Genomic DNA, 288,358 nt, shown 5'->3' with positions numbered 1-288,358 from the left:
ACAGTTTTCAAATATTATTCTAGTTATAAATTAATTTTCTCTATTATATTTTATTTCATGTCTAAGAACGTATAATGTTGATGGTATTAATTGGGTAGGGAGATTTTAATTTTGTATGGTTTTAAACAAATACGGGCTTAATTTTTACCATTCATACTCTATAAATTTTATAGACTTGTGTTTTTTCATTCTTGAAGCTATAAGCTATAAGCATATTCTTTATTCTATTTCTTGTGGTCTTGCTAGAAAGTACACTTCCATAACTATCTACCAAAATCTAACTTAAATTAACGTTTGGTCAGTTTATAAACTAATTCCCATATCAACAACTTAGCCGCAATCAAATATATTTAAACAATATAAACAAGAACAGGAATGTAAAACTAAAACTAACTACTATTTAAATAACTAAAACTAAATATTAAAAATATCTATCAAATATATGCAGTACATTCGATTTACAGTATATAAAATCGTCTCTCATCTCAATCGTCTAATTCGAATAGGTAAAATATCAAACTCTTAAGTGATTAAGGTTTCAAATAGGTAGGTTTATGATGGACTAACAAAAGTATGATTCACATTTGAGGAGTCTTTTCAAAAGGGCTTGTTTCTATATGGAAACCATAGAAAAATAAATCCTTTTGAAAAGACACTGCTCATTTATACCAACCGTGCAATCAAGATGCCTAATACTAATTGCCCAAGTTCTCATTTTAATTTGTAAATCTTTTTCTTAATCTAATAGGACGAGTTTGTGAAGTTGCATGAGTAGGAATCGTTTGTGTAATTATACGGGGGTTTGGTGTCAGACCTCCCTAGAGCATATCTGCCAATAGCTTTTTCATTATCGAACAATAAGGAGGTTAATAATAATTTAATTTAACACGAATACCAAAACCTAACCCGGGAATACATTGCAATAAAGTAGTACAGTTACAGTTGGATTTGTGAATGATGTTTTAAGTTTTAACGTTAGGAAATTACAAAATACATCTTTTTATTTTTGTCACTGTTAACAGACGGCCCGATTCGAACTTTAAGATACGTCAAATATTACGACTAGATATGATATTGTTTAGATATGTCAGTGTCAAAAGTGACGATTTTGTTTGAAGAAACGTCACTTTTGACACGCAGCAAGAGAGCAGACAAAAATTGAACAAATGAAACACGCTTCCCAACGTCGTGTGCGGTATGTCATCGCGAAAGCCACTTCAGCGGTGTCTTTGCGGTGTAATCGTCCCTGAAGCGCGTACGCAGCGATTTCAGCGCGTATTTCACGCCTTTTTTGTCAACTGCGCCTGAAGAGCGTCGCTCGTATGAAGCTACTAAATAGCGCGTGAAGTGTCAACTAATTGCCAGCGAAAGCAAAGGACACTTTTTGCTCGAGAGAGGAATAATTGGGGGATAATCTTCAAGGGACATTGTTATTTTAGGATCATCTGTAAAGGTCGAGACGTGGGTCTGATATCTTTTTCTATTTGCGCTACCTAAGTAGGTACTTTGACTGATATAAAGAAGTTTTAGTACATGTAATAGAATTTATAATATAAACTTTTATAAGTACCTTTCTTTTTCTCCTAGTTCCATCATGACAATAAGGTGTCGATCATACTGTGGTCGTTGCCTCACCTAAATATTTATGTTGCTATACGTAAAAACTATGTAGTATTTTTTTTATTTGACTCATTTCTATTCTGGTCAAATAGGGCATTAAGCAGTTCTAAATGTCGATACCTCACTAATTAGGGCATCATCAACGTTATTTTAAGACAGCAGTGTATTGACTCTGCTATGGTGCTACGTGGGTGCTACTGACTGATATTTTTCAATGCCGAAAATTGGGTAGTTTACTTTATTCAAAATTCCTAATGGAGTATTTCCTCTCTACTGATATTATTAGTAGGCTTTCTATAATTTGTAATTGGTTTGTAATAGTTAATTATGACTTGGTATCTATATACTTCAGTGAACACATTTCACAATAGTAGGTAAACAAAATGAGTTAAAGCTTAAACATAGGTAGGTACCTACCTATTTACAAAGAGACAATCAACACGGCAAATTAAGGGTTTTGTAAGAGCGATGAAGCGTTCGCCGATTTGTAATTAAAATGTTTCTGAGACTCTCAAGGCTTGTGTAAATGACTCGATTTTTGTGTGATTCAATATCGTTCCGTTTATGACTAATTACAATTACAGTAGGGTAGGTCCCAAACACAGGTATTTGGGAGCTACCCTACCCTTATACAACAGGTGGATCGTACCATCAACTATCGTCTGAGACAAACTTTACAGTAATACTCTTTAATAGCCCATTCATCTACATAAGCCTGTTCTAATGCATACAAACTGTTGTAATGTCTTGCTATCCTTTTTTTTTTTCGGAGAACCTCCTGCTTTCATGATGTCGTGACGGACTGATGATCTTAGGGCCTACCGCGAACCACGTTTGACGTGTTGCCTCCCTGTCACACTTACGTTACGAATTTACAAGTGGGACAGAGAGGCAAAACGTCGAACGTGGCTCGCGGTAGGCCCTCTGCTTCGATTTCTGCGACCGAAACATGTTCTGCGATGATGCAAACTCTTGCTTCATCTTTTGTTCTGGCCTATTTCTACTTTGGTCTAGGTAAATATGGCAGGAAGCTTTAGGTATTGTCTGATTGTGGATATTTGTTTTGTTGAATGTATTAACGATATCACTTAAATATATTTTTATAGGCTTGATTTGTTAATAAATCATTAATTATACATTATTACCACTGTGTATTATGCAGCATAGCATTATGAACTATTTAAGTACCTAATTCATGCAAAACGTTTTGTTATTAACCGACTTCAGAATTCCAAAAAGAAGAGCTTCTAAATTTAGTTGTAGGTATGTATGTATTCTGTCTAATAGTTTAAGTTTTTGGCTGTTGTTGATATATAATGTTTCTTTTTTACGAGAACTAACATAAATAGGTACTTGCATTAAATTGTGTCTAGTCGTGAATTTTTTTGGGAACCGGATATTAGGTATTCACCAGAAAAAAAATGACGCAACTGCAATTTCAGCTCAACGGTGCATTATGCTTGGGAAACATGGCCTTCGACGTTCTCCGCATTCTGAAATAAAACAATCTTGCAAAAACAATAGATGTTTCCGTCATTAGAGTTAATGAAGAAAGTGAAGAAACACTATGCTGACTCGTTATCTTCGATAGAGTACAGAAGCGGATCTATATTCTATACCGGGGTTCCTAAAGTGTGTTCTCTGTTTTTTTTTGTTATGATGATCATTTGTCCTAACGCTCGTATACTTACCCTAGTTATTTTTTTCCAAATTTGAAAGGGATTTATTTTTACCACAAAAATTGGCGTTTGTTTTTAAAATAATATTTATAAAGATTTATTTTTGACGACCGGTCTGGCCTAGTGGGTAGTGACCCTGCCTGTGAAGCCGATGGTCCTGGGTTCGAATCCCAGTAAGGGCATTTATTTTTGTGATGACACAGATATTTGTTCCTGAGTCATGGTTGTTTTGTATGCATGCAGTATTTATATATTATATATATCGTTGTCTGAGTACCCAGTACCCACAACATAAGCCTTCTTAAGCTTACTGTGGGACTTAGTCAATCTGTGTAAGAATGTCCTATAATATTTATTTTTATTTTAAATATTTATTTGGATAAGAAAAAAAAAGTGTAGGTTCCTAATTGAATATTCCACCTTAAAACGAGGATGTTATCCTCCCATGCTGTCAATTTAGCCCCTGGTGGCGTACGCTCACCCGATTGAAATTGAAAGATTGTTCCCTCGGACAGGGCAGTAACTGAAATTTTGGCAAATATTTGTAATTTTTAATTTACTAAACTAATTTACTAAACTGTCAATTAATTTTTAATTTTATGCAATCTTACAAGATTTAATATTCATGTTTTCTTACTAGATTTTAAAGACATAGATTTGTATTGGGTTAACGTGGTTAACTATTAGTAGGTAACGTCAAAATTTTAAAACGAAAAATGTGATGTTAACTAATTAATAAATTGCCTCCTAGCCTAGTCGGTAGTGATCCTGCCTACGAAGCAGGAGGTCCCGGGTTTGAATCCTGGTAAGGGCGTTTATTTGTGTGTTTATCACAAATATTTGTTCCTGTGTTATGAATGTTTTCTATGTATGTATTCATATATAATTAATATTATATATATCGTCGTCTAGTAGGTACCCACAACATAAACCTTATTGAGCTTACTGTAGGGCTAGGTCGATTTGTATAAAATTGTCCTTATAATATAAAAAAAATATATGTAGGTATAAATTGTTAACCGCTTTGTGAAGTTATTATTCAAAAATATTAATTAAAATTATGATAGTCTGATTTTTCTTAAATTAGCCGGATTTTGATTATTTGTATATTTTAATTAATGGTTTAATATTTCATCGACAACCGTTGTATATATTATATCTATAAGTAAATTCATATTAAATTAAACGTATGCCTCAAAGTAACTTATTACTGAAAAAATAATATTACGTTGGAAATAAAATGGTACTCAACACGAACACAGATCAACAATGCAATTAACTCACACAGAAATACCGGTCGATTTTCAAAGTGTGCACCAAAACTCCGCCCTAAACAAATTTTGACCAATCGGCGACCGCTGTAGGCATAGATCGTTGTGGCAACACGCCTCATGTTTTTCGTCACGGAACGGCGACTCAGGCGCGACTCACACATTGTTAATGTAAGCGCTTCGCTTTGAAGACACTGGATCCCAACGTTCGTACCGTCTCGCTCTTTCACCGGCCGCTGTTAATTTTGATATCATTTTTAGAATATATAGCACCAGAAAAAGTCTAACTGAATGAAGAAATAGTTCATAGTTTAGACCACCTGACGAATACTTAAGAAGTAATAAGGATATTTGAAGAAATTTAGACCAAGAACGATGAATTTGTGATCGGGTCAATTCTGGCCGATGTAGCAGTTCGGGCGTCAGAAAGAGACAAGTGCTCGGACGGAGGGGTTTGGAAGGCTGCGGAGGCGGCCAGTTTGATCATTTTTTGTTGCACCGTTGATTGTGAAAGATTACACTTGAGAGTCGAAATACATCTTTACATCACACGTCAGTGGGCCCCGAGCTGTCTTCAAAGCAACACGGATTAGACACACGTTTCTTTTAGGTTATCATGTCTGCGTGCAAGTTGTGATAGTGAGACATCCAGAGTGATCTTCAGGACTTTTGTGTTTGGACTGATCTGGTGTTAGCCCTGCGTCTACGCTGCGGTTTCTGGCATCGATGGCTGTTTCAACTCTGAACATGACTCCGTACTTCACAGGATATTCTTTTCAAGGTAAGTTTTGGGGTTGCAGCTTAAATGTTAATAATATTTTTTTTCAAATCATGACATTTGTTTGGAGAAATATGTAACTGAAATTTTTATTATTTCAACTTATTTTTATAAGTTTCTAGTATTTTTACATAGCATGAATCGGTTCACTGGTATGAATCGAATAAACTCATTAAGTTTTATAGGGTACACAATAGGTACTAATGTCAGCCCTTCTCCATTTTCTCCAATGATCATCAAACTACATTTAAATGCAGCAGCGGTGACTTTTCTACAAAAGTACTTAACTGCCAATGATTGGAAAGGCCAATCATTCGGTAGTTTAACCCACTGATGAACTAAAAAGTATACTTATAACAATATCAGTTGTGTATATAGGTATAATTAGTTTTATATCTGTTGCAGTCAAAAGTGTGAACTGGTCAAAAGAACTTTTAACCGACAAAAACAGGCAAAACTGCTTTTGACTGAGCATGTTGGTCAAAAGTAGTTTTACCTGAAAATCATACCTATTTCTGGCAGCAGTTTCGTTTTTAGGGCGTAACAAAAAAAAATAACCCTAACCTACCTATCTCTGGGAACAGTTTCGTTTTTAGGACGTAGCAAAAAAAAAAAAACCCTAACCTACCTATTTCTGGGAGTACTTTTGACTGATAGTAACAGTCACAATTACTATTAACCAATGATTTTCAGGTAAAACTACTTTTGACCAACATGCTCAGTCAAAAGCAGTTTTGCCTGTTTTTGTCGGTTAAAAGTTCTTTTTGACCAGTTCACACTTTTGACTGCGACATATCCAATATTGCAATATTAGCTAGGTACTTTCACAAACATGCTTTTTCAGTTTGGCTAAATGATTGATTATGTGGGATAACTGTAATGGAGCGAATATGTGTGCTAGTTCTTACGTTAGTAGATACATATGTTACATTCAATTAACCATATATCATGCAAAAACCTACTTCACTGAAACAATTGCTCAGATACAAATGTCATGATTTTAATGATCCGCCGGATAATGTTTAAGGAGTTAATATTTTATTCGAGCATCAAATAATGAATACGTATTTAATTGAGCTAAAATGTATGCACCTTATTTATTTTCTCTTATTCATTTCAGGCATGACAAATAACTATAAATATAATATAATGTTATCTTTTTATGTCTAGGTAATTAGAATTAATATAAAAATTTGCCAACGACATTCATGAATTGCTATAAAATTATGTATGGTTGACACAAAAAAGAATAGTTAATTATTCAATATATTAGACTAAATAAATATACGAAGTTAATTAGGTTACGCTTAATACATAAATAAATATGGTACCTATTAGATAAAAAAAAGTATATGTGTAAGTACTTAACTGTCAAATTTATTCCGGTCTACATGAAGGTAACTACATATAGGTACATAACATTTAAATGTCAATAAATTTAATATACACCTACTTACTAATTATATTACATACCTTAATTGCCTTCTTATCCGTATCCGTAGGTACTAAGTTAGATTTTGTACAATTACCTCTTATACTTGCCATTTCATCTGCAACAAACTTTTCTTATTTTCTTTAAATGTAAAGAAAACATGAAAAGGTTAGGTAGCAAATTATTGCTTACTACTAAAATACCTACAGACATTTATTTTTTGTAAAATATTTATTATGGTCAACACCTTGCGCAACAATAAACATAAGAATCATGGGAATTCTAAAACCCTAATTTCCTTTTTATTACTAGCAATATAGCAATATTTCATCCTCGCGCGCATTCTGTCATATTTAATAAGCTGTTCTAAGAACAATTGTTCTCTCAACCTCGTTAGACCCAATCCGAAATGGCCAAGGACACGCTTTAGAAAAAAAATGTCTCCAGTTCAATAAAGAATTTCTGTCACGAACTAGACGAACTCCTATTGTAATATTTGCTTTGTTTAACTTTCGATTGATCTTGATCTAGTTATTATAAACGCTGAATATCTAAATATTTCGATATTTATGTAGTGTTCAAACTTTAGCCGATTGTAATCATCATTGATAATAGTTTATAGTTAACACATTGTTATTATTATAAGTATTATAACCGACTCATCAGAAGGCCTGTGTAGTACCTACATATATTATTTTCTTGAAATCTAGGTATATTTTATTTTCTGTTAGGTATGTTGGATAATAATTGGTTATTCTTTCATAATATCTACATTAATGTTAACTTTGTGACCTGTCACCAGCCCGACAACGGTATTATTTTAATTCAAATCACCATTCTTAATTATTAAACGACTAAAACTACATTTAAAACATCTAAATTATGTAGACCTAATAATAAAGATATCCTAATCTGAAATAAGCATATTTATACAGTGTGGAAAGATATGTCGGGCCCTGGAGGGAAACTACCTTAAATCCTTAAGTTGGCTCATTTTACTTAAAGGAGACATTCCTTTATTTTTAAAAAGAAACAAAACTGCGTTCAAAGATTTTTTAAATTCGCTTGTCTCGACCGGGAATCGAACCTAGTAAAACTTCCAAAAAATAAACACTCGCTATTTTTGTCTACTAGTCGATACAGTTAATGTTAATGATAACATTTCTCCAAGAAACATTAGGTCTTACACTCGTCTGTCGTACAAAATATCCATAAAATCGAATATTTAGTACTCAAGAATATTTTTAGACAAGCAAAAGTGAAGAAAAAAAGAAAAATTTTGGAATGCAGTTTTATTTATTTAAATAAAGGAATGTCTCCTTTAAGTAAAATGAGCCAACTTAAGGATTTAAGGTAGTTTCCCTCCAGGGCCCGACTTATTTTTCCACCCTGTATATCGGTCTCTCTGTCGTACACCTACATCTTACCTACCTCTACTTACCTACATATACCTATAATCTTTTAAGTAGTGACCACACAATTATTATTATTTTTACAATGGGTAACAATTCACTTGAAATCAGGTACTAGATACTACTAAACAGTTTATAATTTTAATTTAATTCGAATTTTCTGGTTGACTTTAGAATTGGTACAGTTATTCAAGATTACAAAACAAGTTGAAATCAGACAATTATACGGGGTTTATTCCCTGTATTCAAAACACTAAGAATCTTTCTTAGTTTACTTATAACTACATAGTTTTAAAAGAAATTATTACCCCGCATAAAATTTTGAGCTTCTTTTGTTTTCAAATGTCCTTTCTTCGTATCGATATTTTTATGACAGCCGACGACAGTTCGGTTTGAAGAATAACCGTTCTAGACTTGGGACTGTTGTTTTTTTATGGCCCTTTAAATTTATTACTTTATGTCGCTACGAAACGGAAGCTTATGTTCTCACACTTTTAAAATGTCGTACTAGATCGGCGCAATAGGTGAGTACTATTCGTTGCAACCTGCTGGACATTATAGGTATTCAGAAATTAAATATTCCATTGTTTCCATGCGGCTGGACTTTAAAGATTGTTTCAAAGGTTTAACGCGTATAAATAACAACGAATACTGTTCCAAAAAGCACTCGCACTGACGGTTTTACACATAAATCATTACCATACGAAAACATTTCGACTGCATTGTTAAAAATGTCACTTCGACTTATGACCTGTTTCGTCTAAGCTAAATTGAAAACAGAACAGGACGAATGAATGCAAGAAGGGTTAAGTAAGAAAGAGAGCGCGTGCTATTGAAGAATGCCGACGAACTCATTTTTTCTCCGCAACTCTACGTCATCTTTGGAATGTTTTAGGAGTCAAGTATTTTCATACTTATCAAAACTTATTTTTTATTAATGATTTTAATCAGTTAGACCATTTAAATATACCTAAAATGTTTAATATACCTAAGTACAAAGTGGATAAAGTTGTTTAAAATAAATATGTCATTGTGTAGGTTACTGTTTTATTATTTTTATTGTTTATGTTATTTATTTATCATAATGTTAGAGATTTATACATATATTAAAGATATGAAAAATGGCCAGTAGGTATATTTATATCTATTGGACATTTTTCATAGTTGACGTTTAAGCCACAATAACTAATTAATACTAATTACTAAACGGACATCTAGATGATTAAAAACTTATCCGTTATGTATGTGAGTCACAATCAAACGCGCGCCGGGCGGTCAGCCTTTCGAGTTATTAAAAATGTTTAAATTTATAATTCGACTCCAATTTATACGACTTTTGGATGTAAGTCGGTATTAGTGTCACACGGCCGCTCTGATGCGCTGTTGATGTCAGAAAACATTTGTTTAATACGCAAAGCCGAAGGAGATTATTGTCGCAAATGCGATGATCAATGATTTGTGTGAAAATATTGATGGATTTTTAAAACTCTTTATGCAATGTACATCACCTAAACTGCTTAAAGCAATTTATAATTAAGAAATCGTAAGATACGAGTATACTCCTAAACAGAGTAAGAATTTGAAACTGGACTCTATTAAAAATGAGACATTCCTAAATGTGAGTTAAATCGACACAAAACCGCATAATGCATTCGATGACGGTCGCGGGTCGGTCGGAGCAATCAGATGCGCCTCGGGCTAGTTGACGGACTCGCTGATGCGCGATACCGATCGGCAACTTGCGCATGCGCACCTTGTAATTTACCACACATTCGAGGGAATATTTTAACTACCTATATTAATCCTGATCTAAAAAGCTCTCAGATTAGATTTGTCTATTTTGAACAAAAAAAAAAGCATTTCTTGAAATGATATGATACATTTTTCTGATTAATCAACTACATATCTACAAGAATTGACCTCTACAAAGAGTTCAGTACCATAATCAAAGTTTAGTCACATTCATATCAAGGGCCGACAAGCGGTGCACATCTCGGCGCACGCACACAGCGTCCGCGCAGATCAAAGGCACCGACAGGCTCTTTTAGCCGCATAATATGACGCGCCCCCCGCCCCCTCCGCGGCCGGCGAAATGCCTGCTCGGGCCTTCGGCCTCCGGGGCGCTTACTTGCCATTACTCATGACGATCTATTAATAAACAAATTGATATTAGGATATTACGAATGCTTACTGGGAGTGTTTTCAATTTATTAGGCTAAGGAGCCCGCTCCAATTTATTAGCGCCTACATTTTTTTTATTAATTCATAGGTATTTCGTGATTAGAAGAATGAGTCCATTGAGGTTAAATCAAAATAACTAGGTACTTGTTTAATAATTTACAAATTGACAGCCAATGTGGCATTAGCAGGCGTGGCTCACTCCGCGATTTCGTCGCTTTGCAACAGGTAGCTACAAGTACATCCGTCCCACACCAATTTTGGTGGCTAGCCGAAAGCCGCGCGTGGCGCTGTCGCCTACCTAGCGGTCATATCTGTCCTAATCGTAACAGACGCGTTTTGTTAGAGTGAATCTTCTGTACCTAGTACTATTATTTATTCTGTGGCATTAGGCATTAGCAATTGGTTGCTTATATAGGAGACTAGAAAACTGGATACATAATAAGATAAATTTCATAGCGATTACCGATAAGATGGCTAAAGACGACGCAAATCTGATAAATGCGCCGAGGCTTAACTGATCAAAATCTCCATTGCCGCCAGCTTTTCCCATATTTCGCGACGTCAACACTTCCCTTTCGCACTCGCTCAGGCCGCTCTTGCAGTAATACGGAAATATTAAGATAATATATTATAATAGTACTTATATAGTCTAATTATAGTACACATATAGGTATAGTACTGCCTTCTACTATCATTGCATGCATGTTTTGCATAGTAATACATGTTAAGCCTTATCACAATAAACAATGTTAATTTTATTTTTAATCTGAGCATACGGTGATAAACTGCTACCCTTTTGTATTTTTCTTGTGGCAAAGAAAATAACTGTTAAGATATTATAGTGTTCACTTGCGTCTTTCTTCGGCGGAGGCGTAGGTTAGAGCGAAATAGCTCACGTGCACGGCCCGGTCATCGATCAGGGTATCATTGTTCCATTAAAATATAAACTCTTTGCAATTACCCGAGGGTTCGAAAACTCACTGAGCGTTAAACGATCGCCGTTCTGCAGTTAGACGTTTTAGCGATAATCAATACAACACTTGTTGGTGATTGTGATTTTATTAGATCCTTTTTAAATAAACTAATTTCACACTTTAAACTTTACCACTAAGTACAGAGAGGTATTTTGTATTTTGTTCGAAGCTAAATCAATTTTATATTATCTACCTAACTTCATATTCTCTTTGTATATCTTAAATCGAAATTTCAGTACCCTGGTACTTATTTAAATTAATGCTACAGGGCGTGCTTTGCTTTGCTCTACTTTCAATAAGCGAGGCAATAAAGGGCATTAATTATTCATTAAACAAGCAGTTTCATAATATTAAGTCCACTTAGCTTCCGTAGTCATTTATCTAAGTACTATCAAGTGACTACATTATGGACTGGGAGCGGCAACTTGGCTCAAAAGACTCATTTCTAACAAGAAAAGAAAGAGTCCGTCAAATCAGTACATAACTCGGTGTGAATACGAATGAGGTCAAACAGGGCATTCTCAAACATAGGCCAGTGTACTGAAATAAAATATTCTGTTCCATTCATTACGTAGAGGTAAGATACACGTTCGGTTCTAGCTCGAGTTGCCGAAAGGCTTTGCTTCGTTTGAACAGTTGTAGCAACTTCAATGGGAGAGGCACTCTCATTTCATATTGGTTATTAGAATATTTGTCTTTACCGGTTGCCGCCACCTGAGTCTGTTGTTTTCTATTACACATACCTACCTACTACTTATACGTACCTACCTATATGTATGTTATAAACAGGTAAGTGTCGTTGTAAAGAGGCAAACGCGCTGTAATATTAGGTAAAAGATATTAAGTAGGCAGGGAATTTTAATTTTTGCTTTATCTCAAGTTATTATTGCGACGTAAAAAATAGCGAGGTTTTTGTCTTTTTGTTTTAGCTAGAAAGTAGATAAGGTTGTACCTATGCCTTTCATTTTTGAGTGATTGAAGGTAGACAATTCTTTTGAAAGTCTGTAGGTTCTCACCATGCTAAAACTAGCATAATAAAGAACAGGGGGTTAATAATAAACATAGAAAGTATGGAGCCGTAGAACGTCCGCTTTGTGACCGATTGCACAAACCAATACGTCAAAAAGGTTGTCAAATGCTCAGTATGAAAGTATAATAGAACTGATTTGATATTCGACCGCGCTACATTTGTGGCGGCGCGCGCGCTGCCACGGGCCGGGCCACACAGACCTCCACTCTTGAAGAAGGCTTAATGGAATGACACAGCCTTTGTCGACGCCGCCCAATTCGAAAGCCTATTCAGATGGCATTTCTTCTCATTGTTGCTTGATTTTGGATAGTAATAGATAATTTTATTAGTCTATAGATGACTTTTAACAGGTTACGGAGTAGAAATCTCGTGTCAATATCGAAACATGATTGTCATCCAGGCATGATAAACCTAGTTCTCATATTGAAATATGTTATTTTTTCCTTGATTTATTCGAATACTATTTTCTATGAATTTAGGTACAGTCACCTGCAATAATATGTTACTCTTCGAAGACCGCAAAAATAAGTGACACGCTCTTATGGGTCTACAAATAAGATCGTGTCAGATATTTTTGCGGCCTTCGAAGAGTAATATATTATTGCAGGTGACTGTACGTGAGGTAAAATTGAATCAATAAGTTTTGCTTGCTTAAGGGCAATGTGATAACCTTTAGGTAAACCTCTTCAATCGCTAGTTACATCAATATTTCATTCGGATATAAAAAAACTTATTCAGAATGCTTCCACGCAATATAAATATTAAAAAGAAGTTGCATAACGTACCTATATTTATAATTAGCGAGTCAGTTTACATGTTTCACATCGTACCTAGGCTAGGCAAGCCCACGTTTCCACACGGCGTTAATTCAGTGCCTTGAACTATGACCAGCGTTAGCGGAACGAGCGGTTATCGTCCGCGCAACTCATGTGGAAGAAAGCGGCGTGCCATGAGACGTTAAACGTCATATAAATTTTACTGTAGGCATATTAATGTCGTTACGTGAAATTGATTTGCAAGCAGAAACATATTATGATTGTGAAAACGGGGTTTACGATTTATTTACACACCACGATATCGACTTGAAACACAACAAACTATCACTGTACCGTTGTTGGCGCGAAGCAGCAGAATAAATTGTATAAGGTATTAGCGTTCACACACCACATGGTAAATTAATTTACAAGACGTTTATTGTGAGTATTTATACGGCGCATTTGTAAATTGTACCTATAGTAATCGGAAGTAATGCTACAATTTGCTACGAAACCTTCTAAAACGTAGGCGATTTAAAATACATACATACATATTCTTCTAATTAAATATTTTATCATTTACATTTAGGTATAGGTAATATTATTGCCTAATTGTGAGCTTGTAGCAGACACCTGTAATAGTCTGCTTGTAGAATTAGAGCTTACTCGTTGCGCCATGTCTATCACCTTGCGGCAGTTTGCAGTTTAAACTTTATGAAGCCGCACAAATAATACAGTTGCTTTCGATTACGGCTGCAATAAATGCGAAGGGCAAAAGTAATTAGTCAAAGGCCACTGACACCAATTAACGCAAAACAAAGCGCAGTGAAACTCTTTAAGACGATTACCAAATCAAACTCGATCAAATTGAAAACGAAAATCTACGCAATTCCGGAAGGTCAAAGAAATCCAATCTCGACCCTTCCAATGACAACCGCAATTAACCAGATGCAGAGGTTGATAAAAGTGTGATTGCTAATTAAAGTTGACACAGAAACGCCAATGGTGGATTCAAAGTCTTCATTTATTCCGTCACGGCTGGGCTCTTGCATTTAAGTTTAAATGATTGACTCTGTTTCAATTTAGCTCAACAAGAATGCAGCGGTTGAACGAATTGCAACAAGATTATTTGATTGTGAGAAAATTTTATGCTTTCCACATTCCGATATCTGTAGCCGAGAAAACTGTTAGTGTGTTATTTAAAGCCGTAGAGGGAAGTCCTGTGATGAATAAAACGCGTGAGTAACTATTAAAACGTTGCGCACTTTTTTCGGAAACCGATCTACTCTACTAACATGCATTTTTTGTTCGTTAAGTTGTTGATGTCGGTGCTCCACATCGGTGCCACCCTAGTAGCGGCCTTTATCGCGGCCAACTTGTGCATGCTCGCAAAGCTCTTCCGGACGATTAGTTGCCAATGAATGTTTGAATTTGTTGTTAACTTTGCCTCCTTTTGCGATAATAGTGTTACTATGTTTGCGAACTATATTACGCATTGTACCTACAATAGATTTTTTTGGAGGCTTGTGTGCCTTTTGTCAATTGTTCGTTTTGTATCCTGTTTGGATATGAAAGCGTTTACTAGGTGTAAAGTTATATCGTTTTTATTCCATCCTATTGACTGCAGCGGCTACCGATATTATTATAATAATCTTTTTATTACGTACATATATTGGTTTTAATGTTAATGAATATATATAATAATAGTATAAGTATAAGTATATTATAAGTAATAGTATAAGTATAATAATAGACAACACAATTTCTAAATATGTACGTAAAGAATTGTATGTACCTTAATATATAAAGTAAGTTGTATCTATTATACCAGCCATACTCTAAGTGTGTTCCGCGGAACCCTAGGGTTCCGCGACACCCCTGCAGGGGTTCCGCAAGAATTTAGAACATTATGCTTTAGTCGCCTCGAAAAATTTTACTATGCAAAAAACACACTTCTAAAAACTATTGTTTTATTGTAGGGTTCCATCAAGTATTTCGCTTTCCAAAAGGGTTCCGTCAAAAAAAAAAGATTGAGAACCGCTGTATTATACAATTCATCTACATAACAATTACATTGTACCTATATCCAGATTGCATCAGTTATCACTCTTTGCTAGCAAGAGTGAGAAATATAATGATTATAATGAAGTGATACATTATTACAAAGCCACCCACATTTGTATAGCGGGGTTATTATGAACGCGTTATGCGTCATAAATATTTCGGGAACATAAAATTAACGCTCAAAAACACGAGGCATTCGAGGCACCGCAGCGTCTACGGGGTCCGACAAAAAAAGAGGATCACTCGCAGAACGAGAGTCCAGCAGGCTTGAAAAGGTCACTTTCTGCCACACAACAATGAACTTTGAGATTTACAGTTTAGAGTTCACAAATAGGAATTTGTGTCATCTTCCTTTAGCTACAAATGGGATATTTTGGTTGTCCCAATTACTGACCATAAGTTGTTTGCGTTACGGTTTATTCTTGGTTGTCTAACTGCTGAACAGACACCTCGGTATATCATATCAAAGGACATACTTGTTGACATGTTGTCTAATTGATTGGTGGTTCTCAGCAGGGGTCTAGGGCTTTACACGAGGCGGCACCTTTGTGGAATTATTTGAAATTGATAAACTATAAATGCCTTCACAAGTGGAAGATGCCACTTGCCACCGTTATTTTTTTTTGTTGGGATATATTGTCCGTCAAATTTAGGGTAGGTGGATGGATATTTTAGAAAAATTAGATGCTATTAATCTACTCTTTGTAATCCTGTAGTTATTAATTAAACCTACATGTGTAATATATGAGTCGTTTCGTTTGGCAGAGTGCTTAAAGCTTTTATAATAATTTTGACAATAGTATCTACATATATTCACTAATAAATTAATTAATTCAAACTTAAATTTATTACTTCCATGCGTAATATCTAAATATTAAAGCGTAAGAAACCGATTTGCTAAGTTCAGTAGGTAGTGAAATCAATTGAAACGATGTTTCTGCATGAATAATTTATATCATACTACGATGCCTCATAAATAATATTTCATGCAAGCCCTTAGTCCAAGTCATTCACAGCACATTTTACCCCACTTTCTTGTATAATATTTTTTTGATCTGGGACTCATCTCAATAGAAGTTCACAATGCGATTGCAAAAATCAAGGAGCGGCGGCGTCCTTTGACGATAGGTGGTCCCAGCGCGTGATGCGATTATAATAGCGACACTTTTAACCCACCTCCGTTTCCCATAGGGTTTATTTGCAATTAGTGTTCAATGCATCTTAATATTAGTTCTTAAGAAATTCATTATTACGGGTACATACCGATGTATGTAGTTAGAATAAACTGTACAAAAGGCTTACCTTTGCATAGTATACAAATCATTACTAACTTTTGTAAAGAGAAACAATTTAGGAATTTATAGAAGACTTCTTAAGATCTAGTTAATTAACCAATAAACCTAACATATCTTGATTCCAAATTATCAGAAAAACGTTATGGCCTCTGCTTCACCGCATTCGTGAGAAATTCGATACTCTCGCTTGAGAACACATGAAATGGGACGTTAAATTGTTAGACGATCGTTGCCAATGCGCCCTTATAAAATCATGTGTGTAGTAGTTGTTGTTGTTGTTATCCATCAGTTTACGCTGCATTACAAATGAAAAGAAAACATTTTGAACTTACCGGTTAATTATCTCATTCAGAAAATTACAGGCAGGCTTGACATTGTTGAATCAGATTCAATATGTGTTGCTTGTTTCAGGTCAGGGTCGAATGAACCAACTGGGTGGGGTTTTTATTAACGGGAGACCTCTTCCCAATCACATCCGGCTGAAGATCGTGGAAATGGCGGCGGCGGGCGTGAGGCCCTGCGTCATCTCGCGCCAGCTGCGCGTCTCGCACGGATGCGTCTCCAAGATCCTCAATAGATATCAGGTGAGCACAGAAAGAGCTTCTTCACGATTTGTTCTCTGTGAGTTGGACTTGACATAGTTTAACAGGTAAATTAATATGTATTATTTTGTCATCAGGAAACTGGTTCCATCCGCCCTGGTGTGATCGGAGGATCTAAACCGAGAGTGGCGACGCCTGAAGTTGAAAACAGGATCGAAGAGCTCAAGAGACAAAACCCAGGTATATTTTCCTGGGAAATTAGAGATAAACTTATAAAAGAAGGAATCTGTGATAAAAACACTGCACCGTCAGTCAGTTCCATATCGAGGCTTATAAGAGGAGGCAAAAGGGACGAATCAGATCCTAGGAGAAATCACAGCATTGATGGTATTCTAGGTAAGTGTACAAACTTACCTATGATTTGTCTCAATTTGCAATGATAATTGTGATTTGTCTATGATTTGAGCGCCCGTCAAAAGTAGAAATAAGTTTTTTCTTCACGTAGCTACAAACGGAATTTTCAACTACCCGTTAAGGAAACTAGCTTGCTTATTACTTATTTAAATAGTTACTAAATTGTGAAAAACCATGTAATCGTTTAAAAATACGATTCACTTCATGATAAAAATATTCGCATATGTAGACTGCGCTAAGCACTAGACCGAGTTTCGCACGTTCCGATGTTTGAAGGGAACACTTCCTGCGCGTGTTTGCATAAAACTTTTTATTACTCGAGTTCGCTATTGTACTCACCTTTCTGTATATAAAAACGCTGGCTATACTGCGTACTATCTTTTTGTATTTATTTTTAGTTAGGTCAAACTTATTGCTCCTCTCGTTTAGCAACCGAGAGTTATGCAGAAATCCTTGGCGATTTACAAATTAGTTGGAGAAGTTTCCGACTCAGACGGAACCTTCGAGCTAATGATGCGTTAATAACTGGCCGTGTCATCGTAGTCCTTAACGCTCATTTCAGCCCATAATCACTTAATTTAGTTCAAAGCCCACTATTATTATAAATTTATACCTATAATGAGATTGTCGGAACGTTTGCAAACTTCGCAAAATAGCGTATAAAGTTAATAATCAAGGTAAAAGTGAAGCGGGCGCACGCCACGGCAGCGCCCCTTGTGTCGGCTTCGAAATTGTAGGTTATAAAAATGAAATTAGTACCCAAAGCTGTTATTATCCCATCGCGTTTGGCCGCGGGGCTTGCATTACGACAATCTGTCCGTACTGCACGTCTTGTGCCGTATAGCTATCCAATATAAAATGGCGCTCCTAATATCCCGGTTCGGCGACGGCGGTTTCGCCGGAGAGATTCTGCGCGCGATAAGATTATGCATATTAAGTTGTGCGCGGCTAAAGTACACTGGAAAAGCGGCCCCTTTACCATTCGCCTTTGCCAAGCGCGTATTGAAAATTTGCGGTTCGTGCTCGCCCTGTGACGACGGTTAACGGTCGGCTTGCAACTCGCACGAGTCTTACGCTGAAATATTACCATGTACCGCACTTTCGCATCTCCCGACACCCACATTTTTATACAAATCACATTTTTATTACATTTTATCACAATAAGCACACCGAATCAAATTATAAATCTACGTCATCTGCCGCTTACCAATCTAATTCAACGTCTTGACGTAATGTAATTTTGTAAAGGCCTAAAAAAACTCACTAGCTGTTATAATGTGGTTACGTTTAATTTAATCAAGACCGTGTGTGGTACCCGCGGTAGCGCGACGATAATCGACATAAAACAACAGAAAAATTACGAAACGTTAGAAAGTTAAGATTTATGACAACATGAAATTGTTTTCATTAACTCAATTTGGCAACAATTTAAATAACCTTTAGGTTTTTTAGTCGACCTTTTCTGATAGCAAATTATTTTGATTGTTCGAAGGACCCTCATCTTGCGAAGACTCCGACACTGAATCAGAACCTGGAATTACGTTAAAAAGGAAGCAACGACGATCTCGAACAACTTTTTCTGGTGATCAGCTTGAAGCCTTGGAGAGAGCGTTCACAAGGACCCAGTACCCTGACGTTTACACCAGGGAAGAGCTTGCTCAGAAAACCAAATTAACTGAAGCCAGAGTTCAGGTATGTAGCTTCCCAGCAAACCGTTTTATAGGTACTCTCCTAATTTGATGAGTGAACAAAAGAAAGATATATTTTGAATTTCATAAATGGATGGGTATAATAAATAATAGGATACATATTGTGGATCACATTCAATTCCCGCCCCTAAGGCAAGAGCATAGTAAAAAATGACGTAATTACATTGATAATTAATTATAACGTACGCATGTAATCTAGCTACCATATGTTGCGCCGCTACTGTTTCCTCTCTGTTTTTTATTGTATCAATACAATTTAATTTTAAATAGAGTTTTTATTAAAAACTTAAACGTCATTCTTATTCACTCGGTAAATACACATTTTGAAAACAAAATACTAGCAAAGTGTTTTATTATAAGGCCAACTTAAACGAAATGCGAACATATAAAATGCATCTCATATTGGTTGAAATCTATTAAGCGATTGCCTCGGGGGATTATCTTGTCCGACAAATTTCATTTGACTAAAGTGGATTAATTTCAATGAGTGCCTTTTACAAGGTTTAGCGAAGGCCAGCTAAATCCAGTGTGTGTTTCAACTGAATTTTCTCTTCCGTAGGTATGGTTTTCGAACAGAAGAGCACGTCTACGCAAGCAACTCAACTCTCAACAACTCAGTGCCTTTAATACGATGTCCTTACAATCCGCTTTCCCCTCAGTCCACCAGCAATACGAGCCTCCAAGTGGCTTCAACGCTCAGTGCGCTTCTTGGCAGCAGTCATATTCCTCTGCACTAGGTTCAAGCTCCGTTCTGAACTCCGCCTTGGCTCCATCTTTACATCAATCTGCGTTAACGCCATCAGTTTGTCAGTCAGCATTAGCTGCTTCATCCTTACACCCTCCTACCTCAAGTTCGTTCACATCAGGAAACCTGACTCCGCTTTCGCACTCCTCCGAACTTGCCACGCCTCTTCAAGTCGCAGCAGATGCTACACCTCCCAGTTCGAGTCCCACTGCCTCTAGTCCATCAGTAAACCAGAGTGGTGGGATAACCTACCAGCACCCCACATATGCGAGTCCGAGCGACCCTATATCCCACCCTTATGGCTATGGGGACTACGCGAAACAAGATCATGCCATGTCCGCACATAATCACTGGACCACGAGACAGCTTAGCGGACATGGCTCGAACAAATTAGCCGAAGTCGGTGCATGGCCAGAAAATTATAGGTGAGTTTTTTTTATCTCTTATCTTATCTATTATTTAAATTTGTATTAAAATTGCAACTAACACATTCAATATATGTATAAACAAAATTACACATTGAATTCATAAACACAAACTATGACGTCTTAATAATGCCCGGCGGCGGGCAGGTAGCCTTATGAATTATTGATTGATGCTCAGCTACTCATATTCTGACTGTGATTGTGCGGATGAATATACAATTACATTAATAAAAACTGACCTTTGTAGCTGACGATACAAATAGCTACCCATTAGGCTAATCCCAGATATGAGTATTGTTTATGTAATAAGTAGGTTTCTGTTTGTATTTATCAATGACATCATTTCTTCTTTGGTCACTAGCGTTTGGCGAGGAGGAACAAGCTACTAGACGCATAGGTGAACTCATTGACGAAGGTACTAGAGTAGCAATACAACCGGTGGCTATCAGGAGCGGGGAGCTCGATCGCAAATCGGGGTGCGTCCATTTTATTTCTTTTCACCTTCCTTTATCATTAGTCCGAGCGGCCGCTAATCAATTAAGAGTGTAAGAAGTCGGCCATTATCCGCGCGCGGGTGGTTATTACAGCCCGAGCTTCGTAATACGCCGATCTGATCGTGAATGCATAGGGCTGCGAATTTTATAGAGATTTTTGATCGATTTTTAATTAAAATTTCGCTCACTTAATTTCAATTCTCATGAAAATTTAAAATATTGCCGTCAGACGTTAATTTGAAAGAGCAAAAGCGTCGAGGCGGTAGAATCATGTTTTGTTGTTGTGTAGGCATTTAGGTAGGTATGCCGTAGAATGTGTTACTACCAAAGTGAATTTGTCGAAAGAGAATGTGACATACTCATTGTCGCTTTGTACTCTATACGGCGACGACATTTATCTGTGTTATCGAGACAAAGCACGTCTATAAACCTCACATTGGACCACACACAATATCTCTTCGCGTACAATGACGGACACACTAATAATATATAGGTTAGCCACGTTTATTCGGCGGTCTGTCTTATCTAGTCCTTTACGTGGCTTGATTGACGCAACTCCATTGTGCTCGGCATTGTACTTATTACTCTGCCTGCCAAAAATATAATGCAAAGCAGAGAATATGGAGAACGAATTATCCCACGTCCATATGGCGCGTTGCGGCCCCGCGCGGTACACGAAGCATTCACAATTTAAATTCATACCTAAGCGCTTTTATAAACGTTTCTTCAATTTTACAGCAAGTTCCGTGTTTTGATCGTTATATTTTATGATTGTATAGTGCAGGAGTTAGTTATTTAGTCATCTAAGATATTGTAATGCATTTGCAACTTGTAATTAAGAACACAGTCATTGGTCGTAAACAGCGATTGTGATTGCCAGTTTGCTGCCGGGTGTATAGCAGCTTAGCCTGTATTTCAATATCCGTCAAAGTTTCAATTAAATTTACTTCCACGAGAATCTATACAAGGTTTTAGATTTGCAATTTTGAGTTAGTGTAGAATGTAGCGGGAGAGACTTTTTAATACGAGTTCCTGAATGTTTCTTAAACTCTTGTGTCTATGATATTCGACCAAACCAATACAATTTGCCGTCAACATTCGTAGATCAAGTGTGATTATCAGCAACAATGTTCGCAACCACAATTCATGGCGGAAAACACGGATAAACACACGTTCCTTTGTAGAGAGCATAGCGGCAATTAATGAGAGGCCGAACGTGACATTAGTGCAGTGAACCCGAGCATTAAACTAACGCGAGCCTAGTATTAAAACTTATCTGCAGCTATTTACATTCAACTTCCTAACTGCGGCACACGGCTCGCGTGTTCGACTTCGAGTGTTCAATGCGATTTTGATATCGAGCTCTCAGCTCACGCGATAATCGCCCACGGAAATTTATATGGAGGAGTTGCACCTGTAGAACAGACTTATTTATAGGGCGTTTAAAAGAAGTACTATACATTATTATTCTTAGGTTGTTATTAAAAAATTAAAGCTCAATATAATAAAAATTAAAGCTAAAAGCACAAGAAAATATGAATTCGGTCAGTTATTTGGTTTTAACAAGTACCGAATTCATATTTTCTTGTAATAAAAAAACATTAAACCACACAAAAAATATTATTTAATGAGGCTTTCCAGAGTAAACAATGATGTTTTATTAAAATAGAATTACCTACTTAGTTGTAACCTATATCAATAAACATTTTGTGACGGACTGCGCTATTTGGTTTCAGTAACCTTCCTAGTATTTATTTGTAGATTGTAGGTAATTAAAACCTTAAATGAACCAGAAAACGTAGTCTAATTATGGAGTACGTTTTCAGGTTCATTTTAGGTTTTAATTTCGTTAGAGAAACACGCAGCATTGTTTAAGATATTTGTAAAACTTTATTCGACCTCTTACGACAAGAATTAACCAACACTAATGACCGTTAATAACATATTAGCCACCATATTCACTAAAAACAGTTTTACTGCGCGCTCTAGTCACGAGTTCTTTTTGAGAATGCCATTTGGAACCATCAAATATAACTCTTGCATATCATTCCGACCTCACTTAAACTGCGCACTCCGGTAGGCCAAAACTAAGTAGCATTTATAGACGGACATTAGGGGCCTCTACCGTATTATTAGTTATTACACGTTCATAATAATTCGTTGGTCGATAGGTTCTCAGCGGTATTCATTGATCGGCGCATGTATGTCAATTACACTCGACATACGTTAATCCATTCATAATTATTTTCCTCCCACGCTTTATTTGTGGTTTAAATAAGGAACATAATCTAAAACTCCGAAACACTTATCTTCCCTTACCAGCGGATTAAGTGTTAAGCTAGGGGTTTAACCCTGTGACTGATGGATTCGTATGTATAAATATATACTAAATCTTGATAGCTTGATTGATTAACACACGTGTATCGTGTAACTTTTTTCGTTTAATTATGTGAATCGGAATATTTATGCTAGACGTGTCTTATTGAAAAGGAGCCACAGCTGAATTCAAAAATAGAATTAATTTAATCAATATTACTTCATACATTGTCCTCTGAAATGCTTGTTATTAAATGAGAACTAACGTTTGTTTTCCTTTGTTGCAGTTCATTCTTCGGCACGAATGCTCACTACGCGTCGCACGCGCACTCGCCCGGCGAGGCTAAGTCCGGGTACCCGTACTTAGGACAACTCGGCGGTATGGATATGGGCAGAGTTCATTAACCTTCTTCAAAAATATTAAAACAAAACATATCTGATAAAATAATAAACATTACTTGGAAAAATTTAAAAGACCATACTTAAATTAACATTTTATTCTCGCGAATTTTGGTGTATTTTTTCCACACGAATAGGTATATTCCTATGCTGCTTTGATAATATGACAATGAAAAACATATCAATAGTGCCTTGGTAATCTGTAAAAGTTATTGTGAGACTAAATTAGCCTTACTGTATAAATTGTATTATATTTACAGCTTTATCTAGGTTAAGGTAGAATTAATAAATTAATTTCTCATTTAGCTTAGGAGTTTTGGAGTTCCTCGATTATTAATTTGAACTGACAATATTCTTCTCAGTTCTAAGATGTACATATTAACAGTGCAGTTCGGCGCACATATTGTTAATATCTCTTGTATAGCTTCTACTAGTATTCGTAGATTAAATAAAAAGTTGTTAAATATATTAATAAGTTGTTGAGTATTAGTTAAGTATGTCGTTTATGAGTGATTTTTGTGTAATGTATCTATATCAAATCGATTAATATTTTAACAAACTAATCACGTTTCAATAAACACGATTGTTCCCACAAAATGCCTTAAACTAAATTGTGATTAGACATTTTACATTATATAATGACGAATGTATTTATTTTATAGGAGTTTTATCATATATGTATATAGAATAAGCACGTTTGTAATAATAATGACTTAACTGAAAATAAATGAATCCTAATGCAATGACAAACTTGTTTTAATTTTTCCTTTACCTATTAAGGTCAATTTTAAATAAATATTTTAGTAGTAGTAGTAGTAACCACTTTATTGTACACAACACAGGCTTACAAAAATAAATTACAGTAATGGAAGTACAAAGGCGAACTTATCCCTATAAGGAATATTTAATATATTTATAGGAGGAAATATTTTCTATTTTTATGTGACTTTAGAAGGTAATGAAACTTAAAGTCACATAGCTACGAGAAAAACCTGTTGCGTTAACCCAGCTAGATTTTACGACACATTTAAGGTTCACCTAATGATTTAAGTCCTAATGTATGTTACTCAGGATACGGTACTGCGCTCTGAGCCTGAATTACATACCTCTAGAAGAGTAAACAAATTAGTCTTCTAAATTTAGACCTTGAAATGCCGCGAGAAAATTTAATCAGGCCACATAATGCGCCTTTCACCCATTAATTAAATGCTTCTGAAAACTGTATAAATTGTGGCCCCGCACGCATATTGTGTTAGACTCTGGTATGTGCGAGTGAATAATGTCGCACATGACTTGAAATTCTTCTGTAGCTAGGCTCTTTCAGCAAGCTTTCAGCCTGCCGAGGTAGCGATATCATGAGGTAAATTGCATCTGACGTTAATTGCCCGAAGCTGAAAGACAGCTATTGTCGAAATGGTTACACGGATCCTTTATTCATTCGCGTCACGGCAAGCAAAATGGATACTCGTATTACATAGGAGAGGAAATTGATATGAAACTGTTTATTTCATCTTTTTCGAAAACATTTATTAATAAAGTAATAAGCTGGTACCTGCCATCTCAATCCGTACCTGAGAGGCATAACATGTAAGTGCCATCTTAGAAATTTTACAGGAGAAGCGATTTTGTGTCAAAATTTGTGTTACAAGTATTTTCGAACCTCATAAAATGATACACAAGAGGTTTCAGTCACAGTTTTTTTTATTAATGAACAGTAAATATATTTGACATTAATATGTGTTACTTTTCAAGATATAATTTTGTACTTCTACGGTATATTTTTCGAAAAACTTAAATAACTACCCCACATACAGTGTTCTGTTTCTAAGCTCATTTCTATCTAGAGGAGTTACAGTAATATTACAGTATTTTGTCCAGCTGGCACATAATAAGGCCTCCTCAAATTCAAGGGCCGAAATTTGTAGATCTTTGTCTAGAAGTCAAAATTATACAAAAAACAAGAGTTGCATAATATTGTATGAATATTCCTAACAGCCCCGCTGTTTTTACCCACGTCTCATTTTTTTCTCTACTTGACCCTATGCTTGTCGTAGCAGTAGCACTTATACAACAGACTTAGAGTAGATAGACTCTAGTTGTATGTACTATAAGTATTAATCGAATTACTATGAGTATGAAACACGTCGTTGTTAACAGGAATGTACATACATAATACTAAGGGCCCCTTGGTCTGCAGTCGACGTGTGCAGATAAACGGCGTTTCTGAAATTAGCATACTTTACCAATCTCGTATCTATTAATCTGTTATCAAATGTGAACCTTAAAGTAAAGAGGTATTAAATTGATTTTGCAAAGTGTTTTCACGGTGTAAGAGCTTTAGAAAACAGCAGCTTTCACGGTATTCATACACCAGATTACATTTACGTCGTATACTTTACTATCATTATACATATCTGCATTTGACAGTGCATGAAAGCCTTTTAGTTGCTTGTTAAATTAGTTATTGATACACAACGTCGTGTTTACCTGTCTTAGTTGGCTATATAATTTATGTAACTTTGAACTATGCATCAACAATACATGTATAGGTACCTACATTGTATTTGTGGCTGTGTTTTCATAATTACGAGTAAAAGCCTGCGCAATGTACCTACTTAATTACAATAGGAATTTAGATTATCAGCACATGTTTCCTTTATTGCATTCAATGACCGAACTATTAGGTATATAATATAAGAAACAAAAAAGATGTCTATCTTTATATAGACCGATTAAATTGATGCTCTGTTTGGAAAAGTAATCGAGGGTGGCAGATACTTTTGCCACGTTGTTTCATACGCTACTACTGATGCTGACTGCACATTTGCTTTATTGTAAGGTGGTGGTACTAATAGTGCTCGACATGCTAATGCCCAATAGATGACACCCTGCTGTCACCTCTATTGACAATTACTTAAGTTTAAAGATGACATATAAGTACTGGGACGGCGTCGAGCACCAGTACCACCACCTTACGTACAGTCAGCATTAATAAGTGGATGAAACAACGCTTTAAAAGTACCTACCATTAGGAACCAAATTACTTTCCACTAGCGACAACTAAATATTATTGTCATAAGTGATACTAATTTAGATGCTAACATGTAATCGAAATTTTAGCACAAGACCTAACCTTGAATAAGGATTAACAATAGCTATAGCGTCACTCTGTTATTAAGGTATTATGCAATCGTCATGGCGATGGCGACTAGATGCCGTCATATTGTATCACAGCGGCCAATCGTCGGCAGAGGCGTAAACAGAAAAACTGCTCAATGGAAAACGTGATCGGGGCCATCTTTTTTCCTATAAAGGAAGTCGAGCGCAAAAAGCCGACGGTAAAGCACACGCGTGGGAACTAGTTGAAAGCTTAAGCTAGACTTCAGAGTTGCTATGCGGTGGTGAATATATACTAAAAAAATCCTCGAGAATTTACTTGGCTAAAAATGTTCTTGAGCGATAGCGAGGTTGACCGACATTCTGATTAAGATCATAGGAAATCGTTTGGTGCTGAGGATAGTGCATTTGAAAGCTGTTTATGTATTTCGCTAGATAATAATAAGATGATAAGATTCATTAAAGTCAAGTAAAAGTAATATAAAAAGCTCTTACAAGACAGTAGGTACTTAATAAAAAATAAGCTACTTTAAAGCACAGTAAATAATCTAAAAAAATTACATAATATACTTAAATGTTAATAAATATAGCATTAAATAAATTCGGTGGCATTGAAAACTTAGCTGATATCACTCTGCAAACCTTACCTCATGTCAAAATATCAAATATGGAACTTCTATCCCTCACACAAACAAGAGGGAACTTATTTAAGTTTTTTACCTAAATCTACTTACTTATCGACACTTGTCTTTCGAGGTATATTAGGGTTCCGCATTAAAAGGTCTTGCAAACGATAACTCTTTCAATAAGAAAGGTAGGTGTCTACCTAATAAATAGCGAGAAGTTTATTTATCCACATCCAGCCAGGTGGCCTGTCTAAAGCTGTCGCCGCGGAGTCGTGCCTCTATTTTAATTGGACATGACGAATCAAGTTTGATGGAAAAACTGGGCGGGGACTGTTTGTGAAGCTGACTGCGTCATGTTTTTTTGCTGTTTTCTGTTTATAGGTACTTTCCCATCTAATTCTTAACCTGAATCTGCTTTAAATAGATTGTGAATCACATACACATTCGTTGTATTATATGATAATCCCGTTATTATTTATTGAATAGAGGGAAGAATTTAGAAAAGGGTTCAACACCCTAAATATGCCTGTTTACTCAATTAAGTAAAAAATACGTAGTAGACATATAATGACGCTTACATACAAATGGAAACAGGTTAAATTAACGAATAAAAAAGATAATACAATATAGGATGAAAATACCACTTCCACCATTTAGCCAAGCCTTTGAGTAAATTCTGGGGTAACAAAATGTGCCTTTACCTAAATAGGTCATGAAACTCATGAACGGTGCACGAAACCTGAATTTATGCAGTGAATATTTTATAGCTACGCTATGACATAATAATGTGGCTTCTGTTTATGTGATGTTGCTCACGGATCGTAGGTACCTACGCAGCTTCCTGAAACAAAGGAGAATATATATTCTTTTATATATATTTCATTTACGGAAAAATCATTTGACTGACACTCGTTTACAAAAAATGTAGGTAAAGGCTGCTCTTACATTGTACCTACGTGCTAAGTAAAGACCGTACTATTACCGTATAGGATAAGTATTCGATGGTGTTGCATATCGGGTAGTTTATGATGATGATAAAGTTTTGCAGTGTATGATCAAATGATCAGTTATAAATTGATGCTGATTTGGTTTTTTTCTTTTTTATGAAAACAAAGCAAGCATTTATCGAGCATTCATTGTTATGTACGGTTATTAAGTATATCTTCAGTAAGACTTGGGTAAGCGTATCTGAATATCATCTGATAAAATTTAGTGCGAAGTATGACGATATTCATAAAATACCAAAAATAACTACCTAAATATATGAATCACGATTGTTCTCACACATCAGTGCGTGAGAAAAAAAACCGGACAAGTGCGAGTCGCACTCGCCCACCGAGGGTTCCGTACTTTTTTCCGTATTTGTTGTTATAGCGGCAACAGAAATACATCATCTGTGAAAATTTCAACTGTCTTAGCTATCACGGTTCGTGAGATACATCCTGGTGACAGACGGACAGACGGCCGGACAGCGGAGTCTTAGTAATAGGGTCCCGTTTTACCCTTTGGGTACGGAACCCTAAAAATCACAGTAAAACGGAGTTACGGCTAACTGTTCAGCAATTAACTATTCGACTGGCAGCGACAGTTATACAGACCGTATATGATTCTTTGCTATCGTATATACTCGTATTGATATCGTCATCTCACTCCAGCTTTCTGAAGTATGTGAGTGAAATACACTGATAGTTTCGTGGTTTACGATTAACTGTCGTAACAATTTTCTAAGGTGGGGTGATCACAGGTGGATCGTGAGTCTCGGATTTCGGGCATCGAAAATCGTCAGTAATCGGTCGTCAGCTTGAAGTTTTTTCAGAAAAGTTCGGTGCCTGATCGATTTTCTGTCGGATAGTGCACGCACGTGTCGCTGCGATTCGACGCAGCTGCTACGGCGCCGCGATTGAGCTGTATCCACTCTGTCACTGCTTCAGCCTTGGCAGGTTTAAGGATGACTCAGGTTAGACCGGGCCGTGGCCGGGCCGGAGCTTCCGGAGCTTCGTTTTCTATGGAAAGTACCACGTGATCACCGATCAGCCGTCATAGAAAATGACATGTCGTGCGCCTCGGCCCGGGCACGCCCCGGTATAGCGTGAGTCATCCTTTACACTGCACCTATTTGAATCTAGATACACTAGTTAACTAAGTGATAGCTTAAACTAGAAATTATTTAGTCCACATGACTATATAGGTACTGTTGCTCATAAGCTAATGCCGCCGCTGTCACATGTCGATTATTTTGCAATTATTTACTTTAAAACAATTTTCTTAAACCTAGGTTCCGAGACACTCGTCGTTTTTAGCGTTAGTTAACATGCGCAAAATTTTAATGTGAAAATATATCGGAACTAATTTTGACACCATTCTCAGGACTGAATAATTTAACTTTCATATTCTATTAAAATTCACCTGTTCAAAATTGCTTCCTAAGAAAGCTGTTTAGAGGCGTAACGAAACCATTTGCTTGGCGAAAATCCTCAATCACCCAACAATAATTCGGAGCGGCACTTGTCGCTGCGTCCGCGTCGCCAGCCATTATCGGTTCTCACGAGAAATCATTCGGCGGCATTCCGGACAAATGTCCACAGAATTCTCGATCAAACGCGAAAGTCGTGCATGTCCAGCGATCGCTAACACAAAAAAGTAGTAAGTTCAATAGATCGGATCCTGCTTTTTGCCCGTTTATTGACAATCGAAGAAGAAACTAAAACATGCCTTGTAGCGAGCTTAAGAATTAATCAACGACATTTATTTTTGGCTGACTTCAAACTTTAAAGGGATTCTGAAGAGGTTCTAAATTCATAAGCATGCTTTTGTCGTAATTTAATTAATAATACATATAAGGAAATCAAGGAGGCGGTCCTGGATAGAGTCAAATGGAGAGAGCTACACCGACAAGAGTCTAACAGGCCTATTCGGATTTCGAGATAATCACAAGATCTTGAGACGATTTAGAGATCAACTAGATCTACATTCGATATCGACTAGATGTGACTTGGATATCTAAGTCATAACTTGTCGAAATCGTTCAAGAGGACCTCCAGAATCACGGAAACGTCAAATTTGACATATCTACATATCTTTAAATTATCCGTATCGTAACTTGTTGAAGTCTAGTAGAAATCTAATTAATTTTCCGAATCGAGCCGTATCTCTTAAATTTACGATGATATTGTTAATATTCGTCCTTCCAGAACTCCACTTTTATTAAACTGATGTAGTAAATAATGGCATCCATGAAAATTTGAAGAATTACTTCAATTCTTCATGGATCCCAGAAAAGAACAAGAGTTAATAGTCCAGATACCGGTTTACAATGATGGCTTCCTATGTATTTGATTGCTATGGACGCTTTTCTCGTTTCAAGCCTGATAAAAGTTGGCTACAATGCATGACTTATTTTCGTTGGGCTCATGATACACGCACGCATACGCACGTGCCATACCATACCATACCTACCTCGTCATTTTGACGTCTTTTTTTGTTTTTTTGGATAGGTTTAGAGAAATCTAACAATTACCAACCGATATCCAAAGAACCAAAAATTACAACATAACAACTCAATGTATGACCCATATACTAATAGTAATGCAATTAGTTATTAGGATTAGGGTTAAGGATGCAGCGACCGTTGACAATGATTACTCGATATGGCTCGAATAACAAAGTGAATACAGCAAGTTTGGTGTCTGCGGGCTAATAAGTAACTCGTAATAAGTAAGCTAATCAATGTGTACACAGACCAAAAGGTGAAGGTCAGCAACACTTAACTTACACCCCACACATTATCCGTATTTACTTTTTTAAATATCGAAATAAATATTAACGACATGTTTGCGCGATTGCAAACGTGATTATGTTTGGAAATCAAATAATTTTCTTTACATGTCGTTTTTTTACCTACAACTATTTGTTTACTCGTGATGTACCTAAGTACCTTTAAGAACAGCTAATACTACCATGGACAAAGGGAAAGAGGGTGTCGACACGGTGTTTTGTTTAGTAATTAACAATGGACATGACAATTTCTTTTGACGTTGGACCTCTCGCTGTGACCCTTTAAATGAAAGAGTCTGGGATGTTGTTTTGAACAAATTATTAGTCTGGTTTAGCATAGAGCGGGGGACAATCGCTCGTGATTCTTGTAAGTAGGTTCTTAGTGTCGATGAAAACAATGATTTATTTATAGTATGTGAGTCATCGGTAGCTATTAGTCGTGCATTATTGTCTTACTGCGCGCCCTGCGCCCGGCGCGCGCTGCTGGAGGGCTTTGGTTGTTTACTAACATTTTATTGAGGTGTTATGTCTAACGGCTCCTTTAGAAGGTGGACTATAGAGTTGCACTGACAATGATTGAGTGAAGATGTTCTCCAATAGGAGATGAATGATTTATGTCTTTGTCGAGTCTAATCGAAATTATATTGAAATATCTTAGTGGTGCCCAGTTACAAACTAATAGCGCGTCGAAAATGAAAATTAAGTATATAAAACTAAACAATCTAAACATGTTATGTATATTTAAATTGTGTAAATATTCGTGTTGAGGCATTAAGGCCGCCTTTTGTACCAATTTTATGAGCAATAAAGAAAACGAGAGACGAGAATGGTGTACATGTAGATTAGTACGGGAGGTTATTCCCACTAGTTAGCACCAAGTTCTTATCATTGGCAACTACTGGGATTTTTTTCCGTCTTTTACCACTGGTGACTACTGGGAAAAATAATTCCCAGTAGTTACCACCAACTCGGTAACTATAAATTGTTGTGTCCAATATAAAACCTTTCTCTACAATTAGGATAAGTTGAATTTATTTAAGTCGTTGCTAACAAAATCAACTAGCATTTTATTGAGTAACAAGATATCAATCAATTAAGGTGTCTGGGCTTCCCCGCTATAGGTAAACTAATATGGGCATTTTGGACAGACATGATATTTTTCATTAATATAAGGTACCTAGGTACTCTATAATTTAGTGTTGATGAATTACATATCAATTACCTACAGTATCTAAGGTTCTATGGCTTTGGGTAGGCATTGGCCTGATCTAGTAGCTTTTCCATTCTGATATGTTTGACGTTCTGCACACCGTCTAACCACTTAAAGGCGTCCGCTAGCTGTCGCTGGTGCACGAAGCTTGTGAGCCGGTGTACGAAACTAACTGACGTGGACCGGTGCGTGCGGCGTATTTTACCTACAAAAGCACCCGCACGCGTGTCTCCGCTCCGAGCACCCACGCCAGCTAGCGGACGCCTTAGGTCTACCGCTTTTACAGCGCCCGATGTGTTTTTCTTTAGTTTAGACTTTAGAGTGCATAATAATAGTAATAATGAGAATAGGTAAGTACCTAAGCTTTTAACGTACCATGGTCACTTATTAAGTACTAATATAATGTTCATAATTATGTTCTTTCGTCTTTTGATTGAGATCTCTAATGTATCACATCTTTTCATCATTTACACCAAAGACAAACTTTACGTGCATGGGGGGGTACTGAAAAACACCGAATACTATAGTTAAGCCTTTTCACACGAAATATGTCTCAATAGTGTTTTCAAACGAAATTGTAGTATCCATCCGGCAGAAACAGTTTCTAGGAATACAATAAAATCCGGAAGTGGAAACAAGTCATGAAATTAAATAAGCACCAAATTGACTTTTATAGAAAATCTATCCAATCACTTTTCACACGTAGCGACTATCCGGTAAGAACTGATTTATTGTTTATGAACACATGATCTATAGTCGTGTGAATGAGCAATTATTCTGACGGCGTTAACAGGGGACAGCATTGTCCAACGCGTTCATTTGTCTGGTGAAACAAAGGGGCAGTTAGGGCGAATCCTGCGCATAAAGCGGGTAACAGTAAGACGGGCGATTTTATTGTTTTACTACACGGCTCCCGAAGCCGCAGGAGGTAGCACCCTAAATATTGAGTAGGAGTAAGGTAAGTGCGAGCGAGGCTTGCAAACGTGGGTTCTCTTAGTGAATAAGTATATTTTTAGGGTTACAAAAATATGTAACAGGTATATCATGATATATCAAGCATTCATAGTAAAATTATTAGGTACTTAGTGGTGTATTTATTTTTTTAGAAATGTATAGGTACGAGTACCTATGGGTATGAGAAACAGCGGACAACCGGGGGTAAAAAGGACATTGAAATTATACTAGCCTTTTCCGCTGCTGCTTTTGTCTTACTTAAACTTTCAAATCATAATAAACGCCCTAGTGCTTGATATGTTAAACCCCAATAGTAGACGTCATTACGTCTACGTAACGTACGCCGTCGTAGATAAGTGAGTAGAGTAATGAGCATTTGGAGGTCTATCTTACTACCTACTGCAATTTAACGGAACCCTAAAATGTTAGAACTAAATTACAGGCAATTAAGTAGATTTACAACCGTCACCGTTCCCGGAACATTCACAAAAGTCTACTTACGAGTAGCTATTTGACTTAACATTATTCAATTTCTAGTAATTATTGCCTTTTAGAAATTTCACAGGCTTTAAACTGTTTAATACAAGCATTATTTGTTCAAAGTTTTCATCAAGATTTATATTTACGGCGACATTATTGAGCTGATTTTCTTTTTAAATGGAAGAAAAAATAACTATACATTACATTAAATACGTTTATTAATGAATTATATTCAAACCTTTTTATACAAGCGCTAGCTGGTGGCCTAGCGGTAAGAGCATGCGACTTTCAATCCGGAGGTCGCGGGTTCAAACCCCGGCTCGTACCAATGAGTTTTTCGGAACTTATGTACGAAATATCATTTGGTATTTACCAGTCGCTTTTCGGTGAAGGAAAACATCGTGAGGAAACCGGACTAATCTCAACAAGGCCTAGTTTCGCCTCTGGGTTGGAAGGTCAGATGGCAGTCGCTTTCGTATGCCTACGTCAATTCTTGGGATTAGTTGCCAAGCGGACCCCATGCTCCCATGAACCGTGGCAAAATGCCGGGACAACGTGAGGAAGATGAAGATGAAGATGATGATTCAAACATTTTTATAATATTATTAACCCCTTATAAACTAATAAACCCCTTACAACTTGCAACGCTAATATGATTGTCTGTATACCTACTAAGACATACCCAACGTATTTTTTTAAACCAGCCCATAAAAAATATCCTTTCAATTGAGTCAGACCAAGATAACTCTTTCAATTGAGTCAGACCAAGATAGCTCTGCAGCGATTTTTATAGCACAGATGTGCAGGTGTTATTTTAAACATGAAACTTATATGAAATTATGACGTCTAAATAACACTTGCACTACATGGGTAATCAAAATCGCTGTCAACTTAGCTTGGTTTAACTCTACCTACCTATTCGGCGAATACGAATGTTTATTTTATATTCTTTACATCACTTATATCCAAACTGGGAACAATTGTTTCACTTGAATAACAAATGTAGCTTACGTTTTATAAAAAGCTTTTAATTGTGATTATAAAGCCAGGTAACCTGGCTCCATTTGCAACCGTTTCGGAACAATAATATATCTATGTATTAAAAATCCATTATTTCGTAAGCAGACTGTCTTAAGTCTGCCCCAGGAAAACAAATGCAGAGCAATTAGAAATTCTAGATTGTGTCACAAGGGAGCAAATTGACATATTTACGGCGAGGGCTCCTGAATGAAGCCCGAAACTGGCAAGGGATTCTAAAATATAATCCTGAGCGTAGTGTGGGATTGAAGTGTTAACGCCCAAGGTGGAAATAATTTTCCTACCATGTGATGGGACACATAATGCTATTTACATCACCTATGAGAAAATTATTATATCTCAAAATATTAAATAAGCTAAACCACTAGTATGTAAAGAAATAGTCCTAGAACAGAAAAGTGCCACTTTGATCGCTTCCAGCAGGGAAGAAATCCCTTTTCCGAATAGGTGATGAAGTAAGATAATTATCAGCTGTTAAAAGCGGGCTTAAGAACGTATGTATACCTAAGTATGAAATATATCTTCCCAGTTTGCTCCGTAATTTTCGTGGCAGTTACTATTGGCCTTAATAAACCGGCTGCTTGCGTCGTTATCTAAACAATAAACTTTCATTGTTGTCATTAAAGCAGAAGGAAGCGCGTTCGTTACTATTACTTGCTTTTTAGTACTGAGTTGATTTTATTGGAAACATCTTAAAATTTTGGTATGAATGCGATAATTGCGGTACCAATTAGATGAGATTTTACTGCTAATTAATTGTGTTATAATTTTATTGATTATCCTCGCTTAGGTACTTCATACTAAACATTACAATAATTTTAACTACCAAGGACTCAAACAACTTAATTTGTAAGTCGGCATCGGCAACCGTGTTAAATGAATGCAAGCAAAGTATAAGCTCTAAGTACTAGTTATTGGTTTGCAGAAAAGCATAGGTATTATTGACAACATTGATATTGACCAATATCTTGTTTAGAGGATAGGTATACATTCAAATATCATACCACAAATATGGAGCAAATAATAGTTGGAGGGATATTGTTTACGTAAGGGTAACTTTTATAAAACAAATCACTGCTGTTTAATTATGACATTCTGGCAATTCTTTTGCCACACGTTCAAGAGTCCATCACAAACGTAATGAAACCATGGTTGGATAAACAGGCACATTTAATTCATTAAGATTAAATATTATTATAATAAAATGTCATGGAAATTCGAAATGAAGTTCGTATTCCTACTAGCTGGAATCGCTTTAAAGGTATCCTACTTAATAACCTTTAAAGTAAGTAGTGCGAGCGTGATTAGTTAGAACTTTGAGACTGACAATGATGTTGAGAACGTGCAACTTCTTATGTCAGTCGTCAGCTGTTAACTTTGCGCCCTTGAGAGTTGAGATTGCGATTTGTATCGCGAGCGACGCGCTTTGTTCTTCTTAGAAACTGATAACCCTACAGCTTCATTTTATTTCACAGTTCTTTTCTGAGTTTTAGTAAAAGTTACAAGCATCAACAAATTCACTCTTTACAGTAGCAAACGTATCCATCTATTATAAATCATTCTGCGAGGAAGCAATCAATAACAGGTTGCAAATCTGTCATCGGTTGGGTATTGGGTAAAGCCTTTGCAAGAGCGCAGCCACCCACCGGTAGCATCATAGTTTGGTTTCCAACAATGCAGTATGCGACTTTCTATTCAATTCGAAACAAAAGCCTTCCAGAGGACGTTGGTCTCAATAGTCTTGTTTGTGGTTTTGATACAACGCGAAGGCATCATGGGGGTTTTACTTGCTACTGAACAGTAACCAGTCCCTTTTGTTCTAATGACGGCATGAGGTCCAAAATTATGCGGTTAGCCGTACATTAACGAACCATTTTTCACGCTCAGAAAATTAAGAGGTAACAATCTGGGCCGTTTCTGTGGCATTATAATTGAATTTTGGGTATTTTGTTGTTTCAAAGCGTACCTAAAGTGTTTCCCGGTAAATATTTGTGTGTAAAGAGTTTTTTTTCTTACAAAATGAAGGCAAACGGGTGAGTAGCGAGTCAAAACTATAGTTTACTTGTCGATCAAAAGACAGCAAGCGTTATGAGTCAAGTTTAGTAAAATTTGAAGTGATTTTCAATGTAACATTTTAAATACCTCCTGTTTTGATGAATTGAACGTAAAACATAAACAGAAAGGTCTTATTTCATATGTTGAATTATACGCAAAAATTAAGCCTTTGTGAAAGCTACAATTGGATCCAGAACATAGATTTTCGTTAACTTAATGAATACGTTCAAAAACACTCTAGACTTCTCTTAAGCCACCCAAGCATTGCCACACGCAAGCTATGGGCGTTACTACTTTGTCACCTTCTGAATGTAACAGACACCATCAAAAGAACTTGTACATTACATCTCGCTATGAAAGAACTGGCCGACTAATTCGTGGCTAATGCATCAAATACTGCCAGAAAAGAAATAAAATGAAGACCGTTCGATTTTTGAAAAAACACCGCCGTGACGTTTATGTTCGTGTCTTTGTGTGTGGCGTCACATCCATGAATGGAAGCGGGGTGTATCGTAATAGGTGTGAAGTGTTCGGCCTTTGTTGCTTGTTTTTCGAGACAGGTAACGCCATCAGAAGTCCACAGGATCTGCAAATAATATACGACATGTGATTTGACGTTAGCGCTGGTAACGTAAGACGTAGGGAGAGAAAGATGTGAGAAAACTAGTGATGTACCGACTATTATTTTGGTCGACTAGTCGACAAATAGCCGACTAAATGAATGACGCTCGAATGGTCGATTAGTCGGCTAGTAGGCAGTTTTCCTGCGGATTATCATAAAAAAGGGCCTACAATACAATAATATTACGAATGGATTACCCTACTACTAGCTACTAAAAATTAACTGAAAACATTATCGCCAAACAAACAAATATTAAACATTATTATTATTAAACATTATTATATCGGATAATAATAAAGTGCCAACTAATCGGCCTTTCTGACTGGTCACCTGACTACTCGCTGACTGCAAATAAGGCCGGATAGTGGGATTTCCCAACTAGTCCCTAGCTAGAGAAAACATTTTCAACCTACGACCGAAACTAAGAGAGAGAAACAATTTCGGATTTTAAATTAAAATGTCTAAAACAGGATGCACGTAATTACTGTAGTAAGTAAAATATTAGGACGCTGGAATGCTTACGTAGTCTTACTGTCGAGTGTTGGAGAAATTATGTGCTACAAATATCTTACCTACACACACTGTGAAAAATTAAATTCACATGTGTTTGTCGTAATATTTAGGAAACACCAAATTTACTGAAATAAAATACCTATTATTAAATGAATTAGCCTAACCGAATGCAAGATATAGTTTCTATTACTTAATAGCCTTTCATATTATTTAGTATTCAATATGGACTCGTGTTCATCTTATTTAAATAGGTCACTTAATTCGAACTGGCATTCCAAGGATTAAATGGGCTTGAAACGCCCACAGTCGTAATAAAATTATTTGCATTTATTTACATCTATTACTTTGAAACTATTTATATAGTAAGTAAATCTAAAATATTTTTTTTATATATAATATCATCAATACATCATGAAATATAATATAACAATAGATACTATACGCGTATTGAGGAAAACCTTTTTTTAGCAGATTGTAGAAAATTATTGCTATACATTTCTGTAGACATAAAATAATATTAATGATTTTTTTTACTGGAGTCTTTCTTGCAAACTAGTCATTTTCCTTTTAGGCGTACATAAATTTTAAAAAATCACCGTCATTTGACATGTTTATAACAGTCTATGCATTTTTTAATGTGACCTACTAAATAATTTTATAATATGTTGTTATTTAACTACTGAGTAGTAACACAAGCCAGCAACATTATATGTACATATTTTATCTAACTACTACAAGTGTGTTCCTCCCACCTCCCACCTCTCAACTCTGTGCGATATTTTTGAGAGAAAAATATTAATACGATACTTATTTTTAAAAATGGCAATAATGCCGGGACAATGCGAGGAAGAAGAAGAAGACTTATTTTCAAAAATAAAGTACCTATCATAGAACACTAAAAAAGGTCCAGAAATAAGGAAATGTGGGGCTGCGCGAGAGTTAAAGGATCGATCCGCCGAAATTCCAACCTCCCCTGGCCTATAAAATTGCAATGTCAATGTCACCGGTTTCGTGGTTATACATTCTTATATGTAGATACAAATATAAAGCGCTGCTTTTCTGGGAGCATTGTTACAAATTTTACCATTATTTTGGAACGAGTGAATAAGGGTTACTTATTCAAACAATTTTAATAATAATTTTAGTTAAAATGTTATTTACATACTATTGTGAAGTCAGCAAATCTGTGGTGCACTCCTGTGTGAATGTTTGTACTTTGTATGTCTGTATTTAGCTGAAGCTGCAACCAACTCGGAGGGCGATACGAACTTTATAATCTTGTTATGAAACAGTAACTTATGGATATGATCTGTCAGCTGTCAACAGTGACATTTCTGGTTGTAGAACGGTAAAGGTTAACATGTAATAATCTATGTTCCCCATAGAGCGTTTCTTTTATTTTTCGCCATTTTTATTTATTGTGACCTTTTTTGCCACTTTTGTGTTATTTCTACTCAGAATCACGAGCTCTTTCGATCCTAATGGGATAAAAAAATGTCCCAGAGTTTTTTTCCTATTGTGTTGCCATTTCCCCATACACTTTGTATGGCGGAAACAAAAAGGAAAGTTTGAAAAATGTATGGAAATTTTAGGACACTTTTTTTCTCCTATAAGGATGAAAAGGGCTCGCGACCCTGACTAGAAATACCACAAAAGTGGCAAAAAAGGTCACAATATATAAAATGGCAAAAAATAAAAGAAACGATAACGGAATTACGTCTGAGTTTACTCAAATAATAATAGCATTTTTAAACAGTGCAATGCATATCTCATATATCTATACAAATAAGATTAAAGTTTCAAAAATAAGGAAAACCAACAGTTTTAAAATGTGTAATAGTACTGATAAATGGTCCCCTATGTAAATATAATTTTTCGTTACTCTAATAACTTTTCATGCCCGATTATTATCGTCATAACGTTTATGGGACTTAAAAATAAATTCAAAATGGCCGCTTAACTTAGGGGAACGAAATAATCAGGGCAGTGATGGTCTTTTATTTACTTTGGCAATTTATGTTAGTAGGGAGCGTTTGTTGGGGGCTTTGAGATGGCGGTTCCATCATGGCTCGTTGGAAGGGGGACAACACATTGTTATAGTTTGGGGTCGGTGGAACTCATATCGAATGGCGGGAATGCGTTTTCATTCTACTAATTTAATTATGACTTGTGTATATTTTTGCATTGAAATACTGGTGAAATAGGACATCTAAATGATATGGTTATTTCATATTTGAAGTTATAAATCTATCTGTCTATGATTACAAGAATATCACTGCTATATTGTTAAAACAAAAAGCTTTACTTAATTAGTAAAATGCTTTAATTTTCATTCCCTCCCTTCCATTCAGCTCAGTAGTGACGTGATGTACATTGCGCTTGCAGTTAAGCAATTCACATTCGACATTTATTGAACTACTTATGAATATTGCAGTTCTTATGATTTCACGCGTCGTTTAACATACGAGCATGAAGATTCACGTTGAATAACGCGGCCATCATTGTCGGGCCAATTCGAGTTTTAGTTATGCGATCTGATTCCGATACGAAGCTGATCTATCAAAAGTGACGTCGTTGGTTGAAGAAATATCACTTTTGACACTGACAGGTCAGTATCGTATCGGAATCAAATCGCACAACTAAAACTCGAATAGGCCCGTGTATTATGAATATTGCCAAATCGTGATAGCGTGGCGTGATTGTGGGAAACAATGTCCGTTACACATATGGAATTTTATTTATTATTTGTCTGGTGTTGGTTATATGAAATTACATACATAATATATACCTTAATAGGTTTATACCTTAATACGTTACATTTATATAAGGAGTGTATAACAGCTATTTATTTATGGTGTGATAACTCCATTATAACTATTATACATTTAGATACATAAGTATTACATATTTCGGAAAATCTAAGAGTTCTTTGCCTTCTCAATTGACTAATCAATAGAGAGTAAGAGTATAACACTAATTATTGATTATTCACTATTCTGAAATTATTCTCCTAGGTTCCACGAACAATTTGTTTATATCGACATACATTTTTGATTACCTACTTATTAACTTAAAATAGTGAAATAACTTATCCTGCTATCCATTTCCCTATCGTTTGGTTTGATCAGAATGATGAGTTTGACCAGATATAATAGTTGTATTGTACCATACATAGTAATTTATTGTCATGTATTTTTAACTAATGTCTATCTTTGTATGTATTATATTAATTTTGTTATATTCATGTTACCTGTCGTGATTGTTTCACCGGATGGTCTCATCGGAAGATCAGCACTGGAAGTCGCCAGCAACACGCTGAGGTGAGACCATTTCGTAGCACTTTCTCCTTTTTTATGTTTCTCTGCTTGTATAATTTTCTTTTTTGTGTTTGTGCTCACGAATAAAAATATTTCTATTCTATTCTATTCTATTCTAAAATACAATGTACCTACTTCCTGTCGGAAAACTTGTGTTTAATTTGCCGTAATAAAATCTCCAAATATGTATATGTTTCATGCTATGTACTTACACTATAGAATATGCGAGTGGACGGGTCAGCTAGGGTTTAGCTAGGTCAGAAGAATAACTGTTTCTCTTTGAAGACTATGTTATACTTACAGCTAGTCAACAAAAGTTACATGCGTGGGTACACTTCATAGTCACATACGTCGTTTTGTTTCCAAATGTGTGGCTTATCCTGATTGAATAATGGATTTTCTGCTTTGTTTATACAGTTCTTTAAAAGCTTTTATTCCCGTTTGGGAACGCAAACGTGCTCCTCGAGATGAATAAAATACAGTTTGCAAATAACTTTATTTATGGTAGGAAACGCGCACAGAATAGACAATGAGTTTGTGGTTATTATGCTGAATTATTACACTCGGTAGGCACCTATATTCATATAGACTAAATCAATTACCAAAAAGAAAATGTAAATTAAATAAAAAATCTATTGTACCATTCAATTTCTTTTCTTACTTACCTTGTACCTGGATACATGGCAATGTGTCAGTAAAGTTCGCACTTAAATATTTTCTGAAAATAAAATGTAATAAAACTAATGAAAAATATTTAAGTACATATTATTTTGACCTTGAGGTGGTTCGCTTTCCATAGAAAAAACAACTGCGTTATATTAAGTAATTACACACTATTACTACATAAATATTATGTGCGCATCTTATCTGTCTACTTTCAAATGTCTATTTGCGCTAAATTGTAGTAGTATAGTAACACTTTGTTTAATACAGAAATCACGCAATAAACGTTATTTTGGTATTGCATTGATAAAAATAAAACGTTTTTTTGTGTGATTTCTGTATAAAACAAAGTTTTACTATCAATTTAGCGCAAATAAACATTCGAAAGTAGATAGTCTGTAATTACTTAATATAACGCAATTGTTTTTTGTATGGAAAGCGAACCACCTTAATGATGTAAAATATATGCATAGATATGAAGTACCAGCAGCAGAAGTTATTCTAAATGACTTTGTGGCGTCTCCTCTAGCTGTCACTGCCAAACGTCGTTCCACAATAACCTAACAGATGGCGTTAGGGAGCTTAGAACGCACAAACTGCTAAGAAGATACTACGTCTAGAACGCAATTAGTATGTGAGAGCTACATCGCGCTTACGGAGTTATAATGTCAGTTTCTATATATATAACTTCCGACCAACTCTCAATGGACTTCGGTCCCCAGGCATAACACCCGCCTGGAGAGAGTACTCTCTATTTTCCTCTCTAGCTTTCTACATTGGTGACCTTCCGACATTGGACAGCCATGAAGACCTCAAGATCCTGACGACGCCGCCTCGCAGCAAGCCATTTTCCCTCTCTGAGTGTACCACCTAGCATGCCTCTGTACATTCTGTACATATGGTGATATACCTGTAAATATCTTGTAAATATTCATGCCTGGTACCTCAATCTCTCTCTCTCTCTCTCACTCTCTCCGCTCGCCTCTCTGGCTCTGAGCAACTCCGCTCGCCTCTCTGGCTCTGAGCAACTACGCTCGTCACACTGGCTCTGAGCCGCTCCGCTCGCCTGTGACTCTGAGCATCTTCGCTCGCCACACTGGCTCGAGCACATCTGGTTTCGCTGCACACTTCATACGTCGTCGCTGACCCCTCCGCTCAAAGGGGGGCTGATGTGGCGTCTCCTCTAGCTGTCACTGCCAAACGTCGTTCCACAATAACCTAACAGATGGCGTTAGGGAGCTTAGAACGCACAAACTGCTAAGAAGATACTACGTCTAGAACGCAATTAGTATGTGAGAGCTACATCGCGCTTACGGAGTTATAATGTCAGTTTCTATATATATAACTTCCGACCAACTCTCAATGGACTTCGGTCCCCAGGCATAACACCCGCCTGGAGAGAGTACTCTCTATTTTCCTCTCTAGCTTTCTACAACTTCAGCCAGTCTATGGGTAATTCGTACTCGTCTGCCCATCTTATTAATTTTACATCATTAAATAAAAAGGAGATGTATGTAAGTACATAATATATATTGTGATGTATGTTTCAAAATTACCATGTTTAAAGTATTACATCGACGGAAAACCAATCTACGATAATTATTTTCACTTATACAAAGATTACTGGTTATTAATTACGAACCACACAAAAAACCTCGACGAAAAACCAACAGTGTCACACAGCGTTAATTTGATTCACCACGCAGCGCACGCCACAATTTCCCTCAAGATTGAACGTACGGGCCACCCGTAAAATCAGACGCATAATGGTAAGATACGTGTAAAATTAAGTGTTAAAAATGGGTGTAGAAATGCTGATTAGATCCAGGTATTCAGTGGCTGGATTGAGCGGTCACATCCTCATAGCGCACCGAAGCTAACATGCGTCATATCATAATGCTATGCTTCGTTTGTTCCATTGTGATAGGCGGTGAATTCATGTCATATGGCTAATTATGCCAGTCTAATTCTACGTGCACAATCAATAGTCTCGGCTTAATCGGATTGGAACGAAACGGTCGTAAAATTATGCGGGTGCAAGAAGCTTTGTCTCATAAATGACCACGTTGTTGATGGTTGATTAGATTATTTTAAATGGAGAGTTTATAAAGGTCAATATTTTGACAAATTTAATGTACTTAATGGTAATGATACGGATATCTAATATATCTATTAATTCATTCCTTAAGGCATTCAAAGTGTTCCTGGCAAAGTGGATAAGGACAAATTAACTAAAATAATTGATTACTTTTAAAGCTTAATATTTTAGTGTATGTATATTATATTAGAAATGGTAGCGTATATATTCTATGTTTAACATAAATTGGATATAATATAATATAAAAATATGATTAGGTACCCTAAATATTTGATCAGTTTTACTGATTCAATCTTATTTAGGTATTATAGGCATACCTACTATTCTTCTAAGTAAATGACAATTATTTCTTTTTTATGGAAACGTTTGTTGCGAATCTTTAATTATTATATGAATATCGAATTGCCATAATCTATTTTTTTATAATTTAGAGGCAGGTACTGTAGTCTGCAGCCTAAAACTAACCGATATTTTTTTTTTCAAGCCTTTATAAGTGAGACATTCTTAAGTTAACTCAAATAATAAACGGTAAACGACATTTTGACTCGTTTCCTATTCATTTTGTCGAATAAGCCTTTTGTATTGTTTTCTATGGGCGACCTTGCCTGGAGTGGACAATGATGGATCGCGAGCGCACTGCCGTTCTCATTACAACTGAAATTGACGTTCCGAAAAGAATGGTTCGAGCAAACGCATGCCATTATGTGAAGGTTGAAAAGGCTACTAGTTTTACACATGGGAATCACCAATCAAAGCTGGACGTTTGAGCAGCCACAACCGTTCAAAAGAGCTGCCTTAAACTTGCATGTACGCTGACTTACGCTCAATTGCAAGGCGCGTAGTGAGATGAACGATTGCAATCCGTCTTTCTGCGCTGCGTTCGCGCCGGCCGCTCGTCAATCAACTGCATGTTCCTTAAACTTGCCTTTTTCTTTTTGAGTTTGAGGAGTATCGAAGTTTAATTAAAATTCTTCCTGCTACAATGCATGATTAATCACAAAACTTGCCGGAGACATAAATTTGTGGAACTATTAAAGTTTAATGGACTATATTACAGTTCTAGGTAACACAATATAATAAATAAGTAGGCTATAAAGTATATAATATTTTTATATAAAGCTTATTGTTAAGGTCTCAATTAACTACCTATAATTATGTATCTACATTTTGTACCTATGTTAGTGTTTATCAATAAAATGTTTATGGGGCTATACAATTAAAATGAGTTTTATACAAGAAATTTATAATAGGTACCTATTGTTACCAATATCACGTTCGAATAAAAAATACCTTAAGTATAGGAATCTGACCTCGGAAAAATTTTACTCAGTGCGTGTATAAAGACATTCTTTTGATACCGAATACAAATATGCAAATATGAAATTACAATGCGTCCAAAAATACGTAAATACCTATAAGTACCTACATATGTTTTTTATTAATATGTATATTTGAGGGTTTATGCCACTTGTACGTTCATAAATCTTGTTTGGGTATATTGTGACTTAAAATAAAAGTTAATTGTAAGTAAAATATGGCCATATTATTTTAAAATTGTGTCCTCTTCAAAACTTGTAAGTTAGAAAAGATATAGTTTGTATACATGATAATATATGCATCATAAACATATTTATAGGGTGTCCCTTATCGTATCTTATTTGCGCGGGTTGCAGTTACATGAATGCATTTATTTTCAGAGTGTTTAAGGGTAATAGAACATTATTTAAGGGGTATTTGTTATAAAATTCTAAAATCGTAAAATTAGGATTTTCCTAATATTTATTGTATGTTAAGTAATTATGTTCTGTTCACTAACTTACTGAAGATTACACTAGGTTATGGATAGTTTGTATCTATAATAGACTGCCAAAGTTATATCCATTCGCGAAGTAAATTAAATTGGTAAATAAAATATATATTCGCAATTCCTCGACTATTGTGTATTTGACTTATCCGCTGTAACTCATACTTATAGGTTCTTATTGGAAAGAAAAATACCTTCAGCACTGTAGATCTCTAGTTATTATACGTTCTGATTTTACATGTTTCTACGGAGCATTTTATTTCGTGTGTTGCGACAAGCAGGCGATTATTATTCTGTGCATATTTTTGACCATTTGTCATAGAAATGGAAACTCTTATACCTGCATCTCTTCAGAAAATTCGCGTTTGTATGGGACAACGGTAGACAATTTCATGGAATGCTCCTTAAATACAATTGAACGTGTCAGAGTATCATGGGTAAAATGTAAAAGATACGTACATTAGCAGTTCAAATAAAAAAGTTTACTTAGGTAGCTACTAAAAGGCGGCTAGTGTTTTACATTTTTAAGGTAACTCAACGATGTATATATATATCGTCTCAACCCAACATGCAAAATATACTCGTGAAATAGATACATTTGTAAACTAATATGCCTAAGTTCAGTAACGCTTTTTTTATAAAACGTTCATAATTAATTAATGTAACCGGTCTTAATACAATACATACAGTGAAACCTGGTTAATTGGCACCTGGATAAATGGAAAACCTCAATAATTGCAACCAAGGGCCCGGTCCCGGTCCCTTGAGACCAAAAGGCCTCTATAATTGAAAGTTGGGAACCTCTATAATTGCAATTTAGATTTTAGTGCTTTTCGTACTTTTGCCTCTGTAATTTACCAAATCGCAACTAAGACCTCTATAATTGACACTGTGTTAAAAAAATCCGTTATTTTAGCTCTTCTTATTATCTCTATTATTGAAACGAGTCTTATTGATTACCTCTGTAATTGAAATAATGTAGTTGTAGACAGCAGAAACAATACTTTAATAGCAATGATCATTTTATTTTAAATCTTCATCCAGAATACAATTTATTTATTGGGTATCTAATTTCTATCACAACCTGTAGTAGGTGAAATAGTTTTGATTAAATCAAAAACAAAGTATGCTTTTTACGTGTCAATATAACTTTCTTCTACAATTCAAGGGAATTTTTTAAACCCAAATGATTAATAAGATAATAAAGTAGTAATTAATGTAGGTAGTATAAAAGTGCAAGTTATAGATCAGAAACCCAGAACGTAAGCTTGTAAATCTACTTTCAATGGTTATTTGCACCTCCATAAAAGAAATTTGTCAGAACGCAACCTCTATTAATGAGAACCTCTATAATTGACACAACGATTTTCTGAACCTCGTTAATTGGCACGACCTGCTTAAATGAAAAACCTGGTTAACTGACAAAAAATTGCCGGTACCTTGAGATTGCAATTATCCAGGTTTTACTGTATATCAAAACTGATTTTCTACGAAGCATTAATATCTAATATATTAAAACCATCAATATCGGGACATTACAATAAAGAATTGAACGTTAAAAATTAATTACTCGCCGTCGGCACGCCATTCTAATAATCATAAATAATCTCAGCAATCGGCTCAAACGCGGTGGGTCCGTCACCGACCAACAATGTGCGAAACATTAAAAGTATCAACAAAGGAACTTTTGACGTTCATAGTACATAATACCGAAACAAATTTTAATACAACACACCTCAAAATTATATATCAAATGATAACAACCTTTATGCAATGGTGTTAAAGTAGTTGCTGTTTTAATGTACGCGCAAAATAGGTGTGGTTTATAGTTGTCGCTCGCGCCAGCTGCTGTACCGTGGAAAATCGATTTCCACGTGGGACCGACGGATGCATCTGCGCCCGACTATACGGTGTCTGTGCCCGGAATACGCGCCCGGCTGCGTAGGGGAATAATAGGCTACTGTTTGATTATAATTAAAATACATATGCATTTGTAATAAAATTAATACTATCTTATTTATTGATATTTTCTATGTATTAAAATAAAACCTATCTAGTTCAATAAAAATATTCTGGGCTTACTTTGAAACTAGATCGATTTGTGTAAGATACATCCATAATCCATAATACACAGTTTTTTTACACAGAAATTATACTATGTTTTTAACTTTTCAAAAAATAATTAATAAATTAAAAACGTAAGTACCTACCTAAAGACATGTAGATATATTAATTTTTAGTTAAAGCACGTTAAACGCTAATTTAATTATCTATGATATTGTAGTGAAATTATTATATTTAGTCAATTAATAATTAAATATATGAATTGAAATAATATACTTAAAATGTGTATTATTTTCAAACACCTCCACGCCTTTCATTTAAATTTGAAAAAAAAAAAACCACAAATATATACATATCTAAATAAATCTATTATGACTTCCGAACGCCAAACAATAAAAACGGCAATTTCCAAAACAAACAAGCGGCTAGACCACACAGAAAGAAACAGTCACACGCGAAATTCAAGAAAGCTATCACCGTTTCGAATCGTTTTAACGCAAACGTATAATCGGTGAGTCCTATTTGTTTTAAGTTGGCCGTAACCGGGATTTTAAATAAAAACATCAAAGGGGGACGTAAGAACCCGGAGGAGTAATTATGATTTGTTTCGGTTTACCGGAAATAGTTTGTGTCGCTATTAATCGCGGCCGTATTCTGGGAATGCGTCTGAGTGAGGACCTCCGCAGACGACGAGGCGACACCATCGAGTTGCTGGGTAGGTCTAAATCGGTAGTTATTAATGTGAGGTATAAAACTAAGAAAAATCAAATTCTTTTCAACTTTCGATACCAATTGCAGGAATATTCCTGACGCATGCAGTTGACTGATTGAGTAGATTCGCTTAATAGTTAGAACCCAAAAATATGATAAACAAGCTAAAATTTTAATGTACCCTCCTTTAAATTGGGGGTATTACTGCAATGTTCTGCCGCCAGAGTGCAGCACTAAGCTAGCTAGTAAACCATAGAGTAACTTAAACATACTGTGCCTTAACCTGTTTTATGACAAGTTTTCACAGACAATAAAATATGACATTGATGCATCAAGGCGGTTTGCTAACAAGGGCCTACCGGGAAAAACGCGAAAATCGAAGTTATCTGCCTCTTTATCGCTCGAATATGCAAGAGTGATAGAGAGGTTAGATAACGAAATTTCGATTTTCTTGTTTCGCGGTAGACCCCCAGATTGTGATAGATAGTGGTAGTGATGCGCCCCCTATGCAGAGTTTTGCGTAATATTCCCTATCTGCAGGGAAACCGGAAACTTTCATCTTAAAGATGACTCACGCTAGACCGGGCTGAGCCCGGGCCGAGGCGTCCGACATGTCATTTTCTATGACGGCTGATTGGTGATCACGTGGTGCTTTCTATAGAAAACAAAGCGCCGTAGGCTCCGGCCCGGTCCCGGCCCGGTCTAGCGTGAGTCATCCTTTAAGAACACCAGTCCTATACAATGCTTTATTTTCAGAGTGTTATTGGTGTGGCTTACAGTTAAGATAAGCTCTGCTTAGGGCAATTTATGCTATTTTTTTTATTCTACTTTCATTCATATTGTGTATGCCTATGCATGGCCTATGCCTACCTATGATGTGTGAATCGTAGTTTAGTAAGGATATTCTATGTAATTGTAGGGTTCTCTTATTTATCGCCGAAAATGGTATGGCCGATTATCACTTCTCAACTCAGGTTTGGCGGATTTTCATTTCCCAACTTTTCAAATCTTTTTTTTCATTTGCCAACCGCACACTTACCAACTAAACGATTGGTCTGTGTTTTATAATGCCAATTTTCAAAATGCCAACTTTCATGTCGTAGAATGTTTTAGTTGGCATAATATACTTACCACTTAGTTGTTTATTGTTTACCAATTGTTTCATTTGGTCAGACTGTACTGTACCAAAGGGGGGCCGTTTCTGGGACTTTAATTTTTTTTTTGAGAAAATGAGAAAAACAGGGGTTTCAAAACACTTTACTAATAATTTACATGATTTTGTTGAAATAATCACTTTTTTCTTAATAAACTTTCCTCTAAAATCAAAAATGGCCGAGATATTTGACCCGAACGTTGCTGTGTAATTACGTTTTTTGGGTTGTTGAAAAAAAAAAATAACCTCGAAGACTAAGGCGGGAGCAAAGCTTACCAATTGAAACGTTGCCATACAAAAATTTGCTAATCGTTAGTTGTCAAAGTGAAACGTCGGCGAAATGTTGGTTGGCAAATGAAATTACGCCAAAAATTTGTCTGCGAAAAGGCAGAACACCACTCTACAGTCATAATATTCTGACAGACTGAAGACCCGTTTTCTCTACCATTTTTAAATTCTGTTCTACACCCAATCTAGCAAATCGTAGATAATACATAAAGATTATAAATGAGTTGAAAGTAGGTGACAATCAAGCACTTTTTTTAAAGTGTGTTCTCAGCTTAGAATAGTTTTTGCCTAGGCTTCAGCCGTCCCACACTGCACCCGTCGGGTGCGTGGCTCACCGTGACGCATCGCGATTTTCACGCATCCATCCCGCGACGGCCTGTGTCACAAAGGAAATTAACTAGTTATGCTCCTCATACACTGGCTGGGTATGGGTAATGTATGGTCGGCAAAATATACACAAAGGTGCTGTTAATATTATTTCAAATTCAACGTTACAATAAAATTTTACACGAAGATTTTACCTAAGTCGATGTTAGAGAAGGACGTTAGGTACGTATTAACAAAGGCGAAATGTTTCTTTTCCGGTTTGTATCTTAAGAGAAACCTGCAGTCTATTCGGCTATCCAATTTGAAGCTTATTCGCTATATTTGTTTCATTGAAATGTCATTAATTCTAAATATTATTTACGCTTTGTAAAAGCTCGAAACATACACGTCACGGTGTCATTTTTTTAGGTGATATTAGATATATGTTCGCGATAGTAGGTATTCATTTATATGATCAATTTTTATTTACTATGGCTGTACTCGTAACTCTGAAATCACAAAAAAACCTAGTCTTCATACAATGTCGAACTGAACTATATTGAGCACCTGGGCAGCCAAGATGCCAATTGTTCGCTTCGTAGGAAACGAAACGATGCGACAGAGACCGTTTCGTTTGCTACGGTGCATGCTGAAACGATTGGCATCTTGGCTAGGCATCCTGATCTTTAATATTTGCGATTTCAGGGTTGCTTTAATTACAAAAGTTGGTCACAATAATGAGTACTACAAATTACAACTAGTATAAGGATATGTTAAATTTTTATCATCATGGTAAACAATAAAGATATAAATCAATTTATATAATTTTCCCTGCGAACCCTCCTAAAACTGTAATCAACCGTCAGAGTGCCAATGAAGGAAGCTCTATTGTTGCCGCGCTGAATGGATAGCTCCTATTTAAGTATCCCGATGAGTGCCTTTTTTATAATTTTTAACAATTTTCAGCAGATGTTCTCCTTTGATCGATCAGGTTTTTACAGTTTTGTGGACCATGAAATTAGTTTCCTAGCCGCCGGCGCTAATAGTAGCACGTCAAATGTTTCTGTGTCCCGGTTTCATTATAGCCTTTGTTGATCAGTACGATAATTATGATTCTTTTAATTATTTGTAAAAGGATTATAATGACACCCTGTTCCTGATTTGCAGGGAAAAAATCCTCATTGTCATCGGGATATCTACATCCCGCTGCATGGTAAAGTATCCTCTTCTGCAGCGGTATCATGGTCGCGTTTTTATCACCTGTCATGTCATGCGTCACTTTCGCACTTACATACTTGTTAGAACGCGACAGACATGGTGACAAATGATAAAGAGCCGGCCATCTTAGCCCTTATGGACGAGAAGAATGTGAAGACAATTGCATTACTACTAGCCCAGTTTTCCTAAATATGATAAATAAATTCAGCATTTTTTTAAAGAACATTTGTAGCTCAAACTAGAAATAAAAAATAAAGACGCTACAAAGTAATCGTTGAGCATAATAAATAATAGGTGATTTTGGAAGCCGTGGGAAATACGATATTGGTGTTTCTGTGAATTTTTGATTGAGATTTTAATTGTTCGCTGGATCGATAGGCATGCAATTGACTGTACGGTCGACTTCAAATCTATGTTCACACTTAAGCGCCTTATTCCATTGTTACAAGGCCAAAAATGTATACATAAATTTGACGCCAGCAGCACTGCACGATCCACGTTCGGGTAATTGGAAACGACAATTATCGGTCAAGTACCGCATGGCCTGCGGTATTCAGTACCGTTTTTACCAACAGCCATGTGAATTCATGAAGTGTTAGAACTACACGGAGATGTAGACTTTTAATTAGCTGACTAATTTTGCATTGCGAGGGTGAAATTAAACTAAAATTGATTAGAAAGGGATTCCGTATCAAGTTTGTTACAAACTGCTACAATAAAAATTAAAAATACGAAAAGGTAAGTTAAAATTAGGAAATGTTGTCAAATAATGTCAAAACTAACCTACCTACCTACTACCTTCATATTGAAAGTAGGTACCTACGTAGATTAATCGTTAGTAATAAAATCCTCAAAACTTAGTTACGTGACAATTGTTGTACATGTAACTATTACAAAATGTTCAGGCACTTGGATTTATATTCATATAATCATAATACGCATCGTTATCTTTGTGAGTTATGCTGTACAATTTTACTACAGTACGGATGGTTACAATATGATATGTTTATTCCAAAAGTAAAGGTAGTCCTGGACACTTGCAAAAGTATAGCTGTCTTTTAAAATTCCGCCATAAATTACTTAACACAGCCTTCCGTGTGTCGTTTTATTTAATTAATGTTAATGTTAATGGGGAAATGGCTCCTCTAGAAAAACTTTACACTAATAATACAAAAGCAATTAAAATTATATTTAAAAATATTTAAAGAATTTTAGATGGCAGCACAGTAGGTACAGGTTTTTTTTCTTTTAAATGGTTTGCAACTATAGCCGGTCAATCAACTTTGTCAGTAGAAAAAGGCGCGAAATTCAAATTTTCTATAGGACAATTACGCTGCGCCTAATTTTTTTAAATTTGCCGCTTTTCTCCACTGACGGAAATGGCTTGACAGACTATATTTCACAAGTGTGGACCGATGCAATAAACTTAATGGAAACCCTGTTTTCAGCTTCAAAAACCCTTCCTGAAGTTGCTTACTTAAGGAACCTCAGCCCCAAATCCTTTTCCTCTCCGAAAATAGCCAATATTGCTTGTAACATGGTTTATTTCTTTTCCGGGTGACCGACTTTGCAATAAAGATACGATACAGACTAAATGAGACGGTAACATTGTTCGTGGTCGGAAAGTTGTTTTTTACTTAGTCTTTGTGTTATATAAATATATATCTAGTGTACCCACCGTTTTTCGTACCTTAATATGACAAAGTACCTATCATGCAACAAAACGTAAAAATAAAATGTAAGTACATAATACAAAGTAACTACCTACGTAACTCGTCAGATTGCTTAGCGTCATCATACCTACTAATCGTATGCAAAAAGCGCGTCGGATTCCCCAAACATTTATCATTAATATTCCGACGACTTTACGACTTTTCCAGTTATCCCGGTGGTCTGTACTGTCGATGGGACCTTTGAAATCTGCCCAAAAGACTCGACGAATAGGTGAAACAAATTCCAAAGCAGTTTCTGAATACTTTATTGAGCACTGTTCCGTCGGAGAGCTGGACTGTTACTCACCATGTTTACAAGGCACTTCGCGGCAAATGGGCTGATTTGTTAGATCCTTGGTTTCAAACGGTTGTTACGAATCCTCGTGTCAAGTTTTGTTGTAGACGAGCTAACAGTCGAGTGAAAATGTTTAGTGAGTAGATATATACTGAACCACTGCCAACAATACGCCGATAAAACTTATCGCTTGTTCTACCAGACTTGTGTGTGAGAGGACTTGTATGCGGGTTGTTGAGCTTTATGTGCTGAAGTATACCTGTGAATACTAATCAGCATGGAAAATACTTATTCTGGAATATCAATAAAATCTGCCAAAAATTAGGTGCAAAAGCGTCAGAATACTCAGAGTAAACAACCTTACTTGTGACCTGAGATTTACATTCCCTACAAATATGACTTCGTAAGAATCCTTTGTTTATTAGTACCTCGAAATGACATTAATTCAAATATTTTTACTTAGTAAATAAATAAGTATTATTTCAATTACTTTTACCAAACAACTCGTCCAGCCCTAACCAGTATACCTACCTACTCAAGTAAGAACACGAGTAACACGAGATAGTTATATCTACCTCCTCGTATTGTAATCATATCTTATATTTTTGATTACATGTATACCTAAATGCCTGAAAGTAGGTATCTATCAAACTACCCCAACATTTTAGTTGGACAAAACCGTTTTTCCCCACATTTGAAACGCTTAGACCATCACAATGAACATTCACTTAGGCGCGTCGTGTCCTCATCCTCGTGACAGACTTAAGTGAATATAATAATGTTCCTAATTGGACTTAATGAAAGGTTATTAGACTCAAACAGCCATAGCGGTTACGGGACGTGCTGAACTAACCCCAATGTTTAAACATGTTTATGCATGTTTAGGTTAATGACGTGATATTACGAGGATTTCTGGCATCTACTCAAAATGTAAAAGCTTATAATAATGGTACGGTTTGTAAGATCTGCAGCCTAAAGATGAAACTATCTGGCTGGCAACAGGCTGTTTAATTTACATTACGTAAGGCGACACAATAGTTCTCAAAACAGACTAATGGCAATTGGATACAGTATAACCAAAAATTTAAATTGAGTAATGATTAGGGTTCTTAATTTTACCTTTAATGTTTTAATAAATAAGACTAAAAAAAACGTTAATGCCGAAGATTTCCTAACTACCTATATAGAAAAACTTTTTTCATTTTTACCAAGACACGATACCTACGAGGATAGTAGTAGTACTATTTTAATATTTCAACAGGAGGATTAAATCTACCCAAGTAATTAAATTTACCTATAATTCAAATTTGGCCTACTTGTGAATTTATAATTGTTTCTATTCAACTTAGTCTGCCGACAAGTATTTGTCAATGAAAAGTAAATAAAGTATAAAATCAAGAGTCGTTTTGACGAGAAGATTCAAGTACCTACCTATAAATATTAAATCATCACATTTATGATAGTATTTTATATTTCAGACTTAATAATTTAGTCAACCTTATCTTAGTCAGTTTTCAAATGCTGTCTAAAAGAGCACTTTTATTAGGCGCTTGTTACTAAAAAATAAACAATACGATTTACTAATTTCACTAAGTCCTTTGTTGTCAAAAAGACATCAGAGACGCCGACGGTTGTATCGTATCTCATAATCAGATGCTGGTGCCCTGAGACTATAACGGCCAGAGGTTGAAGTGTTCTGTAAACACAGTAATTTAGGGTGATTCACTTTTGTATGGAGAAAAAAAAGTTGTAATATTTTTCCTGACTTTGCTCACCAATGGAGTCTCCCCACACTAAAAACTATCTATTTCAATTTTTAAAAGAATCGAATAACGTTTAGAGGTTGCACAAGTTGAAAAGGTAGAGTGAGAACCCCATACATTGCGTGAAAACGAACTATGTTCTAAAATGACAAAATATAATGAACTGATACTAAAAACGAATGAGAAAACTGAATTTTGCGTCTAAAACACGATAAAAGCACTTTTCCTTTGGAAACAGGTGGAAAAACTGAAAAATCTTAATTAGAACATTTATCGAGTAACCAAAATCCAAGTTTACTACTAATTTTAAAATTTATTTATATGTAGAAGGTTCAGTATCACACTACTCTCCGCTTTGATGGTAGCCGCTTAAACCATTTTCTACCCTCTGATGTAGAGTCGTTGGTTATTTGAAAAACCTTTGTTGATGTTGTGCAACCTCTAAATGTTGACCGATTTTAATTTTTTTTAACGTATAGGTAATATTTTTTTATCAGTTAGAACAAGAATTCGAGCAAAGTCAGATGAAAATCGAAAATTCGGAAAAAAGAAACACCCTACACAGTATTCATACTTATAACATTTATTTAGACCTTCTTTTAAAATAAATATTAGTTTATTTCTAATCGTACAAGTTGCCATTTTCAATATTGTCTGTAGTATTAGACAACCATCATTTAAGTTTAAATTTTCCCTTTCTCAAGTTTTAATGTTTAATTATATGAATAAATGTTTTCAACAATAGACGCTTACGATACGATGCGTACCTATTGTATTTTTCCTTTTGTGTGTTCTCCCGCTTATGACCGTCTAAAAATCCCTTAGTAACCAGACTGCTCCAGAAAATTGTTCTTATCCTGAAAGACTCGTAGGTACGTAAAATTAATATGTCATACCTATAAATTTCGCTTACGTCAATAGGGTTCTTCCATGTCTGAGCAGCACTCATCTCAAAAATACTCTTAATAGGGGCGATTGTCCCAAAACTCGGCGCGTGAGTTGAGAGTGACTTGCGATTTTCGCTATTCGAATTACCAACGACACTAGGGTTAATACAGTTAATGACACTCGCCTATTACAGGTCGTTAGCCAAACGACTCGTAACGAAGCGACACCGAAACGTATTCGACACGCTGCTTTTAGGTTATTTCTACTGTGACTAACGCTAGGTCTGTACATAGGTGTCGCTGTCAAGCCATTGTGGTGCATTTATTTTGTAACTTTATAAATTAATCTTAGGCTATCAGAAGTATCATTTGCAATAGAATTATCTGTTGCTGGTGTTTGAATGTATATTTAATCATGCTTTACTTACTCCTAGTGTTGATTGAGGCTTTACTTGGCAATAATATTATATAATTATATGAAAATCCTATTGAATTACTTTTATCCGTAAAACAGATGCTTAATTTAATTCAAATAATTTTATTAAACATTAAGGAGCAAATAAATATAATTATATTATATAAAAACTTATAAACTAAACGTAGGTAACTAAATTATTGTATCCTAAATTAATAAAAATAAAACATTCCTAAACCTAAACTACCATAAAAATTCACCCCTCGGCAAGGTGCCGTAAATGCTGGCACCATTACCCCGCTGAATTACAATACTAATGGGCTGTGCAAGGAAGCTGCCAGCCCTACGAAATTGACAAAATGTATTGAGTATTTAAAAACCCTAATTTTATAACTGTCACTACTAAAGTTAAACAGAGATTACGTTATCGCTACTATGTAGTGTCAAAATTTCCATTCCACCATTCCTCGCCACGGTGATGGAAAGTCAATACATGCTTACAAGATACATATTGACGATAAAAAAAAAGAACATAGGTATATGAAAACATGAGATTGTAAGCAGTCGATAAGTTACAATTTATCTTCGTCATATAAATAAAATATTCATAGTGAAAACTCATTAGTTTGTATAAGCATCCCCTCATTAAAATACCCACTAATTAATTAGCCAGAAGTGCCTTCGTCCAGGGCGAAGTTTAGGGCCCCATATATTTCACACGCTTTTGACAAATGCGTCCGCTCCATCAAATCGGATAAAATATTATTAAAACAAACAAATCGACAAAAAAGGCTTTTCGAAAGAGCCGAAATCAATGTGCGAGCCGCGGTACATTGCCGGCACCAACGTCTCATATTTAAAAGGGAGTAATAGCTATAAAAGGTGCGTTTAAATATGGTCTGTATTATTGTACTCTCAAGAGTTAATTTAATTTGTTTTAGATTTCAATGATAAGTATGTAAGGTTGATCAGTTTCGTGGCCGTAATTTAATGTAACAGTTAATATGACAGCAGGCATGAGCGTGCCAGCGGGTCGTCGGGCTAGTATATTTATGCACACACCTGGAGGTCTACCGCTCCGAGAGCGTTTTATTTTGAGTTGTTGTCTCGCGATAGAACACGATGATGGTATTTATGCTGAGCCCGATAAATATGGGCTATTAATTACTGATTGTGTTACAGTTTTGTTAATTCATCGTGATAAATGTTCGTTGGGTAAGGTGTGGCTTTTATTGAATGATTGTTGGTTGGTTGGTTGGGAGTTCTGGTTAAACAACTCTCTGGCAACCTTATGCTAGACCTACCGCTAGTACGTACATATTTAGTTTTGCAAATATATGCATTATTAAAAATTTGGTCCAAATATTGGCAAAGTATATTCCCACCTCGGCCTCGGGCTAATTGTTTGTATTTCTACATATCATAGTTTTTAAGGCAAAAATAATCGAAATTCACTGTCACGTTAAGTCTCAAATGAGTTATTTACAAAACAAAATGAACGATTAAAAAAAACACATTATGTAAGTACGTACCTACTAGTCTGACTAACAGGACAAGCCTAAGAACTTCGACAGAACCCTTCCAGTTCGATTACTTTACAGTTACCAGCGAAATCTAACTCAGTCCGGTTATTAGGCATGCTTCAATTCCAAAAGAAAACTGAAGCACCTGAAAGCAACGGTACAACACCGACCTCGTCTGACCTCCGCGAGCTCGGAGAATCGGTTAGTGCGCGCCGAATCCCAAGCAGCTGGAGGCACGGGATCAGGTGTTAACGTCCGTGCCAATCGTGACAAAAATAACCATTTCCCTTACTTTCTTTCATATTCAGAAAGTTTCTAAAAATGAAGCTGGTTAAGTGCGAGTTTAATTTTTGCGCGTAAAATTCCGTATTTTGTCAAATATTTCTTTATTGTTTACTCCTGGTTGCTTGCTTAAATTATTTACTCAAATTATAATTGCAGTAAACATATAATATATATTTGCAAAAATCTGGTCCAGATATGTACTTAGTTATGGACGAGGAAAATAAATCACTTACTTATCTAAGTATTAAAAAATGGTAAGGTTTTTAACAGAGCACTAAAATATGCTAAAGTGATCCGCATCACTAAGGTGAAAAAAAAATACATTTATGATTTATAACCAGTACTCATAGATCATAGATGCAATGACTAGCGGTATTATCTGGGATTAAGGAACTCTAAATTATTTATAATTAAGCGTTACTGCGAAAATTATATTTGCCTACTTTCATCTACGGCGAAATCTGTCGATAACTGTTCTTTATTTCTTAATCACAATTGTGTAACTGAAAATAAAATTCCGAAGTAGGTATCTAAAAGTTTGGATGGGAATGGAGAAGTCATGCTCTGAAAGGTATGCAAATATTTAATCAAACTTTTAAAAGCGATTCTTATCACGACGATTGGTTGGCTCGTTGTTAAATAACGTTTTAAAACTTTTTGCTGGTATATACTAGACGGTTTGTGAGTTACGTCTACGTTTAGTAACTGTATTAATACGCAAGTTAAAGGCCGTACCCTCTTTTAACGCGTATATTATAAATATTATAATGTACTAACTCCAAAGCTCCGGTAAACGTAAGTAGAACCAAAACGTTTTGGTTTTCGTAGTTTGACCTTCCCTACCGGTAATTTTACGTTATCCTTCTAAGCTGAATTTGGGTTTTGTAATATTTTGTTGCCAAGAGAAAATTAATTAAAAGTTTTATATGGAGCATAGCGTTGTATGGATGCGAAGCATGGACCATGACACAAAAAGACAGAGAACTAATAGAAGCGTTTGAAATGTGGTGCTGGCGGAGAATGGAAAAGATCAAATGGACAGAAAGAATCACAAATGAAGAAGTGTTAAAAAGAGTAGGAGAGAAAAGGCAACTGTTGAGGACAATAGAGAGTAGGAGAGGGAAAATGATTGGTCATCTTATACGACATGACGCTTTTATAAATAACATAACAGAAGGAAAGATTACAGGCAAGAGAGGAAGGGGAAGGCCGAGGATAAGCTACATAACACAAATAAAAGAAAAGGTAGCTGTAATGTCGTATAAGGAAATCAAGGAGGCGGCCCTGGATATAATCAAATGGAGAGAGCTACACCGACAAGAGTCTAACTCTTAAATTTACGACGACGAATATTTTGTTAAATTTATTTATATTCTATTAGCTGTTGCCTGAAAATACCCTTATAAAACATAGTTGAATCTCATTGTATCTTTATATTTTACAAGCAAAATTATGGCAAAATGTATGACACGTGTGTGTTGGCTGTGTAGCCAAAAATACATCCTTCCACAGCTACAAAGCACTCATGAAAAATCCTCAATAAGCGATCCAAAAATACCTAAGGACGTTCCAAGTAAGCATGAACTTAATATACGATACAGATACGAGAAAACGATCAAATAAATTTGAATGGATCACAGTTTTCAAAAACATGTTTTTATTGATGGCAAGTTAGGGCTTTAAGACAGACTTCGCGGAAAGTATACTTTGAATACACCATTTGAGACTTGAGGGTGAGCTCGTTTGGAGCCGAGACTGCTATTCCCAAACAGAGTCGAGAATTCCCCTCAAGTAAACCATAACAAATGTTACTTGATGATACGTAATATTACGCGTAATTAGAGATCAAGTGCATACTGGTTTTTCTAAAGTGAACACTCAACTGGGGTTGGTACAAAATGAGAATTCAGCGCGAGTACATGCGGACAGGCGACGTTACACGTGTAATTTGAGATGAAATGTGAACTATTGTGGACCAATTGATGTCTTTGTTCAAGTTGGGCAACATTTTACAGCTTGCCGGAGGCACTGACTGTTCTGCTACATTGTTATGAATAATGGAGAGTATTCACGGGCTTACTTATATACCGTCGTATAGTACTGGCCGCGTAGCCAAGATGCCAATCGCTTACGCTCCGTAGCGATCGAAACGCAACTGTCACTTTCGCACTAATATGGAAGAGTGATAGAGAGACATAAAGCTTTTCGTTGTCGAAGCGATAGCGATTGTAACCTTGGCTAGGCCGGCTGTTACCTCTTACTATACTATAAGTAGATACCTATTAACATAGCTTGCAATCTGGTAAACGTGTGATAAATTATTTTAATTTCAATATGTTATAAGAGTCACAGAATGTACTTACACATTGTTAAAACCATAGCATGTATGTATAATACTAAAAATCAAAACGTTAATACTTATGTCATCATCTTTAAAGTGCAGGTACCTTCTTTTAAATTAAAAGTTTATAATTTTCCTGACCGAAAAATATTGGTCCTTTATTTTAAAAGCAGACCAATAGAAATCATGCAATAAATGGCATTAATGTGAAAATGTAATTGCCAGTTTATTTGCATCACAACGCCTGGTTGACCATTCGATTGAAACGTGAACGCGGAATTAGCTTAATGCCATAAAGGTACCTGTAATTACCATTAAAATGTACTTATTACTCGTTCACTTTTAACTGGTGGCAATGATGAAGTCATCAAAGGCTCATTTTGGCTTCAAGGGCGATCACCTTTTTAATCACGAAATTAGTTTAAGTACTTAGTATAAAATTTAAAAAAGCGCTGGTGGCCTAGCGGTAAGAGCGTGCGACTTTCAATCCGGAGGTCCCGGGTTCAAACTCCGGGTCGTACCAATGAGTTTTTCGGTACGAAATATCATTTGATATTTACCAGTTGCTTTTCGGTGAAGGAAAACATCGTGAGGAAACTGGACTAATCCCAATAAGACCTAGTTTCCCCTCTGGGTTGGAAGGTCAGATGGCAGTCGCTTTCGTAAAAACTAGTGCCTACGTCAAATCATGGGATTAGTTGTCAATCGGACCCCAGGCTCCCGGGGCAAAATGCCGGGATAACGCGAGGAAGAAGAGATAAGACTTAGTATATAATTTGCCGTCGTTTAAACCGTGTAGGCTACTCTTTAGGGATACTTCTTGTACTACAGTAACAAACTAACTCTGTAATAAATATCAAGTTAAATGTCCTCAATATACCATACCTACTCCTTTAAAATATGACGTTACTTGCGGCACTTCCACATACTTCAAAGTGAGTGCAAAGTTATATAATAAGGACTACTAGTATTATACATATATCTACACAACATGCAATATTAACACATATGTATCATTTGATCGTGCAGTCAGCAGCAGAAGTTGCTAAGCGGGCGAGGTGTCCAAAATTACCTTGACGCTGACGCGATCTTATTCTCTTAACAATAAAGTCGCGTCAAGATCATTTTGAACACCTCGCCCGCTTATCAACTATTGCTGCTAACTGTATGTTTTACTCGCAAGTACAAACTATTAGTTATCATTGTTAAATTTTAAAACCAATGGTGGAGGTATAGTTATGTATGAGGGTCATGACAATTTCCCGCAATCGAGTGCCGGCTAAAGAATGACTCACGTTAAACCGGGCCGTGTCCGGGCCGGACCTTCCGGCGCCTACTTTTCTTTGACATGACAGATATTTTATTATTATGGTTTGACGTGATGCTTTCCATAGAAAACGACTTTAATTTTCAGACATGGAGCACTTGACGACCTCATCCGGCAACCCTGGAGCCAGCTATCCCCGGCAGACGGTAAAAGTCCCACGGATGTTCGCTGGTGCTGTGATTTCTGAGACGCCCCGTACCATGACCAGCGCTCTAACCAGAAAATCAGTTACAGCCGTAAAATACTCGTAGTGAAGATAAGGGAATATTGGGCACTTTTCAATATAATCATTTTCAATACAATATGATCATAAAACTACTAACTAGAGCTTACTGACTGACTTATACTAAAACTAAACTATACCACGAATTAAATATAAAAAACCTCACCAAAGTCTCCCGCCTCCAGAATGGTGCCAAGGATGCTGGCGGCGTTGGCCCTTTGCACCGCCAGACTTAAACGCTGGGCAAAGAAGGAGCCTGCTCTGTGGTCGCCCGAGACACCTATTAGCCGGACCGACACTTCTTTTATGATTTTTTTTGTGTCAGTTGACCATGGGCCCAGCGTTTCCATTGCAAGCGCCGCAAACTCGTACTCGTTCATTAGGAAAGCGTATTTGCGGCGCTTGAGAGTCTGGGCCTGGTCCGCGGCGGTCCCGGGCTTCTGGTCCCTTCGACGTGGGACGGGGCCAGTGTATCGACGCAGGTAGTGTCCCACGCCAAAGGACGGCCAAGGCTCCAAGGGACCAGAGTGCAGCCATCCGGTCTCTTGCCTTCGGTGGCAGAGAGGCCTGACGGCTCCAAAGTCGCGGTTAAGGAAGCGGTGCTAAGAGCGCGGCGGATCAGGTCATTCAGAGTGCCATGCTGGTAAAGTCGCCCTGCACTTATGTGGCAGTACAGACCGTGCCGTCCCAACGCATCCACCACTTAATACTTTTCTACTTAATTCGTAATAAAAATAACTAGGTATCACGGCAAATTTTTGGTATGTCAAATCAAGTGGTTTCGCCCTAGGACTAAGCTTAACTATTCAGCAGGGCAATGCGGCCAGGGTCTTGATGATAATGTCCTAGGGCAGTGGTTCCTAAATTCCTAACCTTTTCAGTCCGGTCACCTCTATGGCTAACTAGGGAACCTGACTTTACCCCTTCTCCCAATGGTAATAAAAAATAAAACGTGTACTTACGTTTATTGTATTGTTATATTAGGTTAGCTTATTACCCCGGTAAAATACCAGTTTTACCTCCACGGGGGTAATTACCCCCAGGTTAGGAACCACTGACCTAGGGTTTGTAGATAGGTATATAAAATACTGTAATGTTTTACTCGTATATTTTCTTCTGTGCCTCATTTCTGGAAAAAGCTTAGATACTTTATTTTACAATAAATTTACCTGACTTTTCTCCATAAAATAATGAAATCACTCCACTTACTGTTAAGTAAGCAACTCGTTAAGTACGCACTTCACAAGAATTTCATAAAAACAATGTCAAATCTAAAACTCTCACGCATCCCATCTAACAACATAATAATGTTCACATGGCAGTTAACCAGGTGTCAAAACAAGTCCTGAACAATGCGTGAACATCATTAATATGGGCAATTATCTCAATTAAAGCCTAGACAAGCATCAATAGGATGAACGAGAGCCGCGCGGCATCGCCCGGCAATAAAGAAATCAATCAACCCATTAGGTATTTCGAATCAATAAAAATCTTTAAAAAAGTCGTATTAGTTTGCTATACACGAAATATGGCTGCTGGAAGTGACGTTGGAGTTTAACCAGCTTTATTTACCTAAACAGTTCGTAACTTAACAGAACCTACATCAGTTTACACTTAATATAAATCCAGCGTGTATTAAAGTTGGAAATAGCACCAAATTTCCATTCCCAAATGAAAAAACAAAATATCTGTATTAAAAAAATGTGTGTTAAAGTTGAATAGCACGACATATATTTTAATCATAATATTTATTTTAAAATAACAAGCACTTTCAACAAAACGCATAATATCTATCATATTTGCAAGATAAGTATAGCAATAGTCAGTATGCGAAGACATTGACTATCTCCTCTATGGACTTATAAATATATTAGGTGTTCTTATACTTAGTTATAGGTACGGTCATCGACATTTTTTCCTTTATAACTAACTACGCTTAGATACCATTTCTAGGTATTTTACAATATTACGATCGCGTTTTTAGTTCTCATGGGATATCGTACGACTTGCTCTGTTGCAGGTTGGTGGGATCGTCAAGTGAGGGGTGGGGGGCGGCGCGTTTGATGCCGCCGGCATAGGTGTGATGCGTCCGTCGCGGTCTGGTGGAGGCCGGTTGCACTCAGTGCATAAACTGTTAGTTAACTTTATTTTTATTCATGATTTAATTTGGTTGTAGTATAGCGTATTCGACCTCCAGCCGCATAATTATTTGGAATACTCTCAAGAATATAATACTCGGTTTAGTTTAAATCCGGAATAATGTAAAATACGTACTTATTTATACATTATTTTTGTGGTAGAATTTTTTGTAAGTACTATAAATGTAGGCGCGTTTTAAAAACAAATTTTAATTTATGGTGGATATATATTACTCTAGAAGTAAAACTAAATTGTTTTATTTCATGAATAACTATCGCAGTAATCGCAGATATAAGATCTTCTGTAAAAAGTATCCTATTTACAAATGTAATCATAGCGTGTCCAACATATGTATGTGGTAGACCATTATTTAACGCCAGAGTGGAAAAATTTAACTATTTATTGTTAAAGGATTTGAGTAATCATAATAAATGTTTTTTTGTGTATGACTCAAACTCTAATGTGACTTTTGATATGTTTTCATTTTGGTCTGGTAGATTAAATAATTTAGGCATGAAAAATATCATTGAAAATTTGCACTATAACATTTATCACTATTTAATGAACAGAAATGAAAAAAATGAAAATAAAAGTTTTACCGAAAGAACAAATTTGTCAGCGGCAGAAAAAGAGTTATTTCGTTAATAAAATGTTACCAACGATACAACATATAGCAATACAGCAGCCGAATCCGCTTCAACGACAAATTAGCTTTAAATCTTATCTTGCCACACCAAAACCCAACATATTTACTATATTGCATCAAAATATACAAGGTCTGCTTAGCAAAATAGATGACATAGAAGTGTGTATTGATGAAATGACCGAGACAAATAGATATATCAATGTTTTATGTTTTACAGAGACCTTTATCAAACAGGGCAGTGAAAGTAACATTAAAATCAAAGGCTTTAACCTAGCAGCGCACTTCTCTCGCAAAAACATTAAAAGAGGAGGATCTTGCATATTGGTCAGGCCGCATATTCAATATAAACCATTGCCGATAAGTAAGATGCTCTCCGAGGAGAAAATATTTGAGTGTTGCGGAATAGAGATTCCTAAACTAAAGTGTGTAGTTTTATGTATATACAGGATCCCTGAAGCCAAAAACGCTAGTATATTTTTAGACAAATTAGATGTTCTTTTATCCAAACTGACAGCTAACCACAACAAAAAAGTAATAATTGCAGGTGATTTTAATATAAATACTATTAAATCAGATTCAACAGTAAAACATTTAAAAAACTTAATGTTGAACTATAACTGCATTCTTCACATTAAAGATCCTACACGAGGAAAATCTTGCATTGATCATATCATCAGCAACATAAATAATGCACTAGGAAATGTTCACAACCTGTACCTGTCTGATCATGAAACCTGCCAAACATTACAATTTGAAATTATAGATGAAATAAAGCCTCAAACGCAATACTGGTACATCAAGAGGAAATTATACAGCCAGGAAAATGTGTGCAAATTTTTAAAACATATGTCTTCTCTTACATGGCATGAATGTTTTAATGAACCTAATAGTGATGTAGCTTTTAGTATGTTTCATGACAAATTCTGTCTCATATATAATCTTTGTTTCCCAGAGCAATGAATAAAAGTGACATCAAACACTAGCAGACCCAAATGGATTACCAAGGGCATAAAAAAATCATGTCAAAATAAGAGATACCTAAGGTTTCTGTATTACAAAAACAGAACTCAGACACAAAAAACCATTTACAAGAAATACAGTTCTCTACTAAAGTCATGTATTAGCCAGTCACAGAGGAACATAAACCATAAATTTATATTAAACTCAAAGAACAAAAGTCGAGCTACATGGACCGTTATTAAGGACAAAACTGATGTTAAAAATTCTTTTGAAGGCATAGAATCAATAACTTTTAATGGCCAACACGTTTGTGATCCTTCTGAAATAGCCAACATTTTCAATGATCATTTCATTAACAACCCGAAAAAGAATTGTGACTGGAAACTAATACTCAAGGATGTAGACTTTGTTAATCATAGTATGTTTGCCTCACCTTGTACTATTAGTGAAATTATAAAATACATAGAGTCTTTAAACAATACAAAAGCGGTAGGTTTTGATGGCGTTTCGACTCATATAGTTAAATCGTGTTCAAGACTCATAGCACCAATTCTAACTCATTTAGTAAACGAGTCTTTCAGCCAGGGGAGGTTTCCCTCAAGGCTTAAAACCTCTGTAGTAAAACCGCTCTTCAAGAAAGATGATAAAGAAGCCGTAGGTAACTACCGTCCTATTACGCTGATATCTGTATTTGCAAAAGTTTATGAAAAAGCTATGCACCATAGAATGTCACAATTTTTAGAAAAACATAAAATAATTGCTAACGAACAAAATGGGTTCCAAAAGGGAAAGTCAATCACACATGCATGTTACTCACTTATTGAATCCATTACTCAAAGGATTGACCAAAGAACTCCCGTTACAGGAGTATTCTTTGATATGAGTAAAGCATTCGATTATGTTAGTCATGACATATTACTAGCAAAATGCGAAAGGTACGGTTTTAGAGGAGTATCGTTAGCATGGCTTCAAAGTTACCTTCATGATAGAAAGCAGTGCGTAGAAATAAATAGGTTAGATGACAAAAACGATGTAATCACATATCGTTCCATAGAAAAAGGCAACTGCACAGGAGTACCTCAAGGCAGTGTTTTAGGTCCGCTTTTATTTATTCTTTATATTAATGACTTACCAAAAACCAGTAGTTATAAGACAGTTTTATTCGCTGATGACATTTCTATACTGATACCAGGTGATAATCTCGATAAAAATATGTATATGACTAGTATTAATATGACTATTAACTCTGTATGTAATTGGCTAGAATTAAATAACTTGACGATTTATATAAGTAAAACTAAATATATACAGTTCTGTAACACTAGAGCTAATACATCGAATTTAGATATTATTTGTAAAGGACATACGCTAGAAGAAGATACTGAAACACGGTTTCTTGGATTACTTTTAGATCGAAATTGTAGCTGGAAATCACATATAGATAACTTGTCTATCAGATTAGAAAAATTTTCATATGCTCTGAAGCGATTACAACGCTTATCTGACGAAAAAACCGCTATTATTGCCTATCACGGCTATGTTGCTTCATTACTAAGATTCGGACTAATTATTTGGGGAAACTCAACTGACATAAAAAGGTTGTTTATTAGCCAGAAAAAATGTATCAGAGCTATTTGTGGGAAAGCACCTTTACAATCTTGTAGACCTCTATTTAAAAAACTTAAATTACTGACCTTAACTAGTATGTATGTTTTAGAAATAGGAATTTTTGTTAAATCTAACCCTAAGTTATTTACAAAACTAGTTGCAAATCCAAGGTTACGCTCCAGAGATCCTACAAAATTAATAGGGCCAATATGTAAAAGTGCATTATTTAAAAATAACTGTCACATAATGTCAATTAAAGTCTATAATCAGTTACCATTAGATATTAAGGAAATTTCTGACATAAAAAGATTCAAATGGACATTGTATAACTGGTTACTAGATAATAATTTTTACAATATTAAAGAATATTTTGACTTCCACAATAGCTAATGACAATTTTCTTTTTATTATGACATTTTCTTTTTATTATTATTATTTTATCATTTTATGTGTTATCACTGTTGTTGACTGATTAAGAGATTGCATGAAATGTAAATAGATTTATTTAAGATATATCTGTACATATTTTTGCATGCTATATACGGCTAAATGTGTGATACTTATAATTACAATAAGACCTACTGTTAACCACATTTAATGCAAATAAAGAATTTACTTTACTTTACTTTACTTTACTTTACAATAATATAAATGTAGAATTAAATAAAAGCAAATTTCAATATTACCTTGTCTAGTGCAGGAACCAGGAAAATAAACAATTGTGACCTGTTCATTTAAGTAAATAGCTTATACTGTGACAAAAAAATAGTAGGTAGTTCATTTTTTATTTACCAATGTTAGTTTTAAATTAGTAATAAAATAAAGAGTTACAATTAACTACAAGGATTTGTTCAGAACGAATGGCAGAGACACAGAGTAATCGTACCTACATTATTAACGTGCAACTGTGGTGCCGTAGTTTCTTATATTTTTATGGAAATAATGTAGAAAATAAAGTGATATAGTAAAGTAGGTAAGATACTCGTGAATTAAAATCCAAATAAATGCATTTAATTTAAGATTTTCTTTTGGCCAGTTAGATATATGTATTAAGAAATAAAGTTATCTCTCTCTTAAAGCAAACTGCCGAATCCGACACAAGAACAGCCGATTCAACGGAGCCACGCCGTTTTGTCGCATAAATAGTGTTTAGTTTTTAAGTTTATAATATATATATATGTATGTTAGTCTGTAAGGTATTTGTAATATGGGCCTTGTTGCCTGATTTAAATTTTAAATAAATAAAATAAAAATAAAATAAATTAAAGTCTCTATCCCAATAGAGAGCGTCAAATTTTCCTAAAATAGTTGTATTTTTCAATGTAAATAAGTTGCATAATAAAGGAATCTTAGATTAAAAATTGAAATTGTATGAACTAATCTTGCAAAAAAAAGATTATTATTTAGTAAAATCATACTAAGTGCTAAAACTATAAGGATTATTTATATCCATGATTAATAAGTTAATCCGTCATCACGCAACCGGCCCGCCCGGTTCACAGGGTCAGTTAATTATAAAACTGAGCATTATTGCACCACAGTTAACTAAACGTAAACTGATTGTTAACAAATTAATAGGTACTCGTTATCATTTTATAAAATGTCTCGAACTTTCGGGGTATGTTTTACCACAATGTCTTAAGTGTCTACCGAGCCGTAGAGCACATAAGTTCTTTTTATCTTAAACGTACATACGATATGTTTTTGTTTCGATCCTCGGAGGTGACCGCTGTTAAAGATAATTAACAAAAAGCGATTACTTCAGTTTAATTGTGAATGCGATTCTTTTCTTTATAATATTTAATTCGGGCAATAAACGACTTCGGGGTATTATGGTCATATAGCACGGAATCGATAGCGTTTTGAATGCGTTCCGTTATTTTTATTTTATAGATATCTTTATGTGTGGCCGACACGATCGGATCAGAACTTTTATTGCAAATTGTCTACTTCGATATGTGCAAAAAGTCAAAGAATACGCTTAAATATTTACTATTAAATTTAGCTCTATCCGCGTAAGATTCGGTAGAATAAATAGCATTTCCCCTCCTTTTACTCTTACTCTTGAATGGTAGGTTATTAAAACAAGTATTTGTAAAATTCCTAGGCTTGAAAAATTCCACACAAAATGAATGGAGTAGGTAGTTTAGTCTAAATAAGTAACAAACATCAAGAAAGACAAATAATGTAAGTAACTTACATTCGCACTATTAATAGGTAAATAAATTATTACTTCGTAAATAATGTTTTTATTTGCTGTATTTTGTGTTACTACCTGGTACAGCAGGTTAACGTACAAAAACCTTGTTTAATTACTAAATATAACGGAAATATTTAAATTATGCCCCAAAACTGTGTAAGAATTTTTACAACTGTCAAAGTTAATAAAGCCAATAAAGGGCTCTTGACAACTTAACACTTTTGTCGGAATCACAACTCAAATTTAAATCAATATTTTGAACTTACGAGACACGTGTTAAGAATTAATTCTCAAAACATTGTTTTCACTTACACCGTTTTAGAATTGACAGAGTGCAATGGATAATCCGTTTGGAGAGCGTCATGTTGACATTCTAATTTTCGCTAAGTCCGCCACCCCCAAACAAACTAAACTATTGAAAAAGAAAGTGACAAAATGCAACAATGAGACTGCGAGATAAGACCACCAGTTGTGACATGATTTTGACAAAATATTTTGCGGATTTCATTTGTGTGTCACCTTCACTAATCTTAGTCCTAAGGAGATTAAGTTAAGTGATTGTTCTCAGGTGTTTTTGTCGGGTTTTTATTTGAAATCTTATAGAACATCAAAGTGAGAGTCAATTTCACAGAATTTACTTTTTTTTTAAAGCAACAACACGTTTATTTAAACTGAAATTTACTTTCTTACGTCCGATTACTTTTGAAGGATGCGAGCAAATAAATCAGCGGAGATTGTGGTAATTTATTTGCTACATAACACTTTGCTAAGTAAATTTTCTGATATAAAAATGTTTACCTATACCTACTGAAGTAATCGTATAACCCTTAAAGTGCCAGAAACCGTTTCCCGGACAATTTACGTCATTTAAATTTGATATTTGATTAATTAAAATAAAATCGAAATTCCATCAACTCAAAAATGACGAAAAGCCTCTGGAAAGTATAAGGTGGTGGTACTGGTGCTCGACGCGGTCCCGTACATGTCATCTTGAAACTTAAGTCATTGTTAATAGGGGTGTCATTTATTGGGCAATTGGGCATTAGCATGTCGAGCACTAGTACCACCACCTTAAGTAATGTAGTAGTCGGATCATAATAAATTATTGAGTATAATTTCAGGTACCTGCCCACTTAACTAAATACCAACAAATACCTATGTGGCAGCGTCGGATCGCCCACACCTAAAACTCGATTTTTATCGGATATGTCCTAGAGGTTTTGGAAAATAATAAGCAAGCCAAATTAACTCCTGCTTGCTTAACTTATATTTATGATTTCACAGCAGAAATTGTTTAATTATTATTACGATTAAAAAAAAACGGCCAATGCAGAATACTTAGTAATGGGCAAAATTGTTGATACCTTTATATTTATAACATGTTATACTTTTTACACAATTTTGACAATAAAATATTATCTTATCTTATCTTATCTTATCTTAGTAATATATAATCCTAACAAGTAAAATAGACCACGTCGTTGCTGCTATGGATTTTTCATAAGCCTCCTAAAATCCTAAAAGTTTATTTTTCCCTCTCCCATCGATATACGTCTGAAAGCATGTCAAATAAAAGAGGATCTCGTTATTTACTAAACGAGAACAATGTCGACGAGTGCCACATTTCCATGAATGCGTGCTCATGCATGGAATAATTAATATATAGTCATCGGTAAAGTGTCAGAGCGAAACAACTTCGAAAACAAATATATGAATATTAAACAAGACATTACTTGCTCGTGAATTTGTAGTTGGTATTAAATCTGAGCTAAAGAGCAAACAGTATAAGGATGCTTCATATTGTTTAAAGCAGACCGAGGGAGTTGAACAACGTCGAAGTATCTTAATTTTATACCCCCTTATTCATAAACGTTTACTAAAGTTGACAAGCCGATAATAATCGTTTGCCCCTTTCCGACGTATAGGTATGATGGAAAGGGACAAACGATTATTATCGGCTTGTCAACTTTAGAAATAAGTATGTACACACTATAAGCAGGAAGTAAACGGGGAGGAGAACTTATTTTTTTTAAACTTGTTATCGAAGTGCTCTAATATTTTATTCGATGTAAAGTGGCGGATAATTTTAAGTTTATTGTATGGATAAATGAGTATACTTTTTCCCGATATATGATTTTCTTAAAAACTTCTTAGTTTCATTGAACCAATGAGAAATACCCTAAGTGGCGTAGTATTGTTCTGTTCTCTATATAAGTACCTATATTTCTATAATGAATAGTAAAATTAGTAGGTGAACTTTGTAACAATTGCGATTTTCAGAGTTGACATTGCGTGGACCGAGGCCAAATTTACAGCTATAAATCATTAGTTAATAACAAGTTATCGATTTAATTTTCTACAATTAATAAATTAATTAATAGGTAAAATGGAGTGGATTTTACACAATTAGTTACAGAACTCATGACATAGAATCGATACATTTCACCTTAGGCATAGGACAAGGTACTTAATTTGATAGTACTACTTGATTTGTTAAGCATGTTAAATTATTTTTCACCACACTAAGCTCGGAAAGGCTTACTTTGCACTTCAAAAACGGATAGCAAAGTTGCACTTTGCTATCAGTAATTCACAATGTGAGGCAAATTAATGAAATGCAAATTTTGAGTTGTTTTCTTATGTTTGCTGGTAGAATTGACTTTTAAATGATGATTTTGGATGATAAATATTTAATAACATTCATTTGAATTTGATTTGGTTTGATTTTGTTTGATATTTTACATTTAATTTTGCTTCGGGTTGGTGTGGTGAAAATTTTTGTGTTTCACTCGGGGGCAAATTTTGTTTAACCCTCGTGCTTTGAAACCCTCGCAACGCTCAGGATTTCATTTTTTTTTCAAACTCGCTACGCTCGTGGTTCAATTTTGGAATTTATCGCTTGCTCGGGTATCAATATTAGCACGAGCGAGCGGTTAAACAACAACTTTGCCCCCTTGTAAAACAAATAACTATTTCAGTTTTCACACGGACTTTTAAGTATGTACTTACAACGAAATAAACTGATGTTATTCAGAAGTAAGTACCTACTCGGAAAACTGAATTAATTTCATGTGAGGTATGCGAGAATCTTGAAACATGAATGCAATACAATATAAAAAAGAAAAGCCATTATTCCGTAAAGCACACAAACACAGGATATGAAGATGAAAGAAAAAAGGAAAATAGAAAAATATATCAATAACAATACAAAAACAAAAAACAAAATTATACACATAAACAGAAAATTGCACATTGGGTCCAGCAATGTGTGCAGTAAGGAAAAGACCCAGTATTTTGTTGCAACTGCTTCATAATACGTTCATATTTTTAGGGTTCCGTGCCCAAAGGGTAAAAACGGGACCCTATTACTAAGACTCCACTATCCGTCTGTCCGTCCGTCCGTCTGTCTGTCACCAGGCTGTATCTCATGAACCGTGATAGCTCAAATTTTCACAGATGATGTATTTCTGTTGCAGCTATAACAATAAATACTAAAAACTACGGAACCCTCGGTGGGCGAGTCCGACTCGCACTTGTCCGGTTTTATTTAACACGTAGTTTTGAATATCTGCTCTATTTCCCCGTTTCAACACATTAACTAACGGATAACACTGGATAGACGTTGAATGATCTGCGGACATTCCAGAAGTGGCTTTAATCTTACACAACTATCCATCATTCCTTTATCGGAAGGCTGTTCCCATATATTGCAACCGCTACTCCGCTAATCAAAGTTTAAAGAAGAAAAAATCTTATTTCTAGTACCCGGTACGTAACAAAACTACTTAAAATAAAACCGGGCAAGTGCGAGTCGGACTCGCGCACGAAGGGTTCCGTACCATAATGCAAAAAAAAAACAAAAAAAAGGCAAAAAAAAAAACGGTCACCCATCCAAATACTGACCACTCCCGACGTTGCTTAACTTTGGTCAAAAATCACGTTTGTTGTATGGGAGCCCCATTTAAATCTTTATTTTATTCTGTTTTTAGTATTTGTTGTTATAGCGGCAACAGAAATACATCATCTGTGAAAATTTCAACTGTCTAGCTATCACGGTTCGTGAGATACAGCCTGGTGACAGACGGACGGACGGACGGACGGACGGACGGACGGACAGCGAAGTCTTAGTAATAGGGTCCCGTTTTACCCTTTGGGTACGGAACCCTTAAAATTACTACTACTACTACTACTACTTAATGGCGCAGCGACCCAAAATGAGTCCTGGCCTCCGACACGAGTAAATGCCAGTTGTCTAAAATTTACGACTTAAAAAAATTGGCGAATATAATGAATCAAATATAATTAAAATACTACCTATAGTACCTCTAGTCATTGCTTTTACACAGATATACAGTTATAATAAATTGCCTAAAGCCATATTCCAACCAAATATATTTAGCAACCTTAGACGTGAATGAGGAACAATTGAACAAACATCCAAATATATAAGTAAACTTTTACATTTGATTTACAATATAATAAATAGTAAGATTTTGACCTAATTTCTGCCCTAAGTAGCGTTATAACAGCTCAGGGCTACCATTTTTTGCGTTACCCAAATCAACCACCTTGGGCAAAACGAATGTGTGGGCATTCCAGTAATTTATTTTTTTACTCTATAAATAACTCAAATGTCAAAACTTTGGACGCTTGGCGAGGCGCGGACTCCGTGATATATTGACCTTGTCATAGCATTGTGCTTTCCTACACATTTTTAATATGACCTACTGGATTAATTAATCTACTATTTTTGTGATAGGTTCCGTTTAAACTAATGACACGACAGTTTTAAGCATATTAATAAATTAACAATAGCGAGTTGAGTTCACTTATCTAAAGACCATCGTTTTAATTGCGAAGTTTGAAATCTCATATCAATATAATATTATAATCATTAGCGTATTTTACATAATGCCCAAAGGATACATATAAAACAATGACAGCACTCCGTCATAATGGTAATATGAGTTTTATGAAATTCTGATGAATTGATGATTATTGAATGCACAGATGATATACTGTTTGTTTTATCCATCAATCTAAATACACTTAAAAGTTATAAAAACACTTCGTAATGGAGCCCATTCACTATTCTATTCGTTCTGCTAATAAAAATAATCAGAAGGTAAATAAAAAAAAGTATCATCTGACATCAATTTGATACTAAAATCAATGCGATACCCACGAATCAACAAATTGGACTGAAAGATATCATACTACCTACTTTAGGTACATTCCTAAATATGACAAGCGAGATGAAGCCTCCACCCACGAACGCTGTGTATTAGTTAGTTCCCATATCTTCCTCTGCTCAGTAAGCTGGCGTTAATCCAACGGGACTATATCAGGCATCTTTGCTTACCCTCATGCACTTTGATGTTTTAGCTTTGAATGCCTATAGCAGGGGTCACCAATTAGTTTCTTCAGGGGTCCGATTTTTTAAAATAATGTGACCATCGCGGTCCGTTTCTACTTGAGTTTATTAAATATGTATTAAAATTATATAGGTCGGCGGTCCGCATCCGGACCGCGGTCCGCCATTTGGTGACCCCTGGCCTATAGTAAGGTATTGTCATGGTATAATAATATACTCCGCCTGGTACTCCATTCCCGTCTTTTCTAGGTCACCTAACTGACACGGGCCTACGTCATCATGCGACAGCGCTATATGATAACCGTGTCACTCTGGGAATGGAAGACCATGTTTTATTAGACTATGGGTATTGTTAGAGAATGAACAAATATGGTTCAGTTCATGGCCTAAGGCTTGATAAGCGAACGATTGTGGCGTTGTGAATGGTTTTTCAATAGTTCAAGGTGAAAAACATTTTTTAAAGTTGTCTACAAAGCAATTTTGGTTTTGGAATAAGCTAAAACACCTGCAAAAGAAATTGTTTACAATTTTAATTAAAAGTACGCATAAAAACTTCATCACGAAGCGAGTGCAAAGTATTTTAGACATTTCTAGGTGGTGGCGTAGTCTTCTAACGAACTGAACTAAGTATACGTACCTAAGCCAACCCGAAATCTTAGACGCTATTAAAGTTATAGTATACTTCACTCTAACACATTCTCTGCCAGCTATACCATGGGTTTTCCTGTTTGTAGCGAAAAGCGCATACCTACGAGCAGAGAACCGAGAAAGTCTCTGTTTCTAGTTTTTGTTTCGTAAAATTGTAATTCAAATAAATAAGAGCGATTAAAAGTATACATCAGAATATTCAGAATGTCATTTCAAAATGAGAGCGTAGATGCGCTATGTTCTTAAAGCAGATATTTCGTACATCCTTATCACTTGCAGTGAGATAACACACATATTTATTTTTGTAGTGCAGTTACTTACCTAATATTACTGTTTTTATTGTTCATATCGCTATAATTACGCGAAAATAACATCTGATAGCGTATCCGGGAGAGAATAGTAATGAGATTTCATCATCATCTTCCTCCCGTTATCCCGGCATTTTGCCACGGCTCATGGGAGCCTGGGGTCCGCTTGCAACTAATCCCAAGAATTGGCGGAGGCACTAGTTTTTACGAAAGCGACTGCCATCTAACCTTCCAACCCAGAAGGTAAACTAGGAAGGCCTAGTTCTGTTTCCTCACGATGTTTTCCTTCACCGAAAAGCGACTGGTAAATATCAAATGATATTTCGTACATAATTTTCGTAAAACTCATTGGTACGAGCCGGGGTTCGAACCCGCGACCTCCAGATTGAAAGTCGCACGCTCTTACCGCTAGGCCACCAGCGCTCCAGTAGTAATGAGGTTTATTGTATGTATAGTTAATTATTAGCTTGGATTTACTCCATTGGAGTTTTGTTATGCGGTCATATGTGACAATATAGGTAAGTAAGATGCCAAAAAGGGTTGTAAGGGAAGACTTTTAGGGTACCGTAGCCAAAAGGGCAAAAATGGAACCGTCATAGTTTCGTCATGTTCGTCTGTCCGTCTTAGGGGGCAGGGGACTAAGGGGTCGGTATATAAATATCCACTTATGGCATGCGATTTGATAAGTTGGCCTCGAAAACAACTTTATTAAATAAAATATTTTTGATTAAGTGAACACTAGGTATTGAAATTAATAGCTTTGAAAATCCAATAACTAGTCACTTCAGATGAAAAATAATTTGGTGACAGGGTACCTATTCCAAATTATGGTTTTATGTGCAGGGCCAGAGTTACTTCCTCCTCGGTCCTGTCTAGCGTGAGTCGTCCTAAAATACGGCTCTGTGAGCAGTAGACCTCGAGAACCCCCATGGCTCAGCAAATTCAAAATTTTCCGAAAATTGTACCAACGAAAAAATCATAATATGTACCTAATAATCGATCGCCACAAATTTCAGGGGAATCAGTTGAGAAGAGCGAGCTCTGAAACAGGTGGACAGAATAGATATGCGAAATGTCGCTAAGATTGTCTGGAAGAGATCGCTCTTTAGCGATAAGACCGCCTGTTGTCTACCATCGTTTAAGTATTGTGCTTAATTTGTATATCATGTTCTTTTACATATTGGTGAGCAAGAAATAATGAAGAAGGATGTATTGTATTGTCGCTGAAACACGCGGTTCTAAAGTGTAATTTCATAGTTTTTATCAAGGTGACATTACCGGTGCCTGACCTATGATAACCATATGTGAATCAATATATCTGATAACAAAATGCATTCAGTTTGTTTCTCCGTTATCAGTCCCGTGGCAGTATAAAAGGGGGTGCTGGTGGTCATTTCAGTACTGGCAAACATGGCTCGTCTCGTGTTGTGTGCTTTAGCGCTCCTAGTGGCCGGCGGGTCTTGCGACTCCCTCAAGAAGATCTGGCCCCAAAAACCTGGTAAGTCACCACTATTCTCTCATCAGCGATTTATTCAGTTTTTCATGAGATGATTAGGCATTGCTTTATGATAATGGCGTTACATAAGCGTGAATTAAATTAATCAGTCGGAAGCTCATTCTTCTTTTATTATGCTAAAAGCTCATTCTGTCTACTTGGCTTTTATATTTTGCTTGCAATTTATGTACAGTAAATTGTTAATAGTTCCATTAATTATCCGTCCCATTTTTTACGTATCAATTTGTGATTTCAACATTATTCAGCAAACTTATTGAGTGTAATAAGTATATAGTATATCTCTGAGTAATAACATTAAACAATTGTTTTAGCTGACCAGGCTTCCCTCAAGCGTCAGATTGACCTGTCAACTCTCTTCTACCATATCCATGAGCCCCTTCACTACGAGCCACTTAAGACCATTGCCAGTACTTGGGAAATCGAGAAGAACATTCAGCACTACAGCGTAAGTTATTAACTAAATACCCATAACTTCATTCAAGACTAATGAAACGGGTCACTAGTATGATTAAAATGCTTTAGTACGGGTCAAATACTGCTTAGGATAAAGTGATTTATACTAAGACATTTGACATACCTACTCCTGAGAATAAACGATTAAAATTATAACTATGATTATATATTATGTTAGTGTTAAATAATATATCTCCTTTTCAGAATGTAACTGCTGTCAAGATTTACGTGGATCTCATGGAGTATGGTCTACTGCCACGTGCGGTGCCTTTCTCTATTCTTGAAGAATATCATCAGTTCGAGGCTGAGACTCTCTTCCAAGTTCTGTTCTCCGCCAAGGACTACGATACGTTCTACAAGACTGCCGTGTACCTCAGAGACCGTGTTAATGAAAACCTGTACGTTTACGTGCTCACCACCGCCATTGTTCACCGCCACGACACTCAAGGATTCGTCGTCCCACCCCTCTACGCAATCTTCCCCTCTTACTTCCTCAATGGAGAAGTTATGACCACTGCCCAGAGGATCAACACTCACGGCATGCACCTAGTCGAGCACTACCCGATGACTTATATCTGGAACGACAATGTAGTGATTAGGTGGAACGAGACCGTCTGGCCTTACTTCTCTGTCGATTCCCCTGTCTTCTACTGGACTCACGATTTAGCTCTCAACACATGGTACTACAACACCCAAGTGGCTTACCCGAAATGGCTCGCAAGCGAAACCTGCCCCTTGGTGAAGGACTACCGCGGTGAATGGTTCTGGTACTCGCACAAGCAGCTCCTGGCTCGTTACTACATGGAGAGGCTGTCGAACGGTCTTGGTGAGATCCCAGATCTTGAACTGCACGGCATTGTTGAGGAAGGTTACACCCCTGGTCTCCTGTACCACAACGGAATCCCATTCCCGGTTAGGCCTAACCACTTCCACCTTCATCAACAAGACTTCATCAATGAAATTAAGGCTATTGATGTCTACGAGCGTCGTATTCGTGACGCGATCGACGTTGGATACTACATTAACGTAAGTACTTTGTGGAAATTGTTCTTTATTATTTATATTTTATAAAGTTGTTTTTTTTTTAACTTAAATGTATCATTACTTTCTCAGAACTTGGGCGAGCTCGTTAGCCTGCGCACTCCTGAATCCATCGATGTTCTCGGACGCCTGATTGAAGCCGACGCTGACTCTCCCAACACCGGTTACTACAAGGACTTCATCACCCTCTGGAAAGAACTCCTCGGAAACTCTATTGTTCACGAGCACGCTTACCACCAGACGTAAATATTTAATCATTGTTTTTTGCTACTCGATAATTAGTGCCTACCTATATATAAGCATTTTATGTATTTTTATATTTTCCAGTACCGTGCCCCTGGTCCTGCCTTCCGCTCTAGAGCTCTACCAGACCGCTCTTCGCGACCCCGCTCTCTACATGATCTGGAAGCGTGTGTTGAACCTCTTCAACCTGTGGCACCAGCAGCTGCCTCTCTACAAGCCTGAAGAACTTGCTTTACCCACTGTTACTATCCAGAAGGTTGAGACTGATAAGTTGGTCACCTACTTCGAGAACACCTACGTGAACGTTACCAACCACCTGCACATGAACGATTTTGAAAGTACGTTGGAATAAAAAAAACTACGTTTGTTTTAGTGCTGCTCCTTCCATCTATAAATTACTCACTAACTCAATATTTAAATTACAGGGAAGGTGGTCGTTGATGACGTCAGTGTCCTCGTCCAGGTCCCTCGTCTGAACCACAAGGTCTTCCAGATCCGCGTGAACGTCAAGAGTGAAGTCGCGAAGACCGTTCTCGTCAAATTCTTCTTGGCTCCCAAATACGACAGCCACGGCTACGAAATCCCTCTTCACCTGAACACCGAAAACTTCTTCCAAATGGACCAGTTCACTTACGACTGTGAGTAAAATGTAGAATATAATGTATCACTACCTACTTAGCTCCCTTAGCATTTGAGATATTCATACATACATATTTTTACAGTGCCCGTTGGTGAGCACGTTATCAAGCGCGATTCCATCCAGAATATATGGACCATTGACGACTGGACCAGCGCTCATGAGGTCTACGAGAAGGCTGAGAACGCCCTGCACGGCAAGGGTCAATTCGTCTTGAGTCAGGCTCAGAAGATTGAAGGATTCCCTGAGCGTCTGCTGCTTCCTAAGGGTATGTTTAAAATAAAATAAATAAAATAAAATAAATATTTGGGGATATCTCATAGATCAACCTAGCCCCAAACTAAGCAAACCTTGTACTATGGGTGCTAGGCGACGATATGCATACTTATATAAATAAGTACATACTTATATACATATAGAAAACACCCATGACTCAGGAACAAATATTTGTGTTTGTCACACAAATAAATGCCCTTACCGGGATTCGAACCCAGGATCATCGGCTTCACAGGTAGGGTCACTACCCACTAGGCCAGACCGCTCGTCTGATACAAATTGAATAATAATTACCTATACACATCATTACAATTATAATAAACCATCTTATTATCTTAACAATCCTTTCCCAAGTGGGATAAAATTCTATTGAAGTAAGCATCATAATATTTGCGACATATTTATATCCTTATTACTGGTTCTTAGGAAAATGTAACTAAACTGTGTTATTTTCCAGGTCGCGTCGGAGGTATGCCCTTCGTCCTGCTGACTTACATCTCTGAGTACCGCGCGCCCAAGGTCCAACAGGGTACTGGTTTCGACCACGTGGTATCTCCTGGCTACGGCAGCGGAGCTCGCCGCATGAGCGATGAGCCGTTCGGCTTCCCCGTCGACCGTCCTCTGCACCTTTGGCAGATCGAGAATCTGCACAACATCATGTTGGAGGATGTCTTGATCCACCATAAGCCCACCCCCGAGGTTTACGTGCCTCACACCGACACTGCTAACTAAACGTTACCTATATTACTATGGATTAAACCTTTGATACTCAACGTTACATTGGATTTATTGACTGTGACTGTTACAGTTTAGTCTTTAGTGATTTTAGTCAAACTGTATTGTTGAGTAGCGAATGTCACTAATCTGATGTAAATAGTTTGTGAGCGTGTTGTGTTATATATGTATGTATAATATTTATTTGTTACTTATTTTGTGTTTATTTATGTAGAAACCGTTGATTGTATATGTAATAGTATGAATATAGATGAATTATACGAGTCAATATATATCTATGTTATATTTATTTTAGTTAATAAATGCCTGTTGGGTGTTAAAGCAATAAATGGTTACCATCTGAGGAATATTTTTAGTTGGTTATTTTGTTATATAATGCTTAGTATATAATTACCAATATCTTTATAGTACTTATGTTTACAATTGACCCACCATACCGATATTTTAAATAGTATTTTTTGTTATAATAATATATATTAGCTTCACGATCTCTCATATAATTCATATTGCATTTATGTTTAAACCATTTAATAAACAAATGAATACTACGTTTTTCCTTTTATTATAATGACGAACATTCAGATATAAAAATATTGTACCTATCTAACAAGTTATGTTTTTTTTAGCTATCAACTACCTAGTAAGATTTACAAATGCAATAAAAGAAACAGCAAAGTAAATGTATGTAGGTATAAATAAAAAAATTGTTCATCTTCGTTTATTTTTGGTAAAATGTAGGTAATAATACGATAGATATACCACTACAGAAAAATATTGACCAGGGAGGTTACTTGGATTGAATAGTAGTTAGCCTGGGTAATATAAATTCGGAATGATAGTATTATTGTAAACTAATTACTTACTTTAATAACTCTGCCATAATTTCTGTTTTTCCAAAAAAACACAAGCTCCTAATGAGGATTTGTGGAGTATTCATCCTAATTGCAGATTTTTCTAATATGACTTATTCAAGAAATAACAGAACAAAGAAATTTATTAATATAAATTACTAAAAGACATAAACACGAATATAAAACTAAAACTAACTACAATTAAATTAACTAAAACTAAAAATTAAAAATACCTATCAAAATTTGGTGCCCTCGGGAGTAAGAACAGAAGTAAATACGTACCTAATTATAATTTAAAAAATATCTTATTTGAAGGATAAAATAATAAAGTAGAATAAGATTAGTAAATTAACAACAAGTGATGTACGATTGTCATCTTGGCTAGGCCCCCATTTTAGGTTGATCATAGACGGACTGCGTTTCATCTGCAGTATCTGCACCGTCTGCAAGTCGGCGCAAAATAAGAAGCAGTTCGGTTGCATTCGGTTCGTTTCGGCAATCGGCCCGGAATCAGAATCAGAATTGTTTATTGCACTCATATTAGTATACCTACAGTTCTTAAAAAACTACTTAGTACAGTTCCACATGAACCCTGTAAGAGTGTAGCAATATACTTAACACTAACTTATGAGATAACATGCAACATAGGCATAAGCCAATTCCTAAGGGCTAGTGTATGATTTATAATGGTCTCTCTTGTAACCTTTTTTCCAAACTTATCTGTGCCGGTAACGTTATTCGTCCATATTTTCGTTAAGGGGCTACCCGAGGTTTTCATCGATTTTTGACAGGTTTTGAATCGTATCTCCTTTTTTTGCACTACAGATAGAATTATAAGAAAAACGGTTATCGGTTTTATAATCTTTTATCTCCGGTTTTGTCTACCGGATTTTGAAAATAAATGAATACTTATTTTTTTATGAATTTTTTAAACATTGTCTAAAAAACACTTTTTTCGTATCTAGTCCATGTAAGATCCTTCACTACAAGTGAAGGATCTTACATGTACGAAATCTACATATTTGGGTTCGTCTTTGCCGTCTCGAAAAACGTGTCCAGGGTTAAAATTTTAAAGTTATGGCCAGAAAACCAGTTTTTTAGCCTAAAATTGTTCAAGTTTGATGCCAAATATCTCGAAGACAATGAACTTTGAAGTAAATATAGGATACTATATTGCTTAAAGCAGCGGTCGGCAAACAGCGGCCCGCCAACCTCTCACTTGCGGCCCGCGTGGGGTAGCCCCTTAAAAAAATCATTTAATGTGTAGTACGCTTGTTTTACTAAGTAAGTTTTGAATGCATTTTTAATGTGTAGTACTCTACTTATTTATTTATTTCTTTGATTTCGTTTGGGATATTATTATATATTTTTATGGCCATGCCAAAAGGCCCTTTAATCCTTTATGGATCATTACTATCATTAGGATATAATCATCAGCCTTAGAGCGAGTTTAAATTATATTTTTGTACTGAGTACCTATACCTACTACAGATGTACCTAGTGTATAATTATTTTCTATCGTATTTTCACGAAAACTTACGAACGTGTCTTGCTATTTCAGTCAGTCTCGATACAAAAAGTACTGACATTGACTGAACTAGCATGAAAAATATGAACGTTTCCGAGAAAATGCGATGGAAAACAATTATGCAATACATCTGTAGCTCCTTAACCTTAAGAACCTTAACAGTAAGCACATTGATTTGATATCTATGTATCTATACATATAATAAAGCTGAAGAGGGTCGAAAGTCTGTACATGGAAGTTATTTGAAAAAAAGTTGGCTGGGGATACTTAGAATCTATAACAGAACACGTTCCAACAGTTTTTAGAATTTTTGTCTGTTTGTCTGTTTATCTGTTTGTCTGTTTATTTGACCGCGCATCACGTGAAAACGGCTGAACGGATTTTGATGAAATCTTTACTAATCTGTCGAGAAAATCCCCGGCCAAGTTATAGGCTATAAAAATTCAACCCCTAAAAGGGGGGGTAGCCACAACACTCGATTGACTTAAGTTTTCCCCTGAATCTTATGGCGCTACTTAGGAAAGAGGTGCAAACTTTTTTCAAATATGTGCTACCACTATAGAGTACCGTGGTAAACTAACCGATGGCGCTGAATTTGATACGTTGTGACATGAATAAGCCACTGAGGAAGGATTTTGTCAAATTAACTCTAAGTTTAGAAGACCGTACGGATATCAACAAATTTAATAGAATAATGATTTAATAATACAACAAAATTAAACGACAATAAATTAATTGCCACACATTGCACAGCGCCATCTTTTGGGGAACTGAGTAAACATTAAGTAGGTAATCAAGAAAACTAAAAATGATCATACTAAAAAAAAATTGTAAAATTGAATTGAAAAATTTTCGCGCTCGCTTCGCTCGCCTTTTCAATCAGTTTCTAAGACATGACAAAGGTGACATTCGGGTGGCGACTGCAGTAGCATTACTCTGTTACAACGTTACTGCTGCAGCACAGTCAATTTTCGTGATAAAATGATGTGACTGATTTCCATACTAAAAGTAAAAATGTACAACTGTCTATCAAATTGCGTTTTTATATCGAAAAATTTTCGCGCTCGCTTCGCTCGCGTTTTCAATAACATTCTAGGATATGATAAAGGTGACATCGGGTGGCGACTGCAGCAGCATTAGGTACTCTGTTGCAACGTTACTGCTGCGGCACTGTAAATTTTCGTGATAAAATGATGTGTCTGATTTCCATTCTCGGCTGTAATGCGGCAATGAACTTCACTCAATTTACCAAAAAAAAAAACAATGTAATCTTGATGACCTTAGGGAGAGGGGGCGCCATGGTCTAGAAATGCTTTGGGCATCAAAATATCTTAATCCGGCACTGGTTGTTTGCGGAGTCAAACGATTTGGGACTCGCAATTTATACGCATTTTATACGCATTACCATGCCTTCCCGAAAAAAATCGAATCATTCGCGAAAGTCTCACAACGCATTGAAGTTACAAGGGGCACGTGGTCTTCCTCAGGAGTCTGAAGAAGACCACGGTGAGTGGCGCTCTAGCCAGGCAGGCAGGCCGCTTCGCTTTCGCTCGCGCGCGTATACCTTACTGTATCGTCCGATATACACCTAATAATACTATTCTGTCGTTTAAATCACGTGTAAAATTTGAATAAGGGCGAAAAACACTATTGATTTTGGAGTGTAGTTTTATTTAGTGGTACCTAATTGTAAAATATTTTATCTGTACTACAGTCCTCTAGCATATTCATCTGTCAACTTTACTTCAAGTTCCGCCTCCAGGGGAGAGGGAGAGAAATTAGGATTAGAAATTAGCCGCTTACTGATACAGACCGAATTGCACGCGGGCGGAGCCGCGGGCACAGCTAGTAATAAATATACCGGGTGTGGCCTGTAATATGAGCAAAAAAATTAACTGTAGGCTGTACTCTTCATACTGACCAACATTTGTTCAACGACTTTTAAAAATAACTTGTGGTTTGATTGATTGATGTATTAAAATACACTTTAAAGTTTATTCTAAGATGCAATGTATTGCGAATTTTGTTATGTTTAAGGCGTGACAAGCAACGTGAATCACAATGATAATATCATATTATGGCGAGGCGATGGCGTCCATTGAAGCTAATATTTATGTATGAAAAATAGGGAGTCTAAATACTTCATAATTTTTAAAAGTTGTTGAACAAAAATGTCACCGTTTAAGGAGTACAATCTATGTTTTAATTGTTTGCTCGTGTTACAGGCCACACCCGGTATATCTAAAGGTAACGATGTCGCTAAGGTTGTCTGGAAGAGATCGCTCTTTAGCGATAAGACCGCCTGTTATCTACCATAGTTTAAGTATTGTGCTTAATTTGTATATCATGATTTTTACATATTGGTGCGCTATAAAGAATATATGTATTGTATTGTACTGTCGCTGAAACACGCGGTTCTAAAGTGTAATTCATAGTTTCAATCAAGGTGACATTACCGGTACCTGACCTATGATAACCATATGTGAATCAACATATCTGATAACAAAATGCATTCAGTTCGTTTCTCCGTTATCAGTCCCGTGGCAGTATAAAAGGGGGTGCTGGTGGTCAATTCAACATTGGCAAACATGGCTCGTCTCGTGTTGTGTGCTTTAGCGCTCCTAGTGGCCGGCGGGTCTTGCGACTCCCTCAAGAAGATCTGGCCCCAGAAACCTGGTAAGTCACCACTATTCTCTCATCAGTGATTTATTCAGTGTTTCGTGAGATGATTTGGCATTGCTTTATGATAATGGCGTTACATAAGCGTGAATTACCTAAATGAATCAGTCGGAAGCTCATTCTTATTTTAGTATGCTAAAAGCTCATTCTGTCTACTTGGCTTTTATATTTTGCTTGCAATTTATGTACAGTAAATTGTTAATAGTTCCATTAATTATCCGTCCCATTTTTTACGTATCAATTTGTGATTTCAACATTATTCAGCAAACTTATTGAGTGTAATAAGTATATAGTATATCTCTGAGTAATAACATTAAACAATTGTTTTAGCTGACCAGGCTTCCCTCAAGCGTCAGATTGACCTGTCAACTCTCTTCTACCATATCCATGAGCCCCTTCACTACGAGCCACTTAAGACCATTGCCAGTACTTGGGAAATCGAGAAGAACATTCAGCACTACAGCGTAAGTTATTAACTAAATACCCATAACTTCATTCAAGACTAATGAAACGGGTCACCTAGTATGATTAAAATGCTTTAGTACGGGTCAAATACTGCTTAGGATAAAGTGATTTATACTAAGACATTTGACATACCTACTCCTGAGAATAAACGATTAAAATTATAACTATGATTATATATTATGTTAGTGTTAAATAATATATCTCCTTTTCAGAATGTAACTGCTGTCAAGATTTACGTGGATCTCATGGAGTATGGTCTACTGCCACGTGCGGTGCCTTTCTCTATTCTTGAAGAATATCATCAGTTCGAGGCTGAGACTCTCTTCCAAGTTCTGTTCTCCGCCAAGGACTACGATACGTTCTACAAGACTGCCGTGTACCTCAGAGACCGTGTTAATGAAAACCTGTACGTTTACGTGCTCACCACCGCCATTGTTCACCGCCACGACACTCAAGGATTCGTCGTCCCACCCCTCTACGAAATCTTCCCCTCTTACTTCCTCAATGGAGAAGTTATGACCACTGCCCAGAGGATCAACACTCACGGCATGCACCTAGTCGAGCACTACCCGATGACTTATATCTGGAACGACAATGTAGTGATTAGGTGGAACGAGACCGTCTGGCCTTACTTCTCTGTCGATTCCCCTGTCTTCTACTGGACTCACGATTTAGCTCTCAACACATGGTACTACAACACCCAAGTGGCTTACCCGAAATGGCTCGCAAGCGAAACCTGCCCCTTGGTGAAGGACTACCGCGGTGAATGGTTCTGGTACTCGCACAAGCAGCTCCTGGCTCGTTACTACATGGAGAGGCTGTCGAACGGTCTTGGTGAGATCCCAGATCTTGAACTGCACGGCATTGTTGAGGAAGGTTACACCCCTGGTCTCCTGTACCACAACGGAATCCCATTCCCGGTTAGGCCTAACCACTTCCACCTTTATCAACAAGACTTCATTAATGAAATTAAGGCTATTGATATCTACGAGCGTCGTATTCGTGACGCGATCGACGTTGGATACTACATTAACGTAAGTACTTTGTGGAAATTGTTCTTTATTATTTATATTTTATAAAGTTGATTTTTTTTAACTTAAATGTATCATTACTTTCTCAGAACTTGGGCGAGCTCGTTAGCCTGCGCACTCCTGAATCCATCGATGTTCTCGGACGCCTGATTGAAGCCGACGCTGACTCTCCTAACACCGGTTACTACAAGGACTTCATCACCCTCTGGAAAGAGCTCCTCGGAAACTCTATTGTTCACGAGCACGCTTACCACCAGACGTAAATATTTAATCATTGTTTTTTTTACTACTCGTTACTTAGTGCCTACCTATATATAAGGATTTTATGTATTTTTATATTTTCCAGTACCGTGCCCCTGGTCCTGCCTTCCGCTCTAGAGCTCTACCAGACCGCTCTTCGCGACCCCGCTCTATACATGATCTGGAAGCGTGTATTGAACCTGTTCAACCTGTGGCACCAGCAGCTGCCTCCCTACAAGCCTGAAGAACTTGCTTTACCCGCTGTTACTATCCAGAAGGTTGAGACTGACAAGTTGGTCACCTACTTCGAAAACACCTACGTGAACGTTACCAACCATCTGCACATGAACGATTTTGAAAGTACGTTGGAATAAAAAAAACTACGTTTGTTTAAGTGCTGCTCCTTCCATCTATAAATTACTCACAAATTCAATATTTAAATTACAGGGAAGGTGGTCGTTGATGACGTCAGTGTCCTCGTCCAGGTCCCTCGCCTGAACCACAAGGTCTTCCAGATCCGCGTGAACGTCAAGAGTGAAGTCGCCAAGACCGTTCTCGTCAAATTCTTCTTGGCTCCCAAATACGACAGCCACGGCTACGAAATCCCTCTTCACCTGAACACCGAAAACTTCTTCCAAATCGACCAGTTCACTTACGACTGTGAGTAAAATGTAGAATATAATGTATCAATACCTACTTAGTTCCCTTAGCATTTGAGATATTCATACATATACATTTATTTTTACAGTGCCCGTTGGTGAGCACGTTATCAAGCGCGATTCCATCCAGAACATATGGACCATTGACGACTGGACCAGCGCTCATGAGGTCTACGAGAAGGCTGAGAACGCCCTGCATGGCAAGGGTCAATTTGTCTTGAGCCAGGCTCAGAAGATTGAAGGATTCCCTGAGCGTCTGGTGCTTCCTAAGGGTATGTTTATACTGAATAAAATTGAATAATAATTACCTATACACATCATTACAATTATAATAAACCATTTTATCATCTTAACAGTCCTTTCCCAAGTGGGATAAAATCTTATTGAAGTAAGCACCATAATATTTGCGATATATATTTTATCTTTATTACTGATTCTTAGGAAAATGTAGCTAAACTGTGTTATTATCCAGGTCGCGTCGGTGGTATGCCCTTCGTCCTGCTGACTTACATCTCTGAGTACCGCGCGCCCAAGGTCCAACAGGGTACTGGTTTTGACCACGTGGTGTCTCCTGGCTACGGCAGCGGAGCTCGCCGCATGAGCGATGAGCCGTTCGGCTTCCCCGTCGACCGTCCTCTGCACTTGTGGCAGATCGAGAATCTGCACAACATCATGTTGGAGGATGTCTTGATCCACCATAAGCCCACCCCCGAGGTTTACGTGCCTCACACCGACACTGCTAACTAAACTTTACCTATATTACTACGGATTAAACCTTTGATACTCAACGTTACATCGGATTTATTGAATGTGACTGTTACTACAGTGTTGTCTTTAGGATTTTAGTCAAACTGTATTGTTGAGTAGCGAATGTCACTAATCTGATGTAAATAGTTTGTGCGCGTGTTGTGTTATATATGTATGTATAATATTTATTTGTTACTTATTTTGTGTTTATTTATGTAGAAACCGTTGATTGTATATGTAATAGTATGAATATAGATGAATTATACGAGTCAATATATATTTATGTTATATTTATTTTTGTTAATAAATGCCTGTTGTCTGTTAAAGCAATAAATAGTTACCAACCTTGAGTAATATTTTTAGTTGGTTATTTTGTTATATAATGCTTAGTATATAATTACCAATATCTTAATAGTATGTTTATAATTGACCCACCATGCCGATATTTTAAATAGTAATTTTTGTTATAATAATATTTATTAGCTTCAAGATCTCTCATATAATTCATATTGCATTTATGTTTAAACCATTAAATAAACAAATGAATGCTACGTTTGTTTCTTTTATTATAACGACGAAAATTCAGATATATAAATATGGCACTATCTAACAAGTAATGTTTTTTTTACAAATTGGCCATCGATATACACTAATATTTGCTAAAACAGACAACAAGAAACATCGCACCCTTCCTTTATAGCTACCAGTCGCGATTAGTTAGATTTTCAAATGCAATAAAAGAAAAAGCGATAAGAAAATTGTATATAATTTAAAAAAACTATTTAACTTCTAAGTTGTAAGTATTATACGACAAAGTACCATTAATATTCAGATATAGCTACTAATACAGAAAAATATTGAACAGGGTTACTTTTGGATTAAATAGTAGTTAGGCTGGGTAATATAAATTCGGAAAGACTATCTTTCAGGTATTATTGTTAACTAATCACTTTAATAACTCTGCCATCATTTCTATTTTTCCAAAAAAATACAAGCTTCTAATGAGGTTTGTGGCTATCATCCTAATTTTAGATTTTTGTAATACGACTTATTCAAGAACTAACAAACACAAGTTGTACAAAATAAGTACCTAATTATAGTAAAAAAAAATCTTATAATAATATTAGTAAACGGAAAAATCATTTATTTGTATTCAATATATATACATTGGTACTACTAAACGAAATTCATAACTAGCATAAATCTAAAATAGGCCCTTAATGGTTTATTAGTAAATTAAGAACAAGCAGTTTAAGTTTTAAAATAATAATATAAAACTCAAAAAGAGCCTAAATGGAGGGGTTGAAGAGTGGAAAGATATAGAGATAAAAATACCTAATGAGCCTTCAAAAAGTACTAGGTATTAAGCATTTAAAAAAAACCTTTTTATAAATTTAACTTATGCGATTGTATGCCCATTATGACTACATAATGGGCTTACAATCCACTAGGCACCTATTCCAATTGTAAATTAAATAATAAATAAAATAAAAACATACGGCGCGATTCGGGAAATGAATTAAAGATTAACTAGATGCGATATACGGCATAAGGTACCTTTTGCCGTGGAACGTCACATAACTTTACTATCGATAGGCACTTTTTGTATTTACCATTATGTCCATTATTATTATTACTCTCTTATGAAAATGTTTCAGCTATTTTGGCACTTGATGCCATCTCTTAGCGCACTTATTTACTAAAATGGGCTTTACAAAATTTGTATAGATGGCGCTGCGCGTGTCTTTGCCAGAACGGAGCACGGTATTCGGTCCAGTACTTATCTCATAACATTTAGCCGCTACTCGCTCATAGAGGGCGCTAGAGAAAACTGTTCTTATAAGAACACAAACTATCTGTTATCGCCAGAAAACAAGAGAGTGCCTTTATTCATTTATTTTTTAAATTATCTCCGCATATTAACCAACAATTATTCATATCATATCATTGTCATAATATGACATTGTACGTACTAACTATTAACAGAGAAAAAATAGAGTGCTCACTCCATTCATCAGTTTTAGTACCAAAACGACTATTATTTTCGTAGTCGACATCTAGCATCGAGTAGCGGAATGTTGGTATTATCAAAACAAATTATATACTTATATGGATAAATGATTTTATTATTTTTATATCATTTTGACCCATGTTCCTTCACTGATATGTATGTGTTAAAATCGTTAAATATCAAACGGTGTCGCCATCTACACGAGTATAGGCCAAAGGTATGGCGCCATCTTTCAAGCATCAATTTCTTCTTATTTTTGTACACATTGAAACTAATTAAAGTTTAACAAAATTAGGTAAGTAAATATAATATTTTGTGATTCTATTTAGAATAAATTCTAATTAAATTCTAATTAATAATAGAATGTATGTTGCACAAACACGAACGATAACGATGATCATGCTGATTTATCATGAACGTTATCTCTTACTCTAATACAATAGTTTTTAGGGTTTCATAACCAACTAGAAACCCGTATAGTTTCGCCATGTCCGTCTGTCTATCTGTTCGAGGGTTTGCTCCGTGATCGTTAGCGCTAGAAACTGCAATTTGGCATAATATCCATATTATATATCACTCAATCCGACAGTGGTAGAGTAGACTAGTGGACAAGGAAGGCGACTAGGAAGGCCTAATGTTATTACGAGCTAATCGCATAGAAGTTTTAAATTAAATAAATAATGTATTATTGTTGCATATTTTTTTGAACAATGCATAATGTAGTTCATAATTAAGTTTCTTAAAATTTAATATTATATAATCTATCTTAAGTAAGTAGGCACTACAGTCAAAATAAAACTAATAGTTAATTAGTATAAAAAAATATTTATTTTACTACTTGCTAATCACAAAAAACCTAATCTAATGTAATTTACATAATGGCAACGGGTAAAATTGTGTCACATGTTCAGCATCCGAATCAACCCGATTCCCACAATTTTATTTTCTTTTGCTAATTTCATCCAACATATTGTTTTAAGCTATGTATTTAATATAAATGTGATGAAAAGTAACCACTAGAATCAACTGGACGGGCTTTGTGATAAATCGATATATTATAAAACTTACAGTTTTCAAAACATTCATCTTGGACTGTTAGTTGTCTATGGAACGGGAATCCTAAAGGCTTCTTATCAACTTCATTTAAAACTTGGTTATAATAATTGGTAATAGGCGCCATTTCATCAAACGAAGACTTTTCTGTTTGTGTTACCATAATGAAAAGAGTTAAATTGAGTCCTTCTTTTAACCCTTTAGGTATTACAAGATTTTTAGGAAGTTTGAATAGGTTAAACTTATTAGTTTTCTTGTCTGATGCTTCCATATTATAATATTCATCAGAAGAAAATCTATCAGACGAGTCAGATGACCAACTTAAAGTATTGAGTCCTTGTTTAACTTGTGTTTTATAAGCGTCTAATTCAAAAAATCTGTCATAAATTTGCCAGCAATCTTTAGCGTTACACAGAGGGCCGAGGAAAAGCCGGACAATAACCTCCGATTCGATTGTTGCGTCAAGCGTAAAGTTGAGCATGAATGGCAAATGATTCAATCTCCTTTGCCTCGCTGTAATTACTAAGGGTGATTGTAAATTGCCACCTCCTAATCCCTTATTTAAACTAAATTTGTAGTAATCGAAGTATGTTGTGATGTTTGTGAAACGATTATCAATTATAGCTAAGTTTTTGTTCTGGTATTGAGCTAAGTCCAAATTGTCTACCGTTTTTCTGTATTCCGTGAAATATTCCAACATGCTTTTAATAAGATGCCAGTACGTGTGGTCTCTCAGTGAGGTGTGCGGGAAGTGCATCACTGAAGGGGCTGGGTTATACCTGAAAAATAAAGATAAGTTAACTATACTAAGATAAATTTACTGTCGAAATATTTTAAAGACAAACCGGTTGCACTATTTAAACATCTATTTAATCCCAGTTACATTTGCTAAAATTAAGTAGGTATAGATATGATATAGAAAGTTTAATTGTTGATTAAACTCAGCAGCAGCACACTAAAGTTCGTGAAACTGAATCTAAAATATTATGACTATTAGGCATTTTAATTAAAATGGAAGCTAATTTCCATAAAACCACTAAAGAGCAATATAATGTTTTTGGGAATAATAATTAAAGTAAATAAATCTAGCATAAAATTATAAACATATATTATTTATGTAAAAACTTACCAGTCGATGGGGTATCCATTGCCGCCATAGCCATAAATCGATCTAATGATCTTTACAGATTTGAGGCTATCTAGATTAGCACGAACCAGTTTGGATAGTAGATCTATGTTGTACTCTCCCGCCATGGGAACGGTTGTACCATTACTATCCTGTGAAGATAAAGATTGCATTGGAACTATTACTTTACAAGGTTTCTTTTATAACGACATAATGTCAAAAGGAAAATATAAATGATTTCTGTTTTTGAACATAAGTACGTAAAAACCTACCACCAATAGTCCTCGAGAAATGCATTCTCTTATCGCAATGTCAATCGATTTCAGACGAGCTCTTCCCTCATTCCATTCCTTAATAGATGATTTAATTGGGAATGGTAGGCCATAGTCATGTATGAGGTAGGAATTGTAACTATTTAAGTTAATATCGCACGTTTCATTATAGTCCTTGTTGAGGTGCTCCTTTTCAAGTTGGTAACGTGCCATCAGTTGTTTGTGTGTAAAATAATAATGTTCAGCATGGCGTGGGTTCAGCAAATCTAATTCATCGTTGCTCATCCAAAATGGATGCAATAAATGCACTCCGTAATAATAGCTATTAAGAGCAATATCTTCCTTGAAGTAATTTATTTCTCGATCACAACCATTTTGCGGCAAGTTCCAACCGGAATAGTTAGTATTAATCGATACTACATCATCAGTTCTATAGTATTGGTTAAGTTTGGCATCTTCCTCGTTAAATATGCCATTGCCTAGTTTTAAGTGCATTGCTTTCCACATTGCTTCACTGTTAACAAAATGGTTAGGTTTCTTAATAAATGGAGGTAACATTTCTTCTTTCTTAAATTTGTTGCCATAGAGAGATGCTAATCGCCAAGCGTAGTCAAACATGTCTTTATTGATGTTAACTCTGGCCCACCGTTCAATATCGTCAAACTTGTCATCATCTACATCCAGCAACAGGCGATACAATGCAATAGTAGCCTCTCTCATGTTATCATCATAAATATTGAAGGTCAATCCAAGTTTTGTATGACCTTTTTTTAAAATCTCGAGCATACGCTTGTAGCTTGATTTATCCTGTAAATGAGATGAAATAATAATATTTTATCTAATACATAAAACGCGTACATACATTTTTATCTGGTATACATTTTTAAGGGCAATCAAAACGGCTCAATTTGTACATTATACCATCGATCTGAATGTCAAAACATTACTTATAAAGCTCACCTTATTTACAACTTCAGCCAATGCAGGTTTAATAAAATAATCATTCTTCTGAGGCGAAAAGCCCGAAGGCACGATCTTCATAACTGAAGAATCATCAGCGAATTCTGTAAATGGACATTGTCTTTATTTGGATATCGAATTGTTTACGTAGACACAAAGGAGTTTTTAGCTAGTCTGTCCTAGTTGTACGTACTACACATACTAAATAAGTTAATGTCATTTACTTAACTGATGTCAATGACTTGTCAACAAACACTTCGGGTTATAATTTTTTTTTTGTTTATTTTTGTATTTTAAAATATGTTAATAACGTAGTTGCAGCGTTCTATGAGACTCTCACGACAGGTGTTAATTTTTTTGATAACATGCATTTCTCAATGGCAAGGGCTTGCTGCATTCTCAAGCATATTTTATCCAGGAGATTGAGTGTGACTTGCCCATCTCCCACTGCTGCAACGCTGAAATAGGGGAGAAATAGGGAAGGCTATTCCCCAACAGTAGGACACTCTTATAGGCTAATTAAAAAAAAGTTGGCTGTAGTATAGAAATCGATATTTTATAATAGCATACCTCCTTCGTTGACTATAGCTCGATACTCTTCCGCCGGAGCAGACGCAGTGGTAGTCACGAGAAATAGAATCCAGAGAAACATTTTCCCTCTTTGATTGAATTCACGGCGGACCATTGAGCCCAACTAAGCACTTCGATAGAGACAGGGACTATATGTAGCTGGAACCACGTAACTCTTTCTGCTGATCCAATTGAGATACTTGCGGTCATTTTAATAGGCATAATTTTGTACAGTCCACGTGAAAAGTTTGTTATGTAACCGTCTAGAAATTTGATAGTACATGGAAATATTATGGACGAATGGATTTGTTTTGGACGAAGCATGTTGCGGATTTGCATTTGTGGCCACCTGACGAAGGCTGCGTTGTGGATATCCTTACTGAAAATTTGATCATTTTTGTTATTGTCTAAATAAAATGATAAAAATTATGGAATACAAATGAATGTGTATTTAACATGTAATTTCTAGTGTCCATTATTATGTGACTTATTACTATAAGTGAGACAGTTAAGACATATAAGTAAGGTAATCATCCAGTGTCGTCTCGTTAAAACAATTTGTAAGCTAGCCGGGCTACTAATTTTCCAAGGACAATACTAGATTGTTTCAAATAAAGGCTAGCCAACTTTGTATCAAGTCTAATGAACGCGTTGCTATTATTTAGTGACGATAAAATAAAATATTCAAACTACAGGAATTCAACTACATACATGCATCATAAAATCGGCAATTTTTTTTTTGCAAATGTACGTTTGAAACCCGTATACCTACCTACCTAGAAGATGTTGATGTCAACTTGAGCCAGTCTTCTCCGAGACCACGGGGACAACGCCGTCCTCGAAACGTCGGAGGTAAATCTTAAAACTTAAATACGCGATTAAGTCTCGTTGTGTAGTTTGATAATGTTTAATAATCGTGAAAGTTTAAATCAGTGTTTAATCCGTATAGTTTCATATAATACCTAATACGGGTATTAGGTATTATATAAAATTATATTAGTATAGGCCTAATTAGGTATTATATGAAATACCTACTTAAGATACAACGATGATTCTAAGAGAAGGAATTTACATATTTCTAAATGTATTTTTTTTAATTTTGTTGGATATACAGGACAGGTGAGAATACAAAATAATCATTCACGCCCCCAACTGTACGCGCATCTCAGGAAACTAAATGCAATTGGAAAATTGACCAATTGTAGCGGTGGGAAGATGGCTAATTTTAGTCGAACAAGGGACAATTCCTCACTTTCAAACACCAATCACGTGGGGAGTGGAAGTTTTAGACTAGGCACTTATATAACCAATATAACACCTGAACTGGCTGTTGAATGCTAAATTTATACTTAAATTGCGATGAATGAATGGGAGTCGACAAGCCGGAAACGCGTCAAGCAAAGCAGATTATGTTGTAGAAATACGTGCACAATAATATTATTTATAGAGGATTTATATTTGAACTTATATAGAAAATTGGTCTCTTATTGTTACTGCTTTGGAGCCTAATTCTTGGCTTTTAAACATGACTGCGTGCAAAATGTCTCCTTTAAGTGAAAACTATAATATGTCTGGTAGTATTTTCTTGTGCACCATCTTATATGAATGTTGGTTACTTTAAAGATTCATTAATTATTTGCTACTTGATGTTAGGAAAAAATAGAAGTTACATTGAGTAGAAATTATACATAAATATATGTGTATGTTTATGTTAAACCATACCAAACATATAGGTATCCGTGTGTACTAATAGTTCACACTCACAGTAGGTACCTAATTGACAGTTCAGTGTTTTATCTAATAAATAAATAAATAAACAAAATTATTAACAAAGGCATTTATTTAGATGTTAATAACTTAAATAGTTTCCTCTTGTAATCAAGGTGTATAAGTATAACCATAAATATTATAAATATAATGTCTCTTGAGAACTGAAAGAACATATCATATAAATTATTCCGGAAATAATTCTTTAGAACGCCCTCTGATCCTTGGCCTACTCAATGTAGACTGTCTAATAAAACGCACTATCTATAAGATAGATGATGTAAAGTTGTTTTTGTCACGAACCATGCTAATACCGCATTAGTAAGTTTTGTACTAATATCGAAGTCTATATAACTTCTAAGTAATGTATAAATAGTTACTAAATGTAATAATACTATGGGAATATTGCTGATACGCCTAGTCGCCAGTCATCATCTCCATGAATTCTGAAAAGGAAAAAAAAACTGTAATTATTAAAAGTAGTCGATCTAAATCGGAGAACAAACTAAGCTCGGTGACGTTGTTGTCTAGTTAACAACAACTAACAATGCCTATTACCATTCATTATGTCTTAAAGAACTACAGGGATTATTTGACTTTTCTTTATTCAATATCAATTTAACATAATACCCCATCAAGTGGTGCCTTAAGAAGATACCTTTTTTTGGCTTTATTAATAGAACCCGCGACAAGAGAGCATCTATCAATCGCCTTAGTCCATTAATAAACACGCTTGTCGCTTATCGTTGGCGGTGGGATATGTGTATACTTACCATTGACAACACTGTTAACTGTCAATTCATGATCCTTATTGCAAAGCCATAAGGTCCACCGATGATCAGTCAAGAGCGTTGCTGTTAGTACATCATAAATGTATACTATCCGCAAACTAAACTGACGACTAGGGTCGTAAAACTTCTCATTCACACTCGCGTGGTCGTATGTACGTTGAGAGAAATAGTGATAGGTCATATGACCTCGGTCGTCACTTTGGTTTACGGCTACTACGGTATTACAATTACGTACCATCGAAGTCGACGGTTCCGGAGCCGTCAGTGTCGATCTCAGCGATGATGCCGTCGAGGTCGGAGTTGCTCAGCTTGTCATCGAGGGCGGCCAGGATCTCCTTGAGCGTGGACGTGGTGATGTAGCCGTTGCCTTCGCGATCGTACAATCTGGAAATGACATAAAATTCAAATGTTAAAAGTATTTCAAAGGGATTGGTAGGATATTACTGGATGTAACTAGAGCTTGCTTGTTTTATTACGTGTTTAAATATTTATACAATACAAAAACAGAATACGAGGTTGAACTCGTAATTTTCAGAGTTACGAGTAATTAGAGGACATTATGAGCAATATTTTGTACAAAGTCTTTGCAAAAAATATTAATGTTTGTTTATTTGTTTATCTACCTGAAGGCTTCCTTCAGTTCCTGTTGCATAGCTTCGGCATCTTCCTCCTCCAAGAAGTGAGATGCGATGTTGCAGAAGCCATCAAAGTTGATTTTGCCAGAGTCTGGAAAAAAACAATACATCGTGAGCTTCTTTTTAAGCTCACTAATATTCCAACAACTAGATTGCAAAATTGTGTCCTTTGCATAGAGATGGCTTGTTAAATTTAACAATATTGTTAATCTGAACTCTAACTATCCTGTATTTTATCGTGATATTACAATAACGTTACATATAAATGTGAACGAATTTTCGTTAACATCAGTAAAATATTAAACTAAACATTTAAACGTTTCATAACATTTTTAAGCGCCAAGTTTATTTGTAGTTCGACTTTAATTACTACTGCCAAATATAAATTCCTTTCATCACTTAACGATTCCAGTGTAAAAAGTAAACCGAGGCGACCAAAGGAACGGAGATCTTGAGGAGTCATCCGGAAATAGCATCGTCAGTTGAGTTGAGGCGACGAGTAAAAATATTTCGTGGCGCAGAGGTGCGACCGTCAACGCTACACGTGCTTAGGAAGCGTTGCGTTCGCCTTCTAAAAATACTGGCCGTTATACTTATCACGAATGTGGTCGAATTTTAAACTTTGAAAATTATTGAAAAAGACATGGATATTTATAAATAAAAGAATAGAGCACGTTATAATTTCGGGTGTCATGTAAATTAAAATTGAGAATACGCGATTTTTAAAGAAACATGATGCTTCATTACATGGTAAAAGCATGTCATGCGTAGTAACGTATCACATCGCGTATGGATTATTTGTTTAAAGTTATTTAGATATTTCTTGATATTTTAATTAATTCACAGAAATAAGTACTTGTCGGTTCGTCAAAGAAAGTGCTTTAGGTACGTATTTAAAATTAACTAAAATACTTAATATATATATATACTTAATATATATATATATATATATAAACATGTTTTTAAATGTTTGTAACTTCCCTATCAAACTAAATATCTTTTATTAAAATAGAGTTCAGGTTTATGTCACCTGTGTCACTCTTTGGTGAAATTTTTAAAGGTCTGTTACCAAATTTTTACAACACCCATGGTAGACGCACAAAACGGTACAGGTATTTGTTAAGCTTAAAATATGTAGCTTCCTTATTCCTTATATATTTATACTGTATGGATGCCAGTTATACGAAGTAAACCAATTCATTTGTATAAGATTTAATGCGCAATATTGATTTAGAACTATTTTAAGCCATAAAATTAATAGATTACCCAGAAAAAAAACAGAAATATAAATAATGTGGACAAGTTCATCATACTAATACCATTTTATTTGTTTTGTAAAGCCAAATTAGATTTCAAATTATTCCCTGTTGCCTGCTGCAGCCTGTTGTTGCCTGATGTCTACTATAGTTTAATTTATATGCTTAAATTGTATGTCATGTTCTTTTTATATTGGTGGGCATTATAGAATATTTGTATTGTAACTATTGTAATATAAAAATTAAAAAACTTATGCAGTTACACACATAAAATTGAAAAATGTTAATAAACATTATTGGGTATTATAAAATACGAGTATTATTTCATTGAAAAGTTTAACGTGTCTTTGTCTTGTATCCTGTAGGTAATCACTGAACTAACACTTAGTTAATTAAAGATGCACTGAAGCTTCTTATCATAAAAAAAACTGTTCCAGTCTGACGGAGCAGATCAAATCGATTTGTTCCAAAAAAAAAACGAAAATTGATTATTTTACTAACTCTTTTAAGATTAATAAGTAGTTTATTTATAATGACTGTGCATTTACAGTGTCGCTTAAGTACCTAACGCTTTTTTTCACTAATATGAATACTTCATAATATTCGATAAAGTATCTGGGTTTTCAATGTTAAGGGGCTCACTGATTACCAGTTCGCCGGACCATATCAGCCTGTCAGTTAAACGCAAAACTTGACAGCTCCGGACAACTGATATTCTGATATCGTCCGGCGAACTGGTAATCGGTGGGCTCCTTTAGGCCAAAACTCGGCTTTTAGGTACATATATATTTTTTTAAAGTAGTAAAATAATCTCGTTAGGTAAGAGATAATGTAGTGAAAGGCTCTATTGTCGGGCTAACTTACTTTCTGGATCATTCTCTCCAATGAGAGCCTGCAGTTCAGAGTCATCGAACAGCTGACCCATGGTGTTCAGGATGGTGGAGATCTTGAGGCAGTCGATGTAGCCAGACTTGGTGGTGTCGAACATCTGGAAGGCTTTGCGAAGCATCGCCATCTTCTGATCGTCGTCGGTGTCCTATCGAAGAAGGTAAAGTTAAGAAGAGAAGAAGATTAAGAAAGAGAAGACATTGTACCTATTGAGGAATACTATATTAAAGGAAATAGTATTATTTTGAAAAAAGGACAGCCTTTTGTGGTGTATTGGTAAAACAATCGCAGTCCCAGCGCAATTGTACACTTGACACAACTTTCAATCACATCACTAACTTCACATCACTAAAAGCGTATCAAAATGCGTCCTCACCATGGCAGTAGGGTTGGTAGCTTTATGTAACAAGAACCGAATCCGAGTGCGAGTGTTGTTACACTGGATTTCTCGCCCGCATGGCACCCCTATTTATAGAAAATCCTCAAACGTAGAAACTCTGGAATACGAAAATAAGTGAAAAACTAATTTGCTTCTGTCTCTATCGAACGCGGGATTATGACGTGTTTATTGACTCGTTGCAGTGTAAATTTACGCTGAGATGTATGAAAACAACTTTATATTTCCCTATAGCGTACAAACTTGAGTAAGTTTCACAGAGTAGATACACAGAGTTCTGTAAGGGGAAAATGGTAGGTATTTCCAAATTTGAAGTAAGTTTAAGTCGTTAGAGCTGGTTAATAATATTCTGCAGCATCTTTAATCATGGTTTCTTTAAGTTTAACTACTTACTGAGTTTTAGGTTCACTTCATTAACTATTTAATGTTGCATGGGATGAAAAGATCATAAGGTTAACCGTGAAATGATAATATTCAATTTTTTGATTTGGTTATTCAAAAATTAGTATGGATAAAGGTTTTCATTTTTAGATAGATAGAATCTAGGGTAATGTTTTCTTAAATGTGTTTGTAGTCATGGAAGTTTATTATTATTTATATTCAAAGACCTACCTGAAGAAGAAATATCTTATAAAGTCTTGTAAAGTATCCTGTAAGAAATACAGTCTGTATTTCGATGATACGAGTAGATTGTATTAAATCCCTTCCCTTATTGTCCATAAGTAATAGGCTTTGCATGGTTATAATGGCTATGGTAGATTGTTAAGATAATAATTTTATAAACAAAATAATTAACATGCAGCCATTTTGCCAATAACAGAACACTCGTGGTTACGTTGGGGCCTTATACTAATAGCAGTGATTTCATGAAACTGGGGAAAAGAAATCAAAAGGTAGGTATTTAAAACTTGATTTACCAAATAATAAGATATAAGTACAATCAATACAACCAATCGAATCGTATAGGTAATCGAAAGAAAAAAACTTGGCTTTATATTGACTGCGTTTGTTATACCATATTTTAAACAGGTCATTAGTTACGAGCTTTATAACTGTATTTTTGGTTCAGGCGGAGTATGTCACTTTCTTAGGACGTCACATTCTGAGGACGTCACATTCTGAGTTCGTCACTTTCTGAGTACGTCACTTTCTGAGAACGCCACTTTCTGAGGACGTCACATTCTGAGTTCGTCACTTTCTGAGTACGTCACTTTCTGAGAACGCCACTTTCTGAGGACGTCACTTTCTGAGTTCGTCACTTTCTGAGTACGTCACTTTCTGAGAACGCCACTTTCTGAGTACGTCACTTTCTGAGGACGTCACTTTCTGAGAACGCCACTTTCTGAAAACGTCACTTTCTGAGTACGTCGCGTTTTTTAGCATAGGTACGATTTAACAGTATAATATACCTGCACGAAAAATGTATACTGCCAGCAACCAGATTAGCTGTTCGACATACGGTCGATTTTATATCCTACATACCTGCCAATACCAATCTCTGTTTGCCTTACGCCTGACTGGTAGAGAATTCCATTTGGCAAAACGTCCTATGATTCGTGCAATAAAGTGAAAATAGAGCAATAAATAATAAAAAACAATCTAATTATGTTTAAATCATTATTTAATTCAGAATACTTAGAAACTACAAGCACCAAAACATTTAGCCACAGATTGGAGTTAGGCCATTTATGGGTATTCAATACACATAAATGTTTCGCACAGTAGGAACCATAATTTTATCATTCGCCGCTGTGATTAGCTGGTGAAGGTATCACGGCAAGCTCGCTGACACCAGTAGAAGGTCATTCCCACATATTTACATTTAAACGGACTGCCGGTCCTTTCGTGACAACATATTCTTCAGCATACCGCGTCTTCTGTCATGTCTCCATAAACTCACGTCTTTTTTTCTGGTGATAGTGTAAATTTTGGATATCTGCGTATAAAAATCAGCTCTTGCAGTTTTGTTTCAGACAATATTTCTTCTCGTGTCACCTGTGGAGAATAGGCGTCAAAGGATTTTTTCTTCATATCGTTGGCGAATTTCAAAATATATGTTCAGCCATCAATCACTTCTGCGTATGGAGTGATCCATACTCTCATAGTTCTCATGTTCTGCATATATTTAATGTAATTTATTTGTTTTCTTCCTATATAGGTTACACGATGAATTTTTAAATTAATATTCCATTGTACTTTTAGCCTGACAATAAAAATCTATCATGTCGCCGATTTGACATCGCTGATTTTTTTTCTATTTAAAATCCGAAACTACAAAAAGGTTATATAGTTTGTCAAAGGACTGTCTCATTTCAAACATAGACAGAGATAAACATACTATCTTTGTCTTACACTAGTACTCGCACCCAAAAGAAAAGGATGAGTGTAGTTTTTATTGTTCTTATTTAATGACAAATTTGTTTGACCACTTACAGTCCGTTACGTCTCAGAATGAACTTCGTTTTTCGGGTAAAATCGGACGTATTCGCGTAATAGAAAATGACAGCGTCGTACTGATTTAGTTGCAACTTGCAATCCAACACTCAAACTACACAGGGTGGTCTATACCACGAAGTCCAAAATTTTTTTTTAGCTTCCTCAATTCAATTATAGAATATGTATGTTAGCCGGTTTTTCGTAGTTTTCGAGTTATGAATTTTTGAACTTTTAACTTTTGTTAAGAAATTCCGGGGCGAACCAATTAATTTATTTAAAAAAACTACTTATTGAACTTTTTTGAATGTTTCTTTTTGTAACATAATCCTTTACAAACGACGCAGTTGCTAAAAAAATCAGCATCCTCACTTGGCTACGAGTTGGAAAAAAAAGAGAAAAGTCAAAGTTTTACGTTCAAGCAGGTCAAGTTTAGATTTTACGACGATTCAACGACTTTTGGTTATTTTAGAAACTGCTAGTCCCTAAGTTTTTTTAAAGGTAAAAAAGTGACAATAAGGTCAAAGGAATCGAGGTGGAAAGTTCCCAAATTAGTAATCTGATAGCCCACGTAGTGAAGAATCTAAAAAAAAACAACGGGTTGCACTCCGGGAGTGCCGTCAGAAGTGAAAACTCAATGACATTGTAACAGGTTTTCGATCAGGTCACGTGTCCGTCTTACGTCTTACGAATCTTACGGTCACGTGACCTGTCGAGAGTTTAACATTTTTTCCCCATCACAAAAAGTGCAAAGTGCCGCTAAAGAAGATTTCACTTAAAAATTTTGTACATCGAGGTTTGTACCACCCTGTATAGAGTATAGTTAATACCACCATAACTAGTAGGTAAATATTTAAATTCATATTAAAATATGTGACTTTTAAGTACTGTATAATTAATACAAATTAAATTTAAAATTTTTGTTTTAATTTATTTTTTTATAATAAAGTAAATTTTAATTAAAACTAGAGATAAAATAAAAAAACACAAACTATAAAAAATATACGCACCTACAAAAAAATATGTGACTGTGTATAATTTCAGCCAGAAGTAGTAAATGACGGTGTGACGTTCTGCTTTCAAATTCTGATTCTATTTTATATAGATTATGACAAAAAGTCAAATCGCAATATAGTCATCAACCATATATTAAGCATAACGTCATTAAATTAGGGCTTGTTTTACATTGAGACAATAGGTATCCCTAACTTTTTGCGAGTGAGTAAGAAAGCAGAACAGCAGTATCACCTTCGCGTGTTACCGCCGATACCCGATGTAAGTATCTTTCTAAAATCCGAAGGTCATTCTGAGAGTTAACGGACTGTAGATAATATGTTGCGCTAGCTTCGACCCGCGACTTCATCTGCTTGGAAACATGATGATGATGATGATATCGTACCTATGCTAAAAAACGTGACGTACTCAGAAAGTGACGTCCTCAGAAAGTGGCGTTCTCAGAAAGTGACGTCCTCAAAAAGTGACGTACTCAGAAAGTGGCGTTCTCAGAAAGTGACGTCCTCAAAAAGTGACGTACTCAGAAAGTGACGTACTCAGAAAGTGACGACCTCAGAAAGTGACGTTCTCAGAAAGTGGCGTTCTCATAAAGTGACGTACTCAGAAAGTGACGAACTCAGAATGTGACGTCCTCAGAATGTGACGTCCTAAGAAAGTGACATACTCCGCCTGAACCGTATTTTTTTATATTTTTTTATTTATAAAAGCACCCAATATTAACGGAAGCACGTTACTGAGTGAAAGGTGGAATATGTATTTTTTATAACATATCATTATTTTCTAAAACGCCTTTCGCTACTTAATTTAAGAAAAACTTCATTAATTAAACTTTATCAATTTGCAAACTCGTAAAGGCGTAACTAGTGGCCAATTTCTAGCCTTGTGGGAATAGTTATTGCAAGATATATAATATAGTTACTTATTTATATGTAACTTCCAAGGAAAGAGCACTTGCTCGACTTTCTGGTTTCTAGAAGTAGGGAGTAGGTACATCATATGTTGTGCACATATGTTGTACCATACTATACATATGTAGGTATGTTGTATGAACTACTTGTTTAACTAACCAGAAAAGACGCCTGAAAGAATTTAATTCTAAAATAAACTACATAAATAACAAAACAAAGCTGTAAGCGAAATCTTTAATTCCTACTTGACGAATTCAAATTTAGTTATATTCTGCCAGGTAAACTGAAGTGTGATGTTTACTGAATCAACACACAATCATTCCACGCGTAAACCGCCCAGTCCTTGATCGTAACAGATACGAACGTCCATGCCAACTCTAAAGCATTCCAGAAGCGATACGTAGCGCTAATATATTCGAACGTTTCGTTTCCTTAGTTAGGAAATTCCTTTGATGCGAGTGGCGATACAAAACAAGCTCAATGAAAATATTACGTGCGCGCCGCCGCGGGCTATGGAAGGGATTTTACAGACATTTGAAACCTTTGCTGTATGTTTCCTGCAATTATGTAGTACATAAAGCATGTCAAGTTATACTTATTAGAAACGAATCAAAATAAAAAATATTAAACTAATTCAAAATTTAAATTAATTATAATCATAAATCATTTCGTCTACGAAAACAATGCTCAATAAAAAAATAGTACTTACAACAAAAGGAGGAGATTTAAATTGACATAATTTTTGTTATGATTTTTAATATAAAATGAAAAGTACAATAAATTGATTGGAAATTGATGTAATTATACCTATATGGTTGTAATTATGTAGAAAATAATTTTAATAAAACTATCTTCATACTACTGTCTAGTCAAATATTCGAATCCTACGGCAATAATACCTAAAATAGGTTTTTTGTTCAAACGTATTTGAGGTAAAATATTATTTTACAAATTGCAGCAAAGTAAATACTAATATTTATCTAGTGCCGACAAAGCCAAAATAATAGATGCGTACTTGCAATTAGCTTTATTAGGTAAGTACCTAAGCTTTAAAGCCCAAGTTAGATAGGACTCTGACTCTATTTGAATTTTCAGACTACTCGTGATACAGCATTTATTAGTAACCCTCAATAATTTTCTATTAAGGGTTGTTATAAAATTGTATTTTTGTGCATGTAACTAGTGCTTAATGAACATTTTCAGTCAGCATTCGAAATCCACACAATGGTGAGTGAATGCGTCATCGATTGGCCACCACTGGCCCGTGAAACGGGTTATACGGCGAGACGGCGCAGATATAGAATGTCGGGGATCGACTATAATTTTTGTATTCTCCACCGAATACCACAACGAGAAAAACTATACCAGTCTGAATTCGTCAGTGTGACGCGGAAATAGAATTGGGTCAGCGTTTGATTTGATGACCGGATGGTAATTATGCGCTAACGATGTGATATCTAGTTTTATGTATATTTAAATGATTAAAATTTTTGAGTTTAGGTATGAAGTATCATTTCATATTTACCAGTCGCTTTCGGTAAATGAAAATATCGCGAAATTGGACTAATCCCAATAAGGCCTTATAGACTTTCTACATCGGAAGGTCAAACCGCAGTTAATTTCTACAGTCTGCTCCTTTAGTGAGCTATCAAACCTAACGAAAGTCCGGGATCGCGCTATGAAGATACTACTAACGAACCTATCATAATAAGACTTTTTACAAAAATAAATAAATGGTAAGTAATCTTTTTACATAATAATTTTCTAATTTAAACAGTAGGTATATAATCTAGTACAAACATTTGTCTCAATTAGAAACATTGTAAATGTGCACGAGAACAGTTTATGTTTCTAATAGAACAATTTAAAAAAATCTTATAATCGGCAATAAAATTAATTAATTGTCTCTGAAAAAATACTGGCAAATTAAACTGAAATCTGGCAAAGCCGTTTGGCTCTTCCCGAATGAACTCGCATACCTAGTTGTGGGATCATTCAATCACTACAATTGTCTATTTTCATTGGCTACTATCTCAAACACTGCAAACTGACGCTGTTTAAGCTTCCTACGTTTCCGCTTGTCGGCACTTCAGCGTTCCTATTTGCGATCGACGATCTCGTGTCGCCGGCACACGTTACACGAATTGATGACATGGATTTGTAAAGGAATTCGGTCAAGCTTACCTGACTCTCTCTATATATTTCGTATATTTATTGATAATGACATTATTTATGGAAGCACTGTATTGTGCTCATATTGTTTTTAAAATATCCTTTCGTACATTTTAAGTCGGCTCATTGAAGTAATCCCGTTTAGCTTATAACCCGTTAGCAATTCCGCAGTCTCAGACACTAACGGGTTCTCATTAATTTGCTAGTCGATCCGTAACTGACGTGTGAGCAATTTACTGTGATTTAGCATTCCCTGACCAAAAATAATTGGCTATCATAGCCAAAAGCAACGTTAGATGCCCACAACATCGGTACTGGACCCTGAATCATCGGTGTCAATGGAGTGGAAATATAACTTCATTTTGGCACGGAACAGACTATTTTCCTTGCAGAATTCAATGGTGATATCTAGACGCCAGATGTAATACAACGGCTGCGGAGATATGCTAATCATTGAACTAAAATTAACGGTCAAATATGAAAACTAATATGCCATAATTATTTATTTATTTAAACTTGAATGCACAAAACATAAAAATAATGTACAGATGGTGGACTTAATGCCTAATGGCATTCTCTACCAGTCAACCATCGGGCCAAACAGAGACATATAAAAATGGTGCAAGGAGAACAGAGGCATTTATTAGAACAATAATAATTACCTTGCAAAGGCGTGCTAGAGATTATTGCATTGCTCGGATTTTGTTGCATAGCATTTTGGCATCTGCTAGGTAAATTTAACGATGATTTATATACCTACCGAGTAATAAACCATAGAATCCAAACAGCGAACTATGTTTTGAATACAATTTGACACGTGAAAATTATAACCAAAGTTTTATTATAATAATAACCTTTCATACATTATAATTTATTACGATAGTAGTACACGTGAAATAAAATGATTTACTAACATTTTTTTATGTTTAGCTACCTAATCAAGCGTTCGTCCTCGAACAAAAGAAAATAAAAAAAAATGTTGTTATAATCTTTTATTATTTCTTTAATTACTTACTATACCTACTTACATTTCTTATTTTTTCTATCAATTTGCACATAAAGTACTCTCAACTTGATTCAACGCTCAATTAATAAGCGCAATATTTTATACCAATATTATATTATATTTCGTTAATTCGGCCTAAATATTAGTTTTGTGCAAAATAGAGCTTTGTCAGCGAAAATCTAAATACGTCGTTGCGCTTTCCAAATCTGATATGTGTTCGATTTTTGATTGACAAATAGGTACCTAGCAACGAAACACATAAGGTATTAATTCATTTGATTGAAACCTCGCACATATCAGATTTGGAAAGCCCAACGACGAATATATTAGGTCCTTACCTATGAAATTGGCGTTTTTGTTCATAGATATAAGTCTGATCCTAGTTTTTTTTTTTTACAAAAGTACATACACAATTACAATAAAACTACAGTGCACTCAATAAACAACGATTTTACATACAATTAATTGTTATTTTTTATTGTTAAGTGTTCAGAATTAAGCCTTGAAAATAGGTCTTTTCATGTGCTGTCGGTTCGAGTATTAAAATTACTTATATTTTTCTAATGGTACCAATTTTCAAGAAATGGAGATATTGAAAACATACCTTAAAGGTGTCAAAAATTACTGGAAAAATTTTGTTTGGTTTGAATTAGCCATCAAAAAAATATCCGCAAAATTAATTGTATGGAAATTCGTGTTTCGTTGAAATTCTCCGAACAAAACGCCAATTTCATAGGTAATGACCTAATATTATGTAAGTAGGTCATATCCTCCAACATGAAACATATAATTAAATTAGTAGGTAGCGAATTTGAAAGTACTGTAAATAAATAAATGAAACTTGTTTTTATGTTTTCAGATAAATGCTTTTGCATTGCCAGGCGTGGGTCACTCCGCGATTTCGTCGCTTTGCAACAGGTAGCTAAAAGTACATCCGTTCCACACCAATTTTGGTGGCGCTGTCGCCACCTAGCGGCCATATCTGGCCTGATCGTAACAGACGCGTTTTGTTAGAGAGTGAGTCTTCTGTACCTAGTACTATTATTTATTCTGTGGCATTGCTGCATGATGCAACCGGTGTGTGCCGGCCTTTATATTCTTTTAAACAAGGCATAACATTAAGTATATCTGTCTGTATCTGTATAAAGAAAAGCTCGGGCAATTTTATTTATTGTTTTCATAATAATTTTCCTTTTTCCTTTGAAGACGGCTTACGAAATGAAAATATTTATGTCGTTTTAAGACAACTTCACAGAGACTTCCAAATAACTTATCATAATAACACGTCAAAAATATTTTACTTCTTTTCCGAAACCTTGTAATCGACTGTAAATGTATTTCTATTTGTATGTGAGCTTGTGTCACTCTAGTGAGCGATGGTTTTTAAATTTTCAGAGATGAAAATAGGGAAAGCGAATCGGCGTTGAAGAATACTTGGATCATTTCCAAATATAATGACAGAATACTGTGTAAAATAGCAATAATATACATTAACGACGACTTGTGTTTATTTAAGCGGATGAATGAAAGTCTATATGGTAATTACCATTGATCGTCTAGATAGAGTAGGTAGATAGATAATTTCTTTATTCATACCCACAACATACATATTGGCATTGAAAAGTACAGGATAAGAACACGGAAAACAACTTAATTGCTAAAAAACTTTTACTTTATGAAGCCATGTGTTGTGGCACAGAAAAGGCACTGGCTCAGCAGTCTACAATGATCCGTGTTTTATATGTTGTTAAAACTGTAGTCTCAGTTGGTGCCACTTGTATCGAATTATTTAAGGAATATGGGTCTGTCACACTTGACCTGTTTTTATAATTCATGAATCAGAAATATATCATTTTATGAAGTTTTTTTTTGTGTCAGGTAAAAGTATATCTAAGAATAATTGTTGTCTATTTTCAAAGGGACGCTACTACTATGAAGATACTATTTTTTCACCGCACCAGCTCGGAAAGGCTTACTTTGCACTTCAAAAACTGATAGCAAAATTGCGTTTTATTCACACGTGAGGCAAAGTAATCAAATACAAATTTTGAGTTGTTTTCTTATGTTTGCTGGTTGAATTGACTTTTAAATGATGATTTTGGATGATAAAAATTTAATAACATGCATTTGGATTTGATTTTGTTTGATATTTTACATTTAATATTTGCTTCGGTTTGGTGTGGTGAAAAATTTTGTGTTTCACTCGGGGGCAAATTTTGTTTAACCCTCGTGCTTTGAAACCCTCGCAACGCTCAAGATTCAATTTTTCGAACCACTCGCTACGCTCGTGGTTTAATTTTGGATTCTTTCGCTTGCTAGTGTATCAAAAAGGCACGAGCGGTTAAACAACAGCTTTGCCCCCTTGTAAAACAAATAACTATTAAATAATGCCTTACATATAAACAATCAACTATGCATACATATGTATGACTAGTAAAACTTGACAAACACATTGTCACAGAAAATCTTACAAATATTTTTAAATCGTATACGATCACGAAGAGTAGATATAGATTTACCTTTAATAAATACCAAAATAAAAATAAAAATGTATTTTATTAAAAAAACTTAAGACAACAATAAAACAGTAAAACAATATTGTGACCTATAAAAATATTTTTTTTTCTATTCTATTTTACTCATAGATATAATCATCGCGCTGGAGTATCGCAATGGCAGGGGCTAAAAACTCAGGTGTAGAAGCAGCTTCATTTATGGGTATAACCTTCTCGTCCGTGTCTTCTATGTTATTACCAAAGGTCGTTTTTGAATGCAATTTTATATCGTCAATATTATATAGTTCATCATCGTTTATGTTGATTTTGTCTCCCAACTTATCATTTTCTGGTTTTGGAGTTTTGTTTTCAATTACATATTTGTTATAGTACTTGGTTCTTCTGGCTTCATTACGAGTATTATACTTGTTTCTTTTTTCTTCGTAATTATACTTTTGTTTCCTTGCCTCGTAGTCATACTTTTCGTATGGACTATTCATTAAACGTAGAGCATAAGGTTCCTTGTCTGAAAAATATGAACTGTCTTCTATTTCTGTGTCAAGGTTACTTTGCCCATCAACTTCATAATCCTTTGGTACTTGAATATTATCAGTAATAACTTCATCATTTACTTTTGGAACAATAGTGGCATGGTCATCTTTTTTCGCTTCATAATCTTGGGATTTACCATATTGAGTCTTTTTTAAATTATAATCATAGGGTTCTCTTTTTGGACCATAACTATTTGTTTTATCACTTCCACCCCATTTATTTGACCCGTCATATTCACCTTTGTTTGCTCCACGACTATCTTTGTGTGTTATAATGATATCTTTTACTAACACATTTGGTAATGAAAAGAATTGTTTATCATCAAAGTCTAAGTCAAATGGATACCCAGGAGATAAGGTTGCAGAATTATATTCTGTTTTTGGCATAACGTTTATTCCTGCAGCTGTTACTTTTATAAAGGGTGCTACAAAGACAAGTAATTGCATTGGTAGACCTTCTGGAGTACCTTTCGGAAGTACTAGACGTGATGGGAAACCGGATAAATTCTCAAGAGAGTTTAATGGTTGAACATCTAATCCAAATTCTGCGTCTTCTACTAATTTGTGAAGGACTTTAAGCGAAACAAAATCTTCAGACGTTCTCTCGATTGCATTAGATGTACGAGATATCATGTTACTTCCAATCTTTAAATTACATTCAAAGTTATCCAGCAACATGTATAAATCTTTCTTCATAGCAAATTCACCGGGTAAAATTTTTGGTCCCAAATAAATCTTGACTAATCCTTTCTGACTCACTAATGACGAGATGTTGAATTTAAGAGTAAATGGTTTATGATTCAATCTGCTTTCAACTACATTGACGTCGAACATTGGACGATCTGTCGATATTCTCAAGGCATCTGTTACCTCAAATTTGAATGGTTCAAACATTGTTGCAAGTTTCTTGACTTCTACATTTACAACTTGTACTCCAGGGAAGTATAACGCATTCCTTGTGTACCCAGGAAGGGACTTAAGAGCTTCATCTACCATATCCACAATTTTTTTATTTATCTTCCAAGATACTGGGTCCCGCAGTGACGTCATATAGTGCGCCAACACAGATCGACACCTTTAAATAAATAAAGTATCGTAAATAAAATACAACGTTTCAAGTTTAAGACACTGGAATCTATTATGGTTTTGTGAATTAATTAATTATATAAGTAACTACAGTTACTTTAGGTAACTACCTATTTTCGGTCGCAACACCTGCAAAGAATCTGCGAGCATCCAATTCGTAGTTTTCTACATTGGTCATCAGAAGGTTCATCAGGTTGCTGATAATTTGTGATTTAGTATATCCATTTTGAACCTAAAAGAAGAGGCGTAAGTAAGAACTCTTTCAGAATTAAAATGTAGAAATATGTATTGCAAAATCTCTTTATAGTCTTTTACCAGCGTTGGAATAATTTTCATTATGTTGTCTTCGATGTTTTGTAATGTATTTAGGCCTGTAATGTCCAAACCACTGAGTCTCGGGGTAAATCCTTGTCCATCAGAAAACACAAGCATCGGATCATAAGAATCGACATTGCTTGTTGTCCAATCAAACTTTTCTAGTAGTGTCAGTCCATTTGAATACCGCTCTAAATTATAACGAGCGTTTAATTGTTTCAGGAAATGGTACAAGTACTCTGCATCATTACTATTCACATCTTCAGTGTTAAACCAAGGAGCGTATTGAAGCTTTTTCAAGAAATAATATGTATTCAATCCTACATCTTCGTGGAAATACGCTAGTTTAGATTCACCACTAGCATCAATGTTACATGTATAATTAGCATCTAATATATACGAGTTGCCTTCATTAACAATGCCCTCTGTAACTGCTACATCTCCACCAGCCAATAGAGATGACGCTTTGATAATAATATCTTGACGGATAAAGTAGTGTGGCAACAATTCATATGGAGCAGGAACTGTTATTTTTTCTGTGTCACGTCTTTTCAAAATTGCTAAGTATATAGCATTTACAAAGAGTCCACAGTTCACGTTTTGGCGGGCCCAGGCCGCTGTCTTATAAAAAGTGTCGAAAGTTTGAGCGTTATACAGAACATCGTAAAGTAACTGGAACTCATACATGTGATCTTGATTCAGTTCTGTAAATATTACACCTTTCTGCAGCTGGCCGTTAACAGCATAAAGTTTTTTCAGATTATTGACCATTTCAGGATCCTGAAAAACAATGTACACTATATTTTTCACTGTTTTAAACTAATTCAATATACGAATTGTTTGAGACTATACTGAAATGCTCCATAGAGAGTAATATTTTTGAGCCCAGTCTTTTTTTTTATAGGACCATTTTACACATCGACCTAGTCTCACAGTAAGCTCAGTAAGGCCTGTGTTGTGAGTTTGAGGCGACGATATAGGTAAAATATTTAAATATGTAGGTACTTATTTACATATAAAACATCCTTAAATCAGGAACAAACATGTGTGAAAACACACAATTAAATGCTCTGACCAGGATTCGATCCCGGGACCTCTTTCTTAGTACCTACTCAGGGGCTGTCCATAAATTACATCATCGATTTTTGACGATTTTTGACTCCCCCCCCCTAAAATCATCCAAAAATCATGCTTCAAATGACCCCGTTTCCTCCTACGTCATGCTACCATTTGACGACCGGTCTGGCCTAGTGGGTAGTGACCCTGCCTGCGAAGCCGATGGTCCTGGGTTCGAATCCCAGTAAGGGCATTTATTTGTGTGATGAACACTAGTATTTGTTCCTGAGTCATGGGTGTTTTCTATGTATATAAGTATGTATTTATCTATATAAGTATGTATATCGTCGCCTAGCACCCATAGTACAAGCTTTGCTTAGTTTGGGGCTAGGTTGATCTGTGTAAGATGTCCCCAATATTTATTTATTTTATCATCCGATGTCCAGACCCCCCCCCCCCCTAATTTGAAATCACGTAATTTATGAATAGCCCCTGTATTGACTCAATACTGATCATTCAATCATTGAAAATTGGATGTCTTTTTTATTGCGTGATATCAATTAGGTACTGTATTAATAAACAAAATAATTATGTACGATCAAGCAAATGTTGGTATGCTAACGGTCTCCATTTCAATAGTTGTTTATCGAAAACTGAATATAATTAAAACGTATGTTAGTATAAACGATACCTATTTATGCTTACCGTATATTTATCAGCTATTGAGTCTAAAGTAACCTCTTGAGCCAAGCGAACTATGGCTGGGTCGGTGCTTTCTTCACAGACATTGTCAAATAATGGCAGTAATAACTTTTGCATATGAATCCATCCCATAGAACCTGTAAACAATTTTATTACACTTTAAAATGTTATCAAATTCAAAGAGTGGTCCTCACACTAGGCTTAGCCTGTGACGTGGGGATCTTAGCGAAATACAGAGTACCGATATGTCGCGGCTATTATTTTACTAGAATATATGTGACGCTCCACGGCAAAAGGTACCTTATGGCGGCTGGCGCTTACGTAGCATAGCGCCGCAGTAATTTTGGAGCGGCGTTAATAATAGCGTAAGCGCCAACCGCTATAAGGTACCTTTACCCGTGGGACGTCACATATTATAATTATTATAAAAGCTACTACAGCTTATACTATCAATCTTATATCACTAAGAAGAGAGTAGTTCAGAAGTACAGTCAGTGGACATAGATAGTGACAGCCAAGGTGGCTAAACATATCGGCACTCGTTCTTATTTCTATGGTAACAAAGGCGTGTCACGATATATTTGGTTACGTTGGCCGTCACTATCTATTTGATGCTGACTGTACGACAGAGATAAGCCTCACATACATATATGACGTAAATTCTAATTTTACCCAAATTAATAGCTAATTAAGCACTTTTAAGTAGCCATGAGTTAAGATTTTGTATAAGTATACTTATGCTTTTGCCTATACATATTTAAATTCTTAACGCAAGGTTCGCAGCTAATAATTTTGCTGAATGTACCTATATGCAGACAGACGTGAAGTTATACCAATAACCAGTGTTTTGCCCTGATTAATTTAAGTAACATAATATATAAGCGCGTGAACGAAAGCTCGAGGTCGCAGTCCTTTTCTGCGACCTCTCGAAAGCTTTTGACGTAGTTGACCACAACTTACTATGTTCGAAGCTCTACCACTATGGTGTTCGAGGACCTGCGCAAGACCTGATGTCGGACTTCATGCGCGACCGGACGCAATACGTAACTGGTCAAAGAGGTAGTCTGAACTCACATGGGCTCTCGACCGCCATCGGCGTCCCCCAGGGATCATCTCTGTCAAATGTGGCTTTCTCGGTCCTTCTCAATGACTTGCCCATGGCGGTAAGTGAGGGCGAGGTTTACATGTATGCGGACGACGTTGCTGCTATCGTAACCGCTCCAACCATTGACCAACTGGAGTTGAAGTTAAACACGGTTGCCGGGCAATTATCGAACTGGTTTAAACATAACGGTCTCATTTTAAACTTAACCAAAACCCAATTCATCCAGTTCGATTTGTCCGGACGCAGGCGTCGCCCGCTGCATGTGGAACTCGCCAGTGGTGTTATTGGTCAGGTCAGTACTACTTCTTTCTTGGGTTTTCATATTGACCAAACCCTAACGTGGGAGAACCACATTGAATCCATCTGCGGAAAAATGGGAAGAGCTTGTTTTGCCTTGGGTAGGCTGACTACTGTTCTTCCGCGGCAGGCAGTCCGCAGCTGCTACTATGCCAGCATACAGTCCATAGTACAATATGGGCTTGAGCTATGGGGACGCGCGGCCGACTGGCAGCGTGTTTTCCGGCTTCAAAAACGAGCCGTAAGATCTATGGCTCGAGTACCATGGCATGAGTCGGCTAAGCCACACTTCACCGCCTTGGGTATCGTCACAATGCCGGGTCTCCTAATACTCCAGACAGCCGTATACACACGGGAGAACCTGGATAAATATCCCAGACGGGGTGAAAATAGCGACCGTGTAACTCGCTATGGACACAAATTAGCGGCAGTGCCACGTAGTCTAGCCAAAACGGCTAAATCTATACATGTTATGGGCCCCGCTGTATACAATAACCTACCAGTATCCATAACTGATGCGCCTAGTCTGATGAGTTTCAAGGCTAGACTCAAAAATTGGCTGATTGAGCGGCCGTTTTATAGTGTCGAGGAATATTTGACCTCAAAATATTTATAATGAATACCAAATAATGTTAATAATAAAATAACAATAGCAGTTAAATAATGTCACAATAATTGACTTTTTAGTTTACTTAATTCTCCTTTTTTTTTCTCAAATGTATGACGTAGGGATGTGACGACCCCATCGCCCGCTGGTTTTACCAGTGCAATCAGTCAACGCAGGGCAGCTTGTGGCGAGCTGTTGGGGATTAGCGACCTCACGTACCCGAGTGCTCCTGGAGAGTTCTGTTACCCGCAAGGAGGGTGGGTGGGACAGGATTCTCTGCCTCTGGCTTGCCTTAGCCGGCCGGCCAGAGTGGAGTCGTTAGAGCAATAAGCTCCAGGGGTGGAAGTGAAATATGCATAAGACGCGAGTTGGCACAGTGGCTGTTAACAGCCACTGGGTAGAAAGCGGCGCACACCTCTCGACACCCCTGAGCCGCTCACACCGGTGTTGCCCTTGAGCCATCCTAGATGTCGCTTTTTGTGGGGGTCCATCTTGTGAGGGCGAGTCACCGTCTGCCGGAAATAAAATTGCATACCGTTTTATTAGGCAGGCGTCCGGTTTTTTACCCCATAGCTCAGTTCTTAGTCCATCGCTTTCACCCAATAACCTAGTTCATTTTAGATTCCATCAACTCTCAATAGTCCTTACACCCTGGCGGGTGCTGCCTCTGCGTGCGTCCCATGACACGGGCAAGGGCAGCCTCCGCTCGGTGTACCCCTTACATTTCATTAAAGTGTCAAAAGGGCCTCTACGTGTTGGCTTCGGCTCCGCGCACGCCTCCCAAAGGTCCGGAACACCATTGTTCCGTGATGGGAAAGACATACATAAATAACAATAGCAGTTAAATAATGTCACAATAATTGACTTTTTAGTTTACTTAATTCTCCTTTTTTTTTCTCAAATGTATGAATCTTGTATACTTATTTATAAATCTACCTTTAATGTAGTTTAGTCATGTAAGCCTGACCTGTAATTTATATTATCAATAAAATATGAGTATGAGTATGAGTATGAGTATATATTTTTTCCTGAAAATAAAAACCCCAGCAGTAACTGATTTAAGACTGTTCCGTTTTAACTCTTAAGTTAAAAACTGTAACTTCCAAAATATATTATTGTGCAATGGTACTCGATAACGATAAATATATGGAGTTAAAATATATGTAAGATAACATCAATAGCCCTCTACAGAAAACAGTAACTAAACCGCTAGATCATTTAGGATAGGTATTTATTCGCACAATCAAAAACATACAAACAGTCTCTACTGCATTGTCTATAAATATGAAAATAATAGGTACAATATATTAAACTTACTTATCCTTGTTGTTGGTTGTCGTATATCCGGAACCTTTATAAGGAACCCTAAACTTCCCGCGGCTAATGCCGTAACTAATATTACTGTCAACTCCTTCATTTTCACTAGAACACTGTTAATTTTTGAAGCTGCTCCTCAATATTTATAGGGTTATTTCTAAAAGTTCATAGACTCAATTTGGAGATAATTGAATAGTTGAATGGACGAGTTGTTTGTGATATGAGGTTAGTTAACTATTGCAACATTGGAATCGTAATTGGTTAATAATTCAGTTATTTGCGTAATAATAATTAATATTATGGGAATAACAAGTTTATCACTTAAGGCTCTCAATAAAAGCGTAGGTACCTACCGTTCTACTAAAAACCCTTTTGCCCGTTAATTTTGTTCATACATTTCTTCTCATTATATCTGATCAAGTGACAATTATTAGGCCTTATAAGTCTACTTTCGGTCAACAAAAAATACGTTAAAAAGATGGGGTCCTATTGAAAACCTCTTCCAATTATATCTTAAAAAGTTTTGGTATGCTTTCCAATGGTGACGGATTATAACGAGCTGAGTTATGCCAGTCTTTAAGTTTAGGCCTCAGGAATACGTAGGTAATGGAATTTGTAAGCAATATTGTTGAAGCTTAAGTAATTAATATATAAAGCCAATAAAGCTTACATGTTTGTCATATATATTTTTATTTTTTTTTTATTTTTTATTTAGAAATTTAATTCAGGCAACAAGGCCCATATTACAAATACCTTACAGACTAACATACATATGTATTTTATAAACTTAAAACTAAACACTATTTAGTCGACAAAACGGCGTGGCTCCGTTGCATCGGCTGCTCTTGTGTCGGATTCGGCAGTTTGCCCCGGAACCTCCGAAACACGACACCTTTCGGCCAGAAGTCGACGCACTCGATGGTTCCCTGCAGCGGTCGCGGCACGCGCACCACAAAAGAGTTGAAGTGCACGTAGTGGCGCGATCGAAGCTGGAATACCCTCAGCGTGTATCCGGTCTTCTGGTGTACATACTCCACTACTTCAGCAGCCGTGGCGGTGTAATGCAGGCGCGATACGTACAGCGCCTTACTCGGTGTAGCAATCCGCAAGCCAGAGTTAGCCGGTTCGGCGGTACCACACTGAGTCTTACGAGGCGCCGTGCGCGCCTTCTTCTTTCTTGATACCACTGTGAAATCCTCCTCATCCACACTGGTAACAGGGAGCTTCTCCTTGGGAGCCGCTCGATCTTCAGTACCCTTTACAGGTACACTAACCCGGTTCGGTGCGACTTTCAATTGACTACCTATAAACTAACCAGCAAAGTCAACTTTGCTGGATATTTTTGCCGGAAAAATTCATCTCGAACTATCGCACAATCCAATATAGACATACGTGTAGTAATTAAGCAACCACTTAGCGACCATTGTGATAATAGCGTAAGTATTTAGTTATTATTATCATAATTTGTTAAATAAAAAAAAATATGTGTGGAAAAGCAAAAAAGGGTTTTATAACCCTATGTTCAGCAATTAATTGTGAGTTAAGTATGTTTGAAGGCCAGTATTATTGTCGAGTGTACCACCGTATAGTCAAAAATACTTTACCAATATTTTTGAATTACTTTCAAAAATTCATTATTTTTTGTTAACAAATTACTATTTATTTTGAAAGTATAAATGCAACCAAAACAAATTAATTTGAAAGTAGGTATAATTCAAAATACATAGGTGTAATTCAAAAATATATATAAATATCTAGACTAAAGAAAGGTGGTTGGATTAGAATTATTATTATACTATTCTGATGCAAATTTTCACACAAATACCTAAAGTATAATCCGTTGGAGTCAACAACGTACACACAATAAGGTCAGTTTAATAACAAAACTCGAGTGGTCAAGGATTTCATTCTTATCATTCGTTATTATGACTAAACAGTGATTATATCAATGTTTACATATTTTTTTCTGAATGTGTTGCTAGCTATGCTCATGTCGGTGGAGTAAGCCACTCTTCTTTTTGGTGGGCCAGCCTTTTAACTCCCTCGTACGACACGAGAGAAACTCTATCTTTTATTTGGCTGCAATATGTGAGCCTGGGCCTTCCTCTGCGTCTTTTCCCCTCAATCTTGCCCTCCAGGATATTTAAAAAGAATCTGTCGTGCCATAACAGGTGGCCAACCATCTTGCCCCTTCTGTTAGCTATTGTGTCTAACAGGCATCTTTTCTCTCTTGGAAAGCATCACGTGATCTCTTTTCATGTCATAGAAAAGTAAGCTCCGGAAGTTCCGGCCCGGACACGGCCCGGTCTAACGCGAGTCATCCGTTATGCTGAAGGTGCCGTTCTTCAATCAATCAAGAATGTTTGACACATCATAGAACATGTATATAATGTATATTGTGTATTATTGTGCTAGAACGATGTGCTAACTCCTGTTTCAATCAATAAACCTAGCAGCACGTAAATATACGTGAAGTTCCATGGGAAAAGGTACCTTGTGGCGGCTGGCGCTTACGTCGCATAGCACCGCAATAGTAGGTATTGGAGCTGCGTTAATAATAGCGTAAGCGCCAACCGCCATAGGGTACCTTTACCTGTGGGACGTCACATATTATTATATTGTAAGATATATAAATTGTAAACAGTCTGTCAGGCCCATTGGTCTCTACGTCTCAAGGTCCTATTTATTTAAAACAGGATGCAACTATCACTTAGTGAATTTGACACTCGAATCTACCTGCCTTTAATGCAATATAATTAGGACAATAACCTCTATTCAGTGCTTATTCAGTGCAATAAAACAAAAACTTAATTTAAGTAAATCTTTGAGTTGAATTTTTGAAAATTGTTGTTTAGAATAGGTATGAGAGTACCTATTTGAATAAGTTATAGTCGGTCTGATATATGCTAGATGCATTTTTTCATTAAAACTGTAGAATGAAGGCAATGGTAATATATTTAGCAACATAACCTCTCTATAGTTCGTTTTTTTTAGCATTAGAAAGAACTTGAAAGAAGGTAAGCGATCTTGACATGTCTTTTAATTGAAAAAAGCTTTTTAAAAATCAATAACTATTACTTATAAAAGCAGAAGAATATAAATGATCGTATTATATTCATAATTGTTACATATTTGCCGTAACTTATTTTTAAAATGTGTTTTTCAATTTAAAAACACGTCATGATTGTTTAAACCTTATTTCTAATGCTAAAAAAACGAACTATAGGTACCTACCTACTATAACTTAAGCACTAATATTTAACCAATGTACACATAGAGATGCGAACCAATGTAAGTATGTATTTGTACCAGTTTATTATTACTCATTTGACATGTACTAGTTGCTTTTCTGTGAAGGAAATATTTAATAAATAAGTATTGGCGATTATTGCGGACCTCTAAATTTTGGGACAACTATCCCCTATATGAGATAGTTGCCTAATCCATGTAAATTACGTTTAGGATATATGCCCCGTCGAGAAAGAGGATATTTATCCCGCAAAAACTATGATCGCACCTAGCCGTCCCATGCAATTGCACGGGTGCCGATCTCGTCGCATTATAATTGATTGTCCTAATGTAATGTTACGCATAAAATTATTATCGCATAATTTTTCACCAGCTGAAACAAAGAGTATTTTCGATAATATTTTGCATAGGTTGTGTAGAATAGGGTAGGTTAGGTTAGGTTTGTTTTATAATTTTTCAGAAATGTTATTAGTTTCAGCACAATAACAATTATGCCAAATGAGTTTTATGCGTAACATTACATTAGGACAATCAATTATTATGCGACCCAATATAGACCCCTTAATACATATTAGAGAGTTTAAACACTAGCCCTAGGGTACAAGTGGGATACATGCCCCGGGGGTATAGTTGCCTTGATTGCAATTACTCTAGTTTCGCGAATGAAATAAATGTTATTTTATTTATATATCGACAGACTCTGCAACTACAACTAAGTTGACCGTGTTGCATATCTCTGTACAATTGGGTCTATATTGGGTCGCATAATAAAATCTCGACCCCCGGGACCGGGGCATATATCCCACTTTTACCCTAGGGCTAGTGTTTAAGCTCTCTAATATGTATTAAGCTGTCTGAACAAAGCTGAAATCTATTTGAGTTATGGGATGTAGTTATGAGTCACGTCGCCAATTGGGATTAAATCCCGCACATAATTACAACGTGCATGCCAGAGCGGAATTTACACGCTAAACGTTCAATGTCATTTTGTTTGTTTTCGATTGACATTGCTCCGCAACTACAGGCTTAAGTCACTAGATTTTCCATATAAGATAAATTCTTCGTGCAAAAATAGAGTAATAATGAGTTTAAATTTATTGAAATGATGTAAGGTGTGTACGTGTTTACTGATAACGTTTCATCATGAAACATAATTAACGTTAGCAACAAAACAAATTAGGGAAATCGACAGATTTTAAGCTTGATTAATTTGTAATAATCTTATTTTGTTCTCTGTATACATTCCCATTATTCGTATGGAGGTCCAAGGGGGAGGCCTATGTTCAGCAGTGGACGTCTTATGGCTGAGATGATGATGATGATAATGATACATTCCCATTAGTGGTGGAATAGTAAATAATAATTACTTCGATGTACCAACTAACAGATCTAGTCTGACAAAATCTAAGCGACCAAAATCGCGAACAGGAGCTAGTGTCCTACAATGAAAATAAGCAGAAAATATTTATCATTGGCGGTTGTCGGATAACTATTGTGAGCAGAGGTTCAACGGTAGGTAATCAACTGCTGTGCAGGTACGTAAATCTTGTTTATTTACTGACTTTTCACACACTTGGCAGTAAAGCCGTCTTATATCTTTTAAATGAGGTGCCAACGAAGGGGAGGACTTAAACGATACTTTAAATCACTGTGTAGGGATTCCGACCTGCCAATTGTAGCACGTGGGGTTTTTGGAAACGAGCTACAATTAACATGTCGATGCAAAGTAAATATATGTAGGTGCAGTGTACGAGTATTGTAATACACTGCTTTCTAGCAGATTTTACACTTTTCGACTAAACTGGAGCGACCAGCGAAAGAGAAAAGACCAATTATGTACTTTATTCTAAAATAAATTTATTCACGCGTAAACGTTACTTGTCAGCTGAGAGTTCCATACATGTTTTAGTTTTGCATTTCATTGGTTTATTACCCTCATGTTTCTAAGTTGTTAGGGTGTAGTTATTTCATTTATTGTAATTCAATAGCATTACTGTAATACTACTAATTATTATTACAACTTGTCGAATTGCTCACGTACCTATTTTCCATAATTGTATATTAACTGTAGGTAAGTAACCCAATACATATATGTATCTAATTTTTTATCATAATTATTATAGTACCCAATCACTTTCAATTAGTAAAGGTAGGTAGGGGAGACCGAGGTGAGTTTTGACAGAGGAGAGTTGTGACATAGTCGATCTTTTGGAATCTATTAACTAAAAACTAGGTCGCAATAGCGCGCGTTTGTTAGTTCAAGTTACGAGCTAACAAACGCACACTGTTCCGAGCTCGCTAACATTTATTAGATTCCAAAAAATCGACAATGTCACAACTCTCCTCTGTCACAACTCACCTCGGTCTCCCCTACTTACGTTCGGTCTAACACGTAGGTACATACTTACATCATGTAAATGTACGAAAACCATTTATTAAAACTGGTTGATGGAAAACTGGAGTACTTACTATACGATTACATTGTAATGGCTCGTTTTTTTTTTCTAGCTACTAAGAATATTTTGTGTAATTAATACATTTCTTAAGTACTTACCTACTTTCTATTTCCAGACAGTTAACTTTGAAACAACTTGTTTACGATTTTGACAGTGTATGCGTATCTACCTATTGTGCAAGTGTGCACGTAGTGTTGATATGTAACTAGGGGCACCTGATCAACATTTGCGTTGTTATTGACAACGTTTATGCGCTATGAGTACTGTTTGTAGGTAACCTAGGCAATTAATTAAATTAAGAACGCGCATGCGTTTTTGTATTGTTTTTTGTAACTAGGCAGAAATTTACACTTCAATATGAAATTTGACGTATGCCATTTGGTGCTGTTAATAAGACTGTAAACAAACAACAGAGGGGAGTTCTATAATAATAATAAAAATATGCATTGTACAGCGGGAGAAAGTTGTAAATTCAACAAATTTACAACTTTCTGAGACAATGTCTTTCAGATCCATCTCTGAATCACAAACCTATAAATACCTTGGTATGTCACAGTCGTTGGGTATTGAGGAAGAAGGTATTAGACAGTCGGTGAAGGAGCGCTTTTTAAGTCGGCTCACAAAAGTACTTAACAGTCTTTTGTCAGGAGGCAACAAAGTGCGCGCCTTCAACGCCTGGGTAATGCCTCTACTCACATACTCCTTTGGCATACTAAGGTGGACTCAGACCGAGCTGGATGCCCTGGATCGGAGGGTCCGACAGCTGCTCACCACACACCGTATGCTGCACCCACGCTCGTCTGTTATGAGATTGTACATCCCACGGAAATGTGGAGGTCGCGGCTTTCTAAACGCCAAAAATCTCCACAACCGTGAGGTGTACAATCTCAGGAATTATTTCCTCAACAACGAGTGTGGGATGCATCGTGATGTGGTGGCAGCTGACAGGGGCCTCACGCCGCTCTCTTTGGCGAACGAGAACTGGCGCAAACCTGTAGTACTAAGCACCGAGGACCGCAAGACGGTATGGAAGGATATTAAGCAGCTACACGGGCGGTTCTACAAGGCCCTCATGGGACCCGATGTAGACCTACCCGCGTCGGTGAACTGGCTACGATTCGGGGACCTCTTCGGAGAAACCGAGGGTTTTGCCTGTGCAATTGCGGACGAAGTTATCATGACGAATAACTACCGGAGATATATCCTGAAGGACGGTACGGTCGACATTTGTCGGGCATGCCGCCGTCCCGGAGAGTCACTCAGGCATATTATCTCCGGTTGTTCTCATCTTGCTAACGGCGAGTACTTGCACAGACATAACCTCGTAGCCAGAATTATTCACCAGCAGCTTGCCCTCCTATACGGCCTTGTGGACCGCGAAGTGCCGTACTACAAGTACTCACCTGCGCCAGTTCTCGAAAATGGTCGTGCCACGCTCTATTGGGATCGATCTATCATCACTGACAGGACTATTGTAGCCAATAAGCCTGACATCGTGCTGATAGATCGATCGCAGCGCCGGACCGTGCTCGTCGACGTCACCATCCCCCATGATGAGAATCTCGTGAAGGCCGAGAAGGACAAGTCCAGCAAGTACCTAGACTTAGCTCACGAGATAACCGCCATGTGGGATGTTGACTCGACGATCATTGTTCCTATAGTCGTGTCAGCGAACGGTCTCATAGCGAAGAGTCTCGACCAACACCTAGAGAGACTCTCGCTGGGTGGTTGGATCAAGGGTCAGATACAGAAGGCGGTAATTTTGGACATGGCGCGTATAGTACGTCGATTCCTCACTCTGCGGCCCTGACCACCGGCAGCTTGGACCCTGCCCCGCTGCCGGCGGCACCCTAGGTTAGGTTTTTTATAATGTGTTTATATGTATTTTTTATTGTTTTGTAAGTGTTTTTATATTTTACTTTTATATTCATATTATAAATAACCTAACTTAAGACGAAAAATAAATAAAGAGAATAAAAATATATTATTTTAGACCTGCCACAAAAAGTGTCCGGGTTGAAGTAAAATAGGTACCATACTACTCTCATATTTCTGATCTAAACATGTTCGGGTTCGGTTAAATGGATTTTACATATTTTACATACATACTGTACAATATTATATGTATACAATATTATATATATGTAAGCCTTGACTTCAAATAAGTCTTCATTAGGTACTAATACCATCCAACTAAGTTTTGTTAGCTGTCAAAGAAATAATCTAATTATGTATATCAATAACTTGCTCTGCACTAAAGTTCACTAGTCAATATTGTGCACTAAAGTTGACATTCATTGACCTATCGATAAGCCGCCGTGGCAACGGCTGGCGTCAGGCTAACTTTAATACATGACATTCACTGTCAATGTCGTAGAGAATGTTTTGGTAGATAAAAATTTGGTATGCAAAACAATTTCACTGTACCTATAAACATGTTTACCTTAATGTTGCTAGTAATGAGACTAGAGATATGCGTGTTTGCTTGCCAACTGACAATAAGTACTAGAATATTTTATCTACTTGGGTAACGGGGGGCGTATTTAAAAATATTGTAATTGTTTCAATACAGTCTAGCTTTATTATTTTTTTTTTACTGTTTATTTCAGTAAAAAGTCACATTATATAATATTAAGCTTAACTACTAATCTTAACATTAAAATATTTTTTGAGTTAAGGAGTCTTATTTTAAATATATATACTTACATTATTAATTTTTTTAGGTACATAATAGGTCATAAAATTAAGTGATTTCGGTAGATTGCCCCCTCATTTTAATTAGGTATTTTTTAATAATATTTCTTGCTTGTCTACTCGTCCGTCCTTCTATAAGTTTTAGTAATTTAAATGTGTACTTACTTTCACTTTTCTGTACTTCTGTTTGGGTTTGACATGGTAATTACTTGTCTTTGGAATGGCTGCATTATATGCTCTTTAAGCTTAAGAGACTGCGGACGGCGCCGACTAATCTAGTTTTTTAGAGGGACAGTCAAATATAAAATACCTTAAATACTTACCGTAAATCTTACCTCTTTATTTATACTAATAATTGCTTTGTGATCTGTAGACTTCACCACCATCGCCATTTAAAAATAAATGTCAAAAATAGAGTCGAGTAACAAATTCCATATTGTTTTAACTATTTATTCCGATTCCATATTATCTATTCCGAATCTGCTTACAAAATTGAGAAAAGAGAAATATGACCTTTATAATATAAGAAAACTGCCGGGCCTTACGGGCCTACGAAAACATTTTTAGCCAAGCTGAAACGAAGTCACCTCGCTGCGCTTCGCACTCGCTCGGTCGGTTTGTGTTGTTTCATCAATCACCAAGTTCCTACGGCAACTTTAGGATCGCATCAGATCATCGATGTCATTATACTACTTATTGCATTGTTGTCGCTATTTCATGGGATCATGGGTATACTAGAACAGAATATAACAGATCTGGTTCTATAGGTAATTAAGTGTTCCGGATTTAACCCACACATAAGTAAAATTGCACACCATTTTATTAGGCAGGGGCAGGTGTCCAGTTAGTTTCCCATAGCCCAGTATTTAGTCCATCGCTTTTACCCAATAGCCTCCTTAATTTGAGATTACATCAACCTCAATAGTTTTTACACCCTGGCGGGTGCTACCTCTGCGAGCGTCTCATGACACGGGCAAGAGCAGCATCCGCTCGGTGGAGGTACCCATTAATATCAAAGTATCAAAAGGGCATCTACGTGTTGGTTTTGGCTCCACGCACGCCACCCAAATGCCCGGAACACCATTGTTCCTTGATAGTTAATAACGTACAAAATCATACTAATGTAAAAATTAATAGGTGGCGTACAAGCGCCATCTAGTGACGAGTAGTCTAAGTATAACTGGAGTTAGCAAGAAAAGATAGAAGGAAGCTCGGTAAACGCTTTAGTTTCTTGTTACACTGTGCGCTAGATGGCGTAGTATTACAAAAATAAATATGAAATTAACAAATATTATAATAATGTTGATTTCATGTAGATTGTTAAAAGACTGTTGTTATGTACCTATTAGTAGAGACCAAAAAATATTTCAATACGTACGTTCCCCGCGTGCTTCATCAGTATAGGTCATGTTTTTTTACTATTTTGCCATTTGATTCGGTCAAATTGTTTTTTTTTGAAAAACAAATTATAGCCAGCATTTGATGAATGTAGTATGATACCTTTGGGTATGGTGCTTTACGCACACTAGTGTTCCATGCCCTCCCCTGACGCAACCCCCCCTTTTCGCATGAAATATGTCCCGGTTGACAGTATTTTTAATTTTTTGGGGAAAGTATACAATATAGGAAAAAAGTGTCAATGAAAGAAATAATCCCAATTAAATTCTTAACAAAAAAGGTTAATTCATTTTTTTGATATGACGCACCATATTCAAGTTATGGCTAGATGAACTTCGACAAAATTTAACCGTTGAAAAACTTGTTGCATATAATGCAAGCTTATTTTCCGTATAAGATTTCTTTCAGTACTATCACGTACTATGTTATATTGAACTTCAACAAGTTAATACATGAATATGGTGAGCTCGGAGTAATTAACAATGGAGCCGCCATGTCTAAAATTTTCGGTACAAAATAGTCTGCCGTTTTTTGCGGGGGAGGGGCACATCAAATGTATAGGTACGTCATGTCAGATAAACGTCAGTCCATACATATGGTTGACATGTCGTTGACCATTGGCCGCCTTTTTTCGACAGAGGGGAACGCCTGTTAATGGCGGCTCCATTGTTAATTACTCCGAGATGGTGAGTCTTACCAAAAAGTTGCATGTAACCTTTTTTTGTTAAAAAAATATTAAGGATTATTTCGTCCCTTGACACTTTATTCCTAACTCTAATACTTTTCTCAAAAATTAAAAAAAAACCGTCATCCGGGACATATTTCATGTTAAAAGGGGGGATTGCGTCAGCGGGAGGGCATGGGACACTAGTGTGCGTAAAGCACCATACCCAAAGGTATCATACTACATTCATTGAATGCTGGCTATAATTTGTTTGTCTTCCCCATACATTAGAACACAACTTGACCGAATCAATTTTAGATTTACGCGTGTAAAATCTCTCATATAGGTACCGCTATTTGTGACTTCTAAATGTGGGTAGATTATTGAATTTCAATCGCTCGATTTCGTCACTCGAAAATCGGTGGAAAACGGCGAAATGCTAATTTTTGAAATACGTTGCTTGTTGTACATTGAAATCGCTCGAATAGAAGAAATTGGGAATCTAGTGATAAGACCACTCGTTTGCAATTCTATTAGTAGAAATTAAATGCCTGGCAGTGGAGATATTATTTAACTAAATACACGAAATCCAACGGTCGAAATTATAATCTGATAACTTTTCGGAGTTTTCGAAAGCTTTACGCGTTTGTTTGTTTTGCGAACACTTTATTTTTGGTACCTAAGTTATCTTTTACCCGCCCAAGCTAAGACATATGTATTTATTTATTATACTCGTACAGGCCAAGTTCTATTTCTGTTAGGAACCAATCAAAGTATCTAATGATCTCTGAAAGGGTGCTAAGAATGGGACTAGAATGTCGGCAGTCAACAAATCTGGTAATATGTAAGGGCAACACATAATCCCATTGTTGATACAACAACAGAACCGTAGTAAAATGAGAAAATATAGACTACTCTTTTTCATAGTTTAATATGCAAAATGCCATTTATTGTAACACAAGAGTACTATGACATTCTGCAGTCAGCTGCAGATATACTTGCCTAATGCATAGACTGTTTGTATGCAGGGGGTCATACGCAGGAGTGGGTTTAGTGGGTAGGGCCAAATTCTCCCCCTCTTGCCAGGAGAGGGGAAAGGATCGGCGAGTCCCACATACCGTGCGTAAACGCATTCCCACTCCGTCAAAAAAAAGGGGGATCAACTATCACTGCAGCTGACTGTACATGTATGCACGAGTACCTACACGTACACGTTTATGCAGTTCAAATATTATCGATTCTACATAAACCAAACTTGTATAGGTTGTAGGTAGGTCTTAGGTAGGGTTGTGTTTAAAAAATACATTACGTTATCGACATGTGAGGTGAGTCAATAAAATACATAGCTATTGTTCTTAATATATGTTCTCTTGACAACTTAGAATATTAAAAAGTAAGCAAACAAAGAATACTTTGTTGCTTATCTCGAGAAAAATATTATTATCTAGCGGTATAAAAGGGGGTGGAACAGTAAGAGAAAGCACAGTTGAGTTCCCTCTGGGTCGGCTGTACGATGAAGGCGACCGTACTATTGGTACTCGGCCTGGCCGCTATGGCCATGGCTAGAGAGATAACAGATGACCATAACACGGGTAAGCACTTCAAAGTTTTAATTCCATTAAGTTATCTGTTTGTCTGGATAATTGTGTAATTGGTTTGACTTGAAATCCGCCCCGTTACTAATATATGACTGTGCGTAATAGAGCTGGTACAGATGGACTGCACCGCGGCAGCAAATTTTATAGGAACTGCACACTGACTGCAAGCTAATTGCATGGCTTCCATACAAATTATCCACGTGATAAAATAAGTGTCTCTTTTTAACACGAACAATTGAAAGAGCCAGACGCTGCCTATATCACACTGTCATGTAAACAATTACCTAGGACCATCATATCAGTAGTACCTGTACAAGCCCTGCGCACTGCGCAGCTAATCCTTGTTTATCTTTACTTTTCTCTTAACTTAACTAATATTTGTATCAATATTCTATTCCCCTTTACACTTATGGGCTTAGTTTGAAATAGCGGTAGTAACTCGTCGAGAAAGGATCTCCCACTAAATAAATGTTGCTCACAACTACGTTTGCGAGTGTGCGTTCCGTTCAGTTACTTTTTATTTCATGACGTAATCCTTATGTACATAAACATAAAACGTAATACTAAGTTTACGCATAAAGCATTGTTTAATTATTTAATCACCGTTTTTCACAGTTAAATTTGACGTCAAAGAAAGACAGAAGTTGATTCTGAAGCTACTGAATCATGTTACGGAACCCTGCATGTACAAGGAAATCGTTGATATAGCCAAAAACTTCAAGATTGAGGACTGCGTAGATCTCTACACCGTAAGTAAAACACATGTTAGACAACCGACTTGAAGTTACTTACGCTAAAACTAGCTCAATAAATAATTTAATTTAATATTATTTTCAGAAAACCGATGTACACAAACGTTTTGTGAAGACGCTTAAGTTTGGCGTGCTTCCACGTGGTGAAGTTTTTACGCTCCACATCGACCGTCAGCTTGACGAGGTAGTAACCATGTTCCACATGCTCTACTACGCCAAGGACTTTGAGACCTTCATCAAGACCGCCTGTTGGATGCGTTGTTACATGAACGAGGGCATGTTTGTCTACGCACTTACTGTTGCTTGTAGACACCGTGAGGACTGCAGGGGCATCATTCTGCCTCCTCCCTACGAAATCTATCCGTACTACTTTGTGCGTGGCGATGTTATTCAAAAGGCTTACATGTTGAAGATGAAGAGGGGATTGCTCGACCACAAACTATGCGACTTCTATGGCATTAAGAAGACTGACAAGGACGTTTACATAATCGATGAAAACGTATACGACAAACGTGTGTACCTTAATGATGAAGACAGGTTGAGATACTTCACTGAAGACATTGATCTGAACACCTACTACTACTACTTCCACATCGACCATCCATTCTGGATGAAGGACGCTATTTTTGACAAATATAAGACCAGGCGTTGCGAACTGACTCTGTATATTTACCAACAAATCTTAGCCAGGTACTATCTTGAGAGATTATCAAATGGACTGGGAGAAATCAAAACTCTGTCCTGGCACAAGCCCATCAGGAAGGGCTACTGGCCTTGGCTGAAACTGCATAACGGTGTACAAATCCCCAACAGGATGAACAACTATGTCATTGTCCGCGACGATAACGTTGATGTTGTTACTCTAGCTCAGACTTACGAGAGGATCATAAGGGAAGCTATTGTCAAGGGATATTGTGAAGTAAGTTGGATTTCATACAGTAATTTTGTAATTATAATTTTTAGTCATTATATCCTAATAATTCCTTGTCTTCTCAACAGATCAACGGCAAGAGGTTTGAGTTGAAGAAGACTGAGGATATCGAAACTCTAGGAAAACTTATTTACGGTAAAATTGACAAGGACATAATTACCGACGTTACCGATAAGGACCGTGTTGAAGCTTATCGTTACCTGCTTATCGTTATGAAGGCCTGCCTTGGACTTAACGTTTTTAAATCAGACAAGTAAGTTGCAAAAAATTACCGTTCTTTCTTATAGCACCAAACGCCAAACGCTTGTAATGTGTTGTTCTTTTGAGTTGTTGTACTTGCTATAGTGGTAAGAGACTATAATACCAGCTTTAGCTAACATAAAGTTATTAAATCTTCAACAGTTCTCAGTTTGTCTTATTAATAGGTACATTTATTCTACTTTACATTTTTTTGAATAACCTGCGAGATGATGGCGACTCTTTGGATGATCGATTAACTTAAATAAAATTTGAATTTGAATTATTGATAAAAAGATCTCGTTCAATCGACACAAAAATGACTAATTGAAAGTTAAATATTTTTTGATATTTGTGGCACGTCACCATGTGTACATTTATATATGCTGGAAGTTATAAAAGTTCTAAATAACGGTTTTTTACACAGATACTTCGTTGTGCCCTCAATTTTGGATCAGTACCATACTGCTCTGCGTGACCCTGTCTTCTACAAGCTCCAGAAGCGTCTGGTAGACTTGGTTGTTTTGTTCAAGAGACGTCTGCCGTGTTACACTAAGGATGATCTTCTGTTCCCCGGTGTTAAAATCGACAACATTGTAGTAGACAAACTCGTTACCTATTTCGATGACTACCTTATGGACATGACTAACGCCGTAACTTTGACCGATGAAGAAATGAAGAAGACTAAATCCGACATGGTCTTCATGGTTCGCAAACGCCGTATGAATCACCAACCTTTCAAAGTAACTATCGATGTCTTGTCTGACAAGACAGTCGACTGTGTTGTGAGAATCTTCTTGGGACCCAAGGAAGACCACTTACACCGACTGATTGACATCAACAGAAACCGTCTTAACTTTGTTGAGCTTGACTCTTTCTTATACAAACTGAACAATGGCAAGAACACTATTGTCAGAGATTCCAAGGAGATGCACAACCTGGTGCGCGATCGTATTATGACCCGTGACTTATGGAAGAAGATCGATGGTATTACTGACATGCGTGATTTGTTAGTGAAGGACCTGAGGAATTACGTGACTGGATTCCCGACTAGGCTGTTATTGCCCAGGGGTCATGTGGGAGGCATGAAGATGATGCTGTATTGTATTGTCACTCCGTTGAGACTGGTCGACAATATGGATCTGACACTCTTGGACACGAACCGCAAAGACCTTGTTATGGACTTTAGGTCAACTGTCCTTCTCGACAAAATGCCGCTTGGTTTCCCCTTCGATCGTCATATTGATGTAACTAAGTTCTTTACGCCGAACATGAAGTTTGTTGATGTCATGATCTTCCACAAGAGGCAGGATTGCGACATGAAGACTCGCTGGAACAGATGGGTTCTGAAGCACTACGACATGGGACACATGACCTCCATCGACGACGACAAGGTGTTTGTCGATGTCGACCTCAACACTCACATCGACCGTGATGTCAATCTTCTGAACGTTGATTTCTGAATAATATAATAATTAACTTCTCGTGTATGATGAATGAAATGAAATAATGTTCTTTTCTAGCAATTGAAAAAACTAAAAAAATATATTTTAATATTTTTTTTATGATATCTTGTTTTCTTGAATCTACCTACTTTTGTTAATAGGCCATCTTATGATTTAATAGCTTTTAATTCGCACAAAATACAGTGCATATTAAAGTATAACGTACAGGGTATTTGGTTGATAGGTGCAAAGCCTTGGTAGCTGAAGTAAAGTAGGTATTTTACTAAAATTTTACCCATATACCTAATTATGACATAGCTATAGAAGGAGATTGTACAATGAGAGAAAGCAAATACGAAATACAAAAAAATCGCCTTATATTATTATGAAAAAGAGCTCTCCAAACTGCAGGATCGATTTCTATAAAACATAGCTACCTAAAAACCACCGCAAGTATAGTTTACTAGCATCAACGTATAAAAAACCGCATCGAAATCGGCCCATCCTTTGGAGAGCCACCATGCCACAGACAGACAGACAGACATTATAGAAAGTATTTTATATACTTTGCTTATGTTAGAAAAAAGGCGATAAATTTAAAAAATGTAGATGCGAACGATCGCTTTCCCATACAAATTTTGAATTTCGTCTCAGTCATTAAAGTGCATCATGTAGGTATGTTTACTTGTATCTTGTATGAGTAGAACATAGAGATGCCACGAATATTCGGCAACTATTCGGTATTCGGCCTATTCGGCCACTTTGCCGAATATTCGGTATTCCGACCGAATACCGAATATATGTAGCACCTACCAAAAATGAAAAAATACTCAAAAAATATCCTAAAACTAGGTATACTTAATATTTAAAATGTATTCTTGGAAAGTAGTTAAATACGAAGGCACGTTTATGAGTATTGTTGATTACAAAATATTTTTACTTTTATCATGGGTCTGATTTGTACGACTCTAACTAAATTCATTAATTCTGTTGAACATAAAAAATATATCTTAGGAAACGTTGTGCTTTGTTGGCGAACAGTTTTCATAATAATTGTGACTCAAAATGTTCGCTTGTCATGCCGAATATTCGGTCGCCGAATATTCGGTATTCGGGCGAGAGAGGGGCCGAATATTCGGTATCCGGTATTCGGTCAAATTCACTATTCGGGGCATCTCTAGTAGAACAGAAGGTTCTCTAAGCACGAGGATAATAGTCGTATATCAGGAGGCTATGATTCATGTGTGCGCCGCCCACTTCGTGCGGTTTATTAACCTTCATTGCTCCATTTATTTTATTTTCTTTGTTTTTATCTCCCACCGTTTTACCAAAAATTTTGCATGAAGAGATACGAGTTATTCCTTTTACAAAATGGCGGTCGGGAGTTGCGAGGTTTTCTATTTTGCTTATTAAACGTAAACGGTTTCTTTTTGGTACCTATTTAAGAGTTTTGCCGTTAGATGCGTTCAGAATAGTACTATGAAAAAGTGTCAAAACATGATTTAAAAAAAAAACGCCATCGCAACCTGTAGTGAAAGGAGTGGCGGGGTGGAGATACGAGGTATTCCTTTTACAAAATGGCGGTCGGGAGTTGCGAGGTTTTCTATTTTGCTTTTTAAACATAAACGGTTTATTTTTGGTATTTAAGAGTGTTGCCGTTAGATGCATTCAGAATAGTACTATCTAAAAGTGTCAAAACATGATTTAAAAAAAAATGGAGTTACGAGGTATGCGAATTAGGCCGACGATTTATTTCAGTTTATAATCTAACCACACCGTACATCCTCCTGCTGAGAATTAATTGATTGGGATTTTACTGTAAAGAATTTGTGTACATTTTGTATAAATAGTAAAGTGTAGAACAATGTGTCTTTCATCATCAACCTACGAGCACGATGTGTAAAATAAATTTCACTGAATACTCAAATATTTTAGATCACTCGGAATTTTAAAGGTCTTCTCAACTTAGTAGGTACAGCAATGAGGTAAGTACCCCACATATTAAACAGGAAATACGGGTGGTAGACAACGCCTTCTAAAAGATAGCCGAAAACATAACTTATCTCAGAACATCAGGAATTATACTGCTGCAAAGGGAATTGTCTTGTTTTAGAGCCACATTTAACGACTAGTCAAAACATAAACTGGCCTGGCAACAGATAACTGCCCTTTATTTTCCTGTTCTTCGAAGAGCCAATACTAAACACGCATTCGTAAAACTAAGTTATTGACCGAGCGTTAGCGAAGATCTCCGTTTCAGCTTGGGCAAAAATGCTTTCGTATGTCCGGATATTCTCCTCTACAGGTCGCAATTCTCAACCGATTCTCACGAAAATTTGGGAGTAGGTTCGATGATTAAATATATTTTTTGTCGATTCAGTTTTTGACCATTTTTCAAAAATAAATAAATAAATATTAGGGGACATCACAGATCAACCTAGCCCCAAACTAAGCAAAGCTTGTACTATGGGTGCTAGGCGACGATATACATACTTATATATGTCGGAGAATGGCTGAAATGTGCCATCTATCGCCTTCAAGAGGCGTTTTCTCACGCAACCTTTGACAAATAGAGCAAACTAGGGTGTTACGTACACCTGAGTGGCGTTCGACGCAGTTCCGCCAAGGCGTCATAGAGTGCGCTGTCAAAACAATTGAAGTCGAGAACAATTGAAGATATGCTGTCAATCAATCTTGAGATGAGAACGAACGGGAGAAGATGACGTCTGTGGCCTTCTGTGGCGGTTCTTGGGTCTAATCCACTGGTTTGCTTAAGATAAGAAACGTATCGCGTGCTGTGATTTGTAATGAGTCTTGTGCAGTAAAGATTGTGAGTTGAACATCGTATTTCATTCAGGGCCCTCGACATCCACAATTGAAGGATCTGATGTGCTGCCGATTGAATGACATATAGATAAATACATACTTACAATATACACCTCTTATAACTCCTGTTACCCCTTATAATTCCGTTAAATTGCTGCTACAACGCTCTTAAGTAGCTATGTGAACTTAAGGCTGCCTAATTTGTGCCCATTTAAGAGTTATAAAAGCTGAAAAGACGCTTATTCAGCTCTTATGCAGCTTTTATAATCCAGCTTCAAGCGTATTCGTACTTCATTATGCGGCTGCTATACAGCTAATCTGTGCTACTTGGGAACCCACTTAACGGCGCATGCGGTGCGGTGTACGGGGGTTTGAGCGGGAGGTGTTGAGAATCAGTGCATGATTCAAACTTTACCGGTCGCCGTGGTAAGACCTAGGATTTACCATATCGGTGTTGGTAAAAGTCCGAAGTAAACTAGTAAGATTTAACATTTCGGGCTTTTACCGATCAGCATCGGTAAAACCTAGGTTTTGCCGTACTTCGGGCTTTTACAGTAACATATACATAGAAAACACCCATGACTCAGGAACAAATATTTGTTCATCACACAAATAAATGCCCTTACTGGGATTCGAACCCAGGACCATCGGTTTCGCAGGCAGGGTCACTATCCACTAGGCCAAACCGGTCGTCACCTTTAAAGCCAATAATGTATTTCGTGTGGATTGACCACGTGTTTTATCTCATTTATCTGAGATCCAAAACTTACGGATATATTATTTTTTCAAAGAACAAAATTAGCAAGTTTTTCTGTTTGTGAATCCGAATTCGATTAACTTCCCGATTCCCTTACTGCTTGCGGATATTGTCGATGGTAGGTACTTACGTTTGAGCCTCGCTGTTGCGATGTAAAATCGTTTCGCAGCGATTCCGTCCGTCATGTACTCATGTCCCGGGCTAATTTCAAGCAAATGACTACCCGTCCCCTCCCCACCCATGATGGAGGCTCGTTCACACCGTGCTAGTACCGGTCGGTGGTAATGATTGATTATATATTATGTTAAACATATGTAATTGAACTTTAAAAAAAAGTACCTAAATATTGTTATTGATCGAGCGTTAGACGTAATAAAAAGCTCATGTGTATGTACTACTCGTATGTAGTTAGTGAATAGTAGAATGTGCTTAGTGTTTATATTTGTTTTATGTTACCTACTATACTAGTGGATTAGCCGTCATGTACTGTACTGTTTGAATTTTCAATAAGGTTTCGCAACATCTTGAACCATTAGCTTTTAGATAAATTTCGTTCAAAGACTGCTAAAGAGGCAACAAATGTACCTATCTAAGGAATATAGGTAAACCGCTAAGAAATATCGATTCTTTACTTTCTAAAGCTCATATGTTGATAACTGTTCCATTGAAATAGTAACCTTTAAATATATTGAATAAGGTCTATTATCATAACAACTCTTCAAAGTTACATGAGTTTTGGAAAGCCAGTGAGAGAATATGGGTAATGCGCTCTCGACAGCACTGTGGGTCCCTTGGGTTCTCGATGAGATGGAAGGACTAAGTAAACTGTACTGTTACCACTTTGCAGATTGAACTTTATACTGGGTGTCCCATAAGTGACACGTCACAGTGACACTGGAGGTAGACCAGGCCAAGAGGACCCAAACCTTGACCGTTTTTAACATTGTTAGTGCCAGTGTGCACTCGGAAAGGTCACAAAGTTATTTTTTTATGTGTACGGGATCATGAATAGTTATTTCAGATAACAGAATATGTATTTTATCGATAAAGAATGTAAAATGCAAAAAAATACTGGTTTAATCTTGAAGTAAATTCACAGCGATACATTAATTTCGACTTTGACCACCTACCGTGAAAAAAAAATACTAGAAAAGTAATGAGCAAATAACGTCAAAATATTGAGCATGTTATGCAGATTCAAAAATGGTATGACATCCTTCTTCATCATCATCCTTCGAAAGCCTCATAAAAAATAAGTTAAAACTAGGAAATCTGCAATCCGTTGCTACTTATTAAAAATAACGATTTGTGTTAAGATATCTAATTCTGGGTACAGTAATAAAAAAACGCCTATTCAGTATTTGCTGAATGCCTAAAAGAATGAGATGGAAAATGGTTATCTCCCTTTTTAAGGATATCATTGAATTGATAACGGTTCAAAGAAAATAAAATACTGCAGGTTGAAGTTTAACCAATTTTATTTTACAATAGGTGCTCGAATTGTTTTACCCCGGCTCGTATGCACGCTTGGCACCGTCTTATAAAACATCAAGTTAATTTCCTTAAATAAATGTCTGATATGTTTCGTGCTGCCTCGAACATGCCGCCGTAGTTGCTCTTGGGACGTTATTGGCTACCTATTCTGTTATCTTAGTTAACTATTCATGATGCCGTAAAAAAAATGAACTTCGAGACCTTTCCGAGTACACACTGGCACTAACAATGTTAAAAACGGTCAAAATTTCATGAAAAACCTTAATTTGGCAATAACTCGAAAACCGTGCCACTTTTACTGGGGTCATGTTAAGTTGGTTTAGGTCCTCTTGGCCTGGCCTGCCTCCAGTGTCACTGTGACGTGTCACTTATGGGACACCCTGTATATTTTCAAGTTAGACTAATAAGCATCTTAATTTGAATTTTGTATTGATATGGAAGTCATAATTTATTTCTAGGTTAAATATTTCACCTTGGTTTACATTAACATACCTTTTTTTCACGTTAAGACGAAAGTCCCCGCGCGATTTCACCTTTTTATAAAATAATAATGAAAACGTAGTCTTCATTTTGACACAATTTGTTATATATTATATCAACGACAACCACGTTTGATTGTAGGTATTAGAATTTAGATTTATTATAAGAATTAGGAGCATTTAAAGATTTTGTATGAAACCTGTTTTACACTCCTAATTTTTAATTTTTAATTTTCACTGTGTTTACGGTTAGGGACCAGTAATTTATTTCTAATCATTGCCAGCGTTGTAGTAAAATAAAATTGCCTAGTAAAAGGCCTTCTTTCGAATTCATGTTGTCCATACAAATACGAACAAAATTATTAATTAAATCAATAGCTCTTAGGCTCCTAGATAGAATCCGTTCGCTTTTATCTACTAATAGTCCAATTACAATAGGTTCAGAAACCCTTTGACTAATGGTTTTGGCCCGGAGAAATTTATCGAACCATTACAACATGAAACGTGTGGCTCTCACTTAATTACCGAGTGAGTACCGTAAAATGGGGTGAGTAGGGATTGCGTGGAGAGTTGGGTTATGAATGGGGAGAGAAGGGATGCCGGGGGGTAAAGATGGTTTTTAAAGGCTACTGCTACCTAAATATTGTATTCGTAATACAAATGGAGCTATTAGACCGGGAGATAGTGACACATTTTACTGGGTCATTTGGACCAGTATGGCGGTTCGTCAGGGGTCTAAGCATGTAATGAAGGAAAGAAAAATGATGGTCATAGCGCTGGTACCGGCGGCCCAATCGCGTGGGCGTTAGTCGAACGTGTCGGATAAAATACGAGTGTCGAACGATTTGTTCCACAAAAATCCTCGTATTTTCCGATAGTCCATAAAAAAGAAGTAGGCGGTAGCGTAATGCCATACTTCTCCGGTGTGACTTACAGCCCGCCACACTGAGGCGAACACATTAATTAAAAAATAATAATTCCACCATTTGTGCCAAGCTAATTTTTGCACAGGTGATCATCGTCGAGCAGCCATTCATGGACATCACCATGCCATACTCTTCGGACGGTTCCAAATGGCCGCCATACCGCCGCAAGGGAGTTAATTTTTTTTTTTGTTAAACGATTTGTACCAGTATTGCATTTAAATTTTTGGAAAGTATTTGATAAAATGTGACCGTTATTATAATTGCCATACTTATAGTAGGGGGATAAAGTGCTGCCATACTTGAAAAACTTATTTAATCGACACGTTTCAAAAATACGACTATGTATACGTAAAATAATTTTTTACAGCATGGCATCATCATATTCTGTTTGTTTGGATACAATTGTACCTAAAAAAATATATTTCAGATTATAACTACGGGGCGGACGACTGTGAGACTTAAGCCAAGACTTAAAACAAATAACAATTTTTTGACGATTTGTACCAGTATGGCATTTGGATTTTTGGAAATTATATGATGCAATGTGACCATTATTATATTTGCCATACTTCTAATAGGGGGAAAAAGGGGCACCATGCTTGAAAAAAAAAAAATATTGTACACATTTGCCACCTCCTACAGGTATGGCATTATGAGATTTCCATTTATGATCACACAGAAAGTCTTGGAAAAAAATTACAAGATGGTACAAATCGTTTAGCAATAAAAAAAATTAACTCCTTTGCGGCGGTATGGCGGCCATTTGGAACCATCCGAAAAGTATGGCATGATGTCCATGAATGGCTGCTCGACGATGATCACCTGTGCAAAAATTAGCTTGGCACAAATGATTGAATTGTTTTTTTTTAATTAATGTGTTCGCCTCAGTATGGCGGGCTGTAAGTCACACCGGAGAAGTATGGCATTACGCTACCGTCTACTTCTTTTTTATGGACTATCGAATAATACGAGGATTTTTGTGGAACAAATAGTTCGACACTCGTATTTTATCCGACACGTTCGACTAACGCCCACGCGATTGGGCCGCCGGTACCAGCGCTATGACCATCATTTTTATTTCGTTCTTTACGTACTTAGACCCCTGACGAACCGCCATACTGGTACAAATAACCCAGTAAAATGTGTCACTATCTCCCGGTCTATATAGTGATATACATAAAAAAAAAACGGTCCAACAATGTTCCAAAATCACCTTTGTATGAAATCCCATCTCACCCCAACTACGAGGTACTACGGGGTGAGGAGGGATTTTGTGTCTATCGGTAATAAAGTTATGAAATGGAACTACCCAAAAAAAAATACAAACATCCGGAACATTTATTATATATATATGTAAAAATAAAATGTTATCGAGGTATGAATGTCAGTTTTATCCCTACTCACCCCATTTTACGGTACGGCCTTAATCTGGGTACGTTGCCGTGTCGATAGCTTTTGATGAGGTGATCTTAATTAAATTAACTGGAAGGCATCAAATACATTATTGAGTTATATTTAGGGTGTAATCGCATTTAGGGATGACCTTTGTATAAGTAATTCAAACTCAAACTTTCTTAGTTGCATAGTTCGAGCTGAAATGAAATGGGTTATACCCATCTGTTACTATTAACTCGTTACTTACCAGCTGGAATTTGTTCCGCATGTTACCACTGGGAGTAAAAGTCTCCAGTAGTTACAACAACATCCTTTTAAATGTTCAATACCAATAAAAAGTAATAGAAAACTGTTACTAGTTAAGTAGTCAGGTGAATATCATTCAACGAAACTAAACACTTTTCTTCGTTACTTATTTTTACTTAAAATCATCTAATATGCATGGTAGGACTAAATAACTACCGTGTGTCTGAGACTAAAGAGCCATTTTACTCAATACAATGTATTAAATACATAGTGGGGTGAATATCTTAACGATTTTTTTTTGCGGCGGAGCTGATAATGACAGTGTGGACTAATTGTTTCACAATGGTATTTTTTTTTCTGAAAACCTTGCACAAATTATTATCTTAACCACTCACTTGCTTTTGGTAACTGTAGCTACCAGCTGTCACCCTTATTTTATTATAATAATAGAGGTCACTGAAAAATATCAAGCATGTGAGTGGCTGCCAAATCGCAAAATGTTATAAAAGTTATTGTTATTTATTAAAAAAAATTTTTTCGCCGCAATTATAATTTTGGTGTAGTGTCCTGAATCCGTTTTTCTTGAATGATTTCTATAGTAGAACCATAACATCCATTGATTTAACTAAAACTTTTACTCGTTATTAGTCTACGTATATTATAAGAAAATAAAAGTGAAGATTATAGTACATGAATTGATACTCTAAACAAAGCATTACTAGTTGTCCTGGTAAAATAGTAAATTTTGGTGGTAAATATTGAAAATGAATTTTATGGTCGAACGAAACGCAACAAGGCTAACAAACGTGGAGTAACCTGGCCGCGTAGCCAAGATGCCAATCGCTTACGATCCGTAGCGATCGAAACGCAACTGTCACTGTCGCACTAATATGGAAGAGTGATAGAGAGACATAATGCTTTTCGTTGTCGAAGCGATAGCGATTGTAACCTTGGCTAGGCCGGCTGTTAATTCAGGTCTGCTCCGGCACTGAGCGATGATGCACGTGTCGTATGACGCTAGATCTGTCCAGCAAACGCTTAAGTATCTAATTTTGGTGTATTAAAATACTTTTTAATGCAATTTTGGTGGTGTATCTAACTAATGACCGAAAAGTAGCTGTTTTTGTGTGAACTGTATTTAAAGCATGTTTATAGTTTCTTTTTTAAAATATATACTTGAAACTGCAGTGAGTGATACGGTTTACTTTTAAATATACTTTTATGCAATGGTTCTAATTTTGGTGCATCCATTTTGGTGGTTTTGGTGGTAATTTGAAAACCACCAAAATTGCTTCATGCCACCAAAATTAATACTTATGAGCCATAACTAAGTAGTTTTGTATTTGCTGTCATATATTTATATTTTGTATTCACAGCATTAATGACTAAGTGCATTGATTACCAGTAAAAAATAAATACTTTACAATAAATCAAAATTTCACTTTTTGTAATTGCACTGACTTTAACCTACATTATTTGATCGTGTAATGTTTTCATCTACCCTCAACTGGCTTAAGGAGCCATTTGAGGGTAGATTTCGTTTACTTTTATTGAAATACCTAAAGATACAGACTATAATAGGGATGGTGGCCAGTAAATCTAATTGTGGTGGCAACCAAATTATTAAAATCAAAATATCTCGAAAACTTCTATGTATAATGAAAGGCCATTACTACACAATATCGATTGTGACTAATTACGTATTATCGATACATAATTTAGACATAAACTTCAAAAATAAAAAATCCCACCAAAATTAGGTAAAGTTTGGACCTGTTGAAATTCACCCAGTGCCAGTTTCCCGCTTTGATAATACTGATTATCATGACATGACGCGAGAAAAAAGTAATTGTATCACTTAGCATTTTTACACGGGGACACGACGAACTCTTGTTAGGTACCTTTCAAAATTGAATGCATATTGCTCCTAGAAAAGTATATTTCTTTTACTCCATCTAACTTTACAGTTTCAACTAACTTGGGTATAGGGTATTGGATATGTATCATGAGTAAAAAACCGATGACTGTTTTTTTTATGTAAATCAATATATAAATCCCTACCATTATATAAAACATACATACACACAAAAAACCCTCGTTTCGATGGTTCAATATTCTCCAGAGGATAAAAACGGACCAAAAGGCTGACAAAAAGGTTCATATGAAAGATTGACCTGATTAATGAGAAGAGCGCAAATTTGAAAAGGTCTCTGACAATAAAACGGATTTAAATTAATTTTTGTGTCACTTTCTTTGGGCATTCGTGAAGAGAGGCATGTTCTTATAAAAAAATCTGAGTAATATTAAGACTATGTAGAATGTGTGACATGTACAATTATTCATAATTTTATCAATAAAATATCTCAATCTCTCTCAAGACAAGTCGTATAGATCTAATCGCCTTTCATTACAATCCGAAACAAGCTATTCTGCATAAGGTAGGTACACTGGCGTTCAAAAGTGCATGGAGATGTTTCAACCGTAATTAAGGCATTACGGTCGACATATATGCATGCACTTTGAACGCCACTGTACATCTACCAATTCGTCCACCGATCTGATAAAGCACATTAAAATAAGCCGAAATCACTACCTATTAATGAAATATTTCAACTTTCAACCAATTGGTGCAAAACTTGCTATGTTTGTAGATATGTATCTACATACATATTTAAACGACCGATCGTAAGATCAGGCAGATCGTAACAGGAATATTACGGTAATGTTTTGACGGTAGTCACATTAAACCAATAGATTAGGTAGGATATGTTCGTTAGGTTGCTTTAGATGCCCGAAGGGCAAATGATCCAGAAATAGGAGCCCCGCGTCCGTCAGGGAACGAGATAAAGATTTTCACTGCCTGATCTTACGATCGAACGCCGACATGTATAATTAATATTATACAGTTACCTGCCCATTCTCCCAAGTCATAGATAAATCTCATTTTTCTCAATCTGACCTTTATTACTGAGATACTAAATTAATTTTCAACGAAATGACTAGCATAATAATTACAGAAGGTATTATCATAATTATTATTTGTTTTATTTTATCACGAGTACAGTCGACGTCAAAAATATGTTTACACTTTTGCACCTTACTGCTACCCTACTGTCGACTGTACAAGAAGAAGATGCCTTTATTAAATGAAATGTTGGTTATTATTGCATGGCTTATGTGTGTGTTTTATTTTTAAATAATTATACAATTCGAACCTATGAAATTAGAAACAAAAGTTTCTTAAAGCAAGTATAGCGAACCTGAAATTTCCCTTAAGGCTTAATTTATTTTAATTTTATTGCAATTGAAATGTTATGAGTTCAATTCGTAATATCTTCCTGACCATCCTTCTAAGACTATATTTATAAAATATGGTTATACCTATACCTACATATCATAAGTATTATATTATAACTGATGATTTGTTTAACGTATTTGACACCATAACTCATATAAAAACGAATGTCGGTATCCAATCATGTCAAACGGCAAAGCATATTTATTTTATCAAACAATCTTCCTTGATATTACTACTTTTGAGACTGCCAATTTTCCTTTTTCGCCACATTCGGCACCATTTTCCACTTTTCCTAATAATATACGAATCTTATTGCTTACTTTTGGTGTAAAATATAAAGGTTTCATCATTGGCGAAGACGAACACAGTGACGATACTAATACGAAAACCGGCAACCTACGTGGAAAATTTCTGTGTATGCCTCCATCACATAAGTCTGTACAAAGGGAATGTCCAAGAGGCGCTGGCTGGACGATGCGAGCAATTATATGCGTGCTAATAATGTTCTTACATAAAATGGAGAAAATCGGAAAGCGTACATCGGCTTCGAATCAGTAGCCGGAGATGTAAGGCAAAACAACAAGGTTTCCGCTCCTTAAGTACAAACCAAATATTCCAGCCGTTTGGTAGTGCTGTGAGGTTCATTTCGTTGTTTGAAGTATGATGCCCCTATTGCCCGTGCTAATAGTTTCTACCGTCGCGCTATTTCATTGTCTTGGTCATTAAAAATTTCCAATTAATGTATAATTTATTTTAACACAGATATTGTTTTAAACATTCACTTTGAATTACACAGATGAAGCCTGCGCTGTTGATATTTGGTCCTTTTTCTTGATAAATTATGATGTGTATACCGTTTTTATAATATAAAATTACTAAAATATTGAACTCGCCCACAGAGATAAGCCTGAAAATGTTTAGATTTTGCATTTATACGTGAATATAATATGTATCATCAAAAAATTCACCTTGTTAAGTCATCGTCACCAATAAACTTACTTGCAACTTTTTCCTTAGCGGCCAGCTGAACCCCGCAGTCTGCCCATACATCTACGGAGCATCATTATGCGCTCTATCGAAAAAGGATGGAGGCATAAGGCCAATCGCTATTGGAAGCGTATTTCGCCGTTTGACCGCCAAGCTCGGGTGCCGTGCTGTGCGTGATGAAATGGCCTCCTACCTTCAACCACGCCAACTAGGGTTCGCCACTAAACTGGGTTGCGAGGCAGCCATCCACGCCACCAGAACTTTCACGCTCAATCCGAGCAATACAGACTGCGTGATCGTCAAGCTTGATATTAAAAACGCCTTTAACTCATTAGAGCGCGACTCTATGTTATTGGAAGTTAAAGAGAAAGTTCCAACACTATACCCCTTTCTGTACCAAGCGTATTCATTTAATTCCAAACTCTTTTTCAGTGAGTCGCCCATAATCTCTCAGGTGGGTGCTCAGCAGGGAGATCCGCTTGGCCCCCTTATCTTCAGCCTTAGTATCCAGAAAGCAATCTCAACACCTCGATCCCCACTAAACGTTTGGTACCTAGATGACGGCATACTCGGAGGCAAGCCGGAAGAAGTACGTGAAGACCTACTGACGCTTCTTCCACTTCTAAAGGAACTGGGTCTTGAGGTAAACTCGAGTAAATGTGAGTTTTACCCCTGCAGCGCAGACTCTCGGGAGAGTTTTCCTTCCTTCAGTGCCATACTTCCCGGACTAAAAGAGCTGTCCACCCAAAACTTCCAGCTCCTAGGATCCCCCATTTTTCCTGAAGCCGTTCCCGAAGCCTTCCAAATAAGAGAACAACTCCTTCATTTCGCTAAAGAAAGGCTTAAAAACCTATCAGCTCATGTGTCCCTTACTCTGTTACGGTCCTGCTTCGCCGTTCCCAGACTAACATATTTTCTCCGCACAGTACCAACCTGGCTATACCCCGAACATATCGACTCCTTCGACCGTACACTAAAAGAATCGGCCGAGTGTCTGCTTTTTTTTTTTTTTTTTTTTTTTTTTTTTCAGCCTATATACGTCCCACTGCTGGGCACAGGCCTCCTCTCATGCGCAAGAGGGCTTGGGCTATAGTCCCCACGCTAGCCCAATGCGGATTGGGGACTTCACATACACCTTTGAATTTCTTCGCAGATGTATGCAGGTTTCCTCACGATGTTTTCCTTCACCGAAAAGCTAGTGGTAAATATTAAATGATATTTCGTACATAAGTTCCGAAAAACTCATTGGTACGAGCCAGGATTTGAACCCGCGACCTCCGGATTGAAAGTCGGACGTCATATCCACTCGGCCACCACCGCTCTGTCTCTGCTTAACGTATCCCTTAACACAGACCAATGGGATTTGGCATCGTTGCCCATTCGGAATGGTGGCCTAGGACTACGCCGCGCTCGTGACGTGAGTCTTCCGGCCTTCTTGGCGTCGGCGACAGGGGTTGTAGAACTTGTCTCTAAAATTTTATCTTTGGATGGAGACAGGACTACCATACCCTATGTCTCTGACGCTCAGTCGGCCTGGATGGCTCTCAACTCGGGTGCGTCTGTACCCGAAAAACCGTTCCTCCAACGTTGTTGGGACGTCGTGGGCGTCAAGCAGATCTTCGATTCCCTGATGACAAACGCTGTTGGTGCAGATAGGGCCAGACTAAACGCAGCTTCGAGGCCTGAAAGTGGTGCTTGGTTACACGCCCTTCCATCTCCAAATCTTGGCACCCTGCTCGACAACGACTCACTGCGGGTGGCCGTTGCTCTTCGTCTGGGCTGCGATGTATGTCAACCTCATTTGTGCATCTGCGGCTCTATGGTGGAGAGTAATGGTCATCACGCACTGAGCTGTTGCCGCTGCGCTGGTAGGTTCCCACGACACCATGCCCTGAACGACATCATCCGCAGGGCATTAGTGTCGGCAAACATCCCCTCCACGCTAGAACCGCCAGGCCTCAGCCGGTCGGATGGTAAAAGGCCTGACGGTCTGACACTGGTGCCATGGGAAAAAGGCAAGTGCTTACTATGGGACGCTACGTGTGTAAGCACTTTTGCCCCCTCACACCTTTGTCGCACCATCCGGACGGCGGGCGCAGCCGCTGAGGTGGCGGCCCTACAAAAACACCAAAAGTACTCAGCACTCACCAATTACCTGTTCGTCCCAGTAGCCGTAGAGACGTCCGGTTGTTGGTGCGCTGAGGCAAAAACCTTCCTTAGGGAAGTAGGTCGCCGCCTGCAAGAAAGGGGCCTTGACCCGCGCTCCGGGTTTTTCCTGGTGCAAAGGCTGTCCATCGCAATTCAACGCGGTAACGCAGCGAGTGTGATGGGCACCTTTGCGCCGGGGGTAGCGCGTGGAGGCCTGTTTCAGTAGTTTTTATATTCCTTGTTTTATTTTAGATATATTTAGGGTTGTTAGTTTTAATTTAGTTTTATTCATAGATGTATTTAGTTCATAAGTTATTTATTTGTCCTTTTACTGTCTTTTACAATAAAATTCAATGCATAAACTTACCTATTTAGTACTCTGCATGTCCTAAATTATATCCTTCCAATAAAGGTCAACTGACGCAGGCTACACCTACGTAAAGGCAGCTTAATTCATTCCAATCGTAAACGCATAATTTGGTTTGCCGAAATCCTATTTCAAACCCCTAAACCACGAAGGTCGGTTTTTACCGATTCCGCTACCTAATTAGAAAATATTTGACACGCCATTTCCAAAAGGATCGGTTTGTTTTAACATTTAAATATCTGTACGTGCACCAACTTTTGGCGGTTGGAACATGCGCAGTAGGTCTTGTCAGCAAGTTTGGCCGTGCGTTTCATTTAGTTGCTTCGCGGTACCTACAGGTGCCGTGCGCGGTCGTCATTTATCGGGAAAAGTCCGAGCGTCTTTTTTTCCCAAGTAAACCCACCGAGTGCTATATGTAAGCATATATGGAAAAGTAGTAAAGCATGTATATGTGTGTTTAGAGAGCTGAAACTCTATTTTCCCTCAAAGCTAGGTGTGTGCCTGTGATTCTATTGCGCGAGGTAAGTTCCTGTCCTACCTGTAGATTCTTGTAACTGCTGCGTTTATTGTTGGAAGTTCCTTGCATGGAAAACTTCCGTCATGTATGTGTAATTTCCTGAAGTGTTCTCTTCAGCGGAAAATGTGCCTATTTATGTAACTTTCACTGTACTGGAAGATTTTGTTCATAAATGTTATGCGTTTTCAGGAAGTTAATATTTGCTGGCAAAACACTTATATAAACATCCAGTAAAAAAAGGAATAACCGTTCATTGTAGCATTAAAGCCTTCACGGCAGCTTTCTGCTTTTGTTCGATAAATCACGTATTTATCACTGGCGCTTTCCTAACGGGAGGTATTATCACATTAAGGGAGATTGAGTTTTATTATTAAGGTAGGTAGCAATGTTATAATTAAAATCCAACCGGAAATTCCCGGAGGAGCTTTATTCTGTCGGAACCCTTTTTATTAGACATTTTATAAAAGAAGCAAATATTGTAGGTACTTATTCAAGATATAATACAGAGAAACAACTCCCTCTTTATTTAACTAGAATTGCATACTTTTTCACGGTAGATACTGTAGCTACAGGTAACGTCCGTAAGTTTAGGTAGTTTTTTATTTCTATTTCCACATACCTACTTACTACATTAGGTATTTGCGTAAGTATAGAAATTCTCTTATTAATATCTCGTATTAATAAAATCTTAGAGTACATGTGTTTAAGATAAGTAATTAATTTATCACGAAAAGTTATTTATAGTAACAGGTGTAGCTAATGTCTAGAAAAAATCGAATCGCTTAACCTCAAAACTCGGGTAAATCCTGTCAGATTATGCGATTTTGGTATTAAGAAAAGGTAATAGGGTAGATATTTGCTGAGAGGGTCGAATGGATTTACCCGAGTTTGAAGTTAAGCGACGCAATCGTGCCTCATATGACAGTCGTTGTAAACGACAATTATAAAGCTCCATACATTCCTGAAACTTGACGTTTGAAAAATTCATATGGCGCCGTACAGCGCTATCTAAATCGGCAATAAAGCATCTCTTTGTAAATCTGCTGCGACCTACTATTCATTCATAAAGTGGCCATTCAATTATGAAGCTGGATATAACATACGTACAATTGCAGATGCATAGAGTGTAACTTGCTATCTAAATAGGAACTAGATGAATTATTTTTGGCGGTCTTTAATTACACAGAAATAGAACGTCTAGACCTGTAAAAATACGAACAACCAGCTTGTATATTATCATGTATTCTTAGACAAGGCAAACCAGGCTGACAAGGTGCCTACCTCTAAAGGTCAGTGTTATATTAGGTCATTACCTATGAAATTGGCGTTTTGTTCGGAGAATTTCAACGAAACACGAATTTCCATACAATTAATTTTGCGGATATTTTTTTGATGGCTAATTCAAACCAAACAAAATTTTTCCAGTAATTTTTGACACCTTTAAGGTATGTTTTCAATATCTCCATTTCTTGAAAATTGGTACCATTAGAAAAATATAAGTAATTTTAATACTCGAACCGACAGCACATGAAAAGACCTATTTTCAAGGCTTAATTCTGAACACTTAACAATAAAAAATAACAATTAATTGTATGTAAAATCGTTGTTTATTGAGTGCACTGTAGATTTATTGTAATTGTGTATGTACTTTTGTAAAAAAAAAAAAGACTAGGATCAGACTTATATCTATGAACAAAAACGCCAATTTCATAGGTAAGGGCCTAATATTTGGATATTGGACTTTGAGTCTTAATTTGTATGAAATTGGATATACATATAACCTAGAATAGGATATTAGAATACTTCCTATCAGAATACATCACCTAATACTATGAAATGGGAGTCAGATAGACGTAGGGTTGCCAGATCGAAAGGCGCTATTATCGGGAAACAATATGATTTTTTCGGGATTTTGGGACTTAAGTCGGGAAAAAAAAAATTAGAGATGCCACGATTGCCACGATGCCATGATTCGGCAACTATTCGGTATTCGGCCTATTCGGACACTTTGCCCAATATTCGGTATTCGGCCGAATGTTGCCTACTATTCGGCGGAATACCGAATATCTGTTGCATCTACCTAAAAAGAAAAATTACAAAAAAATAACCAAAAACTAGGTATATTTAATATTTAAAATGTATTCTTGGAAAGTAGTTAAATACGAAGGCACGTTTTTGAGCATTTATTGATTACAAAATATTTTATTTTTATCATGGGTCTGATTTGATTGACTAATATACATTCATTAATTCTGTTCAACATAAAAATATATCTTAGCAAACGTAGTGCTTTGATGGCGAACAGTTTGCATAATAATTGTGACTCAAAATGTTCGCATGTCATGCCGAATATTCGGTATTCGGTTGAGAGAGGGGCCGAATATTCGGTATTCGGCCAAATTCACTATTCGGGGCATCTCTAAAAAAATACATTCAAATTAAAGTAATTGTATTTAAAACAACGATATTTTACATTATTGGCACTACGTCAGCTCGCTCGCTCGACGACAGTTCGGAACTTGAAATTATTGTTTTACAGTGAAACCTGGTTAATTGGCACCTGGATAAATGGAAAACCTCAATAAGTGCAACCAAAAGTCCGGTCCCGGTCCCTTGAGACCAAAATACCAAAATTGAAATTATGGAACCTCTATAATTGCAATTTAGATTTTTAGGGCTTTTCGTAATTTTGCCTCTGTAATTGACCACATCGCAACTAAGACCTCTATAATTGACACTGTGCTAAAAAAATCCGTTATTTTTACTCTTCTTTTTACCTCTATTATTGAAACTAGTCTTACTTATTACCTCTGTAATTGAAATAATGTAGTTGTAGACAGCAGAAACAATATTTTAATAGCAAGGATCATTTTATTTATATCTTCATCCAGAATTCAATTTATTTATTGGGTATTTATCGCAGCCTGTAGTAGGTGAAATAGTTTTGATTAAATCAAAAACAAAGTATGCTTTTTACATTCTAATAAAACTTTCTTCTACAATTCAAGGGAATTTTTTAAATCCAAATGATTAATAAGAAAATAAAGTAGTAATTAATGTAGTGTATAAGTGCAAGTATAGACAGAAGCTATATAATAGACCAGAAACCCAGAACGTAACCGTGTAAATCTACTTTCAATGGTTATTTGCACCTCCATAAAAGAAATTTGTCAGAACGCAACCTCTATTAATGAAAACCTCTATAATTGACACAACGATTTTTTGAACCTCGTTAATTGACACGACCTGCTTAAATGAAAAACCTGGTTAATTGACAAAAAATGGCCGGTCCCTTGAGATTGCAATTATCCAGGTTCCACTGTATAACGTCAAGCTGTTTTTCGGGACAGTTTACACTTTGTCGGGAATCGGGAACACCTGCTAAAAATCGGGAGAATCCCGCCAAATCCCGACCATCTGGCAACCCTAGATAGACGGGAATGTTACTAAGTAAGCTGGTTCTTTTAAGACATGGGCGAATTACGTTACGAGTAAGTAACGTCTTAAATGCGGACGAAGTCGCGAGAGAGGCTATAGTTCTATGTTATAATAAATAGATAATATTAAGAGAGAAGCAAACACTCTTGTTAGCCAAGCTTAGACTTTGAAATTGTGATTGTTAATTGCCCGATAGTTACTTACCGAATATAATGATATTTAGAATATACACCAAGAAATGTAATCGGTGATCAGGAACCAATTTTTCTAATTCAGTCATCGATGGCGATCACATTTAACTATGGAACCAACCTCGAAATCACAAAAAAAAATTGCCTGTTTCATACAGTAGGGCTGGTCCGATGTTGATATTTTCTATGAGAGAGTTAATTTTTTTTCGCGATTTCGCAGTTGGTTTCATAGTTAAATGTGATCGCCATCGATAACTGAATAAAAAAAATTGGTTCCTGATCACCGATTAAAAATCATCGTGTATATATATGCTCCCCCATAATATTTTTCGCTCCGCTAAGAAATATAAAAGTGCCTGTAAAGTCCGTATTTCACGTTGAGGTAGCTAAAGAACTAGAGACTAGAGTATATTATAATGAAAGGAAAAACAAATTTTAATGCAGACTTTATTTTATAAAAGTTCGAGAATCGAGGTCGCTGAAACTTACATAACAATAAACAGACAATATTTCTCGGTCCGAAATATAAGTTCATTTTTCGGTGATTTTGTTTTAGCAGTTCTTTGGCTCTTATTTTTGTAGCAAAACAAAGAAACAACAAAGAGCCGATTTTTTTCCTTTGATAAAATTAATTGAGATACTTATTTTAACAATAAAGCGTTTAAAAGTCTTTGGCACCATTATTCTGTATTTCATTCACAGAACCTTTAATAAATTGTTATACAGTCGCAATTTAAATATTTTAGCAGAGTGACGTCATTACTAAGAAAACCGGCCAAGTGCGAGTCGGACTCGCGCACGAAGGGTTACGGAACCCTTCGTGCGCGAGTCCGGTATGGTACGGACCATTACGCAAAAAACGGCAAAAAAATCACGTTTTCTCAAACATGCAATGAAATGTCGTCACTCCGGGCGTTATATCAGGCTTCGAAGTATCACGTTTAGGGCGGAGCAACTCCAGAGAACTGTAAAGGAATTTCATACAAAATTTAAGGCCTAGGCCGGGAAGTATTTTTTTTTTAAATTTCCATTTCACAGATATGTGTGACACACCATCGTGGCATTCAGCCATTAAAGTGATAACACACTATCGCACCGCTTTAAAAAAAACTATAGGCAGTTTATGCTTTATGGTTTATGGTACGATTTCTTTTTTTTAAATCTTTATAGGGCTGTATCTCCTAAACCGTGCGTCGCAGCGCAAAAATAATAAAATGTTCGTTCCTCTGTAAGAAACCCTTAATTCATATTAAAAACAAAACACACAAAAAAGAAAAAAAAATTACAAAAAAAAACTTTATAATGCTGTATCTCTTAAACCGTACGTCGTAGCGCAAAAATAATCAAATTTTCGTTCCCCTTTAGGAAATTCCTTAATAACATTTAAAAAAACACAAGAAAAGAAAAAAAAAGAAAAAAGGGCAAAAAAAAAAATTATAGGGCTGTATCTCCTAAACCATGCGTCGTAGCGCAAAAATAATAAAATGTTCGTTCCTCTGCAAGAAACCCTTAATTAATATTTAAAAAAAAAGCACAAAGAAGAAAAAAAAATAACAAAAAAAACTTTATAATGCTGTATCTCCTAAACCGTACGTCGTAGCGCAAAAATAATCAAATTTTCGTTCCTCTTTAGAAAACCCCTTAATAACATTTAAAAAAACACAAGAAAAGAAAAAAATAAAAAAAAATGCAAAAAAAATATTTATAGGGTTGTATCTCCTAAACCATGCGTCGTAGCGCAAAAATAATAAAATGTTCTTTCCTCTGTAAGAAACCCCTAATTATTATTAAAAAAAAACTAAAAAAACAATTAAAATACTTTATAATGCTCTTAAACCGTGCGTCGTAGCGCAAAAATAATAAAATTTTCGTTCCCCTTATGAACCCCACGCACTGAATAACCTATCACATTAGGACATGAAACAATCATCATCATCAATTTTTATTATTATTTCATTGCATGTTTAAGAAAAGCACTGTACATACCTCGGCGTGAAAAGGGGTTGTCGGCCTCATAACTATCCGGCCTCACTACGTTCGCCCGTCTATATGCATTCGGCCGGCAACCCCTTACTTCCCAGCCTCTGTAGTAATGTACTATTGTTTTATGGGAGCCCCACTTAAATATTTATTTTATTTTATTTTTTATAGCGGCAACAGAAATAAATCATCTGTGATTCAACTGCCTAGCTATCACGGTTTATGAGATACAGTCTGGTGAAAGACAGTCGGACAGACAGACGGACAGACGGACAGACGGACAGACGGACAGACGGACAGCGGAGTCGGGACTCTTCCTCGTTAAGCCTTAAATTGCTTCTAAAATTGGAATAACCGAATTAATTTGCTAATGTAAAAGTTTTTGATATTCAGGGTTATTCATCAAAATTCTAACGCCATATGATCATGATGAATTTGCATTTGATTCAACTGGCATTGTCGGTAATTTTGTTGAAAGCGCAGGATGATTTTCACATTATTGTCAAAAGAGTTCTTGAATTCGTGAATGCATGCCTGCATTTAAATATTCCTATGGAAGTGAAGCCGTCCAATATCATTAGTACCGGCACTATCGAAAGTTGCTGAGCTAGGTCTTTGTAATAGGTTAATGGAATACTTTGAAAGAAACAAGTTACTTCATGATCACCAGTATGCGTACCGCCACGGCCGGTCTACGGTAGATGCTGCTCGTGCGGTAAATCAGCGTGTCCTCCAGTATATTGACCAAAAGAAAATGGTTGCAGCAGTTTTTTGTGACTTGTCCCGTGCGTTTGATTTGGTTGATCACAAATTATTATTACATAAGTTGCAAAGATATGGTGTACAAGCTAGTCTTTTAAATTTTATTAAATCTTTTTTGAAGGACAGGGAACAGGTAGTGTCGGTTGATGGGGGGGCCACTAAGTCTGAGATGAGGACACTACATGACTGTTCTGTCCCTCAGGGTTCAGCGGTTGGTAATTTCCTCTTCTTGGTGATGGTTAATGACCTCATTAGTTTGTTTCAAGATGGTAATTTTATAATGTTTGCTGATGATGGATGTGCCATTGTTACCGGTGATTCTTTTGAGGAGCTAAGGGGGAACGTTTTGAATACATTATTAAAATTGACATGTTGGTTCCAAGTAAATGGCTTTTTGATTAACCTTAATAAGACATCGATAATGCATTTCTGGCTAAGAGGACCGTATCCCACTCCCCTTGACATAACAATAAATAATATTACGCTTCCACAGGTGCAGAACGTGCGGTTTCTTGGGTTTGAATTTGATTGCGGCTTAAAATGGGATAAACATATTGATTCACTTACTAGTAAACTTGCCAAAGCGTCGTTTGCGCTGTCTCGGCTTGCTCCTGCACTTTCACGTGAGAACCTCCGTATGGCATATTACGCGTATGTAAACTCGATCCTTGTGTACGGTATTGACCTTTGGGGGCTGGCAGCCGACAGGGATAGAGTTTTCATACTGCAGAAGAGGGCTGTTAGAATGTTGTCTGGGGTGCCGCCATTCACTCCAACAAAAGAGTATTTCCGGGAATTAAAAATTCTAACAGTGCCCTGTTTATACATTTTTGAGGTAGCAAAATATATGTTTAAGCACAAGAGTAATTTTGTTATGCGTCGACCTGATCAAAGGCAAACAGATCGCGATATTAAATCTGTCCTTGTCAGGCTCGTAAAATCATCCAACTCGCTGGGGGTAGTTGGCATTAAAATTTATAACAGCCTGAGCCGTGAAATAAAAGAGGCGGCTTCTTATGAGCTATTTGTTAAAAAGTTGAAAGATTTTTTGATTGACCAGGCTTTTTTCACGGTAAAAGAATTTTATTGTAAATTTAATGTAAAATGAGTCTAGTAATATTTTTTGACATTTGTATTTTTTAATTTTTTGTTAGTTTTATTGACATTTGTATATACCACTATTTTGGACATTGTATATATTATGTACTCTGACATTTGTATATATTCCTTTTTAATTTGTGTGGATTATGTATTTTTAATTTTATTGTGTACCTATTGTATATTTTGACATGTGTTTTTTGACATTAAAGATATTGAATTGAATTGAATTGAATTGAATTCAAAGCACGAAATAAAATCAGTGACGCCAATGAATAAGTATCAGTCTCACACCTTTAGGTCCTATTTTGACATTGGAAATGTCTTTTCGTTCGCTCCAGTATACGGTCCGATTTCACGAAAAAGTGCGATCCCCTTATATCTCGGAAAGTTGTGAAGATATGATATTAAAAAATAGGCGCAAAAGACGCATAATCACGAGAGCTGTAAGGTGCAAAAATAATTATTCGAGAAAGTCAAAAACAAAAAAAGTTATGGTCGAAATAGTGAAAATAAAATTCAATTTTTTCCGAATTTTTGATTTTGGTGCTCGATAATTTGGAAACGAAGAATGATATCAAAAATTTGAGAAAAAACGGCTGAGGACAATTTAGTCAGCTACAATTTGAGCCTAAAACAAAGACGATCGGGTTAAGGGTTTGCCCTGTAGCCTAACCTTAAAATAGTCAAAAAGTTAGAACGACATTTTTCACAGGACATTTATGACTTCATGTTTCGCAGAGTTCGTTATCGGTGTTTGTTGTGAATTATCGGGATTATGACGGCAGAATAACACTTGCACTGCGTGGGCTTTCAAAATCGCTGCAGATTTTTCTTGGTCTAAAGCCCCCTCCAGACTATGTGCGTGAATCGCGGCGCGACGTCGTCGCGAAGCGAACATATCGCGAAGTTGACGTATGACTCCACACTCGCACGCTTCACGGCGATTTCGCAGTTTGGTTTGCGGCAAGATGGCGGAAAAGCATCAGCTGATCGAGTTTAACTGTTAGTTATCTATGGCATCATACGTGATTTCGCTGTTTTTCCATTTTGTTTTCTTGTGAAACCGTAAAATATAGCTGCTTAATATAATATAATCGTAATATAATTAATATTTATCTTGCCACAGAAGAGCCAAAATTGTGTGTAATGTGGAGTCTTGCAAGTTCGCGCTTCGCGTCTCCTTTGACGCGGGCCGAAATACCGACAAAAAACGGAGAACAAGGCGCGAAGGCGTGAACAATCTGCGAAATCGACGCCACACTAGCGTTCGCGGCTTCGCCCGCGATTCACGCGCATAGTCTGGAGGGGGCTTTACTCTATCTATCCTGATTGAGACGGGCGTAGATAACGCACTATTCGACAATCTATGCATTCTTGTGGTGGTGGAAATAGCAATAGAGATAGAGGGAGAGGGGAGAGGGAGAGGGAGAGGGAGAGGGAGATGGGGAGAGGAGAGGGAGAGGGAGAGGGAGAGGGAGAGGGAGAGGGAGAGGGAGAGGGAGAGGGAGAGGGAGAGGGAGAGGGAGAGGGAGAGGGAGAGGGAGAGGTGAGAGGGAGAGGGAGAGGGAGAGGGAGAGGAGAGGAGAGGGAGAGGGAGAGGGAGAGGGAGGGAGAGGGAGAGGGAGAGGGAGAGGGAGAGGGAGAGGGAGAGGGAGAGGGAGAGGGAGAGGGAGGAGGAGAGGGAGAGGGAGAGGGAGAGGGAGAGGGAGAGGGAGAGGGAGAGGGAGAGGGAGAGGGAGAGGGAGAGGGAGAGGGAGAGGGAGAGGGAGAGGGAGAGGGAGAGGGAGAGGGAGAGGGAGAGGAGAGGGAGAGGGAGAGGGGAGAGGGAGAGGGAGAGGAGAGGGAGAGGGAGAGGGAGAGGGAGAGGGAGAGGGAGAGGGAGAGGGAGAGGGAGAGGAGAGGGAGAGGGAGAGGGAGAGGGAGAGGGAGAGGGAGAGGGAGAGGGAGAGGGAGAGGGAGAGGGAGAGGGAGAGGGAGAGGGAGAGGGAGAGGGAGAGGGAGAGGGAGAGGGAGAGGGAGAGGGAGAGGGAGAGGGAGAGGGAGAGGGAGAGGGAGGAGAGGGAGAGGGAGAGGGAGAGGGAGGAGGGAGAGGGAGAGGGAGAGGGAGAGGGAGAGGGAGAGGGAGAGGGAGAGGGAGAGGGAGAGGGAGAGGGAGAGGAGAGGGAGAGGGAGAGGGAGAGGAGAGGGAGAGGGAGAGGGAGGAGGGAGAGGGAGAGGGAGAGGGAGAGGGAGAGGGAGAGGGAGAGGAGAGAGGGAGAGGGAGAGAGGACGAGGGAGAGGAGAGGGAGAGGGAGAGGGAGAGGGGAGGAGAGGGAGAGGGAGAGGGAGAGGGAGAGGGAGAGGGAGAGGGAGAGGGAGAGGGAGTGGGAGAGGGAGGGAAGGGAGAGGAGAGGGAGAGGGAGGGAGGAGGGGAGGGAGAGGAGAGGGAGAGGGAGAGGGAGAGGGAGAGGGAGAGGGAGAGGGAGAGGGAGAGGGAGAGGGAGAGGGAGAGGGAGAGGGAGAGGGAGAGGGAGAGGAGAGGGAGAGGGAGAGGGAGAGGGAGAGAGGGAGAGGGAGAGGGAGAGGGAGAGGGAGAGGGAGGGAGAGGGAGAGGGAGAGGGAGAGGAGAGGGAGAGGGAGAGGGAGAGGGAGAGGGAGAGGAGAGGGAGAGGGAGAGGGAGAGATTTATTTGTAACTTTTTAGGGTTCCGTACCCAAAGGGTAAAAACGGGACCCTATTACTAAGACTTCGCTGTCCGTCCGTCCGTCCGTCCGTCTTATTTTTTCACAGATTTTCACAGATGATGTATTTCTGTTGCCGCTATAACAACAAATACTAAAAACAGAATAAAATAAAGATTTAAATGGGGCTCCCATACAACAAACGTGATTTTTGACCAAAGTTAAGCAACGTCGGGAGTGGTCAGTATTTGGATGGGTGACCGTTTTTTTTTTTCGCTTTTTTTGTTTTTTTTTTTTTTGCATTATGGTACGGAACCCTTCGTGCGCGAGTCCGACTCGCACTTGCCCGGTTTTTCCTTATCCGTCTGGATAAGGAAAAAGTCGCTCAGCGACAATATTTTTTCGAATTCCGTAGATTCATTTCCAATGTGCTCGATAGTCGTGTGAGGCACGAAATCTGTGAATTTTTAACTACACACCCTAATAGTTAGGTACGTTTTTAGGGTTCCGTACCTCAAAAGGAAAAAACGGAACCCTATTACTAAGACTCCGATGTCCGTCTGTCCGTCTGTCCGTCTATCCGTCTGTCTGTCCGACTGTCTATCACCAGGCTGTATCTCATAAACGGTGATAGCTAGGCAGTTGAATCACAGATGATGTATTTCTGTTGCCGCTATAACAACAAATACTAAAAACAGAATATAATAAATATTTGGCGTAATGTACACCCTTCGTGCGCGAGTCCGACTCGCACTTCAACAAAATTACCGACAATGCCAGTTGAATCAAACGCAAATTCATCATGATCATACGGCGTTAGAATTTTGATGAATAACCCTGAATATCAAACACTTTTACATAGCAAATTAACTCAGTTATTCCAATTTTAGAAGTAATTTAAGGCTTAACGAGGAAGAGTGGTTGCTATGAAGTAAGTATTAATAAATTATGTAGATGTCTATCAAATATTAAGCAGTAGTGATTAAATTCTACCTTGATTGTTAATTAAGGGCTCTTACTTGCAAATCTCTTGGCTTAACCCATAAATAGTCTTGAGTTTGTCAGAATTTGGAAACCCGAACGAATAATGATGTTAGAATTGATTAAATATTTAAGTTATGTTTTTTAGGGTTCCGTACCCAAAGGGTAAAAACGGGACCCCATTAACAAGACTCCGCTGTCCGTCTGTCTGTCCGTATGCCTATCTGTCACCAGGCTGTACTTCTTCTCATGAACCGTCATAGCTAGGCAGTTGAATAACAGATGATGTATTTATGTTGCCGCTATAACAAGAAATACTAAAAACAGAATATAATAAATATTTTGCGTAATGGTTACGGAACCCTTCGTGCGCGAGTCCGACTCGCACTTGGCCCGATTTTTTTAACCTAAAAAAGTGCGTTCAAGTCTCGTTTGTGGCATATCAAAATCAAACAAATATTCATATTCATTTGTCGACTATTGTGTACCTACTTCAAATTTACATATTTAGTAGGTAGTTAGTCCTACATAATCCATTTAAACGTGTATTCATAAATCTAGTGAGTAGAGAAATTCTACATCCTATAAGATTAATATTTAAATCCTAATGAAATGCAACCCTTGTACCCAAAAAGCAGGTAAATGGATTTCGTATGGCTGAAAGGCTTGTTTAACCTTTAGTGTACGAACTCTAAGTATTCTACTCGTAGTCGAATGAGCTTAAGTTTACCTAAAATAATTTTATTACGTTGGGCTGTGGTTTCAAACATCGAATATGACTTTAAAAAAAGTGACGATCCGAATGAGAGCAGTGCACACTGCACGATCGCTCGTTGTCGACGACGACTGTACATCAACTGCAAGTCGCAGTCGGTTTGCAGTCAGTCTGTACCGGTCCTTAGACTTCATAATTAACAGACTTCAAAATTTTAAAAGGAGAAGGATTTCAATTCGGTTCTGTTTTTTATGGTTTTTAATGTTTTTACCTTAGAAGTCCGTCATTTCTGAACGAATTTAGATTTAGATCGATTATGCTTACAGATTGTCAAAACTAGGAAAGGAAATATTAGGAATCGAGGGAGCTTCTCAAACCTTATAAGCATAAGTACTTACGATTTCTTTAATTTTAGTTCAAATAAATTTACAATCCGGAAGTTACGGATTTATACCCCGGCTCGTACCAATTAGTTTTTCGGAACTTATGTACGACAATATCATTTGAAATTGAACAGTCGCTTTTCGATAAAGGAAAACATCACAAGGAAACCGGACTAATCCCAATAACTTATTTTCCCCTCTGGGTTGGAAGGTCAAACGGCAGACACTTTCGTAAATTTTTGATAAACGTAGGGATAGCTGTGGTTGATATATGTAAGTACTTACAACAAATTGTGCCAAAATATTTTCAATAATGTTAATATCCAGGGAGTAAAATGAGGACTACGTTTGTATGAAATAGCGATTTCGCGCGGGTTGTCTACTTTCCTTTTAACTCTCAGAGCCTTTATAATGTTACGAGCGAATTTCACTGCGAGTAATGGCAAGCCAATACCAAGCCAAGTTGAAACGTTAAAATCCGCACGGTTTAGTTTAGAGACCAACAAGGCCGATGCGGAAAAGTAACCCAGCGTTACCACGAACCTGTGTGTACAGTACTTAAACCTTCCTTTATTTACCTTCCTTTACGTTCGTTAACCCGAAGCAATTAGGAAGGGGGTAGTCGAACGTAGTTAGGGTGGATATCAATGTATAACTACAGTCCAACATTGCATTGGATTAACAGACGTAGGTACATGTGATAAGTCAATCAGCAGATTGTTGTGAACTGGTTATTGTGTTTTACAGCATAGCTACCTGTACGGATATGATGGTCGTTCTTGTCTACGTGACAGCGTGATAAAATCATCCGTCACTTTCTACCCCACGGTGTTAAAAAGTGACAATTATTTTATCGCGTGGTTAAAACCATCCATAATACGCCGGCTGGTAAACATATTGAATATTAACACAATTTTAGCTTTATTGGCAAAAATAAATAAAAGTTTCTGATATTGCAATCATTAATAAGCTGCATGTCCGTATGTTTGTTCCCTACCGGCTGCGCCATGTTTAATGTACTTGGGACGCGACAATCAAACGCCAACGGCCGCCTTAGCACGGTGGCATTTTTATCGCCTGTCACTTTCGCACTTAAATAAGTACTTGTTAGAACGTCACAGTGACAAATGATAAAAATGCGACCGTACTACGGACGCAGTTTGAGATCAAGACTAAATTCATTTATTGTACGCTTACCCACAACATGCATAAATGTACATCAAGCAACTTACCTACAACGTCGTAGCAGAAAAGGAATCCAATTATGTGGAATGTAGGTACATAAAGATCTTTGAAATATTTATTTCTTATCCGGTTGGGCATGGTCTAATAAAACATGGTCTTCCATTCCCAGAGTGACACGGGCCTACGTCACAATAACATTGCCACTTTATTTCAACATAACATGTTACATGGGTACATTATACCTTATACCTATGGTTAATAAGTTAAAATATTTCTTTATAATTTTATAATTTTCATTTATATGTATTTTAGCTTAAATTTTACAATAACACGTCATTTTTAATTACTCGTTAGCAATATCTTCCGATTCACGAAAGAAATTTCAGACTTTCGGGTAATTCTGTTTATACTACTGGCAACACAGGATAGCGCTGTGCACATTTGACAATTCGGATCTAGATAACTTCATGCCCTGACCGTCATCCTTGTCGAACGCGTGTTAATTGTTATTTCCTTCTCGCTCAGTGTCAGCAGTCGCAGTGTTTTCCAAACTTTTCACGTCGTAAGCTTGGTAATTAATGTGTAACTGTGAATTAGTTTTTTAAACGTTTGTCTTGTATAGATAAATAAAGTTTAATTTAATACATTAGATTTGTTTTATTTTACTATGTTTCTACATGAATAACTAAAAATTAATGCCGTTAAAATAATTTTCACCGTTGGTTAAAATTCTCCCAAATTTCAAAGTTTGAGAACCTGTAAACAGCATGATGACGTAGGCGCGTGTCAGTTAGGTCATACGCGAATCTCGGAATGAAGTACCAGGCGGAGTATATTATTATACCATGCGGTTGGGAACGTTCCGCGAATAAGGAGATTTGTTTACCAAAGTATAAGAAATTTATAAATAAACATGAAATCTTAATTTGACTCCAAGTAAATAAGTCGGTAATCCATGTTTATACCGGTAGGTAAGCTTATTCGAGCCTTAATAGTAACATGCGGAAACTGATTAGTAGAATTTCTAACTCAAGTTACTTTAGGATCTGGAATATACTATATATAAACCAAATTGTTTTGAAGGAACTTTAAGGGCTGGAAGGGCAAGAACCGGACGAGGTAACTTAAGCCTACTTGTATTAGAATTGATAAAAGTTTTACATTAATTATGTCAAATTTTCTATTTTCAATCTAAGATTATTGAAGAAACTTATTCAATTCAAGTATAATACGAATTATAATTAGACAGTAATTTTGGTAAATTCATTTTTAAAACTCAAAACTCAAACATTTTGTTTCGTTTCATGTGTGTTTTAAGTTTCAAAAGTACTATCAGAGATATATATAACTCCGTATAAGATAAATAAAGTCTAAGAAAAAAACGTGCCTCGGAAATCAAGAAAAGTCATTCTCGAATAGATGGCGCCATACCTTTGGCCTATTCTCGGCTAGATGGCGTGGACGACACCGTTTGATATTTAACAATTTTAACACATATCCATGAAAGAACATGGGTCAGTATGGAACAATAAAAATTAAAAATCATTTATCCGTAAACATATTTTGATTAATTTATACATTTTCAATTTTATTTTAAGTTTTAATCGTGTGTCGATAGATGGCAGTAAATGTACCGTGACTACAAAATTTACTTTGGCAATAGCCCTCTATACTATCTATTCTCTTCTATATTGCCTCATAAATGGGTGCGAAAGGGAAACTGAGAGAACTGAGATGAATGCGCCTCCAGCACACCTAACAGCAACGACATTCGGTAGGAACTTGTATTTATGCAACAGGCATTTGAAACTTCGACCGCGCTGTACACGACTTGGAAGCTTCACAAGTTTTACATGCTAATTATACATTTATACAAAACCCACGTGACTTGGTCAACTCAGTCCACGAGGTACAATATTTTATATCTAATTCTAAAGGATTATGTCAGCATATGGAATAGACATGGCTGTGACGTGACGCTGGAATTGACAGATAGCGGAAGGGACGCCTTACATAAAGTTACATGGGAGATTCACTTGGTGCTGACAGTTACTAAATAAGATGCATTAAACTAACAGCAGTTAGAAAAACTACATGAATTATTATTATATATTGAAGGCATTTATCTTAAAATAAAAATCCAAATGAGAAGGAATAAAAATGATGGAATAAAGAAAACTTTAAAGTATGGATGAGTTTTGTTATTTAATTTGTACTTGTGTTTGACTAAAAGTAGATTTTTTTGTACAAAAACATTAAATTGCTTGAAACAAACTTGTAATAGATATGATTTACGAGTATAACGCTTTCTACTTAAGTAGTCGACCTTATTTCCTTCGACTTGTGCTACAAATTACTAATCGTATGCTTTGTACAAACATTTGTTTTTATCTATATTACTTTTACTTTCTAGATTTTTCAAACTCAATTTTTATTTCATTAAGTCAAACAAGTTTATTGCTACTGTTGTTTACATTTTCTTGTGTAACAATTTTTCTCGGCCATTTCAATTCGAATCCTCAATATCTTATCACCGTCGGCCACCGACGGTTTTTCTTTCATTTCTGCAAAGCTTGAGTAAGACAATGGCGATTATGGCGACAATCTCCGGGCTGAATCGGATGAAACGTTGTCTTACAGTTCATTTTTATTGTCTGAATGGGACTTTTTATGGAGTTACAAAAAAATATCTCAAATCAAGTGCTTCTCTCATATTGCTAACACAGTTCTCGGTTGGATAGATAAATATAATACTATTATACACGTGAATAAACGGAACTATACAGATAAACAATTGCAAATAGGCGGTCTTGGTGATTCAATATCCATACTTTTATGATAATATTATCACGCAATATTATTATATTTCTCTCTCTGCGCCAATTGTAGGTAGGTATCTCTGTTTGGCCCTATGGTTGACTGGTAGAGAATGCCATTTGGCATTAAGTCCGCCATTTTTACATTGTTGTATATATTTTGTGCAATAAAGTTTAAATAAATAAATATTATATTGAAAACTAGTAATGTTTAGCATCAGCTAATAAGGAAATTAATGTTCAAATATATAGCTATACACCCGCTCTTGCTCTCCTAAAATTAAAGTATAAAGTACCTACATATTATTGTAAAACATTGCACATGTTTGTACATGTAAGTTTACTTTGTTAGTTTTTTGCAGGTTCAGTTCTTTTATGTTTATGTATAAATATTTAAGCAAGCAATTTTTCGTGATATTTTATCGAGGAACTTAAAACAAAAGCGAAACACTAACCTTTGGTAGAAAGTTAGGTATACAATGCGAAACAAATAGAAGTAGAGAATAATAGTTAATGTAGTTATGACATGACCTTATTTTTTAAGAAGTTCTGTAGAAATCCACATTACAATTAATAAAAGGTAGGTGGTAGAAATATCTAAAACTGTTCTACGATTAGTTTAAGGTAACTGAACAAGACTTAACTTCGCGTCCGCAAATTATCAAGGTTTGAGTGAAGAAAGGTTTCGCAAACTTTTTCCAGTTCCACAAACAAGCAATTGAACTGGAGGGCGTGTTAGCCAACTCGCAAAATTAAACCTCCCTCAATCCTCTCAGGGATAGGATCTTCCGGAAATAGAACTTATTTTATGTATTTGGGTAAACTCAAACTCACTTAGGAAGTAAATGAACTAAGAAAGCGGGCTATTAGGCCTTTTCGACATGTGTAGGTACGTGTTGTTATCGGAGAAAATTAACCTTGTCGTCACTTCTGCTAAGCTTTTAGGCTGCTTTTTCATGGTATACAGATATTTTTTATATAGCAAGATAGTAGCACACATGAGTACTAGGGTGGAGCGTCGTTATATGGAAAAAAATAAAAATTTGATTATCAATGTGGAACCGGTACCAAAAGTTGCAGTTTGTCATGTAGATTATAGTGATTATATCAAGTTTCAAAATCAACACTACTTTTAGCCCTCTACTCAGCCGCTAAAGAAATTAATAAAGGTAAATTTTCATCAATTATTAAAATATACTATTTCACTAATATGTGTACATTTTATTGAAATTATATAATACTTAATAAGCGTATAATAAGTTGTTACCACTTTTAGTGCAATTTTCAATATTTATGAAATAATATAATTTAAATTTTTCATATTAAACAGCAATTTCATGCAAAACAAGGAAAATGCTACAGTGTAAAAAAAATTATATGAGTTATTTTTTTTAGACAGTCTTGTGTCAAAGTAACGATGTTATTGATTACGAAAAGTATCATTTTACTGCAAAAAAAGGGTTACTTAGATGTTTAAATAAGCGTCAAATTTCGCTCTTCGGCGTCGCTTACGCCCTTTTTTGTCATGTTCACACGTATGTTAGGCATACATATACTTATATTAGTATTCTTTTTATTATCTTATCATGTTCAAAATAGTTTTCACGATTGTGTTATGGGTTGCAAACTCCAATTTGTGCACAATATCCGGGTTAAAGGGCATTTTCCGTAAAACTCCTATTTGCGTGGTTTTACCGTGTCATAAAAATATACGTTATAAACTAAAATAAGTATAGAAATCGAGTATATCTGTAACAAAAATATGTTATTTAATGAATAAAACATGTTATAAAAAAAATAAGCAAAAATTAAATTTATTAAAAATATACATATATTGCTATATATAATCGAATAGTAGAGGGCTAAAAGTATATACCAATATTTTTTTTATTATTTTTCCCTTAAATAATAAAAAATTAGACAACCTTTTAGAGGGGTTCCAACCGTTCCATTGCTACATTCAAGAATTTTGGATTTCGCTCCACCCTAAATTGCGTACTGCCCGCCCGATGATGGCATGGTGTACCTATGCGTGAGTTATTCTCAACTGGGCTGCACTCAGCAGTAAACGATGTTGAATTGTTGACACAGTCAGTATTAGAGACGTTTCTAAGCGGACAAGTACGGCTATCACCAGTTTGACACTAACATATTCGCTAGCGTGTGCGTACGAGTGAGATGCATAGAAAGTAAATAGGTAAGTTTAGACAGTGTGCGCATTAAAATATTATATATATTTCCCCATGAAAGCGTTTATATTATCGTTCACAGTGTGTCACGTTTTCCTCTTAACATACTTCGCCTAAAATACTCTTTTTTATCCATTTATCATTACGTCCATACACTCCTCACGTGTCAATGTCAACCCCACCCGGACAGCGAAACTCCGACTAATATTCACGAGATTCTATTACGACTATAAAAGTATTCAAAATTGTACCTTCCTTCACATTCTTAAAGTTTAGTTTTCAACGTTGTTTAATTTTGATACGTGCTTGTGAAAGTTCTTTCTCAATAGACATCATCAAACCATTGTGTATTTTGGGCGAATAATCCATCTTATAATCCAAATGGGTTACGAGCTTTAATTGTCAAGGGGTTTGCTTTGGATATAGGTAAGTAGGTCACATCACCGTATATATAGGTACTGCCTCATCATTTAAATTGTGGGAGTAAGCAGGAAAACGAGCAACCAGGTGGTTGTAAAGTAAAGTAAAATACCCGCAAATATATTTAAGCCGAAAATGGAAACATATATGGTTTAATTTTTTATCGAGCAATACCGTGGAACTTCTAATCACATCACTGTTACACGATTACATATAGTTTTCTCGATGGTCTCATACTTTGCCTTGCGTTTGATCAGAATTCTCAAGTAAGTTTCGGAACTAAAAGGTAATTTTTTATTGTGATAAATATACTTATATTTCGATAAAACACTTTAAGCTATAAAGCGTACAGTCACCTGCAATAATATGTTACACTTCGAAGGCAGCAAAAATATGTGACACGCTCTTATGGATCTACAAATAAGATCGTGTCAGATATTTTTGCGGCATTCGAAGAGTAACATATTATTGCAGGTGACTGTACATACATGTAGATAAAGATAAAAAATATTTTATTCAAGTAGGCATATTACAATGCGCTTATGAACGTCAAATAAAGCTACACCGGCTCCAACCCTACACCTCTGCCTCGAGAAGATTTAAATCCCTCCTCAATTGGAGGAGGGTATCCCAATATGGGACCGGCAACAAACTCGGCGGGACGCATCTTTTCAAAACATTAAGTATTACATCTTATAATTAACATGCATTACGAGTAAATAAGAAAAATACAATTTAAATTACTATAGAATTCATGCAATTAAGTATACACAGTAGGTATATTACTTTATAGAAATTTGATTTAAAAAAAATTTACTCAAATACATATATCTATTCACTATATTAATTATGGAACATGGCATATAGTTCAGCCTAAAGAACAGTATTGCGTTGAATAAATAAGGATAGGTACTTAAATATCAAGAGCAAGAAGCACATAACAATAAAACTTCTGACCGAATGGGTTCTACTAAAACTAATGCGTATTTACGGACCCGCCGAGTTGAAAGGATGGGGAATAAGTTTACATTTTTTACTGTAAATACGATTCCATAGGCTCCAATGGACTTTTGCTTATTTGCATTTGAATAACGATAGATAAAAGTGAAATGCAGAAAACAGAAAAGCCCGTAAGAGGTTAATAGGTTAGGAGGTACCTACTAGGTAGGTTGAAAAACTTATTTTCAGACAAGGATCTAGTAATTATATTCATTATACCTATGTAGGGAATCTTGAAAGACTTTTCGTAAGTGGAAGACTGTAACATCTCAGATATTTCAACTGAAATCTCGTGCTACTGGCACCGTTGTTGGTTGGTAGCAGGCGTCATGCTTGCTACCTACCAACAACGCTACACAGGACTGAACTCTCAAATACATTTTTGTCATTTGTGTGATGTGTTGTCATGTGTATGTTTGATGTGGCAAATATTAAATGATATATGATTTTAATGCACTGGACGAAGCACTTTGCGGATTTGCATTTGTGGCCACCTGACGAAGCCTGCGTTGTGGATATCCTTACTAAAAATTTGATCATATTTGTTATTGTCTAAATAAAATGCTAATTATTGATTCAGCAAATAAGATATTCCACAAGAACAATTAATAAACAGAACTGTCAATTTTAATGCACTTACAATATTTACTTACATGGGTAGTGACACTAGTGACGAATCTGTAGGTACGTACGTTCACTTTTGATAACGATGTTAGGTATACCTTATATATATATATATATATATATATAATTGACTGAACTGAACTGAACATTTTATCAGACGCAAACTGAAAAAGTACTTATATCGTTTTGTATTTCCGTGCTACTTCGAAAATTAAGATCTTAGAATAAAAATATAAGATTTAAAATATTGGGTATATAATAATAATGTGAAAAATGGACTCTAGATGGACTGAAAAATGGACTGCTCAACATATACATGCATATATATATATACATATAATACGTTATTTTTCACAAGTAAATTTACCCACTTAGTTTTAGTAAGGAATTCGTGTTATATAATATCATAGGGACGCTGTATACCCACTGTAATAACTATGCCATTACATAGGTACTTACTTTTGTAACTCCCGAAATCCTTTGGCCTTAATACTTACGCGATGAAAAAGCGGCAGTCAAAATCAGAAAAAAAAAACATTTTTCTCTTAAGAAATGAGAAATCTAAACTAAGAGACGTTCCATAATCCCGAAAAGACTTAATAAACAATAGAACATTCATTTTCATTATACGGGTTACCTTGAAAAATTATAGTGTTTCACTTTTCAGCTGTCTTTTCTGCCATATTTATAAGGGTAATTTGCTTGAGACTTGAAACAGGAAACTGGTAACAAGGAAAAATAGAAGTTATTACGGAAGCTTGTTTGCAAAATAACAGCATTTAACCTTTAAAAAAGTTGACAGATGGGTTGTACTCAAATGAATGGACTAATTTCAAACAACGTGGGTGACGGTATAATAATAAACATAGCTGCTATGTAGGTTGTTTTCTAGTTATATATCCTCCCCGTTCACACAATTTGTAGTAGATCGGTATGATAATTGCTATTCCCTTCTATACCTATTTAAATATTACACTAGGAAAAAAGATGACAGAACACTAATTATTAACAAAAACAAGGTCAATATTATTCGCAGTGTACAATAGGGTCTGGCTGGGAGTCATAATTGTGTATCTCGGAAAATTGCTAGCGCGATCACTTTTTTTCCTTGAATATTATAGCAACAGTTTTTATTTTTTATGACACGATATCAGGGGTCGTATATTATTTGTTTGTTTTTCTCCAGAGTTTTATAAAAAATGTGGAATAGGAAATGTTAAGATAAATTAAACTTCAGGGGAAATGTATATACTGTAAAAGCGGAGCGGAAAATAATATCTTAACTTTTATTATTCAGAACGACGGGACTTAATCGCGTAAATTTAAGTTTATTGAAAAATTTAAAAAAGTTGTATTGAAAGAAGTATTGTTCTATATTCAATGAGTAAAACTGACATTCGATGATCATTTTCGAACAGTCAGCTCAGATAAGAGTAAACATAGATAATTATTTATAGGTAGCCTGCAAATTTATTGACCATATATGTGACCTTACATAGGTATATGCAGTAAGGAATACAATGCGCAAACTACCAGTCCTCCCCCACTTCGTCCCGTAATGCTCCAACGTCAAAGAAGATTATACCTAAACAATAAAGGTTGTAACACTTATACCTACATTATAGTTCGTTTTTTTAGCATTAGAAAGAAGGTAAGCGATCTTGACATGTCTTTTAATTGAAAAACGCTTTTTAAAAATCAATAACTATTACGTATGAAAGCAGAATAATATAAATGATCGTATTAGATTCATAATTGTTACATATTTGTCGTGACTTATTTTCAAAAAGTGTTTTTCAATTAAAAGACATGTCAAGATTGTTTACCTTTTTTCTAATGCTAAAAAAACGACCTATAGGTAATTACTTGAAGGTAATTTTCAGTATTTATTTGTGCCGTTAGTCAGGACTACCCATGAAAATTATTCTTTAAAAGGAAAAACAAAAGGACTGCATTGCTAAATTGCATTCATGTTCGATTTTTTATGATTCTTCGTTTTTAGGGTTCCGTACCCAAAGGGTAAAACGGGACCCTATTACTAAGACTTCGCTGTCCGTCCGTCCGTCCGTCTGTCACCAGGCTGTATCTCACGAACCGTGATAGCTAGACAGTTGAAATTTTCACAGATGATGTATTTATGTTGCCGCTATAACAACAAATACTAAAAACAGAATAAAATAAAGATTTAAATGGGGCTCCCATACAACAAACGTGATTTTTGACCAAAGTTAAGCAACGTCGGGAGTGGTCAGTACTTGGATGGGTGACCGTTTTTTTTTTGCTTTTTTTTCGTTTTTTTTTTTTGCATTATGGTACGGAACCCTTCGTGCGCGAGTCCGACTCGCACTTGTCCGGTTTTTACATAAAGGTGAAAATATTAACGTATTTAATCTAACACACCTAGACTCAAACTTGGTTTAAAGGTGGCCAAACACATTCCTTCACAATTATTGTCTTAAAAAACAAATTATATTTAAGACTTTCGTATCTTGTTGACAGGTATCATCAGATGGTAAGAGATGTTAAGCCTGCCACCGTCAGGCTGGAATGGTGGTGAGGTGCGGGCGGTGAACACGAAGAAGATATACTCTAGGAGGCCCTGGTATGAGCTGCCTGTCGACCCTCAAGAATCGTTGACAGTCCAGGAGGAATATAACAATAGAGGTACGACATTATAATGTATGTTACCAAGTTCTCATTCTACTTTTAAACACATTAGGTACTATTCAAAATCGCGTATTAAACCACTTTATGCACACATATTTTCAATTGATGCACTATAAAGTACCGTAAAATGGGGTGAGTAGGCGCAAAACTGACATTCAAACCTCGATAACATTTTATTTTTACATATGCAAACTGAATGGTGTATATAATAAGTGTTCCGGACGTTTGTATTTTAGTTTTTATTTTATTTTGGGTAGTTCCATTTCATAACTTTGACGATAAAGAGGAAAACCCACCTCACCCCGTAGTCCCTCGTATTTGGGGTGAGTTGCGTTTTCATACAAAGGTGATTTTGGAAGATTGTTGGATCGTTTTTTTTTTATTATGAATATTACTATAGCTCCATTTTAAATTGGAATACATTATTTTTGTAGCAGTAGCCTTAAAAACCCATCTCACCCCCCTTTCAATCCTTCTCTCCCCATTCATAACCCAACTCTCCCCGCGAAACCTACTCACCCCATTTTACGGTAGCTGTTGTTACAAAACTCGAAATGAAGTTAAATTGACTAGGGAGTCTAGGGACCAGTTTATAGACGAGAAAAAGTTTAGAAAATGTACTTAATTGAAAGAAACTATGAAAATAGGAACGAGATTAAAAAGAACACGATTGGACAAAATGCTTGTATATTCAAAGAAAACCGTTATTGTAGTTATGATTAAAAAAATAAAGCCATATTTATTTTATGCGCAAAAGTTCTTTCGCTTTTTGTAAGCTTTATGATGAGAAAACTTTTAATAACAACCTTCAAAGCGTAGTAGTCGTAGGCAATTCATTCTAACCCAACAATATTAAATATTAAATACAGTTTAATTTAAATTTATAATACACGAAAGGGTTTGAGTGCTCTTTATATCTAATAATACAGAGGATCTGGGATGAAATATATAGGTAAAGTCAAGTATATAATATTAAATTGTGTGATTGTATGTATGTATAACTAGTTTTCCGTATCGCCTCAGTGAAAACGCGTTTTCCGTAAGGCCTCGGTGAAAACTAGATTAACTGTGATTTTTTAATCAAACCTAGTTTTCACAAAATCCCTCGGTGACTTTTTCAAAGAACTGACTAAGTATTTTCTAATGTACTTACGCAATAAAACTCAAACTCTTTCCATTTTTTTCCCGGCTTCCACCTCTTAGAACGATAAAACTTACCTAAGTCCATAATTTATTACCTGAGTGGTAAGACATGAATTCATTGCAGACCTACAACGACATAGTGTTACTTATATATCGAGTATTAAAAGCACTAGACCGGCACTAAATAGATTTTATAAATTTCGTTTTCGTTTTCGCCTTCGTTTAATATTTACGGAAATGTAACCAAAGTCGATATCCTTTCTTGCTTTTTTAAATAAAATTTGCTTAAGTTGCGGGTCCGCGTGGGATTTAAGTTTTATCTACGTAACAATCGTGATTTGCATTTCTCTTTGAAAATAAACTCTGTTTTTTGTTAAGCAACTACCTGCCCGTAGGTATTAGTTGCTTAACAAAAACTTAGTTTAAGTAGGTAGCCGTAAATAGTTTCCTGAACGCCTTTAGGATGCAACAGGGAGAAAATGTAAATTTTATTTATTTATTTATTTTATTTATTTGGAGAACCAACAGCTATGACAATACCATAGAAATTATAGTGGATACAGAAAGCCAATTATAGGAACTCACAGGTAGTAACACAATACTAAACTAACAGGTACTACTTATACGAAGGTTACGCACTATCGCAAGCACATATGTGAACAAAGCCAACACAAATTATATCTAGTAAAGATAAATTGAAAGTAACAAAGATACTAATTAATAAGTAACAAAATGAGGAATATTAAAGTAAAAATATTATTAATACATTTGTAGGTATTTAAGAAGGCGACAACACGCTCACTCAATAGACTCGAAATATCTCTGCACTACATTACGTCTCACGTTAGGGATTCTACAGTTGAATATATCAATATCAAATTCTTTAGACAACTCGTTAAGGTTACGACTGGCGCGCGTTAAAAAACTATTCTGTCTGTATTTGGAAGATGCATTTTTGATTGCTAATGGGGGATGATACCTTTTAGAACGAGAGGAGTATTTTGTCGCTATTTATTTATATTTTTAACCGACTTCGAAATTCGAAAGGGATTCTCAATTCTGTTGTATGACTTTTTATGTTAGAGAGAGACTTGAGAGCTCCGTCATTTCTTAAACGATTTGGAAAATTATTTTTGAAGTGAAAACTTCTTTAGCGGCGCTGGGCACTTTTTGAGGTGGGGAAAAAATGATAAACTCGTAAGGCGATCACGTGACCGTAACGTTTAGATGGCCACTCATTTAGATGGCATTTAAATCAATAAAGAAGAACTCAATGACATTACATGAAAAAGGTTCTAATCTTGTACGGGTTGAAATACGAGGATCTCACAGTTACATTCTAACTTTATATCACTCAAATATAATTCAATAAAGCTACATCTTGATGAAATCGCTAATAAAAGTGAGCTCTAGTACTGGTGAATAAAACTCAAAATATCATGACCAAATATATTTAGATGCGAGGTCTGCAAGGTAACGTTACAATTTCTATTCGAATTTTAAACAATTAACGCTGCAAATTTGAATTTCGAATTTTAAACAAGCTCACTGACCAGCAATTACGAAACAAAAATTTTTCAATAGAAAGGAGGATGGGTCAATTAAACATAGTGCTGCAGACATTTTGGACTAGTCATTGGGTTTTCACTTCTGTCGGCACTCCTGGAGTGCAACCCGTTGTTTTTTTTATTATAAAACATGCATGAATTGACATTTAATGAAGTTGAACTCAGGTTCAACTTCATCAAATCACCAAGGTTCAACATCACCAAGACCAGAACGGAACTCCTCAACAACGCGTATTTTACGTTTGGCGATTTGTCTTCGTGGTTAAGTTTGTTTATCTAAGTAGAGCTATTTTTAATTTTTATCTAATAACCAAGCATTTGCATAAACAGTGTTATTTGGTAAAATTGAAATACTGATGATAACCAGAATGGAACCCTTCCACAACAAGTAATTTTACGTCTTGGGGCTAATTGTACCTAGTTATTGTGAGATGCACTATCCTCTATTCCATAGGACTATACCCTCGTAAGTCCCCGCGTACTTGTAGAAGTACAAATTAAATTCGAGTTATGAACTCTTATAGAAATGAAAGAAAGTTACAAATTCACAAGCGCAAACATTGGCTTGGATCTTACAAGATGCTGCTTAAAACATCTGACACAGATAAAGGGCCTATTTAGTATGTTCGTAAATCATTTTAATGACATTTCAAACTGTTTTGGGAAGTCTGTTTATTTTCTATTAAATATCATTTCTTTGATAGAATACGAGGCGGAAAACGCGGGGGAGCGCGCCGAGCCCGAGGTGTACTATGACCCGAGCCCGCCCGAGTACGACGACCCAGTGACGTCGCGGGTGTACCAAAGCCTGCCGTCCGCGCCCAACCCAGTGTCGCACGCTACACCCACCGCCAGCTCCGTCACCGGCTTCTCTATCGCTAATGCTGTCAATTTGAGAGGTACTTATATCGTCAGTCATCGCCCCCCGGCTGATACTATCATAAAAAGGTAAAGCTGTTATTTTTAACATGTTCATGCGACCAGCTGACGTTTTTCCCACCACGATACAACCGGCTGACGATTTTTTTTATTCACAATCGCATCTTAACTATCATCTGACAAAGTATCAAACGGGAGGCGATGACTAAATTAATTATTTTTTTACGTGTTTCGGTGGCTGCCATTCCTCAATCCACCAAAGGAGCGCCAGCTGACGTCCCGGAGGGTTCATTATACATAGCCGTTAACCACTATACGAGTTATCGGCCGGGAGGCGATTGGTCATGGAAATCTGGTCGTGGCTCGCGGTCTATAAGGTCGTATGCGGTTAGGTGGTACGGGGTTTTAGGTACTTACTAGAACTAGTTTAACTCTCGCTATTAATTTGTACCCGAAGTCACAGGCTACGCTCTGGCTAGGCTCGGAATCGTGGACGATACGGTCAGTGGAAAGGAGAAAAATGATACCATGGGCCGACAAACAAGCTAGTCAAGACAAGGCTTTCGATACTCTGAAAAAGAAATTAAAGATACCGACCAAGAAGGTTATTATTACGTACGTAGGCATTAAAAGTTGATTTTATGTGTCGTTCTTTTTTTAAAGAGTATAAATAAACACGAGCTTTGTTTATTTATTCGCAAATAAAGTTAACCGAGCCAATAAATTGCTAGAACGTTCAATATCGTTCAATATTTGGGTTTTTAGAGAACAAACATATTGGAACGCTCAAAGGGGTTTCACATGTACCATTGCTACAGACCACTTGTGGCATCGGCGAATTGTCTGAACAAGCTCTTATATTTGTTTCTTCAAGGTACCTATATATACCTAAGGCAAATGATTATGTTGAAAACATTTCGATGGGTATTTAATAAGCTTTTATTTGACTTGTACTACTCAATGCAGCATACCTAGATGTATGTAGACCTATATCTGCGATTAGGTATGCATTTGGTAATATAAGTACCTATATAATATACATGTTATCGTATAATACAGCGATTATTATGTCTTTACATTTTGAATATTATGTAGGTACTATTAATAAATAAAATTTAGATTACTGTACAAAATTACGAGGCTAGACTAGAAAATGTTTAAATTTTTAATTAATAAAGGTGAAATTGGGTACTACCGGTCGTGTCGGACTTTCAAAGAAGACGCCAATCTTGGCTTGATCTCATTTGTGACTTACAAAATTAATATATTAAATTTCAAGAAACCGTTCAAGATTTTGTCACGTTTTTGATTATATTTCAATAAGTACGTATATTCAACAGGGTCGTAAAGTAATAACAAGGTTAATATGAAAACCAAATATCATAAAATTGTAACAGGTTGTAGAGAAAAATTTGCGTTTGCCCTCGTTAAATGAATACAAACCTATAAAACCTTCGTACTTAATGATGTTCATAAAAATGTTCATGACGCCCATATCATATTTCTAACGCCATAACGGCGCTATAAATGTTCGCCTGAAATGCTTTAGGACGTTCTCGACTCTATAAACGTAGTAGATGCGCTTAAAATGTTGCTGATAAGTATTTTCTTTTGTCTTTCAATTCTAAATAATGATAACTTTAAGGGTCATAGATGGATGAATTGTCTTGTGCTGAATTATAAGGCTTTTGTCTTGCTTTGATATGACCTTAAGTCGTATCATTAGGCATCTCACGTGCACCAATAAATGTGATAGCAATGCCTATGAGACGACTGTAATTGCATTTTCGCAATTGCTAAAGCATTGTTGTATTCAAATATAAAAAAAAATCACTATGGTAATCTTTTTAGGGTTCCGTACCCAAAGGGTAAAACGGGACCCTATTACTAAGACTTCGCTGTCCGTCCGTCCGTCCGTCCGTCCGTCTGTCACCAGGCTGTATCTCACGAACCGTGATAGCTAGACAGTTGAAATTTTCACAGATGATGTATTTCTGTTGCCGCTATAACAACAAATACTAAAAACAGAATAAAATAAAGATTTAAATGGGGCTCCCATACAACAAACGTGATTTTTGACCAAAGTTAAGCAACGTCGGGAGTGGTCAGTATTTGGATGGGTGACCGTTTTTTTTTTGCTTTTTTTTTGTTTTTTTTTTTTGCATTATGGTACGGAACCCTTCGTGCGCGAGTCCGACTCGCACTTGCCCGGTTTTTTAAAGAAAAAAAAGGCTGAAACGTCTATCATTAGTGTAATTTGCTTTTCACGTCACAAAAGTTACGACCAAGGGACTCCCTAAGCTCTCGACATTGAGGCCGTCTTGTCAAGCCCTTAGAAACTGTGCGATAAGAGGCGAAAGTTTGAGGGCGGCCGGGGACGGACGATAACGACGGTTATGGGAAGAGTGATGTGCTGGTTGATGGTTTCGGGAACATTCCTTTGTTCCCAGAAATACTTGGTACCCAAATGATATTTAATACCTTTATTATAAAGATTGGTACTAAAAACATATCTGAACATGTTGTTTCTCCGATTTTACATCTGATGGAAACTGCGTGATAGTGAATTTACGTCAAAATATAGAAGCTGTTACCTAGGCACGTTACTTCTACATATCTAAAAACTAAATCAAACACTCTTTCTTTTTCATTATTTTAGAAAATATTCATTGTTTCTTTTAATTGAAGAAAATGTATTTATAAACGAAACAAAATTCCTAAAAAACCTGGCAGTTACCTACTGCTAAGTAATTCTGTGTGTTTTAATCTTGGAACTGTTTAAGATTTTAATCTTTAAATCTTCAAAGAATGCTAATGTAACCTTATTAATTTAATGTTTAAGTACACATTAACTTTCAAAATTCTCCAGTAGGTACTTGTTTTTTGAGTTGGGAACATTAGTAGGATTACCCTTACTCGACACTACATGGGAATAGAAAGTGTCAAAAACAACTTGTTCCGCAGATATGCTTTTAGGCCGAAAAACAATCGTTAAGCGGCTTACACGCGACCGAGTGCTTTTATGAGACGTGTGATGGTTTCATTGAATTTAAGGGGACTTTGCGTCGCTTAGTGGGGGATTTATTGAGTGACGATACTTCTTCTAATAAAGCGCCAAAACGCACATTCAGCTTGACTATAGTTAATTACTAAGCTTTAAATTTCATGTTTTTCAGAGTTTTCTCAAATAGACCAATCTAGGCCGAGAATTTATTATGCCGCGGCTACTTTCTAAATGAAACCTCTTATGCATACTTAAGAGAAACTTAAGTGTTTGAATATATTTTGAGATTGGAGCCTCATGTTAATTAAATGTGTACATATTTAATGTTGTTCAGTCCATATCTAGAGTTTGAGCTGTTTTGAGGCGAGGTAGGCAGGTAGGTAGGTAGGCTTAGTATTCGATTTGACTTTCTTGTGTAAACTTTAGTGATGTCGCTAGTTAAATTCACGATGTAGTCCAGACATTGAAATTAAAGTTGTGTATCTATACGATTTTTCTGTTTCACACCCATATGTGGTATAAGGGATGTGCCCCAGTGGACTTTAAGCTAGCGTAATTCGCCCTGAGCGTGACACACAATAATGTTAAAAGCATAAGTAAGTAGGTACTTTATGTGGGTTCTAATTTTAAGAACTTATTTTACTTAGATAAGTACATCAGATCAACTTACGACTTACACACTAGAGATAATGTTTCATTGCGAATTTCGTTGTTTAGCATTAAGTTAAGAAATAAACGAACACCACCAGTCAATATTTGAAAAATTGTTCGTTATGTTTATTCTTTACTGCATGCAAAGGGAATATTGATTTTTAATTTTTGTTTGTTAATGATACGTACCTAAATAAGTCAGTTAATTATAACAAATGTGTATTATACACATACAGGGTACGTGTTTACTAGTTAGGCCATACCATTTTTAGTTGACTACATTTAACTACAAGAAAGTAAGTAGGTACGTATTACCTTGGTATGTAGGTAAGATCCCATAGGTACTTCAAACAAAATAGTTACTGGTAAGTAATAACCTGGCATATTGTTTAGTTACTAAACTAGCGTTTTTCTGCAGAAGCGGCCCTTGTTGCGTTGGGAGGCGCGAGCGCAGCTTTAGTGCTACTGCTCATAATGGCGGGCGTGTTCGTGGCGCGCAGACGCAAGAACAGTCCCTCGCCGACGCCGTCGCCGCCGATCCTGGTCTACCCGCCGCATAACATCGCTGGACCATGCTACATGTACGTATAGTTACATCACGATAATGATACTGCTCATAATGGCGGGCGTGTTCGTGGCGCGCAGACGCAAGAACAGTCCTTCGCCGACGCCGTTGCCGCCGATCCTGGTCTACCCGCCACAATCGCTGGACCATGCTAGATGTCGGTACCTATGCATCACGAATTCACGAGAATAATACTGTTCTTAAGGCGGGCATGTTCGTGGCGTGCAAACTTGTTGCTCGCGCCGTTTCCACCGATATCGTAACCTAACCGTCGCATGGCATCGCCAGTGACCGTTTTAAAATACAACTTACAGTATTGGGTCAGTACCTCTTTTACACTTTGCCGCAGTGGACATTGTGCAAGCCGCTACCGCTGCACAAATAATTTCGTACTTGAGCGTTTCTTTTATTTTTTGCCATTTTTATATATTGTGACCTTTTTTGCCACTTTTATGTTATTTCTACTCAGAATCACGAGCTCTTTCGATCCTAATGGGATAAAAAAATGTCCCAGAGTTTTTTTCCTATTGTGTTACCATTTCCCCATATACTTTGTATGGCGGTAACAAAAAGGGAAATTTGAAAAATGTATGGAAATTTTAGGACACTTTTTCTCTTCTATAAGAATGAAAAGGGCTTGTGATCCTGACTAGAAATAACACAAAAGTGGCAAAAAAGGTCACAATATATAAAAATGGCAAAAAATAAAAGAAACACTGACTTGCCATATAAGCTGAACAGCTTAGTGTAAACGACATATTATGATTAGGACAATAGGTAGTCAGTCAAGCGTCATACGCGACTACGGCGGCGTGACAGCCAACCTATAAAAATAGGTAACTGCATCAAAATATATTTTGGTATCGCAGTCACGCACGCCACGTAGGCACGCACCCACGGTCGATGAATGAGTTTTTACGTGTTCTGGACGTATCTGATGCCCAGCGCAAAAGCTTTATTCAAGTAGGTACAAAGGCGTTTTTATCCCTATATGGGCCACTTGCACCATCCCACTAACCCGGGTAAACCGGTTAATCCTGAAGTTACCCTGGTTACCTGTACAATTTGGCACTGGGTTAACGGTTTAACCGGTTAACCCCGGGTTAGTGGGATGGTGCAAGTGGCGCTAAGAGATTCTAGATAACTTCAAAAAACAACTCCATATTTAATTATGTATGATGATGCGCATCTTACTCGCACTGTTATTACGAGCTTTTCGTGACATACTTAATGTGTTAGAGTTTATGCATATATGTACCTCAGTTGAGATAAGTTATATTAGTAAATTACATAGTACTTTGACAGGTAAACGGAGAAACGGACCTCTATTTCACGGTCGAAGAATTCTAGTCGCAATACTTCTTTAACTTTATAACGATCAAAGTTTTAACTGAGAAATAATTTTGCAGTAGACTGCTTTACAGTTCTTTGAAATAAAACAGAGTTCATTGCGTGAAATAATGCATCAAAGAATATTTGTGCATTTATAAAAGAAGCTAACATGCGATGTAATTTATTACTTATAATTAATGTTTGCCTACTGCTTGTAATATAATACGCAGGGTGGTTTTACAAATAATGATTGTGGTTAAACGTATATAAATTCAGAGCGAATGTTTGTTATTTTGGGTGTTAGACAATGGCAATATAAATTATTGCAAAGCAGTGAAACATTATAAAAGTTAAATAGGCTATTTATTTCGCCCTAATGTAGCATATATGTACAAGCTATGTCAACATAATCAGTAGGTACGTATTTAACATACCTCGTAAGACCCAGGGCGCTTTTGAATTTGAAACTTTCTTTTATTTCTATATGAGTTCAAACTCGAAAAACTTAATTTGTACTTGTACTAGTCCACGGGGACTTACGAGGATAGAACAAAGACTGTGGGCCCGATTCGGATTTTGAAATAGACATCTATTAGATATCTTTTAGACATCACCAAGATACAATAACGATATGTGTAAGATCTAACCTGTCAAATTTGACATTTGCGCGATTCTGGAGATACTCTTGAACGATTTCCACAGGATATGACTTAGAGATCCAATTGACATCTAATATATATCTTACTCTATCTAACGTAAAAGTGACATTGGTTGCCCGAATTGCGCTGCAAAAGAGAACTAGTTGATATCTAAACTATAACGTATCTAGAATGGATCTAGTACGTGTCGTCTCTTGTGAATATCTTGAAGTTCGAATACGGCAGTGTGTTAATGACTAAACGTAAATTAACTGTAACCATTTCTGGAGACTTCACTATTCAGTCTCCGTAGCAACAGTTTTCAGCCCGCACGTGTCGAAAAAGATATTATTACATTTTTTACCCTATTACAACGGCATAGAGTATAAAACTGTATCTTTCACGTCGACCCCCCAAACAGCTTTACCCGAAGGCTACTTGTAAGAACAAACATTTGATTGGACGGTTTTCACTGCTATATATATTACTTCCACAAAGTGACGTTTTCGGATAGGAAAAACAATTCTCTTAAGATATATTTGAAAAGCGAAGCACCAATTGTACTCACCGCAGTAATGGAGTAAGCAAACGAAAGGACGAACGTGTTTGCTAGTTCGATCCAAGACACTATCTGTATTGTGTTTTTGTCATCTTACTTAATAAATACATCTAATATAAATGATCTTATGATAAACAGAACGTTAGGTAGTTATTTATCTACGCTGATCATTTATATATCTTCAAGCAGTCGTTTATATGTCTTTAAGACTAGGTACCTACAAAGCTTTTATACAAGTAAAGGACGGGTCTAAGTGCGCCTGAACAGAAGGACCAGTCTACAATAAAAGGCGAATGAGATGGGCTCTACGAGTATAGACTGTCGGGTCACCGGTCCCATCTCAATTAAGCTTAATTTTATTGGGGTTTCAGATCGCTTTAGAAACAGAAAACATTCGGGTAAAGCAAGGCATCAGTTAACATACGTGATTGCACTGCGTATGTGATAAGCATTTCATTACGTTTGGCTTTGTTCCTTTGTTTTCGCTTAGCAGCGAGAGTATGAACAAAGTAATAACAGAAATTCTTTTGTTATCCATAGACCACATTTAATATATTTCGAGTAAGATGTTAAATCAACAAAAACAAACAATAGTACTCCGGCTATTTAAATTTCATCTCAAATGGTCACGTTGCGGCAATACATAAACACATGCATTAATTCAGCGACAATATCAATAAAAAATTTCTTGAACAGGACCAAAGAAGTGAACTTCTCGCTGCCTACGCTGCGTTCGTCGTCGCTCGGCGAGCTACGTGACGTCATCTCCGTGAGCAGCCTGGGCAGCGAGGTGCTTTGCCCGCCCATGCCATCGCAAATACGGTCCAATTCATTCAGTAAGTATCTAGTTTTCAATAGGACTAAAGAATATTCTCATTGCATTCACCGGACATCATTATAGACGCACAAAAATTTAAAAAGCCTGTGGTAATGTTCTCACGTCTTGAATGGATATCACGGTCATCCACCTGCGACCATCAACAAATTGCAATGAAGTAGGTACCTAGATAAACTTAAATCGATTCCCAAACTAGTTACTCCGACAAACAACTTATCAGGGGCTTGAGAGCGATCCCCGTATACTACACCGTACAATCTGTACCTATGTACCTACATATCGAGATATGGGTGGTCAAACCCGATAAGTCGAGATATTTTGTCACTTAAATAAGAACTACGCGCGTCACATATAGTTCTAATTTCAAAAACTCATTTGCAAGACTTATCGGGTTTGACCGCCCATCCCTCGATATCATTATGTTATCATGAATTCATAATAGTGGTCCTGTGACCTTTAAGTTAAACTTTCTGTAGGTAAATGCCACAAGTTGGCCTAAATAAGCTAGTTCACTGTCGTATTCCGCCACACTGCGATTTTATAAAAGGTTTAACAAGGAAATTTGCATACCATAATGTATTATGCTGGAAAAGGTTTGAAACATTTCCAGCTAAAATGTGTGTAGGCAAGTATTTCAATTTCATTCAGGCTTTTGTAAGGTTTGTATTCAATAAATTTTGAGTAACTGGCACGAAGGCGGCGAGCTTCAAGTATGTGATGTGAGACGGAATGGATGTGGGTGGACAAACTTTGGTTACTTATAAATACATTTACAGGTAGGAATAGTCAAGTAAGAGAAAAATAAGACCTTTTCATATAATTGTACCTATATGTACTCGTACTTAGTGATACATTTTATAAAATAAATTGAAAATAAATAAATGAATGAATATTTTAATAAAATATTCATTCATTTATTTATTTATTTCTTGAATGCAGTACAATAAAGATGTAAAATACAATTTCTGAACAGCACATCCTGCCTGAATAAGCATAGAAATATTGAATATTACCTAAAACTATGACTAGATTCTTATGACCTACCATGCAGCATGCAAAAATAAAAAAAAAAACATATAAATAAACTTTATGAAAAAATCTGATTTTTATTGATTAAAATTATATAGTTACTTTTGGAACTATAGTTTAAATATCTATTACATTTTTACGTACTCAATTATCAGACACCACTTATCAGCTTCAAATAGCCCACATTTTAACTAGTCTATTAGACAGACTATAAAAACTTCTTACTAACCGCCTCAATTACGCGGTAAGCTTATATTAGATAAAAATAAATTCAAGAGTTCAAGTAAGTGTTTAACAAATTATGTCATCCGTCTGACAAAATCCGTAAAAGCATCAGAGTTAGAGTCTGTGCGGAAACAGAAGAGTCGTGGAATATATGGGAACCAATACACTTCACGACTCTTCTTTTTCCGCACAGGCTCTATATTTCGCCCCCTAGCACATTAAATAGTTGACCGACCGCTTGGCGCCGATCTAAGCTAAGCACTCTAATACTAATTGAATATAAGGCTGAACCACAATACGCACTGTTAAGCCGCGCTGAACTGCGTAGGACGTGCTCATGAAATTATCATTATACTGGTTGAATCATAAGTCGTGAATAGAAATATGTGTTTCTTACTGTTTAACTTTAGCTTAAACATGTGGACGTGACAACAGGCAGAAATATGTAAACGTTGTTTGTTAATTCGTTGATTAAAAAAATTGTTTTAAATTTTCTGAGTCTCATGGTCACCGAAATTGCTACGTTAAACTGTCATAGACCCACAACATGTTACTATGGTGCAAAATCTCCGGGACAGTTTACTGTTCCAGCTCATGCACAGGCGAGAGGAAGGCCGATTATTGGTCCGAAATACCTGTTTAATTAAAATTGGTACTTTAAGCTACAGACCAAGTCTTGTCGAATAGGGTGACCATAAAGTTGATGTTTTTGCTATTTAAAATTATTCTCAATAAAGTTTAATTGTTTGCTTCTAGAGTGAATGCAATGAATTTGCCTTACAATACTGCGATAGAAACAAAAATTTCTGTTTACGACTTATGTTTCACCCTGTAGTGTGAATAGAAAGCAATTCGCTTTGATCTTAATAGAGAGCTGATGTATGCTAACTGTAGTACCTACTCTATAGCGTACTGAAATAGGATATCGGATATATCTAAAAGCATAATTTTCTTAACTCAACGAAGCCAAAGCCAGCCATTATTGGTGTGTTAAATTACATATTTGCATTAATTTTGTTAGGATAGTGTTACTTGGTAAGTTTAGATAGACAGTGAAAATAGAATTATATTCAGACATAGAAGTTTTTGTGGCATAAACGAGTGTTTGAGAAAATGAAACATCGATAAATCTGTTATCGATAAGTCATACATTAATATTTATAATATGTTACTTCTACTTGCTGTAGGTAATTTACCGAGAAATTTCTATAATGCAAATCAATTACAAAGCTTTATATGTATATTTAGTACTTAAAAATTAAAACGTAAACTGTAGTAGGTACCTATACAGTACTAAAATAGAAAACTACCAATATATCAAAAGAGAAGATATCGAACGTGTTGTGTATTTCTTATTATAAAATGTATATTATCTTCTTATAAAATGTAATAAATATCTAAGTATACCGTTAAGGTAACATCGACATGTCTATTATCGAATAGACATGTCGATATTTCATTTTGTCAATCACTTTATTATGCCACAAAAACTTCTATTGTCTGATTATATTTTTGCGAGAAAATACCGTCTTTGACGGTATGACATTTTGAATGAAATAAAAACCATCCCATGAGAAACACAAGTACCGAAGCATGCAATACTTACACAAACTAGTTGCATTAAATATTTTATTTTCAAAGAGAAAAGCAAAGCGAGCAACTTCGCTTCGTTAAATATTTTCATTTTTAGTGAACTTTCCCATATTTTATATCGTTAGTATGCAGGAGCTAAAGATATTATGGTTAATTTACATACTTAATTTAATAAACAAACGTTTTTAAACTTTAACCCGACTACAGATTTTCAAAGTCGGTTAAACATGTAATTTTACGTCATTCGCGTTATATAATAAATAAATAAATAAGTTAGCCTATATACGTCCCACTGCCTGGGCACAGGCCTCCTCTCAAGCACGATAGGGTTTGGGCTATAGTCCCCACGCTGGCCCAATGCGGGTTGGGGTTGGGGACTATAAAATTAGGTCCGCATCATAAAATTAGGTAATCGGTTGACACATCAGGTAAGAATTGAGAGAAAAGGAAGGGCTAAAATGTATGGGTATATAGAAATATCTCTGCAATGGCTTTGTAAAAAAAGTTTATTTAACATTTTATATTTATTTTGACGCATTGCATACTATGACGTCTATGAATTTAAGAAAAAAAAAAAACAATAATGTTTCGTCCACTTGGTATTTGAACCCACATATACGAGTACTTTCTTAATGAAGGATAATTCAAGTACAAATCATAACCAGATATCGTATACCGGTATTATTATCATACAAATTAACCGATATTTAATTTCGGTACCTATCACAGTTGTCAACGTATTTTTGTATTTTATTAAGCTAATAGATCTTTAATTATCAGTTATACTGAGTTATATTATAACGATCACGGTATTGTAATTGATACAAAAAAAACCTACTCTTAAAGATGTTTTATATTTATGCCAAGGCGAATTTTCTTATTGTTTCAAATTAGACTAATCCAAATAAACCGGGGACATTTCAGGATTAATGGTCCCTTATGCGGAGACGAGGGTCGACTGCAATCATTAGGGGAGTTCGTGGCTCACTTCTAACATTGGGATACTTCATTGTCAGTAACAATTTAGGTTGGCCATGTCTGCCCGTCTTAACAACATTAACAATTGGTTAATAAAATAAGGGAATTACACAGGTGATCAGTATTTTTTTTATTACTTTTTTACGTCTGATGGTACTAGTGCCCACGCCAATTCTTGGGATTAACTAGTTACCAAGCAGACCCCACGCTAGGAAGATAATGACATAAAACCGGCTAGGAAGATGATGAGTTTCTTAACTGATTCATTAATGCTTAATTAATCATTAAATATAAAAAAAATCGAACCTAACTTAAATGATCAAATCGTAATTAAACTTTTTTTATTTAAAATTACACAGAGTCATAATACCAAAAAAATCATTAGATCTTAAACTTTAACTTCTATATTTTGGTTATTATAATAAAAAAACAAGAATTTCACAATCTAAACCTAAAGAGTGCAAAGTAAACTATGAAACAGAACACCACAATCCCTTTGAGAATATGTTAGCAAACCGCACCTTTTACATATAGCTCTCGTGTCATTTAACCACATGGCAATTAGGTACTTGTACACGCAACTAGAACTTAAACCCTAGACTTCAGGTTTCAGTGTTAGCTTTTAGGTATAGTAGATTAGTTAAGTGCCCTTTAATGTAAATTTTAGCCCTGATAGCTGGAACCGTGAGAGACACATTTTAGAAAAAGGGATATATTGTCGAGATGGTCTGAAAGATGGTCTAGAGAGCACCCATCATCATTATCATAATAATATCATTATTATATTGGATTAGACGAAGCTTTCAGTACTATATTATTTATATAATAGGTACTTATTTAATTTAAGCTATACATGTTTTGCGTCAATTTCTTGTAGACCAATAAACTAATTTCTGGTTTTGCACTGACTGCCATTTTAATTATAAGATTAAACATGCAAATCAAATATTTGTAATAATACTCTGTTTAAATTATACAAGAAATACGATTCAATATTGGGAATCTAATCAAATGTAGGTATTCCTCAACAAAGTAAATAATTTCAAATTGTACCTATTGACACAAGATTTCACCTCGTCGAGAGTTTCAAGATTTCGTGTTTGCTCTTAAATGTGTCTACGACGTCAGACGTTCCTCTTTGGTTTACTTTCCTGTCCCCTTTGAATAACGTTGCGTATGATACGGATCATCATTGGCCTGTAACATCAATAAGATGATGGTTTAAACAGCGTCCATAAGAGTGCGGCACTTCCGCAAATGACTACGCGACCGCATAGCTGGCAGGAGAATGCCGATGCCGTATCGTATCCCGGTGACGAAGGTGGGAGAGCGGCTCTCCATACGCTCTCCATACGGATCAACTCCTTCTTAATCTGGTGTATTAAAAAAAATAGGAATGTTGATTGGATGCATTTCATGTGATAAACTGTTTTTAGGGTTCCGTACCTCAAAAGGAAAAAACGGAACCCTTATAGGATCACTCGTGCGTCTGTCTGTCTGTCTGTCCGTCTGTCACAGCCGATTTTCTCCGGAACTACTGGACCAATCAAGTTGAAATTTGGTACACATATGTAAGTTTGTGACCCGAATACGGACATGTAACGTAAACAAATGAATTTTAAACATGGGGGCCACTTTTGGGGGGTAAATGAAAAAATGAAAAACAATAATTTTCAAACTATATCATGTTACATATCAAATGAAAGAGCTTATTGTAAGGATTTCAAATATTTTTTTTTTTATAATTTTCGAATCAACAGTTTAGAAGTTATTCAAGAAAATAGGCAAAAAATGACCATTCCCCCCCCCCTTATCTCCGAAACTAATAGGTCTAAAATTTTGAAAAAAATACATAAAATAGGTCTATACCTATAGATGACAGGAAAACCTATTAGAAATGTACAGTCAAGCGTGAGTCGGACTTAATTACAGTTTTTAATCCGACCCCTACGGATTTTTTAAAGAGATTTCACTCACGTTTCACATAAAAAATACATTGTTAACAGTGCCGGATTACTTAGAGTAGTAGTTTTCTTAGAGTAATTGGTGATAATTTTCTGATAAGATAATCATTTTAAATATTTAACGGTCTTACCTACTTACGAGTAATTGTAAGGTCAAATTAAAAATAATGTTTAAAAAAAATGTTAAATTGAGAGCTAGCTTAAAGTTTTTTGTACTCGTCGACTTTAATGGTTGAATTAATAAAGACTTTGTAACCAATAAGCAAAACAAGCACGTGCTTACGGCACCACGTTCAGGGAGGGCACCAAAATGCCAGGTTGAAAAAGGTGAACAAATTTTAAAATTAGGGACAGACACATCGTTTTTACCACACGATTTTTTTAGCTGTCCAAAAGCTAATTTGCAAAAATAATGGCGCGTAATTCTTTGGGAAACAATCGGTCGCAGTAGAAGAGTCGTGATTACATGCATAGATTCGATTTCAACCCACTCTTTTGCGGTTCGGCGTTAGGTCTTATGCGAGGCCTTCTGCCTTACGGCAAAGTTGATCTTCTGCCTTAATTACACTTGGGCGTGGATCCAAATCCAAGCTTTCCTCTTTCGCAGCTGGGCCTACTGCCTTTCTCACACTTCACCAATTCAATTCCAAGCTCTCTGCTTTCTTGCGTATTTTATGCATGAAAACAACCTCGCTGAGACCCTTAAATATCGAGCCCTATGCGAAGCTAGGCTGATAGAAAACTGTCCCATCCCTTCTCTGTATGAAATCCTGGATTCGCGCCTGGTTGGGACTAAAACTAAAATTGCGTTTTTATATCGAAAAATTTTCGCGCTCGCTTCGCTCGCGTTTTCAATTACTTTGTAAGGTATGATAAAGGTGACATTCGGGTGGCGACTGCAGCAACATTACTCTGTTGCAACGTTACTGCTGCAGTACTGTCAACTTCCGTGATAAAATGATGTGACTGATTTCCATACTAAAAGTAAAAATGTACAACTGTCTATCATATTGCGTTTTTATATCGAAAAATTTCCGCGCTCGCTTCGCTCGCGTTTCTATTACTTTCTACGCTATGATAAAGGTGACATTCGGGTGGCGACTGCAACAGCATTAGGTACTCTGTTGCAACATTACTGCTGCGGCACTGTCAATTTTCGTGATAAAATGATGTGACTGATTTCCATTCTCAGCTGTAATGCGGCAATGAACTTCTCTCAATTTACCAAAAAATCAATGTAATCTTGATGACCCTAGGGAGAGGGGGCACCTAGAAATGCTTAGGGCATCAAAATATCTTAATCCGGCACTGATTGTTAAAAATTGTGTAATATACGGAACCCTTGGAACGCGAGTCCGACTCGCACTTGGCCGGTTTTTTTTAATTGCAAATAACCTGTAAACGTAGAATATAATTATTATGCTGAAGCGAATAACATCAAAATCAAAGTGATTTGTTAAGATTTAGTTAGTGAAAACCGTTTTATCACGAAATGGAAATTTCATCAAAAAGTACCTATTGTCAGTAGCTATAATATAATTTCACATACATTTTATAAATCGCTTACGTTCAAATAAATTTCCAGAGTGCCAGAATAAGAAATACAGAGATTTCCTTAACATTTAAAACATATTAATTTCGACGCTTGAGATAAAATGAGATTATAGCAAAAATTGCAAAATGTAAAAGAATATTAAGGGCTTCTTTTTAGATAGGTACCTATCCAAAGGTTTATTATTAATTCGAACAACAGCATTATGAATGAAATTCCGTTAATGGAAATATGGGGTCTATTTTTGTCAAACTGTGGGTACTTAAATATATTTGAAAGATACAATTTCTTTCAAAGGAAATATTTATTTCAATTAGCCTCGGAGGCGCAATACAACTTGTGGAAATTGTTTTCTTCTGCTATAAAGTATGGTTTTTAGTTTCTGAAAAAGTCTGTCTTTTATATTTTTAATTTGTATGTTATTAGAAAATAGGCGTAACACCGTGATATTGTATAACTTAAGAACTCTTTAGGTATTTAAATGAAAGTAAACAAACAATTTGTACATTTTCGGGTAGTTATAACATTTATCGGTTAACTGACTAATTACAAAACCGCCTGGATCAGTCACTGAACGACCTGACTTTAACCTACATTATTTGATCGTGTAATGTTTTCTTCTACCCTCACCTGGCTTAAGGAGCCATTTGAGGGTAGATTTTGTTTACTTTTATTTAAATACCTACAGATACAGATTATAATAAATTGCGTCGACATTTTTTGTATGTACAGCTGCATTTCTACCAAAAAATTAGAATCCTTTACAGGATAAACCATGGAACCCTTGGACAGACATAGGTTTTAGATAACAACATATTACCAATCGTTGACTATCTGCTGCGAACACTCATGGAGAGGGTCACTGAATATTTTCTCGCCTTATAGAAATAAAATTAAGGGTTTTTCAAACATGTTTGGAACGAAATTGGTAGGGACTGGCCCAATCGTATTGGGTACCGTTGTGTGATAAAATTGTACAGTGAGCGTAAGTACCTGTGAAGCCTGACCTTTTGATCCCACTCCAATAAAACATAAGTGATATGAAAATAGTCTGACACAAATAGATACCTATGAATCTGCTAATAAGTGTACTGAAGAGTCAGGGGTTACTTATTTTGTGTTTACTTTTTGTATATTGTAAATTACCAGGTGATTTTAAAAGAAGTCTGACGTAGCAATTTATTTTGTCATTAAGAATTAAAAATCTGAAAAATAAGCTTGACAAGACGTTCACGTCTTAAATACTCAATGAACAGCGGACTGTAAAATAATATTTTCTTTTTTTTCTCATTATTTAAACAAATTTACCATTTCACACTCGACTAAACTTTTCACTTAAGTTTAATTCATAAAGGGTTTAATATACGTTATATAAACTCACGACTTTTGCGTTGCGACAAACCGTCTGCATGACGCAATAATGCGATTCCCCATGAGGCCCTTCGTACCTTTAGTGAAAATGATGTGCCCTCGTCATTAAATAATGTTACATACTCTTGATTAGATTATATAGAGTAAACATATGACGCTTTTATATACCTATTTATATAATGAGTTAGCTTAGTCGAATAGATAGCGAAAACAAAGTTACTCCATCCCTGAGGCATAATTGGTTGCCCATTTTATTCTCATTTTATTGACAATAGGTATTTACACTAGACACAAAGCAATTCTACTACAATATCAACAACAGAGGGACATGTCGAATCTAACAACAATGGCTTTGTCTGAAATTCATTGCTAAAGGCTGTAATAATTGATAAATAGACCTTTCTTTTACAAAAACCAAACGGGTCGAAACGTAAATACCTTGGTATCGTGAAAGTAATAGTGTCAGATATTTTAAACAAATTCAAAAAGTTATATCTGTCTAAAATTACCTCAGGAAGAGAAAAATTAATAAGAAATTGGGAGAATGGATGAAAGTTATTTAGAGAAAAAGTTTACATTGTTTTAATGAAAACTAAACGTAGGTATTTTTTGTAGAAATAAGGAATAGAATACCCACAGTTATTTATCATTACAATCGGGAAACGCAGGAAGCGTCCTGGGGACGATGCCCCAGGCAACTTTAGGTTTTTAATGTTTGCTTGTGATTATATTGTAAATTTACTTTTGTATGCTATTAAATAAAACATAACACATCTGAAAACATAACAAAGGTATGTTACGGCATTATGTTAAATCTTCAAAGATCCAAAGGTCGTGGCAGTATATTACATTTTAAACAATAGCTCAGTAATCTGAATTACTGTTTCACGTCGGTGTCCTGTCATTTGAAAGTAATAACCTTTGTTATTTAAACAGCGGAAGGTATTAGATGTTCCACCATATTAATATTAGTATCATGGACATTATTTTCTTTAACTAAGGTCTATTCCGTTAGAATGTGCCGTTTTGTACTAACAGGTTCTATTTATAAATCGCCCTTATGTGCTTAACTAATGGACATTTAAAAATGAAAACGCCAGAAATATTAAAATCTATCTAAAGAAATCAATATCCTGCTATTTATTAATTTAAATTTTCAAACTACTTAGGTACATATTTTTATTTCATGTTGCTTATCGACATTTTCGAGATGGAAAACTTTCCTATTCACCACTCATCCCTATGAGCGCGCGCTCTGAAACAACAACTTGAATACGCTCGTCGGGTGTCTACAATAATATTACTATCGAAACTTATACAAAAGCATCCGCTGTTCATTCACATATGACAAGCACTAGAATCTTCTATTTCAATCTAAATATTCAAATGCAGACGTACTCAACTATTGGAACAAGTAAAAGAGGAATAATATTCAGATATGTACATACAGTAAAGGATTGTAATTCAAAGGTTGATGCTGATCTCAGGTGGGTCTTTTGTTTTATCAAAGTTTATTCAACCCTGTCTGTCGTTGGTCGTCATCTAGTCCTTTCATTTATTTGACATGGAATAGCTACAGTAGCGCCAGAACTCGGATAGTTTAATACATTTCGACTATAGCTTTGGTCCGTAACAAGATTTGTTTTAAAATTCGTCGACTTCGGGGCATGCTTATTAGTACAACAAATTATAATTGCATGTTTGAAAAATTTCGAAATGTAATAATGGTATCTTTTGGCTGAATTATTCAGTTAAGGCAGCGGTCGGCAACCAGCGGCCCGCGGGCCGCATGCGGCCCGCGAACCTCTCACTTGCAGCCCGCGAGCCTCCCTGGCTATTTTGTATGTAATATTGACAAATGACAATGTCTGATAAAGTCATAAATATTAACATAGTGCGGCCCACGTCCACTTCGTTAACTGCTATGTGGCCCTTGGCTGCTAAAAGGTTGCCGACCGCTGAGTTAAGGATATCAATTTTGCTTACCCGAAGAAAAAAAAATTACTCCAGTTTCTTATTTTACGTAATTTGGTATAAACTGTAAATGTTTAATGAAATTATGTTACAATTTGTTTTAGCAAACACGGCCGACCTCGGAGTGCTGGACCCGTCTCTCTACAAATCGGATTGCCTCGACGAAGACCTACTCTGGCCCGAGGGCCACGTGGTAATTCATTTATTCCTTTATATAGCCATTCACTTAATTCATGAAAATTCAATCAAGAAGCTATAATTGGAAAGAAGTGCCGTTAAAAAATTAACTTCGTAATGTTTTTAGCTTAAAATCTGATACCACTCCTATAAATTCATTTGTTCTACATCAATAATGTATTAAATGAGGAATAATTTCATAGATTTATAGACATAGTTTTCTAATTTACCAAGTAATGTAGATATTTCGTAATAGGCTGACTATGTTTATACTGTTACATTTAAACTTTAGTATGAGTGGCTATATGAATACTTTTCAACATGTATTTCTAAAGCAAATGTTATTAATGTCATGTATAGGTATACTAATGGGCTAAGTCCACTGGTTAACTGATAGAGAATGCATTAAGTCTGTCTGCTGTTTGTGCAATATAAATTAAATAAATAAATTGACACTCGTACATACTTGATAACAACCGTAGAGTACGAGTAAATATAATAAACTCTACGCGCTTTATTGTTCAAATAACTGAGTACCTTTCAAGCGTTTGTTTTACGAATATTTAAAAGAACGAAGAATTTCATTGTCACAACGCCTCTGTAATTGAGAAAATGTAAAAATATAAAAAGGCCTTAATTGTCCCATATCACATTTTTGTAATCGCAAACCATAAAACATAACATAATGTTTCCACAGCCATTGTTTATTAAAGTTGCGTGCCTTATGAATATTTATACATAATGCCAACATGACGGTTTTTATTGTTTCCGACGACTTTTATGTAGATATAGAGTTCTAACAACTTTCTGTTCCAACGACGTAAGGGCAGAGAGTAACGTTTACTAAATAATTCAGCGCGCCTTTGTAGAGCTCGGCGTTTTTTATTCAAACAAATCTTTCCGTTAACTAGGTACTAAATATAGCATTTCAGAGGTCGTTATTGTTTAGTAAATGGCCTGTCAGAGTTGTCAGAAGCTGATTGAAATACCGCGGTGCGTAGGTGTAAATTATAAAATAAAATAAGCCCTTCTGCGAATTCCGGATTTCTAAATTCGTCTATATCTCATTCAATTATTGCAAGAGCGAAAGAGATGATATCATAATATGATGATATGAATCATAATACGGTAATAGCCCTGTAATAAAATTGAGTTCCACACTCCAGTGCTATTTGCACTCCAATTGATTGGTGCGATTTACAACCAAGCGCAAATTGTAACTTAACATGTGTGACAATATTTTTATGACGCCATTTTTGGACGAGCTATGTCAATAATTAGGCGGCATGGGTGATGTTCCTAATCACGTGATGACCTTTCGTTTTAATTTCCCCAGGGGCGCGTGTGGTTCACGCTGAAGTATGAATCCACCACAGAGAGACTTCAGGTGCACATTTTGAAGGTGAAACATCTGCCATCTCGCACCCCTGCTCTTGCCAATGCCTGCGATCCGTATGTAAAGTAAGTATTATTTTGGTTAAGCACTCCTCTACCTACTTGACACGTCATACCCAATTTTATGTAAAAAGTCAACTGTCTCTTTGTCTATTTTGGTTTGCCAGAATACGAGTATATTGGTTGCAGTCTAAGTCATGTAAGATATTCTACGGGTTCTTAATAGATCATCAGTTTTAATTTACAAATTCTCACTGTCTATCATTTTGGTAAAATGCTGTGTAGCCATAATTTGACATTTCATACCAAAACGTACCTATCTCTTACTTAAACAAAAAGACCTTCAAACTACCAGAGATACAGGCACAAACTGGAAAACACTTTGCTCTTTCTGTACGAGTAAATGTTGGTCCTGCAGTAAACTTGTTTCGACATATTGGACAATGTAATGCCAGAATCTGTTCTAAATTGTTCAATTTAATTATCATTGTAATCGAATAATTGTTACTAAGTAATAACATGGTGGAGAGTACCATTTTGTACGATTTGGAATTGAAACTCTAGGTCCATAGGGTCCCAGCGCGCGTAAGTTGTTCGCAGAAATCGCGAAGCGTCTGGTTGACGTAACTGGTGACCGAAGAGCTGGCGGCTACCTCGCACAACGTATCAGCATTGCGATACAGCGAGGAAATGCCGCCAGCATCCTTGGTACAATGCCTCAGGGGCCTATTTTAGATTTAAGCTAGTTATTAATTTCGTTTAGTAGTACCACTGTATATATATTGAATGTAAAAAGAAAAAAGTAATAACAATAAAATTGAATACTACTAATACGTCACAGAACGACTATACTACTTACATACATAGCTCTTTACAATGACGTCATATTTATGCGTTGCGTTTTCGTCATAATTATATTTAAGATGTGCACACTGCACAATGTATGTAGGCTTTAATGTTAAATTATCTATTATTATAGGTAATGTCTATATTTTAAAATAACTTCATAACTACACATCGGTAACTCGTGGCATTTAGGTAGCAGGCACAGACTAGTGATGTGACAATGTTCTTCCTATACGAGTCGAGAAAAAAAAACCACTAAAAAACGGAAATTAATTAAACTAATCTTTTAAGTGCTACCTAAATGCCACGAGTTACCGATGTATATTCATGTACATTCAATCTATTGATAATTTGATAAGATTAAGATAAAATACATACACACCGATATGCAAACATTCCGGATTCAAAAATTTCAATCCCAAAATAGTAGGTACAGTGTAGTGCACAATTATTTTCCTTCGTATTTTTACGGAAACGTACGAACGTGTCTTGCTATTTCAGTCAGTCTCGGTACAAAAATTACTGAGGTTCATTGAAGTAGCATGACAAATACGAACGTTTCCGAGAAAATACGAAGGAAAACTATTATGCACTACATGTGTACTAAAATATTGTTGTTGATAGGATCCAACTGATGCCAGACGAGAGAAGAGTTCTTCAAACAAAGCAAAAGAAGAAATCCTGCAACCCAATGTTTGATGAGACATTCGTCTACCAAGTGAGTTTTTAAATTTAGTTCCGTCTTTTGGAGAATATTACATAAACCATCCAACTTTTTAGTATTTAGATAGCAGCAGTCGTGATATAGTATTATTAAAAATTGTTTTAAGAACTTACTAGAACCTAGATTATTGTATAAGTGCATTATTGTAATTATATTAAGAGGGTAGTGGAAGACCGCTTCTCCATACAAACGTAAGTGATGGCGACTTTTTCAATGAATTTATTTATAATTTCTCCATCCAATTTTGCAGCTCACTGTACATCAAGTTGAGTAAAAATATTTTCAATGTTAATATCCACAGAATAAAATGGCAACTACGTTTAGGTACATAGAGAGCGGTCACGTGACTTCTGGCCCGATTCGAACTTTAAGGCAGGGACACACTTATCCCACGTATGCAACGTTATGCAATGCATTATGACATCTGAACCCTGACATTTGTATGCTTAGAAACATACTTGTCATGCGTTGCGTTGCGTATGACAAGTATGTTTCTAAGCGTACAAATTTCAGGGTTCAGATGTCATAATGCATTGCATAACGTTGCATACGTGGGATAAGTGTGTCCCTGCCTTAAGATACGTCAAATATTTCGATTAGATACGATATGGATTAAATATGTCAGTGTCAAAAGTGACGTTTTGTTTGAAGAAACGTCACTTTTGCCACTGATATATGTAATCCATATATGTGACGTCCCACGGTCAAAGGTACCTTATGGCAGGTATGGGGTTATGCATACCCCAGTAATCTACAATAAATAAGCTATCGATAACACAAAAGATCAACCTTCTAGCTTGCGTAGTTACAGAGATATGATTTTTTGAAAATAATGTTGTGAAATTAGCAACTTTACGATAGAGAAGTTTTAAGTTTAGCCGCCTAAAAAACTATGTTCCTGAAGTAAGTTACATAGTTGACTACAAATAATAATGCTTTATATATCTGAGATTAAAAAAATATTGCGACTTGTTCTGTAATGCAAATAGAAACTTTTGATATCGACTGATTTATGTGTATACTAACCAATCTCTTGAAAATAAAGTTTTATTTCATTTTCACGATTGATTGCAATGAGCTCTCAAGATTTAAATTTTATCTATTAGAAAACGACAGTTTAAGCATAAAACAATACCGATTTAGAGGTGAAAATGTATTTTCTGACTTTTTCATATAAAATCACAAAATTGAATATTTTTACTTTTAATGTGACACACAATCAATTTTTCTGAGCACATATGAAAGAAATTCTGTCATTCAAATGAAATAAATCCTAAAACCCCAACTAAATACTATATTTAACCCCTTATGCCACTTTAAACTTACATAACAATAACAGTATTTGCTCCATACATTTACGAAAAGGTACCTTATGGAAATAAATCTAATAATACATCACTACAAAATATCAATCATATTATAGTTTATCTTTTATGAATAGAAAATATTAATTTACATTAAACTGCCCCCAATTTAATTAGTTCTTCGTCATAATAATCTTAAAAAAGACCAATAATTTGTATGTAATGAAAAGGTACCTTGTGGTCAAGTTACATGATGAGGCATGATGATGATGGAACAGTTAGGATAAACTAATAATATTTTGGGGTTAAGATGGTATAAATCGTCTATTTCTTACAATAATATATTTCGGTTGCTATTGAAGATAAGCGGCATTGAGGTTCAATGACCTCAGATATTCCATAAGGTAATGCGTCGGGTATTGGCATTTTTCAGCAAACCAATGGCTGATTTACTGCATGCGACCAAACCAAATGAAGATTATTCTAGTTAAGAAAGACTTGACGAGAGTAACTTTGGTATAATAGCAGTCTACTTGGATTTGTGATGTCGGTCTATGTACAGTTATAATATTTGCGAGGCGCCCCAACCAGAACTGAAATTATCAAATTAGTTTTGCAGAATGCTAATACAGTTCTCTACCAAACTTCTTTTCCCGTATTGACGAGTTTTTTTGGGAATTTTCAATCTTTTTTCCATAAGGTACCTTTTCTACTAAACTCTGAGACGACATTACTAGGCTTATAACTAACTTATAACAAAAATAAAAACAGGTAAACAAACGTTACGCATTAAGGTTTCAGATCACACAATAAAAAAAAATTGAGCATTTTTTCACCTCTTTATAAAACATTTAATATCTCCGAAACTAGAAACCCTCATAAGGTACCTTTTCCCGTGGAACGTCACATATGTAGTATCTAGACGTACTATAATTGACGTATCTTAAAGTTCGAATCGGGCAGTGTGTCTCCTTTCGTTTTTAAATCCTAAGTGCTGTCTTGTGCTGCTTAAGGGTAACATTCCATTTCCAACGACAGCTGCACTACTGTCAATTTTACTATGGAAATTGACAATGACAGCGACGCGTTCAGTACCGGTAGTGCAGCTGCGGTTAGAAATGGAATGTTACCATAAAGGGGCCTATTGAATACCAGTTCGCCGGACTAAACGCAAAATTTGATAGCTCCGAACAACTGACAGGCTGATATCGTCCGGCGAACTGGTAATCTGTGGGCCCCTTCAGTGATACAAAGTTAGCGACGTGCGTGTTTATTACCTAAGTATTAAACTAGCCAGTACCTAACACTATTCGTCATCTACTTTGTAGCTCGTATTATTTTGTATTCTGTTTGTTTTTGGAATCACAATCTATCCACACGCGTTAATACATAACTATTACTCGTATAATTAATTATACCTACCTATAAAACTGGTTGACCGAACTAGAGTTGGGTACACAAAAGATTCATGTATTTTACATTGTTACATTTATATATCTGACCAGTATAATTTCAAATGCATCCTTTCAACAATGTAAACACAAACTTAATATATATTTAAAACAAGGTACATATTTAAATCTAGTAATTAAAATGTAAAGTGTAATTAAACGCCTTTGTTGGTCGTTCCTTTTAATAATCGTTACAAAGTGGCGGATATACACGGTCGGCTTAATATGCTGTAATTAACACCGTTGCCGCCACTTGCCTCTCGCCAGGGTGACCTGTTTTTTTATAGTACAAAAGCTGCCAATTAAGTAGGTGTAAAGGTGACACACGGAAATCATTATCATACATACATACATATGTACATACATATAATTACGCCTATTTCCCGGAGGGGTAGGCAGAGACCACGGATTTTCACTTGCTACGATCCCGACATACCTCTTTCGCTTCCTTCACTTTCATAACATTCCTCGTCGTTGAAATTAATGAATCATCAATTAATTTTGAGTTCTTAATATACCTAACGAGAATGTAATGAATACATCGCTAAGCAGCCAAAATTATACCTGGTTTGGTTGAGTCAATAGTAAAAACTAGTTCTTAAACAAAAGCCCAGGTATATTAGCCAAAAAGAACAGAAGAATGTAACAGTTTAAAATCCAAATATTACCATAATTGATGATTGATTAAATTTAATCTCAGAAAATACAGACAAGATAATATACAAAATGCAATATAATCGAGACCATGTTATTTACGTACAAGGCGAAGTTAAACATCCTACAAAATTTGTTTTCTCGAAGCTTAAATTGAATTTATTCTCCCGGGTCCAATTTCCCATACTTGTGCTTACATATGGAGGTAAAGGGCCTCATTCGGTAATCTGATCACGTGTTAACTTTCCGTTTTTCTACCGTTCGATTCGAAAGAAAACGGCAAAGGTCACACTTTCATAGGTTGAATACCTTACATAAGTAGGTGCATTTCATTCGAGATCTATGATAACGGATACATTTTCTGTGGATTCAGTTAAACGTGGACGCTTTTATTTTATTGTTCTTAAGTTTACTTAATCGTGAAATTATAATGAAACATTCGACTTTTACTCTAAAAACGCCACTTGTATTCCACAGTAGCCGTATTTCATGTACAAGACCGTTTAGAAAATGACAAATTAACAATAAAAAAGAACAAAAACTTAAATTAAAAAATATTGCGTCTTTCTATCACAGGATTTCAATCAATTTAAATGAAAAACCGAATAAGTTACTTCTTATTTACTAAGTGAATTAAGGTATGCTTTAAAAAAATATGTTTTTTTATTATTTTCATCATGTACATAATGAAAGGAAAGCTGCTTTGGTCTTCAAAATTGAAAACACTTTCTGAGCGGTAATCTAGATTTTATTTGTTTAAATATTGATATTGTTAATACGATCTTGACACAATTCGCAATGAATTTTGAAAGTATCTAGTTTACAATTAAATTATCCGCCTTTTTATTAACTTTTGACACAATACTGACTGTTGTTTGAATTGTTTTTGGCCAACAATATATATAGAATTGAAATACGAGTTTGATAGATTGGTCTAGTTGCGTGATATGACAACCAAAATGATTAGTACGAAAGTTAGTTTGAACATAATTTAAACATGAAACGTGTTTAGAGCTATACCTGTATACCTAAATAATATTAAACTAACTAATATCAATCAAGTAGGATAATAAAGTTTAAGTAAGCTTAAACTTTGAGTATAATTGACTTGAAAAATACGTACAATATTTAAATGTTGTATAAAAATAAGTTTCATGTAATTTTCATTAATTTCTCATTAAAAATTTAAAGTTTCGGGATTGATTGCACAGTGAAAGTCTAATTATTCAGTTTAACAGGCTGTGTCATTAACAGACATCGTACATTTTCCAGCATTTAAGGTGCAGCAGAGTGGTGTTAACGGAATTGGTATAGATAATTTCAACTGAAATGGTAAATTAAGGTTAATATTAACGTAATTAACGCTAATTAATCATTAGGGTTGAAATTATTTATACCAATTCCGTTAACACCACTTCGCTGCACCAAAAATGCTGGAAAATGTACGATGTCTGGTCATTAATTATGTAAATAAGTAACACTAACATCTACTCACAAAGAGACTATATAATGTTACCTAACTATATACATATAAATCTTACAAACTTCAGCGATATTTATTGAAAGGGACCCCCGCGATTGAAAGGGACAGACACTCGGCTCGATTCGGAAAATGAATTAGATTTCTACTAGACTTCAATAAGTTACGATACGGATAATTTAAAGATATTTGTAAGATAGATATGTCAAATTTGACGTTTCCGCGAATCTGGAGGTCCTCTTGAACGATTTCGACAAGTTATGACTTAGATGTCCAAGTCACATCTAGTCGATATCTAATGTAGATCTAGTTGATCTCTAAATCGTCTCAAGATCTTGTGATTATCTCGAAATCCGAATAGGCCTGTCTGTCATTATCACGTTGTCACTAAGACAAATACGAGCATGATATCCATGCAGCATCAGCATCAGTAATGAGTCGATTTTTATATACTGGGTTGTAGTTATAATGTTTCATCTTATACCTTTTTTGTATTTAAAATTTTACCTCCAGTCCGTCCGACTAATCGCTTCAGTTAATTGGTAGACCCATAATTTCCTAAACGCTAACAAAATCCCCAGATCCCGCCTGGAAAACTAGACGGACTTACACTGAAGCTCTCGGTCCTTGACTCTGGAAAAGTAGGCAAAGGAAAGCAGCTTATTGGTCACGTCATTTTGCCGCTGTCAGAACTCGAGGGCATTGCTCCTGATGAAGAACCACAGCTGTATAAAATGGATATTGAAAAGGTACAAATATTCAACACTTGTATCATATGATCGCTTGACAGAAAATTGTTACAACTATCTACAATATACGTACATACAATAATATAAGTACATTCTGCGACATATTGTAGTAACAGAAGCTTCTCTTTGGCCAAAATAGATATTTGAATAGATCTATTTTTTACGTTGACGTCATTAGTTGTATTTATTTATAAGGACAATATCTTCTTATTTTAATCAATTTCAATTTCAATTATTTATTCATAAAATTTACATTTAATCCACTTAAGAAATGACGTCATCTTCAAGTTAATAAATAAAATAAGGAATTTGTTTATGTTTGTCGGATTTCAACTCGAATAATTACTTCCAAAAACTCTTTGGAAGTATAAGTAATTAAAGATTTTCGTGATAACAGTGTTTTCTTTGAAACAGGAACTTCAAGAGCCGACATCGGACTTAGGTGAAATATTGGTGTCCCTTCTGTACAACGAGAATCTACATCGGCTCACAGTCACAGTCATAGAAGTCAGAGGGTTAAAGGTAAATTAGGTTTAACCTTTGAATTTGTACGCGTTCTAAATTTCAATTAAAACTGCCCACCTGATAATAATCTAGCTTAAGGGATTAAACTTTAAGCATTTTGAGTAAAATATGCTTCATTTTTGGAGTTATAACTTGCTTGGTAGTACCTAAGCATTATCTTTAAATAGGAAATTTCACTTAAGGGAAAAGAGTAGGCTCAGCGTAAACGCGCCATGAGATCTACGAGTGTTTATTGCCAAACCTTAGTTTACACATTCAGGGAAGCCTAAACTTTGGTTTTAACTTCATACTACCTACATTAAAGTTAGTTTTGTTGCCTAGATAGCTACTGGTAGCCCCAAATGGAAAGTTATTAGTATCAAGAAGGTCGTATTCTAGTTATCTGTCTATCTTACAGAACTGGTGGTCTAGCATAAGTTGCGTTCTCGTGCGCGAGTCCATACTTGAAGTCGCGCTAGATGTATGGAATCGCGCGCGAGAACGCAACTCATGCTTGACCGACTGAGATTCTCAGAAAATATGTCTGCGAGCGCCTAACTGCTACCACTCTTCTCATATAATTTTATTTGGAGGCATCAGCAATTTGTTAAATCTATTTTCAGAAAATTAAGAAATGTGTAGGTTTCAGGTAAATTTTGTTATGTAACCGGAAGATTTTCCCCTTGTGTAAATACTTAATGTAATTTCTTGAGGACTACACGCCGCTTCGATGTGTGAGCGAGACAGTGTACACCGGAGCGGCGTACGGATACAATTTGGAATCCGCCGTAGAGTTTCTCTACAATGTGTTTGGTATGCCCTAGGGAGCTGTTCGCTTGTCATTTATTTAATTATAACGTCTTCTGTTACTTTATAAGGATTTGCATCTAGATAATAAGCAATCTAAACACCTATTTGTATTTTGTTGCCTTTGGGGAATATATAGATATATATGTATAGATGTAGTCGTCGTATAAATATAAATTGTTAATGAAAAAATTAGGCAACTAATAGGTAGACCATCACTAGTCACTAGACCTTATAAAACAATGTCCCCCGCCACGTCTGTCTGTTTGTGTGTTTGTATGTTCGCGGTAAACTCAAAAAGTACTGAACGGATTTTCATGAGATTTTCACCTATCAATAGAGTGATCCTTGAGGAAGGTTTAGGCGTATAATTTGTGAACCCGTGCGAAGCCGGGGTTGGTCGCAAAACTGAGCAGCAAAAAGTGGCAAAACTGTAGTAAAAGCCTTCTGAAAACACGTATGTAACTTTTGCACTCTGCTCCCCATAAGATAAGGTAAAATTACCACTGAAAAGAATTAGCTGGTAGTGTATTTTTCAAGTTATTTTCAGTGAATCTATAATTAATTATTCGTATGTTAATTTTATCATAGTCACTCTTTTTTAAAAAAACGTGCAAAATTAAACGAAAGATAATTGCTGGTTATTACATTTTATTTAAATTCGCACAAGTATTTGTTTTTTGCTGGTTCGCGGGTTTTATATTTTCCACCGTCTCATAAAAAGATTAGAATTAAATAATTTTAAATTCAACCATATTTTTGCGCTGTGAATTATTTTTAAATATCTAAAGATTTTTTAACAAGGCGGACTACCTATCACAGATTGCAGGAAACTGTTGGATGAGGACAGACCATGAACAGATATTGTGGATAATCTTTCGGAAAAGCCTTTGCCAAGCAGTTGACATCCTTTTGCTTATATGGCTACATTTACCTGTGTTATTTTACAATATTATCTTTGTTTAGCTGGATCCATCTTCAAGCAAACGCGAAATGGTGGTCCGCGTGACGCAGGAGCGCGCATGCCGCGGCGTGCGCGCGCGGCGTACAGCGGCCGTCGAGGTCGCCGACGACGGGAGCGCGATGGTTTCAGAATGCTTCCACTTCAGACTGCGCGCGGACGAGCTACATACCACGAGTGTGACCGTGCAGGCGTTGCAGCCACACTCGGTTTATGCCAAAGGTAAACTATTTTAGGTTTATCTGGAAGGAAAACTCTCCCTACTTGGTTACGCTTTTCTTGTGGCCCGACCCGTAAACTGCATCTTAATGCAGCTGCAGCTTGCTTAAATGTAAATAATTTTAACACTTCACTAATCATTGTGCAGAGTGGAATATAAGAATGTAAATGCATTGTCACGGGCACTGGAAAGTCTAATGACAGTTTCAGTTTTTTTTGGGACAAAGTTTGTTTTATATGTTGCGCATGAGATAAATAAATTTTATATTCATTATTGATTACTTACATTTTGTATTTTAATTGCCATGAATCGTTTTTCTTATTTGGTTTTACCAGAGAAAATTTTAAACACAAATATGTCATAATATTTTTTGCTCATTTACGTGATAAAAGTACTTGAACATCCATGTCATAGCATCAAATCTTATCATCAAATGGCTACCTTAGTTGAGAGTCATGCAACATAATACTTGAACAAGGAAAAACCTAGATTCCACTTTTAATAACCAGACCATGCTAAACCTAACCATGCAATGCTATGCAAAGCTAAAAACAACGGGTTTTTTAATAATAAAATGCTTTTTCATGCAAATGCCGTATTTGTGTTGGACTCACTAGCATACTCAACCCAATAAAAATATTGATCTGGTATTATAATTCTTCGTTTCAAATTTAGCTCTAAACGGATAGAGATACGGTTTAGTTTTAACAGAAACCTATTTAGAAAACATTCAACAAGCTACGTTGTAAAACGTTATGGTCTGTTCTGTACTATTTTTGTCATAGTCTATTAAGCAAATTAAAAACTAAACCCGCGTCCGAATAAAATGAGTTCGCATTTGTGTGGTAAGCCTATACACAGGTTTACGTTACGTATCCGTATATTTCATAAAAGCTTTTATTTGTTAATATTTAGACAGGGTTTTTGTTCCATAACTTTGAAGCTTGGAAATCATCATCGTGATGATGCTAGCCTATATTCTAAGTATGAGACTTTTATTAGAGACATGATTCTGCGGCGGTAGCACTGTCGCATTTTAATTTCTTGTCACCATGCCTGTCACGTTCTAACAAGTATGTAAGTGCGAAAATGATGGGCATAGTGACAGACGATAAAAATGGAACCATGCTGCGCCCGCTGTTTACATTTTTTGCTTTTGTCAAAGAACTAGATATTTTATCGCAAATCAACGTAAAAATAAATTATAATATTTTCCTGATTTAAAAGTCTGTTAAAGTTGACATCGATATGATACGTGAGTCGTAGAGTCGTGTCATTTGATATCTCGTTATTATATACACGGTGGCTAAAAACTAACTGCATTCCCGTTGCCATGGAGGTCTTGGGATTATACTGAGCAACTTTTACTATGGGACCAACCCCGCATCGCGAACAAAAATATTTACTGTCCCATAGAAAATAGACCAGCCAAAATGTATGAAACAGCCAAATTCTTTTTTGCGATTTAGGGGTTGGTCCCATAGAAAAAGTTGCTCAGTATAATCCCAAAACCTCCCTGGCAACGGGAATGCAGTTATTTTTTAGCCACTCTGTATACCAACCCAAATAAACAAAACCAAAACTTGAAAAAATTTGAATACCGCGTAACGTTAGCTTTCTACTATAACCATTTCCCATTTCCTTTTTTTGATATTGATTTGCAATAAAAATACAGAATCTAACACGTATTGACTTGATAACATTTTAAAACTTCGCATGATTACCCATGCAAGATTGCATACAATAGGTATCAAATAACATTTCCCAATCCACACCGCACCATAAATATCTGATGAATTTGGAAGTTTGCAGTATTCGAACTTCAAGATATTCACAAGAGACGACACGTACTAGATCCATTCTAGATAAGTTATAGTTTAGATATCAACTAGTTCTCTTTTGCAGCGCAATTCGGGCAACCAATGTCACTTTTTCGTTAGATAGAGTAAGATATCTATTAGATGTGAATTGGGTCTCTAAGTCATATCCTGTGGAAATCGTTCAACAGTATCTCCAGAATCGCGCAAATGTCAAATTTGACAGGTTAGATCTTAAACATATCGTTATCGTATCTTGGTGATGTCTAAAAGATGTCTAATAGATGTCTATTTCAAAATCCGGATCAGGCCCAAAGTTTGCACAAGCAGATAATAATAATACACCACATATATTCCATAAATTCAGTCCCTGATAAGGGTAAATGTGGGGTAAATATTTATGTGACGTGCATGTGTGTGATCCACAATCCTGGCAGTTGTGTATTTATAGTAGTTAGTCTACATCTACTCGTACATTGTAAAGGAAGGTGTATTTTTTTGAGAAAGTAGGTAGATTTCTTTAACCCTAGAGTGCTCGCGCTATGAGCATTTTGCCGCCCTCGGCGAAAAAACTGTGATTACTTAAAAACGGTTCGTTTGTCAAGGCCATGCGTCCTAGTAGCTGCCCATCCGTTCTTTAGTTCTCTATTTTCCAAATTTGGAGAAATTTCGTGCGTGGGTGACGGCAGGAAGCAAATGTTGCTGCCGCTGTGTCGCGTATGGCGGCAAATTGCTCACCGCGCGACTACTCACGTTAGTAAAATTTAGAGTCCGTTTTTTTTCTAAAGGCTAAATATGAATAGTTTTTATTAAGTTTAATATTGTTTTGATATTAACAAAGTAAAAATAATAGATAATATTATTTAATTTATTCCACTTTATTATTGTTATTGTGACGAACCTTTTTCAAAGAAATTCTTCAAGATATGTTCATATCACATATAATCAAAAGATCTAACGTAAATACTTTACAGAAATAATTGGGGAACCAAATCTTATGTTTTGTGTCATCTGAACACCAAAATACACCCTCAGGTGGAGAAGATACATTATTTGCACTATGCTCGTCCAAGGAAAATAGAAGGTCCAAAAAGAGCACAATATAAGTGCAAAGTTACTGTGCGACGTATATTGTATACCCATGTTGGTACATTGGTTGGTACAGTCCTGGTGGACTGATTTGCTAAAATGTATATAGAAGATAATCAAAACGTTTAATTTAGTTAAAAATATCGATATTTCTTTTTTTTTATGTAAGATAAGGTAAAGGCCGTGTTAAAATTCGAACATTTTTATCTAAAATTTCCTGTTTTTTTTTAATATACTATTAAGAATAAAATTATAACACAAGTTACTTTTTCTAATAGTATTTGATTCATTTTATCCCATAAATATTATTACAAAATGATTTAGTTATTATATTAAACAAAAAAATATGTTAATTAGAGGCGGCAAAATGCTCCCTACGCGAGCACTCGCGTTACACGGAGAGGCGCGACTACTCTAGGGTTAACCTTACTTGAGCGGAAACAAGATTTTGTTTAATTTGCTTATCTTAACCATTTTTTTATAATTACATAATTGTTATAAAACAAAATTATGAGAAATATATGAAGATATTATTAGTTAGAAAAATCATGCAATATTCAATACTTTTTATAAACTTACATAATTTTAAAGTTCACAATAAATAATTTGCAAAATTAAAAAAATAACAAGAGGTTTGAACGAAGTAAAATTAGCAATTTAATACACATAAATTTAATTAAATTAAGTCCAGAAACGGACTACGTTTATGTGGGTTGTGCCGCCATTTTTCCCGATATCGCAAACAATATAAATCAGTGGACGTGCTAATCACGCGAGGTAAATAAAATCTACCATGTCACGACAGGGTGTGCCCATTGATTAAGTACCTAATATGCCATCACATGATATCGATATTATCTAAAATAGATTAAAAGAATGTTGAAGTACTTATGCCTACATCGATCGTTTGCAATATTATGAATAAATAATAAACATTATAAAATTATGCCCATGGTTACTGGTTATAAATAATATGTAACCTGTGAGTGTCTTCATGGTGTGTTATTTGGTCTGACAAATTGATTTTTATCTCTAAGGAATTATCTAAAAGACATCTGCCAAAAACCAGTGAAATTTGTGAAACATCAGCTTTCAGCATGATTGATTAACCTGGTTTCCGAACAAATTTAAGTATAATATCGTCTAGGTAAAATTAATATCTCAGCAGGAAAATATTAGGACTAAAGTAATGATGATTTATACGGGCAACAATTTTTAGGGTTCCGTACCTAAAGGGTAAAACGGGACCCTATTACTAAGACTCTGCTGCCCGTCCGTCCGTCCGTCCGTCCGTCCGTCCGTCCGTCCGTCCGTCCGTCCGTCCGTCTGTCACCAGGCTGTATCTCACGAACCGTGATAGCTAGACAGTTGAAATTTTCACAGATGATGTATTTCTGTTGCCGCTATAACAACAAATACTAAAAAGTACGGAACCCTCGGTGGGCGAGTCCGACTCGCACTCGTCCGGTTTTTTATTAAAGATTTTTAACTTCTTAATAGCATTAGACTTTGTTAGTTAAAAGCGACGTTGTATTAAAATCTTAATTTTAGTACTTAACTCCTACATCAAATAACTATCATAAAAATTCGAGATCTGTAATTTCTGAAGCACAGTACCTTAAAAACATACTTATTAGCAGTGATCGTTAATTTTCCAGCAATTTTGGTGCAGCATAGTAAAAATAAAGGATTTTTCTTCAATTTTTTTCTAGGGAGAGGATTGCTTAAGGTTAATATTACTGTTATTAACCCTAATTATCTATTCCACCTAGAGTAGGGCATACAGATGCTTTTAACCAACAATCATCATCATCATCATCTCAGCCTATATACGTCCCACTGCTGGGCACAGCCCTCCTCTCATGCGCGAGAGGGCTTGGGCTATAGTCCCCACGCTAGCCCAATGCGGATTGGGGACTTCACATACACCTTTGAATTTCTTCGCAGATGTATGCAGGTTTCCTCACGATGTTTTCCTTCACCGAAAAGCTAGTGGTAAATATCAAATGATATTTCGTACATAAATTTCGAAAAACTCATTGGTACGAGCCAGGATTTGAACCCGCGACCTCCGGATTGAAAGTCAGACGTCATATCCACTCGGCCACCACTGCTTAACCAACAATGCTGCACCAAAATTGGTGGAAAATTAACGATCACTGCTTATTAGGTATTTTATTACTCAACATTATGGACTAAGTATATGGAGTGTAATTCTAATTATAAAATAATATTATTTGAATAGACATCGTATTTTACTCTTGTATAATTGCATTAAGGTGAACGCAATTTAACAAAGTTGAACCGTGAGAACAAAGCAAGTTAAACGCGATTAAAACATAAATAACCTTGTCTCTATGAACCAAGGCCCGGAACCGGTTTTTTCTTTATACAAAAAATACCGGTATTGTAACGTCCTTTTTCGTTCTTCATAAAAATTCGACATCTGTAATTTCTGAAGCACAGTACCTTAAAAACATACTTATTAGCAGTGATCGTTAATTTTCCAGCAATTTTGGTGCAGCATAGTAAAAATAAAGGATTTTTCTTAAATTTTTTTCTAGGGAGAGGATTGGTTAAGGTTAATATTACTGTTATTAACCCTAATTATCTATTCCGCCTAGAGTAGGGCATACAGATGCTTTTAACCAACAATGCTGCACCAAAATTGGTGGAAAATTAACGATCACTGCTTATTAGGTATTTTATTACTCAACATTATGGACTAAGTATATGGAGTGTAATTCTAATTATAAAATAATATTATTTGAATAGACATCGTATTTTACTCTTGTATAATTGCATTAAGGTGAACGCAATTTAATAAAGTTGAACCGTGAGAACAAAGCAAGTTAAACGCGATTAAAACATAAATAACCTTGTCTCTATGAACCAAGGCTCGGAACCGGTTTTTTCTTCATACAAAAAATACCGGATTGTAACGTCCTTTTTCGTTCTTTGGTTAATTATTTCATGATTAATGGGACAATCTAATAATACGAAGTTATTACCTAAATACATGATACAGCTCTACGTAAAGAGCATAAAATAATTAAAAATATTGGGCTATTTCGGGTTTTTCAAAAAAACCGGTTCCGAGCCCTGCTATGAACACGATTTATACTGTATGCAGTTTGAACCTATGGGTTCATAAGTCATTTTGTGAAGACAAAATGTATTTTTAACATCATGATATAGTGACAAAGCGCTCCAATAAAAACATTGATGGACAGTTGACGGAGGCTTTTGAGCTTAAAAACAATTTTAACGCCATGAACTTTTCAAATAGATCGATAACTTTTAACTCTAATTGAGTTTGACAAGCCTTTCATTAAACGAGGTGGTTCTTTGCTTCGTTGATTTTATGATTGACAATATTCTTAAGCGCCACTTGCACCATCCCACTGACCCGGGGTTAACCGGTTAAACCGTTAACCCAGTGTCAAGTTGCACTGGTAACCATGGTAACTACAGGTTTAACTGGTTAACCCGGGTTTAGTGAATGGTGCAAGTGGCCCTAAGAGGGAAGGGGACGGCCGCTTCTCCATACAAACGTAGTCCCCATTTTCCTCGCTGGATATTGACATTATGGAAATTATTGTTACATAATTTGATATATATTAATCATAGCTATGCCCCTACGTTTGACTTTTTAAGATTTTTTGAATATTGTAAAAATTAGGAGCAAAAAACCGATTTCATACAAATTTTTAAATGCTCCTAAGTTTTATAATAAATAAAAATTCTAAAACAAAAATCTAATTTAGGGGCATAGCTGTGGTTAATATCCAGCTTAAAATGAGGACTACAATACAATACAAATAAGTACTTTTTATTGCACACCTCAATACAAGAAGACAATACAAAAGAAACAAAAATACAAGCAGAGGTAAACAACAGGCGGTCTTATCGCTAAAAAGCTATACTATATTTGTATGAAAAGGCGATTTCGCGCGGTTCCTCCACTTTCGTCTTAAGTTTCCAAGTAGCGAGTTTTCAAGAAAAGATGCAAAACGGTAATGAATATATTGTTTCATAAAAACAAGAGATTCTTAATTACAATATTGCGCTCTTTTCTCAAAGAGAATAAATTCAAATGAGATGTATAAAGTTATAAATTAAAATAATATTGTTAATTTTGTGAAGTAATTGCGCGTAGGTAACTTACAAAAGGGAAATTTAAATTAATTTCACTCATTAATTATTAGCCCTAATTACTTATTCATGATTTACTTAAGCTTGTATCATACTTGTTTTAATTTTATTCATCGAGAACTTTATCGATACCCATAATTTACAGTACCTAGAAATATAGCAAGTGAATCTATCACGGACTTAAGTGAACTCGATTGTACCTACATAATGCTTTTAGCTTTTCACCTGTTTTCTATGTGACTCGCCGATTCGTATATACACGATGATTTTTAATCGGTGATCGGGAACCAATTTTTTTTATTCAGTTATCGATGACGATCACATTTAACTATGAAACTAACTGCGAAATCGCGAAAAAAAAATTTACTCTCTCATAGAAAATATCAACATCGGACCAGCCCTACTGTATGAAACAGGCAATTTTTTTTTTGTGATTTCGAGGTTGGTTCCATAGTTAAATGTGATCGCCATCGATGACTGAATTAGAAAAATTGGTTCCTGATCACCGATTACATTTCTTGGTGTATATAAATAAAAATGTGTTACTTACTTATCTTAAAGTTCGTTAAAGAGATATATTATATGGTTCACAATGATATGAAGCGCTGGTGGCCTAGCGGTAAGAGCGTGCTACTTGCAATCTGGAGGTCGCGGGTTCAAACCCCGGCTCGTACCAATGAGTTTTTCGATAGTTATGTACGAAATATCATTTGATATTTACCAGTCGCTTTTCGGTGAAGGAAAACATCGTGAGGAAACCGGACTAATCCCAATAAGGCCTAGTTTTCCCCTCTGGGTTGGAAGGTCAGATGGCAGTCATCATCATCATCATCTCAGCCATAAGACGTCCACTGCTGAACATAGGCCTCCCCCTTGGACCTCCATACGTGCCGGTTGGAAGCGACCCGCATCCAGCGTCTTCCGGCGACCTTAACAAGATCGTCTGTCCATCTTGTGGGTGGACGTCCTACGCTGCGCTTGCTAGTCCGTGGTCTCCACTCGAGCACTTTTCGACCCCATCGGCCATCTTCTCTGCGTGCAATGTGGCCTGCCCATTGCCACTTCAGCTTGCTAATCCGGTGGGCTATGTCGGTGACTTTAGTTCGTCTACGGATCTCCTCATTTCTGATTCGATCACGTAGAGAAACTCCGAGCATAGCCCTCTCCATAGCTCGTTGAGCGACTTTAAGTTTTGAGATGAGGCCGATAGTGAAAGACCACGTTTCGGAGCCGTAAGTCATCACTGGTAACACACATTGATTAAAGACTTTCGTCTTGAGGCACTGAGGTATGTCGGACGAAAAGACATTACGTAGTTTCCCGAACGCTGCCCAACCGAGTTGGATTCGGCGGTTGACCTCTTTCTCGAAGTTGGACCTACCTAATTGGACTACTTGTCCTAGGTAGATGTACGAGTCAACAACTTCGAGTACCGAGTTCCCAACAGAGACTGGGATGGGCACAACATTGGCATTTGACATAAGTTTCGTCTTGTCCATGTTCATTTTCAAGCCCACCCGTTGTGAAACTCGGTTGAGGTCATCGAGCATCATGCTGAGTTCCTCCATCGACTTTGCCATGACTACGATATCGTCGGCAAACCGAAGGTGAGTGATGTATTCGCCGTTGATGTTGATGCCAAGTCCTTCCCATTCCAGGAGCTTGAAGGCGTCTTCCATTACGGCAGTAAACAGTTTCGGAGAGATAACGTCTCCCTGCCTTACGCCTCTTCGCAATGGAATCGCCCTCGTGCTCTGCTCCTGTACTCGGACCGACATGGTGGCGTTACTATACAAACACTTCAACACTTCGATGTACCGATAGTCAATATGGCATCGCTGAAGAGACTCAAGCACCGCCCATGTTTCCACCGAATCGAAGGCTTTCTCATAGTCCACAAACGCTAAGCATAATGGCAAGTTATACTCTTCGGTCTTCTGTATAACTTGCCGCAGCGTATGGATGTGGTCTATGGTACTATAGCCTTTTCGGAAACCGGCTTGTTCGGGAGGCTAGAAGTCATCAAGTCTGTGTTCGAGACGGTTCGTGATGACCCTTGAAAACAGCTTATAGACATGGCTCAGAAGCGTGATGGGTCTGTAGTTCTTCAATAGGTTGATGGCAGTCGCTTTCGTAAAAACTAGTTGCTACGTCAATTCCTGGGATTAGTTGTCAAGCGGACCCCAGGCTCCCATGGGCCGTGGCAAAATGCCGGGATAGAAGAAGAGAGATGGTTCACAATGATATGGCTTGCACTTAGGGTTTGCAATCCGGATCCGAAATGTATGAAATTATCCGGATCTGGATCCGGATCCGCGGATCTTCCCATACATTTCGGATCCGTCGTGCAAACCCTACTTGCACTTTACAGTGTTAAGTTTCCGCCTCATAAACGTAGACGACACGTAACGTAGCAAAGGCTACGGCGTAGTGTTGCCTACGCCGTAGCAACCACAGACAATAATTACAGTGGCTCCTACTCCTGCGCCACACCAACGTATGTACATGCAATTACAATTGCCAAGTTAACAGAGATTGTACCTTATTCCTTTAGCCTCAGAATTCTCTTTAGACTAACAGCATCTGGCCGTTAAATGTCACACTATGCAAGCATTAGCTGAACCTAATTAAGCAGAGACTTTATGAACGTCATAACTGTTTTAATGACCACTAGTGACAATTAGGTAAAATTGCATTTTTCATAGCTTTTTCTAGTTAAATAAACATACCGTACATGAATATGCACTTATGCTAATCTTCATTACCGCTGATAAAATAACCTATTAGATTTATTAGAACACTTTTTAAAAATGCGATATTGAAATATTGAATTCTTAACCAACAGGTAATATTTTCTTTACGCTCATGATTTTAAACTGGGAAATATTTAATATCATGTTTAGGGCGCTTTAGCGAGATATACACCGGTAGTCGATTTTTATAAGACAATATTGAATTTTTGGGGTATTACTTTCAGCAAAAAGCCTTGTTATTAAACAGCCTTGCTTTACTCGCCGTTTTATGTACGGCCGAAAGTATTAATTTGTGACCCATTTTGTACCTTGTCACAGTGACAATAAAGATGAAAATCGCTAGAGACCTCATACAATTGTTACTGTGACAAGATACAAAATGGGTCACAAATTAAAGCTTTCGACTCTACCTGTTACACTTTCTCGCTATTCGGCTTTTAAAGTAATGTACATATTACTTTATCGTTTAGCGCAGGGCGAATAATACATCCTCAGGGTGACACTTGCGAAGTCATAATGGGAGAAGTTCTTTCATTAGGACCCCATTTTTTGTACAAAGTTTGTTAAAACGTAAGCGATCGACTTCTGGACACTTACAAGCGTATTTTACTTTTTATTTTTATTTTAATAAATAAAATTTTTTTTCTTTGTTTTCTTAAGCACTATGCCACTTCAAGCAATGCTTAAAGTAGCCAAATTATGGGCTACAAATAGAAGCATTTTTTATTGCGTTTTCCTCATTTTAATACAACTAAGTTATTGGGAAATAAATAGGGGAAAAGGGTAAAAACTAAGATAACAATATATGTACTGAAAACATACATTTTGGGTTTTTGACTTATGATTTTAGTCAAAACTGCAGTTGTTAGTTTTTACTATAACTCAGTCGAAACAAGACGGACCGACAGAAACAGTTAAAATTTTATTTAATAATAAATAATTTATATTTTAATATTACTTGCAAAACTGTAATGGGCCTGCTGTTGCTTTAAAATTAAATATTATGAAACCATGTACGATACTCGAGCGCTCTTAAAATAATTAAGTATGATCATGAGACGGCGCCTTCTATACTCGATTTGTTATATTAATGGATTGAATAATTTAATTAAAGACTCCTGGGGAGAGTTAGCGATAAAATTACTATTACGTAAGAAGGCCGTAAAGGCCCGGAATATTGACTTGATATTAACTTCAAAGGGGAATAGATACCTAATTAAACAATATGGCAAAAATGTAAGTAGTCTACAACCAGTTAGCTTTTATTTAAAAAAAACATACCTATTCCCAAAAGTGATATTTGACACTATGCCATTGATGTCATTATTAAACAAAAGTATCAAATGTACGACTAACTTTCGACGATCAATCAACGATCGACTTTACTTTCTGCTACCATTACAAACAGACTCATGTCGTTTTCTTTTAACGTGTTTTGCTATTTTATTATGATAATAATGCTAGCATAATTGGTACAAATGTTAAAAAGCATTTTTTTTTGCTAAAAACAACTATAATTGATTGATTTATATGCTTGCACAATTTACATGTAAACTTTATTTTAACTTGATCTATTTTAATTACTTAGGATATCATTGGCTTCGATTCATAGTAGGTTTCAAAACTGTAGTCAAGCAGAATATGAAAAAATAATAAAATTTATGACGTTTTCACGTTCACCGATTTTAATATTTTGATTACTTAGTTACAATTAAACTTCCGCTGCGCCACCGCCGGTGCAACTTTATCATTTCAGGTCAAAAGCTTATTAAATTGCTTTTACCGCTTCAAATGGGAAATCACCATACATCGAACCACCCTGACCACAGTTAAAATTAATGCGATGTTGACAAAAAAAGCATAACTGACTACACTTGATGAAAATCATTAAAATTGTTCGTTGATAAATATCAGGCCAATTCGAACGTAAACTGACATAACAATGATATCTATATGATGTTATATACTATACTATAACTAATATAGTGCGTCTTGCTCGCGCTAATACATGTAAGGACAAGTACGAGCAAAATGCACGATGTATGATTGACATCAGTTAGATGTAATTCTAATATCAGTGTACGTTCAAATTGGCCTGACTTGCCCGTTCATGTATTGGCGCGAGCCAGACGCACAATCGTCATCTTCTTCGCGTTACTCCGGCTTTTTTCCATGGCTCAGGGGAGCCTGGAGTCCGATTGGCAACTAATCCCGAGAATTGGCGTAGGCACTAGTTCTTACGAAAGCGACTGCCATCTGACCTTCCAATCCAGAAGGTAAACTAGACCTTATTGGGATTAGTCCGGTTTCCTCACGATGTTCCTCGCGAGCCAAACGAACGATAACTAAATGACATCATTTAGTTATCATTCTGATGTCAGTGTACGTTCGAATTGGCCTGTTTCGATCGGCTTGTTATTGCAAACATACCTTCAATGGCTCGCATGTGTATACGCTCAGTTGATTGATTACGAGCCGCCATGTTGTAGCGGTGTAGCCGATAGATAAAATAGTTATGAGCAACATAACATAAATAACGTTGAACCTTGGCAGAATTAACCTGCACAGGTGTATAAGTAAGTGAGCATCACAGACAAAACATCCTCCAGACTTAGCATAGTCGCGCTACCCCCTCTGCCACGCATACGGTAATTTTACTCCATGTTCGAGTCGAAAGTGTGTTTGTGTGACGTCCGTGAACTCGTTCGTCGTTTGAACGGACCAATCACGGCACGGGACTTCGCTCACCTCGTCCCGCGCACCCCCGCATTTTTGGCATCATCGGTTGCATGATATAATTGCTCTAAACTCGGTCTAGAGGATTCCTAGTCTATGGTGAGCATCTAATAAACATATTGAACAAAATAAGTAAGTAGATAAATGATGATATCCTGTTATCCCTCATCAGGGACATAGGGCTCTCAGAAGGGATTTCCATTTTTCGCGGTCCGGCGCGGCCTCCTCCAGTAGATAAATAAAACAAATAAATAAATAAATAATAAATATAAATATTATAGGACATTCTTACACAGATTGACCAAGTCCCACGGTAAGCTCAAGAAGGCTTGTGTTGTGGGTACTCAGACAACGATATATATATAATATATAAATACTTAAATACATAGAAAACAACCATGACTCAGGAACAAATATCTGTGTCATCACACAAATAAATGCCCTTACTGGGATTCGAACCCAGGACCATCGGCTTCACAGGCAGGGTCACTACCCACTAGGCCAGACCGGTCGTCAAAAATAACAAATAATTGCAAATAATTGCAAATAACAAATAATTGCTTTATATAATGTAATTTTTGACGATCATGATGAGAAGATAAACATAATTTTGACGAATGTAGCAAATTTATAGTGTAATTTTCATCTTGAAATAAAGAAATCTAAATCTAAATCTATTGTATAAATACAAAAGCGAACTCATTCCTTAGTAAATAACTTTTCAATAAACATGGGTGAATGTATCAAATAAAGTATCATAAAATAACTAAGTACACGTAAATGCTATACTGTGCGGCTGACAACTAATAAATAAATTTAAAAAAATATATGTTATGTTATAAAAAAAGATAAATTAATTAGTAGGAAAACCTTGAATGATTATAATTGTAGCTACGTATATAATTTATATTTTATGTGACAGATGCTTAAAAAGGAATGAAAACGTATGTGCAAACCACAGACTAAATATTTAAATTTTAAACAGATTTAAGATAAATGTTTTATTATTGTACTCGTATGTTTTATTTTACATCGTGAGGAAACCGGACTAATTCAAATAACGCCTAGTTTCCCCTCTGGGTTGAAAGGTCAGGTGGCAGTCGCTTTCATAAAAACAAGCAGACCCCAGGCTCCCATGAGCCGTGGAAATAATCCGGGACAAACGCTAGGGAGAAGAATAGGAGTATGGATAAGTATTTTTATTTTAGAATGTTGTTTCTCTAACCGAGGTATTTCGTATCGAGAATTCAAATTTATTTTTACAATTTTAAGTAGGTAAGTAGGTATACGAACAAACAAAAAAAAACGCACATATATTTGGAGTTAAACTGGCGAGCAGAAAGTTTTCGGTGCCTTTGCCTAAAAACAGTAAACAGGTAGAAATGAGGTAAAAAATGTAATAAATTTGATAAAATTACCTTTGTTCTTTTCTATTTTAATTTCGTTTCATTGTAGTCTCAAATTGGTATCACAAACAAAATAAAATTATGATTTTGTAAATGTGAATATTTTTTTTTATATGTAGGTATGTTAGTGACGTTATTGTATTATTTTGGCCTTCGTTCCCTCCCCGCGCCAAACTGGTTTTTTAAGCGTCAGCATCGCAAGAATTTTATCTTCGAAAATATTTTAAAATTACCGCAACGCTTCACAAATTTAATAGCACGTAATGGCGATACGTTTATCATATGTCATATCACGCTACGAAACTTGATAGTTGTTAGACTTGTTAGAAATCCTAGCACATCCTTCAAGAGTATACTCCTACACGATAACTTGGTTACTTGTTGCGCAATCCACATCCGAATACCAAGTCAAATAGCAACTTGAAAATCCAATTTAATCCAAAGCTTTGCAGAAAATTGTACAGTCTGAAACAGCCCGTGAATCTTACTTAACAAGAAGACTAGAATCTATTATGCGGAGAGCAGTTTACCTTTTCTTGATAATATTATTTTTTCACAAAGTTTTTAGCATTTTGCGTTGCGTCTGCTCTGGAATTTTTAATTCTTAATCCGGTATTAAGTAAAAAAGTTGTTCTTACTTAAAAACAAAAAGCTTTATCCGTTTGTTTAATGCTGGGATTGAGTATTTTTATAATTTTGATTATTTTTATTGATAAGCTTACAGTATTTATTGAAATATAGTTTCTTCCCGCGACTATGTCTGCATAGAGAATGATGGTTTCCGTGTTCAAAACTACCCTTTAATCTTCCACGGGATTCAAACAATCATCTGCCAAATCTCATCTAAAACGGTTCAGTCATTTAGCCGTGACGTCGAAATAGAGAAACAGACAGTCAGAGTTATTATTGCATCATTAATTAAGTAAGTAAATATTCTTTATTGTGCACCATAAAGTTGAAAAAAATACACAGAGAGTGAAATACAAGCTTACGACTAGGTAACAACAGGCGGTGATTATATATTATTAATAATAAGAGAATACAGACTAACTTCATAATTAAAGCAGGCATAATTAAATTATGAATTATAATTAGAACCAGGTATCTAAACCTCAATCAATTTATTCAAATCTGAAATAATTCCGATCTACCGACTAGAGGTCTATCGAGTTGTCAAGGTAAATAGTTACTCTTAGAATATTAACTAGGCTTTGTGAATGTCTAGCAATTAGGCTACGGTTTCAAGATTGTTCATGTCACATTTTGTAGCAACTGGAATTTTAGTATATAAATATAAACTGCTAACTTCAGAGTACAGTTAATGCAATCGTTTGACCAAATAGAGCACTTCTTGGACCGTCTAAATGGGGCTTAAGAATTGTTATATTTATTGTTTTATTGACTGAAAATCTTGTTCGTTGTTAGAATTGAAATTATATAGGTACCTACTTAGCTAATGAAACGTTATAATATTTATATATACTCTCCTAAATAAAATAACAATAAGCAACAAATGCTGTGATCTAAACGCTAGAACGTTTCTTGGCACAGGGTATATGTGATATTGGTTTAATTAATTAGATGGTCGAAATGTTTCAAGTGAAAGGAATAGAATCTATTCACTTGTCTTTTCATTTAAGCCCGTCTAGACTCGAGAGTACCTAGCAATGTATTTGGTTATACCTGTCGATTTTAACCCTTAACTTACAATTAATTTGCTACCCGTATGTAGTAAGTTAATTAGTACATGTATGGCTCGCGACAAACTCGTCATATTCTCTTTGAATCAAGTGCAAAGATACTCTTCTATGGGTCTGAGTATAATATCAAATGAGGTGTGAATTCCAAAAATATCCTAATTTCTTTAACGTTTGCCACATTAATGCACAGAGCATTTGCAGTCACTTTTCAGATTTCTTTGATACCTTTTCTTCATGCGATGCTCATGCGATTCTCATTAGTGAAAGTTGGCTTAAACCCAATGTCCTTTCGACTTCTTGCAGCCTTCCCGGGTTTGTCCTGTTGCGAAATGACCGTACCGGTAAGCGGGGTGGTGGAGTGGCCATATATTTGCACGCAGACATTCCGTACAAAGTTATTAAGTCTTCTCCCTCTCTCCACTCCAGTACAATGGAAAATCTAATACTTGAAATAAAGTTGCACGGTGTGAGCATAATTCTGGGCGTGATATACTGTCCACCCACTATTGACTATTTTGCAGCATTTGAAGACCTTCTGTCGGATGTAGGTTCAGAGTGCACACATCACATAATTATGGGCGACCTTAACACAGACTTGCTGAGGGACACATCCAGATCACGGCATCTAAGATCTATTGTTGAAGCGGCAGATTTTTCCTTAGTGCCCTTGCAGGCTACGCACCGCAATTCTGACTCCCCTGATACATGGCTGGACGTGATTCTGACATCGTCGTTAGATAACGTTATTAACTCTGGCCAGTTTATGGCACCGGGCTTCTCACGCCACGATTTGATTTTCTTAACATATAAAGTCAAGCCACCCAAACCAAAACCGGTAGTCGTACATTTGCGGAGCTTTGCCCGACTTGATATAAATCTTTTGAAGCGGGACGCCGCTTCGGCTGATTGGGCTGCCGCGTTGGGTGCATCAACTGTAGATGAGAAAGTAGCCAATTTTAACTCCTCTCTCTTAAAGTTATTTGATGCACACGCGCCGGTTCGCGCAGTGAGACTGAGGCGACCGCCTGCTCCTTGGATCACAAGGGATGTTCGGATGGCGATGGCTAAACGGGATAAAGCGTTTCGTAAATACAAGAAAGATCGGAGTGAGGGTAACTGGGGTCTTTTTAAAGCTGCTAGAAACCGCTGTAACCAAACGGTAAGGGCAGCAAAGCGTCGGCATATCCACGAAAATGTCTTGAACTCATCCCTTGCTGACACCTGGAAATTTTTGAGATCGCTTGGCATTGGTAAAGGTAAACCTGATATAGATTCTTCTTCTTTTACATTAAACCAGTTAAATTCGCATTTTTCTAAAACATCAACTCTCAATCCATTAATTAAATTCAAAACTTTATCTCTCATTGCCTCTTTTACTTCTCCAGATATCGTTCATTTTACTTTTTCTCCTGTCGCCATTGAAGAAATCCGCAAAATTATAGTATCAATTAAATCTAAGGCCGTTGGCCATGATAATGTCAGTCGTCTTATGATTATTCACATTCTGGACAGCGTCTTGCCAGTTATTGCTCACATAGTCAATACTTCTCTACTCACTGGCGTTTTCCCATCATGCTGGCGTAAGGCGTTTGTCATCCCACTCCCCAAAATTAATAATCCGAGCTCACTTAGCCACTTTCGTCCCATATCTATTCTCCCGTTTCTGTCCAAAATACTGGAGGCCGCGGCCCACAAACAGATCTCACACTTTGTTCATAGCAACAGTCTCCTTTCACCGCTGCAGTCTGGTTTCCGGTCTGGACACAGCACCACCACCGCTCTACTTAAAGTTACAGAGGACATAAGACTCGGTATGGAATCTTCCAAAGTTACGGTGTTAGTGCTGATAGATTTCTCCAACGCCTTTAATGCGGTAGACCATGACCTACTTTTGGCTACTCTTACTCATTTGCAGGTTTCTTCAGATGCCACAAAGTGGTTCTTTTCATATCTTTCCGATAGAGCCCAGGCAGTCCGTGCCAGCCACTCGTTATCTGATTGGTCTGAACTGAGTACTGGAGTACCTCAAGGCGGTATTCTCTCTCCTTTTCTCTTTTCAATTTTTATTAATCTTATTACCGCCAAGATTCGATGCTCTTACCATTTGTACGCAGACGATCTTCAGCTGTACGCGCAAGTTGGCGTGGAAGATATAAACACGGCTATCTCATCAATAAATGCTGACTTGGATTACATCGCCGAGTGGTCTGCTAGCTTTGGCATTTGTGTAAATCCAGCTAAATGCCAAGCCATAATTTTAGGTAGCCAGTGGCAAATGTCTAGGTTGAGTACAGTACCTGTTGCTCCGATCCTTTTTGAGGATACTGTAATTCCGGTGAGCAGTCGGGTTAAGAATCTCGGATTAGTTTTAGATTCCAACCTTTCCTGGTCTGGTCAGCTCTCGGAGACAAGTCGGAAGGTCACAGGTACACTTAGAACTCTATATAAATTTAAAAACTTTCTGCCTGTAACCACGAAAAAAATGTTAGTGCAGTCCTTAGTGTTACCAATAATTGATTACGGGGATGTGTGTACTACTAATGCCACTCAGGAATCACTCAATAAACTAGACCGTCTACTCAATAACTGTATTAGATTTATATTTGGACTTCGTAAATACGATCATGTCTCCTTTTACCGCCGGCAGCTCAACTGGCTCTCCATCCGTCGTCGTAGGTCCTTTCGGATCCTTTGTATCCTATTTTCGATCCTGTTTGAGCCTTCTGCTCCTGGATATCTCAAAAGTAAATTCGTCTTCGATACTCCTCGTCCAGGATGTGAGCTGCGTACCTCCCGCGTTCTCAAACTGACCATACCTTCTCACCGTACTGGTTTTATGACTAATTCTTTCGCCGTCCAGGCTAGTCGTCTTTGGAATTCACTCCCTCTAAATATTAGACAAGCTCCAAGTAAGTTTTCTTTTAAGCGGTTGTTGCGTAAGCATTTGCTAAAACAAGAGTTCGAATAATATCCATCATTATTATATTTATAGTATTGGGTCCTTACCTATGAAATTGGCGTTTTTGTTCATAGATATAAGTCTGATCCTAGTTTTTTTTTTTTTACAAAAGTACATACACAATTACAATAAAACTACAGTGCACTCAATAAACAACGATTTTACATACAATTAATTGTTATTTTTTATTGTTAAGTGTTCAGAATTAAGCCTTGAAAATAGGTCTTTTCATGTGCTGTCGGTTCGAGTATTAAAATTACTTATATTTTTCTAATGGTACCAATTTTCAAGAAATGGAGATATTGAAAACATACCTTAAAGGTAAACTGAAATAAATGTCATATACTAAGAAAAAGTGACCAAGGCCTCCAGTGCCCCAGGCTGGAATCGAACCAGCGTCCTCTGCTATCGCGGCAGGTGCCTGAACCACTCGGCCACCGGGCCACAGCGACATTAGTCAAATTTTCCAAGTATATGCACTTCCTACTGAAGGCTTGTGGCGCCCCCTAGCCAGGCACCTGCCGCGATAGCAGAGGACGCTGGTTCGATTCCAGCCTGGGGCACTGGAGGCCTTGGTCACTTTTTCTTAGTATATGACATTTATTTCAGTTTATAATTTATATAGTAGTGTTTCTACTTGATAAAAACAAATTAAAATATTTTCTGAAAAATAATTTAATTTGTTCAAATACTTCATAATACCTTAAAGGTGTCAAAAATTACTGGAAAAATTTTGTTTGGTTTGAATTAGCCATCAACAAAATATCCGCAAAATTAATTGTATGGAAATTCGTGTTTCGTTGAAATTCTCCGAACAAAACGCCAATTTCATAGGTAATGACCTAATATGTATTGTATAAATATGTAGTAGTTTATATATATTTTATTTATTTATGTAGTTTATATGTATAGTTTGCTTTTTTTATATTCACTGAATAGGTATATTTCTCTCTCTGCACCAATTGTAGATGTCTGTTTGGCCCTATGGTTGACTGGTAGAGAATGCCATTTGGCATTAAGTCCGCCATTTGTACATTTTGTATATACTTTGTGCAATAAAGTTTAAATAAATAAATAAATAAATCAAAATAAATTCCAATACGCAATTATTAAAGAAACAATTTTAAACCTCAACACAAACACAGTATTTTACAAGTTTTTGAATTTAGACATCTATCGCGTCAGGTTCAACATATTTATAGTCGTCGATGTTCTGTTGATCTTTTAGTTGGCAGAACTGGTATATAGGTATTTAAATTTAATTATAATTATTGCAATAAATTTAATTTAGCAGTCCCTGATTAACACATTATTGTCGGTTTACATACATGAAAACCTACTTCTAGATAGTTTGGGACTGATTGCACTTTCGGAAAATGTGATTAGTCGGTAATTGGAATATATTTGGATTTTTTGGGAAAACCTTGTAGATTGGTGCGGCTAAAAGGGCTAAGTTAAATGCTTGTAAATTAAATTTTAACTAAAATTTAATCATGATTATTACCTTTTAGAAAGTGTATCGGCTATCCAATATATCCTGTATATAGCTGGTCAAGCAGATCTTGTCAGTAGAAAAAGGCGGCAAATTTGAAAAATGTATGCGCGAAGGGATATCGTCTCATAGAAAATTTGAATTTCGTGCCTTTTTCTACTGACAAGATCTGCTTGACCAAGTATATATGTATAGCCAATAAGGTATGTATAAATTGGCCATTGTTCCAGACCGCCTGCTCGGCAAGTTCATGCTCGGCTCGTACATGTTCGCCCGCGGCCGCGCCCTGCAGCACTGGAACTCGGCCCTCGCCGCACCGATGGAACAGGTCAAGCAATGGCACCCCCTCACCAATTAAACGACTCAGCCAATTAAACGCGTATCCAGATTTTTTAAATATGATAAAAATTGAGTGGAGTTCTATAGAAAAGACAAATAATGTAAACAAACCAATTTACCTTCTATTCTTCGTAAACTCGCACTTTTTGTGGACGATTATGATTTTATCGACAGTTTATAATTAAACTTAAACCTTTTAATAATTATAATGACTAGTTAAAATATATTATACGCTAATTCTTAATATTTCAATGAAAAGAACCACCGTTAAACTTTTAGGTTATACAAATGCTAACAAATCTGTCATATTTGTTTACATTTTGTCTTTTCTATTGAACTTGAGTGTACATATTGACCACGGATCTATGTGTAAAGCGGATTGAACTCTACAATCAAAAAGTGTGACCGAAACAGTTAAATTAGAGCATTGCATCTCGTTTTGATTAAGGTAATAACTCATCCTAAGATCAATTCCAAATAAAGTATGTAACAGTACTATCCGAGTTAAGTATAGATCCGTGATGTGCATATATTAATATTATTTGACACACCTCATGCACCATGAGTGGAAGCAAGATGCACTGACATATCAAAATATTTTTGAAATTTGAATACGCCACAAGGAATACACGATCACATTTATCCCTTCGGGTGGCAGCACCTCCGGTTGAACGGTAGGACAAATGGCGCGGCCATTTTTTAAAATATGCCTCGGCGTGGCAGAGGCCGCGAGAAGGTTCGGTCATAACAAGCCCGTAATTGGCAGAGACCGTCTCGCGGCCTCTGTGCGACGCTGCATTTCGCGCCTAAAATAAAACCGTTAAAACTATGCCTTACTTGCTCACTCTTGCAAGATGCATTCGTCAATAGGCAAGGATGGTATTCCCTAACGGTCGAATTCCCGCGTAAAACAAAGTTTGTTAGAAATGACGTGATGTTCCTGCCCCACCTCGCCCATTACGCGCCGACCGTCGTCGAGCCGCGAACATTCAAACGGAATACGCACTGATAAAAAGTGAAATAAACTGTGTGAATCGTGTTAAATGTATTGTTTTGTCATAAAGTCTGCTTTTTCTACAATCAATTGTTTTATTTCTTAATTATACGTATTTTTACATGAAAGTAAAAAAAAATTGGTAATATGAGATTAGAACAAGTCTAGCATAATTCACATAAATAGAATAGAATTCATTGGTATACAATCAAATAACCCATTTTATGCTGAATTCAGTGATATATCATTCATAGTTTTTTTTTGGGAAACGGTCATATTTCTAACACGCGCCAAATTCGCGATGATCACCCGTTGAGGCCCCGCCACTTGACGTATATTTTTCCAAAATGGCTGCGCCACTCAACCGGCTTGTTATGTCTGTCCGTCTCGCGGCCACCGCCACTTACCGTAGAGACCTCGAGGAGGACAATGCCACTCGAAGGGTTAAACTATCTAACACTTTCCCTAACTATTTTGATTTTATGAGGTTATTGCTTGGATTTGTTGCGAATAACTGAGAATTAATGGCGTTTTTCATGTACATACAACAATGTAAAATTTGGAACAAACGCTGGATGCGCCTACAGAAAATTATAAATAAGTTAACAACGGATACACGATCACGATCAGTATTAAAACAATAATAAAATATGCAGAAATCTTTTCGTAATTAAGTACATATCGATCACCCAGATTAATATTTAAAACCAATTTAGACATCATTAACTTGTTAATGCACTACCTGATCGACTAGCAATATTACGAGTAACAGGTATAAGTATTCCTATCAAATTCTGTAGCCTGTGAATATGGCGGTCGAAATTTGAATATTGAGCACGCGGCGCATCTGCAACTAAAATTGGTTATTGGAAAATATTCCTGTGCGATGTGGCACTTTGATACGTGAAAATGCTTTTAGTTTACACCAGTCCCGCTTTATTTTCAATTTTATTGTTGTATGTTAGAGCTGGTATATTTAATAATAAAGGTACAATCTACAATTTCTACTGTTATAAAAACTGGTCTTATTTTCTTAAATAATGTTTTGTTTTGAGTTGTAACTCGGATCGGATCGAGATCTATAATATTTTTCAAACTCGAAGTTCATCATCTCCATATAATTTATAACCTAAAAACGCAAAATAAAAATGCAAAAATTAAAAATATTATAAGTTGTGTGTTAGAAAGATATTAAAAGTGCCCGTCTGAGAAGTTTTTTTATGAGTAATTGTCATAATTGTGGACTTTATCAAAGTTCCACAAAAATAACACATTGTCAATATGATACAAAATGAAAAACTTATACTGTAGCACTTTTTCACTATATTTCACTTTATAAAACTTTTCAGGCTAATATATATGATTAAATTTATAAAATTTTAGCACACCTCTTTCGTTTAGTAAGCTTTGTGCCATTTTATTTTATTTCACAAACAACACTGTGTACCTATATTTAGAAATGATAATACTTTTTTTATCATTTTGTGTAAATAAATATGTGTCATAATTTAAGCTAAATTTCTCATATTTTTATAATCCTCTTTAACTAAATAAGTTTGATGCTAACAAATTATACCCCTTAGGTTAATTAACAATACCAATAATAATAAACACCAGTACATATTATATACTCTTACGTCTTGCCACTTCTACAATTTCTCAAAGTATTTTTATTTGTAGCTTTATAAATATGCAAGGAACTTTAAGACATACATAGGTACTTAAACTACGCCAAAGAAATATTTTATTAAATAAATGAATACTAAATTATTGTCTACATAATGTGATAAACCAATTTACTCCGATGGGTCATACAATTTGTAAGGGTTTTTTTTTTAATTAGTGCAAAGATTGGACATTGAAAATTTCCACTGTAAGTTAGTTTGGTCATTTAAATAATATCATAAGATTGTGCATAAAATCCAATTTGAATTCAGAGTTTGACTTTGAAGTGAAGTTTTACCCTCGAAAGTATCATGGAATCTGACTCATCATCATCATCATCATCATTTCAGCCTATATACGTCCCACTGCTGGGCACAGGCCTCCTCTCATGCGCGAGAATCATGTGGGAATCTGACTACTAATGATTAAAGAATATATGTTAATTGTGTAGGTATTTACGAATAACTGTCCTTAAAACGTGTTCTGGTTGTAATATTAGGTTATGAATTTGATGTTCTCATCATTTCTTCAAGACGTTATCAGAACTTTAACTTAACACCAATAGACACCAATACACCCATAACATTATATCCAGATCAAATGCATAATAACTTTTTATTACAATCAGACTACACATCCTTGAATTGTATTTAATAAGTTAAATGTATGTTAGATAACGCTCAGATTATAATTGATTAGATGTAGTATTTAATAAATGTTTTATGTATATTCAAAATATATAGTAGGACCCATCGATGTAATAGAGAACTATATGTTAATTATCGTGAAATATACACATATAATAATATATACTACGTAGTATCTTTATAATTTCAAGCAAAATTTCAAATGAATAAATGATGTTACGCCAAATTGGCGAAAATATTTGTTGTTTTATTTATCAGTCGATTGTGCTTACCTTAGGTGTACCATTAGTCATCCCCTAGCCAGGGTCGGCAAACCGCGGCTCGCGAGCTGCAATGCGGCTCTTAAGGGGCCCACTGATTAACAGTCCACCGGACGGTATCGGCCTGTAAGTTAGAACAAAATGTTGACAGTTCCGAACAACTGACAGGCCGATACCGTCCGGCGGACTGTTAATCAGTGGGCCCCTTAAAACTGATGATTTCTACTGCGGTTGGTGCTTCTCGTCAAACGTTTGCCGACCCCTGCCCTAGCTTTATTCGGGCACAGAGACTGCTTTCAAAAGGTAACGCATCGTTGGTGCGCTTTTAGGTAACTAAATGTAGGCTAGTATGGCATTGCATTGAATCCTTGACTACAGTCTCCCATCGGATCGATGTTGGTCCTCTTCTTGTGACACTTATTAGCTTTGACCGAATTTTCCCATTGAAAGTTAATATCAACACAAGGCACTAGCTCAAATGATTTAGGTAATAAATGTTAGGTACAGTCACCTGCAATAATATGTTACTTTTCGAAGGCCACTCTTATGGCTCTACAAATAAGATCGTGTCAGATATTTTTACGGCCTTCGTTGTGTAACATATTATGGCAGGTGACTGTACATTTAACCACAGACAAAAAACGAATAAAGGATTTCAATGTCCACACAAATCCCCCATATGCATGCATATGAAATAGTGGGTGCCCGGGATCGCGGATATCATTGTTTTTGAAATATTCGTTAGTTTTAACAGAAAAAAGTAACTAACCGATTAGTTCCATCAAAAATAAAATTACGCATTTTAGAAGCAATTTTCTTGTTAATAGTTTTTGTGCAATAATGGTTACAAATTTTTAGACCTATGTTCGTGTTTTTTTTCTATCAACCGAAAGTTGTTTACTCAGATTTCAAATCGAATTAGTTACTGGATACAGGTCTCAAGATTGCTCCAGCAGTGGACGTCTGTCGGCTGAGATGATGACGATCATGATGATGATCAGTGGCGTAGCGTGAACTAATCTAGCCGTGGGCGAAGTCGCATCTGCGAAGCCCTATTCTTTCACAATGCCCGAAATGGCCTCGCGCAAGGCCCCTCCTTGGGGCGCGAGGACGTGGGCGACGGCCCACTTCGCCCTAGGATGCCACTGATGACGATTTCAGTGTCAGAGTGTTTTACCTACTATTCACTATTTAGTATTGCTCAGACTCTGCTTTGCATAAATATTAACAGATTTCACTAAATTTGATATCTAAATTGATGTAACTAGAGATAAAAAAAGATTTGTCTCTGGTACATCGTTGACCATTAAATTATTCCTCGTAGCACGTAGGTGGGCTCGTTAACTTGCCTTGTGAGACAGAACCATACATACTAATAACAGAACACACTAATTCTCATTGAGACGGGCCGCAATCAATGCAAATTGGCTGTTTGTGATTGCGTAACGTAGACAGCAGAGACGGAGGTTAGCATAGACTTTAGGGTAGCATCAAATATCCTTAAATAGAATCATGGTGCGTAGGTAAATGTAGGTAATACAGAACGATACAATATCTGCCTTTGCAAGGTTGTAAGGTGGTAAGGCTGTTTTTACAACTTGCCTGATTTCAGAAATCATTTAATTTACGTAAACACTTTTTATAGACATTGTTTAAAATTTTAAAATCTATTTAAAATTATATACTTCTCCAGTTAATTTTGTTTTGATTGCGCTACTTAACTTGTTTTTATTATACTTCATTTTCCAACTCTATTTAAACAAAACAAACAATATTTCAAGAGTTTGTTCAAGGAACTCCAACAAACTCAATGAAACTTTAATAAAATTGAAAACTAACGCAACCTCATAACTTTATATTGACAAGTTTCGTGGTTTGTTTATACAAACCACGAAACATTTCAACATAAAGTTGTTATAAAACAAGTAACGTATTCTTTTACATGTATTTTTATAGAATTGCCAATAACGATGGTTTTATATAAAATATACAAAATCAATCTGGGTAATTATTTTTCCCTCCTGTTTTATTCACATGTAGCTGTATATGAATATTTAATATACTCATTCGTTCGGTTCAAGATTATTGAATCTAGTAAAAAATGTATGAATGTCTAGTGAGACATAATATTTTAATAAGAAAAAAACTATTTTATCTGTTTGGTCGCGCCTATTAAGACTGTACAATTTAATCTGAATTTGACAATGATATATTAACAACTTCTTTGGTAGTAGGTAGCAGAAAATGTAAAGAAAAATGTCCCGTATAAGATAATAGTGATTGGAAAGCAGTATCGTATCGTACTCAGCTGAGTGTGTCCCAACGATATCATAAAAGAACACTTGGTTAAACAGTATTTACGGGTAGGTAGGTTGTGTAAATATTGAAAATAGAACTTATTGTTCACCTTATTACAAGAGAACAAGGTATAAGTTAATCATAATTATACATAGTTGAATTTTGCGTTGAATATTTAGATAAAAAAGTTAAGGATCTTATTTAGATATCCCAATTTGTGGTGCGATATAAAAGGTGAGATTAGGTAGTAATTTTGTGTTGTTTATAAGAAAGCGCATGCGCTAATAAAATAATTATCTTTTAATTTATGTATAACAAAATATTCAGAATTATTGGCGGGTGTTGGCGTTTATGTTATTTATGTAAATTTTGTCGATTAAACTGTTTTGTCGACGATTGTGTCAGGATTTATCCCGTGACAACAAGTGAAGGAACGATATAAACCATTTATCTATTATTCGTTTTCTAAAAATTGAAATTGCAAAAAAGTGAGCACCTTCAGAATAAATATAAAGAAGATTTCGTAACTATTTAAAGCTTAACAAATTTTTCCTTCACAAAATAAAGAATAAATAACATTTTCGTGTAAGCGTTAACTACATTAGGCAACATTGTAATACCGGGTGTGGCCTGTAACACGAGCAAATAATTAAAACATAGATTGTACTCCTCAAACAGGGACACTTTTGTTCAACAACTTTTAAAAATTATGAAGTATTTAGACTCACTATTTTTCATACAAAATAAATATTATCTTCAATGGACGCCATCGCCACGCCACATCATTGTGATTGACGTTGCTTGTCACGCCTTAAACATAACAAAATTCGCAATACATTGCGTCTTAGAAAAAACTTTAAAGTGTATTAAAAATCAAACCACAAGTTATTTTTAAAAGTCGCTGAACAAATGTTGGTCAGTATGAGGAGTACAGCCTACGGTTTAATTTTTTGCTCATATTACAGGCCACACCCGGTATAACACAGTTTTAACGTTCCAGTACAAATGGATTATATCAACAGTAAGTGCTTTCAATCATATATATCACTCTTTGCTGATCAGAAAAGTAATGAAATGTCGATCAATTCTGTTAGATCTCGATTTCCCTCGTGTATACGGTATTTGAACTGAAAAATCAACCATGTGAGTGTTGGACTAGCGTACCAGGGGTTTCCTGTTATCACAAATATCTATGAAAGTAGTATTTAATCGCTTTATTTTACAGGAAACAGTCTTAAATAGAGTATTCAAAGTATTTAGGTAGGTAGTTGGTAGCAGTAGAAAACTATATGTAGGTAAATAAAATAAAAATAATGAAAAACTATAAAGCAAGGCAAATGTGAAAAAAGAGTTAAAGTTATAAAAGCACTATAAACAATAGTTTAATACAGTGATATCAATAATTTATTTACAATTACATAAAATTAGAATTAAAGAACCCTAAAGCACAAAATGTATTTATTTTTAATTAATGAACGATGCCAGGTATACCTATATGACCTATATCCCAGTATTTATCCGGGTCATATACAATTCGCTGAAAAGCCTGCAGCGGTTCAGCTAAATCCGAGAACCCGAGCCTAATTAACGTAGTACTGTACTTACCTATACTAGGTAATTTTGATAAAACGTGTTCTACTGAGAGTTGAGGCGCTTAGTTCATCATTATATATGCAAATTACTGGAAAGATTTTACAACATTTGCATTGGTGATTGTAAAGATAATAATTAGGAATTAAAGATAATGAATAATCTTTCAAGTGACATACGTCATGTTTAAGTAAGTATGCATTGAATTTGAATTCAATAGCTGATTTAAGATAATTTTACGGTACATTCACTTTTTACCGCCCGTTTAGGTGCATACATTTTTACTCACGGTGCGCGCGCCATCTTTATTTTTGTAATTTGAAAGCTTCGGTGTGGTACAAAAGAGAGAAGGTATTAAAAAAAAACATGAATCTCGCGGCAGGTAGAATCGATTAACATATTACAAATAATTAATGCATGTAGCTAATTTGGCTTAGAGCTCACAATATTAGTTCAATGGAATGCAACCTGTTTCGATTCACTGAAGTACCTATTTATGTTTTTGGTCGATGGTTAGTCATTTGGTTAATGGCGATGAGTGACGTGGACTAGTGATTTACGTCACTGATTCGATGTTACGTTGCGAAATGTGACGTAGCACCGAGGCCCACGCTGCAATTCGCGACTTCACGCTTGTCCACCGCCCAAACGATACGACAATGATGTTGCTATCCCGGTGTCGCTTTGGTGACATTGATTTTTACGGCTTGCACACATATCACTTCACAAAAAGCAATCATCGGTAATTATAATGAGACTGTTGGTTAATTTAGATGGATTTCTGGTAAATCCGTCGAAATGAGAAAGGAACTCGGTGTGTTTGTGTTTTATCGGCTAATCTTTGATCAAATGAACCATGGAGGAAACTAGAGCTGTGGGTGAACATAGTCTATTTTAGTTTTGGAAATCCGCCATTGAGTGAAGAAAAATTAATCGACTGTTACTGACTCCCGTGCAAGCGAAGCTGTGGACACAGTTAGTATTAAGAAAACACAAAATTACTTTAACAGTCATTGGAAGAATTATATTCCCTAAGATTACATATAGCGCAGACTATACCAACATCGCCTTGCCTCCACCAATTCCGTCAACCGTCAACTAGGTGTCTTGTAACAGAATTTGCTTGACTACGCGATCTGTCAACGTGGTAATAACAAGGCAACAACGCTAGAGGCGAGGCGACAGCTGTTTCATGTGCGTTATTGCATATCAATCAACATGCCAATCATCGCGTCAACTATCCACGTTAATCTACGAGACAATGAAAATGAAATACTATTACTTATGCCGAGGTAAAAGTGATTTAAGCAGATAGGGTGCAACGATTTAAGCGGGGTAATAAATAAATCTTTAGAAAAGATAGGATAATTTCGGTGCCCGTTGTATCTATACATTTTAAATAGGTATATGAAAACGAATATTGAGCAGATACGGTTGAATTGACGACAGTTATCGATACGTGAGGGTTCACATTTAATCCCTTCGAGACTTCGGGCGTTACCATATTTCGATATCCTCGTACCTGACTAAAAAAAAGATATATGTTTTCATACACCAAACCCTTGAATGAAAAGCATTATTTTTTTTAAATAAAATAAAAGCCCGTCACCATTATCATTCAGTATCAGCAAAGCTATTGAGGGATCTGAGCACGTAAGTGTAATAAATCTCGCCTTAACAGTGGGCATAGCTTTGTTCTACCCACGCAAGCTTACTCATCATTAAATTGGGGAAAGGTCTTTCTAACCATTAGTAATGCAAACTTGATAGAGAAAGTGCTATGTTACAATATTTAGGTCCATTCTCGACAAATGGTTTCTGGCTAAAGTGTCATTCTATGGAACTTGCTAACTATGTAAACAAACCGCCATATTGAAATTGTCTCTGAAGAATTTACTAGTGAGTTTTGTTTACATTAGTTACCAAGTTCCATAGAATGACATATTAGGCGGCTTTTCGACAAGCAAAGATAATGTCTACAAAACTATTAGCTTGGCACCCCAATATTTCGGTCTCACATAAAATCTGTTAGGAATATAAATACATGAATAAAATTGGCTATGTGCGAAGTGCGTGGTTGGGAAAATAAAAGGGACGACAACGCATGCTGGCGTGGTATATGTGTCAAAATTAATGTCAACTGTCAGATGACTAATGTGTTCCTTATTAGCCACAATAACACATTGCAAAGAAACATCCATTTTATTTCCAAGCCTGACAAGGAATGTCCTTTTATTTCAACTCCGTAAATAAGTACAAGATCCGCGAGGAACTTTTACTTTATACTTTAAAATTAAACTTTAGATCATCAATCTTGATGTGGACATTTATTTTGTAATGCAGAATGTACAATAAAATATTATATAAGTATCGCGTGTATTGCACGCCAAAATATTACCTACTTAATAATATTACATAGAAGTGTTTCTAACCTCCAGACAAGCTTCTTGCGTAGGTTTAACTAAGTAGTGTAACTATGTACCTAATATACAAAGTATCACATCATCGTAGGAGTTGTCACCGAGAAACTGGTGTTTTACGATAAATTGCCTTGGAACAGCCTGTATATGTTAAGTGCAAAATGGTACGAGGACAATTCTACTAAATGTCAATTACATAATATATGAGTTCCTTATTTAAAACATACACTGTTCAAGTGTGACAATGAAATTTGTTATTTGTGAAGAATTACATAAGTACCTACAGTTTATTAAATGCATATTATTCAGAAAATTTTGGATTATATTATTTTTATTTAAACGCAAAATAGTCGGCGACAACACAAATGGCAACATATCATGAGGGCCACAGCATTACATTTTCTGACTGAAATATTCAAGTATGTATCACAATTCTGTAGGTAGTGAAACGCTCCCTGAGAGTCCGATTTAAGCAATGTATCGTTACCAAAGCGATTTATCAAATCATTCTTTAGATAGTTTGTAGATGACATTTGCTTGTTATATTTAAATAGCAAAGCATCTGAAAAAGGCAAATGCGTTTGCATCAAAAACTTGACACGGGATTGGAAAATCAAAGGCACTTAAAGAATGGGTCATAATTTCAAACTCCAAAATTTGTGACTCAAATTTGTGTTAAGTTATTAAAGTTAAGTTAACTTGAAGTTAAGTACCTACTGGAAAATATGCAAAGTGGCTCTTAAACTTCGAATGAGAGAATTTTACTTGTATTTTTTTATGACTCAACAAAAAATATTCAAAATTTTGTATTACAATTTCGGTGTTTATGCAAGAGCAAAAGAATGCAAAGAGGAAAATGATATTACATTTGAAATTATGGAATTCGTAAAAATCTGCGAGTATTTTTATTTTCTTTTTGACTTTAAGCATAATTTAATATAATTTATAAAATTAGAATGTATTTAAAAATAAAATTAATTAAATGAAAGTGTAACGATGGGGGAGGCCTATGTTCAGCAGTGGACGTCTTATGGCTGAGATGATGATGGTGATGAAAGGTAACGAGGTCTATTCGGTTAGTAAGTATTTTTTTGTTATAAAATTGTAATGGATATGAACAGTGACATCTGTCTCGGCCTCATGGTCTTACTTATCACATTTGACTTGACACAATATATAAAGATACGTTATCATGATAATCTTACCGCTAATTATGAAGAGATTTAATTTATGATGTAGGTTTAATCCATTTATAACATCTGTGAAGAAACATGAAAGCCGTTTCCAAAGCCATGATCCTCCATCAACAATATTACAACTGGAATGGAAGCCCCATTTACCTATATGAAAATTTTACGGTAGACTGGTTATATAGGAATAACTGTCTATATTTTCATAGCATAGAAGTACCATTAAATAGGGTGAGGGGTCAAATAAGGGCATTTTCACTTAAATGTGCACCTTTAACGGCCGGTTAGCAATCGTAAGAAAACTGACGGTCAATGTCAAATCCCATACATTTTGTCAGGAATGTAACGGTTAGACGTTACCTACTGAAACACGACTTAAGTCGCGCTTTAAAGTGTAAGTTTAAATGTAAATGCACATAAACTCTATTGATTGTTGAACACTAAATTAATTTGGCTTGATTTTTAGGCCTTTTCTCTTTTTGCAGTTTTTACAAGCTTATAAATCAACTTACAATGTTACTAAGCTTTTATTTACCTTGCCCTGTCAAATCAAATCTTGTAAGCAAAATTTTACCCATTTCCCGATTTCCGATAAAGCTAAAAATTTTCATACATGTATGTAAGTCGTATGACAATGGAATATTATGGTACAATCGAGCTGATCTGATGATGGACATCAGAGGTGGTGGCCGTAGGAACTCTGTGATAAAACAACGCAATCTAATTGAACCTAAAAAAAAACATTTATTCCAGACTGCATGCAATAGCACATACAATGATAGAATTTAATATTACTCGTATCTTAAGCAACTAAAAATTTTATTTGCCTGTTGGAAGAAAAGTACAGTCAGCGATAAATGCCCGTACTTATCAAACAATATTTTTTTTTGTAAAATCTTGTTATCGTTAAAAACTAATTTTGTTCGTATAATAAATTTGTGATGTAAATAAATTAAATGACCATGAAAACTAATCTAATATCAAATAAAGGACAAACACAGATTTCCCTCGCGTGATGAAGCGGCAGCTGCTGGTGCTGCTACAAGTTTCCACACACGCAAGCTACTCGTATCTAATGTACGAGAGTAGAACACTGGACTCTTAACTAGAGGTAGCATGTTGGATTAAGACCAAGTTTGTTGCACAACTTCGACATATTCCAGTTATACACTTGTTCATTAAAACAAACAAGCAAAATTAAATATTCTGCACAATATTTGTATTGAAAATAAGACCTACTTAGTCGAGAATTTACATATATGAAACTTCCAAGAAGTATCAAAGTAACGATCGTTCAAACATTACGAATATCCTATAGCAAATATTATTAGGTCAGATTCACTTATAGTCAGTTAAGCGAAGCGGTTTCTACGAAGAATACGAGATTTCACAAAAAAAAAATTTATGATACTGCATATAAAAAAGTACCTACTACCTACTAGTCATATTTCGGCACTACTTTGAAAAAAACTCGTGACTTCTTCCGTCAATCAAAATAGAAATCTACTGCCGTATTCAAACTTCAAGATATTCACAAGAGACGACACGTACTAGATCCATTCTAGATACGTTATAGTTTAGATATCAACTAGTTGTCTTTTGCAGCGCAATTCGGGCAACCAATGTCACTTTTACGTTAGATAGAGTAAGATATCTATTAGATGTGAATTGGATCTCTAAGTCAAATCCGGTGGAAATCGTTCAACAGTATCTCCAGAATCGCGCAAATGTCAAATTTGACAGGTTAGATCTTAAACATATCGTTATCGTATCTTGGTGATGTCTAAAAGATGTCTAATAGATGTCTATTTCAAAATCCGAATCGGGCCCATAGTATCTGTGTACTGAGTGCGTACAATGTGATGCATACAGAAGTTACTACCTTTCAACTTTGAGTAGCAGGGTGAGATACGAGATTTTTTCAAAGTAGTGCCGATTTTATGGTTTATTCGTTTCTAGTCGTATCCTCGTTACTCGTAGTAGGTAATTTACTCTTAATGTGTCTGTCCTCTTTTATGGTGGTAATGGTTGTGCTCAATATAAAAAAAAACTACACTGCAAATTTTGAAAATTGATCATTTTCCATGATAAATTTCATAAAATCCGTTTTCATTACTTTTTGAGATAAAACTATACTCACAAATACAGAATTTACAATGCATAATATATCTGTTACATAAATCAAACACATCTTTTATTAAAGTGAACGCTACGTTTTATGAAAATAAAATAAAAATGGATACTTACTTCGATCATTTGAGCTGTCATTTGCAATATTGGTCTCATAGGGATAGGATGCCAGTATTGCCAGTTGTATATCAAGCTAGTACTTGTTTTAATTCTCCATTATATTTTCCACGTTCTCTTGTTTTTTTTTGAAGTGAAACCTGTGCGGCGCTGTGCACTTTTTGTGATGGGGAAAAAATGTTAATCTCGCGACAGGGCACGTGACCGTAAGATTCGTAAGACGTAAGACTGACACGTGACCTGATCGAAAAACTGTTACAATGTCATTGAGTTTTCACTTCTGCCGGCACTCCCGGAGTGCAACCCGTTGTTTTTATTTTAATTTAACCAATTTATGAATATAAGGTTATGGCTACGTTGCTTCTTGTATGTCAATATCATGCCAATTTTGTTTCTATCATTAATTATGATCAAAAATACAGTACCGTGGTTGTGCGTGGGTAATAAAATATGCCTTCTTAAAAGATAGCAATAGCTTGACCAAAATTCAAGGGTTCAAGGCATTAGTCTAGTCAAATGTAACATAGCCTAATGACTATAATTAAATAAGTTTTTATTTTAGTGCGTGATATGATAACTAGTGGCTGATGGATGCACGATTGCACGATACCAGACATTAAATTATAAGTATAAATGTCATTTTTTGTTTATTATACTATAACCCTATTTGCATGCGTCAGTACTTACCTATTTACTAGCACGGTGTGAACGAGCCTCCATCATGGGTGGGGAGGGGATAGGTAGTCATTTGCATGAAATTAGCCCGGGACATGACGGACGGAATCGCTGCGAAACGATTTTGCATCGCAACAGCGAGGCTCAAACGTAAGTAGGTACCTACCATCGACAATATCCGCAAGCAGTAAGGGAATAGGGATGTTGATCGAATTCGGATTCACAAACAGAGAAACTTGCTAATATTGTTCTTTGAAAAAATAATATATCCGTAAGTTTTGGATCTCAGATAAAACACGTGGTCAATCCACACGAAATACATTATTGGCTTTAACTCTTTACCAGGCTGTCAGTTCAAAAATGACAATCCAATGTCAGTCTTACTCATCAAAAATAGAACACATGTTTGAAGTGCCGCATGTGGGAACTATATATCTCTTAGCCTGATAAAGGGTTAAAGTTACTAGCGATCCGCTCCGGCTTCGCACGGGTTGACAAATTATACACTTAAACCCTCCTCAAGGATCACTCTATTGATAGGTGAAAACCGCATGAAAATCCGTTCAGTAGTTTTTGAGTTTATCGCGAACATACACACAGACAGACGCGGCAGGGGACTTTGTTTTGTAAGGTGTAGTGATGTTTGATCCAACTTATTATGTTTGTTGTGTGAGAAGGACGATTTTTGTGATAAATTAATGTATGGGACGTTCTCAACTATTTAGCGCAAGAATAATGTTAATGTAGTTGTTACAAAGACCCTTATGCATGTACATCGCGAGGTCAACTTATACTAGAAGAGCCCACAGTCGAAACGTAATATTTTGTGAATCAGGTAGAGATATTAATGTTAAACCGCCAGACATAATTATTACGAAGGCAAATAACTGTACCTAAAGGCAAAGCTCGTGTTTACCTCATCAACAGCGAAACTTCATAACCTATTCCTTTTGTCTATCCCTGCTTTAATGCGGGAGTCGTGTCGTTAATTGCATCTATGTAATATTCTATTTAGATATTATAAATATCTCGTAGTTATTAGTTACTTACCTATTCGTAGTTATGAAACTTTGTAGCTTCGTACTTACTTGTGTTCGGTAAAACATTAGAAGTGACGTTATTACTCGAGCAATATGTAGAAAAACGAATCACAATTAATTAAAATAACTTGGAGTCTTACTTGATAAGAAAAAATGGTTGTCTATAAAGTCGGTTTACGGACGATAATTTTGCGTAATAACGTCATAAGAAAACATTGATAAAAAATTGCATAGGTACTTTGGCCGTAACGTTACCAGATCTGTCCACAACGTTACCATGGAGATCTGTTCACAACGTGACCCTTTTTCGTTCATGCTACCGGTGTTCCTCGATTTATAAGACGTTATCACGTCAAAAACTATAATTTCGACTCCAGCGCTGGAAAAACCTTTCAACAGGTTGTAAACAGAGTATTCCTAGTGCGGCCATGTTAGCTCATTCAGACCCCCGAGCTCCGATAGCCATTGCTACTAATGAATCTGATTTTGCTATTGGGTCTATCCTATAGATGTGGCGAACCTTTTTGGTCGGCTTACTACCGCCTACCCCCTCAGCGGTGAACGGGCCCAGAGGGCCCGAGCAATTTTGAATTTTATATATGTCATAAATATATATCAAAGTTGATCGAGCCTGTCGGGTTTTCCCATTACTATTCTTTTAAGGTTAAAAAATATGATTCATGTTACTTTACTATGATTATTTATTTATTTATATTGAAATAGAAGTTATAGATAGATTTTATTGACTTTCCTCTAGTCTATTGTACCTACTCAGTGCTATATTTCTCTACCGTTCTTCATCAATTCTCATGTACTCAAAGATTAACTGGAAGAAATCCCTTAAAGGGATTCGCCTTTGTACTGCCTATCCTATGCCATAAATTTGTGTTTTGTGTTTTGTACAATAAAGAGTTTATACATACATACAAGTTTCACGACAAGAAGGTTCGACGTGATTCAATCTTGATCTGACTCGAAGAAGCAAAACTAAGAAAATATTACCAAATAACTATACTGCTTATATTGCAAACAGGTAACGCACCCACCTCATCCTTGATGTCCAAGTTGAACAGATAACTTTTAAGGGCGCGACTTTTAGTTTACTAGAGGTACCTAGGTAAGTAGTAGGTAGATAATACGTCTGTATCTTAAGGCGGGATTCTACCAGTGTGCAAAAATGCTTGTGCCGCACACTAGTGGAACCCGGTCTTAAGAAAGCTTATGTGGGTAGGTAGCAGAAACCTGGCGTCCGTTGAACTTAAATGTCAAAAAAAATATCGAAATCAGCCCTGCCTTGCCCTACGAATATGTTTACCTCTTCGCCAATGTGAAACAGTATTGTTCCTGGTAAAGTTCTCCGTTTCCAAGCCTGCATCGAATTGATAAAGGGAGACCCTGAGGTCTAGCCAAGCGTGTGTCGGTAAACGATTTTCATCATTCAACGCACACGGTGTCACATTGAGTTCATTAGCTACTAGTGGTAAATGAGCGTTTCTTTTATTTTTTGCCATTTTTATATATTGTGACCTTTTTTGCCACTTTTGTGTTATTTCTAGTCAGGATCGCGAGCCCTTTTATCCCTATAGGGAAAAAAAGTGTCCTAAATTTCCATACATTTTTCAAACTTTCCTTTTTGTTACCGTCATACAAAGTATATGGGGGAATGGTAACACAATAGGAAAAAACTCTGGGACATTTGGACAGTGGCAAAAAAGGTCACAATATATAAAAATGGCAAAAAATAAAAGAAACGCTCAAATATATAAAGTCATCATTATCATCTCAGCCATAAGACGTCCACTGCTGAACATAGGCCTCCCCCTTGGACCTCCATTCGTACCGGTTGGAAGTGACCCGCATCCAGCGACTTCCGGCGGCCTTAACAAGGACGTCTGTCCATCTTGTGGGTGGACGTCCTACGCTGCGCTTGCTAGTCCGTGGTCTCCACTCGAGCACTTTTCGACCCCATCGGCCATCTTCTCTGCGTGCAATATGGCCTGCCCATTGCCACTTCAGCTTGCTAATCCGGTGGGCTATGTCGGTGACTTTAGTTTGTCTACGGATCTCCTCATTTCTGATTCGATCACGCAGAGAAACTCCGAGCATAGCCCTCTCCATAGCTCGTTGAGCGACTTTGAGTTTTGAGATGAGGCCGATAGGCCGATATATAGAGTAGGTACATAATAATAAGTACATTACCCTAGGTAAGTGTCACCAAATTCATATTTCAACTGCTCTGGTAGCAATGCGGATTTTTGTTGTTCTTCTTTTTTCTTCTACAAATTGTATTTCTGTTAAGTTTTAATATTCACCATTACTTGTTTACAACTTCTAATTTACGAATAACATCATACAATGCATACTTTCGTTCATAAAATTGCCACTAACAAAATAATTTTACAAACAAAAAGTACCTACAAGTATTCTTTTTTTTTTTCAAACAGAGACTTACCGATTGTTTTTTTTTTTGCATAATACGACTTGAAACTACTTTTATAAATTGATTTGTTTTGTTCACAGAAATGCACAACGCTTATTTTACTCGTAGAGCACGTTGACACTGACATGTGACGGCAGACAGGTATAGACGGCGGCGTGGAGTATCGTTTAAAAAGACGGTGTGCAGAGTGCCATTTATACTATTTGGATTCCTGCCATTTATACATTATGACTGACGGTTATAGAGATGGTAAATGCATTTAATACACCGACCGAGTAGGTAACAGGTAGATCGTCAAAATCGAAACTAACTAATAAAACTAGTTTATCTACACACATATCATAAACTCTCTATGATGCCTTCAAAATCCGTAAATAATGGCCAACATTACGATAAACTGTTTTGTTACAGCAAATTTCTTATCTGTGAAAATGTGGTAATAGCTTCATTACTATATCAAAATCGATTTGGTAATGAAATTCGAATTTCGAACATCTCTGAAAAAAAAAGCAATTTGATTTGACCCCTATTCTAATATCAGTCGAGATGACGTTTTATTCGAAATCAAATGTCAATTGCATACAATATTGACAAATCTCGCTTGTAAGTTGGTATCGGACGATATGGTAATCGACCCCGACTCTAGTTTGTCTCTGAATTAAAAAAAAACTACGGATGTGTGACATGCGTGAAAAAAGTTTTCATTTGCCGCCATTTGACGTACAGTTTATCTTTTAATTAGTTTGTAGTAAAAAATAATTTGTTTTGTTGTTTTTAAAGTAACTATAACAAAAGTTTCGTGTAAAATGTGCGATAAAGATATTTCGGAGACGCCATCTCATATCCGCGAGTTCCGCCAGAGAGGAAAGTGCCCCAATGTCGGCTGTAATATGAGGTTAGTGAATATATCATAGAAAGTTTATAATATGTGTGTAGATAAAGCAGTGTATGTAACTGTACATAATGAGGCATTAAAACACTCGTGTGATACTATTATGAAACTCATTTCATTCGTTTCATAAACCCACACTCGTATTTTAATGCCTTTCATTATGTAGCAGTCACATAAACTACTATTACGTTTTTTTTAACATGTGTTAAAACAGTTTTTAGATAATTTTTTTGTACGAAATATTTTTTAAGAAAATGTAATAAATTTAATAATGCTTTGTTGCGACCTGAAAAATTCATATCGATTTACTTAGACGACTACCGATTCATAACGGTGGTGTCCGGCCAACCCTAAATAAAAATAAAAAAACAGGCCAAGTGCGAGTCGGACTCGCAAACGAAGGGTTCCGTACCATTATCTATAAAAACGGTCACCCATCCAAGTACTGACCCTGCCCGACGTTGCTTAACTTCGGTCAAAAATCACGTTTGTTGTATGGGAGCCCCACTTAAATCTTTATTTTATTCTGTTTTTAGTATTTGTTGTTTTAGCGGCAACAGAAATACATCATCTGTGAAAATTTCAACTGCCTAGCTATCACGGTTCATGAGATACAGCCTGGTGACAGACGGACGGACAGCGGAGTCTTAGTAATAGGGTCCCGTTTTACCCTTGGGTACGGAACCCTAAAAAGACGTGGAACGTAAACGTTCGCAGTGCAATTGTCTTCCTTTGTGATTTCGATGTGCAAGACATTTTACGTTGCATTGCTGTTGTGAGTGACATGTGTCAAATAACGCAAATAGGAATGTAAATAGTATAGTGGATTTTCGTATAAGTAGGGGTTATTTTCTCTTTGGGTATTCGTGTCGGTCACAGCGCTGACTGTCTGAATGTCAAAGGTTTGAATGCTTTCTCCTCAAGATTGGAACACTATTACTACCGGTAACATTTCCTTTGCTCTGGTTTGAACCCACTTCCCTCGTTTATACGAGGGAAATTTTATATATTCAATTTTTAGTACTTGGCATGAAAACTTTGCCTGGTCGAACTATGTTTCTTTTCCCAGTACACTATTAAATAAGCGAAGCTGAGCTTCCGGCCTAGCCAAGGTCTCAATATCACTCTTCCATATTAGTGCGACAGTGATAGTTGCGTTTCGTTCGCTACGGAGCGTAAGCGATTGGCATGATGGCTACGCGGCCTGAGCTGAGCTGAGTAACTGCGCTGTGTACCTACTGGGGTTTAAATTACCAGTCGTTTGTAACACTACCTAATAAACAGCACTCTACCCTTGATTACTACTAATCTGACAAATTACAAAGGACAGACGGAAGTTAATCAGAAAATAGCTTTCGCTTATTATAGGATATAGCAGACCAGACATGTAAAATAATAGGGTATTTTCCTACTAGTCAAATCAGTTACTTTTTAGGGTTCCGTACCCAAAGGGTAAAAAAGGGACCCTATTACTAAGACTCCGCTGTCCGTCCGTCTGTCACCAGGCTGTATCTCATGAACCGTGATAGCTAGGCAGTTGAAATTTTCACAGATGATGTATTTCTGTTGCCGCTATAACAACAAATACTAAAAAGTACGGAACCCTCGGTGGGCGAGTCCGACTCGCACTTGTCCGGTTTTATTTAGAACTGTCAAAACAATTTGCTAATATGGAATTTATATGAAATATTACATCGTGACGTCACGGTCAACTCACCTACTTTTTATTTATATTTCTAATTAAATAGAACTTGTGTTTAAAAATAACTCCTATCTGTGTTTTTCTAATAATTATCTGGTGCTTTATTTCATGCATGGTGTGAAATAATTTATTTTAAATACAGTGTAATACCCTATTATAACGGTATTGTTTTAATGAATATTGTTCCTCAAAATATACATATTTTGTTTTAATCTTAAATAGAGAGTTATTTGTCGAACAAGGAAACAAAGTCATGCGGCGCGATTCGGGAAATTAATTAGCGATTCACTAGATGTGAAATATTAAAGATATGTGACGTTCCACGGCAAAAGGTACCTTATGGTGCCGCAATAATATTATTGCGGCGCTATGCGACGTAAGCGCTAGCCGCCATGCGCCGATGGTTTCTTGCGAGTGATGATTTTAAGTCCAGTGCAAACGAAAATTCTAGAAACAAGAAATCGAATGTGTCATCGCATAAGAGAAATCATCAATAAATAGAGATAATTTAGTAAATCAATATAAAATTCAATTGAAACTTTGGCTTGACTTGAATAAATATTTCATTGAACTTAATTGTCCTAAATAAATACGTATCTACAAAAAATGTTTTATGAAGTGAAAGCGAGGACTGTCTTGAGAAAGTGTTGCCTTGAGAACATAAATATACCAGCAGTGCTAAAATAATAGTTGAAGATCTATCAAGACATACAAGCTTTGCTTATTTTGGGGCTGGGTTGACCTGTGTAAGATGTCCCCTAATATTTATTTATTAACTTATTTATTTATTTATCACCTCAGAAACCCCATTAATAAATCATGAAACAACAAATAAAGATCCCAAATCGATGTATAATGTGTCCAGCTGTTATTTGGCGGTAGAATTTTAAATTGGGGTATCGGATCTCGGACATCAGAGGTGAGACCTACATATAAAAACCAACTTATCAGTGATATATAAAGCCTTAAATTCAAAGGTGTAAGGGTTATAGTAGCTTGGTTTCTTAGAATAGTACAATGGGAGAAAGGTAAATATCGACACGATACCTATTTGTTTTGACGTAGCTACCTGATTGAAGCGTGGGCGATGCGAAATGAAGGCAGAGGTAAAGGTTTGGGATACTAAGATTAATCTATGAAATCAACTAGTATTTAGTATTGTTCGTTCGCGCAAAGGTAAGATTTAAATTTGAATAGGTACGAAATAGGAACCATAAATCAGCTAAGAGCATGTCGGGCCATGCTCAGTGTAGGGTTTCGTAGTTTATATTCTGTCAGAACAGGCCAAACGGAGGGTATTAGCATTGTATAATAATATACTCCGCCTGGTACTCTATTCCGAGATTCGCGTATGACCTAACTGACACGGGCCTACGTCATCATGCTGTTTACAGGTTCTCAAACTTTAAAATGTGGGAGAATTTTAACCAACGGTGAAAATTATTTTAATGGCATTAATTTTAAGTTATTCATGTAGAAACATAGTAAAATAAAACAAATCTAATGTATTAAATTAAACTTTATTTATCTATACAAGACAAACGTTTAAAAAACTAATTCACAGTTACACATTAATTACTAAGCTTACGACGTGAAAAGTTTGGAAAACACTGCGACTGCTGACACTGAGCGAGAAGGAAATAACAATTAACACGCGTTCGACAAGGATGACGGTCAGGGCATGAAGTTATCTAGATCTGAATTGTCAAATGTGACAGCGCTATCCTGTGTTGCCAGTAATGTAAACAGAATTACCCGAACGTCTGAAATTTCTTTCGTGAATCGGAAGATATTGCTAACGAATAATTAAAAATGACGTGTTATTTTAAAATTTAAGATAAAATACATTATAAATGAAAATTATAAAATTATAAAGAAATATTTTAACTTATTAACCATAGCTATAATGTACCCATGTAACATGTTATGTTGAAATAAAGTGGCAATGTTATTGTGACGTAGGCCCGTGTCACTCTGGGAATAGAAGACCATGTTTTATTAGACCATGGGTATTAGTATGTATCATGTAGGTACATTACAAGCATAAGGTAGTACCTACCTTCGCAGCGCTTTGTACGTCTTTTTACTAAGAAGAGAAGATTTTTTGCAATAACTCAAAAACGGCTGGACCGATCGTGTTCGCTTTAGTTTTCATTGAAAGTTAAGCTTTTGTTTTACGATTATTTCCATAGTTTTTGGACCCATGGTTCAAAAGTAAAACGGGGGGGGGAGGGGGCGACACATTATTTTTTCTTTCAGAGCGTTTCTTCTTCCTCGCGTTATCCCGGCAGTTTGCCACGGCTCATGCGAGCATGGGGTCCGCTTGACAACTGATCCCTAATTTGACGTAGGCACTAGTTTTTACGAAAGCGACTGCCATCTGACCTTCCAACCCAGAGGGGAAACTAGGCCTTATTGGGATTAGTCCGGTTTCCTCACGATGTTTTCCTTCACCGAAAAGCGACTGGCAAATATCAAATGATATTTCGTACATAAGTTCCGAAAAACTCATTGGTACGAGCCGGGGTTTGAACCCGCGACGTCCGGATTGAGAGTCGCACGCTCTTACCGCTAGGCCACCAGTGCTTTTTTTTTACAGAGCGATTAGTTCCGAAAATATTAACATCGTAAAAACTGCTTTTTGAAGACCCTTATTCATTATGAAAGACCTATCCAAAGATACCCCACACTATTGGATCAAAGCAAAAAAAATCTAAATAAAATAACATTTTCAATGTGCCTGCTGTTCTTGAGCCGACTGGCATTATCAGAGATGATGGCAAGAGGCCCGATGGAGTGTCCTTAGTTCCTTGGAGCTTGGGACGGATGTTGGTGTGGGATGCTACCTGCGTAGACACACTGGCACCGTCCCACCTCCAATGGACTACTGTAAAAGCGGGCGGAGCGGCGGAAAGCGCCGAAATTCTAAAACGTAACAAATATAAGAGCCTCGGTAGAGAGTACCATTTTGTACCATTTGGAGTTGAAACTCTAGGTCCATGGGGTCCCAGCGCGCATAAGTTGTTCGCAGAAATCGCGAAGCGTCTGGTTGACGTAACTGGTGACCGAAGAGCTGGCGGCTACCTCGCACAACGTATCAGCATTGCGATACAGCGAGGAAATGCCGCCAGCGTCCTTGGTACAATGCCTCAAGGGCCTATTTTAGATTTAAGCTAGTTATTAATTTAGTTTAGTAGTACCACTGTATATATATATTGTATGTAAATAAATGATTAAACATTTTGTTGTTTTAAGTCATATAAAAGTTTCATTTATTTAGTTTCATGAAAGGAAAAATAAATTCTCATCCAGAAAGCTCATGAAATACATGCTTTTCGTTTAACGAAATAAGAAACCTTCCTTCCTTCCGGAACGAACGGATACAGTACGAGGATGATTTGTTTTTCTTTCACAAACTCCAAATGAAATCCAAACAAAAATTGAATTACACAAAGTCGTGAGCAAATATTACAGTCACGTTCTCTTATAAAGTTCCGTGTTCTAATAATACCATAACCTACGTTGCAAGCTTTTGTATACATGGAGGAAGAGCAATGCGGGGTGACACAAAGTTTTAATTAGTTCTCGCGGCGATTATACCTACCCACCTGTCTCATGTGTCCTTTGAGTAGCCTGCAAGTTTGTTATGCTTTTCTGCGCGACACTAAAGTATAAACATAATTAATTTAAACAAGTCAAGGAAGGAAACTTGTTTATTGACGCCTACGTGCCTCTGCACGCATGTTTAGTCATTCATGTGAATTCCCACTGAGGAACTTATAACAGTAGTAGGTAGTACAAATCTTCCTGCGTTTGGGAAATATCCGTAGCTCACGGTCACGGAGAAGTAGTCACGTGACACTGTCCAATATTCAAATAAAATGCATAACAAAATAATGTCGTTAATAAAAGAACCTGCAACGAGAGCTAACGCCTTTTTTATAAATTAATGAATAAGAATGCAACATTCGTGATTGAAGGGTCCACATCCAGGGTGGACATCCACGGCGCGGTACAGTCGCCGCGAAACGTTGCGGCGCCATCTAAATTCACGGCGCCACGTCGTGAAAATACACGGCGCCGCTGAAATTTACGGCGCCGTGCATCGCGTCATGGAGATTCACGACATCGCGCCGTGCTACGGCGTCGTGCCTAGGTGCCGGGCACACTGCCTCGAAAATATGTCTATTAGGGGAAGTACTAAGGTAATATAACTTAATAAGTTAGTATCTAAAAAGGAAAGGATTTATCGGATTTTTTGTTGTTGTTAATACTTTTACCTATTAAATCATTCTATACCATACTGAGGTGTCACGAAAATCTCAAAATGAAATACTCGCAAGAAAGAAATGTAGGTCACTCACATATCACGATAACTTATTTGTAGGGTAAACCCTCCAGTGAATGAACACCCCTCAGTGATTGAACAAAATCACGTTTTTTGTTTAAAATAAGAAATATAGCAATTTCTACCAACTGTCGTATTTTTTTACTTATTAACGACTCTATTACCTATGCAATGGCAACCCGCGATAAATTTATTTTCGACCAGTTTGAATGTGACTGGTGTTTGAAGTTTACGTGTTTCTGGTATTGAAGTTTTGTATGGAAAAATTAAATCCCAGATAAGAACAGTGTACGTTTGGAGCAACATAATTATGAAGTGCTTATTTAATGTTTACCTGTACAAAGTTACGTTTTTTGGTTAGATTAAGAGTTAAACCTTCAATAAATGTACAGTTTGTCAGCGTATTATGCGATTAAGTCTTTATTTTTAATAGTTCCATTACTGGCTTATCAAATGTTCTGTAACCAGTAAATGAACGGTGTGTTCATTTACTGGTGTCGTCTAGATATATTTTTTTTTCTAAATTTATATGTAAACGAAATGGTATTTAGCTTGTTTTTTGTGATTCTGCATAGAAAACGATCCTGATTCTTTCAGCCAGTATTGAAACAAACCAAATTTCTATAGTCCATTTACTAGATTTTTCATGCCTATGTATGAACAATACAAAATTTGGCTTGTTCATTTATTTTATTAGATTTCTACTAATTCTATGTATGAACACTGTAACCACGAACAATGCAATGACAAGTTTATTATTTTAAGCATTATTTGCTGAGCCTGACCTTTTTACATCAAAATATGCACGTTATTTCTTGTTTTCAAGATTTATTCTCTTTTTCTTATTAATATATAACAGGTTTCTGTGTTATTTGTGAAAAGCCATCATTTTATAACATTCTAATATGTTTGAATTAAATATGGAGGGGATATAAAGATATTACCGCTTTCACTATACCTACTAAAATAGAGCTGGAAACAGTTTTTGTGTTAAAATGATTTTTAATGCTTATTAAAAAGGTCTAAATAATGTTCATTCACTGGGTTTTGTGGTGTTCATTCACTAGATTTTATGTTCATTCATTAGGTTTTTGGGTAGTTAGATAGTTAGATAGTAGTAGTAGTAGATAAGATACATTTTGCTATTACTCAAAAACTATAAAAGTAATAAATAATCGCAGAAATTACTTTCTTATTTATTAAATAAGGATTCATTAAATTGCAATTCATTATTCCAATTATTAATGAATGCTGAGAAATGATTTTTTAAACTTGGAAAATTGCTTATGTGTTGATTCACTGGAGGTCTTACCCTACTGTAGGTATACACCGAAGACAAAAGACATGTCATTTATGTCACGGAAATAGCGAAGTAAAGAACAGGCTTGGATATTGTTTCTTTCCCACTCGTAATCTAGCGGACGGAGCAGGTGACGTTAAGGACGGAAGAAAATGATGATAAGTGGGAAGTTATTCTTGAGCGTCACACTTTAGCGTCGACTTCAAAAATATGTGTACATTTTTCGCTTTACTGCTGTTGAATTAAGGTGCAAAATTGTAAAGTTATTTTTGATTTGACTGTACTGGTACGGTATGGTGTACTGAAACGTTACTCTACATTCGTTAACAACTAACAAAGTAGTTTTGAAGACGGACAAGTAACTAGATAGTAACTTTATTACTGCAGTTTACGTTTCATGAAAGAGCAAGTTAAGGTATGTTTTATTTTTAAGCTTTGAGTAAAATGTTAACACGAGCACTTCCCACATAATCTAAACGAACATTTGTCAGGGTCAAAACAGACCTTGCTAGCTTAGCTGGTAGCTTTTTCCTACTATGCATAAAAAAATATTTCGTGAAAACAGTGGCGGATTTGCACTAGGCCCAGTAAGCCCGGGCCTAGGGCGGCGAAATATTAGGGGCGGCAAATTGTGACAAAAAAATTGATGACGATAAGAAGGAATAACTCAAAATGTAGTCAATATGATAAGTGCTGAAAAAGGGGCGGCTACAGGGCCTGATGGGGCGGGGCGGCAAAGACTGCAAATCCACCACTGCGTGAAAATATGGCAAAAACTGAGCTGAGCAAGGGATTAAAGCCAAAAAACGCACACGGGTTCCGTGTGGGTTCCGTGATCGAAGTGGGTAAGTGTATTATTTTTTGAAATTCCTATTCAATTAATGATAAAGAAAGGTTTAGGCGAAGCTATAAGCATCCCTTGTCGACTCTGGAACCCTAAAACATATTACTTTGCAACACCCTTAGTAGGCCGTTTATAAGGTACAACACACCGAAGAGGTGAATAAAAAATAAAGGTCTACAAAAAGTGTCAAATAATAAGCTTCTTAGCACAATCTCGATTAATATTCTGTCTTTTCGTTCATCTTCAGAGCGTAATAACATGTTAGCTGATCGAATCTCGAGCACAAAATGGGATCAGCTTTTGTCTACACTTACCTCTGACGAAAACCTGCCCGTATGAGCAGAAATGAAATATTAAAATTATTTTTTTAAGATTTTTACCATACTACATAACACAAAACTCATTATTACGCGCCATTACCGTGGGACTTAGTCAATCTGTGTAAGAAATAGTAAGAATGTACCTACTATAATATTTTTTATTTCTTTTTTTTCTCAAAAGTAGCTACAATAATGAACTGAATTTTCTGATTAAATTAGAAAAATAACTATTTACTAAATTACGTGCTGCACCATTGTACAATTGACATAACTCAAACATAATAAAATGTATTTTAACACATTTCTTTACTTAAACATATTTTTTACCGAATTAGATATTAAATCCCTACATTTTTTTGGATTCTCGCCATGTTGTGGATTTTAAGTGGTTACTTTCATTTATTTAAATATTAAATAAAATAATAAATAAATAAATATTATAGGGACATTCTTACACAAATTGACTAAGCCCCACGGTAAGCTCAAGAAGGCTTGTGTTGTGGGTACTCAGACAACGATATATATAATATATAAATACTTAAATACATAGAAAACAACCATGACTCAGGAACAAATATCTGTATCATCATACAAATAAATGCCCTTACCAGGATTCGAACCCGGAACCATCGGCTTCATAGGCTCTTAAAATAAGTGTAATATCGCTTAACCGATTATGTTCGGTACAGTTTTCTTTCAAAGTCTTTTCTCATATTTTTTATTTCTATTTCCCAATGGTTCAAAAACAAGAGGACACATTTTTTCATTTTCATTTTATCTGCATCGACACTTTATTTTAACGCTATTTCGAAAACTATTTTCTTAGTAATATGAAAGGTTATGGCCTGTACGTGTATGATATCATGCTACGAGGGTTACATATATAGGTCAGCGCATTCTGATGGAACTTTCAGGTCATATTAGACAGAAATACTACTCTAGTCAGTATAAAATTATTTTGCTATCCGTAAATACAGTAAATAATCATAGAAAAAACGTTAAGTAATATTAGATACAGGGAAAGTAACGAAATAAAATAGAATATAAATAAAAATTCGCCACGAGGAAATTTTCCATAAATCTAAAGGGGCCCACTGATTAACAGTCCGCCGGGCGGTATCAGCCTGTCAGTTAGAACAAAATTTTGACAGTTCCGAACAACTGACAGGCCGATACCGGCCGGCGGACCGTTAATCAGTGGGCCCCTTAAGGAGGTAAATAATATTCCTTCTTATTTCAAACACGAAAATCTCAGAGCCTGAGATAGCAGGAAGGAGTTCGCTTTCTCTGCGCTGCTTTCAAAGTGGTTACATTACAGTTACCTACAACTCATGATAAATTTTGTTGTAAAAGAGGTCTGTCCTAGTAAGCATCAGATTTTTACCAAGCTGAATAGAAAGTGACATCTGTTACATACCTACCTACATTATTTAATTTACGTTTTATCTGGCTTACATAGATATTCTCTAGAATGTGAAATACATATACATATAATATTTACCCTCCGATTCGAACTAAATAACATGATTCAAATATCATTCTGATGTCAGTGTAGGTACGTTCGAAGTGGCCTGTATAACTAAATCAATAGGGTCTTCTATAAAGTTCGTAAAATAACACCGCAGCCTGTTTACAGCGTACAATTAAACGCTGACTTGGAAACTTGATTCTGCGACATCGGATTTCAGTAATGTAACCATTAACGCGGTTCCAATTAAACAGTTACGGCTTCTATGCACTTGAAGATTTCTAAAATTGCGTCGAATTTGCGTTTTCAATTTATTTCAGTTTTGCAGAACTATACTTCAATTAATATGTTCGATATTCATAATAAAGGGCCGTATTAAATTTTACTTTTGTTACAGTTACAAAGTTTATTAAAGCTCATTAGGTATAATTTTGAACGGTATACAATTTACTCGTCGTTTAACACTTACTACGATAGTAAGTGTTAAATATGTATTTATGCTATTTATTATAGGTATGCCGTGTTAAAAATTAGACGGCACAAACAGAACCCTCTGTCGGCAGTCGGGTGAATATGACCTAAAATTAGCTTTAATAGTAATTTTAAAATACTACTCTAAGTGTTTTTTTTAAATTCTACACTAAATATTATTTGCTACGTAGGTATTTATTATAAAGACATGTCACAAAAATATAAATAAAAAATTACACATAAGTTTTAAATAACTTTGCAAAGGTTGTTTAGATTAAGACTTCGGAAAAGTGCCTATTTGTTTAAAACTCATTGAACAAATTAATAACTAAGCAATAAAATGCTCTTTATTTAGGGTATAATATAAATAGGGTATAATAAATACGTGTAATGCCCATTACGTTGTGATAAACTGTTATTGCAGAACTTTTAACCAGGTTAAAAAACAAACATAATGAATGATTTAGAATTTGTAAAAGATAAAAACTTCGTAACAATGCAATATATCTATACATATATATTATATACATATAATAAAGCTGAAGAGGGTCGAAAGTCTGTACATGGAAGATATTTGAAAAAAAGTTGGCTGGGGATACTTAGAATTGATAACAGAACACGTTCCAACAGTTTTTAGAATTTTTGTCTGTTTGTCTGTTTATCTGTTTATCTGTTTGTCTGTTTATTTGAACGCGCATCACGTGAAAACGGCTGAACGGATTTTGATGAAAACTTTAGTAATCTGTCGAGAAAATCCCAGGCCAGGTTATAGGCTATAAAAAATCAACCCCTAAAATGGGGGGTAGCCACAACACTTGATTGACTTAAGTTTGCCCCTGAATCGTATGGCGCTACTTAGGAAGGAGGGGCAAACTTTTGACATTGGAAATGTCTTTTCGTTCGCTCCAGTATACGGTCCGATTTCACGAAAAAGTGCGATCCCCTTATATCTCGGAAAGTTGTGAAGATATGATTTTTAAAAATAGGCTCAAAAGACGCATAACCACGAGAGCTGTAAGGTGCAAAAATAATTATTCGAGAAAGTCAAAAACAAAAAAAGTTATGGTCGAAATAGTGAAAATAAAATTCAATTTTTTCAGAATTTTTGATTTTGGTGCTCGATAATTTGGAAACGAAGAATGATATCAAAAATTTGAGAAAAACGGCTCTGGACAATTTAGTCAGCTACAATTTGAGCCTAAAACAAAGACGATCGGGTTAAGGGTTTGCCCTGTAGCCTAACCTTAAAATAGTCAAAAAGTCAGAACGACATTTTTCACAGGACATTTATGACTTCATGTTTCGCATAGTTCGTCATCGGTGTTTGTTGTGAATTATCGGGATTATGACGGCAGAATAACACTTGCACTGCGTGGGCTTTCAAAATCGCTGCAGATTTTTCTTGGTCTAACTCTATCTATCCTGTTTGAGACGGGCGTAGATAACGCACTATTCGACAATCTATGCATTCTTGTGGTGGTGGAAATAGAGGCAGAAGAGGCAGAGGGAGAGGGAGAGGGAGAGGGAGAGGGAGAGGGAGAGGGAGAGGGAGAGGGAGAGGGAGAGGGAGAGGGAGAGGGAGAGGGAGAGGGAGAGGGAGAGGGAGAGGGAGAGGGAGAGGGAGAGGGAGAGGGAGAGGGAGAGGGAGAGGGAGAGGGAGAGGGAGAGGGAGAGGGAGAGGGAGAGGGAGAGGGAGAGGGAGAGGGAGAGGGAGAGGGAGAGGGAGAGGGAGAGGGAGAGGGAGAGGGAGAGGGAGAGGGAGAGGGAGAGGGAGAGGGAGAGGGAGAGGGAGAGGGAGAGGGAGAGGGAGAGGGAGAGGGAGAGGGAGAGGGAGAGGGAGAGGGAGAGGGAGAGGGAGAGGGAGAGGGAGAGGGAGAGGGAGAGGGAGAGGGAGAGGGAGAGGGAGAGGGAGAGGGAGAGGGAGAGGGAGAGGGAGAGGGAGAGGGAGAGGGAGAGGGAGAGGGAGAGGGAGAGGGAGAGGGAGAGGGAGAGGGAGAGGGAGAGGGAGAGGGAGAGGGAGAGGGAGAGGGAGAGGGAGAGGGAGAAGGAGAAACACAAAATAAAAACTTATACAGAGAAACATAAAAAAGAAAAAGTGCTACGAAATGGTCGCACCTCAGCATGTTGCTGGTGACTGCTAGGGTTTAATACAACATAAACACACGCTGTTTTGGTCATCGGACTCGTCTCGATGAGCACTTAGGAGAGTAGTACCCAAGATAGAGCTGATGCTGAACCCTGGTAGTACCTATTGGAACTCAGGTTTGGTGCAACATAGACAAACGCTGTTATGGTCATCTCTCGTCGCGTCAAACGCTGTCAAAAAAATTTCATATCTTGCAGCAAATGGGCCGCTGGCGCCGCTGCCGATCACCACTTCTCGAGTTGACTACGGATTTGCCGTGTAATAATTTTCTTGTACTTTGAACATTAATATATCCTGCTTATTAATCGAAAAATGAAATATGTACATATACTTATGCGCCACGGCGACAATTATTCAAACTTGGATACACGTGTGAAAATTTTGCAATTTGTTTGTTCACATGCGTTATGTCCAGGATACTTGTGTTAGTCTAAGAATAAAATAATTATCATTCAACGTTGTAGTTTTATTTTGTAACTTTTTCCTTATCCAGACTTTCTCGTCGCTCAGCGACAATATTTTTTCGAATTCCGTAGATTCATTTCCAATGTGCTCGATAGTCGTGTGAGGCACGAAATCTGTGAATTTTTTCAAATATGTGCTAACACTATAGAGTACCCTGGTAAACTAACAGATGGCGCTGAATTTAATACGATGTGACATAAATAAGCCACCGCGGAAGGATTTTGCCAAATTAACTCTAAGTTTAGAAGACCCCTATTCTAAAATATCAATCAATCGTACGGATATCAACAAATTTAATTAAATAATTGTGTTGATTTAATAATACAACAAAATTAAACGACAGTAAATTAATTGCGCCTCATTGCACAGTGCCATCTTTTGGGGAGCTGAGTAAACATTAAGTAACCAAGAAAACTAAAAATGAGTTTACATAGTTACGTAGGTAGTGGTAAAATAAACACACATCAACACGCGTATAATTGCATAAAATTATTTATTTTCTCCGTCATGAATTATACCTAATCGTAATTATATCGCATCCATATCAAATCCATATTCATACGTATCGCCTCCTTAAGCACTTAATAATGGCCACGAAGGTGGGTACTTTGCCGGATTAACCCTTTTAAGCAAAATAAGCACTTGCTTAGGGCACCATTTCTAGGGGGCACCAAAAATTATTGAAAAAGTTACGCGTTCGCTTCGCTCGCGTTTTCAATAACTTTCTAAAATATGATAAATGTGACATTCGGTTGGCGACTGCAGCAGCATTACTCTGCTGCAACATTACTGCTGCAGCACTGTCAATTTTCGTAATAAAATGATGTGACTGATTTCCACACTAAAAGTAAAAATGTACAACTGTCTATCAAATTGCGTTTTTTTATATCGAAAAATTTTCGAGCTCGCTTCGCTCGCGTATTCAATAACTTTCTAACATATGATAAAGGTGACATTCAATTTTCGTGATATAATGATGTGACTGATTTCCATACTAAAAGTAAAAATGTACAACTGTCTATCGAATTGCGTTTATTATATCGAAAAATAGTCGCGCTCGCTTCGCTCGCGTTTTCAATAACTTTCTAAGATATGATAAAGGTGACATTCGGGTGGCGACTGCAGCAGCATTAGGTACTCTGTTGCAACGTTACTGCTGCGGCACTGTCAATTTTCGTGATAAAATGATGTGACTGATTTCGGTACAAAAAGTAAAAATGTAAAACTGTCTATCAAAATGCGTTTTTTATATCGAAAAATTTTCGCGCTCGTTTCGCTCGCGTTTTCAATAACTTTATGATAAAGGTGACATTCAATTTTCGTGATATAATGATGTGACTGATTTCCATACTAAAAGTAAAAATGTACAACTGTCTATCGAATTGCGTTTTTTATATCGAAAAATTGTCGCGCTCGCTTTGCTCGCGTTTTCAATAACTTTCTAAGATATGATAAAGGTGACATTCGGGTGGCGACTGCAGCAGCATTAGGTACTCTGTTGCAACGTTACTGCTGCGGCACTGTCAATTTTCGTGATAAAATGATGTGACTGATTTCCATACTAAAAGTAAAAATGTACAACTGTCTATCAAAATGCGTTTTTTATATCGAAATATTTTCGCGCTCGCTTCGCTCGCGTTTTCAATAACTATCTAACATATGATAAAGGTGACATTCAATTTTCATGATATAATGATGTGACTGATTTCCATACTAAAAGTAAAAATGTACAACTCTCTATCGAATTGCGTTTTTTTTATATCGAAAATTTGTCGCGCTCCCGTCGCTCGCGTTTTCAATAACTTTCTAAGATATGATAAAGGTGACATTCGGGTGGCGACTGCAGCGGCATTAGGTACTCTGTTGCAACGTTACTGCTGCGGCACTGTAAATTTTCGTGATAAAATGATGTGACTGATTTCCATACTAAAAGTAAAAATGTACAACAGTCTATCGAATTGCGTTTTTTTATATCGAAAAATTGCCGCGCTCGCTTCGCTCGCGTTTTCAATACCTTTCCAAGATATGATAAAGGTGACATTTGGGTGGCGACTGCAGCAGCATTAGGTACTCTGTTGCAACGTTACTGCTGCGGCACTGTCAATTTTCGTGATAAAATGATGTGACTGATTTCCATACTAAAAGTAAAAATGTACAACTGTCTATCAAAATGCGTTTTTTATATCGAAATATTTTCGCGCTCGCTACGCTCGCGTTTTCAATAACTATCTAACATATGATAAAGGTGACATTCAATTTTCATGATATAATGATGTGACTGATTTCCATACTAAAAGTAAAAATGTACAACTCTCTATCGAATTGCGTTTTTTTTTATATCGAAAATTTGTCGCGCTCCCTTCGCTCGCGTTTTCAATAACTTTCTAAGATATGATAAAGGTGACATTCGGGTGGCGACTGCAGCGGCATTAGGTACTCTGTTGCAACGTTACTGCTGCGGCACTGTAAATTTTCGTGATAAAATGATGTGACTGATTTCCATACTAAAAGTAAAAATGTACAACAGTCTATTGAATTGCGTTTTTTTATATCGAAAAATTGTCGCGCTCGCTTCGCTCGCGTTTTCAATAACTTTCCAAGATATGATAAAGGTGACATTTGGGTGGCGACTGCAGCAGCATTAGGTACTCTGTTGCAACGTTACTGCTGCGGCACTGTCAATTTTCGTGATAAAATGATGTGACTGATTTCCGTACTAAAAGTAAAAATGTACAACTGTCTATCAAATTGCGTTTTTATATCGAAAAATTTTCGCGCTCGCTTCGCTCGCGTTTTCAATTACATAATAAGATGTTGGTTATAATCTCTAAGTTTAAATCACGTGTAATTTTTTAATAAGGGCGAAATAAGTATTGATTTTTGAGTGTAGTTTTATTTAGTGGTACCTAACTGTAAAATATTTTATCTGGACTACAGTCCTCTAGCACGGCGGTCGGCAACCTGCGGCTCGTGAAACTGTCACTTGCGGCCTGCGAGCTTCTCTGGCTATGTAATATTGAGAAACTACAATGTCTGATAAAGTCATAAATATTAACAAAGTGCGGCCCGCGTCAACTTACTCATCGTTAACTACGCTACTAAAATTACGCAGAAAAAGGTTGCCGATCGCTGCTCTAGCATATCCATCTGTCAACTTTACTTCAAGTTACGCCTCCAGGGGAGAGGGAGAGAAATTAGGATTAGAAATTAGCCGCTTACTGACACAGACCGAATTCCACGCGGGCGGAGCCGCGGGCACAGCTAGTAATTAGATAAAAAGATTAAGGATTAAAACAGGTAGGAGTGAAGAATTTCGATTAACTTTTCTTGTAAGTACCGTAAAGTCGGGTTCCTTTATCCCTGGAGGGTATATAACTTTGGCCATTGAGATTTATTCGGTCCAGGTTATATTATTGCACTGTAATTATGGAAATATACCATGAGGTTGGTTTTGCTAAGCTTTGACATTTTTATGTTTTTTATTAGACCCTTTTAAATGAGGTTTTCATGTGGGTCAAAGTTACCCTCCATTGGGTCAAAGTAACCCGAGTTTACGGTACTATTATGTAGACGTTTTTTATCTTATGTATTTTATAAGCTGGTGATTGATCTGTTGTTGTTGATTTGAATCGGCTTGTTATGGAGATTTATGAAGTTTGTTTCACTGCGGTGCAGGAGACTTCTTCATGTATATGGAAATACTGTTTAATACGTAAATTAAAAGCTTGTTTAATTCATAACAATACTTTACTATATCGAGTCAACTGACAAAAGACATGTAAACACCATTGCTAAGCAACTACCAATAAATCATCAAACCAAACAAGTAGGTATGTAAAGATTCTAAAGGAGGTCAACATATCATCTTCACATCCACAATACTTTTTTTGTCTTTTAGAATTGAGGCAAGTCTTGAAGTCCTATTCTTTTGCTTAACGTTGCCAGTCTTGGTCCAAACAATGGCTTGGTAAACATGTCCGCTAATTGAAGTTCAGATGAGACTTGCTTTAGAACGAAGTCGCCATTCTGTAAGCACTCTCTAATAAAGAAGTGTTTAATTCTTATATGTTTTGTCCTCTTGTGGAACTCATAAGGCGGATTCTCGGAAAGCTTGATAGTTGATTCATTGTCAACATAAATGGTTGGTTTTTCAATAAATCCGGTCAACTCCTCTAGGAGTTCTTTAAGCCATAACGCTTCTCTCGCAGTTTCCGTTAATGCTACCAGTTCTGATTCTGTTGACGAGATAGCGACGGTCGGCTGCTTCTGGCTTTTCCACATTACTGGACCGTTGAATAGGAAAACCATCCCTGATGTTGAGTGGCCCGTAGACGAGTCGCCACCGAAATCAGCATCGCTGAAGCATATCAACTTCTTGTCCCGGCTGGTTGAAAAAACCAATCCTTTATTTACTGTACCTTTGAGGTACCTAAGAATCCGTTTTACTCTCATTACGTCGAGACTAGTAGGTTTTTCCAAGTTTCTCGAGGCAACACTAACTGCATAGCTTATATCTGGCCTTGTAGCGACCATTAGATACGCTAGAGCTCCCACAGCTTGACGGTAAGGAAAAACTATATTGTTATCTTCTTCTTCTTCTTCGTCTTTATTAATTTTTACTGCCGGGGTTGGCATTGCTTTGCAGTTATCCATTCCGAATTTATGGAGTATTTTTTCTGTGTATTTACTCTGGTTTAGCGTGATATTACCTTCTTTGGTTTTGTTAATCTCCAGCCCCAGAAAGTAAGACGCCGGTTTAGTAGTTATTTTAAATCTATTTCTTAACTCTTCAATAAATTTTCTTCCAGATGTTTCATTGGCTGAAGCCACTAAACCGTCATCTACGTAAAGTGCAATCAAAACTTTATCACGCATGTACAGGCAGGGATCTTTCTTGCTCTGGGTAAAACCTGAGTTTATGAGGTATTCCGATATGCAAGCGTTCCAGCATAGTGGAGCCTGTTTTAGTCCGTACAAGCTTCTTTTAAGTTTGCAGACTTTATTTGTACCATCAGTGAATCCTTCTGGTTGCTTCATAAATATGTCTTCTTTGACATCACCATTCAGGAATGCAGTTGATACATCAAACTGTTGAAGAACCAGGTTTTCTTGAGCTGCCATCCCTAAAACAGCTCTTATGGTACTGAGGCGAGCGACTGGACTAAAGGTCTTTTGGTAATCTATGCCTGGTTTCTGCAAAAAACCTTTTACTACCAGCCTAGCCTTGTAACGTTCAATAGTGCTGTCTGGATTGTTTTTAATTTTGTAGACCCATTTGCACGAAAGTGGTTTGCGATTTTTGGGCGGATCGACGAGTTCCCAAGTTCGCATTTCATCCAGCGATTGCATTTCACTTTGCATGGCCTCTAACCATTTCGCTTTATCTTTGCTGATCATAGCATCTTTAAATGTTTGAGGTTCTGTTTCGTTATCGATATTCATAGCTGCCAAAACATAATCCTCTAATACTCTTGGTGTTTCTATGCGCGATCTATCACGAAGATTTTATGTCCTTCGTGCTTCTACTTCCTCTGGTGCATGGACTGATGCATCGACATCCACAACAAGTTCTGGTTCTGCCTCATGATAGTCATGATTTACTACAATATCATCTGCCTCGTTGTCAAATCCATTTACATTTGCTCCGTTCTCTTCGATCTCAACGGTATCGTAAAATGGTTCATTTTCATTCAGGTCATCAGGATTTTCTATAGTATCACTATGGACATCATTTTCGAAGTCATAGAATAACTCGTGTTTGTTTTGTCCATGTAAAGGTGAGAGGTTAGGAGAATCTTGTCCATTTTCGTAGAACATTTTGTTCAGAATACAAACATCTTTGGATATCATTGTTCTCTTCTTTGACGGAACATAGATTCTGAACGCTTTAGAAACTTCAGAATAGCCTGCGAACATTCCAGGTAATGCCTTAGAAGAAAATTTGCTGTCACGTTTCCCTTTCTTAAGGACAAAAGCTTTAGCACCAAAGATATATAGATGGTGTACGCAGGGTTTCCTTCCTACCCATCTTTCAAATGGTGTTTGGTTATCGATACTTTGATTTATGCTCCGGTTAGACAAATAATTTGCTGTATATACTGCCTCTGCCCATAGACACATGGGCGCTTTAGATTCCAACATCATGCATCTTGCTTTTTCGATTAGAGTTCTATTTTTTCTTTCAGCAATTCCATTCTGGTGAGCAGTATATGGAGCGGATAACCTTCTTGCTATACCGTGTTTCTTCAAAAATGAGTCGAATTTTTGGTTCCGGTATTCAGTACCATTATCGCTCTGTAGGCATTTTATTTTGTTTTCTGTGTAGTTCTCGACTTCTGCTTTATAATCTTCAAATTTCTGCAGCACTTCGCTTTTATTTTTAATGAAATATACTCGGCAATATCTACTATAGTCATCGATGAAGGTTACAATGTATTTATTGCCGTTCAGCGAAGGTTGTTTGAATGGACCGCAAACGTCACTATGGACGATTTCAAGACGTTGAGTCGTACGTGACATTTTTTTATCACTTGGCTTGCTGGGAGTTCTGGTAAGTTTTCCTTGTACGCATATTTCACATTCACCCAAAGAGCTATTGCTGTCAAAATGTAATCCAACCAGGCTTTCATTCTTTAAAGCTAGCTTCAGGTCTTTTTCATTCATGTGTCCCATTTTGCAGTGCCATTTCATGATATCTGTAGACTCATCTTGTTTTCGATCATTATTATTATCATCAGATTCTGCAGCATTGTTGGCTCTGGCAACATCATTGTTTTTAGTTTTCAAATAGTACAGGCCATCATCGTCTCTGATTGCCATCATTTGTACTCTTCCCTTGTGATCTTTAATTATCGCTTTCGTCTTTGTAAATAAGACAGTTAATCCCTTATCAGTCATTTTTCCAACAGATAGGAGGTTAGCGCACAGGCTTGGTACATATAGTGCATCAGTTAAGGCAATTTTTCCTTCCTTAATTTCAATCAAAGCAGGCCCAGATCCTTTTATCTCTGCAGTTTGGTCTTTTGACGCCAATCGTAATGTTTTTGAAGTATTTTTAATATTGGTAAAGGGCTTGTCCGAATATGTCATGTGTGATGTGCATCCACTGTCTAGAATCCAACTTGTTTTTGTTTTTTCATTAATTAAGTAGCAACTGTAGAGGTTCGTTTCGCTTTTGTTAGATTTGCAGGAACTGTTCTTAGGTTTTTTATTTTTCTTGCTAGTATTATTTTTATTTTTCGACCAGCATTTTGACGTATCGTGGCCTTTCTTTTTACAGATTTTGCAAAATGCGTAGAATGCTTCTTCAGTGCTGTTGGAATTACTAGTACTGGGGACATCACGTCGACGAGCTTCACTCTCTTCAATTATTTTAATTTTTAGCTTTTCAGGAGTAGGCAATGAGTCTTGAGACTCTATAGCAGTTCTGAAGTTTTCGTAATTGGAAGAAAGGCTGTACAGCATCATAATTGAAAGTAAGTCACTGTTGATGTCAATATCCATATCTTTTAGTTTATCAACTGTGTTCATTATTTTCTTTAGGTGTTCTCGTACGTCATCACCTTCTTCAAGTTTCGCTAGTATTAATTGTTTTAGGAGAGTAGCCTTCCTGGCGGGACCCTTACTCGCATATATGGATTCGAGGATGGTCCAGACATCTTTTGCAAATTTGCAGTTTTTGACTTGTCTAAGCTCCGACGGTGCTATTAATAGCATCAATTCTGACTTCGCCAGTTCATCTGCGTCGAGTTCGGCTTGTGTAGCGTCTGGTTTAAGAGTTTCCGATACATGCTTCCATAATTTATTTTTAATTAAGTACGCCTTGGCGTGTATGCGCCATGTATCATAATTTTCTTTGTCTAGAGCTTCTAAGCCCACTTTAATACGTATAGTTGACATACCCTTTTTCGTATTTCCGTTTTTCGTGGAGATTTTACATTTCCCGTTTTTGCTCTGCTACCATATGAAGTTTGTTTCACTGCGGTGCAGGAGACTTCTTCATGTATATGGAAATACTGTTTAATACGTAAATTAAAAGCTTGTTTAATTCATAACAATACTTTACTATATCGAGTCAACTGACAAAAGACATGTAAACACCATTGCTAAGCAACTACCAATAAATCATCAAACCAAACAAGTAGGTATGTAAAGATTCTAAAGGAGGTCAACATATCATCTTCACAAGATTTTTAGAACTAATACTTAATTAACTATGTAGAAACACAAAAGCAGTCTCGCCTGTTTCGAATAGCGAACTCAAAGTGTATTCAGTTTAACTTACTCGATGATACAATGGCATTTAACATGTAGGTAAAGCCTGGCCAGGAATATATGATCATGCGCCATGTTGCGGAATTTAATTGGAACTAATTTCTTACACTGGCAATAATTTTAATGATAGGTTGTCACTGTTGTCAGTGTCATTGTGGCGGTTTACTTGAATAATACTTAAGTGTTGAATATTAAATAATAACTGACAAAAAATGGCTAAAACTATAGATAATCACGAGCGAAACATTGTAAATAATGTAAATAATAAACTGCTGGAAAAGAACCGTTCGGGAAATTAAACTATTTCGCTACGAAACATTTCCAAATTAACATCAGAGCTGACAGGTAAACAAATCAAAATGACATTATAGTCTGGTTATTACGACTTGGTTATTGTAGTGTTATGTTATACAAGCGAGGAAATGCTTAAGTACAATAACAAAGATGTGTTTGAAAAATATTTACTATGGACAAATATATACATATCATACATTTTCATTTTTAGTTTTAATCTTGTGTCGATAGATGCCCAAGTAACACACAAGCAGGATAATAGAGTAAAATTATCATCTTATTCAAATTATGGTTGCATAAATTTTGTGTATAAGCGTTGGAAATTACTAAATTCGGAATAAAGAAATATGTGGACCTAGTGGGGCCTATATACCAATTAATGCTGAATAAATTTTGCATAGTATCGGTTTTGCATATTAAAACTGAATATTACTTATTTCTTACACAGTTAGTCGGACATTATTCAGCTTAAAGCATTTGTGGTTACTAAAATCTGCATAATAGCGGCATTAGCAGCAATTAGCTGTATATATTCTGTGTTGTGAGATATTAAGCAGACAATATTAAGAAAAATGTGATAGTGGCTACTAAATGCTGAAAAGAAGCGTCGGTGGAGACTTTCAACTGTATAAAAGCGGTTGCAGTTTCTGTTTTAATGCTAGTTTTTGAATAAAGGTGGACGCTATTACTGGAAGCTGTAATGAAATCCAAATCTTATTTGTTATTCAGTAGCTGCATATATGGGCTAATTATGGCTTTTATAGACATAACGTCTGAATAATAAATACTAAAACAACACTTATACTTGAGTTATAGCGATTTTAGTACACATGTTCTATCTTTTCTTGCTAAAAGCTGCAAAATGAACGCAATGACAAACGCTATTCAAACTACTGCTTAGTATCAACAAGTGCGCGGTGGAGAGGGTTCCGTAGCTTTATACACGTTCAACGGTGCTACTTGAGCCTGATTGCCTTGAGCTTGAGCTTGTTTTTATTTTATTTTGAACGCATCTTGCGTATTTATTATTTAATCCAATCATTATTAAAAAAATCGAGGTTTAGTTTTCTAAACAATTCTTTTCGATTGGTTATTTTACGTAAACAATTACTAGCTTCCATCGTAAATACTGTTAACGGACCATTTGCATACCGTACTGCAACGAGATAAGGTTTACCAATGGCCATTTAAGGTTGTTGCTAGTTGGCAAACAAGGTGTCGAATGCTAGTTATTGATATTGTTGCATTAAAAACTTGTAGACTGGACTGGGTATGTGAAAAATAAAATAATCACCCCCATTAAAATATAGCGAAATCGGTTCTCCTGTCGATTTTGAACGGACTGTTTTTAGGTTTCAAGTGGGTCTACTCATACCCATCCCACACTATACTCGTACTCATACCTAAACAATACTGCCCATACCAAACTATACTTGTACTCCTACCCGTGATACCCGCTACTAATATACCGCTACTAATATATAGGTGCGAAGGTACCTATACCATATTCATATTCATACCATATTCGTAACCATACTATATACATCTTCGTACTCACGTCGTACATCTTTGCGTGTACCTTTACCTACTACATATTTGTCGGAACTGATAACGGAAAAAATAACTGTGTAATCTGCCGTGCCCCCAGATTTATCATATAACTTAAATATTATATCGCGTTTATACTGTTAGTAGGAAGTAGGATTGAATATTGCCCGTGTTACATACCTATAATGTTTCTCATCAAACTAGTGAGGATCTATGTGGTTTTTACCATTTGTGTATAGAACCCTAATAGGCTTTAAGATTGAGAAAACAATTACTATTATACTGATGTTATTCAAAACTTGTTGTTCTAAAACCATTATTATCTAACATGTAGCTTAGTAACGCGAATAATGTGAATGCCTATTCAGAAATTTAGCACATAATAGCTGTGGCAGCAGCTTATATTCAGCACAGTCGGACGCCATTACGGTTGCTCATATTCTAACCTCTATAATTAAATAGGAATTTAAAATGAACTGAAAAACCCATTTATATTCATTTATAAAACTAGTTTTATCGTAGCATAACTTGTTAAAGTACATTTTCTATCACTAAAACATCTAAACACCGCAAAAAAATTACAAATTTAAAAGTGGAGTACTAAATTATCTATATTTACTTTCTAAACAGTGCATTATTTACGCGGCGCTTTAAAATTTTAAATAAAATGTATATATATATTTACATTAAAGTCGCATGCGCAATGAAATTGATGTTATGTAAACATCAAATCACTATATGGGTAATGTCCTCCTTATTTTGTATTCACTTCAGAAACTACACTTTGACACGAGTTCACAAATTAAAATGGAAGACAAATCATACACAAATAGCTGAATATATTTTCTGTAACAATGCACTTTTGAACCAAAGGCTGCATAACGTGTGACTAACTGAGTCATTCTATACACAGCATGGATAACTTTGGTTTAAAAGCGGTATATAAGCTTTTGACAGCCTCTATACAAGTGTTATTCAGCGATCCAATGTGTGGGCACACACTTATACAGCTATTACATTACTGTTATTCAGTTTTAAGCGGCGTGGGCATACCCACTTTGCGCCCGAACCTTCTGTATAACGTCTGTATTAGCGCTTATACAGAAGATATACAGCTACCTTATTCAGCATTCAGTACGGCATGCTCTATTATTCAAACAATATTCAGCTACTTTTGTGTTACTTGGGTGGCAATAAATTTACAGTGACTACAAAATTTACTATGACAATAACTCTCTATACACTCTATTCCCTTTGCTATGGGCTTTGGAGACGATCAATTTTGTTCATTGACAATGTAGCAGACCCTATGTAAGGTAATTTTGACCTATGTGTGACGCGTAAGAAAATACATGAATTTTATACGGTAAAAACCGAAAATAAAAAAATGTGAACACCGAATATTTGGATTCTGATTATGATTAGAGTGAATAAAAGTATGTAAGTCAAAATAACGAGTTGCCAATCCACATTGTTCAGACTAAACTGAACTGTTGCCATATAAATGAGAATAATAGCGCCCTCTTGACAATGATCATATATACCTGGTCAGGCTTTACATACTTAGTTACATACGTGTTAACCTAAAATAAAATAAATAAATAATGAAATCGGTGTTAAATAAAGCCAGTAGCCTCAGAAAATGCGAAAAAGAACGCAATTTCTCTCCGTCTTCTTTTTTCGAAAAGCTAAAGCCATTGCATACATTTCCCCTCCATAGGTCCCAGGGCGCACTTACCCGTGAATGTTATCCTGCCTGCTCTCAGTTGCAAGCCTTCACTTGGCCCTTTTAGTGGGACCTCTGGGAAAGCATTTACGTTTATATGAGCTCACGTTATAGCTCATGTCGCCTAAAAGTTTTGCTTGTTTCCTCACTGAAGTGAAATAAACTTAATTGGCCTGTAGCGTGTAATTATGTAGGTTATTTGTAGAAAAAGCTAACGGCATGAGCAAGGTAGAATATTAACACATTCACTGCCAAGAACACGTGTGTTCATTTTGTACTGGAAACGGGGCGCCCGGCATCAAAAGTGTTAACTTTTAGTCAATGTAATACGATATACTGCGCGGTTATATTCTTGTGTTAATAAGCCTCATGCTTGCATTTATCATGCCATGCAACTAAAATAATACCTAATAAGTATTAGTATTACATTATGAAGTCATAATGAACCCTTTATGGCCTAGTGAGCCTAGTCTATGTTTACCCTCCTTCACATATGCACTTACATGTCAAATATAACATAGTGCTTTATAGAATCACAGATTCGCTCGTGCATACATCGTCTTTTCTCATGCATAAAATCAAATATTGCTAGGCTAGACGCTGCTAAGGTATACTCTATCCCTTTTGATTGAATTGTAAAGTGAGCAAGTGAGCAACATTTCTTTTCTCTGTATTTTATATTAGATTAGGTTGACAGGTTGAGGTAAATGATTTCATGTTAAACACTAAAACAACGCAACCAAAAAATCTATTAATATTTGAGACCGGAAGTGTAATAAAACCCTGAATAGAACCATTCACAATCTACAGGTTTCGCTGGACTAATAAGCGTTATCATAACAAAAGCTGAATGATAAATGACCAAACCCTTATCCCACCAGGGCCTGCTTAGTTTATGACAGATATCCGATCTATTCAAAAAACATGTTTTGCTGAAAGGTCGGATGCTGGTCCCGCGATATTAGAAAACCGTAGGTTGGGATATTTAACGAGCTCGTCATTCGTAATTTGCAAACATATCGTTATCACAGTTTAAATGCGGTAGGGTACGCGAACGTTCGTCGTAAATGCAGTGCCAAAACGTCGTACGTTTTGAAAACGTAAACTTTAAGTTGTACATTAAAGAGTTGAAATAGCAATGCAATCTGTTCAACGGGGACACTTAGGACACGCTATATACAACCTTTTACCTTAGGACGGAAAATATGCCAAAAACTCGCCCTATTTAGAGATAACATTTAGGTTTACGAGTGACATTTAAGAGTAATCACTCTTAGACTAAACAGGGGCTTAACTACCAGTTACAGGCTTTTTCACGCTGCGTAAAGTTTATTTAAGCAATTTCGATGTAACGTCATTTGTGAACTGTGATATATGTACATGTATAGCACCGAAGGTATATACATAGACATGTATCACAGCTGATCGCTCGGTCAGTGAACTCGCGGGTAGGTTAAGATTTTTATAAAATATTTAATGTCATAATTGGTGGTAGTTTTAACTTGTCTCTCGAAATACATCTTCTAATACGAACGGACGCGCATTTGCCTTTTTATTAGTTATCCCAGTGTTCCCGGCTCCTATATATCTCATTTGGCGACGAATACGGACAATTAAGCGTGCGGCAGTGAAAGGACAGTATTATAATGTCGATTGGAAAGTTGCAACCGTTTGATCCTAGCGCGGACGATTGGGCGTTGTATGTGGATAGGTTAGAGCAATATTTCATTGTGAATAGCGTAACGGATGCATTGAAAGTGCCTACGTTAATTACAGTGATGGGCAGTGCAAGTTACGAGTTATTAGTGACATTGTGTACGCCGGACAAACCTTCAACAAAAAAATTTGAAGTGTTAAAAGAACTGATGACTAATCATTTACAGCCTAAAAGGAGCATAATGGCGGAACGTTACAAATTTCGTCAACGAATACAAAAAAAAGGCGAGTCGTTGGCGGTCTATGTCGCGGATTTAAAGAAGATGACTCAATATTGTGATTTTAAGACGGAACTGGAAAATAATCTACGGGATCAATTAGTGTGTGGCATAGCGGACGATACTATTAGGCAGAGGTTGTTCGTAGAAGATGCTTTGACATTCGCCAAGGCTTGGAAGCTGGCGGTTGCCATGGAGGCAGCAGAGAAAGACGCAGCGGCAGTCGATAGTAGGACGCGCGGCACTAGTAAAGAGGTTGTGGAAGTGCTATATGCATCGGCCAGCGGCAGCGGGGCCCGAAGGCAGGGCTCGTCGGGGACCTGGAGGTCTAACGGGGCAACCCAGGTAGCGGGGCGCAGCAAGGCGGCACCGCAGGCATGGGGCGGACGCGCACAGGCGAAGCAGGCGCCCGTGGCGGGAGCGGCATCGGCAGGAGCGCCGCGCGCTCGCGAGCAGGGCCAGTGTCGTGTTTGTGGCGGCAATCATGACGCGGCGACTTGCAAATTCCGCGTGTATTCTTGTCGCGTATGCATGCAACAAGGTCATTTAAAGAAGATGTGTCCCCGACTACAAACTGGAGCTAGAGTGCATGCGTTGGACGCAAACGAGGAGGATGAGGAGGAGTTGTTGAACGAGGTACAATTTAACGCTTTATCTGTAGGCAGTTTAAGTCGTTATAAGCCGTTTATGATGACATTGGACGTTAACGGAATAGGTTTAGAAATGGAAGTTGACTCCGGTAGTGCCATTTCATGTATAAGTCTTGAATGCTATCAAAAATTATTTAATAATCTACCTATTTTAACACCTAATCTATTAGTCAACTTTTACGCAGGAGGAAGTTTACGCCCGGTCGGTAGAATTACTCCAATAGTTAAATATAAAAACAAAGAGATGTCTTTAGATTTATTTGTTATAGATGGGGGCAAAAACCCATTGTTAGGAAGACAATGGCTGTACGAGTTGAAAATGGGCGTGGAGCCGTTTAGTTGTAACAAAATTGATACCAAATTGGAACTTACTATGGATTCATTGATTTCTAGGTATAAGGATGTATTCGCGGACGGGCTCGGGCGGTACACAGGCGGCACGGTGGCGCTGCGCGTGCGCTCGGGCGCCGCGCCGGTGTACATGCGAGCGAGGCCGCTGGCGTACGCACTGCGCGCGCCGGTGGAGCGCGCGCTGGACCAGCTGCAGCGGGACGGCATTATCACGCCGGTCGAGACGTCAGACTGGGCCACGCCGATAGTACCGGTAATTAAGCGTGATGGAGGTATTCGCATTTGTGGCGATTATAAATTAACACTAAACAGATGCTTAGAGGTTGACCGTTTTCCCTTGCCTAGAGTTGAGGACCTGCTTGTCAAATTACACGGGGGGGAAACGTTTTCAAAAATTGATTTGTCTCAAGCCTATGCACAATTCGAGTTGGACGGGGCATCTAAACCTTATACCGTAATCAACACGCATAAAGGCCTGTATATGTATAATAGGCTGATCTATGGGCTATCGTCGAGCCCGGGGATATTTCAAAGGAAACTAGAACAACTTTTCGCAGACTTACCGCGAGTAGGTGTTTTCCTTGATGACGTAATTATAACGGGAGTAGACAGGGAGGATCATTTGCGTACATTACATCAAGTGCTAGGACGCCTCGAGAAATTTGGGTTGAAAGTTAAGAAAGAAAAATGCTCTTTCTTCGCGGAATCGGTGACGTATTTAGGGTTTCGCATTAGTAAACAAGGGGTTCACACGTGTCCGGAAAAGATTAAAGTCATAAAGGACATGGCGATACCGGCCAATGTAACCGAGCTTCGCTCATTCATAGGAATGATTATGTACTATGGGAAATTTGTTAAAAATATAAGTATGACGTTAACACCATTATACAACTTATTAAGGAAGGGGGCTTCGTTTAGTTGGACCAAGGAATGTTCGGAAGCGTTTAATGCCGTCAAGCGTTGTTTGGTTTCCAGTTCGGTGTTAGCGCACTATGACCCTGAACTTCCGCTATGTCTAACTACAGATGCGAGTTCGAGCGGCGTGGGGGCGGTGATTTCGCACCAGATGCCAGATGGTACGGAAAGGCCTGTTGCATACGCGTCCAGAGTGCTCAATGCGGCGGAGGTAAATTATTCTCAGATTCAAAGAGAAGCCTTGGGAATTGTGTTTGGAATAAAAAAATTCCATCAGTACCTGTACGGTCGAAGGTTTTTGCTAAGAACCGATCATAAGCCGTTGGTTTCCATATTTGGAGATAAGGGAGGTATTCCGTCGATGGCCGCGAGCAGACTACAAAGATGGGCGGTAATTTTGTCTGGTTACCAGTATGACATAGAATACGTGCCTACAGACAAAAATGGAGCTGACGCATTGTCCAGGCTACCAGTGGGGAAGCAGGCAGCAGACAGGACTGAGGTGACATATGTACAATTCGTACAGGATTTCTTACCAATTACTAGTGATCAAGTCAGAGCCAATTTAAAAACAGATGATCTACTGAGAAAAGTGGTTATGTATTTACAGTCAGGGTGGCCAGCGAAGTGTGACGATCCAGAGCTGCAGTCGTATTGGGTAAGACGTCACGAACTGTACTCAGAAGCCGGGTGTGTCATGTGGGGCTACAGAATGGTGATACCCACGACATTAAGAAATGACGTTCTACGTGAGCTGCATATAGGCCACTTTGGAGTCGTCAAAATGAAAAGTCTTGCCCGGAGCTATGTTTGGTGGCCCGGCATTGATGCTGAAATCGAGAAAACGTGTATGGAATGCACCACATGCGCTCTGGAAGCACCGGCCCCAGCCAAATCTACACCACAAGCTTGGCCATATCTCGAAGAAGTTTGGAGTAGGTTGCATATGGATTTCCTAGGACCCCTAAACGGCATGACCTATTTAGTAGTCGTGGATTCATCGTCCAAATGGATTGAAGTAAAACAAATGACGAGAACAACGGCAGATGACGTCATCAGAGTTTTAAGGGAGATGTTTGCTCGTTTCGGGCTACCCAAGATGATGGTATCGGACAATGGCCCGCCGTTCACGAGTGGAGAACTGACTCAGTTCATGCAATTTAATGGCATAAAACAAACCTACTCTCCGGTGTATCATCCATCTTCAAACGGAGCAGCAGAAGGTGCAGTAAAGCTAGTTAAAAAAACCATTTTGAAGGCTTTACGGGATAGGCAAGACGTGGACGCCGCGCTCCAGTCATATTTACTAGCGTATAGGAATTCTATTCACAGCAGTACGGGCGAGTCGCCGGCGAGGTTGCTGCAGCGAAGAGGTCTGCGCACACGACTGGACCTGCTGCGCGCTGACGCCGGCGCCGCGGCGCACGAGTGTGCGCGCGCCGCGCAGCTCCGACAGCGCGAAAACGCGGGGGGCGTCTCGAGATCGTATAGTGTAGGTGATAATGTTTGGGCTAGGAATTTTAGCAAGGGGGAGAAATGGGTTAGCGGTACGATCACGGAACAATTAGGTTCACGTAATTATTTGGTGCAAAGGGAAGACGGTCAAATTATTAAAAGGCATATAGATCAGTTACGCAATAACTCACGCTTAGCTATAACAGCGTGCCCAGCGGCGGACTATGACGATAACCATGATAACTCGGAGCCGTGTGCGCCACCGGGGCCCGCTTCTGTGCCACCTGCCCCGATACCTAAACGTGTGCCCGTGCCCGTAGAAAGATATGGTAATCCCATATTATATTAAGTACTACTTGTTTGTAATTTTAGAATTAGTATAAAAAAATGTAAAGATTAATACTGGATTGTACTTTAGAAATAACTATATTTAAGGAAGTTCTGTTATTAATTTACTATGATATTGTGTAATAATTGTCGGATCTATAGTGGAGACGGCTTTTCCATGTCAGTCTTATTAGCATTTACATAAGGGTTCTTTTCACCTGGCCTGGAGGAGAAGTTTTCACGGGATCGTTACTTGCCATATTAGTACATGGCCGACGACCGTATACTATGTAGTCTTAGTTAAGTGGTAGGGTGTGATATATGTACATGTATAGCACCGAAGGTATATACATAGACATGTATCACAGCTGATCGCTCGGTCAGTGAACTCGCGGGTAGGTTAAGATTTTTATAAAATATTTAATGTCATAATTGGTGGTAGTTTTAACTTGTCTCTCGAAATACATCTTCTAATACGAACGGACGCGCATTTGCCTTTTTATTAGTTATCCCAGTGTTCCCGGCTCCTATATATCTCATTAAGCTTTTCTAATTAAGTATTTAGAGATTTTCCTTTTCGTATAGACGTCGTAAATCCTGTAACGTTAAGTGCCGTAGAAAATCTCGGACTTTGTCAGGCTTTTAGAATACTTGTACTTGTCGTGAAGCCTATTAGGGCTAAGCTATGGTTCTATAGAGTGGATTAAAGAGCTGTTAGACGAAGTTTTTATAACATATTGGTATTCGATAGTATAAAACTTTTTCATATTTAAGACTGTTTTAACTTAACTTTTATTAGCCTAATTATAACACTTCGGGAGAAATAATCAATTACAATAGAGAAATACTACGATCGAATTAAATAGTTTAGTCTTTTGAAAACATTTAACACACAGATAATCCATACAAATAACAAGTAGACATATATTCCAACTGGAATAAATCTTCATAAGAAATGACAGGTATATAAGTAGATACTTTGCATAGTTGAGTGCTTTGCGATGTTTCCGTATAAATCACAACACAAGTTTGAGAAATTGCATCACTGTTGTTCTGTGCCCGAGTTTCGTGTTGTTGATATACCAGCTTCTATTATAGTTCGTTTTTTTTAGCATTAGAAAGAAGGTAAGCGATCTTGAAGTCTTTTAATTGGAAAACGCTTTTTAAAAATCAGTAAGGTAAACGTACTAGTGCTCGACATGGCAATGCCCAAAAGATGACACCTTGCTGTCACCTCTATTGACAATGACTTAAGTTTCAAGATGACATGTACCGGGACCGCGTCGAACACCAGTACGTTTACCTTAACTATTACCAAATTACTTATGAAAGCAGAAGAATATGATCGTATTAGTGACATGGAAAATTAATAATGGAAATAAAATGAATTAATTGAAAATGTATTTTATATTTAAATGAGTTTTTTCTGGAATCACCAGTTTGTTAAGTATACGTTAGTCAGTAAGCTAGTATAGTTAGTAGTTTTAAGATCATATTGTATGCTCGAAATGGGCAACTGTTGATTCGATATCTCCTGTATATGTCATCTTATGTACACAGTTTACAATAAATAAATACTTTACTTTACTTTAGATTCATAATTGTTACATATTTGTTGTGACTTATTTTTAAAACGTGTTTTTTTAAATACACATCATGGTCTAATAAAACATGGTCTTCCATTCCCAGAGTGACACGGGCCTACGTCACAATAACATTGCCACTTTATTTCAACATAACATGTTACATGGGTACATTATACCTATGGTTAATAAGTTAATATATTTCTTTATAATTTTCATTTATATGTATTTTAGCTTAAATTTTACAATAACACGTCATTTTTAATTACTCGTTAGCAATATCTTCCGATTCACGAAAGAAATTTCAGACTTTCGGGTAATTCTGTTTATACTACTGGCAACACAGGATAGCGCTGTGCACATTTGACAATTCGGATCTAGATAACTTCATACCCTGACCGTCATCCTTGTCGAACGCGTGTTAATTGTTATTTCCTTCTCGCTCAGTGTCAGCAGTCGCAGTGTTTTCCAAACTTTTCACGTCGTAAGCTTGGTAATTAATGTGTAACTGTGAATTAGTTTTTTAAACGTTTGTCTTGTATAGATAAATAAAGTTTAATTTAATACATTAGATTTGTTTTATTTTACTATGTTTCTACATGAATAACTTAAAATTAATGCCGTTAAAATAATTTTCACCGTTGGTTAAAATTCTCCCACATTTCAAAGTTAAAGAACCTGTAAACAGCATGATGACGTAGGCGCGTGTCAGTTAGGTCATACGCGAATCTCGGAATGGAGTACCAGGCGGAGTATATTATTATACCATGATACACATCAAAACTGTTTACCTTTTTTCTAATACTAAAAAAAAAACGATTTATAGAAACTCAATCCATCCATCCATCCATTCCATCATTCTATCAATCTATAATGTATGTAATGTTTGTAGTTTATATGTCCGTTTTCAATATACCTACACAAAATATTTTTTTCAAATAATAAGTTTAATGAATAATGATTTAGTGTCATAGTAGAATAATGATTTATTGTCGTATTAACACGTCATAGTAGGTACATTATGATATTATACATGGTTGTAAACATTTTAAACTTATACTTATTTACGTAGAACTTACCTAACATGTTATTATATAACGTCAGTATAACAATATAAATTGTCTTAAATAGGCTTTCCATATGTTACATTATACATGACCAGGAATAACAGCATTAACAGGCCTGATCTAATTGAGGAAATTTGCCTTGAAATTATCTTAGTACATTTGTTATTCAATTGATCTGTCCCAATCTGATTAACGGGGCTAATTCAGTCAATCCAAACGGGTTTGGCCCAATTCAATTATAGATTAGTTACAATTCATGAATGCTATTCACCTAATTATAACTAGGTGAATGAAATCGGTTTTCAATCAAATCATTACCCCCAGCAACAGGCAGTGCTTCAACCCATACATATATTACCTAAGTATCAGTATCTAAATCATTATATATTTATAAAATACTATTTACTAAGGTTTCCATTTTACTATTGTATGATGGGTGGACGTTCCAGTACTTACAATGTTGGAAAGTTCAAGGTACAAAAGCTTCGCTTAGTTCGATTGGGTTCGTTTTTAGCGTTCCGTACCCAAAGGGTAAAAACGGGACCCTATTACTAAGACTCCGCTGTCCGTCCGTCCGTCTGTCACCAGGCTGTATCTCATGAACCGTGATAGCTAGGCAGTTGAAATTTTCACAGATGATGTATTTCTGTTGCCGCTATAACAACAAATACCTACTAAAAAAGTACGGAACCCTCGGTGGGCGAGACCGACTCGCACTTGTCCGGTTTTTTTTTATAAGTAGTAATAAAATAAAAGCCATTCCACGAAATATTCATTCAATCATTTGAAACATTACGAAGTAAATAGGATTACAAAAAATAAATGAATAAACAACGCTTCGATCACTTCAAAAGCGGCCAACACGTTATTCGATAAATTTATTATTTGAGTAGGTACGATGTAAATAAATAATAGGCAAATATTAAATGGATTGAAACCAGTTGTTTATGAATTTTATGATTTAGTTTTCACTTATCATAGGTGCATGAACTATAGGGGGCAGCATAGGAGCCGTCAGATTTTTGGCGCGAGGCGTAAATGTGACGTCTATGCTTCGGAAGTAGCCCACAAGATGACAGAACCTACTATGAACAAGGAAACGTACCTACGAGAACGGTAGATGGTAGCACTTGCTTTGGCAATGTACATGTGCACATATGTTTCCGATTCAGGCCACAAGATGGCAGACCCTCCAACGTGCACGATCCCTATCCCTATATGACTAAAGTCAAAACGATGACGTGACGTGTGCGTGTTTTAAAACTCAATTTTACGCGATTTAGTCCCGACGTTGTGAATAATAATGAGTAAAAATCGTGAAAGTTTAATTCAGTACAATCAGGCCTATTCGGATTTCGAGATAATCACAAGATCTTTAGACGATTTAGAGATCAACTAGATCTACATTAGATATCGACTAGATGTGACTTGGATATCTAAGTCATAACTTGTCGAAATCGTTCAAGAGGACCTCCAGAATCGCGGAAACGTCAAATTTGACACATCTATCTTACAAATATCTTTAAATTATCCATATCGTAACTTGTTGAAGTCTAGTAGAAATCTAATTCATTTTCCGAATCAAGCCGAATGTCTAAAGTGACTTGAAGATTGGCTTCGAAATAAAAGTTAAAATAGCCATATGGTACCTATTGATTTTATACAAACTGTTCATGAGTAAAATATACTTTATTAAAATGGGGAATAATATAATTAGATATATTATTTATTTACAACATAATATAGTTCAACATAGATAGCAGCTTAGATAGCTGAGTGAAAGGCGATGGAAAATAAATAATATATTTTCTCTCAATGCATTTTGCTCGCGCTTATACTTTTATTATATTCCAATGTACAAAGTTTTACGACATAGCAAAGAAAGCGGTAAATTGCACTTCGTTCGATTTTTTAACGACGGTGCTAGAATGTAATAAGCGAAGTCTTTATTAATACAAACACGTTTAGTCCCGGTTGTTTGATCAGGATGTTAATTAGCAATTTATATAAAGCCGTTTTCCATTTTCTTGGAATTAAAACTGCAAAGCGAAAGCGGGTAAGACTACCTGACGTCACGTCCCGACGCAGTGACGTCATACCATTACGACACCTTGGCCACAGAATAAATAATAGCACTGCCGTACAGAAAGGAAACTTCCTACAAAACCGAAGTTTGACAGCGGTTCAGGGTCGAATCATGCTGTCCCGTTCTAATATATGACACTATCCCTTTCGGCTATTTAGGGTTGTCAAAATTCAAGCCATTATCTTATCTGTGGTCGTGCACGCAAAGGGACGTCAAGTGGTGTCAGCCCTAATAATTGCTCGGAGCAACGAGTTACGATATTCCTATTTTTCGCACTTGCATCGTAAATAACTATGACATATTTGTATATTTTAAAAATTACTTAATAATTAGGTACTTGAAATTTTTACACAAATTAATCGTCATATTTGTTTTATTCTACAAGAGAAACAGTTCAAAACCGGGTAAGTGCGAGTCGGGCTCGCGCACGAAGGGTTCCGTACCAGAATGCAAAAAACGGCAAAAAAAAAAAACACGGTCACCCATCCAAGTACTGACCCCGCCCCGCCCGACTTTGCTTAACTTCGGTCAAAAATCACGTTTGTTGTATGGGAGCCTCACTTAAATCTTTATTTTATTCTGTTTTTAGTATTTGTTGTTATAGCGGCAACAGAAATACATCATCTGTGAAAATTTCAACTGTCTAGCTATCACGGTTCGTGAGATACAGCCTGGTGACAGACGGACGGACGGACGGACGGACGGACAGCGGAGTCTTAGTAATAGGGTCCCGTTTTACCCTTTGGTTACGGAACCCTAAAAATTACTTAATAAGTAGGTACTTCAAAATTTTTACACAAATTAATCGTCATATTTGTTTTATTCTACAAGAGAGACAGTTTAATTTAGAAAAAGTGAATGCCAACCAAATAAATAATAATTCAAAGTGAAACCATTCAGTCCAATAAGTAATTGATTTTTATTTAAGTTCTAATGTTATTTCGATATTCAATACTTAAATTTCACGCTAGAAGTCTAGCCGTCCAATTCGTACAATGCTTATAAGATGCCACAGCGATACGATACTGATCTGTCAGTGTTAAAAGTGACATTTTGAACAAATGTCACTTTTGTCACTGACAGATCGGTGTCGTATCGGTGTGACATCTTATAGACATTGTTCGAATTGGGTCGAAAGCCTGGCATTTGTCAGTCTTCACCTGTCCAATTACGTATCGTATGCTACGGAAATAGAATAAAATGGTCGCCGATCTGATAGAGACATCAAAGACGGAGGGAACTAAAAGCCTGTTATTATATTACTGTGTGTAATGAAATACGTAGATTATTATATTAACGACATGTCGCCATATTTCCTTATTATGTAATATGTATTTGGGATAATTAAATGCTTGTAATTTTGTAACATAAGTAGGTAGGTGTCAATGGCGTTCACGTGTAAAACCGTCTATATGTAGGTAGGTACAACACTTTGTCCTATGCAAAACTAACGAAACTAAGTTAGTAGGTAAGTTTAGTAGTACCAATATATATTTTTTATGTAAAATATGATATGCTTAGTTTCTTACTAAACTAAGCATATCATATTTTAATTTCCTTCTCATAAAGAATATAAGAAAGCGGTGAAGGCCAATAATTCGGTTATGTTGTTATCATCCTCGGGCGAATGATAACGCATTCAAAAACGAATTGTACATACCTATACTCAGACTGCGTAAACTAAAATAATCTGGGTTTACGGTAAATAACATAACACAAGCAAGCCGAAACTTAGCCCCTCCACTATAAATACAGCGAATTTTCAAAGGTTACAGAAGCAGTTATCAGTACATTGAAAACCTTCAGCATTTATTTAGAAAGTTGTTTCACGGCGGTCTACCTGACCGTCGTAAAAAACCTATAAATTATAAATCCTCACTCAGTGTTCTAAAGTAAAACCTTTGGACGCGTTTATGGCTTGTAATAAAATTAATATCGCCATGAGCGAATGGTGGTGTAAATTTTTTTTTTTCAGGATCACTCGGGGACATATTTTTGTAATGGACTGCGAAAAGTTAATTTTAGTACTAAACACATTTATTATTTTTCTTTTATTTAGGATCGCCCGCGTAGGTTGCGTGCCACGGGGGTTAAAAGACGTTGACAGATTGTTTTCGCAGCGAACGTATGAAAAAAACCGGGCAAGTGCGAGTCGGACTCGCGCACGAAGGGTTCCGTACCATAATGCAAAAAAAAAACAAAAAAAAAACAAAAAAAAAAGGTCACCCATCCAAATACTGACCACTCCCGACGTTGCTTAACTTTGGTCAAAAATCACGTTTGTTGTATGGGAGCCCCATTTAAATCTTTATTTTATTCTGTTTTTAGTATTTGTTGTTATAGCGGCAACAGAAATACATCATCTGTGAATTTCAACTGTCTAGCTATCACGGTTCGTGAGATACAGCCTGGTGACAGACGGACGGACGGACGGACGGACGGACGGACGGACAGCGAAGTCTTAGTAATAGGGTCCCGTTTTACCCTTTGGGTACGGAACCCTAAAAATGAAGAACATAAAAAGTATGACTCATGTTATGCCGCCGGGGCCTACCGATGCGTGCGGACCTAACGTAAGACATAGAGAAACAAAGAAAAAATAGAGTGCTCACTCCATACAGTTTTGATACCAAAATGACTATTATTTTCGCAGTCGACATCTGGGATCAAGTAACGGAATTATCAGTACCGCTACTTGATACTAGAATTCTCTAGTGTCGCGACTCACGAAAATTGTATTGAACAGCAATTTACAAATAATACTAAAAGCAGAAGGAGTTGAAAATAGAGTTCCGGTTAATTCGGTTATAATAAGTATTAGCTGAAAATTGTTGAGCATTAGACTTTTCATTCGTCGGAACATCTATTGTCAAGTAGCAGTACCTACTGATAATTCCGCTACTCGATGCTAGATGTCGACGACGAAAATAATACCTAGTCGTTTTGGTACTAAAACTGATGTATGGAGTGAGCACTCTATGTATTTTTTTCTCTATGGTAGGAGTAATAATTTTGTTAATGATTGGGATTGGGTGCGTTGGGATAACTCCGCCCGTAATGCTTCGTTATACGCATAGTCTAATAAAACATGGTCTTCCATTCCCAGAGTGACACGGGGCTACGTCACAACAACATGGCCGCTATATATAGCGCTATCGCATATTATCATATAGCGCTGTCGCATGATGACGTAAGCCCGTGTCAGTTAGGTGACCTAGAAAAGACGGGAATGGAGTACCAGGCGGAGTATATTATTATACCATGGTTATACGGGCGGCTTTTCATCTTACCGTTCGCGTTCGTGTTCGCGAGATCTACAGCTCACAGGGATACTACTTTAAAGCAATGCTCTAACATGATTGAGTACCTAGTCGTGGCATAAATAGGATAGGTACTTATATGGTACTAGGTACTATATAAGTACCTATCCTATCGATGTCCTTAATCTTAGTCGTTTATTCTACCATTTAGCTGCTTTGTTACTGCACACCGTTGTATGGGGACCTTGCACTTTGAGACTATGCGCTGAAACTTGGCACAGTTGATTCTTAGCTGGTCTTGAGCAGATACAGACCGGGAGCCGTCGAGAGCCACCTCTCATTTAGTGAGGGGGGAGGGGGAAAGTTCGACGCTGCCGCGCTTCACTTGGAGCATTATTTCTCTAAAACTATACCTATTAGGGAATGTAATATATCATTTTCGGATAAATTAAGGATGAGGAATCTAGTTTTGGAACAAAAACAATGCACTTTCTAACAAAAAAAAAGCATAAAGTAGAAAAGACTAAAAAACGTATTTTTGATTTTTTCATAATTACCAATTTTTTTTTAAAGTGTAGCAGGAATCTGAAAACAAAAAATACAGTCGTAAAGCTACATTTATTACGTTTAAGAAAATATATAGTTTAATATACAAAACTGTTGATAAATGGGAGATAAAAAATAATATTAAGCGTGGGTCAGAGTGATCTCAATACAAAATATTATGAATGTGGGAAAGTTACTTATAATTTGTTCTACAATCGTTTATTTTTCTTGTTTTTCGTAAATAACTCGTAAACGGTAGCCCACAGCAAAAAAAAATCTTTTACGTAAATAATCTGTTTCAGATTTCTTATAAAATAAGTACTACTGTTTTTCGGTACCATCAATATTAAAAAAAATATTGAAGGGAGAAAATAAATACTTAGGTCCCCTTTTTTAGTCATTCGTAAATAACTCGTAAACGAAGGCCAATAGCAAAAAAATTTTTAGTACATGAATAATTTACATAAAATTTCCTACAAAAAAGGTCATTTGAACTTTTTGGCTAGGATCAATATTAAAAACGATATTAAAGAGAGAAAATAAATTCTAAGGTCCCCTTTTTAAATATTGATCCTAGCGAAAAAGTTTGAATAACCTTTTTTGTAGGAAATTTTATGCTAATTATTCTTGTGTTAAAATATTTTTTGCTATTGGACATCCTTTACGAGTTATTTACGAATGACTAAAAAAGAGGACCTTAGTATTTATTTTCTCCCTTCAACATTTTTTTTAATTTTGACCTTAGCGAAAAAAAGGAGCACTTATTTTATAAGAAATCTGAAACAGATTATTTACGTAAAAGATATTTTTTTGCTGTGGGCTACCGTTTACGAGTTATTTACGAAAAACTAAAAAATAAACGATTGTAGAACAAATTATAAGTAACTTTCCCACATTCATAATATTTTGTATTGAGATCACTCTGGCCCACGCTTAATATTATTTTTTATCTCCCATTTATCAACAGTTTTGTATAATAAACTATATATTTTCTTAAACGTAATAAGTGTAGCTTTACAACTATATTTTTTGTTTTCAGATTCCTACTACACTTAAAAAAAAAAAGGTAATTATGAAAAAATCCAAGATACGTTTTTTTGTCTTTTCTACTTTATGTTTTTTTTTTGTTAGAAAGTGCATTGTTTTGGTTCCAAAAAAAAATTCCTCATCCTTAATTTAACCGAAAATGAGATATCACATGCCCTAATAGATACAGTTTTAGAGAAATGTTGCTCCAAGTGAAGCGCGGCGGCGTCGAACTTCCCCCCCTCCCCCCCACTAAATGAGACGTGGCTCTCGAGGTCTCCCGGTCTGTATCTGCTCATGACCAGCTAAGAATCAACTGTACCAAGTTTCAGCGCATAGTCACAAAGTGCAAGGTGTCGTGCACTAACAAACTAGCTAATTACCTACCATAAATGAACACCCGTGTTTTTACAATAAATAGGCCAATGCATTTTCATATAATGTTACTTATAAATCAAGCTATATTCTAAAAGCAACGAAAACTGGGACAAAAAGATAAAAGACTCTCATTTATCGAAATGACGTGCGAATCGTATTGAAATAATCTCCTCAATACGTAAAAGGAGGACAATACTGCGTTTTTAAAAACGGATATGAGGAAGGGTTTCCGCGATCATTATGGTTATCCTTTTTATTACTATTTATATCAATATTGCGCGTTTAGGTGTGGTTTATGAAAGATTTATTAGAATGAAAGGGAAAAAATGCTTTTGGGTTATCAGTAAATGGGTAAGTAATATAAGACATAAGAACTTATACTATATTATTCATATTATATACGCTCATATTGTATAAGTTTGTTTTGTATACCGTTCAAGGTATATACTTAACGAACGTTAGATATAACATCAAAATATCTATTTTTGTTAAGTATAACGTTATTTAAATATAATATCATTGTATATAACGATCATTATGTATAAAGTTCATGATATCTCAGATTTATAATGTATATTACTCAGTACATCTAACACCAAAATGCATAATGCTCGTATAGAATAACCTAACCTAACCTACTTTTCTGGCAGCAGTTTGTTTTCTGTAGGGGTCACAGTTCTAACCTAACCTAACCTACTTTTCTGGCAGCAGTTTGTTTTCTGTAGGGGTTGCAGTTCTAACCTAATCTAACCTACTTTTCTGGCAACCGTTTGTTTTCTGTAGGGGTCGCAGTTCTAATCTAACCTAACCTACTTTTCTGGCAGTAGTTTGTTTTCTGTAGGGGTCGCAGTTCTAACCTAACCTAACCTACTTTTCTGGCAGCAGTTTGTTTTCTGTAGGGGTCGCAGTTCTAACCTAACCTAACCTACTTTTCTGGCAGCAGTTTGTTTTCTGTAGGGGTCGCAGTTCTAACCTAACCTACTTTTCTAGCAGCAGTTTGTTTTCTGTAGGGGTCGCAGTTCTAACCTAACCTAACCTACTTTTCTGGCAACAGCTTGTTTTGTATAGGGGTAGCAGTTATAACCTATTTAGTATATCATACGCTATTATATTTTATAATCATTATACTAAAAGATAGTATATACTATGATCGATATACCTTATGTCTGTTATATAAACTGAATGTATAGTATTTGAGTGTTATATAAAAAATCATTATACTAAATGAGTATTATGTTAAATGACCGTTATTCCTAATAAAAATATTGATTTTGATGTTATAGCAAACGTTCATTATATCTTGTGAACGTTATTAATATGAAATTATATATTATGTAGTTATATCTCGTGGGACGCACCCTCAGTAAATGGATACTATTTTATTATTTACTTCCGCAGATATATCATATTTTTATATTCTATCATATCTAATATACAAATATATTTAAAATTTTGATTATTTACACGGACATTTAATTAATCTGACTCCCTGGATTTGTTTTTCAATTATCTAAACGTACCACGCACATAGCTTTATAGCGTATCTTAGCAAAGGGTCCATTAATAGTTAATAAACGCTTTAAAACTGTAACTCGCCTGCGTACAAATGAAATAATGAGGCATTAAATTATATCTACTCCCATTGTCTCCCATTTTTTACCATTTTAAAGTTATAACTGCCCATTTTCAATTTAGAGCACTTGAAAGTCAACGGTGCATTGTGAAATTTTTGAACGTTTTCTAATAGTTTGTTAGACCAAGTAATAAGACAAAGTAATGTTACAGTGTGTTATATATTTGTGATCTACTCACAAAGCCCTTTCATTTGGTACCCCACATGGTATGTTTAAAAGAAAATAAAAAAAAAGTTTGTACTGCCGAATTTATGACGTCACAGCAACTACCCCCACCACTTTCGCGCTTGTCATCTCATATATTTGTGTTGAGGGCGTTACACTGAATGCATCGATACTAGTGATGTACCGACTATTGATTTGGCCGACTAGCCGACTAGCCGACTAATCGGTGCTCGTATGGCCGATTAGTCGGCCAGATCATTAGTTTCGTCTAAGTTCAGTTCAGATGCACTTAAAAAACAATCGTTTTACCTCTTTCGTCTCGGTATTCATCATATTATAAATAGTAACGCAAAAGAATAAAATAAATAAAAAAATCCTAAGGCTATATTTCATACGACAACCGGAATCGGACATAAGAAAGTGACACGGTCAACAACAAACATTGTCAGTGAACAAAAATTTTCGTAAGCGCCCTAAATAGGAATATGGGTAAAATTGATGAAAAGCTTATTATGAATATTTGCTGTTTATTTATTTTCGCCCTGTTTTCTGTCAATTATAAAGTGCCGACTAATCGGCCATTTTTGCCGACTAGTCGCCGACTACAAATGAGGCCGGATAGTCGGCGACTAGTCGGTATGACATCGATACCATATTCACCCATATCCGAGACGACTTGAGCGAAAATCGATTTCTAAAAGACCTTTCGTTCGCTGGCCACTAGACTAATAAGTATTTGTATTAACGTGTGTTTGAAAGGTAAGAATGCCTCATTATCGTTGTATTAGTTATAGAATCATGCATTAAAAATGTCACTGAACAGCGTTGGTATTATATCAAAAGCAGTACCTACATTTTTTTCGTTTTTTTAAATTAATAAAAATAAAACATCCCTAAACCTAAAGTACAATAAAAAATCACCCCTCGGTATTTTATTTTAAAATCACCTCTTTTTTGAGATTGGAAAAAGCTTGAATCTTTACTTTATTTGGTAGTAAATAAAGTAAAAATTTAAGCTTTTGTAGAGCCAAGCTTCTAATTCTACAAGCCCTACTTCACAAACTCTACACCTTAGTCAAAATATGTGACTTGACCGTTTCAACTAAACGATACATGCTAGATTTTTGACCTCGCTCGCGATCTAAGTTTAGATTTTTTATATTACGAGGGTGACAAATATTTCTATCGAACTGGATGTAAGTAAGTAGGTTCTACAGCATAAAATATTCAATAAAATGTGAATGCGCCTTTGCTTCATTCTAAGCTGTATTCAATCTGAAAAAAAAATTCATTTAACTTGAATTACGTAAAGAGCTTCATTTAATTAGTTCTATGTAGGCCACGCCAACCCACAATCCAAATAACCTGCCGTTCCCTGCGGAACACTTTAGCATTTTTAAATAAATAAGTTCGAATTAGATTGGCTTTTGCATTTTCGCGGCTTGACAGTTTCTTTGTGACCATTATTTTTTTTATTCATTGGTCGGGACTTGAATCCTCAGAGAACAGATGTAGATTAGTAAATTCGCAGATACTTATAGGCCTAAGTACCTAATACCTACTTATAGGTCTAAGTACCTACTACCTCCAACGATCGTCGATCAGGGTGGTATTTCACCTGTCCAATTTCTTTCTCCAATGTCAGTGCGTCTCACTCTCTCATTAAATCAAAATGTTAGACGCAATACAGTGTACAAAGAAATTGAATAGGTGGAATACCACCCTCAGTAACTTCGCCGGTGAGTTTTGTATCGTGACAAAACTGACAAAAATCTACAACTTACGACGGCTAGAAATTTGTTTTAAATTAGGTACCTAAATATTATTATTTAGAAACCTACTTTACCAATTTTTCTAACATTAGTACGAGGGCACTAGTAAACATTGTACAATAATATGGGCATGAAACTTCTTTTTTTGTTTGGTTATTACCAAAAGACGAATAAAGTCTAAGGAAAAAACGTGCCTCGGAATTCAAGTAAAAGTCATTCTCGAATAGATGCCGCACACACCTTTAGCCTATCCTCGGCTAGATGGCGTGACGACACCGTTTCATATTTAACAATTTTA

The 288,358-nt window shown here is 36.4% G+C and overlaps 8 protein-coding genes across 12 annotated transcripts; 6 read left to right on the top strand and 2 right to left on the bottom strand.

The window, feature by feature from the left end:
• The first annotated feature begins 4,501 nt into the window (after nt 1–4,501).
• Nucleotides 4,502–24,285, top strand: LOC134797538 (protein gooseberry-like). 4 transcript variants are annotated; one of them, XR_010145094.1, is made up of 7 exons: nt 13,778–14,370; nt 16,903–17,075; nt 17,171–17,429; nt 18,940–19,139; nt 19,716–20,326; nt 20,688–20,802; nt 23,424–24,285. XR_010145094.1 is itself a non-coding variant. In XM_063769816.1 (6 exons), the coding sequence occupies exons 1-6, from the start codon at nt 5,297–5,299 to the stop codon at nt 23,539–23,541; spliced, it is 1,416 nt and encodes a 471-aa protein (XP_063625886.1). In that variant the 5' UTR covers nt 4,502–5,296; the 3' UTR covers nt 23,542–24,285. The 4 variants fall into 4 exon arrangements, 3 of the variants coding, with proteins under 3 accessions (XP_063625886.1, XP_063625885.1, XP_063625887.1); XM_063769816.1 differs by lacking the exons at nt 13,778–14,370; nt 20,688–20,802 and adding an exon at nt 4,502–5,351; XM_063769815.1 differs by lacking the exon at nt 20,688–20,802.
• Nucleotides 24,286–77,595: 53,310 nt separating this feature from the next.
• On the top strand, nt 77,596–89,597 carry LOC134797530 (acidic juvenile hormone-suppressible protein 1-like). 2 transcript variants are annotated; one of them, XR_010145093.1, is made up of 9 exons: nt 77,596–77,698; nt 78,028–78,161; nt 78,374–79,195; nt 79,283–79,452; nt 79,538–79,791; nt 79,879–80,091; nt 80,176–80,358; nt 80,824–81,221; nt 89,422–89,597. XR_010145093.1 is itself a non-coding variant. In XM_063769805.1 (8 exons), exons 1-8 carry the CDS (start codon nt 77,611–77,613, stop codon nt 81,096–81,098), a joined length of 2,139 nt encoding a protein of 712 aa, XP_063625875.1. In that variant the 5' UTR covers nt 77,596–77,610; the 3' UTR covers nt 81,099–81,375. The 2 variants fall into 2 exon arrangements, 1 of the variants encoding a protein (XP_063625875.1); XM_063769805.1 differs by lacking the exon at nt 89,422–89,597 and having other exon boundaries at nt 80,824–81,375.
• Nucleotides 86,030–89,324, top strand: LOC134797529 (acidic juvenile hormone-suppressible protein 1-like). Its single transcript, XM_063769804.1, has 8 exons — nt 86,030–86,156; nt 86,490–86,623; nt 86,837–87,658; nt 87,745–87,914; nt 88,002–88,255; nt 88,343–88,555; nt 88,644–88,826; nt 89,027–89,324. Exons 1-8 carry the CDS (start codon nt 86,069–86,071, stop codon nt 89,299–89,301), a joined length of 2,139 nt encoding a protein of 712 aa, XP_063625874.1. The 5' UTR covers nt 86,030–86,068; the 3' UTR covers nt 89,302–89,324.
• Nucleotides 89,598–92,187: 2,590 nt separating the features above from the next.
• On the bottom strand, nt 92,188–118,206 carry LOC134797331 (uncharacterized). The gene is made up of 10 exons (XM_063769553.1): nt 118,092–118,206; nt 114,769–114,902; nt 113,008–113,787; nt 112,803–112,924; nt 111,286–112,681; nt 95,294–95,417; nt 94,724–94,827; nt 93,764–94,570; nt 93,495–93,643; nt 92,188–93,144 (listed from the first exon to the last, which is right to left on the bottom strand). Exons 1-10 carry the CDS (start codon nt 118,189–118,191, stop codon nt 92,301–92,303), a joined length of 4,560 nt encoding a protein of 1,519 aa, XP_063625623.1. The 5' UTR covers nt 118,192–118,206; the 3' UTR covers nt 92,188–92,300.
• Nucleotides 97,223–101,161, bottom strand: LOC134797558 (troponin C). The gene is made up of 5 exons (XM_063769845.1): nt 101,007–101,161; nt 100,607–100,778; nt 98,475–98,577; nt 98,087–98,235; nt 97,223–97,506 (listed from the first exon to the last, which is right to left on the bottom strand). The coding sequence occupies exons 1-5, from the start codon at nt 101,007–101,009 to the stop codon at nt 97,478–97,480; spliced, it is 456 nt and encodes a 151-aa protein (XP_063625915.1). The 5' UTR covers nt 101,010–101,161; the 3' UTR covers nt 97,223–97,477.
• Nucleotides 118,207–130,032: 11,826 nt separating the features above from the next.
• Nucleotides 130,033–133,568, top strand: LOC134797525 (basic juvenile hormone-suppressible protein 2-like). Its single transcript, XM_063769796.1, has 5 exons — nt 130,033–130,144; nt 130,766–130,899; nt 130,988–131,821; nt 131,902–132,086; nt 132,498–133,568. The coding sequence occupies exons 1-5, from the start codon at nt 130,066–130,068 to the stop codon at nt 133,531–133,533; spliced, it is 2,268 nt and encodes a 755-aa protein (XP_063625866.1). The 5' UTR covers nt 130,033–130,065; the 3' UTR covers nt 133,534–133,568.
• A 14,905-nt stretch (nt 133,569–148,473) lies between these two features.
• LOC134797255 (synaptotagmin-15-like) lies at nt 148,474–225,679 on the top strand. The gene is made up of 12 exons (XM_063769477.1): nt 148,474–148,959; nt 171,899–172,063; nt 175,482–175,676; nt 179,730–179,892; nt 183,102–183,241; nt 194,034–194,122; nt 195,443–195,567; nt 196,972–197,065; nt 202,542–202,709; nt 203,124–203,231; nt 204,987–205,203; nt 225,539–225,679. The coding sequence occupies exons 2-12, from the start codon at nt 171,919–171,921 to the stop codon at nt 225,664–225,666; spliced, it is 1,572 nt and encodes a 523-aa protein (XP_063625547.1). The 5' UTR covers nt 148,474–148,959; nt 171,899–171,918; the 3' UTR covers nt 225,667–225,679.
• Nucleotides 225,680–270,310: 44,631 nt separating this feature from the next.
• LOC134797358 (uncharacterized protein K02A2.6-like) lies at nt 270,311–274,565 on the top strand. Its single transcript, XM_063769580.1, has one exon. The coding sequence runs from the start codon at nt 270,558–270,560 to the stop codon at nt 274,563–274,565; it is 4,008 nt and encodes a 1,335-aa protein (XP_063625650.1). The 5' UTR covers nt 270,311–270,557.
• Nucleotides 274,566–288,358: the final 13,793 nt, after the last annotated feature.

The sequence above is a fragment of the Cydia splendana genome, chromosome 15 (assembly GCF_910591565.1).
Source record: "Cydia splendana chromosome 15, ilCydSple1.2, whole genome shotgun sequence".
Classification (NCBI taxonomy): Eukaryota; Metazoa; Arthropoda; class Insecta; order Lepidoptera; family Tortricidae; genus Cydia; species Cydia splendana.
This window is presented reverse-complemented; position numbering and strand designations above follow the sequence as displayed.

What these genes read in the sequence shown, in the direction of transcription:
- LOC134797255 (XM_063769477.1), top strand. Translation starts at nt 171,919, where the DNA reads ATGTTAAGCCTGCCACCGTCAGGCTGGAATGGTGGTGAGGTGCGGGCG. An exon ending in TCTGGCCCGAGGGCCACGTG is followed by an intron (nt 194,123 to 195,442) that starts GTAATTCATTTA and finishes TAATTTCCCCAG; the next exon opens with GGGCGCGTGTGGTTCACGCT. An exon ending in ATGAGACATTCGTCTACCAA is followed by an intron (nt 197,066 to 202,541) that starts GTGAGTTTTTAA and finishes CAAAATCCCCAG; the next exon opens with ATCCCGCCTGGAAAACTAGA.
- LOC134797558 (XM_063769845.1), bottom strand. An exon ending in GAACTGAAGGAAGCCTTCAG is followed by an intron (nt 98,236 to 98,474) that starts GTAGATAAACAA and finishes TGTCATTTCCAG; the next exon opens with ATTGTACGATCGCGAAGGCA. An exon ending in CGGAACCGTCGACTTCGATG is followed by an intron (nt 97,507 to 98,086) that starts GTACGTAATTGT and finishes TTTCCTTTTCAG; the next exon opens with AATTCATGGAGATGATGACT.
- LOC134797525 (XM_063769796.1), top strand. Translation starts at nt 130,066, where the DNA reads ATGAAGGCGACCGTACTATTGGTACTCGGCCTGGCCGCTATGGCCATG. An exon ending in AACAGATGACCATAACACGG is followed by an intron (nt 130,145 to 130,765) that starts GTAAGCACTTCA and finishes CGTTTTTCACAG; the next exon opens with TTAAATTTGACGTCAAAGAA. An exon ending in TTGTCAAGGGATATTGTGAA is followed by an intron (nt 131,822 to 131,901) that starts GTAAGTTGGATT and finishes TCTTCTCAACAG; the next exon opens with ATCAACGGCAAGAGGTTTGA.
- LOC134797530 (XM_063769805.1), top strand. Translation starts at nt 77,611, where the DNA reads ATGGCTCGTCTCGTGTTGTGTGCTTTAGCGCTCCTAGTGGCCGGCGGG. An exon ending in ACGTTGGATACTACATTAAC is followed by an intron (nt 79,196 to 79,282) that starts GTAAGTACTTTG and finishes TTACTTTCTCAG; the next exon opens with AACTTGGGCGAGCTCGTTAG. An exon ending in GCACATGAACGATTTTGAAA is followed by an intron (nt 79,792 to 79,878) that starts GTACGTTGGAAT and finishes TTTAAATTACAG; the next exon opens with GGAAGGTGGTCGTTGATGAC.
- LOC134797529 (XM_063769804.1), top strand. Translation starts at nt 86,069, where the DNA reads ATGGCTCGTCTCGTGTTGTGTGCTTTAGCGCTCCTAGTGGCCGGCGGG. An exon ending in GATCTGGCCCCAGAAACCTG is followed by an intron (nt 86,157 to 86,489) that starts GTAAGTCACCAC and finishes CAATTGTTTTAG; the next exon opens with CTGACCAGGCTTCCCTCAAG. An exon ending in GCGTCTGGTGCTTCCTAAGG is followed by an intron (nt 88,827 to 89,026) that starts GTATGTTTATAC and finishes GTTATTATCCAG; the next exon opens with GTCGCGTCGGTGGTATGCCC.
- LOC134797358 (XM_063769580.1), top strand. Translation starts at nt 270,558, where the DNA reads ATGTCGATTGGAAAGTTGCAACCGTTTGATCCTAGCGCGGACGATTGG.
- LOC134797538 (XM_063769815.1), top strand. Translation starts at nt 14,229, where the DNA reads ATGCAGCGGTTGAACGAATTGCAACAAGATTATTTGATTGTGAGAAAA. An exon ending in TCCTGTGATGAATAAAACGC is followed by an intron (nt 14,371 to 16,902) that starts GTGAGTAACTAT and finishes TGCTTGTTTCAG; the next exon opens with GTCAGGGTCGAATGAACCAA. An exon ending in AGATCCTCAATAGATATCAG is followed by an intron (nt 17,076 to 17,170) that starts GTGAGCACAGAA and finishes TTTTGTCATCAG; the next exon opens with GAAACTGGTTCCATCCGCCC.
- LOC134797331 (XM_063769553.1), bottom strand. Translation starts at nt 118,191, where the DNA reads ATGAAGGAGTTGACAGTAATATTAGTTACGGCATTAGCCGCGGGAAGT. An exon ending in TTTCTCGAGGACTATTGGTG is followed by an intron (nt 93,644 to 93,763) that starts GTAGGTTTTTAC and finishes TTATCTTCACAG; the next exon opens with GATAGTAATGGTACAACCGT. An exon ending in AATGGATACCCCATCGACTG is followed by an intron (nt 93,145 to 93,494) that starts GTAAGTTTTTAC and finishes TTTATTTTTCAG; the next exon opens with GTATAACCCAGCCCCTTCAG.